We start from the raw sequence: 238455 nt of genomic DNA on the forward strand, positions 1-238455 counted from the left end.
TCGGGTAACACGGTGGGCATGAGGCAATTGTGGCCCTTGCCATTTAAGACATTCCACCATTACGACCATGCTTTACCTTCATCTCCAGTGGTCCCACAGTTCACGGTCTCAGTACTAAAATTTAAAAAAATGCGAGATAATGCAACGGTGCAGCAACGGCCGACAGTCGATTGTTGGTTTATCACCTGCCCGCCTGTGACACACTTCAGGTCTACCGCAGTGGTAGTTGGGCCACCGTGCGACACTACTTAGCGTGGCTATTTTTAATGTGAACACTGCGCACTTGGGTTAAATTGTTGACCACGACCACGAAGGTCACGTGATGAAAAAATCCGGCGCGAGAGAAAGTTTGACACCTGACTCGGGCGGGATTTTCCGACACCGAAAACCCGCCGGTCACCATGCGGGAAACTTTCACGCAGACAGCAGCCGCATTTTCTCACTCCGGCTCCGGCGGCCGGTGGAGTTTTCGGTCCGGGCATTACGTTTCGTTTCGATTCGTTTTTTATGATTCGTCTGCGAAGTGCGCGCGGCGTATATTCTGCCGGCCCACAATTATTGCAGCAATTAATTCTAATGTGTGTGGCACGACGCCGGAGCTTCTTCGGAGGGATCAACGCCACCAGCGCCACGATTCCCGCTTTCCATTTCATGGGCCTTCGGCGACCGGCCATTGACCATTTTCTTTTGCGGGGGGCCGGGTGAGATACGTTTTCCGAGCAGAGCAGAGGTGACGCAGATAAGTTGATCAATTTTCCGTCAAATCCCAAACTCAGGCCGGGCTTTTGTTGAACTCCGTTAAGTGGTGCCATTTTGCAGTCTTGAAAACGGTAACGAAAGGAGAAATTTAAACGACTCCAATTTGGGAAGCATTATGAACGTGCGCACGTGCTCAAGCTGATCTTTGCTTTGTTTGTATGATTTAAGGGCTTAAGTTTACCGTTTTTGTGGGCCCAGGCTTGTAACCAGCAAATTGGTAAGATATGCAAGGCCCCAATGGAAATGAACTTGTGATTGTGATGCTGTCGCTTGTGAAATGGAGGTCGTTTGTGGTCAACGCCTTCTTCGAATGTATCTGACAATCGACGCGATGCTGATGGTGTGTTGGATCGCATTGCATAGCTTACTTCGTTGGTAAACTAATGGCGGCTTCGAAAGAATAAATCTGCTCATGAATAATATTTTTTTTACTGAAGTGCCAAGAAGAAAGTCAGAACATAAAAAACATGTATATAAAAATATAAAATATAAAAAATGTGTGCCTCGGATGGGGCTGAAATTCGAAAGGGATGTATGGTAATAAAGCATGTTGCATAACTTTCTAGTTCGAGTTTCGAAGTTTCCAATGGACTTTATACAGAACGTCCATGGTCCTTGAACTCTCTCAGCTCAGCATGGATGAACATTAGAAGCAACACATTTGACATTCAAACATACTTGAATGTCAAATATGTTAGAAGAAGAAGTTTGCTCCGGTCTTTTGTTTCTGTTTAAAACAACATACAAAAATTTCGCAACTCGTGGCCGCCCAAAAAAAAGGTTGCCAAAAAGGCGTTGCCGCTGTGCGTAAGAGTGTACGCGGTGGCCCCGTACCATCCTTGGAATGCACTCGACACGTTGGCCACGCGCGACGTTTGGCCTTATTGTGGGGGGCTTCGAATTTTGCATACTGATTCACGGCGCTGATCTTTGTGCAGTGCGGTGACTGGAAAGCAGAGTGGTTGGGTATCATCTTTCGCGTGTGCCTGGGCCATGCACGCCGTACCCTGCGGCCACCACGGTGCGGTATCTTCGAACGAGTATCGTAAATTACTCACACCCATGGACGGCGATCGCCGATGCATTTCACAAAGCAGTAGATGGCACAGGGACAGACTAGGCTGCCCGTAAACCAGCAAGAAGGTGATGGTTCCGTCGTGGTACGTCGTCTTTTCTGGGAATTCGAAATGCCAGTAGCAGACAGAGTCGACAAAGTCACGCGGTTGTCCGGCATCAGGTATCACAGTTGTAGTGACTCCCCGTGATCAGTGTGACCCACTGAAGACTGAGGTTGAAGTCACCCCATATGCTCTACTTCACTTCATTCGGCTGCCGATCGTTGCCCGGTCTTCCAGATAGTGTGGTCGATCGCCAGCGAACAGGTTTAACCGGAAGCAACGGCCGCAACCGGACGCGGATGCTCTCAATAGCTGCTCCAACTGGACTGAACTCTTTGACGAGGCGGTGTCCTTGCATACAGCGCCACCGCTGATGGCGATCGATAAAAGTGCCATGCATCAATGAACGCTCCGGAGGCCGGCGAACCGAAGAGCGAGTTTCTCCCGCCCAAGAGTCGCACTTGTCGGACTTCCCTATGGACCCCTGGAGTGGAAGTCTTTGCGGAAATTTCTCTCCGATCCGATGGAATGCCTTTCCCGGTTTGCTGGGTACACGATCTTACGCGTGTGTGCGTGCGTGCGTGTGACACACAAAAACCTGTACTCTCTGCCGTCTGCTGTGTGTGTGTCGGTTGGACACACCGCGGAACTTGGAACTTTCAACACGCTTCGCGACACTGATTTCGCTTTTTTCTTGCCCAATGCAGCATGAGGCATTCTTGCAAGTTGTCGAGATCTTTTTTGAAGATCTCGTGGCGTTAAGTGCGCCACAACCGTGCTGGATCCACACTCTAGTTCTTCCGTCAGCGCTGGGGGGCCACAGACTCACAGCGAGCAGCTCATGGTAGCTAGGCAGAAAACGGGTTCCACCAGCAAAAACACACACCCCACAAGGGTAAACTAGAAGTAAACATCGATGGCAACATCCCTAGACAGCACAGCAAACCTGATCACCTGCCGCGAGGAGGAGCAGCCCCTTTTTGCGATCGTTGGATCCGGGGCCCGGTTTGGCCACTTCGACGACGGCTTCACGGCGTTTCCTCATTCCCTCGGCGGGGCGAAAGCGTATACCTTATGCTGCCCTTTCTCGCCCGGCGCCCATTGCCGCCCGTTGTTGGAGTGAGTTTTGGAATTTCTGAGACAGCTACACAGCGAGACTGCGAGAGATGCTTCCCGTTTGGGGTACAACGTTCGGGTGTGGGATATAACGGGATGGCTCGTGGTGATCACTTTATCGAGGCCATCGCAGCGTGCGTTACTGATTGGCGCGAGGATCTCGCAGAACGTGATGCGCCCCAAAAGGGGCCCCTAATTCTAGATATTGGGCGAAACAGCGATCGATGCCCGTTGATGGGCGCTCGCTGATTAACCGCTGATTGTGTGCGCCCATAAACCCCCTCCCGCGGGAGCGCATCCCAACGGGTTGGGGATGGGATGAGATGAGAGAACCGGTTCCGGTTCCCCGAAATGGTTGTTAACCACGGTGCGGCAAGTCTCGCACAATTTTAACGCCCTTGTTTCAGCACCGCCTCTTCGAGAGGTACCGAGTGCCCGCTCGGTGGCTGCCCGGAACTGGGTTACCGATTTATTTATTTATTTATTTGTCCCCCGCGCGTCGCCCCGATTTTTTCTTGCGCCGGCGTTCGATGATTTCCTGTTAAAAAACCGCTCCCCGGTGGCGGCGGCGGGCTTCGTTTGTTCGTTTGGTTTTTCTCTCGCCTTTTTCGAAGTAAGCCTTGTCCAACTAAACACCCAACGAAAGTGACACACACCCGTCGGTGCCCGACGACGGTGCGATTGAAGACGACGTCAACTTTCCTTTAAAACCGGTCGATGGACTCCGCGGTCGTCTGCTGGGGATCTTTTTACCGCTCATTGATCGTAGTGTCGTCGTCACGGTTCGGTCCGGTAGACGAGACCAGCCACCAGGAAACGAGTGGTGCTGTGGCCAAAACATATCCGCAGTTTGCCTCTATCTCGAAAAATCTTTCTTTATTCTTTAAATCTGTGTCTTTAAGATGGCCCCTTGAGTTTAGCGAATAAGCCCGAAGTCTGTCCGGTGCTAAGCCAGACGAACTCGGTGGTTGCGGAATGATCACAAATCATGAAAAGATCACGGAAATGTGATGCAAAAACTTCGCCGTGATACACAAATCAAGAATTATCTCTCCAAGAAGGAAGGAAGGCCGGTTTGGAAGGAATTCATAATGCAAGACCCGTTTGTGTTTTTGTTCGAATCGACCCCGAAAACGGTCGTATCATCATAAGACCCCCTAGATATTCGCGACGTAACCGTAGAAGGATGGCCGATTGAGAAGGATTTTCAAAACTCGCTCGAACCGGGGACGACCCAGACACGTCACTTCGGAATCATCACGAAATTAGTTATGGAAAACCAGCCTCCCGGCTTGTGAATTTATGCATGAACCTATGTCGGTTGACCTTTTCCGAGGGGGGGACCAGCATATGGGGCCCCGAGGTGTTTCAGTTTAGCAAATTAAGTCACGCCACCAAAAAGGATAATGCCATCGCGATCGATCCCGCGAGGTAGGAAGCGATTACGCAACGGTGCTACATTAATGCAGGCCGTTCATCAATCTCCGTTGAAAGGTGATGGTCCACTAGAAATTCCGAACCGATCGCGCAACGATCTATGAAGCGCGCAAAATGGGGCCGGTTATGCTTTTTGTCCCCCTTGGCCCGGGGTTTTTAATGTTGCATAATGCCACCGATATCGGCCACCGGGGTCGGGTTATGTTCATACGTCAGCGTGTGGCCATTTTATCAATCCACAGCACGTGCCGGTGCATCGGGCGGCGACGACGCAGAAAGCGAGTAAGCCACCGGAGCGCGCAAAGGCTCGCGAGACGAATACGATCGGATTGCGCGCAAAAGTTGTCACGGCGAGGCTAGGAAGACTTCGCCGGGCCGCGTTATCTCCGCAGCCCAAAACACTTCCTCCTCGATCGGGCCTTACGCAACGTGGACCGGTGCCCGTCTTAGGGCACGTCTTCGCCGCCGCCGCCGTCGGTGTTGACGGTTGGCAAATCAGCCGGCGACAAAACACGGGGCGTGTGGTGCAAAATATTTATCAGCCCTCGCTCCTGTCACTGCAACAATCAATCAGCCAACAACGGACGCTTATTACACATCCCGCGGACCATGCGCCGTAGATCCGTGTGAGACGGATTCGTCTAACATTGGCCACCGCTGTGTCTCAGGGACAACTTTCACGTGCACAAGTGTCCCCAATACTTCGTAAAAACGCGGCCTGACGTCGACCATTATCGCCGTGATGGTCCATTTTTTGGAAGACTGCGTGGCGTGCGGTACATTAACCGTAAAGTGGCCCACACCGTGACCGTGACTTTGCCGCGAGACAGCAAAACATTTGGAAACACAAAAAACAATGTGAAGAATTAAGATTAGTAATGTTTCTCTCTCTGTGTGTCGTTTTAGGTCCCGAGCGCTAATTATTGAACCGGCCCGAGCCACGAGCCGTGATGCACGTCACAAGCAACGTCAGTACCGCCACCACCACATCGGTGGTGGTTGGTGAGAAGCGTCCGGGCTGCGAGCAGAAGGACGCCGGCCAGGACACGCGCAAAGTGTCTAGCTTCATCCAACGATTCTACTTCTTTGGCAACCGGTCAGCGCCGGAGGAGATTGCTAAAGCAGGCTCCCAGGAAATCAAGACAGAAAAGACCCGGTCGACGGAACTGTCCATCGGTGTGCCGAGGTCATCGAAAAACTGGCGCGGTGGCGCAGGAGTAGACCAGTCCCAGTCATCCTCGGACTCTTCGCCCGATTCGCCCGCACCGTATCCAGCGTACAGTGTGCAGCGATTGCGTCAGTTCTGGAACAACCGCTTGCTGGCCGGGTCGACCGCTAGTGGGGCGACCGTCGACACGCTGACGAGGAAGGCCAAAAGTGCCACCATCGGTGCGCCGGTGGCATCCCGCGCCATCCACCGGAAGTCACCGTCCCCGAGGGCCTCGTACCGTTCGTTCCAGCGCAACGGGTCGATCGGACGCTCCGGGAAGCGCCATTCGCTACTGACTGCTGTCGCCGATCCGCAGCTGTCGGTGGAGAGCGTGGCCGGCCACAAGCGATCCTCGCAGACGGCTGTGCTCAGCCCCGATCGGAGCACACCGGTGATCGTGGAGAAACGTCAGTGTGTCGGAGCCACGGCCACTGGGGCCACCGGCGGCACCGTTCGTCGTTCGTTTCCGCTGGCTACGGCAACCCCGGCGGGCAACCACATACACTGGGCCCGCCGGACCGAGCTGCTTGGTATTCGCGCTCTGACGCGCGAAGAACAGGAGCCGCAGCGTGACAAAATGCCCCTGCGGGTGGAAAACTACGTCAACAACTTCATCGACGTCGACATCCAGAGTGTGACCACCGGAGCGGTGGAAGATGAGGTGCCACCGGTGGCGGCGGTGGCGATGGCGACGGAGGAGCCCAGCCCGGTGCCGGTCACCCTTCAACCGAGTGCTTCGCCCACCCGGAAGGGCAACACGCCGACGCGCAAGATTAGTTTCCTGAACAACGGTTCCCCGTACCGGCGGCGGCTGATGGCCGGCAACGGCACGAAGGTGGCCGCCCTGACCAGCAAGTTCAACCAGATGATCCAGCAGGATGCCCGGTTGCTGGAGGAGGTCAAGAAACGGGGCGGCTACATTCACCGGGCCGGCAACGTGGCCTACAAGGTGCTGGAAGATACCCGCAGCCTGGGGGCATCCGGGGCGTTGGCGGCCGATGGGTACGGGAGTCTTTCCGCACGCAACACCTCGGGCCGTTCGAGTTTGCGCAAGAAGTCTTCGTCCGCCTCCAACGCCGATGCCGACAGCTCCGACGAGGTGGCGTCGGGGTCAAGCAAAAGCTCGTCGCTCCGCCGGACCGGCGTCCGGAAGCGGCCGAGCCTGCGGAAGAACATGTACCGGCGGCCCGACTGGGCCGAGACGGGCCGCAGCTCGCTCGGGGTGCGCAAGGTGCTGGAGATGTTCGAACCGCACCGGAACAGCACCAAGACGGACGCCACCAGCCATGGTGACACGGGCAAACCGCCACCGGGCCGGGGTAAGCCGAAGGTGCCGGACAAAAGCGAACAGGTGCTGCTGCTGGCAACGACGAAGGAACAGTCGAAGAGGGTTCAAGCACAGGAGGGCGAAAGTGCCGAGCCATCGGCAACGACGGAAGAACCTCCAGAAGGATCTACCGATCCGATGCCATTGGAAGGCGAGATGATGGATGCCACAGATGGTCAGGCGGCAGAGGAGCCCTCCCGGAGTTCTGCCCCGACACAGGAACCGATCGAAGAAGTGATCACGCTTCCAAGTACCCCACCGAGTGACGTGGGGCCGCCGATCGCCGAAGTGAAGGAGAAGAAAAAGAGTAAAAGCACCGTATCGAAGATCTACGAACGGTTAACTTTTCGCTCATCCAGGAAGATACAAATCGAGCCAACGGTGCCGGATACCGAGGGTGACTCAGTTCCGCCGGCGCTCCGGGACTCCCCGGAGCCCGCACCAAAGGAGGCTCGCCGATCGTTTGTTTCGTCCATCGAAATTCCAACGATCGTGATCGAAGAAAACCCGGTTCCGGAAGTGGCTGATGACGCCTCGGAGCAGAAGATCCTCGAAGCGATCAGCAGGGCCAGCCAGCGGATCGAGAATCTGTCGAAAAGCTTCAACGATCTGTCGCTCGCAAACGGCGCGCCGGCACCAGTGGCTCAGGAAGTGAAGGTGAAGGAGGAAAGTGGCCTCCAGGTGCGACCGAATGCCTCGTTCCTGTTCGGAAGCGCCCACGCTAGTCAGCGGAACATTGCCGAGGCCGTCAACACGGTCGTGATCAACAAGTCCGTTTCGATGGACGATCATCAGTTTCCGTGCTTCCGTGGGACCACCGGTCGGCAAAGTCTCAACGAACGTACCTTAACGCAGCGCGGCCATCCGGAGAACGACTACGAGCTGGTTACGCAGCCCGACGACAGCGGCGGGACAGTGGGTTCGGCATCCATTTCGAGCCCATCGATCGATCTGGTGGAGCTAACCACCAAGATTGAATCGTTTATCCACAAATCGAAACGAGACTCGGACAACCTCTACCAGTGCATTGCGCGGATAGGGGCGGACCGGGGACCGGACGATACCGTCAGTGTGAACAGCTACGAGTCATTCGAGAACTATGAATCCATCGAGCACGGTGCACCGGACGGGTGCACTCAGGCGGCGCGCGATGAAGACACGTACGAAATATGCAGCCCTCCACCACCGCCGCCGCCTCCGGCACGGGATGACCCTCCGCCGGTGGCGGTGGGCGGGAGCAACGATCTTACACTGCCCCAACCGAAGCGCAATCTGTCGGCGTCGCCCAAAACGCTACCGAAGCACCTGCAGGTGACGTACCAGTCGAACTACGAGAGGATCAAGTACAGCAAGATCCCACCGCGGCCACCGAAACCGGACGACATTCCGTTGCCGCCGCGCAACAACCCCTCGGTCGGTGCGCCGACGCCCTGCACCACTCCGGTGGGCGTGGGCGATCCGACGAAAAGTTTCCCTGTCCCCGAGTGTGCCTCCGAGGTTCCGAGTGGAGATTTGCTAGACAAATCACCCCACGGACACATCTACGAGGAGAACATTTACGACACGATTCGCAGCGCCGACGATGGGCTGGATTACGACGATCCGGCCAGCATTGCTGGCGCCGACTCGTCCGGTGAGCCGGAGGGCAGCCTCTCGGAGGGCGTACCTCCGTCCTCCGCTGGACGATCGACTCGACCGCAGCAGCAGCAGCAGCAGCACCATCAGCAGCAACGGCCACAGCAACAGTCTCCCACCGGAGACAATGTGTCGTTGGTGTCCTCCAACTGTTACGAGTCAATCGGCAGCCGGATCGAGTACGTGCGCCAGCTGGCCCTTCACCACCAGCGGATTGGTGGGTCCACGACGACGCTGGCCTCCGATCAGATCACCAACAGCCTGTACGGCACGACGGGCGGGCTGCTACCGAGCTTGACCCCCCCGAGCGAACGGGGTAGCGACACGAGCAACAACAGCGCGGAATGGACCGACATTTCCGATGACGATTACGGGACCGTCACGACACCCGGCGGACTGCTAGTGCCGCCGGCCGGCTCGAAGCGGCCAAACTTTATTGTGTAAGTTTTACCATAGCCATAGCCGGAGACACACTTTTCTGACTGCGGCCACAACGCGCGTGCTCTCCTTTTCTTGTCCCTCCAAACAGCGTACGCGAACGGAAGCGGACGCACCACACACCGTTAAGGTCGCGAAAAGTGGCGCGCATCTCGCACACGAAGATAGACGGTAAGTGGCACAGCCGCAGCTTCTTCTCGTTCTGTTATGCAAATCATTTCCCGGCAGACCAGCTGGAGATGGAGGGCAGCTGGGCGTCACGAGACACACTATCCACCGGCTGCCCTTTTACGATCCCGTTACGGTGAAACGGTATTCTACGCCGCGCTAATGAAGCAGAAGTCGCGCCACCGCGAATTCCTTTCAAATTCCTATTCCATATGCGCTTGAACGCTATTCGGACATTTTGGGGCCGCCGTTCCATTCGTTTGCTTACGATGGAGCGCCGGTAGGTGACGCTTTAGCGGAGACACACTCGCACACTGGAAACGCCTAAAGGTATGCAATCCGGGCAACGAGCTTACTCGCAGCGAACGCGCGCGTGTTTTGTGATACAGTTTTTGATTTCTTCTCTCGAGTCTGCTGGGGGTAATTCGGATTGTAAAACATGAGCTTAACTATTGTTTTTCATGATTAATGTGTCATTCTCCAACCGTGAGTGGCTCACACCGCACGCAACGCACCGTCATCGCTCGTTACACGGTCAATCGATGAGAGAGTGATGCGCACGCGGCTGCTGCTGCTGGGAGAAGCAATTATGATTCTTCGCGCGTCGAGTCATGCTTTGGGGTGATGTGAAAAGAAAGCTTCACGATCTGACGATCTTTTCCCAGCCCTAACCGCGCGCCGTTGTTGGAAGCAGCTAAATTTAATGGAGAAAAACCCTTATGTAAGTTAAGCTTGCAGGCACATCTTGTCGGGAAAAAACAAACATAAATCCTCCCATTGGCAACCACCGGCCTTTGGTTGGGAATACGGGGAGAAATGCATGCGCCGTGCGGTTCCATCTGCGCCGGCACATCTGTTAATTAATCTAATCAGTCTTCCCGGCGGGGCGGACGACAGTGTCTCTGGTCGCATTGCGGGTGCATTGCGCCACCGAAAAGAAGTGCACTCACGCACCAATATGATGCCGTCGGCGGTTATACCCATTGTCATCGTGATCGTTGTTCGGGACGAGTCGTTACACGACGCAACACACGTATGTGTGTGTGTGTGTGTGTGTGTGTGACGAGAACCCAAGCCATTTTCTGCAGATTCACAATCGATTACGACGCACCCGAGAGTGCGTCGGGAACCCCTTCTAACGACGGGGAGAGATTAAGAGGAAGACCGAGCGAGTTGAGCAATTAATTGACCCGCTGATTGATCTTCCAGCAAGGCACAATGAAGCCTCTTCGGGCCTTTCAAATTTCTCAAGCGATCGCGCCGTTGATTGACGATGCGTTTGCGTTGCGCTGGCCGCTGATGCCCACCCACCGAAAAGTGATCGAAAGCGGTGCAAAATGGCCGCCGGTCGCGCGCGAAGATGATCGAACGGAATGCTCTTTTTCTTTTCGAAATGTCAGCGTAGAAAAAGTGGTGCTGGCCACTCATCAGTCGCACCGCATCTGCCACTAAACACACGATGTGCTTGATTTGATCTTTTCACAGTTTTGCATCATCTAATGACATTGGCATTGTCGGCGGGCAGTGTTTTGTGCGGGGCCTCCAGCCCGTGTCTTTGGGGGATCGTTAAATTAGCCTTTGACGATGAAAGAACGCACTTCAACGATCTCGGCTTATTAAGAGCCACGCGAACTCTTGTGTTCAATTTCTTTCTAGCGCTTCTCTTTTCTCCTCGAGGCGTGGATTCGTCCTGAGAAGAGCATCGACGAACAAGGGGGCAATGAAGTGGCCACCTACACCCCCGGTGGGGGTGTGAAATTTCGCAGCAACCCCTTCGATCCGGGGGGCCGAAGCGTAAATAAATTACCAAAAAATTAAATCGACAGAAAGGAACGCATCATCGTCCGGGCCACTCAACGAAGGCAGAGGCGTCCGTTTGGAAATGGAAGAGTTTATGTAATAAAATTGGCAGATCGTGCAGTGTGAAGGAGGGAATTGACGCGTTAGCCATTAGACTAACGAATTGTTAAGGCTGCCCCCCTTCCGTTGATGTGAAGGATACTTTTTCTTATTAACCTGTCGTGTCTCGTGTGTAAATCCCCACAATAGGAAATTAAAGCATTTTGGATGTACTCTTTAATGGTCTGCTAGTAAGAGGCCGTTGGATTCAAATGATCAACTCTCAACCAACAATATCAAACGAACTAAATCAAAAACAGAATTCAAACCAGAGTTTAACAGGAGCAGCTTCAGAATTCCTCGCAGAATAACTGCATAATTTAATATAATAAGTGCAAATATTGAGCAAAGGGCAACCATCCAAAAGCTGTCGTTAAATGTCAATCGGAACCCAAAGCATGACACCAAAGCAGGCCGCTATTGCTCTGCGTACACCGGACGTCAAAAGTTTCGGACCAATGACACTTTCCAACCTCAAAAGTTGTAGGCAACCAAATTAAAGACTCTAATGTTCAACGTTGTACGCGCATGTAACCAGGAAGCACATGAAAACCCGCAAGAGGTCATTCGTAAAAGTAACCGATTCTCGTTGCATAGTTATTTGCCCCATACAGTGCACCGATGGCCACCGTGTCACTGTTTGCTCTCCAAACTGCCCCCCCCCCCAATAATCGCACTGCGACACCACGGAGCACGGCCTCTCGCCGGCGTGGCCTTTACCCAGCGCAGCAGCTTCGAAGATCGGTCGCCGAAGCGCCCCATAATCGGCCCGATTTGTGGCGCTCTTTGTACCGCGACAGCGCGAGAGACGGTGTGGCCTTCGCGGACATCGCGACTCTCTCTCCCTCTGTCTCCCTCTCTCTCTCTCTCTCTTTCGCTCAGTGTCTATCCCCAGCGATCGCGAGGCTGTGTGTGGCGCGCCGCCGATCGCAGCACTTTAGTGAGCTTTTGCGCATGACGGCGTGCGCACGCGGTTTCGTTGTTTCGTGGTTTTGGTTCGCCAGCAACAACGCGCCAACACTTGCATCGATCGCGTCTGCTTGTGTGTTTGTGTTTTCGAATAAAAAAGGGTTCATCTTGATAGTGTGAGTCGGAGCGCATTGTGTGACCCTCAACACCATCGGCCGGCGGCCCGGTGGTGGGTTGTGCGCCCTCGCTGTTTGCCTGTGTGTGTGCTGAACGAATGTTTATTCAATTTGAATCGCGTCGTGTTTTGTCGTGCTTTTCCAGCGGCTCAAAATTCAAAGTAGAGTTTACGGAAAATTGGTCTCAGGGGGTGCACCTAAATTGACCACCTAATAACACCCCGTGCGTGACACCGTGACGTTTGGCGTGGAAAACTGCATCCGGATCCGGGGAGAGCAGAAACCAGAAACGCAGAGTGCGCGCAGAAACGCGGTGCGCTGCGTTGCGTGACGGGCTCTGCGGGAGTGTGTGTGTATTGCCGATTGTGATCGTTTGCGGAATGCGGCACTGTGTTTGGGGCGACCCAATAGCGGAACGACACACAGCGGTGGTGTGAATTATGAGCTGCCGATGGGTCAGAAATGTGTCTTCCCAAATGCACCCCCGTCTAACGGTCGCGGTCGCTTAGCTCGTTACATAACGATCGAGTTCTTCCCTCCAATGCACCGTGCTGTGTGTGTGTGCGTTTACGAAGGATTTTCTGAAAATCCGTTGCCGCCCCAAAACACGCTCCTGTGTCGCGTGGGCACATTCGAATCGCAGAAGAGCCGATCGTCGATGGCAATAAAATACTGGCGCATTATGAAACGGGGTGCATCAGCACGTTAAAAGTGGTCTTTTGTGGTGCGTGAGGCCGTCGTGAAATCTGCATCCCGGCCAAGGCAGCGAAGAAGTGAAAATCAGGAAAAGAGTCACCCGGGTCCTGGAACTGGAAACACCAGTTTGAGCGGGGTCTTTTGCCATTTCTGGCCAATTAATAAATAATGTTTACTGTAAACAACTTTCAGCCCATGCTAAGCCCCATTCGTTTAGCTCCAGTGTGTCCAGACTTGGCGAGGCTCTTAACGCTCGATATGTTTATTGGCAACAATGTGTATTTAAAACAAACAGCTCCATTTGAGCCTCCCCAATAAAGGAAAGATTGTTGCCAAAATGGCCCTCCCAAAGCCGGTCGTTCCTTCAAGGTCGGCCTCTCAATGTGTGTTGCCAGCACACTTTCATGACGCATGCGTCCGCTTGGGCTGGCAATTAGCGACAACATACCACCCAAAAAAAACTGCCTGTTAATTAGCACGTTTTGTGTGTCCAGCGCTCGGTAACCCTTTGGTTTTGGGCAGAGTGGTTTATCGCTTCATAATAATAACCCACATCCGGTGCACTTCAGAGCGCTCCTAGTGTCCACATCCCAAGACGGAACGCCCGATCTCGCTGCCTCGTGTAGTGCACGGATGCAAGCTTAACGGTCTCCGGATCCGGATCGTTGGCCTAAATCCGGGCCACAACAACACTCTCCCACAGAGTGGAAAGAGGTTGTCAATTCGGATTTTAAGCAGCAAGCGGAAGTTGTGTCATGTTTCCCCAAAATTAGTACGGCCACAGCCCTTCGGGAGGCTGAACATTCCGGGGGTACGAAGGCGGACTTAATGAGGAGGGCGAAACATAACGGACGGGCTGCTGCTGCTGCTAACTTCCGAGCTTACCGCAAACTCTAATGAGCCATCCGGGCTTCAGACACGACGACGATGATCACTTGCAGCTTCAGTTGGGACGTACACGACGACGACGTATTTCCAAGAAGTGGTTTGTCAGGAAAAAAGGTTCGCGGATAATAACCGGTGGCGAGTCGGGTCGTGTCGCGCCAAGGCTAACCACACCGAAAACTTGTTCTGCATCTGCGATACTGACACATGTGGAGTGTTCGGATTCGAGAGGTTGTGAGCCTAGGCAAGGTGTACCGTGTGTATCAGGTACTATCGATGCGCAAGACTCAGAATTCACCCTGTCGTGGCACAAACACCAGCCCCCGGGGCAGACTTTAAAGGTCAACCAAAAGCTGCTGCGTGCGATCATTTCACGCGATGAGATCATACGCAAAGCCCTCCCGAAAAGTGAAGCTAGCGTAGGAAGTTTTGGTCATGGCGATCCGCTGAAGAATGTTGGAACTAATGTTGGCTCCTCGAATCGGGGAACCCGATGATCGTAAACTGATTGAAACGATCAGTGGACGGTAATAAATGACGCTCCCTAGTGCCCCCCGGTGGTGCCCAATGATGCGTGCTCGCTACGGACCAGAGCGTCGCCAATTGAATGCTTAATTCGAATCGAAAGTGCATCTGGGTCCGGCGCGAAAGTCAACCAGAGCCAGAGACTCGGCCTCGGAGTCACATTAAAACCGAGCGTTCCGAGAGTTCGTTGTCCGGTGCGGGGCGTTATGGGGCCGTGATCAGACGAGGAACTTCGCTTCAGTGGCGATGTCGGGCACTCCCCGACGTGGCGGAGTCTTGTGGTTAACCCCTGACCCCTCGAAGACGATCACTTCTTTCCATGAACGGAATCATTTCTTCTGGTTAGAAGACGTTGGAGTTGAACTCTCCACTGGACCTCACTCTGACGTAATACGGTGCCAAACGCTTGGCGGTCCAATGGTGAGTCACTCTGGATCTGGATCAAGTTTCCTTAAGCGGATGATCCCCCGTAACCGGTTTGCCGGCACTGGTCGGCACTTTTGGTTCCAGGTGGTCCACTTGTTTTTTTTTTGTGTCCTGGATCCAACACCTACGACGTGTGGGACTTGTTTTGCACATTCGTGAACTTGTTTGCCTACCGGAACCGGTTTCGTACCTGTTGCCTGGTGGCCACAAAAATGGTGCTCCAAAACGGAGCAAATGCTTGGGCTCGAACGAATGCCTTTCGTCGGATACCTTGGGCCTAGTCACCCGAAGGATGTCTCTCAGAGGAGACGTTGGGTATTGGGATTTTGTAAAGCCTTCCTCGAGGATCGTTACCCGACAAGTGGCCGCAGCTCTCAAAATGGCCCGGCTGGAGATTACTTCACCGTCCATAATAATAGGGCAACACGGTAACTCATCAGCTAGCGGCGCTGATGAGGTCTGGCCTTTAGAGCCTGGCCCGTCAAGGTTAGCGTCAATCAGGCGATTAGTGACGTTGGTGGGTCTTCGTGGCGTGTTTTTGATTTTATTTTAATTGACAACTGCGTGTCAAGATGACGACGGACCGACCGGAATTGTCAAATAACTGACCCTAACAAGCTTCCTCACTTCCTCGAGCATTCAAGTCTCTCACCAGTAGTCGGTGGGAAAGGAAGCATCGGTGGCCCCCAATCCCAAAACAATACGCATCGGTGTGCGGAATGCGACGGTCTAAACAATCGGGTGGCAGGATGTTGAAGGCAAGGACACACCCGGTGCTACAATTAGTCGTGCCAGTTTGTGTGGTGTTTGTTTGCCACGTCGTTGCCACCAGGTTAATTCACAAAAATCACCGAGTAAATCACGCCTCTTTACTGCCCCTCAAGAAGAAAGCTCCCGGATCGGATCGAAATGAAGCGCCACCGCTCTTTATGTAACGCTCTGACCGGGGCTTAATCGCATTAAAACTTTGAGCGCAGCATGATTACAACGTTTTCAACTTCTGCGATAATTTCGGGGGGTCTTTAATTTCCCACTTCGCGCGCGCACGTCCGATACGGCCGGGGATTATCAATTAATTGTTCAATTTCATTTAATACGCCCGGAGATTATCTAATTTGCGTCGCCTCACGTGTGAGATGCGTGTGTGTTAACAGGAAAATGGTCCACTTTTATCCACCGGCGAGCGAGCCTAAATCAATCATAGGCCCCAGCAGCCGAGCAGCAGCAGCAAACAATCGATTAATACCTTTTTGGTGCCGCGAAACCGAATCCTAGTCCTGGCACCTTTTTTAATAGCCTAGCAGCGTGAAAGTGCATTTCTGGTGCATTCGCGTGCCGCGGTGCGATTGTTGCTTTTTCTGTCTTATTTTGTGACCGGCGCTGTTGCCTAAACCACGTCATGTAACGCGCGAGTGAAAAGAAATTAGTTTAACTTACGATGGAGCGACTGCAAACACAGGAAAAAAAACGAGAGCGTGTCGCGGCGCCCTAATGCTGAAAGAAATTTACCAGACCGCGGCTTTTTCTGTGCCAACGGCTCAAAACAATCGTCGTTAGACCTCTGGGTCGTTGTCGACGTCGTTGAGTTGTCGAGGCGCGAATCATAATCATAATTTACCGAAGCGCAATTTCTTTCTCTCGGCGCCGGCGGTGGCGGCCGGCTTTTTTGTTCGCTTTCGCTTGCTAATTCCGCGTAAGATGCGCTCCTTTTCTGCGTTACGCAACCAACCAGAGACCGAGCGAAGAAGAACCGCGTTCGATTGGCAAACAAGCGAAGGCAGGCCGCAAAAAAAGGCAGTGTTTGAACACAACAGCGCGAAACGATCGTCAGTCGCTCGCAGTCGCGTGTGAATTATGCAGCCCCTAGCCCAGGCACTGACGGTGGGGCATATCGGCATCATCGGCACCGCCTGCCGGGGCCCTTTGGACTGCAGTTGTTGGAGGTTGCGCTGCGTTTTGCGGGTCGGTAGTCGGTTCGGTTGGTCAGTAGCAGTGTGTGCATTCAAGTGCAACCCGCGTTGCGCATGTGTGGTGGGCGCGCGCGCGTCGGTTACGCCGATCCGGCTTAGGTCCCGGCCACGCAACAATGGGCCGCCACCCCGTCGTATGCTACCATCCGTGGGATCGGCATTCTCGATCCAAGGCGTGCTAAAGGGTCGCAATCTGATCCGCGACAACGCGAACGAAAGTCACCGCCGAGGTTTTGAATTTATTGCAACGATTTGTGGGCCCGCCACGATCAGCATCATGGCGATTCCAATTTCCTATTTGGAGGAATTTCAATGAGAGATCTATAAGATAGACTTTTCTTCGTAGCTCGCGGAGCCGTTTGGCGCATGCAACAATTCCGATGTAAATCGCCCAACACTGACCTTCACGTGCGGCCGGGTGGTTGTTGCGTGTTGTGCCTAAGCAACGAACTCCGGGCTGCGTTGCGAGACTGCCGCACCATGAATTGTCATCACAATGCAATGGTGAAAAGCAGCAGTTTGGCGATAATTCTGAGGCTCTCGTTTTTGCTAAACCTTAACACACACCGCGAGCCCCATGATTACGTGTTGCCGCAATGGATGTCACACCGGATGCGCGGGTCTCATCATCATTTGCGGTCGCTTAGGTCGCGATTTTATCAGCGCGCATTCGTGGCCTACAAACCGCGAGCGGTGACGCCAGAATGGGGGGTTTGGATGTGGTTTTCTGTACAGTAATTTAGGTGGTGGCCTAAGCGGACTTTTGCTGCGGATTCGGTTGCGAATCAAATGTTTACTAAATTTAGAAGAAAAAAAACCCTAAGCGAGAGGGGACGTTGTTTCTCAGGCTTAGGCTGTTTCGGAAGCCGGACAGGTGGAAAAAAATGGGTGACGCGCGCCATTGAATGTAAATTGAAACCCGTCCCCGCCAATTCCAGAGTGTGCTCCAGAATGTAATCAAAGAGATCACGCCTCTGGTGACCTGTGTGGCCAGGCAGCCCACCAGCAGCAGCAGAAGCGGCAGGGTTTGTGATGGCCACCCCTTTCGCTGTAGCCCCGAAAAACCCTGACTGGGAATCTGGGCCAAACGAAACAAAAAGTTAATTAAGAAATTTAAAAGATCGGCCCGTGCCTAACCTCGGGCGGCGACGCTAATCGCAAATTCAAATCTCAAACGACGTCGGTGAGGAACAGAAACTGAATTGAAGGAGACGAAGACGCGCGACGGCACGACCTTCGGTCGAGCGAACGGTGGAAATGGAAAACCTTTTTTCCGACCAAAGACCGCCAGAATGATCGCCCCGCCGGAAATCGGAAGGACGGAACGGACTCCATGGAATCGGTGGTGAATTAGGATTAGGTCCCCACGTGCGCAGTTGACAAACAATGTTTTGCCACCGCGCCAAACACAAAGCAATAGAACAACTCGTGAGTCGTCAATTGGTGCAAAACGTCGTGGACGGTGACGGCGATCATTATGTGATCTTTTTTTGTTTTGTGGGCCACGTAATAATCGAATGATTGCCTTTAAATTGAACTGTTTTTGCCGTAGCGGCAATGACCAGTGTTGGTGTTGCGTAAGGCCCGGCGATTCGAACGACCGACGGACCGACGGACCGGCCATCCGTAACGCAAAACGGATGCAATCGGAAACGATCATTTTTCCCGGTTGGGTGAAACTATTTTGTTTACAGCCTGTGCGGGTTTTTATCTCTAATCGCACCCGGGAAACTCACAGTGAGTGGCCGCGGCCCAATTAGGTGTGGTTTGTACCATTGAACGCTACGGGCTGGTCCCGGTTCGAAACATTCGGAAAACATCAACATCCGCTCAACGTGTGAATCCAGAACCGCGGATACGTGTCGGATACAGCCGGTAACATAAAATCGGGTTCCGACGGTTTTATTGCACACTTCACATCCGTGCGACCCATGCTTCGCGTTGAGCGAAAGTTTTCGTGTGACTCAAGACCTCATAAGGGTGGCCAACACCCCTTAAGTCGGACGAGCTGTGGGTGATACAAATGATTAAAAAAATTATGAAATTGGTGATCGGTTGCCAAAACTCGGGTGACGATGCACCGGATCGGCCATACTGCGCCGAGCATACTAATTGCCACGCACCATCATACTCTGGGCGCCTTTTAAAGGCAGGGGAAAAGAGATTGGCTTTCGATTCCGGTGTTTGGTAAGGAAATCCGTGTGTCGTTCCGGGTGGTGCAGGCGAAAGTACAGCGGCCACGGGGTTTTCGCGTTCCGGTTGGTGGGCAAACAGACCACCATTGGCAATGTTTTTATCACACAACACCAGTGAATTAACGGAAAAATTCAAAAAAATTATAGCAAACCCCGTTCTTTATGGCTGCCTTTAACCCTAGAGCCAGTGTGAGTGAATGTAACCCCCGTTTGTGCGCGAAATAGTGCCCGCAATATGAACGACTCCGTCTGGCGGCGATGCAGCCTCCAACAACAACGGGTTCCACCGACCACCGGGCCGGGTTCCGTGCCCGGATGGCGCTAGGGTACACCCCGAACACAGGTGGCCGGCCAGCCACCGAAGGGACAGTGCCCCGTAAGCGAAGACCCCGGGCCGTTGGTGAAGTGTTCGTGTCCTCGACGTCCTCCGTGTATCTGTGCGATCCTGCCCACCCGCCGGAAGTGCCGGTGGACAGCGGTGACGTTGCGGGTGCCACCACTCGACGCCGTGCTGCCGCTAAAAGCGGATCCAAAGGATCCCCAGGCGGCCGACTGGATCCGGTGTACGAAAATTGCGTCCCATCCCACGAGTCACGGGTGACGCGTCCCCGACCCCTAACCTCACTGTGTGCGGTACGAGTCCGGCAACCGGACAATCGGGGGGCCGGGTTGCCATCTAAAACTCCGGACCACCGACCACCGGATGTGCCGCCGAGAAGGAAGCACGCGGCCAAAGTGGCCACCCCACAACCTGTGATAGCGAGCGAAGGCGGCGAAGGGGATAGTAATCGGTTTGAGCTGCAGCTGGTGTCCGCTTTTCTTGGTGAGTGTCCTTAGTATGCCCTTGACTGATAAGAAAGCCCCGCCGTGTAGCAAACATGGTCGGCCGCGTCAGTTGCGTTCTGTCGCTCGCGGTAAGCTAGAGTCGAAAAAGCAAGAAGGCGTCACAATGAACCTCCATTCAGTCCAGTTCTCGTGGGTGGTTCTCGCGGTGGTCGCAGTGTGTTCCGTGGCGGCCCTACAAGCCCCCAACCCGGCCCAGTGCGTGGAAACGTCCGAAGGTTACTGTGTGGTGGAAAATGTAGTGGCACCGCCGCCATACGGACCGTTTCCGCCGAATGCGACGGCCGTCTGGATTCGCAACAGCAGCCTACCGACGGTCGATCGCTCCCTGTTCGCGGCCCTGCCCACGGCCGAAAGCCTGATGATACACCGGCTTCGGGTGGAGCACCTCTCACTGGACGGTTGCCCCCGGCTGGAGGTCCTGTTCGCGAGCTACAACGCGATCAAACGGATCGACGCGGTAGAAGGATTACCTCTGCGGCAGCTACACCTGTACCAGAACCGACTCACGGACATTGGAGGTGTGCGCCGGCTGACAGCACTCGAGCAGCTGTATCTGCACGAAAATCTGCTCGAATCGCTCGCGCTCGAGCAGCTGGCACCGCTCGGGAAGCTAAAAATCCTGACACTCCAGCGCAATCGACTGACCACACTCGGCGGGGTGCGTGATCCGCCCCTGGTGATGCCCCACCTGGAACAACTGTTCCTGCAGTTCAACCAGCTGCCCCACCTGGACACCAGCCTGTGGCGGATGGAGCGGTTGCGTGCGCTGGACCTGAGCCACAACCGGCTCGGCTTTCTGATGACCTTCCTGGAGGAGCTACCGGCACTGCGGACCCTGGAGCTTCACCATAACCCCTGGAACTGTGCGTGGCTCGCCGGAATGCTGGACCGGGTGGACGGCCGCCACCAGATGGCGCCAGCCGTGCAGGAGGATGAGGCCCAGTGCGCAGCGGGACCGCTGCTCGACGGGCGACTTTGCTGTGCCGAAAACGCCACCGCTCCCGATCCGATGCTGCTGCTCGTGACCCGCACCGGGATCGTCGATGAGCTGCAGCAGCAAATCCACGGGGCCCGCGACCAGATCCATGCGCTCGAGGAACGGGAACGCAAACAGGACGCTCTGTTCCGCGGGCTGACGAAAAGATTGGACCAAATCGAACAGCTCTGTGCGGCCAACCGCCCAGAGGCTTAAGGAAGTCACCTGGTGGTCCTGTGTATCCCTTTGTTGAGTTTATTGCAAGAAAGAACCTAACTGTAAACATGCAGCGGTGAAGCGGGGTCAGCGTTCACGAGGCGGTACGCCTTCTCGACGACCTGCTCCATCGGGAGGATCCGTTGCTCGAGGGCCCGGTTCGTGGTGTCCAGCTGGGCCACCAGCGTCCGGAGCTGCATGGCCCGTTCCCCCAGGCTGCGCAGCCGGCTCTCGTGCTGGTCGGTCCTTCCGGCGTACACCCGGATACCCTTGCGCAGCCGTTCGATGAGGGTCCTCGCCCGCTCGATGCTTACCCCGAGCGTCTGCTGGTGGATCGCATCGATCGACGGGGTGGGCCGTGTGTGGCGCCGGTACAGATCCTCCGCCGACTGTTGCAGGTCCGCCAGCGATCGCTTCACGGTGTCCGCCAGCCGTTCCAATCGATCCGCTTCCTCCTGGGTCGTTTTCTTCAGTCGGGCGAGTGAGCTTTCAAGCTCAGCCTGCGCGGCGGTGGCTCGCTCCAGTGGCTCCCTGAGCTGATGCTGCCAGTCCGAGATCCGGTCCTTCGCGGTGTTTGTCTCCGTTTTGAACGCGTACTGCAAGAGGTCGAAGCGCCGCTGCAGTCCACTCAGTTCGTCCCAGTGCGCCCCGAACACGTCGGTCGAGAAGTCGTGCTCGGCCGCCTCGATGCAGCAGACGTTCTGAAGGTTCCGCATCGAAAGCCGCTCACAGCGGGTGGCCTCGTCCCGATCGGTGACACTGACACGCCGATCCTCAAAGTAGAGCTGGGCCTTGCTGAGCCAATCACAGCTCCACTCATTCCCGGCGTACGCAATGCGTTCCAGCGCCTCTCCGAAGTCCCGTAACTCGCCCTCCACCAGGTACAGGTTGTTGCCGGATAGATCGAGCGCGGTGAGCGAATCCAGGTGCCAACCGGTAAACTTGAGCGTCACCAGTTTGTTCCCCGCCAGCGACAGGTGCCGCAGCTTGAGCAGGAGCGCCCCGTTGACCGGCACGTCGCCCAGTTCCACACTGAACACCCGGTTCGAGGCCAGCGAAAGGCTGTGCAATTCGGTCAGGTTGGCAAAGTCGGACAGCTGGACCCGCTCGAGCAGATTCCCGTCCAGCGAGAGAACCCGCAGGCGCTGGAACTTCCCGTCGAACCGGGGCACGGCCCGCAGTCGGTTGTGGGTGAGCGTCAGGGAACTGAGCTGGTGGTCAGTACCGCCCGGTTCAAAGTTCACCTCCTCGAGACCGCTACCGTTGACGCTGACATGTCGCAGGCCGCTCCAGATCGTAACGTTCCGGACGGCCACCGCACTGAGGGTGAGCTCTTGCACGGCGGGCAGTTTGCGGGACAGTTCCAGCGAAAAGTGCGGGATCTGGCCACCCTCCAGGCTGAGCACCGGTTGGTCCGCGTCAAACGAAGCATTCCGGATGGATTCCTCCGTCAGAAGCTGAACATCCTTCAGCACACACGCTCGATCGACCGACGACTTGGTGGACGGCTCACAGCCATAATGGACGGCCTGGACGGCGGTACCTAGCAGTAGCAGAACTACCGCGTTGACACTGCTGGACGAGACGGAGTGGGAATCGCCAATCAGTACCCGTGACGTATACCGGGCGCGCTGTGCAATGTGGTACCTACCAGAGCATGGTCGGGAATCAACCGATCACTTGGGCGACTTACTCGCAACTGGACTCACCGGGGTCGGGAGTCTGTTGCCACCGGCCGCTAGGGACCTTATTCCTTATCTCATCAAAACAAATAGAAACAACAACGAGACTTGGGGCATATCAGTTGCATCGACGGCGCTCAGACTCTACTTCTTTATTGAGGAACACTTTTCGTTCACGTGTGCCCTAAACATCGTCAGCCTGGCCTGGACGTCCCGCAACTTGTCCGCACCGCGCTTGACGGCGGTCCGCAGCTCGTGCCGGACAGTCTTCGTGAGCAGCGTCAGTTCCCGTTGGGTGGCGGCCATCGCTTCACGCTTGCCTTCGAACTGATCGCGCATCTTCTGCAGCTCGTCCTGCAACTTTTTCAGGTCCTCCGTGCAGTCAGCGTACGGCTTGGTCGGAGCTGGCGTTGGGGGCGCTACCTTTACGCAAGTTACGGGTTTCCCGCTCGACGGATTCAGTTCCTTCGGCGCCTCCGTTGGTTCCGTCGGCGGTTCGGTCTTGGACTTCTCCTCGTGTGTAACGCTACACTCCGATTCCGGTTTCTTCGCGATGCTCTGCTGGACCTCGGCAAGTCGCTTGTTGAAGTTGTCCTCGATTTCTTTGCATCGGTTCTCCAGCTCTTTGCTCTTGCCCCAGTACTGGGCCTCGAGCGAGTCGTACTTCTTGAGCTCACCCACCAGCTCACCCTCGGCAGTGGCGGTCTCTTGCACCTTGCAGCAGATGTTGGATCCGCCGATGCCCTCGCAGTTTGTGTCACCGTCCGTGATCCGGACCTCGTTCGTCCGCAGCACGGCCAGCATGGACCCGAGCGCGGTACACTCCCAATCGTTGCAGGCCAGCGACACGCCGTCCAACTCCGTGAGCGCCTCTAGCCCTTCGACGCGCGTCAGATTGTTGGAGGCTAGCTGGAGCTGGGCCAGCGACTCCACGCTCCAGCCGCTCACCTTCAGCACGGTCAGCGTGTTGTTCTGCAGTCCCAGCTCACTCAACGCGGGCAGCACCAGGGAGGCGGGAGAATTCACATGATTTATCCGATTGCCGCCCAGAAGCAGCCGTTCCAGCTGTGTCATGCTGGCAAAGCATTCCATGTCCAGGGTCGACAGAAGGTTGTGCTCCAGGTGAAGTTCCCGCAGGTTGTGGAAGGCGCACAGGTTTGCGACACTTGTGAGTCGATTGTGGGACAACTTTAGGGTCTGAAGTTTGTAGCCCTGTCCATCGTCGTCGCCGATGGTGTCCGGGTGGATGGTGTGCAGGTTGTTGTTCTCGGCCAACACCTGCACGAACTCGCGGGCGATGCACAACTCTTCCAGACCGGTCCGCCCAATCGTCACCTTTTCGAACGTACGGAACGCACGGTCGCAGTGCTTCGTGTGGAACGCCTTGATGGTCCCTCCCTTGATGGCAAGATACTTCCGACCACTGGCATCCTGTAGTGTCAAATCTTGGCTGGGGTCTTCAAAATGCAGCCCATTGATGATGCATGCCAGGGGCGACGCCGATGCGCACTTGAGGGCGATTTCTGCGGTGGTCTGTGGCCGTACAAAGGACACCACCAGACAGCTGGGAAGTAGACAAAGAAGATATACGTAGTTAGTCTGGCCAAAGGTATAGGCGGCTCCAAGACCTTACCAGCACAGGAAAGAGTAACGTAGTAACATCGCGCGATGGTTGCTTCGCTTCTGAGCACAGCCAGCCACAAACTGGCGGTCCAAGGGCGGGACCAACTCTCCCTGGCCTGGCCCTGTGGCAACATTGTTTAGTGAAAGCTCCGCAAACGACTACTAAATCGTTTCCGGCGCAGAGGTCACAAACTGGGCCGAGGTCAGATTACGCCGATCGGACAGATTCATATCAGCAATCTGGACGAGACATTGTAGCCTGTGTGGCGCGAGATAAGGCACGGATTACTTGGATGTTGCGACTCAATTCGTGTTCTCAATCGGTCGGTGGCGCATCGTGTGGTGTTGACTCGCGGAAAGGATGGCTTCTGGTGTGTGGTGGTAAGTGATTCCTCCGGTCACGATTCCTTGCCGACGTGAAGATTTACGATTCAACCTCTCCTGACAGTGCGACTTCGGTGGTGTTGATCCTTTCGTTGGTCCTACCCCCGATTCGAGGTGGTTGGTTTTCGAACGAGTACTCCTGCCAGTCCCGAGGTACCGAATGCCAAATTGCGGAGCTGGTGCTGGCGACGGATGCCGCCATCAGTGACGCGCAGTTTGGTCCGATCAAAGGATCGCTGCTGGTCGAGTCAGGCCGCGTTCCGCACGTCACGCGCGCCCTGCTGAAGAAGTGGCCGGACGTGAACGACTTGACGCTGGACCGACTGGGTGTTCAGAGTTTGTTCATCGATCCGAAGCTTATGCACCTCTCGGCGGTGCACAATGCCATCGAGACGTTGGTGGTGGACGAGGCCGATAACGGCACCACGTATGGTCTCAGAAGTCTGCAGCTCTCGAACAATCGACTTACGGCCCTGACGGTGGTCAGTCGTTTCGTGCAGCTCCGGGTCCTGAATCTGGACCACAATCAGCTGACCACCCTCGACCTGGGGATGTTTGGCAAACTAGGCGAGCTGCGGGTGCTGTCGGTGGCCCACAACCAGCTGACCACGGTGGTACTGGCTCCTCAGAGTGCTCCGCTACAGCTAGACAAGCTGCGCACCCTGTCGTTCGCCGGAAATGATCTAGTCGCACTGGACATGCAGCACTGGGAGTTCCCATCGTTGGCGGACCTGAACCTGACCGCGAACGGGCTGAACTGGGTGGAGGGAAAGTTGGATCAGTTCCCGGCGCTGGCGCACGTCGAGCTGGCCCGCAATCGCTGGAACTGTGACTGGCTGCTCGTCCAGAGCCTTTACACCGTCGACGTACCGGATCAGCGGTACACGCTGGACCAGGATCCGGCCGGACGCTGCGAGGAGGAGAAGCTGACACGCATGGGCCGGCACTGTTGCACCTCGGAGAAGGTCGCACCCGGCGCGATGGACGTGTACGACAGCAAGTGGTCCGAGATTGGCGATCTGTCGAAGAAGATCACCAACCTGAACCGCACGCTTCTGGAGAACGCCAACGCCACGCTGCGCTTGATCGAAACGCACCGCAACACACTGGCTGGCCAGCTCGAGGATCTGCTGGAGCATCAGAACCGGACGGACGACGGACTCAAGTCGTTGGGCGCGAAAGTTGATGAACTGAAAGACGACGAAATAAGCGGGCTCGAATCACGGATGAGGGAGCAGATCGACCAGGTACGGGAATCGATCAACGAACGCTGGAATGGTACGCAATTGGTGGACACAAACACGACCTTGGGGAGTAGTAGTTGGCACCAGACCAGCGTAGCGCACGAGGGCGCCCTAAAGGAACTTCGGGGATTGTTGCAGCAGAGCACGCAGCAGATGCAGCTGTACACGGATAAGGCCTACAAACAGCAGGCCGTACTGGACCGGCAGTCGAAGGACATGGACAGCATTCGCGAGCTACTGGACCGAGCCGTGGCCCAGAGCAGCACGCTCCAGGCGCGTGTCTCCCAAAAGCTGGAACGAAAGGTGGAGGCGCTGCTCGAATTCCTTGCTCAAATAAGCGAAGACAATGGCGAATCGAACACCGATTTTTTGTAAATCTGTTTCGTTTATTAATAAAGAAGACACTTGGCGTCGCTTTAGTTGAAGCGCCGGGTTAGCTCGATCCAATCGCTGCTCAAACTTGCCACCAACGCGTCCATTTCGATGGCCTGGCTCAGGAGTCGGTTTTTCATATCGATTATGAAATGAAGCAATCGCTTCTCGTTCTGTACGTTCTGGGTCATCGCGTCCTCCAGTTCCGTGGCGTGTTCGACCAGAGTATTAAGCTCGCCGCGCAACTTCTCGACATCTTCCAGGGTGACCGGCGCACTGGCGGGTGTTTCCACCGACAGCGCTTTGTTCAGCTGGTCCTGGAGCTTCGCCTCGAACTGCTTCAGTAGCAGGTCCCATTCGCCGGGGAGCTTTTCCTGAAGGGCTTCGATCTTGCGCAACTTCTCGCGGGCGATCCGTGTTTCGGGCACAAACAGCTGCTCCGCGCTCCCCGAGGGTGCCGTCGGGAACTGACAACACACGCCGGCCACCTGCTCGATCGAACATTCTGCCGGTGGGCTGCGTTCGAGCACAATGGTGGCTGCGTCCGCTAGTGCCCCGGTCAGCCACGGGCAGCTCCACCGGTTACCGACCAGATTGAGCCGGGCGAGACTGACAAACTGGTCAAAATTCCGGAGCCCGGCCAGCTCGGTCAGCTGATTGTCGTTCAGCTGTAGATTTTCGAGCGATGGCAACTGCCACGTGCCCATATCGAGCTCCTGCAGCCGATTGGAGGCCAACGACAGGTGTACGAGCTCACCGAGCACGAGCGGTGGCGATAGGGTCGAAACGACACGACCGATCCGGTTGCCGGCCACCGACAGCCGTCGCAGCCCGGTCATCCCTTGGAACGGGCCCATCTCAAGCACCGAGATGGCGTTGCCGTCAAGCAGCAGCTCCACCAGCTTCCGGAACGGGGCTAGCTGCGATACGTTCGCGAAGCGATTCGAGCGCAGATCGAGCACTTTTAGGCGGTACGGTGGTGGACTAATATCCTGGGGGTCAGTGGTTAGGTTCACGATCGCGTTGCCACTCAGCCGGAGCTCCTCAAAGTTTGCCCGCACGAATACACTCTCCAGCTTCAGTCCTTCGAGCTGTAGTGTGCGAAGTTTCTGCATCCGATCGGTCATCGGACGCGACAGCATTTTGAGGTGCCCGCTGGCCACCTGCAGCTGGGTCCGGATGCTCAAATCTGGCCATTCCGGTGCTCCTCCACCGTTCAGGGACTTTACGAGGCACACTTTGCTTCTCTCGCTGGCACAAGCCACCGTTCCGGTGGAGGATCCGGCAGCTGCCGCAATGCCAACGGCGGTGCAAAGCCTACAATCGAAGGTTTGGTTGGGTTTTGTTCGATCCAAAATGTGTTCCCGCAGGTCCGAAAGAGTACTCACAGGACGAAGGTGTACATCACGGTACAGCCAAGGTTGACGTCGACGGTATACTGGGGATTGAGATCGGCCTAATCGCAGCTGTTGTCGAGGACACACGAGATCTGCGGATCTAATCAGCGTCTTATCAGTCTGATGGGTCGATAAGGAAGCGAGATGCCCCATTCCAACCATGTCTCTCTAGGTTCGGGCAAACTTTGTTGCAATCTACTGGAGTGTTCAATAAGTTCGTACGACAGAGAGAGAGAGAGAGAGTTTTAGTGCAAGGTCAAGACATCTCATTGACCAGTATAACCAATATTTTGACTGAAGTATTGGGTTTCAGAAAGCTATGTGCAAAATGGGTGCCGCATTCGCTAAAAATGGTCCCAAAATGCATTCGAATGCAACTTTCTCGGCAACATTCAGAGCTTTTTCGAAAGGAAAGGAAAGTGGATTTTGTGCGCTGATTCATTCCTATGGATGAGACTTGGATGATGGACCCAAGTCATGATCCTGAATCAAAACAAGAGGCCAAAGAGTAGTGTGAACCTGGTGCTTCGACTCCGAAATGAGTTCGTGTCCAGAAAACGGCCAAGACCTTCTTGGTTAGCATCAGTTTTTTGAGATGCCAAAGGGATTTTTTTTGTGGATTACTTGCAAACTGGTAAAACAATAAATTTCGATTGTTGTTGTAACCTTTTAGAACAACTGAAAGAGAAATTTCTTGGAAAAAGACCCGGTTTGCAGAAGAAAAGCATGCTCTTTCATCAGGGCAATGGACCCAGTCACAAGAGCATTTTGAAAATGGCAAAAATACATGAATCCGAGTTCGAATTGTTGGAGTATCCACCGTATTCACCAGATTTCGCCCCTAGCGACTTGCATCTGTTTCCACAGACCTAAAATAAATTATGCGTGAAAAACGCTTTTCATCAAATGATGACGCCATAACAGCTGTGGAAGCGTATTTTGAAGCCTTTCCAGTTTTTCACTACAGGGATGGTATTTATAAATTGGAGTCTCCTTGGCACGAGTGTATTGATGTTCAGGAAGGCCATACCGAATAATAAAGTGTATTTCAAACCATAAAACTGTGTTTTTCTTATAGATCATACGAACTTATTGAACAGCCTAGTAGCCGCTATTTTAACTCCCGTCCGATGTGCACAATCTCTAATCGCTGTCTCACACTTCGTCTTCGTCTTCTTGCAGATGATTCCGATCACCACTATGAGTCACTGTACTCGATCGGATCGAACGACTACTACCCCCACCACCGACCGGATGGCGAGCGATTGCGGGTTACCGGGACCGACGGTGTAACGAGTGGCCACCAGGTCAACTTCCACGAGCACCGCGGGGTCCCTACTGCAGCCGGATCACCCCAAGACCCGGCGGCACTGCTGTCCAACGACGACGAGTTCGATTCGTTCGATTCCGACGATAGCGACGACGGCGACGACGAGAGTCACCGGAACCGTACCGACAGTGGCGTCGACATCCGGAACGCCAAGCTCCCGGATCCACCAGCCTCCGCCAGTCAGGTCTACGTGCTGGTACAAAAGATCAAGAGTCTGGGCAGCACCCTGTCCAAGTCGGAGATCGCGAAGGGCTTCAACAAATTCTCGAAGCGGAAACAGCAGCCACCGCCACCAGCCAAGGCCACCGGAGTGGCCACTTACGAGAATGCCATCCTGCCACCGAAACCATCCTCGAAGGTGGCGAAAGCGAAGGCGTCGGCGTTCAAGCTGCCGCTCCCTTTAGGCGGGACAGCCGCCGCCCCGAAGCCACCGCCGGAGGACTACGTCAACAGCGAGTTCGCGGTGGCCGGTGGTGGCGGGCGGCACACTCACTCACATTCGTGCTCCTCGTTGCTGCCGTCGCCCTCTGCACCCAGCTCGCCTTCTAGTGGCCTTCCGGCGGCACCCCCGTCGTCGGGTGGGGCCGATCTGCTCCTCCGGAGTACGAGCGAGTCGAGCAACGTGAGCACCGTTCCGACGGTGGCCAGTGGCGGCGACGGTGGCGCTCCGGTCCAAACGCCGAGCCGGACCAAAAAGCCCAAAAGCAGCAAATCTTTGCGCTCGAAACTCCGCAAAAGCTTAGTGTCCGACGGCTCGACGAACCTCAACATTGGCAGCTCGTTCAACGGTTCCCGGAGCACGTTCTATGTGACCACCAGCGCCACCGTGGGTGGTGGCGCTTCCGGTGCGGACGTGGATTCGGGCATTTTCAACGGTCTCGAGGCCAGTTCGACAGGGCCATTGCTATCCGCTTCGTGCGAGGATAGCCGCCGCCGGTCGATCGCTTCGGTCGCGGGTGCTGGTGGTGGGCCAACGAATCGGCCTACGATTCCACCGCCACCACCCCCCTTGTCACCGGTGGCCTCACCTACCATCGAAGGGACACACAAATCGTGTGTCCCACACCCGGCGACTGGACCGAAGTTTCCGTCTCGTAAACTGGGAGCCACCTCATGGTACGCCGAATGCGGAGTGTTCCTGCAGTCTCCATCACCGCCGCTGAAGGACGGACCGACGGTGCCGCCGATGCTGGTGTCGCCAACGGCCACCACGAACGGTTCCTCGTCCGCGTCGTGGTACGCTGAGATCTACCAAACGAGCGGTGCCTCCGTGGCCAGTTCGAGCGAAAGCTCAGGGGTGTCGACCGGCGGCGAGGGGGGTCCGGGAGACGACCACTCGCACAGTATGTTCGTGAACGAACCGCTCTATCAGATCTACAACGCGGCCAAACTGGAGTCGATCACGCGCGATATCGACGCCGAGATTAACGGCCAGGCGGAGCTGTACGACGATGGGTACGAGAAGATTTCGGACCGCGGACGGGAAGGTGCGGACCGCGACGATGATGGTGGTGGCGGGGTTGGTAGTGGCGGTTCCAGTGGTGACGGATCGACCGATGGCAGCGAGTTCTCCGCTCACAATGGTAGGCATCACCGGCATCACCATCACCCGTCGCTTCGGAAACCATCCCGACCGACGGCACTGGAACTGATCGAACCGCACGTCGGCAAACTGCGAACGCTCTGGTGCGAGATTCCGGAGGTGCGCAATTCGGAGATTCTGGGTAAGTTCCCGCAGGCCCCGCAGACACGCTAACGGTTCACTAATGTCCGTTCTATTCGTTTTAGCGACCCTGACGCCAACGGAGAAGCGATTGCAGGAGGCCAAGTTTGAGATACTGACGTCCGAGGCATCGTACCTGAAGTCGCTCAATCTGCTTCGGACACACTTCGTAAACCACCCGGCGTTCCGGGACGTGCGCATCCTGTCGTCGGCCGAGCGCAAGACGCTCTTCTCGTCGATCATCCCCGTGCAGGAGTGTTCCGATCGGTTGCTGTGCGATCTGGAGAACTGCTGGCAGGACAACATCATGCTGCTCGGGCTGAGCCACAGCATCTACAAGCACGCCGAGAAGCAGTTCCACGTGTACGTCACGTACTGCGAGCACCAGGCAAAGATCGATCGCACGCTGAAGGCACTGAAGGCCAACAAGCCCGAGTTTGCGAAAACACTGGCCGAGCTCGAGTCGGACTCGGTCTGCTGTAGCCTGAGCCTGTCCTCGTTCCTGATGCTACCGATGCAGCGGATAACGCGCATGCGCCTCCTGCTCGACGCGGTACTGCAGCGGTGCCGAACGGACGACGACGAGTTCGGGAGCTGGGAGAAAACGTTCGTCCTGATCAATCGCATCCTGACGCGCTGCAACGATGCCGCCCACCGGAGCGAGCAGGTGCACGAGATGGAGCTGCTGTCGCGGCAGATCGAGTTCCCGACCCACATCCGCCCACTGCCGATCGTACCGTGCGGCATCGGAGCGGCGCCGAGCAGTATGCACCGGAAGCTGGAGAAACGCGGCGAACTAGTCCACCTGCTGTGGCGCGGCGACGACGCGAAGCTAACGTTCGGTAAAAAGTTCTCCAAGAGCAACGTATACGCGTTCCTGTTCACCGATTTGCTTGTCCTGACCAAAAAGAAGAGGTAACGAGGAACTGATCGCTTTACGTTTGGCAAGTTCTTTAACCTTTTTTCGCTCCCCACCGGCAGTGATGAAAGCTATCTGGTGGTCGACTACTGCCAACGGGCACTGCTGGCGGTGAGTTCCGGGGACGTGGTGCCCGGACTGCCGGCGAAGGAAATGCAAACGCTCGGTAAAAACCTCATCATCATGACGCTGCTGGAGAACCACGAGGGAAAGACAATCGAAATGGTGAGCGTAGGACACGAAAGGCCTCCAAAGCGCCCCGCAAACTAACGTTGTCCACTTCCACAGATTGTTAGCTGCCCGTCGGAAACCGAGCGCGAGCGGTGGTTGACGGTGGCGGAACCGCCCGCTTCGGAGAACCCCGAGGAGAAGATCTACGAGCAGTGGGATTGTCCGCAGGTGATCGCAGTCCACCCGTACCAGGCGCTGCAGCCGGACGAGCTCGATCTCGACATCAAGGATGTGGTGCACGTGCATCGCAAAATGGCCGACGGTAGGTAGCGACCGTTATTGGGTAGCGCCGATCGATAACGTTGTTCTTGTGGTTCGAATACACCCACAGGTTGGTACGAAGGTGAACGCATCCGGGACGGGGCCGTCGGTTGGTTCCCGAGCAACTACACGAAGGAAATTCCGTCGCCCCACATACGGGCCAAACACATCAAGCAGCGCCACATGCTGCTAACCTATACCTCCAAATACATCGATACTGCCAGCAAGGGCCACCACCAGCCGCAGCATCATCATCAGTATAACCACTACCAGCAGCATCATCACCATCATCAGCATCAAGGGCAAAGCAAAAAGTGATCGCTCCCGCAAGTGTTGCTCGGTCACCGCCAGATGCATTTGAAGATCGAGTTGTGTAAAGTGGCGCGCTGTACAGTCGGCTGTTAAAGAGAATGATCGAATACGGTTTTAGTCAGTTAGAATGCATATATACTTACTGTTAGTGTTTAGTGTAGATAGGTTGTGTAAATTTACTGCCTACTTGTTTCATCTTATCCTATTTTCTATTTTTCGTTGTTATATCGCATGGTAAATGTATATTGAATTCGAAAATTATTCTCCCAACGGTGGCAGTGCATTTAATTTAAGAAAGAAAATCCGTCTCAGCCTCAGGACGAGTGGGTCGCCTTTTTGAGAAATCTACTCTATTAGGCGCAGGCTCCTTCGACGGCGAGAACTGTTGCACTGTCAAATGCTTATGGATCAGGCTGTCAAACCTTTCTGCAACCTTTTGACCGTGCCACACTTGGCGAACTAATTATTCCGCGAACTTAATCACTTTCACTCACTCGAAAGATCGTCGAAGGTTTGTTAAAGCCACAGGAAAAAAAAAACTGTTGCACAAATTATAACCTTCGTCGGTGCCGCTCGCACAAGGAGTCAACCGAGGAGGGAGCGTCGCCCTTCGCACCGACTTGCGACCGCTCGTGCCGCGCACACCGATTTCACCGATGAAAATCGTGGGAAATCAAATAGAGGCTCGGTTAACACACGAGACCGGCACGCGCACCGGGCCCTCCCGTGCGTCGTAGGTAGGGTCAATTCGACCGCAGGACGCTAGAGCGGAACAGAAAAGCACTGCAAAAAGGAGGACGATTGTAAGAGAAGAGCAAAGTACTCTACGTGAGGGATAATTCGTCCTTGTGCCCGGAGATGTTTGTGCTGGAGTAGGTCGCACAGACACAGACCAGACTAGGGCACGAAGGATGCAAGTGACCCTCGCTCCCTTCCTGTGCGGTGCTTCCCGCGGTGGGAGGAGTTATGTCGCACTCGCTAGCGGCGGGTGGAAAGGCTTTCTATTGGTGGGCGAGGGCATCGAAGGAGGCGTCTATTTGGCGATTATTTTTTACCAGGACCCAAAACGGGAACAATCCGTGCGATCCGTGGAAAACGGTTTACGGTTGCGTTCCCACGCTAAGTTTGGTCCCTGTCCCGTGACGAGTGCGCACCTGCCAAATCGGCCATCAAAATCGCCAACTGATGAGCCTCGCCGGCCGATTGTCTTTAGGTTGGTGGTTTAGAACAAAGCGATGGGATCCCGTTCGAAGCAAACAGAGCAAAAGAATTGAATATTTGCATCAGAAACGGCTACTCAGATCGAACTCAGCATAGTCAATTTCTGCCAGCCGGCCGGCCAGCTTAGCGTCCTCGCCAAGGTCAAGTGCGTGCAACAAGTGGACCAACGGCCTGGAGCCTGCAGAAAGGATCCCGAAAAGCGGAAACTCGGAAACGGAGCGCGTGGCGCGGCCATTTGGGGCCACACGCCGGGCTGCTGGCCACGTGGCCACGGGCCGTCGCCAGCGAAGCGCTTCGCGTGTTCGTCGTCGCGTGCGGTCGTTCGTCTGCCGGTCGTCTGCCGACGGTAGACAAGGACGGCCAATCTCTCTCTCCCGTTCTGGCAAGCAAACGGAACCTACGTCGGATGAACCCGTGCGTTCATCGTCGGTTTTGGGTGGGAGACACCAAATGAACTTCCGGCGGTACAACGGTGTTCTCCCACCACCAAAAATTGGCCTCGTTCGGGTGAATGGTTGAACTTGCACACAAACTCGCCGGTTCGTTTGCCCTTCGGGCGTGTGTGCGACCGAGAGCGACGGGCGAGTGGGAAAGAGATGCCACCGACGGTCGCCGGTCGCGTGGCGTTCGTGCGTGCGTACGCGAAGCGCAAAGGGTCGGACGCGCGACCAGGCGACCGGCATGCGTCCGGCATGCGCTCATTAAATTCAGTCGAACGTCGTTTGCGCACGAAGTCACGTGTACGGTGTACGCGTGAGCCCGGAAGAGAGCCGCGCGACCGCGAACCCGACAAAACAGAATACAGACCTCGGGGGAGGAAAACACACCTACGAACGTTCTGCGTCCCCTCCCACCCCCCGTTTCGCGAACTTCGACTTTGCGCAAATCCGCCCGTCGCAGGAACAAGTGAAAGTCGCGCAAAGTGTGCAAGTGCGTGCGCCAATTTCGGAGGACGGAAGGACACTTTAAATTAGGTGGTGGTGCCTCAATATGGAGCACCATCTGCCGCTTCACCACCATGCCGCCGCGCACCACCATCACGGGACGCCGCTGCACTGGGGCTACTCCACACCCGGTGCTACCTCGACGCCGACGCACGCCGCCGCAGGCGCCGTCGGCAACAACAACAACACGTGGACACCGCCGTCGTCGAAGGGCCTCAAGCGGACACTTTCGGAGAGCGACTGCGAGGATCTCTACTCGGAGGAGGAGTCGTCCAAGGAGCAGTAAGTATCCTTGTGCCGGTGTGTTCCTACCGGAAGTGTGTCGTGTGTCACAAGTGTTTTAGTTTTTTTTTGGTGCAGAGTGCAGAAGACAAATCTTCGAACCTTAGAACCCATTTAACGACGGAAGCTGTCTTGTTTTGTGACCTCGAAGAGCGAGGTATAAGGATGAAGACATTCTTTCCTGTTTTACATTTTGAATTCCGGTTCCGAGTTCCGAGTTGAATATGGGCAGAAGTGCAAGTGTTTTCCCTTTTTAATGACAGCAAGATGGTTGCCGATGGATTCGATGGATGGTGAATTTATACTCGACTCTCCCAAAACGTTGCAAACTTAGCGTCGACAGTTGAGGTTATGGAACCGAGAACAACATTTTCCTAACCTTTACTAATGAGATCTAATTCTCCAACGAATGAGGTCTCAAGAGTGATCTCCATTTTGCTGTGCCATTATTTAAAAAGAAGGAACCGGTGAAAGAATGCCGGAACTATCCATGCTGGTGGTCGCAAAAGCCTCGCCATGACAAAAGTGTCATCTGGTTTAGGCCGCCGCCAAGCACGTCCGACTCCGACGAATCCTCGTGAGAACACTCCGGAGGACTACATTCCCACAGAGACCCTTGTCGCTGTGTGTGTGTGTGTGTGCGCCGCCGCCGACCGTTTCACGCCGCGATGATGAGATGCTCTAATGTCGCGTATCCTTTTTTCTCCGCTTTATCCCACCCTTTCGCAGCACGTCGCCGGGCGAATCGGATAGCTGTCAACTGTTGAGCCGCAAGCGGCGCCGGGGTGTGATCGAGAAGAAGCGCCGGGACCGGATCAACTCGTCGTTGACCGAACTGAAGCGGCTGGTGCCGAGCGCGTACGAGAAGCAGGGCTCCGCCAAGCTCGAGAAAGCCGAAATCCTGCAACTGACCGTCGACCACCTGAAGGCCCTTCACGCACGAGGTAAGAGTAAGCGCCGCGTCTTTTAACCATCGTGCCGTTGTTGTTGTTGTTAGACGAAGAACCCATCAGCATCATCATTAGCATCGCAAGGATCGGTTGAAACTTGAGATCCCCGAGGCTTAAAAGATGACTTCCCGTTCGACTCCGATGTCAAACTGACCTCAACTGGCTATCGCGCGACTGGATCCTTGGGCCCGTTCACTGTGTCATCTGCGCGACGACAGAGACCCCGCATGCTCAGAAGGGATACGCGAGCCGGTCGTGCGTTCTTCCCGGTGCCTAATTAACCGTAGCCACTCCAGGGGTCTGGCCGGGCCTTTTCATCCCATCGCCGCGCATCCCGGTGAAGGACCCCGCTTAAGGGCGACGGCCCTGTTGCTCATATATTTTACTTCCGACATCGGCATCCGGTCGACCTCTCCGGTGTCCTTTTACCTTCGTGCTGCGCGTTCGCTTTTCTTTCGTCGGCAAGAAGTGGTACACCACCGGCGCACCAGTAACGGGACGGCTCTTATAGGGACGGGCGTTCCCGTGTGCGGTGCGTTCCTGGGGTCCCTAATGTTTCCCACACTTTAACCCCTCCGGCTGCGAAGGGCTGCGTCTTGAGTATGGAAGCGGACGAAAACAAACCTAAAAATAGTGCGCCGATCTGCCGTGACGTTCCGGCCCGGTGCGTAGTCCCGGTGCCCCCGTCAGGCGTCTTGCGGGCCCCGATGGTTTAAACGTTTTCTGCAAACAGCGACGCAACGTCCCGCTAAACGTGATCCGTGCGCTGTGAGGCAGATTAGGCTACGAGGTACGTTCCGAGGCGTGGTTTCAACAAGTACCTCAACTCGGGCCGCTTTCGACCGTGGTTTATTGAAAAATTAGATTATAAACACTGCGCGCACCAAGTTATTGAAGTTAATTTCTCACCACCACCGGAGCACCGGAGACCGGAGAATCCTCAACGACTCCTAATTGACTGCGCCGCGGATTAGGGCGCGATGGAAAGCGCGCTATGATTCACTCCCAGTTCGTTCCGGGAGAAGACAAAACACACAGAGTAACAGGTTTCAATCTCGCGATAAATATCAATTTATCGGGGACCCTAGCCTAACCGACGCCACCGCCACCGCCGCTGGCCATTAGCGCGTTAGAACTGGATGCATCCGCGAGCGCGCTTGCGGCTCTTTCGTCGGATGTTTTTTGGGCCATAATTTGACCGATGCTGTCTCGCTCTCTCACCGTAATAGCGCGCTCCGAGGGGCCTTTCCCACGCCCGAACCCTTGCACTCCGTCGGCAATCATATCGCCGCGCTTCACGAGGGGTTCCCTGCGCGAGTGCGCGCCGGGCCTATTACGTCGAGGGCTGCGCCGATGATTTAATCCCCCATTTGGCCGGCCCGTGTGGGTTCTGTGTGGTGTCGATGTGTTTTACGGGCGATGATGATGATGACTCCATGCTCTCGTTCCCCGCGCCCCCGTCCTGTGGGAGGAAGAAGGAAATTATTGTGCGGCAGCAACTTTCCCACACATACGCGAGGGCGCAGCGATCCGGAACCACGTGGAAGCAAGCGGTGCGCGCAAGGGCGCTTCATTGCAACACGCACACACACACACGCGCGCGGAGAGGCCTTGAAGGACCCGTCATGCGCGCTGGTCGGTACTTCGGGATACGGGAAACAATGGTCGGTTGGGGTGGACACAGGGCATGAAACCGTGAGAGAGTTCGTTCCCTGCCGGTTCCACGCACGCCACGAAGGACTCCGGAGACGCCTTTTGACTTAGCGACTTTGGCGAGAGGGGCGCGCGCGCGCAATGTTTTGCATAAACATATTTTATGTTGCCCGGTGTTGGCCGGTAAATTCCTGCACGCACACACCGTGGAAAAGGGCGATCAAGGATGTTTTTAGCATGATGCTTATATGCGCCAATTTATTAAATTTTCGTTTCGTATCCCGCAGGAATCGACGATGCCAGCTATGACCCGCAACGGTTCGCCATGGACTACCACATTATCGGCTTTCGGGAGTGCGTGGCGGAAGTGGCCCGCTACCTGGTGACCATCGAGGGAATGGACGTGCAGGATCCGCTGCGGTTGCGCCTGATGTCTCACCTGCAGTGTTTCGCGACGCAGCGGGAGCTGTCGACGAAAGCGAATGCCGCCGCCACCAGTCCCGCTTGGTCACACGGCAGTGCCACGGCTTATCCGGTGGCCGCTGCGGCCGCGGCGGCTGCCGTAGCATACCCGGCCACGCACCACGGGACCAGCGGATACTACCATCCGCACCATCAAAATTACAGCCCGCACCAAAGTGCCACCGCTCCGTACATTCCGCAAGTGGCCACCATTCCTCCACCGCACGACCATCTGCAGCAGCAGCAACACCACCAGCAGCAGCAACACCAGCAGCAGCAACACCAGCAACAGCTGGCTTCCTCGGCGGCAACGGCAGCCATATACGCCACCAGTGCGCCACTGCACGAGTTGTACAGCAGTCAACACGATTCCGAGGCCGCTGTTCAACAGCAGCAGCAACAATCGGATCAACCGTCAGCGGGCTCCTCGAACGGCGGCGCACCGACGTACACGGAACTGTCGAACCACAACCCGAACCGCGGTCTGTCGGCATACGGCAACCCGCAGTACCCGGTGAGCACTTCGACCCACGGGTACAACGCGGCAGCGAAACCTTATCGCCCATGGGGCGCCGAGATGGCCTGTTGAAACCCAACCAAAAAGGACCAAAACACAAAGTGCGCACAGCAGGAGGGTAAAAGGTTTTCCCGTACCGGGAATCGAACCTGGGCCTTCTGAGTGAAAGCCAGATATCCTTGCCACTAGACCATGGTGGATAGCAGTCCGGCGCAACAAGCACAATGAGTTCAAAGACGGCTTCTTGTACCGAACGAATTTTAACTGCCAAAGACAATCGCGCCATTTGAGAGAACTAATGATTTCCATCCCGTAGGATAGCAACCAAATATGGCCAAACCATCTCAGGTACTTTTGCGAAAACTCGCCAAACCATATCTCGCACTTACGCGCACGTAGAGAAGAGCAGAACGTTGGGAACGGTTGCGAAGCTTTAATTAGGAGATTAGGGGATATGCCCTTCAGGTTAGCAGTGTCAAGTTGTCGGTGGGATGCAGGACGAAGTGTCTATTAGTGTAAGATGGCGGATGAGATGACTATTTATTGACCACAGGAACAAATTCCAAAGCCTACCATTGACACCATCGTGTATCGTCAGGACGGAAGCGGCGAGTATCCCAAAGGGGCGCCCCAGAAAGGCGCCGTATCCGGCCCCTGGACGACCCTGGAAACTGGACACCAAGCTCTACAACCATCCCTGTTTAGCCATAGTGCTAAGTGAAACAAAATCGAGTCAATTAGTTTGTAAGAACCTTTTTTCTGATACTAGAATTTACACAGTTTTGAACGGTTTTTATTCACGTGTTTTGAAACACCCAAAGAGAGCGGTGGTGGCCCCGCTGGTGGTTAAGGTCTAAAAAACGGAACGGAAGATGTGATTTCAGTAAACATATTCAAAGAAAAAGCTACCCAGAATCGTATCACACAAGCACACGTACCCGAAGATAGATAAAGTGGGTTGTATCGCGACCGCCGCCAAAGGGCGACCATATTTTGTATTTTTATACACTAGCAAGTAAGATCGATTTTACCGAGCCAAATTAAAGAATGAAAGTGCGAAATTGTACTCAGAGTTTTACTAAAATGCTAACATTTTCAAATTCGTTAAGATTTTCACGTGGTCACAAAAGTACGCAGCCACAGCGTTTTTCGTTAAACTCACAGCATGTGCTCTGTTTATACCTCACCGCTGTACTTTGCACAGTACGCACGAAGCACATCAAAGTATCGTGCAAATCGCATCCGATGCAGGATTTCGCGTCGCCGATTTTCGTTATCTGGATCGGAATGTTGGTTTCGGGTTCGACCGATGGCCTTCGATTATTGTTGCCAGGTCAGAGTGCGTGGGACTGATGTGTTTTCAGCGTCGCATTCTACCAGGTGCCGGCACACGGTACCGTTCCGCGTACTGAACTCGGTCGCCTAAACCGCGGTGTGCGGCGAGGCCCGTGAAACGTCAAAATGTCGCTGCGCGTTTGGCCGTCAGACAAAAAACGTTCATCTCATTTGCTTGCTGTCGTGTGATTTGCTGCCTTTTTCTGTCCCCTTACGTGCACGGATTACCGTGTTGTCGTTCGGCCATCAATTTCACCATCGCGCAGTGCGGACGGACCGGACAAAAGTGAGAATCTCCGTGTGTGTCCGTCAGCGGCCAAAAAAGGCTTGCACGAGGTTTGCAGTAGCTGGTGTTCCGGTGACGAAAACGAGCCGAGCGCAGCGGCGGCGACGGCGGTGTCGAGTGGCACTTTTCGAGTGTTGCGGCCACCTCGTTGTTTATCGCAATCCGCGTACGTCGCTGCAACAAAGTGGATCATCCCGTCGGTGCATCGGTCGCTGACGTGCCCGCGGGTGTCGCCAAAGCCTGCTGCGGTTGTGGTGCGGCGTTGGCCGTAGACCGACGACGAGGACGACGACGGCAACGAGTTGGTGGTGCTTCTGCTGCGCTCCTCGAGAACAGGTGACCGAACAGGGCTGCGTCAGCTCGGTACGGGTGGCTCGGATGGTGGAATTCCGCAGGTGGCCGCTAGTTTGCCATTGGCGTTCTAATTCCGACGCGGATCAGGCGCACTCCCTCGGACAAGTTGGATAAACGGGAGCGGGCGAGATGTCGGATTCGTTCTTTGGCTTTGACGCAGCCCTGCCCGGTGAAGATGACGACGGAGGAGCCAGGCGTGCCAGGGGTTCCGGTGGTGGCGGTGGCGGCGGCGGCGGTGGCGGTGGTCGAAGAGTGCTCGGCGGTGGCAGTGGCAGTGGCGGCGGCCTGGAAACCGACTCCGAGGAAGAGTACGATGCGCTCAACGATGAAACGTTTGGCCAAGCGCGGCAAGACGATTGGGAAGATTTGCACGAAAATCTGGTGCGAATGGATCAGCGAGAGGGAGGGGACGGCGACTCAGGGCCGGATTCCGATCTGGACATTAACTTCTCGTCGGTCGGAATCGATAATTTCGAGCTCGACAACGACACGGAACCGGAAGCACGGCTGCAGCTGGATCCGAGCGTGTGGACCATGCCGAGCAAACCGGAACCGGCCCGTTCCGTACCGGCTCCGCAGCCGGAGGCACCGATACCGGCCGCAGGCGTTCCAACGCCAGTGTCAGGCGCGGGTAAGTAGACGCTTTGTTGAAATGGGATGCTGGTTCCTATCTTTCAATTTAAACTCTCTGTCCCGGTCTCTCGGTTCTCTTGCTCACAGATCGGTTCGGTGCGTCGATGGCCCCGAATCGGTTCCCTCTGCCAAATCCGGCCCAGATACGCATCTGCTCGCTGGAAGAAATCGAGCAAAACATGATCAAGCAGCAGCAGGAACAGTTGCGTCGGGGCATGACACCTCTGCCGAGGCCACCGCCCGGCTTCCAACCGCCTTCCAGTGCATCGAACCAACAGCCGCCGTTGGCGCCACCGGTGGCCATCGGAGGCCAAGGACCAGTGGGGGGACTGAATCGGCCGCTACCGGTTCCAATCGGGTTTCCGGTAGGTGGTCCACCGCCAACCGGTGGCCCGATGTTTCCTCCAACGAACGTACCGCCGCCAACGACGGCGGTGCCACCACCTCCGGGGCCACCGTTTCCCTTCCCGATCAACTTCCAGGGACCTCCGACAGGGATGCCGCCACCGTCGGCCGGAGCCCCGGGAACTCCCGGACCGAACAATAACAACAATAACAACAACAATAACGCCAGCTTCAGCCAGCGGCTCGTCGAGGAGATCCAGCAAAACCATCCGATGCTGCCGCACTACCGCCAGCAGCCTCCACCCGGTCCGCCACCTCCGCTCCCGGGAATGGGTGTGCCACCGCCGGCCGGACCGCTCGGTCCGTTGCCACCGGCGCACGGTAACTTTAAGCATCCATTTCTGCCGTTTCATCCGTTTCCGCCTAACTGGAACCATCAGCCGCACAACCAGCCCCACCATCATCATCCGCAGCAGCCACAGCAGGGCGGTCCGGCAGCCCATCATCCGGGTCACCATGGCCATCCGGGGCATCATCATTTCCCGCATCAACAGGGACATCATCCCGGACACCCGCACCATCATCCACAACAGCAACAGCAGCAGCAGCACCATCACCAGCACCAGCACCAACAACACCAACACCACCATCACCACCAGCAGCAACAGCAACAGCAGCAGCAGGGTGGCCACCGGCTGCAGAATGGCAAACTGAACCGTAACTTCGAGTACGACGAGTACGCGAACATGATGAGCGAACGGGCCAAGCACTGGCTGCTCGGCATTCAGCTGTCGCAGCTCAACAAGGAGACGGCGTACTACAACGACTACTACTTCTGCGTGTTCCGCGACCGGAAGGAGCGCGAGCGGGGCGCCCAGCGCGAGAGCAAGGCGCACAAGGACAACACGTTCTACCATCCGTTCACGCAGCAGATGCTGCACCGGAACGGGCTGATCCGCGAGCGGCGCAACTCGGACAACATGTCGTCGAAGGACAACATCAAGGAGATTCAGCCGCGCCGCTACAAGCCGGTCCAGTTCGAGAACTCGCTCGGCAAGCTGCAGTGCGGTAGCGTGATTGCGCCACGCAAAATCATCGATCAGGACGTGGTCGTCGATCGGTCGGTGTCGGACGGCACGAATGGAGTGGCCGGCGGTGCCGGTGGTGGTGGCAACGGTAGCTCCGAAACGGTCCACCATCAGCGCCGCTCGCGTCAAATACTGTTGCACGTGGAGAACCTGTACCGGTTGCTGTTGCGCCTCGAGGACCTCGCCAATCCGCTGGCGATCGAAGCGAAGCAGCAGATGAAGGAAAAGCGCTCCAAAGAGCAGCTGCTGGCGCAGGAAAAGCAAAGCTCTACGGTGCCCGACGAACAGAACAATGTGGCCACCGGACACGCCGGTTCTGCGGCGCTCGTTACCGTCACGCCGGTGTCGGAGGTCGAACAGGACACGCTGGGTTCGCTGCTCGAGCGGATACTGCCCGCGCTCAATGCGGAAGGCGTCCAGCGGCTGCTGTCGGTGCGCAAGGGCAAACAGCTGTTGACGCGCATCCAGAAGGCCCTCAGTGCGCATCCGGCCCGCTGGACCGTCTGGTGTACGCTGCTCGCCACTCTCGTAGCTCTGCCGAGGCGCGAGCGGGACGATGTGGACGAACAGCTCAGTCCGCTGTTTGCACAATTGGAGCTACACGTGAAGTATGCCGCCGGTGCCGTGGAACTGTTGCCACTGTTCGAGACGCTCCTCAACACCGATCAGCTGCTTGGGCTGGTGCCGAAGTGCAAGTTTCTTTTGCTGACCATCCTCACACTGATCGCCCAGATGGAGCAGCTGGCCGCGGATGGCAACGACGACGACGAGGATGAGGACGACGCCGACTCCGGCAAACAGCGGCAGATCGTGGCGGTTCGCTGGCGGGCGCTGCTACGTGAGTTGGCCCGTGTCTTCGCTAACGCCGCCACCACGGCGGACACGGAAGGGGGCAACAAACCCGGTACCGGCAGTCCTCCGAAGGTGATCGTGAAACTTGACTCGACCTGTGGCTTCGTGAAGCTACTGCGAGCCCATCTACAGCGGCACCCGGAGCTCGATCTGGAGCGGAAACTGCAAACGATCGTGTCGATCGTGGACAGATCCGAGCAAATCCAGCAGCAGCAAGGATCACGACAATCGGACACGCCGGATAAGCCGGAGTAAGAGAGTTATCTTTTACCTTTTCTTGTTTTTGTCCGATTCCGGTGGAAGGACTAGTTGTTCCGCGATCACCGACGATCGTGGTTCATTTTATTTTTGTTGTGGTCAATCTATCCCCCTACTTTTCATTAACGTCGTCATATTTTCATTGGTTTTGTGTACTTTTTTGTCTTTTTTATTATTATTTTATATCCTATCTTTTCGGTGCTACCGGGAGCCACCCCGTAAGCCTCAGATACACCACAATAATCTATAGAGAGAAAGAGAGAGAGGTTCTCTCTGGACACTCCGCACAGAGAGAGTGTGCGGAGAGATTGTCGGTTTTAATCGATTGATCAAGGAATACACATTTCCTCACACGGGGAAAGTCACTGATAGCAGAGATGTAGAGAGAGAAAGGATTAACATTAGCAAAAACCAATTGTAACTAGCCACACAATAATGGCGGGCCCACGGCGCATCCCGTCGTCATCCAAACAGATATAGCAATCGTGTGTCACCGAGTGCCAGGGCTGGCTGGTGAGCGAGGAAAGTAAGGAATTATGTTGTAATCTATGCCCTTTTATCATAACGTAGCTCAACGCAACACTTGACAGAAAATCGCGACTGTGGGCAGTGTTTATAGTTATTATTCTCTTCTTGCATATTTTATTAGATAACGTTACTTTTCTGTCTTTATTTTTTGTTCGTTTACCTCTTAACCCTTCTGCTGACCCACGACGACACGCGTAATTAATCTACACTATTTGTGCGTGCGCCCCGCGAAAAGCTGAGCACCCCGGATGGAGGGTATACAATTGAAAATATTCATTATAGTAGAACAAAGTGTAAGTAAAAAGCTGTATGTGGCGCGCGGCCCCCCGCCCCTTGAACATTATGAGATTTTAGTGGTCTCTGGCAAAATTGACTCAAAATATTAAAGCATATTAATTTAGGTATTGTTAAATAATGGACATCAAGCGAGAGAGAGAGGGGCAGTGTGCTTGTGTGTTGTGTGTGCTGTTGCTGCGTCACCGATGACGACGTGCGTCCTCCGCATCCGGTGGTGGCCGGTAGCAGCGTCAACACACGACGCACGAGGAGTTCATAAGTTAAAAATAAAATTATAAGCACTTATCAGCAAAAGTCTCGTTGTGGCGCGCGTTCCGAGGCGTTGGCAGATAAATACCGCAACGCGTGATAATAAGACACTCTAGACGGTGAAAGAAAACAGACCAATCGCTAATGGTCAAGAAAATGGCATCAGTTTTCGACAAGTACATCAAAAAAGGTTGACCGCCGAATGTGAAAAAAAGTTTCTTTGCGCTCCTTCGAACCGGATTTGAACCAGTGACCTATGGATTACTATTTGCTTGATATGCCTCTACAGTCCACCGCTCTACCAACTGAGCTATCGAAGGTGTTGGGAGTTGGACGTCAAGTGCTGTACTAAAGTGACAGCTCCCATGCACAATCTGCTGACTCCATGAGTTGTTTGTGAACTGAACGAAGATTTTGTGCGTCTTCTTTGTTGCTACGGAACTGTCAATAAGCACGTGTCCAGGAAAAGCGTGTGCGTCCCGCGTGTTTATCAATTGGCAATGAAAATGCTGTCCTGTGTTCGTGTTTTGCTCTTTCTTCTTTCGTGTTAGTAGTGGAAAATATTCAAATCCTTGCGTTGTAGTGTTGTAGCTTCTTTGTGGGTTTTAAGAAAGAGTTTCCCGCAAGCTTCTATTTAAGGGGTTCTTATAGGCATCTTGATATTTTTATGATTGGTAAGTGTAGTATTTGAATGTTTTCTGAACTGAAGTGAACTGAATTTGCTGTCTCATACATTTCTCCAATTTACTTTGTTTTTAGGTTTGACGATTCGTTCGACATGTTTTCTTTTTTTCAGTAAGATAAAATATTGAAGATGTTCGAGGAGGCAACAATGTGCAAAACGGTCACCGAAAAAGAATCAAATCACATCGCGGAAAAAAGTTATTTTATCTTCTCCTTCGAACCGGATTTGAACCAGTGACCTATGGATTACTATTGCTTGGCATGCCTCTACAGTCCACCGCTCTACCAACTGAGCTATCGAAGGTTGGTGACAGCGAAGCGTTTAAGGCTGTTTTTGTAAGTAACGGCCCGTAATCGTAGCTTTAGTGAACATCGCGATGTTTGTTGGCTGTTTCAGTTGAAAGAACGAACAAATGGATTTATTTGAATTTTAATTGGATTTCGGATGTGTGAGAAACTGAAGTGCCTCTTCTGCTCACGACGTGCTATAGAATGTAAAACTATTCTTATTTATATTCACCACCCAAAAAAGGGTTGATTTATCGGGTTTTGCTCGGAACGGAAAGAGTGATCGAAGCAATGCTCCGGTAAGTGTTCTCCAGCGGCTTAAAGCTGCTAGGTTCCGGTCGCCGGCCGGTAACGAAGGCCAGGCGGTTCGATTTGTAATCGATCAGGACATTTTCCGAAGCAGACAGTCAACACCGGGCTGGTGTACCACTTGACTAACAAAGGCTTAAAGTCAACAATTGCTTCTCAATATGTCTCCATCGGCAAGGACTTCGTACTTCAGCTGCCCAGCGGCCATTCGGGCGAGCAGTAAAGTGATTTCTCCATTATTTACCCTGCCGTTTCTTATCTGTTATACTATCACACAATTGCACACAGGGCAGGGTAGAACTATTTCTTCCCGTGCCGTTTTTTCCAATAATTTAAACCATAATGCCAACCAGTGGCTCGCCCTTTCGGACAGCATGGAGCCGGCCGGCCAATCGATATTGCGGCGCTTGGAATTGAGACACAGTGGCATGTGTTTGTGTGTGCTTGAATAAATGCCTCTGCTTCTGGTGTGGCCGTTAAATTCAAAACAAAACCCAAAACGTAGCCAAAAGGCAAACCGATGGCTCAGTGCCGCCGTTAGGTTTAGCGTTGAGTAAACAGAAAACGGACACATTGGCCTGCCAATGCCAATGGCTGAAGAAAGAATTTAAAGAATTTTCATTCCGCAACCGAAGGAACCGGTTCGCTGTCGCCGTCGTCGTGGTGTCCATTTGGCTCCTATCCCAGGAAACGTCACGGCAAGAAGTCAACTTATCACCGAAACCCTGCGCCGGCCGGTTGGGTCACGCAAAGGATCGCACGTTGGCGTCGGCACGGACACTGTTCCGAGTTGGTACACTCCCGTCCGCTGTTTGCTGTGCGTTGGAGGGGCTACTGCAAACTGTGGAAATTGAAATCAATTAACTTCGCGCTTGTTCGCATCCAGCTGGATCTTGCTCTCCCTCCGGTTCCCAAGTAGATTGCCAATATTTGTGACCGACAATAACTCACCCGGTTCCGAGATCGAACTTTTATTGGCCCGAGGGAAGACGGTTGCCAAATGGGTTTGGCGTTTGTCATCTCTATTAAGCGCACCAAAACATTATTTTACTGTCCTAGTTTTCTGTTTCTTTTTTTTTTAGATTAAAAGGAAACCCACAAAATCAGGAACTGCACAGATGGCACCTCGTACGCGGCACGCAAAACCGGGAACCCCGGAGGTCGGTGATGCATTTACATAAATTATGCTCTCAAAAGCCGACGACGGCGATCGTTAAATCGGAGTGTTTTGAGGGAAAACTGTCAGTTTTCGGCATTACTTTTCGGACTCACAACATTTCTGCGCTCGGCGAGGGGATTGTTGCCGGTTTTATTGCGTTTTTGATGCCCCGGCTTTGTTTGTTGGTCCATCGATCGATTGGCGGGCCCTTTTGGCTGGCAGCTGTGTGTTGGTAGTTTCCCGCCCCGAGAGTTCCGGTTCGCAGGGATGGCAGGTAATCGATGCTCGAGGCACGCAGGATATTACTGGTGTTTGTTTTCGATTCAATACGCTTTAAGCGCGACGGGCACAAGGAAAAAAAGGCCCGACCGCGGTTTCTAGTTTAACGCCACCGCAAGCCAAACTCTTTCGGAGGCCCCTTTTTGTACAGGAACTCCGAACCGGCGATTGGCCGGCGGTTTTTGTGACGCGCGACCACAGCGCTAATAGGTTTTGCGACAAATTACCCCGTCTGCGGACTCTGTAGGTTGGTTGTTGGCGAATCGGTGACCGCGGCTTTTGTTACGAGAGGTTGTTGTAACACTGCTTCCTTCGCCGAAACCGATTACCACCCCACCGGTGTGGAGCAGTGGGGTTTGGGTGCCCGAAATGGTCTCAAAACACGCCACTGGCGCGAACAACAACGAGCGGCTTGGGTTACTATACTATCGACCAAACGGGAGCCTGTCTTTCGGGCGACGAAGGGACGCCACAAAGTCATCATCGGCGCCCAGGACGACCGGATTCGTTCGGATGATGAATAATTAACCTGATGGCCGATGATGGAACGTTGCTGGGAATTGGTCAGGTAGCGGTCGCCGGAAAAAAGGGCGTTACTCGATAAGTGGCCACTATTGCGGGCTCAACATTACAAACAGCACTCCAAACAAATACGGACAAAACGATTACTTTGGAAACAGATTTGTTGAGCCATCTTTGAACGTGAAACTTTGTGAACGTTGACAGGCTAACTTTGTGTGTCCTGTGATCGATCGAGGAAGCGAAAAGGAACACACCCCGAACCGGGAGGCGTGTGACTCCTTGTGGTCCTTGGTTGACGTGGGCAACACAGAAATCGATTCCACATTCAGCCACGGGGAGCGTTTTTTTTTTGTGTGTAGCCGCCGATTGTTGAGGCCCTGTGCCCATTTCGTTTCGTGCGACACACCCGTACAAACGGGGAAACGGTTTAATGTTGGCCAAGGTGCCGCGTGTCGTGTGACCCCTGGGAATGTAGTTCCTAGGTTGGGGGTTGGCCTTTTTAAAAATATCCTTTGAATGTTTTTTCGGAACGATGATCGACACCGATGTACTCCCGACGCCGGAGCAAAGGTGTTGACGCCAAGAAGTGACTGTCGCATTATGAGACCGCCCTAATGCGTTATTAATCGTCCCTCAGATGCGACGGGAATCGATGGCGTTAAGCGGTGTGGAAATGATAACGCGCGTGGTCAAAAATAGGTGAGTACGTAGAAGCCCACGTCGCGTCATCCTTATTGGCCCGGTGCTCCATCTTGAAGGCAAAAAGTCCTCAAACTCCGATCGCTAGATTGCGGTTCGAGCTGAAGCAAACAAACTTCCTGCCGTGTTTCGTGTTGCTCATCTGTCTCTCTGTTCCTTTTTTTTTTTGCAGGCTACCATGTCATGTCCTGCCGACGAAGGAAGCGGATTATATAGACGGCCCGTCGCGACGGGTAACGGCCCCCTCTCATCGTGACATGACAACCTTAGCATTGCGTGCTTCCTTACCTGGGCAATCAAAATTTCGCCGAAGAAGCTAGCAATTGGTGTGGATCAAAAAGAACTTTCGCCGGTGCCGGGCGGTTCACTGCGGATTTCACAGGAATTCCCCGAAAAGACGCTCAGGACTTGGCCGACGGCCCCGGGATCCCGGGATCCCGGGAATCGCCGATACCGGCGCCGTGTGTCGTCTTCCTGTGCGCGCACATTACCTTTTATCACTGTTCCGGCCGGCTCTAGGCAGTGGTGGCACAACGTTTGACTTCTTCCTTTTTTTTGTTGTGTGGTACCACATCAGTCCCGGGGACAGTTGTGCCCTATTATCGACTTTCTGCGCACTGCTGTTGCGTGTTACGCCCGATATTATTACTTGCACGTTCTGGCCGTAACCGAGAGGATACGGTGGTGTGTTTTGCTTCTCGGAAAGTAGGCAGCCGGCAGGCCAAAAGTGTCTCCGAAAGTGCGCCTGCGGGTGTGTTGCATGACCAGGATGTGCCCTGATGTTAAAATTAGGCGCCCGGTACGGATCAACCCTGAAGGAAGCGCGACGAGATATTATAGCTTTTCGTGTGTTTTTTGGACGTGTGGACCAAAACACAAAAATGCCACATTCACGGCCCGTGCACGGATTGGAAGGTCGCGTCGTGCGAAGTCATCACGCGCTGGCTGCTGCTGTCTTTAAATATTTATCAACTACCACTTCAAACAGCACCAAGAGTGCGTGCTGTTTTTGGCCGTATGTGTCGTCTAATTGAATTTACGTTTGCAAGCCTCCCGCAAGCTGTCGCGGGGTGTCGCGTATTAGCATGTTTCTTGGGCACACGAAATTATTAACATTTCAAAAGCTAGCTCCCAGCTAGTAAAGCATCGCGACCAAAAGACTAAAGTTCCGCTGCGTCACTAAGGAACATTCGTCATCACTATAGCAACAGTACAATTAAAACATCGCAATCACCGATGGAGCAGCCAACAGAGTACCATCGTCTTATTAAATTTTAAGGCCCGAAACTCGTCGTTGCCCAATGGAATCGTTCGACTTCGAGATTTAACTGAAGACTTTGGACTTCTTGGGAAATAATTTTGACAGTTCCTTATAGCTCAATAAGGTAAAGAATGGCTCAAAATGACGATAAGAACCATGAGAATATTTGTACTCCCCGTTACAAATTGTTCCGAATTAATATTTTCTTTGGGCTTCTCTCGTAAGTTTCCTACCAAAGGGAAGGTTCTCAGGTTTATCATCAATTCCTATTTTACTTTATTATGTACAATATTAATAACCGAATCGTCCGTTTGCTAAATTAACTTCTTGTGGAAAGGAAGAAACACCGTTTGTTGCTTTCTTGCTTTGTCCGCCTCGCCAAAGTTGTTACTGTTGCTTTCATTTAATTTTTTATGAACCGAAAGAGCAAAGGATCAAACAATTTTCCACTCGAATCGATGCGAAAAATCTTAACAGGCAGAACACAGCAAGGACAGCGTGGGAGCAACAAACCAGAGCCCGAAACAGTACACAGACAATTTTCTCTTTCTTTTCTAAAGGACCGGTGCCGTACAGCATTACTTTCCACGAAGAAAACGATATCCCTCGTGGGGACCGGGAACCCACGGCGCTTTTTGATTTGAAGTTCATCCACTGCGCCAGAGGCTCGGTAGTGCTTTGCGGACCGTATCCTACGATGTCGCCGGATACAAGTAGCACGGAACGGAACCTCGGACGCTGAAACCTTTCGCACCAGAACGCAGGAAAACGAGGACAGTATGTCGCCGACCTGCATTAGCATATTTTCTTCTGACCCCCGGCCGTTGTGACCACTGCGCTGTGTGGGACACTCTCCGGAACCGGAAAGAACGGAGCACCATAAGGACAAAGAAACAACAAATTGGATCGACACACACGGAGGCCATTTCCACTTTCGGGTCATTGCGGGGCCGATCCGGTTCCCGGGGGGGATGTGACCAGCAAACCGGCACTAATGCACGTGTGCGTGTAACACCGTGGCGGCGGCTGACCACCGCGCACCAATTAGGTGCGGTGTGACGCCGAGAAGGGTTTAGCGGGCCCGATCGATCCTCTAAAACCGTTCGATGACCATCGGTCATCCTTCGATTACAAAACGGAGGGTGTCCACCGTTGGCGTGCTGTGCTAATTGGTGCATACGAGAAAAACGCTCTCTACGTTAATCCCTCCTCCGGAGTGTCCGAGCGGTCCGAGGAGGATTTACATAATTTTTAGATCCGCTCCGTGCTACGGCGTTAGCGATAGCGATGGACCAGCAACCCGCAAAAGCCGCAGTGTGCTGAAAGGGTGATGGCGAGCGACGCGTTAGGATTTTAATGAGGAAGCGCCGCTCTTTCTTTTCTAGCACACAACACAAATCCTCTGCGCGTGTGGCCGAGGTCAGTTCGCAAGCCAGCCAGCCAGCCATTCGTTAGAAGCAAAGACATAAACCGGATTTTCAACGGAAAAGGAGACGTAACGAAACGAAGCGATTCCAATCCGTGTTCTAGTGCACGAGCACTGCCAACGCGCCAAGACCGATTACTTTCTTGATTGGTAATCTTTGGCCGCCAAGGACACCCTCGGGAGCGAGAAGGAGTAGTGTGAGCGGCGTCGCGTACGTACGTAAGGATGTAGAGACGGGCTGGAATGTAATTTGCCGTCCGACACGCGAACTCTGAACTTAAGGTACCGACCGACCGACCGGCGTTCAGGACCGTGGACCGGCCGTGGAAAATGGTGTGCCTCCACCGGGACGACGACGACGACGGTGGGACGTGTTTTAATCGTAGAAATCGTACGCTTCGCCTAAGTGCGGACTAAACCGGGAACCCGGCCAACCCGGGACCTGTGGAAGGAACTTCTTCGGCAGCCTTGTGTGCATTGTGTGGTGGCCACCATTTAATGCTTCTTTTGCATGCATATTCATGCACTTCTGCCATGTATCGGATTTCAGGACACTCCGGTGCGAGGGCTATTCCTAAAAGGATCGCTATTGTGGGCGCGATGGGTTGGTGGAACTCCAGTTGGAGTCCAGCTGCTTTATGAATTTGACTTTTTAACCATTCTCTGTCTCTCTTTCTCTCTCGCTCGCTCTCTGTCTAGCTGCCAGAGCATTTATTGCCATTTTGATCCGTTCCTTTGTAGCGTGATCTATGGGATCCTTCCTGTGACGGGCCCCAGCCGAAGGTCATCATAGACGCTGGCGCTAAGGCTGACTGGCGCCCAAACCCACCGCCCCGCCCCGGGAAGGGGTGTTTGGGGTCCTTATGCAAATTTTAATCACTCGCTTGCGTGCCGGCCGCACATTTGGCTCGTGACGGAGGCAATGACGTCGTGCCTACTGTTGTTGGACTGCTAAAAAGTATTGTGTGACCTCGCTTCGAACACGCAGCACAGCACACAGGAGGCTAGCTAGATTGAGGAGGGTACCGCACGTCGGCCACAGAGGATGGTAGGTGAAACTATGGCAGGATATAATACCGTAGGCATGTTGGTTCTATTGATTTTTTTCTTTGTAATACATTGCAAAGAATTTTAATTTCAGAAGCTTTCCGCTTCAACATTGTTCCACCGGGTTGTGATGGGTTGTGTTTTACATTTTTAATATTTTTTTCTTCGTTGCCTTCCCTTCGGTCATCAACCGAGGGAGGATATAAATGTAACGTTACCACTGGCCCGTAGCTTCAAAGGGGGTTGCGCACGGCGTTGTGGCGTTTTCGCACCTAAGCAATATGCGGTCCCTTTAGGTTAGGTTCACCTCACCGCGGAGGGCATCCTTCTTATGTGCTCATTTGCATGAAACGTTGACGGGTTTACTAATCGAAGCGCTCGCACTGCGACAAACAATTATTGCCGTGCACGTCCTGTGCGCCTTTTGCACCATCGATGGGGCGCGCTTAAGCCACCGACGGAACCACTTTCTTCGAAATCTATAAATATGCTGGCGTCTGCGTTCACTCACATTGCGCCCGATTAAACGTGGACGTAGGACTTTGTGTGTCAGGACCCCCCAAAACTGTCTGTGAATTTAATTACCCAACTTTATCGAGTGACTTGCTTGCGAGTGACGAATGTTCGACGCTCCTTCTCAAAGCCTTCTTTAATTGCCTGGCAAACAAATCGAGGTTAGGAAAGGGCCGTTAGCAGAAATGTACATTAACTGGTAGCGTAAATGGTCTTCACGAAGAACCACAGACAGCTTTTCTGCGACAGCGAAAACCCCCACAGACAGCGCAGAAAAATCTACATGGCCTTTCCGTTGTTCGTTGCGTGAAGTTTGCGTTTAGACAGATTGTGTGTGGGAACTGTGTCAAATTAAAAAATATGACGCTGATTGGCGATGTTCGGTTCGGCGACACGGCAAAGGTTGCTATGATCCTTACAAAGTTGCCCTCCTAATGGAGCGCTTATTGCGAAACTTTAATTGCTCTTCGACATTTTCATTTTGATGCCTTACTCTCCTACTTACTTTGAAAATGTTTCTGCATAACTTTTGGCGTGCGACGAAAATGTAATAAATTTCCAAACTGCACCAACCAACCAATACCACTCCGACGAGTATTGGACTCCTCCGCTCGGCAGCTGTGATACGGATTTTTCCCGCTGGTTTAGTTTCTTGAACTTTTTACAACCGGCTCGCTCGGTTGGCAGGCTCGCTTTCTTGGAGGCCGCCCCCTGGGGGTCGGGTCGAAAGGAAAAAAAAGAGTGCGCCACCACGAAACGAGCAATCATCGTCAGCGCGCACGATTTCTCACGGTTTTCCGTTTCACGCGGGACGCGGTGCGATCCGTGTGTGAAGAAAGGACGGAAGTGGGCAGAGTGTTGGGAACAAAGCGAAGAATTTGCATGACGCAATGAGGCGGGGGGAAAACGCAACGTGGGACACGGCCACCGACGTGTCCCCGAGGGACGCAGCAGAGCCAGAGCCTTACTGCGTTGTTGTCGTGCACAGTTGTTACGCTCCTTTTGCTGTCCCCGTTTCCTGTTCCAGAAGTTTGTTTTGTGTGGACGGAAACTGTCACGGAAACTGTCGTCTTGCGATGAAATTCCTGAAGCCCCGCATCCGCTTAAGATGGATCGGCGATGCAGTGGGTTATCCCTTTTTTTTAGGTCACTCGGTGAAGTGTTGCTCCTTTCCGGCAGGGCCTATAATTACACTGAACGGAATCGGAATGAATAGAACATTCTAACGGGTTACCTTGGGCGTTGGGCGTCTATCCGGAAATTTCTCCAAACACGGGAAGCCGAAAAGGGTTACGCTTCCGGTGGTGCCACAGGAAAGGTATCTTCAAATCGAATTAGAAAAACGCCGGTAATAGGTAGCCAAAAAACGATACTACTCCACCATGACGGTGGTGATGTAGTTCTGTTTCCGCCCGGGATCGAACCGGCGGCCTTCCGCGTGTTAGGCGGATGTGATAACCGCTACACCACGGAAACGTTGATAGGGTCTTTGTTGCGCCCCACTTGCCGGCGCCACCCAGCAAAGCGATTTGGGTCGTTTGGATCCAAAAGAGGGTCTTCCGTGCACCCCATATGCTCACGGTTGTTACGGAATTCACACCATTGACCCCCGGGCTTGGGGTCGGCTGGGGTTAAAAATTGGTCGTTCGACAACCGTGTGTGTGTCCGTGTCCCTGACCGTGCTGTTGTGTCTCGGTAAATTATTTTTAGTCAGCCACTAATGTTTTGTCGCAACGTTGGTTGGCGCAACGGAACCCCACAACTGCACTGGAGAGAGAGAGAGAGACAAAATTGGCCTTGCACCAAACCACCCGACCGCCGCCGCCCGCGGGTCGGTGAGGGGGGCAAAGCGATAAATTTAATGCTCTACTGCAACGGCCAGTACGCGGCCACGTCGATACGGGGCGCTTCATGGAGGAACCGCGAAGGAAGATCCGGACCAAACGGCCGAGAGACCAGCGGGCACGGATGCGCGTGGTGGACGGGCAAACGGACACGACTACAATTACTGGAAGATCCGCAAGGTCCGAAAAAGAAGTCGCGATTGCTGCCGCAACCAAGTACGCTGATATTCCTATTCCAAATAGGAAAACCAAGCGAATGTCACTTATTTTCCTATTGTTTCTTAAAATTCACCGGAGAGAAAATGTTGTGAACTCCAGAAAGTACACCGCGCTCTCAGGATTTTTACACGCGTGCCAAGACTTTCCCACCGGCGCCAAGATATGTTCAGGTTCCAGAAAGTACACCGCGTTACACCGCGTTCCCAGGATTTTCACACGTCTGCCAAGACTTTCCCACTTTTCCGTTCCCCCGTACGGGCAACTTTTTTCGCTGTCCAAATTTTTGGACAGCATTTCGAGAGCGGATCAGATTATGACAAAAATGGCAATAGAAAGAGAAGGAAAACATCATTTGTTATTATTTGTAAACGTAGTTTGGTGTCAGCTGTTGTTTACGTTGATTGCAAGTTTGTGAGTTTGCCGCGCTATGTCAAGGACGACGTGGAGCTGTTCGATGTTGACGAGGAAAATCGAATCAAGCGGGGCCCCGGACCGAAACGGCACTCACGGATGGTCCCGCCGAAGGACGATGCTCCACGGCGGTACGAGGAGTCGGATCCTCAGGTCTTCGCGTACGGACGATCCGATACACAGCCACCGATCGCACGTCCAAACGATCGCTCCGATGCGCCTGGCGATAGTAAATACTTCCAGTAAGTACCTTACAAACGCGAGTGTTTGAAGTGATAAGATTGATACGGTTGTCGTTCCATCACGCTCCCCGAAAAGGGATACGTTCCTGTTGCAAAAGTCACCGCTGGAGCTAGAGTTTGGTCACCTGTTCGAGTCGAACGATGGCTGGGAGGAGCGCTACGAACGGCAGGACCACCAGCAGCACAGGCACCAAGGAAAAGTAAACGTCTTACCGTTCTCTAAGCTTGCTCACCGGTTCGCTTACGGTTGCCTTTGCCGAGACTCTCTACTTACTCCGACCGACTTAACCTAACCCAAGCTCCGCTCCAACAATTCATTGCTTTAGATCGCGCCGTCTAACGTTGCTCTTTTCGCCTATCTTATCGTAGATTCCTTGACTTGTTCGGTGATGGGTCTTACGCTGCCGGCGCCAGACGCGGCAACGATCAGCACTACGTGGAACAGCTCGAGCGGGGCTCACACGGTGCGGGGGTGTTTCAGAAAAAAGTAATTCCTACTCCATTTCGGCCACTAACAACCAACCGCCGGACTGGAGACGGTGGTCACTAATTTGCTTGTATTCTTTCGATCTGCCAGGTAAAGTGGGCCGACAAGAAGGGAGGCTTCGGTGAGCACTACTGGGACCTCAATCACGTCCAAGCCGACCCCCACGAAGGTTAGGGTGCGGGTGCTGCCTGCCGGAGGGCTGTCTGTGGTTGTCCTGTCTGGTTAGTTCGGTCGGGTGTCCGTTTTGATCCCCTTGGTTTGTTTGTGCCGTTTATGGATTAACCTTTCGTTGTGCCAGTTTTGGTTTTGGGTCGGGTTTTGTTTTCAGAGCGGGCCACAGCGAGCCAGCGGGCAAGGAGAAAGGATGAGCGAGGTTTTTGCGAGTGCTGTTGCTGATCGCTTCTTATCGCTTTTTAAAGGGGGTGCCAAATAAAAATGAACCATCTTTCAAAATATTTTGCTGCTATTTTTATTCTGAGACGGCTTTCTGTTTGATTGATCCTCATTGTTTCCTTCTTCTTTGATACAGGTTTGTGAGCAGACGCAGAACAAATCAGTGTTTAGCAGACGCAGAACAAATCAGTCACATTATCAGTGTGTTAGAAGAAAATAAATCAACCAATGTGCAATTGCACGTTTTATTTTACAAGAAATATGTTTGAATAAAACCTTTGAAACAAAAACCAATATTATTATTATTTTCTGGCCTTCTCCACAAGTAACCGGTTCAGGGTGAACTTCTGAAAGAACTTTTCGGCGAGCGAATAAGCCGCATATTGTTCACGCACTCTTCGAGCGGTAGCGCAGAGCCTCCTGCTGCTTGGCATGCTCGCCTAGTATTTTTTCGGCCGGTGCGCAACTCGTTTTTCCCGGTTTGCTCCGAGCGGTTGCCTCGTTTGGCTCGACTAAAATTTCGTTTTTTCTACCAGGGGATCATACCAGGGCAGTAGGTAGCCTACCGGCTGACAACGGACCTAAAATCAGTACGTCACCGGTCGGACCGAGCAGCTCTGGGCCGGTACTAAGATCTGATTAGCCTGCGCTCGAGTAATCTTTACTCGCCGAACGATAACCCACTCTGTGCGTCTACTCGGGCGCGTTGAACACTAAGGATCGAACCGGCGACAATAAACACGAGTCACACACTTACCTTAGTAATTTAGTACATTTCTTTCGTGGTATCGTAAACGCCAAACGGCAAACGGTTTGTGTTTCATTATTCAAAATAATTTTATTCGCGTATAAACAAAGCTCTTAAGCGAAATTCACAAAATGCTCAGCCAAAATGGGGCGCGGAACAAGAGCTTAGAATCGCATAACCCGCTCCTGCCTACAACCGGGTGAGAAACGTTCCGTTCGGCCGTTCCCAGCGTGTTCGAGACGGATCGCGCATTCTTTCACCCCGGACACACGGCGGCGCGGCTTCCGCACATTCCAATTACCAGTTTGGCCGAACCGAGGAGTCGAGGAGCTGCTGTGTGTGTGGTGGTGTGTTTGCACTTTGTGAATTACGTGCACCCGAGGAGCACGTCGAAAGGCGGACCATAATCCCTGCGATTCTGCGACCGAAATTCTTTTCAACCATTTCTTTCAATCAAAGCAACCCGTCTTCTACTCACGCGCTCGCCGAAAGAGAGAAAAGCAAACTTCGCAGAAGGCCATGGGGCAAACAAGAACAAGCCTTGGTGAATCATGGAGCAGGAATTTCGAACCAAAATGAACCCCCTCGATGTCCACGGTCCGCGAAGTCCAGTCGCGGTGTGTCCAGATAGAGAACGTTTGGCTGTAAAAAATCGACATCAAACTGAGAATGTGAGACGATCCAAAGGGAGGAGAAGTGAGTAAATAGAGAGGAATTCTGCATTTCGATCTGTATGTTGCTTTTAATGCTCTTATTAAGCTTCTTACGACTTCTTTATACAATGTGAAAATGTTATAATTAGCAGCGTCCTATGTGCGCTATGTTGCTAGAGCGTGTGTTTCGCTGCACTCACCACACACCCTTCACACGATCACAATCGAAAAACGACCCTCGAATATCCTTCGCGAAGCGAGAATCGACCTCTGCAATAAAGCTCGAAGCACCCGTCGTCTTGTGTATTGCGCGCGCTATCCTTTGTAGTGTTCCTTTTCCTTTTCCTTTTTTAACACTACGCAAATGATTGATCTTTTCACTGATGCGTGCCTGCAAGCTGCTGTTGCTGCTGTAGTTAAATATTTATCGAAAGATTATGTTGTTTCTTTTATAGATATGCGATGCACCTACACACGGCCGACTCCCGCCGGAGAGGAGTCGGTTCCCACGGGTCTCCCCAGCACGGAAAGCTGAGATTTTTCTGCCCGTTCGTCTCGATCACGATCAGTAATTACTTTCGTTCGTCTTCTTCTTTGCTTCTGGGCCACACCTTTCCGGCGGGAGGGATGCGCGCGCCCACAGCAACCCTTTCACTCCTGCTGACGTGCAGCAGCAGCAGGAGCAGAGGTGCAATCATCCAATCATCTCCCGGTCTGCCAGGCTGGACTGCAGCAGCAGGAGCGGCAGGCCCATCCCGGTTAATCGTACGAGAGATCGAGATCATCGTCATTAGTGCGGTGCCCACCATTATCTACCTTTCGTCGTCGGTGTCTGTGCCGGTGCCCATGCGGGAACCCGTCCCTCTGGCCCTCTGATTGCCCCAATCGATCGATCGTGGCTTTTAATGCCTTTTTTGGACGTTTGTACTTCTGGTGTATATTCCGTTTTCTGTTTTGCTGCCCCTCTCTCTCTCTCTACTCTACCGGGGGTTCCGGGGGCACTAACGTAATTATCCTTTCTCGTCCCGAATAGGACAGCTCGCTGCTAGCTAACCGAGTTCTCACGTTGGTTCACTCAATCCGTTCGTCCCGCGTGCTATCCCCCGGACCGGACTGATAGCACCCCGGCCGCCTCGCCGTCTAATTAAGTGTGTTTGTGGTGCGCTTCTCTAGAAGCTTCTGTATTGGGTCCTGTTTGTTTGTTTGTCCGCCCGTCCGTCCGTCTTCTTCCGGACCTTCCCGAGAACAAAATGAAATCTAATTAAAGCCTTTTTTCACCCACTCTTTGCCCGGCCTGGTTCTTGGGCCAACGAGCCGTCTCTCTTTCTGTGTCTTAAAAACGAAATAAAGAAAGTCAAACTAAACTTAAGCGGCTAAAAGTGGCAACGAAAACTAATAATAGTACACTAATCATAATAATCGGCCGGTAATTAAAGCGCAGTCTAAGTATAAAGTATCACAAGGCTTCTCTCCTCCTGGCTAATAAGTCTTAAACCAAAAACATAAACAACCAAAGCATATGGCCCCGAACTAATACGAATGAGATATGTTGCCACCCTGAGGAGGGGTTCGTTCCGTGCCCGCTCACTTCCTGCCTCCGCTCGCCGGCGGAAGAGAAGGAGCAAGCACGATCGGGGAACCCCCCTCTGCAGCACTGACTGGGACGGAATTGACGGCGATTGCTTCGCGGAACCGACGATCCTTACTCGCATATCTGGAGGGTGGCGCAGCGGCGCTCGAGTTCCTCGTTGAACGAATTGTCGAACGTTTCGTCATCGATCCACGTCTCGACGGTGCTGGCGCTGGTGCGGCGCGACGAGCAGCGCGTCGAACGCCACACCACGTCCGTGTCGATCTCGTAGTGCTTGTTGTTCAGGTTCTCCCAGACGTCCGTTTGCACCTGGAACGCCGGTCGGTACTGCGGATGCTTTGGTTCCACCACCACACCGGCTGACGGCGGTAGGTGCTGCTGCTGCTGGCTACTGCCGGTGGTCGCCAGCCGGGCCAAGTGGGCCGGAGAATACTCGAACGGGTTCCAGTGCGATCGGATCGGAGTGTAGGAGCTCTGGACCGGGTGCGCCGATACCGGCTGTTGCGATGCTGGCGGTGCTGGTGGTGTCGAGTGAGCCACCGGACTAGCCTTCACCGAAGCGCTCGAATCCCAGGGGCTTTTGGAGACCTTGTCCCAGCTCGTACCGCCCCGGATGTTGTAGTTCCGCCACGGGTCGACAAAGTCCTCACTTTTCGCCGCCGCTGCCGCCACCGCCAGGTGGAACGGGGAGGACGAGCAGGACGACGAGAGGCCCTGGAAGGCCAGCGAGGCCGGCGAACCGGGACCACCGGACAGGGACGTGGATTCCGCCTCGGTCAGCTGATCGATCAGGTAGCGCTTGGTGCGATCGTACTTGACCTTCTCGAACAGGATCGCGGCGGCCGTTTCTGCCACCGTTAGGCGCTCCAGTACCGACGGGCCGCCGTTCTGGTGGTGGTGGTACTGGTTGGCCACCGCCGGTGTCGTGAGGGTCGTTTCCTGTTCCTGCTGTGGCCGGAATTGCGGCTGCGGCTGTCGATCACCCGCCGAGAACATGAGGGCACTACTCGTGAGGGTTATTGCCTCCTGTGCCTGCGCCTGGTGGTATGACCTTCGCCACCGTCCATCACCGCCCTCCGTTGTCACCTCGCCACCGAGTTCTTCCACCGTGACCACCTCCTCGCACTCGTTCTCGTCATCGTCATCGTCCGCCGCGTCGATGTGGTTGTAGTTACTTCGCCGGTGCTTCTTGGAGGTCAGAAACAGGGGTTTCGATATTTTTGCCAAGCCTCCGCCGTGATGGTGATGGTGCTGCTCCTCCGGGCCACCACCGACGTCGACGCCGCGCATCAAACTTTTGCTGATCTTATCGAGCCGCGCCCCAATCAACCGGCTGCTGCTGTTGTTGTTGGCCAGTGTCTGCGAGTCCGGCAACTCCACGTCCGCCGCTGGAACCGCCGCACTGGGCTGCACCGGTGCAGTGACTTCCTGCGTGACTCCTGCTGCAGCCGCCACCACCGGGGGACCGGCCGTTCCGACCGACGGCGTTGTGTCGAACGTTTTCGAGCGCAGCCGGAAACATTTGCGCAGATTCACGTTCTTGTTGCTGGTGATATTAGTGCGCTTCTTCGGCAAGTTCTTCGCGTTCCGGGCCGCACTGTAGTTGTTTTGCGTTTCGGGAATGTTGTCGTCCGACCCCGAGTAGGACCGCCGGAAGCTCAGCGACTCACCGGCGATCGATTGCTCTTCCGCGAGCGGATGAAAGCCTCCACCATCGTGCGGCGGGTGATGATGGTGATGGTGCTCCAGTCCGGAACTGGCCGACCAACCGAACGTCGAGTGGCGCAGCTCATCGAAGCTCGAATTGGTGGTGGTGTTGGTACCTCCTTCCAGGCAACCCGGCTGTATTTTGCAGCGTGTCGGCGTGCAGTTCTTGTGCAGAACGTACTTGGCCGTGATGCGATTGTTGAGGCCCACTCCGCCTGCCGTCGGTGACTGATCATCGTCGCCGCCGCCGGAGGTTGCGCCACCGCCACCGGTCGTGCTCGAGTTGAGCGACAGTTTGCGAATAATCTGCGAAACGAACGGAAAAAGATAGAGAAGAAATGATTAAAAATCGAGTTTCACACGATCGCAGAGGTCGCTCGCCGAAAATAACCTTCCCCGCCGGAAGGGTGCTGCGCCCACCACCAACGGCAGCTGTCACGATGCATTTCCAGACTCTTCTGAAGGATCGTGCGATCGTGAAAGTCCATTTATTTTCACTTGGTCGAGCAACAATCTCAGTGCTCAGTGCGGAGAACCGGTTCCACAGCACTTGGGTCGATAAAATGCGTCCATAAAATTACGTCGGCCCGTTCCTTCCGTTCTGATCTCCCCGGGGCCCGGAACCTGGGAACCAGAATTTTTCGACTCCTTCTTGCTTTCCCTCGCTCTCTTTGAGGCGATCATCGTCGTTGGACTTTGTTGCACATTTATGATGTGCGACATTGCGCGGCGTGGAGTGGAAATAAGATACGATGTGAACACACACACACAAAAACGCATTCGCGTTTGGGAAGTCCCTCAGTTTGAGACAGGAACAAACAGGACAGAAGGAAAACGTTGGGACGGTCCTCTCAATGAGGACCCAAAAGTTGGGGGGACTAATGTTTAAAAAGGTTCTGTTTTCGGTTTTTTTCCCCCGCACAGTTTTCCGATGCTTTCGTCGCTTCGCATTAGCATTGAAGGACCAGGAGACCCAGCGGAACAGTGGCAGGTTCCGGCCTTGTCCGCGTTGCGATGCTTCCAATTAGTTAATAACGAGCTAATTGTGGGTATTACAAACGAGCTCCCCACTGGAAATGGGTGTTTGAGAGAGAAGTTTTGGAGCATCTCACCAGCCAAAGTGTTATCGAAAGTATACCACTTTTCGCTTTTATCACACCCTTCCGCGTGGGGCGTGTGCAATAAAAGTCCTTTCCCACTCGAGAGACTACCACGAACGGGCGCGAGCCGGACGGACGAGTAATAAACGAAAGTTTTTACTACCTTTGGCTGTTGTTGCGATGAGTCCTTCCGTCGGACACGGACGACTCTGGACGGTGTGGCACAATTTTGATCTCCGATCAGCGCACACGATGGCCATTTGCCGTTTGGCCGTTTGGTGCAGCGGGTGTCAGAAACACGAACAAAACACGACAAGACATTCCACGACGATGTGTGTGAGTGTGTTGGAGCCCGAGAACTCGGCTCGGTCGTAAGGGCCCAGATAACCATCGGAAGACCGGTGCCAGTCCATTAACGGAGGAAGCAGCGAAAACCCGATGGCGAAGAAATCTCAGCGCAGCGAAACGGCAAAAATCCGGTTTCGGCCCGATGGGAACCGGAGTGTGTTGGTGTCCGTTCGAGGGCACTGTGCACTAATGCACCACCGTGTGCGCCGATGAAGCTGAGGTGAGTGTCTTTCGCGAAGGTGCCGCGACCAGCGAACGGCGATGATGGTGCACTTATGACGTGGGCTCAGCTGCGTGTCAGCAACCAAACAGTCTAAAACAGTCAGCTGTCGGTCGGGCGCGATCCTTGGGGCCGGTGCCGGGGTGGTCCCACGAATGGAAACAGACAGAGAAAAGCTCTTTTGAAAAGTCTGTTCCGAGTCCGGTTCGCCCTCACCACCACTGAAGGATCATTATCTCCGGAGTGGCTATTTCCATAATTTCAATATAGCGCACCGGTCTGCTGGTCGGGACGCGGCGGTCGGGTCGCGAGAACCACAAACATAATAAATAACAGCCCCGCGCGCGCAAAGGGCTTAAGCTCCAATCAACTCCACGAGATGCCCTGTCTGTGCAGCCTGACGGGCCCCGAGACGGACGGACGGACGGACGGTGAAGAGTTAGGCCACGCACTGCACAACTCAGGGGCGTGGGAAAGATAATATTTTTCTTTTATCCAACCCATCAAAAGACGTTCCGTAAGCCCCGCCGCGCGCTCGCTAACCGTAAAAGAAGGATAATCATCATCGTCATCATCGTTCCCCCGAGTCCTGGAGAGATGACTCACCATAGCACGGGGCGCGCGAATTCCGGTTAATGGGCTTCCGTTGCTGGAAAGACATGACTCATTTAGAGACGTCTGTTTTCCAGCCATCGAAAAGCCTTGCGAGCCGGCCTCTCCTGGAGGCCAGACAAACGATAAACGGACGGCGGTACTTACGTGAGTAAAATCGGAAACACACATGTATCGCCTGCCTGCCGTTCCGGTGAATGCTTCGCCCAACATTTGCGGGAGATTTCGGAACAGACTCCTAAAAGTACCGGGGCTTAACCGGGTTCCGCAGTGGATTTTATTTGCCGCAGAACAATAACGACGCCGCAGCCGCCGCCGGATAATCTGCCTTCCCCGAAACGTGTCTTAGGCGGGGCGCATCAAAAAACCGAAGGACTGTCAAATCCGGTTCCAAATCCACCGGCGGCACCGGGTCCCGGTCGAACCACCGTCAACCGTCTTCAAAAAACGGAATTACACATTTCCCCGACGGCCGGCTCCATTTCCGGTGGCCACCGATACGCATCGATTGAATCGTCAAGCGCAATTTTATGTTCCGGATCGATCCGAGTGTGTGTGTGTACAACGCGACAACTGAATCCACCGGCTGGCTGAATCCACCGGGGGACCTCAACGGGACCACCGATGACCCCCGTCACAATTGTAAACAGAAAAAAGGTCAAGGACTCTTGAGAGGTTCGCTTGGCCGGGCGGAGGACACAGTCTTCCCCTGCCGTCGTGCATTAAATATTTGATGGCACGACAAAGTTTGCCCACGGCCACAGGACCACACTTCCGGTTGCAAATGAATTTGCCCGCCGCTTGCCACTCACCCAGTGACGCTCCGGGGCGCCATATTCTTACTGGCGTGCGCGCGCGTGCCCCTTTTTCCGGGGCCAAAGTTCTGTGTCCCCTCCGGAGAGCTTTTGGGAAAGCCGGACACACACGCACACCCGGTCGGGTCGGGTCCGGGTATAATGTAATAAAGTTGCACACTTCCGGACGAGAAGCAATTCCGAGTCGAGAAGATGGGTTTGGCTTCTCGAAAATGATACGATTCTCAGGGGGACGGCGGTGGCGCAATTTTGCTGATTGAAGCACTTTGGCCACACTTCCGGACGGGCAACCCGCAGCCGGAGCTGGAGCCGGAGCTGGAGCCGGAGCCGGGGGCCATCGTACAAGAAAAAAAAGGATACACCAGCAGATAAGCTCGACACGCGACCCGTAAGCTCAAGCGTGACCCGTCGCCACCGTAACGAAATCCCAAACCCAAGCACCCGTGGCAACACCCGGTGGAACTCGAAAGTGGACCCAAAACGCGTAAAGAATAAAATCAAACATCCCAACGAAACTCTAATTCAATCACACATCGCTGATCGAGAACGGTGGAGACACAGACACGTTCCGGCGGTAGACCGGGGTTCCGATGATGACAACCAAGATGTTTAAGAAACAAAAAATAACAGACGAGACCTTTCGCAGCGTGAGATCTTCGGAGAGAAGCCAAACATCATAAGCGTTCGAGGACAAGAGGGGCGCACGGACCAAAAGTGTGTGAAAGTCCTCGCATCCTCGGAGCCTCGAGGACCAGAACTCTCCCACGAGGCTCGCCCTACGCCCGACACACACAGCACCATCACCCGCTCCGTACGGACGCGGATGGACGGATGTCCTCGCTTGCCTCATCCCAAACAAAAAAAAACTAGTTCCCCTCGGGTGGGCACGCGGAACACGGGCGGAGGGTTTCCTAAATAATAAGCTCGCCTAAAACCGGCCCGGCCCGACCATCATCACGGCGCACGACGGACGACGACGACGACGACAGGGGAACCCGTACCGAGACCCCGCACCCGAGGAGCAGGTGTGCGGCGTTTGCTGGGCTTCGCCCGTCGCCATGGTTCGCCCGCCGTCGTCATAGTTGTTGGCGTGGGAAAGTTGGAAAAAAATCCGGGCCCACTTCGTCCCCGGAACCCCGCCGGAGGATATACAGAGAGAGGATGCGGAAAGCGAGATGCGAGCCCAAGTGGCGAAAGAAACCCCGAAAACAGAAGGAAACCAAACACAAATCGCATCGCATGTCGCCGTCCCCGCGAGAAGCCATCGATGGAAGGTCTCTCTACCACCACCAGCGCGCCTCAGAGCAGCTGTTTTTCGAATCCGAGAAGCATCGGCATCGAGCATCGAGAGGAATCGGTGGGATTTTTACGGACTTCTAGTCGTCGCTCCTTCGCTTCGCTTCGTGCACAGCGAAACAGCTGTGTATAGTCGCGTCCTCAAACCGAGCTTCGGACCATTTCTGAATCCCTATCGCGCCCGGATTAAATTGTTCGTCTTTTGGCGGGGTGCTTCGCATTCCTTCTGATGCCGCTCGCTCGCGAGATCAACAAGTTGGCCACGGCTTCGCCGGTAGTGGTTGTTGTATTGCACTTTCATAATTCAACAAAACATCACTCCAATTCGGTCGCCCTCGATAATAAACGGCACAACGCGGTTTTCAATCACAATCATAACCCATGTCCTTGCGCTTTGCTTCATTATCTGTTGGCTTTCTACAAAAATAAGGAACATAATGTGGAACACATCTCTACACTCTCAGCACACAACGGTTTGTACTCACCTTAACGCAACACTTCTTGGTTTGCTTCAGTAGATGCGACATGGTCATTATTTAATGGTCGGTTTCGGGTTACTGCGCCACTGCGGCCTTGGTGAACTTCCGGACACACACCCACAGACAGAGGGCCCAGGAACTTCCGGGTGGATTGATTGATCACTGATTCGATTATCGGCCGTTGCCGGCAGGGTCGGTCGCTGTGCACTACTGCTCCACAATTGCTCTTTTCTTCCGATCGATCCTAGTTACCATACGCCGCCGCCAGCAGCTCACAGACACTCTCAGCACGCTAGGACACCGCCAGAGACTGCTAAGATGATGGCCCAGGTGATGTGCAATCGCGTTGCAAGGGGGCATTAAAAGCACACGGTTCACTGGTTTCGCTCGCTCGCTTTCTTGTTGCGTGTCACCAAATCCAATCAACCTAATGAGGCAAATTCAATTCCACTTCCATTTCGACGCTTCGACTCACGGGACTCGCAATTACTTCGCACACTCCAATTGGGGGCGCCTAATGCGTTTCTAGTAGCACTGCCTTCTGGTGTGATTTTGGTACACAAGCTTTCTGCTTCAACGAGCAGCCCCGATGTGACCACACAACAAGCTGCCGGCCAATTTTCCGTTTGACATGAGATCACTTCGTTCACAGCCTCCAACCATGCACCACTGCACTCCGCGCTAATAAACTGCACTGCTGCTGCACTCTGATGTTTGCCGGTTCGAAAATCATGGCAATCTCGACGCGCGTACCGCAGAAAACGTTTCCTCTTCGAAGTGACGGCCACGAATCGAATGAATGGTGGAATTCGTCGAAACCAACCAGCAACCAAACCAAACCGAAAACGAAACCAACCAAAGTGAAGCCGAAGCTGGATGAACACCGGCCGGCAGCGCGACTTCTCCTTCGCGTGAACACCAACAATCAACGTTTCCCCTCACTACGGATGAACCGCGGTTCTTCTGTCACTCTGTTTCGTTCGTCGGTTACCGTTTCGGTTCCCACGCTACAAGCGGTGACGTAAGAGAGCGGGCCGGAGAACGACCGAACCACAACAAAACTCTCGACAACCGCACACACATACACGCACATGACACGATGCTTTTACTTATCCTCCGGCTGTGAGGTTGTTGTTGTCGATGGTTGCGGTGGGGTTATCAGCTTGCTGGGGTCCCCGCACTCTCGGGCTGGTTTGATGAACTCTCTCGCCTGACCTGCCTGTATGCACGGCACGTCGTTGTGCAACGGGGCGAACTTACCTTTTCTTATCACGCCGAAGAGATCGCCGTAGTGGCGGCCGGCGTGTGGTTTTATTTTTCTTTCCCGAACTTCGAACCATACGCGCGCACCCTACTTCCGACTCGGAGAGACCCCTCCACGCGCGCGAAAGGGAGCTCGGCGCAAGTGGCACAAGAACTTTTCTTTCGACTTCCTTTTTGGGCGCGTTTCCGCCCCAACGAAGCACACACACACGCTTACCTGGTTTTATTATTATCATTACACGGTGGGGTTGGTGGCCAAAGATGGCCGCTCTGTTTCGCTTTCCCACGATGCTTATCGGACTCGCGGCGAGGAGGAGGGTGGTGGTGTTGTTGTTGTTGTTGCATCTTGTGTGTTTCGGTTTCCCCATTTTATTGCCCCCGATCCACGCACGCACAGGCCGTTCTTCAGTGAATCCGCAAGCGCCCCCCCATAAGATGCTTCACTTTTGCTCTTTTCCTCTGAGATTTACACTCTTTGGTCAAGCTTTCGGGCGAGTGGTCCGTCGAGTGATTTTTCGGGAGCAGGAAGTTGAAGAGCCTACGGAAATCATCATCAAATCACGGTGCATGGGCCATTCAAAGGCTGAGGCCGGGAGGGATCGTTTACGGGGAAACAAGCCATTTGATTTCTGCACACGTTGCTGTCCTTTAACGGGGGCTTTGGAGGATTAGTTTGCTAAAGACTACACAAAACTATGACGATCAAACTAAGTTTGTGTGAGGTACTTTGTAAAAAAAATGATTATTTTTCTCCTTCGAACCGGATTTGAACCAGTGACCTATGGATTTCTATTGTTTCTAGAGCTGATCGTGTTGCTTTCTATGTACTGTTGGAGTACCGATCACATCACGACGATCTCCTGCAAGCTACAGTCCACCGCTCTACCAACTGAGCTATCGAAGGCTCGGAAGAGCCACGGCTTATCAGTGTTTTAAACTTTACACTCAACGATCCCGATCCCAAATTCCTGGAGCTAGTTCCCCGTCATACAGCTAGGAGATATAGGAGCTCATTCCGATTAGCTGATTAGCGTTCAAGAAAATATAAATATAATTTGAAGTATGAAAATCCTAAGAAGCATGTTTTGAACAAATAAACAAAAAAATTACGAAGACTTCCTTCGAACCGGATTTGAACCAGTGACCTATGGATTACTATTGTTTCTAGTGGTGATCGTACACTGCACACGATCACGACTACGTAAAGCTACAGTCCACCGCTCTACCAACTGAGCTATCGAAGGCTTCAAGAAAGGTTCGTGCCGTTAACAATAAACTTTCGCTCCACAAAGCAACAAACGGCCACGAAGCAATAGCACCGAGCCAATAGAAAGAGGGAGAAACAGCAAGCTTGAGAGCTTGCTTGGAGTGGTGGCAATAGTTGAACTCCCTTCTCTTGAAGCTACGATATAAGTAACGAAGTGAAAGCAAACTGTCCAGGTGGTCTAGACAGTTCATATCGAAGAAGTAAAACACGCCCAGCGTATCTTGAGTTCAACATCAGTAAAGTAGGTTAAAATAGCTGTTAAAATCCCCAAACCCAAAAGGAAAAATGTAACACTGATGTAGGGTGTTGAACAAAACCGATCTTTTCTTCGAACCGGATTTCATTCAGTGACATATGGATAACTGATACACGCTCCTGATAGGCTATTCCAGGGAAATTAATGATCGTACCACACACACAGTAGGTCGCACAGCAGCAGCGATCGAGCGATCGCCTATGTGCAACTTATTTTTCTCACGATCATTACACACACACACACGGGGTCCATGTTCTGATTCCCAGCACACCGCCCCACCAGCCACCAGTCCATCGCGCTCTGCTAACGGAGCTATCGAAGGTGCTGCCGGAGGTCCAATCTGATACCGGACAACAATAATAGCAATAAACACTTCGCGATGCCACCTTTTTGCGACGACCTACGACGCCCTGTGGCGCATATGGGGAGGCCACAAAAAACCATCCCTCGTTACAATTAACTCGAAGAAGCGGTCGCGGGAACGCTGTCGGGTGCAGAGGACGCACGCACACTTTGGGGACAGGAAACGGATCCTGGGAGTCGCGCCTGTCGCGACGGATAATTTTACGCTCGGACGCTCTAATTGTCTTACTTCTCTCTTTCAAAATTTCACGCCAAAACGGAGCCAAGACGGTGGCCCCGCGTGCCTCCGCTACTGTCGCCGTCCCGCGCGCCGCCGTGAAATGAGTAGCTTTCTCTTCTCCGTCCGTTTCGGTCTACTCAATTGTGTAAAGATTAACGATGGCCAAAAAAATCTCCAACTCACACTACTGGATTGCAGGAAACGCAGAAAACAAAAACCCAGCTTAAAATTACCAACGAATCATCAAGCGGCCGTGGCGATTTCATTCGCGATTTCCCACGGTAAGCGAAATAAGATCAATTTTTACGCGGATTCCACGCGTCAACCACGCGGCCCAAAAGGACGCAGTTTGTCACACGAGGGCGCTAAGAAAACGTAATACCAAATGGTCGAAGAAGCACCGCAACGTACATCCCGAAATCGATATACTCGCGCGGACGGCGGCTTCAGCAAAAAGCTTTAAAGCAAGATAACGAGCACCAGGGGCCCCCTAAAAGGGGCGCACTCTGTGAAACACAATCAATATAAACAAAGCTTAATTGCATTACGGAAAACTCGCCGAACGAATTTTCTCCGAATTTGCTCGCTCATAACCAGTACCGGGCACAGAACAGAACAGGGACAGAAATAAAATGGACGACCAAACCGCCGACCGCCTCCACCGACATCATGTTCCGATAGATCTCTTCCGGCTGCTTTGAAGGCACCCGTGGATGGCCAAGATGGGAGACCGAAAAAAAAGCAACAATACCAGGGGAAACGAACCTAGGGCGAAGATTTCAACCATTCCGAACATCCATCGAGGCCGAGCAACAAAGTGCATAATCCGCTGACTCGAATGGCGAAAGCAAACAGAACCGCACGCGACATCCGTGGTCCCGGGAAGTGAATGGCCCCGGGAGGAGCGTAGCGCCACGTGACCAAAGCCCATTTCGAAGCGGCACACACGAAACGGCGGCTCTAATTGCGATGGATTGGCACAGGCAGGCAAGAAGAGCCTTTCGTCTGCACCGTGTCCTGTCCGCTGCGCCCCCGAAACGAGACTCCCATTTCTGGCACCAAAGATGACTGATGAGTGACGTCGGCATGCGTTCGGGGGCCCCCGCCGGCCGTTCGTTTCAACACCCCTTCGCTCTCGCTCGCGGGGTGTTGTCGGAGCCATTTTGCACCGTGTCCTTCACTTCACTTGCGCAACTCTTATTGTTCCCGCAGAGCACACACGCACTTAACACAGTCCCCGTGTGTGTGCTTGCGGATTGAAATTTCCAATTATCTCACCAGGGAGGGACTTCGGGCGAGCCGGTCCGCGGCGACGGTTATAAGGGTCGCCTTCAAGGAGCTGCCAAGGATTAGGATAGGATAGGCTTTTTTCCGACGGCGAAAGGGTCTTCGAACTGGGCGAATCCAGCAGGAAAAGTAGGAGGAGACTAAGGACACGGCGTTCTGTCGAGTACGGTGCTCGTTCGGTTGACCATTGTTGCCCGAGGACAGGATGTCTGGACGCTATCTATCGGTTGGATTCCAATCAAACTGCACTCTGTCTACAGGCGAAGCAATCCCACCTTAACAAATGAATTTAATTTGTACTAAAATAAAGATCGTAGGTTGGAGATTCACGAATGAAACAGCAGTTGGGGGTGAATCGCAGGAGCAAACAGGAAAAAGAATAGTAATTGCGCGCGTATTCATCAATTCCCATTTCACTCCTTCGAACCGGATTTGAACCAGTGACCTATGGATTTCTATTGTTTCTCGTAGTGCAGAGAGACCGATTAAAGGATCCATTGCTACTACGATTTCTACTACGCTACAGTCCACCGCTCTACCAACTGAGCTATCGAAGGCTTCGAAGAGCCACGGCTTATCAATGCAAGACAGGCTGTGTTTTAAACCTTACAGTAAACGATCATCGTCCGGGCATCCTGCAAATAGTACCTTCCATGCAGCTTAATGATAGCAGCAATCCAGAAGTAATTGAACTTCTGAGAGATTGAGATTGAATTGAGATTTACCGACAGATTTTCTAATAAATATTAAAATAAAACGAGAAACTCAAAACGTAAGAAGCATTTTTTGAAGAAACAAACAAAAAATTACCGACTTCCTTCGAACCGGATTTGAACCAGTGACCTATGGATTTCTATTGTATAGAGAGAGAGGCGATCAAAGTGAGATGATCACAGTGTTTTGGGGGTGCATTTTCACCACACAATTGACCACACCACAACTCGCTCATCAAGCTACAGTCCACCGCTCTACCAACTGAGCTATCAAAGGCACTGTGTAACTGTGGTCCATGTCCATGATGGGTCCTGATCAAACAAACATCAAACAAAGTAATCAGCATGATTAAAACACCCAAAAGCGCACACCAATATGGAGGCGCTCTGCTTTTCATTGGGCCCACCATTTGAAATTAAAATCGTACCTCATTGAATCGAACGCTGATTCCCCAATTATCGTCCCTTTCTCTCTCTTGTCAAGATGGTTTCGTCGAGAAGCAAAAAGGGAGCAATCGCAGTAGCCAACGGCAGTAAACATTCGAAATGTCAGTGGGACGCGTCAGCCATATTTGTAAGGAACACATTTATAATTTTTTCTTGTATTAAATACCACGCCCCGCGACACGTCGCATTATGCTGCTGCCAGCAACATTTTTGCGAAAAAGGAAGTGATCCCCAGTGCCCCCCTCACATGTGTTCCGAGAAGTGCACGCCACCATGGGAACCACCACTTCAACTGGTCGCCCGTCATAAAATCGACGCATAACTTTTGAATGTGTCCCAGGCTCTCGCTTTCGGGCACATGCCTCCCAATTCGGGACCGTGTAAAATCAATTTTAATCATCCCATCCGCAAGTGAAATGTAGCGACCTCGTCATAATACGAATTTGAGCAGTCGAGTAGTGTTTTAAAAATATCATCAAGTTTTCATTGAAAAAAGGTTTTCTCCGCACAATTGGAGATTACTCCAGTTAGTTCATCTTTAACTCTCAACGCATTCAGAAGCATAATACTAGTCTTCCCGATCACAAAAATAAAATATAAGAAATATTACAAGATTTCTACATTGGTGACCCCGACGTGATCGGGAGGGTGAAAAAGTGTAAAAAAAATACTGTGAACCAGCGTGTCGTCAAAAAACAAAAAACCATGCCAAAAAAATTGGGTACGTCAAAAAGCCTACGCCGCACGAGCGCCATTTTGTGGCTACACGTACATAGTCTTCCAACGAAGAAGCAAACACGCTGTGATGAGAGTGCTCCACACAAACTCAACAAGGGTTCCGAACGAAACAGCTGCGCAGTGCTAAGCAGCGAACAGCTACCTACACACATACTCCCGACGAGGGAACGAAAACACGCCAACACGAGCATACGAACATCGAACAACGGAACAACACACTGCAACGAGCAGTAAATGCGCCGACGAGAGCGCCACACACTCTCAAATCGAGAGCAATCCTGCACCAAGCAGCGATGCGCACCACAAAGCGCCACATTCTCCCAACGCGGGAGCAACGCAAACCCACACACACTCTCAAATCGAGAGCAATCCTGCACCAAGCAGCGACGCGCACCACAAAGCGCCACATTCTTCCAACGCGGGAGCAAAGCAAACCAACACACCACCTGACAGTACGAAGTACGGCGATTACAGGGCGCTGAAATCTCAGACGGTCCCTGGTCGACACCCGCACCGTAAAGTCAGGATCATCTCACAACTACCCTGGGAACAACGCCGACCCAGGTTCATCTTCCGTCAACAATAACAGCAGCAACATCATTTGCACGAGCAGCACCAGCATCAGCAGCAACAGCAACAACAGCAACAACAATAACAGCAACAACCACTCACCGCGGCCAGCTACGATGCCAACAGCGACGCCGTCAGCACGACATCATCAACGACGCTTCCGGACCCACCGCCAACAATCACAGCTTTGCACGAGACGCAGATATCGGCGCAACGAGCAGCCGCCTAGCAGAGCCAACAACACAAGCCACCGCCAAAGCAATGATTTCGAGATTTGTTTGGCCCGGCATTCACTATTCACATCCAGATACAAAACAAGCATCAGCACCGTCACCGGACTCGGCATTATCAGACGTTCCACTGAAATCTACAAGATCCGGTCGACGCGTACTATTTCCTTAGCGCCTACTAGCCTACAACGGATATCGCCTGAATCGCCAGCTGTCCGTCACGCGCGATTCCCCTCGACGATTCCTCTAGCCTGGCGATTCGGCTAGAAGGGGGGTAATGTAGCGACCTCGTCATAATACGAATTTGAGCAGTCGAGTAGTGTTTTAAAAATATCATCAAGTTTTCATTGAAAAAAGGTTTTCTCCGCACAATTGGAGATTACTCCAGTTAGTTCATCTTTAACTCTCAACGCATTCAGAAGCATAATACTAGTCTTCCCGATCACAAAAATAAAATATAAGAAATATTACAAGATTTCTACAGAAACAAAACCGGAAAAAATCCATATTCGACACGGACGTGGCGCCACACGGATTTGGCAACGCGAACGCGCCAGCTTGGGGCGCCGCCAAATGAATGTTAAAATTATTCGCATCGAGAAAATGAAGGTCCTCGCAGAATGGTAATTAAATCTTGTACAGGAGTTCTTCGGCTTCGTTATGTGTCTCTTCCTTCTGTTCCCAGGAGAAAACAGCGGTGCGTAAGTTTTGATTTCACGGATTGTCATCGGCGCCCAACGGGACGGGATGCGGATCGGAGTGGCGCAATGAAGCACATCCGATCGATCCGCCATCGACGGTCCTGCTGGTGATTGAGCATTCCGGATGCGTAGTACCGTAACCGGTCCCTGGTGGTGCTTCGGTGCCCAAAACTGGTTATTCTTTATCTCCGGAGGGGTTTCTCCTGTTTCTTTGCATTTAAAGAGCCCCACAACATACGGGGGCTTCAATTGCAGAGGACAAAAACACTCTATCGGGTTGCTCCCGGTTTGCCATTTGTTTCCGTTTGCACTCATTTCGTTTGGTTTTTGCCAACGAAGCTGGGCCATCATAATTTCGCACCGGCGACCCACACGTACGGACGGTGGATCGTAAAGAACACGGAGCTCCAGCCCAAAAGGAGACACACATCCGTGCAATAAAAGTCCATCCACCGTAGCTACCGGTCTTCCGAGCGCCGCACCAGGGCTCCTGTGAGAACCGGTGCCAGGGGGAGCTGTGCGTGATTATGCTTAAGTACCGGTTGCCGAATTTTATCAAGGTCACGGGGCGCACCAAGAGCACCCCCTCGTCGCCCCAAACGAAACCAAATTAAGGGTCTTCGCCCTTACGACCGGCAGCGAGCACTGGGAAGGTAATTCGATGAACAGGCCCTTTTTGTACGGCGTATCGGCGTTTTCTCACGCACGCCCGAAGACGACGACGTTCTCTCGATTACGACGACGACACCTGTGTGTAAGGCTCCGTGAGGGCCATCAATTTCCTACCGTCCATCGCCCACAGCCCCCAAGGAGGGTGGGCCAGATAAATTAATGAATGAAAGCATCGCACTTCCTGTTCGGTTGTAAGGCCCCCCGACCGGCGACCGGGTTCATTCACAAACGCGCAAAACCTGTTCTGAGGAGGACAAAATCCCCACAGGACACTCTTCCTGTCGCTGTTGACGATACGATAAAAACAAAAACCCCACCGTAGCAGCCGTTCATTAGGCCCTCCGCACTGCACTCGGCACTTAACGCCATTACGCCATTTTTAGGCACTACGCAACAGGGAGACAGCAAAAAAAAATCCCCATTTCCTGTGATACCGCGTGCACGTCTTAAGATGTTATTATTTACTCTTCCCGACGCCGGTCGACGGCCGACAAGAACGTGGGTTTAATGATGATAGCACAGCGCAGCGACCATCCGACCGGATGGAAAAGAAATCTTTGCGCTCGCTTGTTTTTTGCTCAGCCAGCAACAGCCATGGTGTCATGCACAAAATCCTTCCTAAGAGCGGCATTATTTTTACCCTCTGACCTTAACAGGGTTCACTTATTTAGGGCTTTCGGAATGAAAGCACATTCAGTGTTCTAATTGCAAAAACCTGTGCTGCAGGGGTTTGGACATCGTGATGACTTTCGTCAGCGGTGACAACAGAAACAGGAGCTCCCTTTCGGTCCGGCCTCGGCCCGTAATGAGGTCACTGGCGACAAAATAAGCTTCAGCTTTCGTCCTACCAGTCATAAGTGTTGATGGGGTGCAGTAGATCCCTTTAATGTAGTGCCCGGTGGGCCTACGGCAACAGCATTCGGGGGGCCGCACTGCACTCATGACGGATGTGAAACAATGGTTTCACACTGGAACCTTCGCTCGAGTGGCACTTGTTGATTGCCGAGCGCAGAATGCGAATGGATACACCGATTCTTCTTACGCCGCTGTATTATTCAGGGCCCAGAACAAGTGCTGGGGCTCCTCTTCTGAGTGGACGGGCTCTCAAGAAGTGGCGCATGAAAAATGGGCTGACAAAAGTGAAGGGTTTCAAAGTTAAATATATCCTCTGGCACACTGTGTAACGAAGGGAACGAGAGCCTCATCAGCGGGGCGTACACATAATTCAAAAGGCTCGGCATATTTCGCCTGATTTTACGGCTGTTGCTGTTGGCATATGGAACGGAACAAAACTATGCTTCATACAAAGCCTTTCGTTCTACAAAATCTGTAGTAAGCTATCTTATGCGCCTGGTTTGTATATTTTCCTAATGGCCTTAGAAAGGGACGCAATATAAAGAGACGCTGACGGGAATAACATTTAAGCGCAATCCATCGTAAAGGCCCATAAAACGTTACACATTCCAATTTGGCGTCCCGACGTGCGTGTCACAAAGAAGCACCCTCCACATTAATCGTTCTGATGACGTTGCAGATTCTGCAACCGGTAGCAGCACTTCGTTTGGGGTTGCAATCGGAGGAACCAGGCCACCAGGCAGAGATTCGGGATTGAACAATGGTGCAAGAAAATATTAATACCGAAAGTGAACGCGGCTGATTTGTATCGCCCTCTTCCGGTTGAAATTACGATTAAACTATTGCTTCTTTGGGGTTCCTATTCCGCTTCCGTTGACACTTTTTTCCATGCCACCGGCTTAAAGTGCGCTCTAGACCCCCACCGCGATGATGCCGCGAAACGACGGGCCGCGTTCACCTAACGAGTTAACTCTCGCACGTGACCGGCACGCGATCGCCGTTGAAAGCCTTTTCTCCGTTTCTTCTTTACTATTTTGGTTCCTGACCTTTTTTTACCGTGTGTTCGTCGCTCTGCGATTATGTTCGTTAGCGGAAGAATGCTCGTAAGGAGCAGGGAGAGGCCGGAACCGTTGGCGCAAGCGACCCCATGAAAAGGCATAAACATAATTTACAAATTAAAAGAAAACTGTAGGGTGAGTGTCATCCATGAAGGTGACATTTGTTTGGAAATTTTCGCTGAATAATAAACACGGCGGAGAGTTTGACAACTTTCTCACAGAAAGTTACAGCCATTTACAGTTAGACAGTTACAGTTACAGAAAGTTACAGCCATTTTGATCCAAGTGCACTGTGGACCAACACCCAACAAGCCTTCGATAGCTCAGTTGGTAGAGCGGTGGACTGTAGTGTAGTACGACTGGGTCAAGCCATGGTTACTATGATCGTGTGCTGCATAGTTTATATAAAGTAAAAGCTTCACAAATGCGCAATGAAATGCACTTTGGGTCATTGGAACACAAATGATAGAAATCCATAGGTCACTGGTTCAAATCCGGTTCGAAGGATTGCTGTGATTTTTTGTTTTAGGTTCGGAACATCATTCGAAATAATGGATTATCATAACAAGTAAATCGTTAACTATGCAATGCACCAGCCGGTGCCCAAAATCCCCATCCTGCGGGTGGCTGGTCTATTTATAGCGCCTCCAAAACCAGCCCAGCAAACCAAGCAAAATATAAACCAGCCGTGGCCACGACAACTACAATCTCCATTCGCTTTGAAGTACGGTTGGCCCCGCGGGCTGGCAACAGTTGGGTCGGGTCGCGTCGTAATTTGCAATCACTGCAAGCAGAGGCTCCACCGTCGACCAACATAATTATGATGCAACATTGGCATTATCGCACCTCCACCAGGGTGGTAACTGATACGACGCGCTGGACAGACCGGGACAGACGAAGCTGCTGCCCACACGTAGCACTGATTTACTTTCGCCCCGTGGCACTAACTGGCAGGGCCGACGTTCGGTTCAGGTTTCTTTCGGTATGCACCATTGTTCCGCTAGTGTTTGTGGGCTTCGTGGGGCGACTTTTTGAAACCGAAACGCTGAGCTCAAGTCACCAGCCTTCGATAGCTCAGTTGGTAGAGCGGTGGACTGTAGAGTTCGGTTGGGGTGATCATCATGCTTCAGCTGTTGTGTTGCGTGCGCCACAAATGCACACCAGCCACAGCGAGAGAGATGACCAGCCCAGAAACAATAGAAATCCATAGGTCACTGGTTCAAATCCGGTTCGAAGGAGATCGCATCAATGCAATCCTTTTTTTGTACGTGAATTTTTGACACATTTGTTTGCAATCTTGTGAGGTTCGTTGAGGTTTACTTTCTTGGTGCTAACTCAATGGAGATAATTTGCCTCGTGTCATATGCCATGGGTGGGGCTATTGTTTTGCGATCGTTCGTTTTGACGTCGAAGCTGGTGGCTAAAGTGACGAACCTCTTTCGAAGCCTTCGATAGCTCAGTTGGTAGAGCGGTGGACTGTAGCTTGTTGGGAGGATCGTGTTGTGTGGTACTCCAACAGTGAAACAACGCACGATCAGCTCCTAGAAACAATAGTAATCCATAGGTCACTGGTTCAAATCCGGTTCGAAGGAAATTTCTCTTTTATGGACAATCCCTTTTACGTGGGACCTTTGTTTTGATGGAGCTTTACGAAAGTTGATCGTAGGATTGCATAAAAGGGTATTGGGATCTTGTTGAAGTTTCTCCAATTTACATCGAACCTAGTCCAATAAACTGCCCTACTCCCCTAACTGGGTGTGGTGAAGTTACTTTCTCTTTGTTATTTATAGCGCCAATGAAGGGACTTCCACTACCACCGGGCAACTCTCTCTCTATTGGTTGCGCTGGGGCCATTGCTTCGCGATCGCTTATGGAGTGAACTGCTTTGAGAAGCGAAAAACTGTGGGCTTTGTAGGCAAAATGCTGAGCTTCACTCACAAGCCTTCGATAGCTCAGTTGGTAGAGCGGTGGACTGTAGCTCGCTTGTGGTGTTGAAGATCGTTGTTGTGCGGTGGGGTTCATGCAGCACCACCGCCGTTACAACGCCTTGATCCACCACAAAACAATAGAAATCCATAGGTCACTGGTTCAAATCCGGTTCGAAGGAGAGAGAGCAGGTTAAGCTTTTTTTGCTTCGCAATTGCAAACAAACCAATACAGTGTACAGTGTTTTCCCAAAACCCACGCGAAAGGCACCTACTCACTGCCGCGCACCCTCATGCACCCACACACACCCGCCGGGACGGATGCATAAAACAATCGCAATAAAAATTAGAATCATAATTTCGATCCCGGGACGGCCATGAAATAAGTGCGGCAGGCAGGCAACATCGAAAATCACCCAAAAACGACCAACACGCGCTCGGTCACGTGTGCGCCAAATGAGACCGTTGATGCGCGGCAGGCGGATCGAGGGAAGGATGCGAAAAGAATGCGATTGTAGAATGTTTCCAATTCACGGAAATCACCCGGCCCTCACACTCGTGTCCTTTCTCGGCGAGAGCTCATTTAAAATCTCCTCGACGACCTCGCCAATGGGAAACCCAATTCTACATATTGTTACAAAAACCCAACATGGGCCGGCGGATGTTAATTAAACTTACAACTTCCTTTTCCATCCCGAACGACCCTTCCACGGGTCGGCCCGCTTTTCGCGGACGAGGGATGGGACGAACATCCACTTTAACACGCGCGCCGCTCGCCTGTCCGCCGTCGCCGCGTGCCGCATCGCCTATCGGAGGTTTAATTTGTTTGAAGTCTCCGTTCGAACAGTGGCGTTCTGCTTCACTTTTCGGCCGTAGGAAATAAATCGAAAGCATTCATATTAATTTTCGAAGTACTATGTCTCAAGATACATAAAACATGGTCGCCAAAAATGTTTCAAAAGTGATAGTTGCACCAATAAAAGCTTAAAATAATATACAAAAAAAAATCGGCCACGTGTTGCTAAAACTCGTTACAGACTGTCCCCGTTGAGTGGCCCCGTTTCGAGACAAAATCGCACCGATGATGATCGACCGCTGGCCCCTTTAATCGGTTGTCAGCGTGCCGAAGGACCTCGCCACGTCTCGCTGGGATTGGATAGTTTGTAATAATCAAATTTCAATTTCAAACGTCGAACGTTCAGCATTGCGGTGCGAAGGGAAGGGAATACTCTTAATGAATGGCTCCGCTTATGTGGCTGATTTTACGATTGCGGCCCCCGAACCGCGATGGTCAATAATTGTTGGCCGATGCAAATTCGATTCCAATACGGTGCCGCGCGCACAAAGCTTTAAATTATTTACGATCCAAAATATTTTCGCTCGTAACTCACTTCAATGGGATGTTGATTATTTGCACCATTACGCTCCCCGCCAGGAAGTCCGTTTGCGTGGGGTCGCGTATGCGCGTGGTAATGAAGGTAGGGCAATCGCATGCAAAAGATGGACCTCTGCCCTTACGGATTGACCAACGTATCGGCTCTGAGGTAATTTATTTGTCCAACCAACGTCGTGCTGAGTGAAGCAGTTTGCAGATTATAGTGTCGTCCGGAATCGAAATGAAATAAATTCAATCGGACGACATCGTGCTCGAGAGACCGCACGCACCGAGGGCGTTATAAGTGTTGCCAACCGTGGGTGAAATTATAAAATTCGATTTTTTTCGTTTATGAGGGTCAAATTAACAGTCCCTTTCGTGTGCCATGCAATTCGTTCCACGTCCACGTTCAGTGTCGCTGGACAGTTTATGGTCAGTCGCCAACATATCAATAAAATTTACAGACATCGCAATCGACCACCCTCGGCACATTATCATCGGATTTAAAGTTTATCGCACAAGTTTCTGATATTTTACGCCAATTTCAGTACTAATTTTATACACCGCAACGAATCGGTTGTCGACGTGGTACGTGCACGGGAGGGATCACCACTTCCAAAATGTCCCTTTAAGTGGCAGAACGTAAAAAACGGTGCATGAATAATCGGAACATGAAGTTGCTGCCCCTTACAAAGTGTATCCTCTCTCACGGCTGAACGTGGCGCAATAAAAGAAAGACATCGAACACGTTGATTGCAAGTGAAAACATTTGAAAATTTTACAGAGCGGAACTAATTCCGCTATAATTCTCTAAAAACACTTCACCCGACCCAGGGCCGGCGACCGTGAATAAATGACGCGCCCATTTTCGCAATGACTGCCGCGTGCAAAAACACCATCCCACGGATCGCGCAGAAAAACAATTGACTTTACGGTCAGCTGTGGTCAACTGTGGTCAGGTGGTCATCCAGCACTTTAAAACCTGGCCCCTGAAGCATGGTTCGCCACAATCAACAACACAGTAATCCACTTAATGTCAAGTCTCGCAGGATGTGCACAGTCTAGTAGGCGCATCATCCCACTTTAAACCAGCTGTCGACACAGAAGCCACACGGAGGCGTTTGTAATCGAGTGACCACTGCCGTGGGTGCCATCAACCGTTGCGCCATTCCGTGGTAGGTTGTCCGCCCACCATCCGTACAACACGGTCAGCAGATGGTCAACACGTCGGCGTCGGCAAAGAAGACAATCGAATCGAAAATGAAGCTCAAACAACAAAAGACGACACCCGAGATGGATCGATCGTCGCCAATGCCTACTACGGCAGCATCCGGCCCGTCGGTTAATTGGTGCCGTGTGTCCTTGCGCGATTCCTTTCTATTGTGACAGAGCAACCTCTTGTTGCTGACATGGTGTGATTTTAAAGGCGTCCTTGCGGGCTTTAAAGCCCACAATCTCGCTCACAACCGACAATCCTAATGATTTCCGCATGACGCAGGACCTTTCGGTGGACATTACGCTGTGGTGTGGTGGCCATAAATCAAACCGTAATTGGCGATTGACGCGGCGCCCACCTATTTCATGGTCACACACCGATGGGCAAAAGTTATAGGCGGGCGCATCCCGAGAACATCTCGTCATCGTTGCACCAGTCCGTCACACAGTGCGGATCCCACCGGACCAGAGAATAGAACTCTGGCGGGCACAAGGGCTCTGACGGCGAACCGAACCGGCCGCCGGTTTTTCCCAGTCACACGCTTATCGAGCGCATGGGAAACACGAAAGCTCCTCGGTCTCGCGGGAAGATAGTCCGCGGTCGCTTCGCCGAAGCAGGAAGGAAGCGTAGAGCGGTGTTGTGACAACGACGGCCGTCTCGGCGGCCAGAAAAGCAGCGAAATGTGTCAGTCAGCAGCAGCAGTCGTAGGCCCAGGCGGCGTCCAGACGCGCATTCAAACAGCACTTTTCCGCTCCCCCCCTCGGCACATTCGTCTGGTGGTCGTCGGGAGTCGGCCATGCATGACTCGTTCTAGCGTTCCTTCGCTCGGCGCACGCACACACCCAGGCACACTTTCTATAATTGACCAGAAAAGTCACATGAGTCGAAATCGCAATAACAGACACACACACACAGCGGTACACAGGGAACATAATTATCTCTCCCGAGAGGGCCGAGGCCACACATCCTACACCCTTGATCGGAAACTTTTCCCATAGGCCGCGCTCGGAGTAATAAACTTTTTTTTTCCGATGAGAAAATTGTTTACCGATTGGCCAGCTTGGGTCGTCGAGATCCGGTCGAGTGCGATCTCCGGCGTCGTGGGATTCGCCCGTGAAAAGGGCGAGATTTTCATCACCGACACAGGACGCGCAAGGGGTTCCCCGGCAGGAGAGCTTGTTTTCCCAAGGATTCGCTTCCCCTCGTGAAGGTGTCCTGGTGGACCTTTCTGCACCAGCGGGCGCGCGCGCATCTGATGCAAATGCATCGTCATCCCCTGTCTGGAATCGTTTTTTTTTTGTTCGGCTTTCCGTTGCGTTTTATTGCACCGGGGGCCGCCTGTGTGTGTGTGTGCAATATTTAAATGTCGCCAGGCCATTTGGACGATTTGCAAACGATTAAACGGCTTCAAGGGGTGCAACGAACCCCGCGTGAGAGCGAGCAATCGCTCCCGGTCACAACATTCCGGGCCGGGTTGCTTAATACCCACCGAGGGAAAACAACCTGTTCCCGGGGCCAACAATAAAAACGCATCATTTGTGGCCGCGCTCTGGGGTGCACACGGTGCACATGGGAAAGGAAACATGATAGCCAAAATTAGGTTCAATTACGCGCACCGGTATTGGTCCGCGACCCGAGCCCCCTTTCCGGGATCCGTCTTGGGAAGAACTTTTTTTTCTTCAGAACGAGAATTTCTCATAAACATTCCCCACCGAGTTCTAAACCAGCGAGTTCTTCCAATGGTTCTCCCTTTCGCGGGATCCGATAGCTGCTGATAACGATGCGGCGGAGGCGCACCCCTTCTCTTTCCGTACCTCGCGCTGTTTGTGGTTCCCACAGTGGCCAATATTTCCCACAGTGAAAACCGAACCGAACTGAAAACACACAAACGAACGAGAGAGTGATATAGAAACAGAAAACGGAAAGAACGGCGGCCACGAGGAACGGCGGCGGCGGCGGCGCCTTCGGAGGAACTTTCCCATCGATCCGAACGGTCCCACGGTAACGCTATAACCCCCCCGCGCCACTTGGGTCCCGATGAATCCCACGTGAACTTCGCGGTGCTGCGTTTGCCACCACGCCGCCGCGGTTCCATTTTTGCTGTTCTCCACTTCACTGCAACCCCTTCCCGGCGCATTCCGCACCGGCGCGACGGACACTTGTTCCGGTACATCATTCCTTTTTCGGTAGATATCTTTTTTTCGATGAGTTGCCCTGGTTGAGTGCGCTACACTCCACTATCGCAAGTGGCGCGATAAATGACACTGCGCTCCGGATTGAAGAGCGAATTCGAGTAAACAAATCTTCTCGCCGTCGTCGTCGTCGTTGTTGTTGTTAGCACGATCGGAATTGATATTAACATTCGACGGTGGCGACCAATGTCGATTGAAGAGCCACTTACCCTTTCGGCTGATTCACAATCATAATTGGAGCAACTGTCCAAAGTGTAACTATTTACACTTCTATTTGTCCACGCGGCACAGATTGGAAACAGATTGTGTGTGGTGCGGTCACCACTTTCTGGCCGAACAAGTGTCAACTGAGAGCTGCTGTTCTCACTTCATCACACGTCGAGAAGATCTTATCTTCAGCGTACGCGATCAATACGCATTCTGATCGTGCCTTCTCTCTTTCCCCCTCTCCATCTGCGATCGCGCATATCTCACTGACTGCAGCGATACACTCTCTTCTCACCCTTTCGTGGGGGGCGCTCTGTCACTTCCGTCGAGTGGGGTGCCACACGAGTTCTGGGCCATTCCCACCCGACACACGCGACAACATCGGTTCTCACCGGACGAAGCGATGAAATGGAAAGTTCGCACGAGAACCACACTCACTCCGGTCCGGTTCCCATCGGAATGTTCTTCGGTTCCCAGCTTTTGGGTGGGAAAAATTGCACCGCGACCAACGACGCCGCTAAAGCCAAGAAGAAGACACAGAGCAACAACAGAAGAAAAAAAAACGGTGGCCAGTAGCCGTCAGGTCACGCACACTCGGGCGCCGGGCGCACGCGTTTGTCTCCCTACTTTTTCCCGCAAGGGAGAATTTTCCGCAGCGATTGATCCACTTCTGGCGAGTCGCACGGGAATATGGCACACGGTGCGGTCTCACACACGCGTCCCGGGTGCTTTGTGGGAGCGAACGGATCGAACGCCGATGCCTCGGAACACGATCGTGGCGGGATTTACTATCTTAGATACATTTTGAAAACGCGCGAGGCTTGAACCCACGGATAATTAATCAAGTGCCACGATTAACGTTTGGCCAGCGCCCATTAAGCTAATCATTAATTTCTGAATCTTAACGCAGCGTGTTCGAGGCACGTTGAGAACACTCGCATCTGCAATGCACCATTAAAAGTGCGTCACAATTTTGAATGGAAAACTGAAAAAATGTCACAACTATTGTCACATTTCGAGCGCCGGTCGATTAATTGAAGTGCCCCCTGGCGCCTCATGTCTCAAGTGTCAACCGGAACATGCCGCATTTCGTGCCCGTCGGACGATAATTCCCCGACACACGGCGCACGGAACATTTGTAACCTCTTCTCGATTTCCATCCCGCAATGGACCGCACGCCGGGCGTAAGCGAATGGGTGACAAACGCAAATGGAAAAGTCAACCCAACCCGATCCCAATCCTATAATTAACCGCATCGGTGTATCCGCTTCCCCCTATGAGAGGGTCCGCTTTGTGACCGGCTTCACCTGACCCGGGGGCAGACGGTGCGGCGTGTGCCGAAGCCGAAAAGAGAAAAACCAAATTGGGCCTCCGAATCCCGGAAGTCAGCGCGGCATCCTGGTTGATGGATGATGAACGAGTTGACGATTGACAACTCTTCAAGCGGATTACTACCTCCAATCGAACCGCCAATCGAATCTGTTGAAGGGTCACCCATCATCATCGAGGATGGACGGCGATGAGTCGACGGTTTGTAATTGATTTGATCGATTTGGTGGTTTGGGATCCGGGACGTGCTTCGTCTGTATCGCAATCAATAAGGATCCATGCGCACGTGAGAAAGAGAGTTCTATTTTAACCGCTTCTTCTCGGGTGCGCCCGTGCGACCTTATGGTTGGCACTTTCGGCACACTCTCCGTGGTAACGACCGATGATTGAGTGACACGAGAGGTCGAACAACAATGCGCCTCCTAATGCTTCGTGGATCCCTGTTTCGCGCGCTGCCGATCGCCAGTTAGTGCTCGAATCTCCCTGGGGAGCACGGGCACTGTGATTGGTGACGGATTGTCGCTTCCGGCGGGCGTGATATCTACACGGTTTCGGTATGAAATGCACCTTAGACGAGCAGTTTAATTTCCCTCCCGAATAGAGCACAGTTTAATGAATAAAGTTAACACACTGACCTTAACATCTAAGCATTCTTCACGAACCCAAACTTGGCCAACTTGGAGACACCGCTTTCGGGTTGATCCGTTTCGTCAAGCTTGCGCTTTTCGGCCGCCTTCGGGGTGGTGGTGGTGCCGCATTCGACACCACCATCCGCTCCGGCAGTTGATTTCTGCTGCTGTTGCTGGGTGCGAAACTCTCGCATTCCGATTTTGATCAACTCGGACTCGCCAGCCTCCGGATGGCGCCCCTGCAGCTCGGTTCGATTTTCCTCGAACCAGGGCAGAAACTTATTGCCTCCCGAGGCCGAGTCCTGCCGTTTGCCGGCACCATTTTGCGGACGATTTTCGTCCTGCCCGGTCCCGGGGGTCCCCTCGGAAGATGCCGTCCTTGAGCTTCCGGGACTGGCTGCAAACCCGATCGCTTTGCCGGTCAAGTGTTCCAACGGGTTGGAACCGCCCGGCGACGATGCGGGCGACGACGACGATAATGTAGCATCGCCGCCAGCGGGCGTCGCCTTGCGGAATGGATTGTTGGCCCGCTTGGTGCCAACTGGAAGCGGTTTCTATCGGCAAATGAAAGAAAACGGATGATATTGGATGGTTAGCAAAAGGAGAGAAAAAAAACTGGGCCACCGGGAAGAATCTATGCCGACACAGCCAGGCAGGATCGGAAATAACAGCTGGCAATCGGTGCCACTTACTATTTTCGGTGTCGTGTCCTTCTTCGTAATCGCCTGAAGATTGATGTGCTGCAGTTCGCTCGCAAAGGCCACATTCTCTTGTTCCCTTTCCTGCTCCACCTTTTCTTCTTGCTCTTCCTATAGGGGACAGAATAATAGAAAAAAAACGTACATGGTACACATCGTCTTTCACAACCACGTTCATCACTAAGAACTCTTTCTTCTATTGTTGCTTCTTTTTCACTAAAAGTAATAAAAAAATTATTTCTCTTTTTACTATAAAAAATGCTACACAAGCAAAAGGTTCTCCCATACTGGAAAAAAGTTTTTCTGCGTTCCTTCGAACCGGATTTGAACCAGTGACCTATGGATTACTATTTTGCTCGACACAACAAGCTTGCTTCTACAGTCCACCGCTCTACCAACTGAGCTATCGAAGGCTTGTACACACCGTACACTAACGGCCTACTTGACGCACAGCGAAGGCAACTAACGCACACACACTCTCCACGGAGGTACTTTCACGCACACACTCGGCCGCTTCCCACCCAGGGTGCGCTCAAACGGAGTTTTAATCATTTATCACTCAACTTTACCTGTTTTTGAAGCACGGGTAGCATCGTGGCCATCGCTTCCGCCAGACGAAAACGGCGTACTTTGGATGCATATTTAATCAACAGTGGAACTAACTCGGTAGAACCAAGCCGCTCCGCCAGCTCCTTTGCCCGTAGTTCACATTCATTGTGGCACGCCATCTGAAACCAGATCGCATCGCATTAGAAACATCTTTTGAGACACATGGTGCATACGGGCACTTACCACAAACAATTTGATAGACTTTTCCTTGAAATCTGCGTCTGGATCGTCCACCTTGAGGTACAGCAATCGGACAAGCTCGTCCTCGAGCTGATCTTTGGCGGCAATGCTATCGCAAACCGGCAGCGCAAGCGTTTGTTCCATCGGAATGGGTTTGGGGTACGTCAGCGGATACTTGGCGCCTCGGCATTGCAAAAATTGCACTTGCTGCGTCGACTCGGATACCTTGATAATAAACAGAGTGTCCGATGCATTTTTACCGTTCTACATGAAATGCACACAAGAAAAAAGCAAATCGATTGAGTATTTCATCGTCGTATCGTCGAGTCAACGCGTTTCGGTGTTACCATGTTTTCTGCATTAAAGATCGGCATCCAAAAGTTGGACGGAGCATGGTAAAGATTGAGCACACCGGCGCTATCGTACACCACCGGTGATCCACGGTCCGTATAACCGATCCAGCGTAGCTCAGAACGGGCCGACAATGGGACACGCACTTCGCGGCAGCGAAGCTTGGAGCCCACGCACGTTACCATCATCATCGTGATGTGTTGATCCTCACTGGCTGGCCCGCTGTGATACGTAACGAGAAAGTGATCTCCGTACGCTCCCAGGGCAACGATCGGACCCGGTACGCTAAATATTTCCCGCTGCGTTCCATAGGCAGTGTAAATACGCAACAACCGGCTATCGGTTGCCACGATGACGCTCTTTTCAGAAGCGGCCACAGCGATGATATCCTCGCAATTTGGCATCGTGAAGCTCCACTCGCGTGTCCCGAAAGCAAAGTGATTGATACAAACCACTTTGCTGGGCTTCCCATCTTCGCTCGGCGATGCAATGGCCAGTACGGTTTCGCTCAGACTGGCCATCGTGTGACTAGAGCCGAGTAAATTGAAACCGGAACCGTGCTCCGTACTGTGATACTCTACGTCGATGGAGCTTTCCTGATCGGTCTCGTGGCGTCGCACGATTCCGACATGGTTGTACGCCAGATAGCAGTGTTCGAGCCACAGCGAGGTGGCCCCGGGTTGGAAGGAAGCTTGCTGAGGAAATGATTTTGCCTGGCGTTCACTTCGTACCGTGGCTCTATCGTCGTCATCATCGCCAAAGTCGGCAAACGCCAGAGCTTCCCTTTGTGTTCCGCCCATGACTTGCGATTTCAACTTTTCCAGCTGGATGCAATTTTCGTTCGTATCATCGTCGGGATCGTCGCAAGGATTCGCGATCGCCGGTGTAGCCGCAGCCCCAACTTTTCCATCCCTTTTATCTACGACACAAATGTGCGGCGGTTAAGTGCAAATCGCGGGTCAGACACCCGTTACCACACTTACCTTCATTGGTGGCGTTTACTCCGTCTTGCTTCTTGCTCTGCTGCTGCTCTTTCTCTTGTTCCTCTTCCTTCTCCGCCATCGCGACAATATCGCATTCCGCGTCGTCCATTTCGTCCATGTCGTCCTCATCGTCCTCGACAACTATTCCGGTCACCGTGCCTATCTGCCCGTTTCCGTCCGAAATTGCAAGCTCCTCTTGGTTCTGCGGATTCCACGCGATCTTCGTGATTGGATTGTCGTCGAACGATTTCAGCCCTTCGATCAGTTTTCCGCTTTTGGTTTTCCATACCATGATTTCCCCCGATTCATTACCAGCGGCAAGCAGTGCGCCGTTGGGTGAGTAACAGCAAACCGTTAGGTCCGACCGAGCTTGGCTGTTGGAAAGCGTTCGCACCACCTTCCAGGTTTTGGTGCTCACGATGATAACTTCATTCCCTTCGGGGTACGCCAGGTATGCGCCGTTTTTCGGTTCAAAAGTGGGCGATACTACGGTACGAGAAAATGTTAGGAATGAAGAATTCGCGACGCTTGTAAATCAGTTTAAGCACGTACCGAAATACAGAACAACCTCAAAACTCTTCACCTTTGGAAGATCCTCAAAGGTTTGTAACAGCTCTTTCGTATCCATGTTCCAAACGCACAGCTCTCCGTTGCCCATGCTGGCCGCAAGCATGTTCTTCCGGCTAACGTCCATACTGATCACGGGTCCTCCCAAGTTGTCCAGCACATGCTGTTTGCCGCTCTTGAGGGTTAATATTTTAATGGTTGCATCTTCCGACCCGGCTACCAGATACTGTGGGCAACAACAACAATAGGTGTTATGTACGCGTAACCTTCCTGCACTTTCCGCAGCATGCATCTTACGTCTTCGTTTTTTACTATACTCGTAACGTAGGCAGTGAAGCGAAACACGATTCCATCCTTTTCCATTGAGGGATACTTGTAAGCCTGAACGGTGTTGAGATGGCCGGCAAGGAGCAATCGATCATCGTGCTGTAACACCGCCCATAAGTGCTCGCCAAGACACATTGTCGGTGGATCTATATCGCCAAATCCGGGCCACACTCGAAGATCTCCATCATAACCAATGCTTATGACGGCGCTGCCAAATGTAAAATACAACAATAAAATGAGTACTTCTTGTCTCGTGCGAACCAAATTTCGGCCCTTATTTGCGACTTACGCTCCATCTTTCTCATAGACAATGGTGGTGTAGCCCATTATATGGGCAAAGCGCATCGGCGACTGTTTCAACGGCATTTTAGTAACTTATTGAAGGCTTAAAACACGTAAACGTTCACAAAGTTTTTCAACGAACTACGGGCAAAAACAACAACGTTGACCATTTAATAGCGCGCCAAAAAATGCAATTGACATTTTATTTCTCGATGGCTGCATAAGTGCAAACGGGCCATCGTCAACACGCAGCCTAAAAGTTACGTTTAATTGAAATATTTCGATCGTTTTTAAACCGACCGTTGCGCGCAGAGTTTAAATTAATAATTTTCAACTTTAAAAAGTCCTTCGCCAAACATTCGTTGCCATTCGGTGCCATCCGGGTAGGCGAACTGTGCGATAGCTTCTTCCTTCAGCTCGGTAGAGTAGCCAGGTGCCTTCGGAGCCACGTAGCACGCTTTCTTGTCGATCACCGCCGGATACACGAACTGGTCGTGCTGTTGATCGACAAACTCAATCAGGCGACCCTCCATCGTGCAGGAGACGGAACAAAAGTCCCACATTTGCAAGTGCTGAACCATCTCGCAAAGGCCTACGCCGCCAGCATGGGGACATACTTTCACGTTCAGTTTCTTCGCCATCAAGTAAACGGATAGTAGCTCATTCACACCTCCAATACGGGCCGAATCAACTTGACAAAACTCGAGTGCGTTGGCCTGCATGAACTGCTTGAACATGACACGATTACAGCACATTTCTCCCGTGGCCACACCGATCGCATGTTCCCTGTGGCGTTCAAAGTGAGTGTTAGACAATGCCAAGCGCTCTCCCCACTAGTACATACCTTAATGCTTCGGCAATTTTAGCGTGACCAAGAATATCGTCCGGCGATGTGGGCTCCTCAATCCACAGTGGTTTGAATTGCTTCAACTGTTTCATCCACTCAATGGCCGTCGAAACGTTCCATGTTTGGTTTGCGTCCACCATCTGGAATCGAACGATGGCAATTATGAGCTTCAACCCACCGGAAGAAAAATGTGTGTCTCACCAGCAGATTTTCCCAACCAATTTCCTCCCGTACCAACCGGCAACGTTTTATGTCATCCTCCAACTGTTGGCCGACCTTTATTTTGAACGCCGTAAAACCGGCTGCCAGATATTTTTTGCACAACCCCCGAATAGTATCATCATCGTAACCGAGCCATCCTGCAAGAAACGAATCGTCGTGAATGGGCGTCGTGAGCGGGCGTTTCGAATAAGAACCTAAACCAATTACCTATCTGCGTCGTGTAGGCCTTATAGCCGATTTTGCGAACGTGCTCTATGCGCTCGTTCCGCGTGGATTTGCTTTCACGCAGGATGCCAATTGCTTCTTCCGGTGTAATAACGTCCTCGATGTAACGGAAATCAATCGTAGAAACCAGCTCCTTCAGAGAAAAAACACGAACGAAAGGCAGAGCGAATGTTGCATGAAATATTTCACGCTCTATTCGCTTAGGGCGTTAGGTTTTTCATCGGGCATCCGCGCGAGAATGTTGACAGCAAAATTGGTTAGACACACACACCATCACAACACACCACACCAATACCACACAAAACCCACTAACCTATTTTATACCACAACTCAAATGATTCTGGGTGCAAAAGATGTGAAAGTAGGCATGTTGGTTTGGTCGGCCGACGAGAATTTCATCAACGACGCAGAAGGCCATTTCTTTTCTGGTGTAACATCGAATAAGATTAAGGATAGAGGTTGTGCGAAGGTGCTCACGGGTTTTTGTGCGTAAATACGAATACTCGATAACCGCGGGCCGAGGCCTCTGCTCCGTTGTCCATGGCGGCAACGAGCTTGGAATGTTTCCCGATGCAGCCATACGTGTGAGAGCGAGAAGAAATTTGTGTATTTTCTGGAGTAGAAAAATATTCTCGAGTCTCGTACCATACTCGAGGCATACGAGACCCGCGAAAGAGTGAAAGAGAGAGAGCGGGCGAAGATTAGAGAACAAGAAGCAACCGGACGAAGACGAAATAAAACCGAAGCCGTCATCGCCGTGCACGGAAACCCTACACGCACACCAGTGACCGCGCCGCATAGCTCCTCCGGGGAGCCGAAGTGTGTTTTCGTTGCGTTTCGTTGCCTGCTTGCATTGCTCCACACACAAGAGCTGGGCGCCACCGTCTCGTGCGTTGAGCGGCAAACATTCTTGACGGCGGAGTGAATGTGTGTATGTTTGCTTTGGCCGTCGGTCAGTTTCTGTCGAGAAAATAAACCGAAACGCGCGAAGTGACGCTCGAAGCACTGAGCCTTCTTTCAACGGCTACTTCGAAACGACCAGAAAAAGTGCTTAACGTTTTTTTGCACGACAACTTGATCACCTCACGGCTCGTTAAAGAGCCGCCAGTTTCCGGTACGCCTCTCGAGAGAGGCGAATCGTGTGCATCGTTCCTGTGCTGTGTGTGTGTGTGTGTACCACGGCAAAAGGAAGAGACGCCACCTGACCACCACCTCCGTTGCCATTTCACGAGTGTTGGGTGTGCGAAAACGAGAGAGACACAACAAACCCAGTGAACATTCTGGCCGTCGAAAGAGCGAGAGGGAGAGAGAGAGGGCTACGCTAAGAGCGAAAAGTGTGTGCAACAGGAGTCAGAACTGTGCCGCGCGCGTCTCCTTGGGCCTTGGCCAAGGGAGAGCTGCACTCAAAAGAACCCGTACTATCGGAACGATTTTTGGCGGCCAGCCGATCGCAAAAAGCAGACACCGGTCCGGCGGAGGCAGCGGCATGGATAACCTAAACAGCCTGTCCGATGAGGAGCTGAGGTTGGAGCTCGTGAAGTATGGCTTCCCGAACATGCCCGTCACGTTCACGACGCGCAAAATTTTGATCAAAAAACTTCGCCGCCATCTGGACGAGCAGAAGCAGAAACTGCGCCGCGAGTCGTCCGCCGTGCTGCGTTACAGTTCCAGCGAAGAGTCGGACAGTGGCGAGGGCCGCAAGGTAACGGCGGCACAACGGAAGTCGTATGCCGCACCCAACAGCAGTACACCGGGAGCGGCGAAACGCCTGGGAAGGAGTCAGCGTGCTACGGTGGCCGGTGGTGGCCCGGCGGTCCCGCCTCCTGCGGTGTCATCAATGCCGCCGCCGTCAGTTGGACCTATAAAGCGAACGCTTCTCAATAGCAGCATATCATCACCAGGATCATCATCTCAGCATAGTTTTAGTAACCATGGCAACTCTCCGTTCCTCGGCGCGAACGGTGCTAGTGGTGGCGGCGGCGGCGGCGGCAAAAAGTCTTCCCATTCCCCGTCACAGATCTACGTATCGCCGGTCCTCAGGCACGACCACGACGAGGAAGACCATTCACCGACCGCTCCGTGGGGCTCTCCGCGACCCTATGGTTAGTTACGGTGGAGTTAAAAGCAACCCACTTACATCCCATTGTCACTGTGTTTCATTTTCTTCTCGCCCCGTCGCAGGATGCAACCCATCACCGTACCACAGTTCTCTGTTTCGGAAAACGGCCCTGGCCGCACACAACATTACACCACCGACGGCCAGCAGCAGCATGTACAGCAACAACAACAACAACAGTGCCAGCAGTAGCAACAACAACAGTGCGCTGCTGAATGATTCGAATGCCTCGAACGGGTCTTCCGGTGCCGGTAGTGCCGGTGGAGATTCTCCTCCGTACGTTAGCGAGTACACGAGGCGCTTGATGCAACTCCGGGGAGAAACCGTGTCGCAGGAGAACTACAACAGTGCCATCGGTGGAATTATTGGTCGTCGTAGCAGCCCGGGCGGTGGCATCATTCCACCGTCACGGTACAGCACCGCCGTTCCATCGCCGGCAACGAATCCGATGGCGCACAACACGCGCGTGCCCATCCATCCGCTGCATTACCGAAGCATCGCCGGTCACTTCAAGTTGGGATTGACGGGAGGTCCTGCCGCACCCAGCCCACCGTCTCCGCTCGTGGCCGGTAATCACATTCGCCAGAGGTACAGTCGCGTCCTCGGAGGTCAGCAGCACGAGCTCGACGAAAACGATATCGTAACGCACGCTCAACCCTCGCCGGAACCACCGGCCATACCGTTCCGCGTGGCGATCGGCAATCTGATCACGAAGCTGGACGAGCACTACGGTTTTAAGCAAACGTTCGTGCCATGCGCCCTGCTCTGCTTGCTGGTCGCATTCCTCGTGTCGGTGGCCCTCATGTACATGACGATCAGTACGGATCTGGCGAGCACCCTCAGCTCGATCGACACCCGGTACGACCTGTGTGATGACGGGCGTAACGCAGCAGTGCTAAGTGGAACCGACTGTGTCCTGACGGCGGACGTGGAACCGGCCCTGGAGCTACTGAAATTGGTGGGCAGCGAACTGAAGCAGCGGGTCGAGGCGTACCATTGTCGAAGGGATCCGGCGGCGGCATCTGCCGGGGGCATTGAAACGTCCTCGAGCGTCGCCTCGAGTATTATGTCACCCGGCGAGGTACTGAAGAAGGCCAAGGAACACTCACCGTCCGTGCTGATCCCCCAGCTGACGCGCCACTTGCACGCGATGGAGTACTTGATCGATCGGAACCCACAGTGGCGCATCGATCACTGCGATGCCGATGGGCAGCCGATCACGTTCGCGGAGGTGGTCGAACGGCGCCCGGTCAAAGCGAACCACTACACCATCCTCAAACCGAAGCTCCCGTTCGGGTGCATGCTGTACAACAAGTTTCAAAAGTTTTTCGTCATCGTCGGTGGTCTAGCGCTGACCGCGTTGCTCGCCTTCGTGGCCAACTACCTGTACAAGTTTGTCGTGTACGTGAAGCAGAAACGGCGCGAGCAGGTCAGTGGGCTGATCAGCGAAATTCTGCACGCCGTCAGTCAGGCGGCCGCAACGGCTTCGGAGGCGGCAATGGTGGCCAATGGTGCGGCCGCACCCGGTACGACTGTGCCCGATGCGCGTGTCGTCGTCATGCATCTGCGCGACCGACTCCTGGCACCGGTCAACCGACGCAAGCTCGGCTGGGCGTGGAACGAAGCGATACAGTTTCTGGAGCAGAACGAAAGCCGGATCGCCTTCGAGGTCGGCTCGGTCGGCGGAGAAGATTTCAAGATGATGCGCTGGATCGACACGGCACCATTGGCCACCAGCACCGTCAACGTGGGCAGTACCGCCGCTGCCACGGCCCGTATCAGTGGCGGGCCGGGCGGTGCGGCAAGCTGTGCTAAAAAGTGGCAAAGTCCCGCCTTCGATAATAGCAACAAAATCCTCGATCCGCCGACACCGTGCCTGAAGATACGGCAAATGTTTGACCGGTACGAGGTGAACGATCCGAACCTGAAGACGATCGTACAGGACGCCATCCTGGAGAAGGTGGGCGGCCGGTGCAAGATCTACGACATCCAGCTGGATCGGAGCAGCTGCTGCGTGTACGTGCGGTGCGCCTCGGCCAAGGACGCCGGCATCGTGCACGACGAGATCAATGGTTGGTGGTTCGACAATCGGCTCGTGTCGATCAAGTTTCTGCGGCTCGAGCGCTACCTACAGCGCTTCCCCGGCTCCCTGTCCGGCTCGGTGTGCCTAAAGCCCTCGAACAAGAACAACTTCTCAATGAGCCATCAGCTGGCGGCCGGTGGCGGCGGCGTTGGCGGCGGCGCTAACGGACGGGGAGGTGTACGATCGGTGAACGAGGACTACGATACCGAGCCCGAGCCGGAGGATGACGACGAAGACGACGACGACGATGACGAGGAACTGGTGGCAGCCGCCGACGCCATGGATGGGCCAAGCATTGGCATTCACGGCCGCAGGAGCGCCAGTCGAAGAGGGCGAGAGGAAGACGGCGAAGAGGACGAACCGGAAGAGGACGACGAAGAGTAGAATGGGTTCCGGACCTTGGCGCTCGACGTCCAATCGGCTTACAATCATTTTATAGGGTTTAGTTTGTTTTTTTTTGTTTTGAAGAACCGACACTAATCATCACTAACCAGCGCGAGCGTAGTGTAGAGAGGTGGTGGCCGCAAAGAGAAAGTTAGTACACTAAGCGTAGTGCGCGCGCCATCCTTTGCCGTCCATTTGACCGCCCCCCCCCGCCGCACGACTCACATTGCCTTCGCCGAGCACCCCGCAGTGTGTGGCCATGGGCAACCACAATCACTTAGAACGCCAGACGGGGGTCAATTGGATTTTGTAGACTGTACAGAAAGAGAGAATTCTAACAAATTGCAGCAACTTGTAGAACTTGTAGAATACACACACACACACACGATGAATACACAGCGGGTCCGTCGCTATTGCCGTAAGCACAAACACTCCACAGTGCGTCGCGTGCTCAAGAGCTTTGCCGCGGCGGTTGTGTTTGCATACTGCATTTAAACGGCGCCGAGCGGGCGCGGGCGAGAGAGAAAGAGTCTAATAAAATTTTGTTGATTAATGTATACATATATATATATATACATAAAGAGGTATAGATATATATGATTGTGAACATTTTTCTGTTTGTTCGGTAGGTGTGTTGTTTTTAAAAATAACTTTTACGAGGTAGTAGTAGAACGAACGAGAGCGCAAACAGTTGAAAATATGCAACTTAAAACACTAATGAGACTAAACCAAGCAGCGATCGAACTAAAACTCAGCAGGCCCTGCTGCGATCAGAGCACAAACCGCGCTGTCCGAAAGGGCGAGGGAAAACATATTTTGAACCAAACCACTGAGATGGTGCCTCCGGTGCAGCGGACAGGAATCAGTCGACCCGCAGAACCGTAAGGCCACCATGCGGCCCTTTATGAATGTCCCCAAAAATAAAAGTGGTTCATCGTATATTTGAAGTACGCCCGGTGTTTGTCGTTTTTTCTGTTTGACTAAAATGACAACAAATCTTTTGTCATGTGTTATCACGGGTTCTTGCCCACCATAAATTTGTCCGCAACACACACACATTCCGCCTGAAAGATAACAAACTCTCGTGGCACCACTTACCTCCGGTTCCATCTCGGCCAACAGCAACCATACCGGCACCTGGCGTATCTTACCCCAGAGATCCCACAGGGCATTGATGATGGCAGCAACCGCCAGGTGGGTCACACCTTTCTCTGGGCCAATCTGCAAAAAGACACAGACAGAGAAACCCGAGAGTGGACAACAAAGACGGAGGCAGATCGAGGCAGAACACCACCTACCCAGCGCAGCTGCGAATCGCTCGTTAGCTCACGCCAAAAGTGGCCAAATCGTTCGTAGATGCTGGCCGTTGTGCGGCCCTCAATGGATCGCTTCAGCATGCAACGAACCGCTTGCAACACAATGTCAGTACCGCGACCAAGGGTGAACGTCATCCCGTACCCGGTGTGCCCTTCGCGGGTCGCGATCGTCACGTAAACACAAGAGTAGTCCGGATCCGTGTGCTACGCTCGCCGACCGCCAACGGATCCGGAACAGATCGGTAAAAGAAAAGTCGTAATCAAGCCAAGTGCTATTGGGTGTCGATGGGCTAGGCCCCTTACGTACCATCGCATCCGAACCGTGCGCTCCCAGTGACGTTGGCCACCGGATATCCTGCGCACTGACGGTGCTAATATGGAGGCAACGATCTTTCACCATTTCTTCGTACTTGCTAGCGGATCAATGGCGGAACACTACCGACGTCGTTGTGGCACAAAACTTGAAGCTCTTACCTTCCGGCACTGGAAAACTTTGTGACGCGCGCTGCTTTCTATCTTCGGTGTCCGGTTTTATTTGTGTCAATTCCGATGCAGATCATCACACCGAGGTCGAGACGCGCTTGGCAGTGTGGTCGTGGAACGAGAGCCTCACTACTACCACCAGCCAGGGATTCAAATCTCTTATCACCGTTGAGACGGAGCAATGAAGACAACCACGACAACGACGATGGAGGACTTTTACCTGTAACTCCGGGTTCTTTAAGAAAGAAACGAGCCATGGCATCAACGGGTTTTCTATGAATATGAATACTATGTGTCTGTTGCTGATTTTATTGTGCCATACCGTGTTGGGGGGCTTCACATATGTAAGAATCCTTTTCTGCCTGGGGTCACATTCGCGCGAAGGCTGTTAGAAAAAGTGCGCTCTTTAAGTTGACTGACTATTTAAAATTAAATGTTAACTAACTGAAAAACTGCGAAAAGGTTGTCCCGCAGGCCAACCGAAAATCACCCAAAAAACGTTCGTTGAGAAGGTATTTTACCGATAGCACTGGAGGCGTAAGAAGTGTCCGAAGCACCGTGTGTGAAGGAGATTTTTCGCATCAATTTGCCTGTTTTTTGCCGTATAACATTATAAAACGCACCTTTTGCTCAGCCACCTTTCGCGAATGTTTAGCCAGGGGTATGTGTTACTTATTATATTTTACATCTTGCTACTCGTTTGCTACTATTTAACGTGGCGGAGAAAAGAGAACACTCATTTTGAAATCAACCGTTGCGTGGTGAAAACAGAACAGAGGACACTTTAACGGCGTTTCGCCATTCTGAAAGAAATGGGCTTGAACACATGAAATTTACAGTTTGCTTTGATTGATAAGTTCTAAGTCGGATTCTGTGCCGGTGACAGTGTAGCAGGGTTGTATCCTTTCCATCTGCTTTTGCTCATAACTTTGATCCTTTCTCTCACCTCCAGGAGGCTCTCAGCAGGCGAACCACTTCTTTTAAAATTCAAATGACACCCGACACGCGGTACGTATGTATATATGTATATAATAATATGTATATGCGAGTTTCTGTTTGCTGTGTGTCCGTCTGTACGTGTGTATATATAAGTGTGTACGTGTGTGAGTGTGTGTGTGTGTGCATGGGTGGTGGGGTGCATGTATGCATACGCATATCTCACTAACATGTTCTAATCCCATTAATTCACTGTCATCCACCGCGATGCGCTGCTCTATACATAATTTGCTTTGTTTATATATGTATATATAAATATGTATGTATATAGGTGAATGTGTGTGTTTTCAAATGGTCTTGCTTTAGTTTTTACTGTTGTCGAGCCACCACACTTTGCTCCTTTATCGATCGATCGATCGTTAGGATCAGCAGATCTGCTAGGAAAGTCTTTAAGTTTCATGTTTGTCGCGTTTACCACCCGCGTACCGTAAAAGATGATAGCTTATTCTTCTCTGCTTGGTTGTTTAATGTTTTTTTTTCTCTCGCCCTACAGCACAGTTGAGGAGATATTGCACGGCGTTTTTACCTCGTTGGAAAAAGAAACACAAATTGGACCACTTCTAGCTTCGGCCGGGACTACGTTATCTACAAACATACACGATTCACTAGGAGTTGATATTCGTTCAGTGGATAAAAAATGGTGCCATTGAAAGAAAACATTGTTTGATAGCGTCCAATAGTCTTAGCTGCCACTCTGATGATTGATTAAATGCACCTTTTAAGAAAATCAAACGTTAAATGCTTTGCTCCTGCACAACCAACTCACAGCTCTCCCGCTTAAACTCTCCCAACAGCCGCTCCAACAAATTTAACAATATTCTATTGTGCCACGTAAAATACACCATCTATGCGCCCGTCTATCCTTCGCTTTCGTTCATAAGAAACTTTTTCATTGCCACATACTTGTACCATCGGTTCTCGCGGTTCGCACACACACCGCGCCTTTCCTACGATCCACAGTTTGAGATATTAACTTAAGGGAGAAAAGAATCAGTTCGGGGGCGCTGAAACGCCTTCTCCCCAATGTATGACCCAGTATGTATATGACTAGAATGAAATCTTTCGATAGCTCTATTACTTTGCCGAAAGGGTGGCGTTGCCAATGATGGCGTTCCGTGGATCGAGTTTGGTGAGGAAATCAGGCAGCAAGCAGTACTTGTAACCGAGCGATGGATGACCCGGTGATGCTCTCAAATGCGCGGACTGGTTCTTTTTTAAAATTGTGATATGGAAATTCGTACTTCGAAGGTTGCTGGCAGGGACACGACGACATCCTACCTCTCGGTCTCCCGACAGTTGTATGGAGTTTTCTACAGCTCACCACTAGCGTCCCACAAGTTGAAGGACGTGTTGGCGCACCCTCTTACAGGTGGCTTGCGTCGTAATCGGGAATGTGGTTCAACTGTGCCTCACGATTGTTCCAGTGGAACGCTGGCGGTCCATTGCTGAAGCAGTATTTCATCTGCAGCGGCTCGTCGTTTTCCACAAAGTACATCAGGTAGAAGTTGCACATCTCGTCCTCGTTCGTGGCACTGCGTGGATCGAGACCGGTATTAGTTCGACTAGCCCTAGCGGCCATGCGGCTCGCGGTGCTTACCCGATTTTCGTGATCCGCGTTCGATTGCTCTCCATGGTGCAGCGTGCGGCCAAACGGTCGTTCTTCCGGATCGGTTCGTGGTTCTCCACCGGGTAGAACATCTGCGGCGTCAGGGGATCGCGCTTGCCGAGCAGCGCCCAGTGGTCCTCGCCCGCGTCGTCCTTGCGGATCCGGTAGCCCGAAACGACCCGGCCCAGGCTGTGCGTGTGCGTTCGGTAGGCAAACGGATGGATCACCTTGTCCTCCTGGACATCGCAGAGCGTTTCCATGTGTTCGGTGGCCATCGGTCGGATGTAGCCGGCCGTACCGAGCAGCAGCACTCCCGCCTGTTTCGACAGCGGCTGGGTCGTGTAGTGGATGAATATTCCCGAATCGTCCGACGTGGTACCATCTGTGCCGACACACACACGCGAGTGCGAAGTTGATTAATCGTAATTAAGTTTGTCAACCGTAGCCGCGGCAGCTCTGTAGTAAGTTTAGGTCCCCGGGAACCGCCGGCATGTTACGAGTCAGATTAAACCTGGCGTAGCCCTGCGGTTTGCTGACGGGATCGGGCAGGAACTAATTGGACAAGGGACCCATAAATAGGGCTTTGAAAAGCTCTCCCCCGGGTGAAAGAGCGCTCATTGCAAAGCCGCTTCACGGTAACCGCGGACTGCAATCCGAGTACGAACCGAATTTCAATACATACTCCAACAATTTTGTCCAATTATCGGAACTGAGTTTCCAAGCTTCAGTTGTATTGAACTTGGGCTTCACGAAATTACATCCAACCTTTGAGCATTGTTCGGATGCGCTATCCGTCCCGACCGCAAGGACACAAAGGACCCACACCCAAGGCAGGAAACCGAAGTTCATGAATGATTTATCGAGTTACTTTCCAGTACCATTTCCAACCGAAACGAAGGTCGCCACGAAGGATCCGGATATCGGTGGGCTAGGGGGTGCGCGTATGCTGACAACGGACGGATATAAAATAGCGCCCGAGATGCCCACAAAATCCAGTAAGGTGGCGCATAATGGGGACGGTAAAATGTCAAGCTCCGCGGCGCTGTCTTCAGTTTCTGAAGCAAGGTGCTGGATTAAGCGTTGGTTATTTCATTTACTGAACTCCCCGTGGTCGCCCAGTTTCGTGGTCACGACCCTGTGCCCAACAACAGGTGGTTCCCGGAGCCACCTGCTGGCTCCCTTTCGTGGAATGATATAATGACGACAAAAGTTGTTGCCTTTCGTGTATCTGGGGTTGGAACCAATTTCCAATAACACTCCGGTGAGGCAAAGTCAACTCAATTCTGTCTAACAAACTGCGACGCCATACTGTCGTCGGAACAGGTTTCCTGGAAGATGCTGCGCACAGTGACGTGGCCGAATCGATGTGATCCGTAGATGCTTGTTGATGTTTTATAACAAACCATAAAGGTAGCATTCCAAACAAATAAACAACGTGTTCACTGTCCAATTCTTCGACCAACTCGGTGAACCCGTGAATAGCAATGAGATTTCCATCCTTCCATTAAGTCCGTCCGCAGTCAACGTTAATGTTGTCCCAAAAAAGGGGAACGACGAAATAAGTGGTCGATGAGCTTTCCTAGGTGCTCGTCCTTAAAATTGGACCTGGGACCGAGGGAGCACGTTTTCCAAGGGAACAACAGTCGACGATTGTCGAAAACAATTTGCCCATTCCCTTTCTGTGGGCCATTTCAACAGGTGCCCTTCGGCGTGGGACGATAAATGGAAACGGGCGGTTCCATTGCGATGCAAAGGCCATGGATTAATGGAAGCTGGGCGCTGGTTCGCTGCGTGGCAACCTGCGTGGGCTGCCACCTAGCGGCCGTGTCCTGCGCAGCTGTTTGCACAACAACAACAACGCCAACGTTCCCTGGCACCATCCACAGTTGATGGCCCTCCCGAAGCACTCGCAGAAATTTGAGGGAAATTGCACGACACCACCTCCAACTGGCCAGTTGAAACTGCACCGGTGACGCAGGACGACCAGTTGTTGACTTGTTAGTGACCCGAGACCACGTCGAAACGTTGTGCAGTTTCTCGTGTTTCTCTAAACGCTATTTTTGTAACACATTTCGGGCACCAACGTGGCGCCACATTCGGCCAGGTTTTGCCGGAGATTACGGATTCAGGAGATATGAAGTCCCTGCGTGGGACGACGAGACGTCACTGGTCTGCGGAATTACTACCAACCCACGCAGCCACGCAGTGCCGCTCCATCCGGCCGAACAGGGGACCGAAAGTCTTCGTGCGACAGCAGAGCTGATTCATTTGCCAGCCGGTCGTGGGCTTGAAGCCACATTTCCTGCCGTGCTGAAAGCTACCCTCGCTATATCCGGATGGAGCATCCGCAAAAGTTCGGGAAGCGAAGAAGTCGACTAATGCATCGGGGGGTTATAAAATTTTGATTCACCCGCAACCGTACCATCGACTACCTGGGAAATCTCGGGGCAGTGGTCGTGGGATGTGGTACAAATTGCGTCTGCGTTGCGCTTGTAAGCATCCTCGCTCCCCCCACGGCAATGTTACGGTGCTTTTCGTTTCGATTAGTTGGATACCTGCACAAGGCTGGATCCATTGGGTCGGATAAGCGACAGACAAAAACACCGAGTGACATTGCAGAAAGGCCACCGCCTTCGACTGAAGCAAAACAATAAAAGTCAAACTCATCTCAACGCAAACAAGTATGTCCCGCCGTCCCGGGAAATGTCTGGGCCGTTTTACCTTTAAATTTGTCAATGTGGGCATAGTGGACCTGCAGCACGATGTACTGGATCGGCGAGTCCTTGCCGACCTTAAATCCGACTCCGTCCGGGAGCTCGAGCTTCGGAGCATCGCGGGCCCACGCGTAGATTATCTGCGACGGCGCTCCGCTCCCGCACGGGCTGCCACTGTCCTCGCTGCCGCCGGACATTTCCCCACAGTTCCTGTGGGAGGGGGGCGAGAATGAAAGTTAATGGAAAAAATGATCCCGCCGGGGCTGCCGGCGTTCCGGATGACGACGGTGAGCTGTGCTTACCATACCGCGGATTCCGAACCGGGCGCACCGCAACCGTAGAGCAGCATATGATGAGCTGTGGCCATCGTCGCGTTCGGTTCAAAGCCCACTGATTCGAGAAAAGAAAAATCGAGCAAACAGTCAATGATTGTTTTGTTGACTTCAAGCCAAAGCGTCGGCGTCCACTTACCGATGTAGTAGCTTTTCGTGTAGTCCACCTTCACCGGTGTACAGAGGTAGAGTTCGGGCTGTTCGGGTTGAAAGTGGATCGTTAAAAATTGGGTACTAAAACCGTCGATAAATCACAAAATCGAAGATGTGTTAGAGAACCGGACAACTTTGATGTTTTAACATTAATGCCCACGGTAGGGGTTACTTTGATAAATTTGTCAAGAACGTCAACATTCTTGTCGATGAAAGGAAAAAAAACTAAATCACTAAATTATGTTCCAGTTAAAGTGACATTAAAAACCTCGCATAAATCTAGACCATCGCCTTTTTCCAGTTTTTCGCCTGCCATTTCACCATTGTAGGGGGCATGATTAAAAAGTCATAAAGCTGGGTTCTTCAGCTACTTCACTTAGTGTGCTACGTCGGAAAGCCATTTCGCGAAGGATGCTTTTAATCAAATGAGCTTATCAAACCCACAGCGCCACGCCATAGCAGCAACCTGTTGAAAGTTTTCCCTCCTAACCGACCGATAGAGAGAGAGAGAAAGAGTGGGTAAATCCAAATTAAATTCTTCTACACCACCACCGGATGCAGTGCACCACGCCGACGCGCATGACGCACCATTCCGTCGGTGAAGCTGGAAAATATTTAACAAGGAGTCAGCACAGCCCACGGGCGAGGATCGGCAACTGGCTGTTGGAGTGGTTCGACGTACCAGGATGCCAGCGGCCCAGGCCGAGATTTTGCTTTCCAGACATTAGGCCTGATTATCATTCTCTAATTGACTACTCAAGCGGTCATCTGAGTTCACTTTGGTATTAGCGCACCGTTTGAGTTCTCAAACGCTCAAACGCAAACTGGATGAACGCTCTCTGTGGAAAGCTTTCGGCTGGATGAACTTGTTCACTCGATCAATCGAGTTGTCACGGCATTATGGTTTTCAAACGGAGACTCGAATTTGACAATCGAGTTTCCGTCAACTTTTCGTAACGGAAAGTGCCGTTCTGTTAGGATGTCTTTGATTTTATCAATTATTTTGTATTGTTTATGCTGCGCCGTGCAAAGATAGTGATACTTTCAAAGATAGTTTGTATTTTGGTGATGAAAACTTCAATTTGTCAAATTTATGTCGCAATATTTTGCGATGAATTTTCAGTTCCTTTACTGCCAGTGTCGCTAGTCCAAAGTAGGTCTGCCTAACTAAGAGCCTGCTTTACAGCAAATAGGATAGGGAACTCAGGGTCCTAACCCAGTCCCAAGAAAACAAAATTAATGCCTTTGAGAGAAAGATCCTCAGAAGGATACTAGGCCCAGTGAAGGATGGAGAGCACTGGAGGATCAGGCATAATAGTGAAATCTATGCAGTGTTCGATGACCCAGAAGTCTCCACCATGATAAAGAAACAAAAATTGCAATGGGCGGGCCACATTATACGGATGAACGAAACAAGGATACCAAAGAAAACGCTATTGGGAACGGTACACGGCAGGAGACCAGTCGGTAGGCCAAGAGCCCGATGGGAGGACAGCGTTCGTAAGGCCAGCGAGGACCTGCTCGGTGTAGCAGACTGGAGAGGCAGGGCAGTAGGCAGAGACAGCTGGAGGGTCTCGATACAAGCGGCCATAGCCCGAATCGGGCGTTCGCGCCACCAATAGATAGATAGATAGATAGATAGGGAACTCAGTAGCTCACACATTGGTGTACAACAAGAACAAATAATCATGTACACCGAGAACGCGTAATTGTAAACGCGTAAACGTTGAACCAACAAGTGTCTCGTTATTATGGCCGGCGACAGAGCCGCACCGAATCCGAACGTTGCTTGCCGATCACCGATCACTTTCATCGCGTTGGAGAACGGGACCAGCTAGCAGCCGAACTCGCTGTGCGACCCGGAACTAACCACACAGGCCGTCGCGCATTTCGTTCGCTATTTCGTGCGCAAACTTGTAGTCGTGATCTCGGTGATCCGCCAGCTTACAATATTTCGAGTTACAACCTTTTACACATCTAAAAATTTCAGAAATGTAATAGCAAAAATTGCATGCACAGCTGAACTGCTACCTGTGTATGTGTATCTGTGTGTGCAATGTTTACAAAAATGCACCTGAAATGACAGTTCGTACTCAAAGAGCTTGACAAGCTTTCACATTTAAGCTTTTTAGCACATTTTAGCACATTTAGCACTCGGAGCTTCTCTAATTGAAAACCGTAATGCCGACACACGAGATTGCCATTTGAGATTGACAACTCAAGTACTTGAAAACCGTAATCGGGGGGATTGTCGTATAAATTGTGCCATCGCTTACACAACCCACACTCTTCCGACAGTAACGATTGGATAAGAAAATGAAGAATGCTCCCGTAAGAAAGTCCTTGTCGATAGCCGCTGTGTGTTTGCAGTACAAAGGGGAATCTGCTGTTGTATCCTACATCGGTAATGGCTGCATATCAACCGTTTCCTTTGCTAATCCTGTGTGGCGGTGATGGTGTGCAGAGGCGAAGCTGTTTGCATATATCGTTAACCTGACACGGCCAGTGCACCTTATAATGGGACCTGTGTTTGGGCTTTTTTCCAATTCATACAGGGTATTGCCATTTGAAAGGATCCACTCAAGGGAACGAAGTCGAGTCAAACGAACCACCATAATGATGTCATTAAAGTACACAAAATTCGGATTTTTTTATGATTTTGCTGGCCTTTGGAAAGAAGTTTCCAATGTTTACCCGTTTACGATCGAAGCATTCAACCTCTTAAGCTACGGGGTGCTTATGGAAGGTCGGCCTAGGTTTAGGGCTCTAATGAAATGAATGGCGATAATGAGAAGCTATTTGCAGGAAGCACGAAGCAGGAACCACGTTAACGACTCGTAATTAATATATTCATTACAACATCTTTACTGCCGATTAAGGGCGGGAAATAGACGAGTGAAAGAGTCCACGTTCAGTGCTCCGGAAGGGGCTCTTCTGTTAGCTTCCGTTGTTCCCAGTTTTTGTTTGCCTATTGGGGACCGTCGCCGTTTTTCCTTTCCGTATCAAATTAGCGATTTGCTTTTCGGTTTTCTTTTCCGATTTCCGGATCCGCCGCTCCTGGAGCATTGCCTTCATTACGAGCTCGGTTCATCCTTTTTTACGTACGGGACGAAATTCTGGAGTAAAGTTTTGCGCTCATTTCCTTAATTAGCCATTGACGTAATGTAAAGCGGGAGGCCGCAAAAAAAGGAAAATAAAACAAAATATGCTGCCGTAAGTTACGGAGCGGAGCAAAGCTTGGCAACTTGTAAATGAATTTAGCCGGCAGAGTTTTCAAACTAAAAAATGAGAATCCTTCGAGAACCATAGAGTACGTCATTTGTTTTATTATTTTTTCCCGAGTATTTGGAAGCATATTAATATTCAATCCAGCCGCAATCTGATCCATCATCGTCAACAAGAAAATATGCCCCACAAGTGGCAAATGTGTTCCCTCGGCAGTCTTCCAGACTGCCGTGCGGTGTATCATGACAAACACTCGACGCAACAAGGACACACGTTTCGAGGAGGTTTACGACCTCCTTCCATCCTCCAGAAGGAATCAATCAGTCCCGAGACGCCGCAATGGAGCAGAGCGTTTGATGGCATTCCGGCACGCTTGGTCGGTATCAAAATAACCGAATTGCCGGCGAGGATTTTTTCCTTCTGCACGAGTTCCGTCGGACCGAGTCCTCAGCCGGTGGTGGTCGAATATGATTTAACGAGTTGGCTGGTTGCTAGTTGGCACCTAGGCACCTAAAATTAGCAACCCCCCTTTGAGGGGCTGCTGAGCAACGCGACTTATAAAGAAAACCAGAATGCAGGGGTTTTGTTTGGAGAAAGTGGCTCCACGAAGACGGGAAAAAGGTCCTTCGCCAGGCAAGGCCGGGTTTCATTGAGCGAGGGAAAAGGTTTTTACTTTTACACAAAAGCAGCCAAAAATAGCTCTGTTCATAGCACATTTCCACGGGGGCTTTCGTCAAAACATCCGAAGAGTCAAAGCGTGGGAAGGCGTTTCGAAGCGCTCTCTTCTCGGTGATGGTCGGTGGCAATCGCAATCGACGAGCAAGAGGTGCGAATGGAAACAATACGGCCGTCCGCCGATCGAGCACCAATGACGTGGGGTTCCGGCCCAAGGATAACTGATGATGGACGCGTATCGGACGCGTATGAGTTTCCAAAATTGATCCAAACCCAGAAGCCGTATTATCTTATCGCCAAAAATGATGGATACAGTCCACCATTTCGTTGCTCTCACCCATCACTCATCGTTATTTTGGGGTGGATCGTTATTTTACCAGAAAATTGTTTGTCTTCCAGTTGTGCACTCGTGCGTCCGTACGTAAGGGACACACACACGCGTGAAAGGACGCGCCGTTACAAGCTAGTAAATGGGGTCCATTTTCAACGCATGCAAGTACGTGACGTGTTAGTGAGATAAATCGGCTTGTAAGTGACAGTTTACCGTCTGCCGACCAAGTTCACATCCATCCATCAGCGTTATTGTTTCAGGGGGTTTTCTGCTTCCACTTACTGGTTAATAGACGCACATTTCAAAGAGTATGTAGAGCAATGTAGTAAAACGCATTCCTAAAGCAGCAAGCAACAGTATCAAATATAGCCATCCCAGTATTAATGTATACTTCACCATATGGGGTCTGCTGCTGGCTGCTTGCAACCTAGATTCACCCAATTACCACGCTCCCTAACAGTTGTTGCCACACATACTTCAAATACGGAAACGAGCTGTGTTTCATTCGCAGCTCCATAAATAAGACGTGCCAGAAGTTCCGAAAACGGAAAAAAGCAAAATTCGCCATCCATTTTCTAACGAATCTTTCCTTTACGTCCATCCTCGTGCTCGTGCCCGAAGAGAGAAAGAGAGTTATGCCGACAAATATGCGAGGCACAGTTTCATCATCAAACAAAATCCGGACGGTTTGCTGAAAAGGTTAAAAGTCCTTGCGCAACAAATCGAGAGCGATTCACCCTTCCCGTTCTCCGAAATGGCCGGCTGGGCTGGAGTTAATAACTCCCCAACCAAAAAGGATGCCGGTGCGTCTTGCAACCCATGGACCGACGGACGAGCGGCCAGCTCTTAGCTCTGATCCTTTTGTGTTAATTTTGACTTATTTTCGCCCTGTCAACATCTGATAGGCCTCGTTGCCTTCGCCATTGTTACTCGCCATCAACAACATGAATCAACCTAATAACAACCCTTGCTATGATCTCGATGGGACGCCGGGTGTCGGTCTGCTTGCCGATTCGTGGAACGGCTTTGTTGTCTCCGCCAAATGGTGTCTAATTTCAGCTTCGACGCCTTCTTCGTTTCGCTCGCCTTATGTTACTGCGTTCGTGCCATCATCATTTACCAAGCGTAGCAACCAGCAGCTCTACTGTTGCTGCGGGAAACTGCACACGTGTCTTGTGTGCCTTTCTGACGTCATACTCTCGACGCTCGGACGATGACGTACAAAAAAACCAGACTCCTGCCAAAATTTCAGTCCATTCCAGTCCGTAAAACTGGAACAATGATGAACCGAGTGGGAACACGAATTGGTGTCGAGGACGACCGAACGAACGGTATTGTTTCCGCTTTTTTTACAACCTGAACTCTAACAGCAATCGAAGTTGGCAGTTGGCCAGCGGCGAGGCGGTCGAAGAATTTCCATTCACAAATGTGAACAATCCCAAAGTTAGCCTTGGAAAGGATGGAAACTTAGCGCAATCGAATTGACCGATTTTGTGATGGGAATTTGCAAAAGCCACCGGGCGTATTTTCGTAGCCAGTCATCAAATGTGAGAAAACCATTTGAAAGTGTACTCCGCTGATTCCGCCCAACAGATTGCGGATAAGGTTCCCCCGGGGCGGGAGACGAACACTGGAGAGGATACTAAAAATAGTACGATCAATTTATATTTTATCCTCCATTGTTTCCTCCAGGGCGCCAGAGCAGACGGGGGGAAAGTTCAATCTGTAGATGGTCACCGCTGCCATATGGACACATCCACCGCAACACGCAGCAGGGCGTAGTAATTTGTGGAGCAATCATTGTTAGTGTCCTATTACGCAGCTTCTTCTACGAACAGCACCACGGGCGGACGTGGCCTTATAGCTAATAATCCCACTACTTTTGGTACTGATGTTCCTTACGTGTCCTGGTACTCTGTGGGTTTTCGGTTCCGGTAAAAATGGCACGATTCAAGGGTGTACAGGCGCTTATTAGATTGTTCTCGAGCAGAATTCCGGCCCCACAGCCCCATTTATGTAAATGTCAGCTCTCGAGATAATTTCCCAAAAAACAATGGGGTAGACACAATCAACGTGCAACGTGAGTTTAATATTTTTCTGGATTTAAGGACAAACAAGGCTTGTTTTGGTCTCACGCACCTGTTCAAATTATTTGTTAAACAAAACCAATCCTCCGTTCGGTGCGAACAAAGCGATCCTTACGACGTTCTAAACAGAACAATCCACCGACGGTTTCTAAGTGGCTCGGGACTTTTTTACCCGGAACCAAACTCTCGCGAACCACGTCATACCCGTTCAAGACCGTTCCATTCTTCCACTCTAGCCGATGACGACAAAAGACCATCTTCTTTGGCCAATAAACTTAATGATAAATTTATTGACCGAAAGTGAAGTGGCAGATCACACACTTTCAACCATTACCATCATTTATTGGCGAACGTGTCGGCGGAGAGTCAATTGTGTTTATTAGATTATTAATTAACCGCGCACCATGATTGACATTGAATAAGATGGATATGACGTTTTAAACTGGAGAAGAAAAGAAAGGAGACGTCTTGTGAATGGAAGAAGGGCTATTTTCTCGCGTGGCGAGTGTTACAGCAGCCATCGATCATTCGGCGAGTGAATCGTGTGCGATAAGTTATTCTTGGTTCTCTTAAACCACATACTTGAGCCGTGTCGTACGAATAGTTAGTACCTTGTGTCTGTGGGTGTGCTAATTGGAAAGATAATAACATAACATACTGGACCATGTAAGAAGCATTACGTGTCTTGAAACGTATCCTCTGTGATCTAATTCTATCGCTCCATTACCGAGCACCACCTCAAGACCTTCTTCACGAGGCAATCGGTGCGGAAGTAATAGTCTTCGTCTGCAGTCACACACCGCTGCCGTTGCGGACAGACACGATAATCAACCGGACAAATAAAACCGGATTGACCAAGCTGGTGAAAGCCATCTCACCACTGCTTTGGAGACGTTTTGAACAGGGTTTAAGGTGAAAACGGGCAGCGGGCGAGCGATACCTGTACGAAACAGTTGAATAAACATTTAAACACTTCTCTCGGTAATGAAAACCTAGAACGGGCCGTTGTGGACCGCCTTCTCGTCGGGAGGCTAGATGCTAGACACTGATCGAGAGTGACGTTAGACATGGGACACACGGGTACCCATCGATCAATGCTCTAGATTTGTTACCGGTCTACATCCGGCCCGAAGACCGGTTGTCGATTTGGTAAACGCGACCCGTGATTACCAACGAACCGTCGGGTGGGGTGATACGGGGGCTCTGTACACTGTTTGAAATGTGTATACTGAAATTTCATCTACCACTTGAACTCAGACAAGTCGAGTCAAAGCGATAAGACGGGAATAAAAGTGCCTTGAGAGAGAGAAAGACATTAAAGCAAAAATGTTTCCACTTGCTTTTGAGAACTGTTTTCGAAGTGTAGTTGACTACTTTTCAAGTTGACAATGTATTCAAAATTAGTGTTTCTTTCACAACAGTCCCAACGAAACATCGAGAGAAGTCCTGTTATCAGCTAGTAATTAACTATTCCCATTAAACTGCAACGAATCCATTGTGCGCCCACGTTGCCGAGTGGCGCCTTATCGTAATGGTAACATGATTGTAAAATTCTCGCAAACATATGCTACACGATGCTCTGAACGATTCCGCGAAACATTGCTTCATTCCGATTGCTCTAGTGCGCCCTAGTATCGAAATTTGCTTTTGCTCCAAACTAAATAACATTAAAGATGCTGCGAAAAGGGTCTTGGCTCCAGTACTTGTCCAAACTATAATTGCACATTTCAATCCCAAGTGTTTCCAAAGTGACGAAACACAATTGTGTGGAATACAATGAGAGTGCCTTTTCAAGGCCATCTATGATGGGCAAAATTGCTTCCAGATGGTGGATGTTCCGCTCACCTTGTAGGGTACCACTTTTGGCATCAGAAAGGGGAATCGTCCAACCGGGTAGTCTCCACCGGTGCCACCGCTCGGAAGTCCATTGGCCAGGGCTAGGCACCCGCTCAAAGCCACCGCCGTCAACCACCAGCCGCTACCCATCGTCATCCGCTGTCGACTTTGGTTGGAGATGCTGTGACTGTGATTACCGGATTCTACCATATGGTAGCGGCGGTTCAACCGTGACGGAGGAGACGAATGTGACCGCTGTTGCATATTGTTTCCTTCGTTTTCTGCACACACATACACACACACACACTTGCGGCACGATGCGCAACACTTGCCGGCGGCACTTGACCTAAACACGCTGCACAGTGCAGAAAGGGTAGAAATAAGAAGTAATCACACTAGAGTGAAGCACACATACACACGCAAACGCAGCTGCCGTGAGGAAAATGGACACGAGGCTTCGCGAGCTTTATGCTGTGTGCCAAACTACACGTGTTTGTCGAGCACAATGCGTTGCGTGTGCGTTTTGGGCGCTCCAAAAAATCTATCTTCTTTCCACTCACTACCGATCTCTCACTTCGCTCTCGGTTGGCTTCTCTCTTGCTCTCGCTCCCAATCGTTTTGTTCCCCCGGACAAACGGAGTGAGAAAGAGACACTGATGATGATGATGATGAGATTCAATACACACTTTTTTACCCCTTTGCAAAGCACAAAACAGCAGGGATTTTTTGACGTGAGGCATTCCTTTTTGTTTTTGCCACCAACACATGCTCTTCCAGGTTTAGAACGGTACTTTGGGTTCGCCGTGTTAATCATCTAAATCTGTGCACTGTAATTTTGTCAGATATTGCTCAAATTTACACGACTCGTAGTCACCGAGTGAAATGCATCCTTGGGACCGATACCTCAAACACGCTTTCACAGATGCTTGGACGATATGTTTACTACGGTTTCTGCGCTCTCTTCTCAGCACACGATTAGGGCACACACACACCACCACACAAGCCTGCCCTTATGTGCTGCACAAGAGCCACAGAGTATACATAAGCACGGAACCACTTTGCGCCCTCGGCTCTGTGCTTTCATTGGAATATTTCGTTCATGACTCTCGTCAGTGCTTTCGAAAGTATGTAACGGTACTAGATTGAGCACACTAAACTTGTCTTTCGGTTGTGAAGCTACTTTGGAAAATGCGAAAACAACACCCGCAGTCAACAACGCAAGATCTGCCGCACTTACATTTTTCTGTGCTTTGTGTTTTCTTGTCAAACAACGACTGAACGTTCGAACGTTCAACGGAACTGGTCAACTGAGTGAGTTTCCGTAATCGAAACGCGTTTTCTCTCTCGCTTTTTCGCTCTCTCACTCAGTTGGACGCTACAAACTTTGGTCAACCCTTTGACCGCTCGGAAAAATGACTCTCTCGCGTGAGAAAAGTAAACCAGTGGATGCGAAGAAAACCAAAGCTTCTCAAGCAATGACGCCATCACCAGGTGACGTCACGAATTTAGCCGGCACATGACGCAGAGAACCGATAGTCCTGATGGTTTATGGATTGGTTTATTTCATTGCGGAAAATTCCAGATACATGAGCTTTCCCGCTTGCCGATAACATTAATCACTGGCCCCCTTGCATATATGATAATTACATTGTTCAATTCCCCCGTATACTTAGTCTAAACATAAACTCTAACACAGACAAAGATGGTACCAAACAAAAGCCTAACCTACTCGCCGTCGGGACGAAAGCTCAGCACAGCGTTGTAGACGTGGTTGAGTTTCTGCAGGAACATCTCCTTCACGTAGTGCGCGTTTCGGCTGTTGATGAACCCGACGATTAGCAGCAAACCCACGTATCCACCGATCAGCACGATTCCCTTGTTGTCGGCGATCCACTGCACAAAACGGCTCGGTGGGCGTTGCAAGAATGCCGGTTGAAGGGGGAAAAGCACCGGACCGGGTATTGCAGCGCGTTGCCCTCCGTTGGGGTCAGTCTTTGCTTCTTTGCTGGTCCCGTACAGGAGCAGATAGCGAACCTGAACCATTTCATTGTTTTTGATCAGGATGTATCGCTCTGGTAAGCTACCGTTACCGGTCAGGGTAGCCGAAACGCCGGCCGATGCCGGCAACGGTATGGCGCTCTCATCAATGGCCGAAGTCTCCTCTGGAAGTGTGCAGTGAGGACATTAATCATTGCACGTGGCCACTGCTGACCGTGTTCTTACCCTGGCTAACCACGTAGTTGGGATTGTCCACGTACTCGCAGAGCGCCACACAGGATAGGTGCGTCCCGAGTGCAGACCGGTTCCAGCCAGATCCGTTGGTGGCAAACATTTGGCTCACATGCAACTCGGCCGACAAGTAGATGCCCTCGCCAAACATGGACACCTTGTTCAGGTGTTGCTGAAGGCCGTACTGCAGAATGGAGTGGAAGTTGAACAGCCGGCTGCCGTGGTACGCGTGGCGCGTGCGAAAGTGGACCGCATTCTCGCGAAACGATCGCTCCGCCGACTGATGGGGACGATGTGTTACTTCGAATATCTGGCTGGGCGATTGGTATTTGGCATGGCAAGGGCACTTGGCAAGAACCTCTTCGTGCTGCGATTTGGGTACAATCCGCAGCAAGGGATGTGGCTGACGGCACAGGATCCAATGGAGCAATCGCGTCGCCTTTTCGTCGAGCGTTTCGAGAGCACTAGCAGTCAGTTCCGCTACCGCTGGAATCGTCTCGAGCACACTGTACTGACGTGGTCGAAGATAAGAGAATGTGCCAAAGATTACACGATGTATCGGTGTGTAAGGCGCCGCCACCTCAGCACCAACTTACCAGGTGATCAATGTTTTTTTCGCCGTTCACGATGAAATCCGGCGGAAACGGTTGCAGGCAGGAATCGTAACGAAAGGATCGAGCTGCCGAAACGAACAGCGATAGGCGCAGATCGGCCGCGAGCGGATCCTGTGAAACTGTTTGCCTCAGAAGCGAACGTTGCCGTTCGATCGGCACCTCCTCCATTCTTGATGGCAGCGTAAAGAAGGCCTTTCACCGAGCGAACAGAACGCAGAGTTTCCAGCTAAACGACGACGCTGGACAAACATTAAATTTCAGAACGAAAGCAAAGAAAACCCAAGCAAACAACAGATTTTCGATCGGTAACGAAAACGAATGTAAACACAAAGCCGCAAGCCAGCTGTGAACTGTCAAAGGTTGGGCGTTGAAGAGTAATTCCGAATCGGAGAACAACATAAAAAAGCTGAACCCGCGAAAACAATTTCTTTTCTTTCGCTACATTCTCTTTACACTGAGAATCCGCAAAATGCCATTCAAATGAATTTGGGAGGATTAGTAATTTGAACGCGACGATTTCAAACTAACAATGTTTTGCACGGTTTACATATTTTTCAACGGGGTGAAGTGCCGGGGTTTGTTTCTTTGTACATCTTTTTCAACGGGGCATAAACTGTCATCGAATGACAAGCCAAATAAAATTGATGCAAATTTTGCGTCGCAATCATGTTCCAATTTTACCCGCTGGAGTGAATCGAAGAACGAAAAATGTCTGAATCGAACTTTTACGGGTTCGAAACTCTGTGGAAGCTGGTGGGAAGCACGGTAGAGACGAAATCAGAAGTGCTAATTGTTTTTGTGCACTGGTTCCTGACGAAGCACGGATTTCTCTGCGTTGGAGTAGGAGACGACGTAGGTTCTAGAAATATTTTGAGTCGATCCGCCATTTAGCGTTCCCGTTCCCTTCCAGAAAACGTTGAATGATGGTGATGAAAAAAGTGAGCTTCTGCCGGAACGCTGGAACTGCGATCGCAAGACATACGCGATGCGCTATGTTTTCGAAGGAAATCTGTACATTCTGTTCGGCAATGTCTCGGACGAGACGATGGTAGTTAATCTGCTGTCGGCCAAGGACCAACAAGTATCGGTCGTGGCCTTTGAACTGGAAAGCACGGTTCTCTCATTGCGTGGCGATACACTGTCGGCGTTGATTGCAAATGTCGGCAAACAGCTGGTCCGCTTGAAAGACGACATGATTCAGCCGGTGGTGACCGGTGTGGCAAAGGATGGCCAAACACAAACGGATCTAACGGAAAAGCGACTACAGGAGTTCGACAAATTTCGGGGAAGAGCTCTTACGGATGAATATCCCGAGTCCATGCCATCGAGGGCTAGGGGACTCCAAATAGGTTCAACGGATCTCAATCCTCTGGCAGTGCCAGGCAGTGGCATGCTGATGGAACCGCCACGCAATCCTCTCGCCGATAGGTAAAGTACCCGATGGTTCTCGTTCCTATTGACCAGTGCCACAGTCAATAATAGTTGTGCTACTTACAGGTTTCGCGGACGCGGGGCTCGTTTTGATCCGTTCGGACCGAATCCGATGAGAAACTATGGACCCGATCCGGATCACATGGCCCCACCGGGGCGCTATGATGATATGTTTATGTAAACTTGTAAAGCGTAATCATAGTTTTGGTTTTTTCAAATTTTCTTCAAATAAATGAGAATAAGTGCCGTGACTTGTTCTTGACTGGCCTTACATGTCTTCCTCGTTACAGTACGATCATTGCGTTCTGATCGTCGTCAAGAGAGAACAGCTGTTCGAGCTGCCGAATCGTCACATCTTTCGCCAACCATCGGCCGGTCCGATCCGCCTGGATGGTTTCGTGGATCGTTTCCTCGATCGTGTCGCGCACGATGAACCGATGCACGACCGTTGGCCGCGTCTGACCGATACGATGGACGCGTCCGATCGCTTGCAGCTCCTCGCCCGGATTGAGTATCGGTTCGACGAGAAACACGTGTGTCGCTTCGGTCAAATTGAGTCCCTTCGAGCCGTACTGCAGTGGCAGCAGCAGACACGTCACGCCCTTCGTGTAGTCCTTGAACTCGTCGACGATGGTATAGAACTTGGTCGACTTCTGCCGGTAGGTGATTTCGTTTTTATTCAGCGCACCCCCCAAGTGTACCAGGATCGGTTGCCAGTACGAGAAGATCACTATCTTAACGTCCGGTTCGGCGGCCCGCAGCTCGAGCACGGTTTCGATGATCTTCAGTATTTTGTTGGAATAGTTTCCCCGCACATACTGCTGCGTGTCCGGCGTCAGTGTCACGTAGTGGATGCTAATGGACAAGGGAAAGACAAATGACATCACTACCTACGATTGGAAGGTGGGCCACAACTCACTGTTTGATGCTCTGCCGATGTCGACAGATACCGCATGATGTCATACCGCCAGTAGCCCGGGCCATATCCAGCACTTTCACCGTGCAGACGCTGCAAACGTGGTGGCCACACTGCAGCACGGCGTACCGAGTGTCTGGAACCGTTTGGCAGATCGGGCAAGGATCAATCTCTCGCCTGGCGCTCAGATGCTCCAGATACTTCCTGGTGCCCTGGAGGCGCATGAACGATCGTTCCGCTTCGCCCTTGGTGATCTGCAGATCGCGCATCTGCTCCGGTATTTCGCACGCCAACAGCTGCATGACACTTGGCTTCTTTTTGGCCTGTTCCAACTCACGGTACTCTTCATCGCTGATGAGCTGGAGGCGCGACTTGCACATTTTTAACTCATCGTACGCGGCCACCGTGTAGTTGATCTCGACCCAGTACCTGGAGTACTCTTTCATTTCGGTTTTAATCCGCTCAAGGTACGCCATTCCTGTGTCACTTGCGGCTACGATCGATTCTTCACCATGCTCCCGTTTGACAAGCGTTTGCAAATCTGCGGACAGAAAGTACTGTAGCCGTTAGCCAAGAGTGGCCCCAATTCCGTGCACTGCGTTGTAGTTACTTACGTTTCAGCAACGTTTCCTCCTTCGTCATCTGGTAGAGACCACCGGTGGCGGCCTGCAAATTCAAATTCGCGAACAGGACCGCCTCGAGCGCCTGCACCGTGTCCTTTACCGTGCAGAGCAAGCATCGTGGTGCTGGTGGCCCTCTGTCGGTCATGTCCATCTCCGTCTCATCGCCATCAGTCTGAAGAGCGGGATCGAGGTGACAGGCGAAAGCTGTCGAAACGAGGCGCTCAATGCGGACCCGTACGCCGGATGTCAATTCATGGTTCGGTTTGAGGTTCTCGACGAAAAACTCGAGCTTGGCGAAAGCTGCCTTGAGCGCAGAGCGCCGTTCGATTATTCGATCCCACCAGTTCGTCAGGATAAGGGCCAGTCCACGCCACGAACGCAGCTGCAAGTTTATGGCTTCCGGTTGGACGGTGATCCGCTGGAAGGCCGGTATGCCCCGTTGCGGATTCGCTTTGAAGTAGTGGAACAGTTCGAGCCACCAGCTGCAGTACTGGGGCGGTGGCGATCCGTCTTGTCCTTCCATTTCGTCCACTTTTTCGACGGCCGGCCGAAGATCCGTTTCCACCGTGCGTATCTTGCTGGCGTACTGTTCGATGTAGCGCCACTCGAGTCGTGCACAGCGTTCTCCATACTCACGGAGCTGGTCAGCGGAGGGAGCCCCGGTTGGCGCGTTGCTCTTCGTCAACTCGATCAAATTATGGAGGGCGTGTATCTGCAGCAACGAGTCAACACTGATCGCTCCCGTGTAGTCGTCGGCCCACCGGAGGGTGCTCAGATAAAGACGGAGCGCTTGTTCCGGTTCGTGCTGGAGCACGTGCAACGCTGCCAACCCGTTGAGCGTGGAAACGATCGTACGGAGCTGCGATTTGCAATCGTTGACGTTGCACGTGACCAGATGCTCGTGCAGCTCCGTCGGCGTCAGCAGTTTCTTGCCCTGCAACGCCCCACCGCCAACGTGCAGCACCGAGGGGATGGTACAATCCTGGCGCAGCTTCCGCAACGGTTCCATCAGAAGGTTTAGCGTGTGGATGTTTAGCTTCGCCATCGACTGATCGGAAGCTCCGAGCTTGTGGGCCTTCTGGCGAAAGGCGCACGCACAGAGGGTATGCTCGGTGCGATAGAAGAACGCCTGCAGCGAGGACATGGTGATGTAGTGCACGCGTTCCGTTTGCGGTGGTATTCCTAGTTGCTCCAGGACCGCCGCCTTACAGGTGCGCCACATGATACGGGCCATCATCGTCAACAGTGGTCTGGGGTTGCCAGTCGCGAACTGATGACTGTACTGGCGCCAGATCGAGTGATCGCTGTATGGTGCGTAGTCGAGATAGTGCACCAGGCCGTACAGATTGTTGATCGTCTTCTCGATCGGCGTACCCGTCACGGTCCAGCGGTGGACGGCTGGCAGGGCTTTCACCATTTTGGTCGCATTGTTGTGCACCTCCTCGACCATCTGCGCTTCGTCCAGACAGACGCGCCACCAGCGGACCATCGTGAGCGGTGTACTGGGACTGAGGAATCGTTTTTCGTGCCGTGACTGCCGCTTGTTAACCTCGGTGAAGTAAATTTCCGGCTTCAGCACATTGTAATCCGTCAGCACCACATCGTATGTGGCGAGATCGGCCGGACTGATCCACCCGCTCGGTCCCGAGACGCCGTTGTAGAGAAACACACTGAAGTCTGATTTGTTGATATGCTTCGCAATCTCGCTAGCCCATTGGTGTTTGATCGATACCGGGGACACGATGATCGTCGCACCGGACTCTACCGGCGGTTCTGTGCGCCAACACTCCGGACATAGGTATTCCCGATCGTCGGCCTGCTTATTGCGATGACGCAGCACGCAGGACCGATGCTGTAGGCGGCCACACTTCCGGCAGCCAATGGTGTTATTGCGCCGCGTGTTCATACAGAGACACTTCAGTTCGCATTTTTTACCTTTGAATGACGGAAATCTCGGTGCGGTTGATGAAGCGAACGCGCTGGCGTCATCGCGCTTCCGGGGATTTGCCAGTAGCAACGCCAGAATCTCCACCGTCTTGCCTAGACCCATCTCGTCCGCCAGTATGCCCCCGGGCGGAATGGGTATCGGTGGCGGTTGGGCATCGAACACTTCGTAGCTGTAAAGATCGCGGTAAAAATCCACCTCCGGAATGAAGGCACTTCGAAGGCGCACGTACTGTGCGGGCAGTGTGATGGTTTCCGTTTCGCGGCCTATCATCCACCGGAGTGCCTGCAGCTGGTAGGGGCGCAGTTCGGGCCGCAAGTGGGGAGTGGGTTTCGCCGGTTCCGGTTCACTAGTGGCCACCGCTTGGTGGCGCAACCGCAGCTGGTGGTAGAATTGTGTGACCGAGATGGACGAGTTGGGCTCGCTCGGTGCGGATTCGGTGGCCAACTCGTGCTCGATAGGGGTGCTGTGTTCGATTTCGCTAAACAAAAGGGCACACAGCTGCTGACGGGCACCATTGCATCGATGGTTGATTTCTTCGTTCGGCTGTCGTATTCGCATAAACACGCCCAGAGTGATGATTGAACTATCGAAAGCATCTGTCCGCTCGCGTAGAGTGTACTCCGGCACACGCCGGATCGATTTAACGATCGATTTTACGTCGACTTTCCGATCGATAGGAGCATAGTATTCACGTTCGTACAGGAATGCATCCGGCGGCCGAGGCGGTGATGCTGTGGGCGACTGCTGAAGAGATTCGTCATCGTTTATCTGCACATGACGCACACCGAGATCCAGTAGGCAATACTCCATAGTTTGCGTGCTTATTCGTGTTTTAATCAACGAATTGAATGTACAATTAAGAAACGCATTGTTTCCGCGTTTACGCAGATCAACGATTTGTTTATACACAAGAAAGCGGCTTTGGTGAGTCGCAAACGTCAAAAGGAAGCGGTGAGAAGTGAGAAGCAGTGAGCAACCCTTGCTCATTTATCCGTTAAAAACCTTGTAGAAGACCGAACGAATTTATTCGAATTTTTGTGGAACCCCTTTTCTACGATTAATGCATAAAATATAAGGCGACATCGCAAGCAATAATTTATGATTGACTTGCTGCTGTTTCTGTTCCTGCAGCAACCGTTTTATTTCGTCAAAACCTAACTTCTGCTGCTGCTTTTGCTCCTGCAATAACTGCAGTATTTGTTCGGCTGTTATTGTTTCTCTGCTGCCGGTTCTGTTGATAATCGGGGTGCACTCGATTTATATCGAAACTAATGAAACATCGAAATTGTATGTTAGTTGTTCAAATTTACATTTGCGGGAGATCCAATTGTGAGATCATCTTCACAATCGCTGAAGTGATCTTCTACTCTATCAGTGGGCAATTTCAATAAATTACGTACGAATCGCGTGATAACTGAACCGACTTTCAGCACAAACCGCCAACGCCAACTTTGTTAATTCTTAAGCAATGGATTTTCTTTCATGACATCCTTTTGCAAGGCACAGGAAGTGGTGGCAATATGCTATCCATACTATGCGAGCGCTTCTTCTAACCCGCTCACTTGCAGAAAATTTTCTTCATCTACCCGAAAGTAACGGTAACCATCGCTTTTGCATTTATTTCCTGCCTTATTAATACGATATAACGACAATAAACACTTAGACACGATCATAGGGATTATAAGAATAGTACTTTATTTCAAAAAAATTCAGAACATTGACTGACAGACAGTGTGTGTCGAGAGGGAAAGAAAGTAGTAGTTGCGATTTGCGTCGTAAGGGGCCGGAATCGGTTCGTTCGTTACGTACTAGGGCGGGCTCCGCAAATAATATAATGTGGGTTTGCATACCGTCTCCTCGCGCGGAGTCTTATTTCTTCTCCACGGTCTAAATACAACGTTTGCTGGAATTCCGGTTCGAAATGGGACACTCTCAGTATGCTTTGCCAATAATTCTGTATGACTATGCTGCACATCTAGGTCTCGGGTTTGTGCCATTCGTACACTAATGGCGTATTGTCGCCCCACGTATCGTCTCTGTCCCACAACGGCGCGGGCGCGAACAAGCCGAGAGGACTTTGTCACGCTTTGCAAGTTGATGCTTTTCCTTTTCCTTAACAAGCCCATTCACCAGTGTATTTCATTTTCTTAATATGTGTATCGTCTTAACAAAGGAAAGATTAAAGTTTCTCTAAGTCCCTCATCGGTTCACGGCTGAAGCACGGGTCGCTTCGGGTGTGGTTTCACTTCCCATTCCTTTCAGGCCCACCGTCACTTTGCGTCCGAACGTTGCGAACTGTGGGAATGTTTATAGCTTATCACTAGATTAGTAACCGATTACAATACCATCGGTGAACCGAACGTCGCGGTACTCGATACTTTATTTACTACTATTAGAACGAACAGAGAAGACAGTCGATTTTTATGTTCCGCCGGTTCGGTGGTGATGAAAATTGCAGCTCGATACGATAGCCCTTAACTACTCTACGACACAGGTGTGCCCAGGGAAGGAGTAAATTTGTCGTTTCAAGGCCCTTAACCTAAGCTACTCGCGCGCGCACTCGTGTGCAATGGGTTCTCTCACTAGGTAAAAGGTACACTACGTCGGAATTAATGTGTCCTGGAACGAAAGTGGTTGTCGTTGGTGAAGGGATCTTACGGGATCCGAATCCTGTGGCCGAATAGTAGCTTATACCAGTACAACAAAAAAAGACAAAGAACTGAACAGCACCCAGCGAGCCCGCAGCCCAGGTTCCCGGAGCCGAACGGACCGGAAAAATGGGGAGGGGCCCTTCCTGGCGGGGCGCGTATTCCGATTGAGTATTATATCATCATTGATTGGCGTGCGTTGATGGTTAGTCTCCTGCACTCCTGGGCCCTGGGCCCCCTAGTCCTGGTTACCTGCCACACGTTAGTAAGGTTGAAGATCGCAAACCGTCGCCAAAGACAAAGGATCTCCCGAGAGAGAGGAGCAGCGGAGTTGCGTGAGCTTTAAAACTTAATCATACCGAATGGAGTACCGACTACGAGTTACGGAAGGGCAACGGCAAAAACCCGGCGAGTCTACCAACTTCTAGCAAAAACAGAAAAGCACAGGAAACCCAAATAAAAAGGCCACACACGCGATTTGTGGGTGGCCTCAAAGTGTGAGAACTATTTACAACGAGAACTCGAGCCGACTCCGCAACTCCTAGCTGTAATGCGAAGTGGAGTTGCTGTAGGCAGTGGGGGCGATCGGTAAGTCTTCGATGGCAGTATTTCGGAGTAGCACAGGAAGCACAGGTTCTCTATGCGCTCTGGCAGGGGTTCAGTCGAAGATAGATTAGCTGCGTTCACAGATTGCAGTCAGCAAAAAACAGGTGAATTCTTGTCTCTTTCGCGATACGTGTGTGTGTGTGCGTGGTACAGTATTTCAATAATTTCCGCACCGAATCGGGCAGTCCGGTGTGACGGAGCGATATTGCGATTATATTTACAAATTTCCTAATCCTATCCGGGTTCGAGACTTGGCGTGGGCCAACCACGTGGAGCCCGCGCTACGGTCGTTCGCCCTAATATTAATAATATTAATAATAATATTAGTTAAAAGAAGTAAAACCAACAGCAGCCCAGCACACGGCGGTACCGACGATCCACGAGCGGTGGCGGTCTGCTTCGTTCGCGGGATCATAATCATAAAATGGGGCGCGCGAATGAAGCGCGAATTGGAACCGGGCGCACTGTGATGGTGGTGGCAGGGTGGTGCGTTGTGGTCCGCCGTTCTCGGTGGCCTCCTCCGAGGGGGGCGCCTGTGCTTCATCTTTTCGATTTTCTCTTCATTGACTTTGCTGCCGCCACTAGTGCCGCTGCTGCGGCCGATGCTGCCGCCGATGCTGCGGCCGGCGAGGTGCCTAATGTTATAAAGTGCGTAGAGTTTAATATGTTTTCTTTTCTCTGCTCTGCCGTTCTCGGGGTGCCCGGGAGCGGGAGGCGCCATTCGACCTCCTTTGCCCCGTCTCTAGTCCCATTCGCCGATGTACATGGCCCTCGGAGCGGGTATGTAGCCCCGGGTCGGGAGTGGGACGCGGCCGTACATGTGACTATAGGGTGACTCGACCACGTCCGTATCTGGAAGGGAGCAAGTCGGATTCATCGCGGTCAGTTTGGGGGTCCGATGCGGGGTCCGGGCGATTAGGATTAAGTGGATGAGTGAGTGATTAGCATTAACAAACATTTGCTGATTCGAACGTGCCGTGTGGGGACAATAATTGTGCATTTTACCATCAAACTAAGATGCGTGATGAACGGTTGTGATGAACGTGAAAATTAAGCAGAATGAAGTAGTACTATTCAAGTAGTTGAATAAGCAATAGAATAGAATAGAAACGAACTGAACACTAACCAACACCGGGGGAGGGCTTACCTATACCACTCTCGTAGCTGCGGGCGTGCCACATCAGCTGCTGGTGGTGCTGGTGGGCGGCCATCAGGTTGTGATGCGGGTGCATCTGGTGCAGCTGGTGCAGTGACTGCAGCGAGGCCGGGTGCTGCAGGTGAGCGATCGAGAGGCGCTTCGCGGCCACCGTTTCCTTGCTGCCACCGACGACGACGCCACCGTTGGCCGTCGCGCCCGGCCCGTTGTTGTTGTTCTCCTTCGACGACTTGGACGCCTTGCCGAAGTTTGGCACACGGGCTCGCAGTCCACAGTAGTACGGATCATCTGCAAAACGCACGACGACGAGCTTAGTTTCCGAAGGCCTGTCGGGTGGGCGATTGCCGGGGACTCACCGTATTTCTTGTTATCTTTACCCTTGTCCGATTTGCCACGCTGTAGCTTGACACGGTTCTCGTCCTCGATATCGTCGTAATCCGGCTGCGAAAAACCAATTGGGTGGACGGTTAAATTCTGGGACTCGCAGCGGAATCGTTAGCTGTGCGGCCAAGAGCCTTACCTTGCCGATCTCGTGCGTGGCGTACAGATTGTCCCGTGGAGGTAGTTTGGGCGGTTTCTCGCTGCGCCGCTGGCCACCGCCGACGACACCGCCGTTCCCGACGACCATCGGTTGCTGCTGCTGCATCAGGTGTTCGCGGCTGGCCGCCACCATGCCGGATCCGCTGGCCCCGAACCCGGAGCTGCCGGAGCTGCCACCGCCGTTGCCGGCCACACTGTACGGGTCCTCGTCCGGGATCGGGATCCGCGGGCGGTTCTTGATGTCCACCGGGCGTTGCACTGGAAGGTAGGTCGGCGAAACGGGCAGTCGGGCCGGGGGAAGGAAGAAGGCTGGCAGGTTTTAATTATTGGCTTTACACTTACATCCACCTTAAAAACGTAAGCTTTCGGTTGACCCGTTCATGTTTCGGACCTAAAGATCGGACGGTTTTGGGTGGGATCGCTGCTCCACGCGGTTGTTGAAGTAGGCAGTACCGGTTCCTTTCTGCATGTGGACATTAGATCGCTATAGATCCCGAAAATTGGAAGGTGAATTCCAACGCCATACGGCATTTCGGTCACGGTGAGTTTCGGTCTCAAGAACGCAAACCAATGTCATTTAATGGACGACGTGGACGACAGTTCATCAACCGATGTCCATCAACTACCCATCTTCATTCCGTACACATACTGGGCGTGGTAGAATTCGGAACTTCCGAATGCATCCCTGGCCGGCCGGGCACGTGATGGGTGTGTTAAATGCTCAAAGACTCGCGCCCCACCAAAAAAGGTGACCTCAACTTAAAATAACTTCTTTGCTTGCCTGAAACTCCTCGGAATCCGATCCGTGCACGGATGCTGCCGCCGAGTGGCGCTCGTCTCGCCGAGTGTCAAAAGTGGCAGTTACGGCCGATGCTCCGACAAAAATGCCACCACCAAACGGCGGGTCGGGAAGAGAACAAACATCAACACAATCCCTGAAGGTGGACCATTAAAACGAACCACGCCGGTGCGGACGTCCAGACGGATCGTGCTTTATTTACCCTACTCCCCCCGTACCCCGTCATCGGGAGATCGACACTTCCCGGGGGGCCAAACGTCATCTACCGAATTCTTCACCAATTGACATTCCATTTGTGAAAACATTGATTTGCCATCACCGAGGCGGAATGGGGCGAGGTTTATTTTCTTTCGAGGGACGCCGAGCCGAGAGCCCTGGCCAGAGGGGTCGGGGCTTTTCTTTTTACCGTTTGGCCAACTTCTTCGACCGTTCTATTCCCTGTGGTCCCCGCGCAGCGGTTGGCGGCGACAAACGTGACAATAATTCATAATGCAGAATGGTGTCTGGTGCCCAGGAAGTGGTGTGCTCGATCCGCGGGTTCCACGCGGGGTCTGGATCGGGAACCTACCGTTTACGTCGTGAGTTCGGTTCCCAATTTCCAGCCCGCCGATCCCGACAGCGTGTCTATTGTTCTAGTGCGACAGAACTGGTGTCCCCATTACCCGGGGGACCCCAAAGGGCCCGGTTCTAACGACAACAGGGCCCAGACCCCAGTTTCTAACTGGAAGCAAGGCAATCTCGCCAGCCCAAGTCCATTATCTTCTCGTCCATTCTGGAAATCGGCTCGACCGGGCCCTTAATGGCCGGCAGAAGATCGGCCGATCTTCTGGGCGCTCACATGACCTACTGCTTCGCCTCACAATCGGCAGGCGATGGGTCCGATCGATCGATATAACATTTTCCGAAAATTAATTGTCCCCGTCCCGGTACCGGTGGTCGGCCGATTGTTGTCGGCCGGTGTTGCTGTTGTTTCCGTTCGTTCGCGATCAACAGGCGGTGTGCGATAACACAAAACACAGCGAGTTCCGCAACCGCAACTATCGACAACGTGTTCGTTAGCTGTGGGGCCCACACAAAGTGTTCTACATTTACAGTTAGCTGAGCTTAAGGCTGGTACTGCGGAAAACTAGGACCTAAGAATGGGGTTTGTTTGAGGAAACATCGGTGCTCGTGACAGTGGAACCTCAATTGGGAAGATGCTACACGGAGGAAATCTTGCGGGACTATGGGGATCGCCCTCGAAACAAGACATTTACGGGGTGTTTGTAAGCATTTAATGGTGATGAAATCGATTGAAAGATTAACAACCGCAGTGAAACGCATAAACGATTCTGCTGCAAGGTCGCCAGGCCAGCATGCTCATAAACCTAACGCAGCCGAACCGCGCCCGGTGCTTGTGGTGTCTGTCAAATTGCGGCAACTGATTTTAGCACCAAATGCGTCGAGTACAGAGAGCAAGAGTCGCTCCCGCCGCACTGCGCAGGAGCTGCACACCAATCGAAGGAGGCGCCTTTTTATTTACAAATATTATTTATAGCAAAAACACGGCCATCGCGGGTGCCCTTTGACTGCGCCGAATATTGCGCCCCCCCGCGGTCGTCCGCAAGTCCGAGGACACACGCTGCGTACCGGCTAATTTCCATAAAAATTAGGCGGCCACCAGCCCCCCGCCTTTATCGAGCATTCAATTGCAAACCCCTTTTGCTAGTGGAGTCACCGCCGATTGTATGCAAAATGGTTGAACCCCGTGGGTAAGCACACCACTACGAAACCCCACTCGAGGCGAGCCTTTCAAATGTCTGTAACATTTAGGGATAGCACCCGCGAGAAGGGACGGACCTTGTAGCCTTGAGCTCCGCGCCGAGACAATCCCTCGGCGGGCACGGAATTCGACGGAATTCGCGACTTTACGCAATTGGACCTGACATTTGTCAGGTTATTGTGGCAACCCCGGCCGCGCACGCTTATCAGCGATCGAAAGTGTTTAGCAACGAACAGCGACGAGGCAAACGAGACGATGCACCGCGTGCCGTTTTAGCAAGAACCTTTCGCTCCACTGTGTTAGTGTCCTAACAAGACGGGGCGCGCTGCCCGTTCCCTTGGACTGATTCTTTGCTCTTGTCTTCTGAGAGTACTTGATCGAAATTAGGGAAACTTGACAGCTAGCGAGCCAGCGCCATCTATGTTACTACGGTACCACTTCAAAAGGTGTTTGACACAACTGACGTCTTACCGGGAGGTAGTTTACTCTTCAGCATGTCCATCGCAACCACGTTGATGATCAGCACCCACATCGGGCAGTCCAGGATGTCGTTCTCCGACTTGACGAACGCGATCGCTGACAGACACTGGGTCTCGAGGCGCCGGCGGTCCGGGTAGGCACGGCGCAGCTCGCGGTTCACGTTCGACTGGAACTTCTTCATGTCGAACAGCTGTTTCGGGGAGAAGTAAGGGTAAGCACCACGTCGATCGGAAACGGTCAGCGGCACTCACCTTGACAATCTTTTCACTCTCTATCGCCTGCGAGGGCAGCTTCAGGATGTCCGCACCGATCGCCGTCTCCTCGTTCGGCTGGCTGGCGGTGCTTTTGACGTACACGTTGCTCTTCGAGTAGCGTCTGATGAGAATGTTGCCAGCGTCGTCCATCTTGATCTTAACGCCCTGCGTGCGAAAGAGAGAGCGAGAGAAGGAACACGATCAGAACCCGGACTTGTGGAATGGAGTCCCCAGCAAAAAAAAAGTCGCACAGTCACACCACTCTCGAGCGGACGGGCGACTAATTAGCGCACCGGCCAACCGGAGAGGTGCCGTATGTCACCCTACGCCATGCGCGTCACTCAGCCCCCCGCCTCAGGGCACAAGAATGCACATTACTCCAATTAGGGCCCTTATAGGGTCACCACACTGGCGGCGGCGGCGTCAAATTACCCTAAAACCCGGAACTGGGCAATCATTTTTCTGCATTTCCGGGCGATGGCGATGGACGATGATGCTAATACGGGCAGGGATGTGGCCACCTCCCGGGTTCTGGGACCCCCGGTCCTGGGTTGCAATAAAATTAAATTAATAGCGCACCCGATTGTGGGTTTTTATGCAAACCAAGGGCTGATAATCGATGCCCCGGTGATGCGACGATGCATGGATCACCGCGTGGACAACTTGTTGCAACTTCATCCCTTGGCGCACGGGAATCATTGTGGCCGTGTGGCCATTATTTAAAACCACTCACTCTGAGTGGAGAGGGGACCGCAGCGCGCTCATAAGTCAGCGTCATATTTATTGCACCTCGGGCGACCCATCGGAAGGTACTAAAATTATACACCGGAGACCACCACAAAAGCCAGCGAAGAAGCGAAGTGTGTGTGTGAGTGTGGACGCTCCTTCTTGTCCTCGTCGCCACGCCACGCCATGCGTGGAGTCGAATTTAACGATCTTGTGGTCGTCTGTAGCTGAATACCAATTGACGACCTTGAGCTTCCTTCGCGACCGCTCGCTCGCCACATACGCGCGATCCGTTCCGTGAGCCTTCTCGCGGTGGGGAGAGGGGAGCTCCAGAACAAGTTCATCATCCGCTTCGGTTTGTGTTTTAACGATCGCGGTTCCGTTTGGGGTTCGGCGTCTCTCCGTGGGGTTCGTTGCTGTTCTTTGCTGGAGCGGCAGTTAAGAAACTCTTGTCTTGTCCCCAAAGCGTGTCAACGAATCGGGACGGGCTTCCGGCGAATGATCGATCGATGATGATTCCGGTGAGAAGCGCGATAAATTGTGACCACTCGTGGACGTTATTTTTATGATCATCCCCGCGATGAGTATGTCGACCCTCCCCCCCGCGAGGAGGGACCATCTCCGGCGCGCGACCTTTGACGGGTTTGTTGCGTGTCATCTTTAACAAGCGTGAACAAGCATGTTTATCATAAGCCGCGTGGCAGCTACAGATCATAAAACCCCCACAGCGTGAAGCTGGGCGCGCTTGTTTGTTTGACCATAAAACAGTGGAAACATGCATTTCGCACCGCAAAATTAGGCTACTCGGGAAGCGGCGGGATTGCGGGAAGCTGGGCCACTAGGTGATCGCTGCATCATGATGATTCGGGAGCATGATTATGCAATGCCACTATTACCGAACCGAGGGCAAATTGGTGCCCTTTGCTCCGGCGAATCACGGTTCGTCAGTAAATAAAACGAACAAATATCACGCACCAGGAAGAAAGCAGCATCGCGCTGGCGCTGAGAACGCTACGTGATTTAGTGCGGTTCACTCCTGCCGACCTCGCCGTGGAAAGTGATCGGTCATAAACTGCGTCCGACCGGGACCGGGAGGGAGGGCGATGCCCTTTCGAGGTCTGGCCTGGCTACCGGGTTGGGTTGGGAGTTTCTTTAATTGAAATTTATCTTTCCGAATCATGCGCGCGAATCAAATTCGCGAGGTGGAAACTGAAAACGGCCCCCGGAGGCATCCGGAACTGACCTTCTCTCCGGTGGGGCGCGCGGGCCGGGATGACCGGGAAAGAAAGCCAACTTGGGCCGGACAGCTAGCCAGCCGGATGATGGGTGGTGCACCTCGCGGACGGATCTTCTCGCACGCGGATCGCACGCGGATGGACGGTAGCCTTGATATTTCGTTGAAAGATCATCGAATGATCTTTTCACTTTCAGCCCGGGGCGTGTTGATTTAGTGCCGCCGCCGCCGATCGTGACCGTTCTCGTGATCGAGCTGCTCGTGTTGCGTGTTGTGACCACTCGGAAGTGGGTCTCGCTTGGGCCGCTACTAATTAAGCGGCCCCAAAATACGGTCCCCCCAGAATTTCCTGTAGCCCTAGAGGCAAATGTCATCCCCAGGACCCGAGCCGACTTACCTGTCCAACGTGTCGCTTAACCTCATCCGTTTTGTGATCGCGCATCGGATTGTCGAACCCGCAAAGGCCAATTCTGTGGAAAGAGAGAGAGACGAGATGCAGACGAGACATTAGATTAGCGTTCGAAGATGGGAGCGGCTTCGGTGTTGCGCGTGTCGTTGATCGATATCGCGCGCAACGATGGATCAGTTCGGAAGGAATTCGGGCAAGCCTGACAAATGGTTATTACCAATCCGTAGCGGATGAAGCGGATGAGCAAAGAACATGGTCCCGCGCGGCGGCCTAACCTTTTCCGTGCTGTTCCGATTTCGTGTGTCCTTCGGCGTGGCGTTCCGATTGGCGTAAAAGTAAAAGTGATTTATTTGCCGTGCCTCACTCACGATCGGAGGATGCGGGGTGGGCCATGTTGTACATGACGTGGTGCCAATTGATTTCGCACGAATCGGCAAAGCATCGGCTGCAATCGCTGCGCGGTCGCTAATGTCAATCGACCGTCGACCGCGAATTGTTTGCCTGCAACCGATCGGCAGTTATTAACATGCAAACCCCTGGAACCCCTCGGAGTGGTGGTCCATTTGGCAACACGTGCCGTGCACGTCTTGCGTCACGGCCGGAGAGAGATATCAACCCGGTTTGGATCCCGACAAAACGGGATCGCGGATTGCGAAATCGTTTCACGGTTTCACTTTTGTTTGAACGCGGTCGGCTCGTGGAATTGGGACCCTAGAATGCCGTATGCGCCCCAGCATGAATCATTACGAGTGGACAAAGCAGCAGCGAGCGGACCACCGGACCGGACGGTCCGGCGGGCCGGGTTGGAGCTCTTCTCGAGTGTGGCACTTTCGCAGCGGCGGGTTCGTCGTTTCGCTGCCGCCCAAGTCTTTCGAGTCGTTTGGTGCCGCAGAAACGGTTCAGCGTTGGGTTGGGCCGGCCGACATGTACTCGACGGCGTTATGGCATGCCAAAATGGTAGGGGAGGGGAGGGAGGTCCCAATAAGGGAGGCCATTGGTCGCTTTTATAGTCGACATTTCGACAGAATCGGGACAAGCGTTGCTGCTGCTGCTGCTGAGCCCTGTGCTGGCCTGTTGAACTCGATGACAGAGAGGGTTCGCTTTAGAAGGCCTTTTACCGGGCCCGGGCCCAGGCGGATATTGTTCCCCCGGGCTACTTGCCAAAAAGGCGCAACGAAACGCTTTTCGAAAGGCTCGATCGCTTGTTTGCTAGCTTGAGGCTTGAGCGTTTAGTAGCCTTTCGATGGCTATGTATTTGAGCGCGTGTGGCCAACCAGCCAGCAGCCAATTGCAGTGCTCTAGAATGTTCATTCGCAAGCCCAAAAGGCGCGTTTGAAGGGTCACATCGAGTCCGTCCCGGTCGCATACGTCTAATTTATGCAATGCCATTCTTTTTGCCATCGTTCGTGCGGGAGACTCTGACTCGCTTATCATCGGTAACAAGTGTGCTAATGAGTCAGAAGGCCATCCCGTCCCGTAACCTCACACAAATTCTCGATCTCTCTCTCGAGTGACCAGCGAAAGCGGGAGACGGCGGCGCAGAATGTTAACAAGCCGGGCCAATCTAACGGCAAACTCGGACGGCAAATGATTATTTGAGGTTTTCATCCTTGTTGTTGGCAGTTAGCGCCCGCCGCTCGGCCTAACGAGGCGGAAAAGGTCCCTGCACTTTGTCACCCGTGTGCACGCGCACACAGATCGGAAATCGGATCGGAATCCGGCAGTGGCCAGTCAACAACTGCGCGAAATGGACACCCGGGTGAGCACGGTACCGTTCGGTTCATTGGTGTATCAGAATTATGCAGAATCCTAGAACCCAATCCTAGAACAGAAACACACACACACGGAACCGTTGCAACGGAACACAGGAACACACAGTGAGCTCACCGCCCGTGGGGGTTGCGCTTTCCCATCGGGCGCGAATATTTACATTTCTAATTTCCACCCGGCGGAGGTCCCGGCGTTGCGATTGCTGCCCTGCGAATTAATGAATGCGGATCTTTTGATTGGCCGACCTCGGTCGATGTTGGGTTTTGGGTTGGGCCGTACGAAACGCTAGAGGAATAATTATCGAACGCGAGCGGACAGAGCGAACATGCCTTATCGGGATGGGGTCGCCCTTTTGGGTTCCGGCCGACGATCTTGCGGAGTTTGCGGACGCCTGTGGCTTTCGATCGGCCCGACCCGAGCCTGAATTAACCTTTGGCGGACCTCGAATATTAACATGTTTCATAAGTGGCGTCGAGTAATCGAATATTTAAATTAAGGATCACCAATTTCTGTGTCCTTCGGTAATAATTAAGCCAATCCTAGAGTTGTCACATGTTCACATGCCCATCGAACGGCTTATTAGGTGATCTCTTGATGATCGATAATCCGAACGGATGACAAATTAGCATAACGTTTAACGATCTTCGCCTTACGATCCGTGTGCTTAGGTCATTTCCGCGACCCGCAAACGCGACATTTGATTGGAAGCGATCGCCCAAAAACGGTCAGAACGGCCAATTAAAGAGCATACATATTTTTGTAGCCTTTTAGGTGGTTTATGATGATCCCCAATGCTTGAAATTGATCGCCTGGCGCGAAGAGTGATCGTTCTGAAGGCGAGCCATAAACCGTGATCACATCGCACCAGATCACAGCAGGAAACGGCAGCTTTTAAGAGCAGACCGAGCCGACCGAGGTGCGCGTCCATTCTGGGCGTTGTCTCCGAGGCTGATCGTCGTCGTAGTGACCGACACCGAGACCACCGCGATTCATGATCGATCTCTTTCGCACTCTCACCCGTGGAGTTCGCAACAGTAAAGCGTCAATTAAAACGCGGCACAACGCGCCGGAGGGCGTTTTACCTAGGCCCCCCGGGTGCCTCCAGGGAGCGACCGAGAAGGAGAGAGACCCGTAATGATGGTTGGCCGTACTCAAGAAAATTAAAGTCCCATAAAAACTGGACGACCTTGCGGTGCGGTGGCGAAAACAACGTGGCGGCAGTTCGTGCGCAGACACTAAACTCACGCACGGCCGGCGTTTCTGTTGATGAAAGCCAATAGTTGGCCACTCGGCTCTGCGGTCCACCGTTTGCGTCAGCATAGAGCAGATGCAACGAGGAAGGCGTAGGGACAGAACTTCCGGCCACGCACCCGTCCTTCATCATCGCCATCGCTGGGGCGTGTGTTAGATTCTTTGTCACCCTTTGGCGCCCGGTTACCGTTTTGTTTCCCACAACAGGCCCATCGTCACCACCATCGTCATTGTTAAACGTGAATTTTATTTTCGCATTAACAACACACAGCGGGTCGATACAATTGCAATTAGGTCCCAAAATGGTCCGCCTTAGGCACTGGCACATTTCCGGCAATGGCGCGAATCGTCTCAAGCATTAGCATCTGCTCACGTTCGGTGGGGCTCCTTTTTACATGGGCGCTGACGCAGACTACGAACACGACCAACAAAAAACTGTCAATCTACCCGCGGCGACCTTCAGCAGCTACCGGGAGGGTTGATTCTGGCGGATCTGAGTAGGGTGGCGCCCCCGGCGGCAACACTGTTTTGATGGACGGATCTTCGTCGTCGCCGTCGCATGCAAATGTGTGTGACATCATCCCATCCCGTCGGCCCCAGGGGGAAAGGGTGACATTTGTGCGCATCGCTCGTCGCCAGTTCCGGGACGCAGCGTGTTGTTGTCGGCGTGGGAATCGCGGAAATTTGGAAGACATTTGATCGCCAGTTTGATGCGATCATGCGATCATAGCATAATTGATTATGCTTGCTGTCGGTGGTGCTACCTTTCTGGTTACAATTCGTTTTATTAATTTGAGAACGAAAATGAACTCTGGTCTTCTGGTCCAGGTTTGTTGACACGCAAATAGTACTGCTCTAAGCCTTAGTCAAGGGTGTGACCAAGCAAATTAATTACTCAGGAACAGGAGCGATTATTTTCACAATTTATGTTACGCTTGGCCTTTCCCAGCTCCGGCATATTTAATCGGCTACATGTAGCTTATAATAGACCGTCTCACTTAATACCTTATGCTGTCTTACACAGCCACAACTTACAAGGATACAAAGGATAGTTAACGGAACTCTGGCCGATCACGGCCCCGAGTCAGAGGAACCCCATAAACAAAGGCCGGGCGAGTAAAAATACTCCAACCAACCAACCCAAGCCCACCAACAAAAGACCCAATCTCGAGGAGCTCGGGCTTCCTGGTTCTTGATTTTACTGTCGCCCGGGTTTTTTTTTTGCTTCACAGCCACCACACTTTGACTGGCGACGGCGCATAAATCTGTGGCCAAGGTGTGGCCCAGCCAGTAATAATAACACGCAAAACCGGTGCGCGGCCGAAAGAAATACTTGATCTTGCACACACTTTGCATAGTCCGGTGAGTGATCGAGAGCGATCGACGGGTCTGTCTGACGGGGCCCCCGGGTGTTAATATTCCTTGCCCGACGACTCCCCTCCCCCTTCCCCCCATCCGCTGCTGCGTCGTCGAAAACCATTAGCATTAGGCATGCTACTGTGCTGCGCCTGTAAACTCCGGTTTCGCCGCCGGGCGTCGTCTGAAATTGAATTTTAACAATCACCTTCTCACTCCGGCTCCTCGGGCCTTCGATCGAGCTGCGTATCCTGCGTGGTGTGCCTTGGGTCCCCCTCCCGCGGGAATGCAATAAATCTTCGCCATTGCGGCTCCTCCCAAAACACTGCATAATGTGACGTTTGGGGCCAGGAAACCGGGATGCCACGCAGGGCAGCGAAATGGGTAATTGATTTCCTTCGATCAGGTCTCGCGCGCTGGGTAATTGAGGTTTTCGGGGGGTCGGTTTTTAAATCATGGGCTGCGAAAGGGGCGGCTGAGCGAAACCGCAACGGTGCTTTCGAGAAAGGGGGCAACAATTTTCGAACATCCTGGAGCAGGTTCGTGACAATGGCCGTCGGTTCGTTAGGAGTCGTTAATTCCTTCCTCCGCCTGCGCCCGCACTCGCGCCGATGCCGATAATCTCTCCACGACGACGGCAGCGGCCCGCAAACCCCCCAGGGGGTGAGGACGATAGGAATCTTGACGTTTGGGTGACGCGTGCGCGCTAGACACAACACGGGTCGTGGCGTCGTCGTGTGGTACAGCACCGTGTGGTCGCTTCGTTTCGGCCCTCACCCTCCGGGTTTCTTTCCGGCCTGGCCGACACGGCGACGACCATTGAAGAACAATAGCAAATTAACAGCTGTCGTAGGTCGACCTCTTTGGCCAGCCCGCTGGAACCGTCGTGGGTAGCGCAGCGCACCTTGGCAAAGAATGCGCCTCCACCGTGCGCGGCGCGGGTTAGGGCTTCAGCTTCAGCTTGAGCTCTAGATTCTGCCCCGTTGCCAGCGTGGTGCAAAGATTGATTGCATTCGGAAGCCTACGCTACGGCCAGTCGCACGGGGTTGCGTTCTTGCGCCGCGCAACAGCATTCTTGGCCCGAAAGGGCAGGGCGGAGCACCGAGGGCTTACGGCTCAGTGCACAGTGAGGGCGTCTGCACGCTACGCGCGTCCGTTGCGCGGGTCCGAGAATGTCGATGGCCGGCGTGCGATATGTTTCACGCGACATCATTAGACCATCGCGCAGAACGGTTGTCAATTAGAGACGCGGACGCAAACACAATGGGACGAGCTGGCCTCCTATACGCTGGGGTCACTCATAATGAGAGAGACATTCGTAATAACTGCGAGCCCAAAACCGTCCCAAAAGAAGGTCGAAGGTGGATCTATGTGCGCGAATATTTACGGGTTTTTTTTAGCTTCCAGCGAATTAACTAATGACGGTTGGATGGTTGGGTTTGGCCGAAGAATTGGCGAGCGTTAGAAGAACCGCAAACCTGGCTGGCGATTCCGATTTGCATTCTTTCGTCCTTAGGCCTTCTTCACAAGATTCGCCATCGACCGAGGGCGTCAGGGTGCGGTTCTTGTTTGATGTCTTGCCGTTTTTTTTTGCACAAAACCCGACCGTAAGGTTAAGCGCTGCCATTATATGGTTCACCCATTGTGTGATGCAAGACGCATGTGTGGTTTCGCTTTTGGTCTACTATCGACCAGCGCGGACGACGAGCCACACCAAACCAAACCACCGGTGGGCAATTATCATTAGAGCGCACCACCACCAGAGAGTACCCAACAACGAACGCGAAAGCCGAACAAAACGCTTACGAGATCGCCCGCCGAAACATGCCGGTTACGAAACCGCGACGCGACGCGACGCGAGGCCAGCGCCAAGATGCCAGCGGAATGGAGTTTAGGAAAATTTAATTACGGCCCATCAAATGTGACGATCCACGGTGCACGTGCGCGGTCCTCCGAGCGGGCTCCGCGGGCTCATATTGCAGCGTGGGCCAATTTTGTTTTCATTTCAATTAAAACCTTACACCGCATCCGGTTCCCGGTTGCTCGGTCGTTCGAAGTGAAAACGAAAGCTGGCAACATTTGGATGTTTTATGGGATTTTTATGCGGCGGCACCGGGCCGAAGCCGAACCGTTCCTCCTGTTTGGGGCGGTTGCGCTCCTTTTCCAGCTGCTGCTACACACGCCCGAGCGCAGTGCGATCTCCTGCGCCAGCTGGGAAAGGTCAGACAAAACTCGATGCCATTTTGCACAAAAACGGTAAATTTTATTATTAAAATCTGGCAAAGTCGTTTTTTGTGTGTGTGCGTCGTTCGCCGTGGTTTCGATCGAACCGCCGATGGATCATTTAAATCGGACCTTGAACAATGGAGCCACGAAACATCCTCGCCCCGTGCGTGTTTATGTAAAAGTGCTCGATCGAGTACAGTGTGCCGTTGTGCCAACTATTAGGGCTGTCCTGTACATTATTTTTAATAATGCTTACAACCATTTACTGCGCGCACCGGTGCGTGTGTGTGCGCACCGCTCGATCGTAGGATATTGTTACAGCTCCCGGTACACGAGCCTGTTTTTTTCCGCTCCACACTTTCCTATGCATGGCCTCACGCCGTACCGCTCCATGTGCATGTGTTCCTGTTCGAATAGAGCTAATGTAACTTTCTCTTTCAATTGTGGCGGAAGAGGGTACGGCGCGGAAGAGCGGGGTGGGCGCCAAGAGTAATGGCGCACTTTTTCTGTGGACAACCGTCCGCTCCCCTCGCCCCCCAACGGCTTCAAATTTGAGCGAATTTTCAACGAAGCGCGGAACGATTCAAACGAAAGAGTTCAACAGCCGAGCAAGCGAGGAACGCCACCATTCGGAAATGGCAAATTACTAGGAAGGAGGTAACAGAAAGGTGACAGAAACCTTATGAATTACGTAGCATTGCGGCCTAGCACTTCTCAAGATCATCGAAGATCGGCTACGTTAGCCGGCAGGCGTTAGTAAGTAATTGAACATCGCCTTCTAGATTGCGCCTACTTTAAACCTGAAATACAGAGTAGGCCATTTAAAATAGAAGCATTTGTTTCTCAGCTCAGCATCATTATTGTCTTCAAAAAAATACGACCCGATGATCATATCTGCGCAAATCGATAGCATAAAACCGAAACTTTTGTATGGCATTAGGTTGCCCGATACTTCCAGAAAATGCCCAGCCTGTCCCAAGCACAGAACGCTGCGGTTGCTGCGATCTCTAGCGTTAGAAAGTGACTTGCTTCTAATCTCGAGCGAACTTGAGGTAAGATCACTTTGGTTGATGAAATGTGCAGCGCCGGCACCCACCGAAGTGGCGTACTCGGGCGTAAAACTTTCAATTTCCACCATTCCATAATTGAACACCCTTTTATCGTGGGTGGTGGTCGTTAGGTCACAAACGGAATCGATATGCTGTAGCAGTTCAGGCCCTTTTCTGGTACAAAAGAAATCAATTTTCCGCCCGCCCAGCAATCGCGGGACGATGGAATTGAAAGTTTTATGCCTTTATTTTATCACTTTCGATTGCTGCAGTGTGGTTCGAATATGTGAACCCCAAAATGCGGTATGCTGCTGAAGGGTGAACGTCTCTGCTTCGGTTCGTTAGGTGAAGTGTATTGTCCGGTGCAATCTATGCCTTACCTCATGCCGTCGAACCCATCGTCGGACCCGTTGATCGTGAGGACTGGTGCGCGGGCGTACGCTTTCGCCACCCGGCGGTTCCGTTCGAAGACGATCACTTTGGCCCAGATTTCGTCGTCGATCTGTGTCCATTTGTCCAGCACTTCTTGAATGTGTTCCTGTAACGAAGCAGCAAATGTAGAACAAATGTTGGTTAGGAAAAACGGGAAGGCGATTTTTTGGTTCCCTCCGATTGAGAGATCATTTGATCATCAATTTAATTGCACTAAAAATAATGATGGCTACAACCCGCGAGATGCATGCGAGGCCCCTCGGTGATGTGGGCCCATAAAAGATCTCACGTTAATGTTGGCTAACACCCCGCCGCTGGCACGGTCCCACCGGTAGTAAACCGGATAGCACACTATCGATGTAGCGCCTGCGAACGCGAACATTTCTGGCTGGCTGTCTAGCTCCTTTCAAATGGCCAATCGTTGGCCGGGGTTTTCGCGCTCAGCGCAACAACTCGTTCGCACATTTACACCGACCGAAGCGAAGGTACGTTCTACTTTATCCCAGCGCCAGCAGCAGCAGCGGCAGATTAGGTGTATCTAATCGCCTTGCGCACCATTGTGCGCTTGGCGCACACCGACCCTATGTTGCCCGCGCAGCATAGTGAAGCATTTCGAAACGCGGGCGACTCGGTGGCCCAATCCGCGCCAGGTATGGGCGATCTAAATTTTATCTTCCCTTCACTATCGCGGGCTTGGCTTGGTAGTTGGTCTATTCTGTGTTGCGTTTTGGCGTCCCCTTGGCGCAACATAGCGTTTATGTTGGGTGGCGAGGTTTGGTGCGTCAGAATCAGCTGGGGTGACCCGCTACCCGTTCGCTTGCCGTTCACTTCTGGCTCGCTGGTGCTTAGAACTGTTTCGAAAGTTCACAGCTAGCTGGAGTGGAAAAACGGACAGAATGGACCCGCGGGTGTGCAATATGGCGCATTGGCGCTTGCCGTGCGATCCGTCAGTCAGACACGGACTATCACGACGGCCTTTAGTAGACCCCGCACAGATCGCGGATCGCGCGCCCGGGCGTCGTAATTTATTGGCATGCCAGTGGGTCCAGGATCGGTTACCGAGAGCCGACGGTCCGGTCACATTAACGCCATTAAACGTTTGCGCCGCGAGCGGATCGATAAAACATCGGTACCGTGAGTGTGTGGGCTCCTGAGGGAGGATACAAGATAAGCGATTCACACCCAAGCCGCCCCGAGAGCCAGTCTCGAGCAGGAAGTACGAGCTCAGAACGAGTTCAGAAGCACGTAGAGAGCAAGCAAGAAGTTGAGAGCCTGGCTCGAGGCACTTCTAGGTGATAATAAGAGTGGCCGCAATGTCCCGACTCCGGCACCCCGGGGGGGTTGGGGATGCCGAGGATGTAACACGTCGTTTGATAGTCGTTAATTCATGTACCCATTCGCTGAAGTGACAAGCCGGTCGTGATCAAAAGGATTCGCTCGGATCGGTGTTAAACTGCCACGGGGCTCCATTAATCGGGCTGGATACTGGCGCTGGTCATCGTTTCCCGTGCCAGTGTGTATCGAATTGAATCGGGAACGCCAGTATCTTCATCCTAGTGTTCCGGGCTCTGTTTTCTAATGAAAATATCTCCCCATAATTGGCATCGTTTAAATTATCCAATTGCTACAAATTGTTCGCCCCTTCGGGGAGCATATGCAGAGGATTCGTTTGTGGTTGCCTCTCTTGAGATTCGTTATTTTTTCATCCCAAAAAATCCCAACATGAAAGGCACTGCCCGCGTGACAGCAGAAAGGGCCTTCAAAAGGAGAGTGATGCCGTTTCACTTCAAACACTTCGCTTCTTCGCGCACCGATGGCCCGCGGGACCCTCGCTTTTATTTGTTATTATATTCAATTTTGAAATTATTATCGTGATTAGCGGGTTCGGTTCGCTTCGGCTCCGGCTCTCTTGGCCGGGGCCCGGTATGTGTGGTCTCGCCCTGATAGTGAGCCGGTTTCGGTAACTTCGCTGGGTGGGTACTTTTTGCCACCACCACCACCAAACATTACTTCTTATCATTGGGCCCTTTCTCACTCGAAGTGAAGTCAACGTACGCGTCGGCAAGGATGACCTTCTGCCGGACACGGCTGAAGTCTGTTCGCGGTGCACATATGCCCGCGGGCAAACTGACGGTCGCCAGTGAAGGTGAATCATTACAGATCAATTATCCTGCGGGCAGAAAATGACAACTGACAAGAAGAAGCGTCCACTGGATTGTTAACATATTTTTAAAAACTATTAACAGTTTATTAAAAGAGATTTAGTTTAAACTATTTTTCAAAATTCGTTTCAACTCGTCATTCATTTCATTGGTTTCGACTTATATTAAGTCAACCGATCGACCCGCTTCTAGGGGGATACGAGCGACCAGTGTCCGAAAGTCAAACATCCTGCTAACCCTCACGCTGTGTACATGTTATTGGAAGATCCCTTTCATCATCATCATCATCGTTATTTGGCTCGTTGTTATGGAACCGTGGGGTCCATTACGGGGTGTATTTTTTTTTTCAGAGAAAAAGGAGAGCATTTTACGACGAGTGTTATCGAGCATAATGGCACACAGACACACGGGCGAAAAAAGCGACAATCATTATAATAAAGGACCAAACGAGCTGATAAAGGATCCAGGTGAAGAAGAGGTAAATTAATTTGTTACATATCGCCACGGTCGCGGCCGACTGGAGGATGTGCATCTTATTCCGCGCGCATGTTAGCTTGGCCCATGTCAATAACCTGACACACCGATCCCCAATCTCGCGGCGGGGCCTTCTGAGATTGGGTGTTGGTTTGGTTTGAAAGGAGCGCCCAGCGTGTGTGAAATTGAACGCTGGAATGTCAGGGTCTGTGCTGCTGAGGCTTTCTGATTTTGATACTTCGGAGTGCCAATTGGTCTGTGTCTGTGTTTTTTTTTTGCTTCCGCGCGGACCCCGTGACCATAATTTAACAACTCGAGAACGGAATGACCCACCCTGTCGAGCACTTCAAATCGATGGATTATGCGCGATAGAGAAGGCTCGCTCGGTGACCTTCGAGCGGAACCTCATTTTCCGTTCACCACCATCCGTCAGAAATCAAGAAAGGTTGTGTCAAAGTCGACGCAAATCGCTCCCACCGCTACTTGGGCGGCCAGCCAGTCTATATGCTCCAGTTTGGTCACACCCTCATCCAAATCGGAATCAAAGTCGGCGCCGTGGTCGTCCTTGACAGTTCGAACGTTCGGTGATGGCGGCGAACCGAATTGAAGGCTCGCTTTGAATCGGATCGAAACCGATCCGCAACTCAAATCTCGCCCATTTTGTACCAATCCACTGTGTAACGGCGCCCGGTTCCCGGAGTGGGTGGGTGACACTATTTTGAAGGTCTTTCGGTGATCACCGATCCGCCCGACTGCCAGCTGTTGTTTCGTGCCGGGTGAAGCGAATCGATCCAGCGACCGCACAACGGAAACGAATTGCTCAACCCCGTTGATCCGTGCGCACGGCAATGGAAACCGACCACCGGATTTATGATCCATATGGCAGTGTGGCGGTAGTCCATTATAAGTGGATTGACCACCATCGCCGGGCCAGGCGAAAACGGGACCCCCGTCCACTCAAATAACCCCTTTCTAGGTTATTAGGCTTCACCGCTGAGGTGCCGTTCCGGAGCTTCCGAGACGCCGACGACTGCTGCGAGCTTTGACCATAACTTGGCATGCGTAATTATTGGGTTACAGAGAGAGAGAGAGCGAGAGAGAGTGAGGCCTGCCGTGTGTCAACAAAACGGCTGTCAAGTGAGCTGGAAACTAACGGGCCCACCCCCCGTGATCTGGCCATCGCGCGTGGTTCTTATGGCCCGCGCCCGTGTGCGCACGCTCCGGCGCACCGAGCAAATCAATTCGGTGTGGTCTATAAATCAGATTAGATTGCTCCGGCCGACCCAGGGGAGCTCTCCGACTTCTCCCGCACACAAAGTGTCCTTCAAGCCTCCCGGGAATGCGGCCATTTTTGCTGCGCGCGCGCGTGCTCAGTGAATGTCGACCGTTTTCTGGCCGCCCAGAAGTGAGCCGCGCAGCGGATTGACGCGTAGCTGGCGCCCGAGTGTCCTAGCCGCCGCCGAGCTGCTGGGAGTTCATATTTTTCAACTCCGAACGTTATGGCCCTCGGAACCTATAAATCGTCGAGTCGAGCCCGCCGAGTGACTCAACCAAACAACCCGGTGCCAAGTGTGTGAGGGAATTCTTTCTTTCGGCGCCGGGAGGTTAGCCTGTCCTTGGGCTGATTGGGCCGAGTTGACGGGGCCAATTGAATTGATCGGAATGGCGCCCCCAGCTAAGAATGCTGCACTGCGCGAGCTGTCTTTATGTCGGACTAAGGATTTATATGCAATCCATTGCGCATTACCGATGTACATGCTTAAAAGAGGGATTCAGATTCAGAAGGTCTATTTATATTTGCCAAAAAATACAATACTCCGTAAGGGGAAGGTTTGAAAGCTTTCCTAAACTAAACTTACATTTTGAGTGGAATTCGTTGCAAGAAATCGGTCAACATAACATACGAATAAAATTTTTATATGAATCGGTACATTGGGGTTTTTATCCGTGCCGAAAAATTGATCCAAAAAAACTCCCTCCCGGAAAGCTTTCCTCGTGATGGAATTTTAATGGCCCATAAACTCAACTACAAGCCTCGAATGAGCATCAAATCCGCAAGCCTTAGCCTCCTGTGACCTTTTTCTAATCCCTCCGTTGGAAGTTCCATAACGATGTACGATGTTTCTTGACAGTTAGAAAGAAACGTCAAACGTCGCCACGGTTGACACTTGGTAGATGCTTATTTGGAAAAAGGTTTAATGAAACATTTTTGAAGAACTTTAACTCCATTTTTGGAGTTTGGAAACTCTGCGTACTTTCGTACTATTGTGCTCGTCGGGAATTTATCAATTTTTCATCGCTTCAGCTCAACGCTTGATGAGATCCAACTCCAAAACATGAACTCAACACACACAGAGCTTCTTATGCAGCTTCTTATGGGCCAGCCAGCCGAACCGAATCAGCCCGAACCGGTTGCACTGAGGCCGAAATTATGCTAATGAAGCTGATAAGCAATTATGCTGATTGGATGCTGTGAATCTGGCACACAGTCAGTGTGTGGAAAGCAAACAACAATACAGACACCCCAAAAAGTGGTACTAGGGCAGTAGCAGAAACCCGGGCTGCTTCTGTTGTTGCCGCAATCCGTACGGTTAACAATGATCCGTTGTTTGTTTGGTTTGGCGGCGTGCACTAGTGCTCTGGATCCGCTATCAGCGATCCAGCCCATCAGACCTACAAACCATAATTAAAGTTCACCAACACACACACAGCAACAGATCCGTGGCACGGTTTTTGGCACGGAATTGCGTTCTGTGAGTGAGTTCGATTACGCAAAGCCCAGTCGAGTAGCAGATCAACTCGGCGTCAGAAAGTTAAGCCCAACAAAACCCCCTGAGCCTGATCGGTAGCATAAATGCATCCCTGGAATCGGCATCGCAAAAGCACGATGGCGGCCAAGATTATCGAACGCGACCCGTTCGCGTTCCTGGCCGTTCCTTCTCGACGTCGGCCCGACCGTCGGTCGGTCGCAGTCAATCAGGAAGCGTTTAATAAAGTGGAGTGTCATGTCACCGGTTTAATCTCCGGGACACCTCTCCGCCCGTGGGGGCCGTGGTCCTGCGGGCAAACCGGGTCCGGGTCCACTCAAAGGTGAAGGAATCTCCGCTGTAATGATGTTCGATTTTTAACACCTTCCAGCCCCCGGCCCCGGGGGCGGAAACACGGCTTACACGCCGGCCGCCCTATCTCTCTCTCTCAAGGACACGCCACGCCGTAATTGATTGGTAAATTAATTGACTTGAACAAGAACTCCATTTGGTGTGCATCTCCTGGCGGCCGACCGTTTTGCTACGGGGCCAGGCCCGTAAGGATCTCTCTCTGTCGCGCGCGCGCCCGCTGGTCAAGTCTGGCCATTACACTAGTTTGTGTATCTTGACTACGAATCAATCATGCTCGGCTTGGCCGTTGCGCCCGCTGCATAACGAGAAGCGTGATTAAGTGTTTCTTTCTTTCTGTATCTCTAGGTCCCTAGGCACAAGGCATCGGCTGCGATTTTATCCAACGTTCATCTGTATCAATTATTTCCCCTCCCAGGACGGCGGACAGGACACTGGATGTGCGATGCGTGTCATTCTGTCCCGCGCACCATCGGTGAACTCCAAAGGGTCCTGATCGGAGTTGCGTGCGATCTCGGCATAAACGTTCCTAATTGTCCGCACAGGAACTGCCCGGCCGCTCATGCAGTGTGTGTGCGCATGCGCAAAACGCATTCGCGCATCATCGTGTACAATATGGCGACAGCCCGCCCCGTGTAGGCCCCGTTCTGGAGCTGGGTTTCCTGACCGGACCAGCGGATGGCTGGCAGGTCAAGTTATGATTTTAATTGCGTTCGCGGGGCGCGATTATTTGCGTTCACGCACGCACGTTATTGCGCACGCTCATGCGCGTCATGTACGGCGTCCCCCCGAGAGGCGGCGCCATCGGGGTCCTCTCGGCAAGGATTGCTGCACGCATTGCTGGTCGCTGGTGCCCCGGCCACATACGAGCCTTAATTCGGTGCCTTTGTTTTACCATCTGCTTAAATGCAGTTTATATTCACCAGGCACGCCACGTCGCGAGAGTGTCCCTAAATTTAGGGGGTTAACCTCGTGCCGGCAACATTAACAACGCTGCGCGAAACGCAAAAAACAGGGTCGCCAACATCGGCACATAAAACGGGTGCGGCCTGCGACCCTGCGGCGGGCCGCACGAGATAGGATCTCCGAAGCCCCGTAGCCGATCGTCAATTTACTATCACTCAACGCGGCGGCGGCACACACAATGGTCGCGGCGGCCGCACAATGGTTGGAATGTAATAAACGAGCTACGATCCGTATCTGCCAGAGGTATGCGAAACTTCTGCACTGACGGTGCACACTCGCCTCGATCGAAGATCTGATCCGGCCCGGAAAATCCCCACTTTTTGGGCTCTGGCGCAACCGCGCCTGGGTCCTGTGTGCGCGGCATCCTGCTAGATGCTAATCAGCCGACGGTAGCCAGCTAATTTAGTAGCGATCGAGTCGCCGGTTCCGTTCGTTAACCGGCGCTGCACCTGCTCCGAAGGCAATACTTAATAGGGAATTGTTGTCCACCATCGGGGCATTGTAGGAAGGCCTTAGTCTAGCGTCCCCCGAGCCCTGAGAGAGCTACCCAAATCCAATCAATCGTACAAAAAACGCTCGACTCGGGTCTCTAGCTCCCTGCAGTGCAGTGGATTGAATTGCTGCGCTGGTCTAAACCTGGGCCAAGCATAATTGGCCCGCGCGGTGAAAGTTTTATTATTATTTGCTGCACACAAATCGCCACTCAAGACACTGGTGCATAAACTTTCACAAGCGGGACCGAACCATTTGGTCTTAAACACTAACTTACCAACCGCTTTGTTCAACTCTGCGCCGCCGTGTGGCCAACAAAAAGGTACACGCGTTTTTTTCCGGTGCACCCTCCTTTGACCGATGCTCTAATCGGACAAATCGGCGACAAGGTCACCGACGACGACGACGATGTCTGGCGACGTCTGCAGCGTTCGCTTTCGCATCGGGAGTGGTCGCCGCGCCGTAAGGACATGGCCACAAATTTGCCACGCTGGCAATCATAAATACATGATCAATGTCTCGTACGGTCTCTCTCCCTCTCTCTCTCTCTCTCTCTGTCGGAGTGGCTCTTGATTCCCTTTTGGCCTTGTTACTGTCAACGTATGTCAGCTGGATGTCGACCGCGCGGCCAGTTCCACGAAGACGCTCCGTCCCGGCGTGCGGCTCCCTTATCTTCGCGATGAGTTATGATTACGGAAGACATGCCGAGGCGCGGGAGTCGCGTTCGAGGAAACCGAAGGCAGCACCAGCACCAGCAGCAGGCAATCTTTATGTACTTTAATGGATATCACTTGGCTGTCATCTTTGGCCACGGCCCAAGTGCTTCGTGCCGTGCCGTGCGTGCCTTTTTATGCGTCGCAAAAAGAAAAGAAGCGACACAAACAAAAAAGTGGATGCTAAAAAGGCCGATTCGGTTTTTGATGCACTTTGTCCTCCTGGATACACATACACAAGGTGCAGGGCGGACGGTACAAAACGGTCGTTTGTGCCGCGAAGGCCGGAGCCTCCGTTTCTAAGAAATGGCAGATCGGCATCGGTTTCGGTTGCGCCCGCAGAACTTTATTGGAACCAGGATGTTGTAAAATCGCGTCGTTCTTGTATCCTCGGCCGGCTTGACGGCTGCTGTTACGGGCGTAAAACAATCCGCCAAACCCCCGGCAATAACATAAGGCTTAATTTGATGGATAGTAAATGAAATCGCAGCAAATCCCTTTCCATGCAATCCTCGGCGTAAGTAAGCTTCATTGGACGTGCGTTGTGCGATTGTGATCAGGATCGAGTAATGAACTGCGACAACGCTTGGCCACGCGTTCAATCATCATTCTTAACCATACGCGTCAGCTTGGCGCGTACGTGTGCCCGCGGAAAGGCGGATCTGAATATCGCAGAACCTGCTCCAGCAGCCTTGGAATCGAAACTTCACCTCTCAGCTGGGGCGTTGCTGCTACTGTCCTCTCCGATTACTAGCGATTTTTGGGACCAAAATTAAGGACTTATTATGGAGAGCGATCCGGGTTTATGATACTCTGTCCATCACAACTAAGTCCCGGATGTCGGAATCATGTCCGGTTGGCGTACGTAGAAGAGAAACTACTCCGCCAAGCCAACTCTGCCGCCGCCTCCTGCGTATCACGGGCACATTCGGTATGCGTGAGTTATGGGCTCCATTAAATGTTATTACGGGACCGGCCGCGACATGCGCACCCTCTGTCGGCCGGGACGGTCCCCGTTCGATTTTATTCCGTGTTGTTGTGCTCATGTTCCGCCGGTGTTTTTGCCGACTCCAATCCGCTCTCTAGGATAGGCGGCTGCGGCTTGCTTTCGTCTTTAGGTAGTCCCCGCTTGATCCGCTTGATTGAAGACACAGCGCACCAAGACCGTTGGATGCGCTTTGCCGTGCCTTCACCGGCCCCCAAACAGGGCGTGGAGTGATGTTTGCAGATCCAGAACGGCGAAGGTTGGTGGCGTTTTTTTGTTGTCTCAGTCTCGAACCCCGGTGGGGGCCGATTAACGAAATGACTGCCATCACACAACGGAGGAAGCGCTACAAGTGCCAACTGGAGCCCCCTTGGAGGGGCTCCTTCTTAATCCGCGCCGGCTCCCGAGCGGACGACCGAACACGGACCGATAGTCGTTGTCATAATAATTCATACTTTATCCTTATTATTTTTTTAAGGAGTGTCCGGATCATGTCGGCGCTGTTGAGTGATATTAGCACTCGCCTTTGCGCGGTAGTGCAAGGCTCCGAGACGGTTGGCGAACAGGTTGGAGTCGTACAATGTTTATGCTGCAGTGCCTGGCATCCATGCTGTCAGCCAAGTCATCGACATGCTTGTTCTAAAATATCGACGACAAGCCGTGGCGTGGCTTATGCGCGCCTTGAAGGCGAAGTTCGTCCCATGTTCGCGTGCTCGAAACAAGGTGCAGCATCCGCAGTGGAATGTCCAGTAGAAGTTCGGATCGGTTCGGATCACGATGGCTTTTGCATCACGCGGCAGCGATCATCGGCGCATTATTGATATTTAACGGTCCTCTCTCTGTCTCTATCTCCTTACAAAACTCGAACGGTATCTGTCGGTTCGGTTTCCTTGGAAACGCCTTCAATCCAATTAAAAGACGTGATCTTAGACTTCTTTTTACGGGCGCGGGCTCATATTCGTCATGCTCCACGGTTACTTCGATTTAGCTCCGCGGCATACAAAGTCAAGCGAATAAAGCGCATTGGGCAGAGGAAAGCTCATTTGAATGATCTGCCGCCGATTAGAACGAAGACCTATGATTTAGTACTGCACACTGCACTTGATCGTTAGGTGTAAAGTGGTTTATCGTTAGGTTAATCGATCCTCCCTAGCAGACAGTTGTGTAGCGGATCCTTCTCAGTCAGCCAGTTCTGGCGCCGTCTCTTCGCAGACCCAAAAAATGGAGCGAAGCTGATCCAAAGGTCCGTTCTTCGTTCTATTATGAATCCCAGAGTTGTGGGTTTCACCCACGGACTACGGATGATTATGGTTTACTGCTGCAAGTAATGCGCCGGTAATTTTCGGGTTTTCGGCCTCCAATATCGACTGTGGGAAGTGTTTTGTTTGGATTCCCTTCCGTTTGGGATCCCGTTGCCAGCCTGGGCGAAAAACGTGCAGTACCGTTTGATGTGTTGATGATATGTTGCGATCACTTTATCACAATCATTCCCCGACGGCTCGTTAGAGAATCCGTTCGGTGTGACTGGACGCAGCAAGGCGTTGCATAAACCCTTCGTCACACGGATCACAATTGATGTGGCCACATACAGTACGCTGTACCTTATCTCGCTTTCTCGGCCATGCTGTCGTGACCATGCTGGCGGGGCGCAAGTGCAAGGTACGCACTAGCCCGTTGTGGTAGGATAATGGTTGGACCGTAAAAAAGTACGTTTACCATAAAAAGTGTAAATAAACAAACGTCGTACCACGTCGAATGAAAACATAATGGTTTTGGGGCTCGAAACCAATCACAAGTGTACCAACATTCGTTATGCAAGCGCCTGGGAGAACCACTAGCCGCGAGAGAGAGAGAGAGAGCGAGAGAGTTGGACGGCGGATTATGTTTGACCGATGTCGATGTCGATTATCTTTCGACGGACTGACGGCGACGAACTCTCTGCGCTGCGCTGTGTTGCTTGTTTAACAGTGTACGAAAACTGGTGGCCGCGGCCAACGTGGCCACAGACCCACATGTAGCGGTTCATTACACACATTGCAACACAGCAACAACCCCGTCCCCGCCTCCGCAGCAATAAGCCATAAGCCCCCCCTCGGCAGGGTTCGTCGCTCTTCGTGCCGTATTCGGGCGTTGAAGTCTTTCGTCGGACCGTGATTAAAACGTACGGACGGACCAGTTTCATTGCACCAAAAGCAAACAAATCGAGCAGGGGGATCATGTGGGCCGCACTCGGGGCCGAAAACGGGATAGGAACAATGCGCCTAACTACGCAAAGTGTCTCGGATTAACGGCGGTTTCCCGTGGCAATGTCAGTCGGTCAAACGCGCGGGACGGCCAACGGCCGATCGAAACAACAAACGCACGCCGTTTGCGCAAGAGCGCGAATTTTCCACACAAGTACCACCAATCCACCATCGTGCCCCGTTTTCCCATCATTAAGCTGTAAAAACAAATTATGGCGCCCGAAGCCATTTCACCATCGGGCCACCACGGCGTCTCGGCTCCGCACGCCCTCGATTGTCGAATTTGTTAACAAATTTATTATAGCGTTGTGTGGCACGCCTCAAGGCTGTTGACATTTCGGCGAAAAACGGCGCCCGGTCGGGTCGTGTGCCGATGGCGCACACGATTCGTGCATTACCGTTGTGTTGTTTCTACTCGCCAGAAACTTATGCGCTTATGCGCCGTCGATTCACCACCATCAGAACCAACGGTCGACGACAACGATTGATTCCGTACGGTTCCTGGACCGGCCGCCCCCTAAGGGCCGGCGGTGACAATTATCCGTCACTTATGTCCAAATAAATGGCGATGATATAACAACCCGCCTGCGGATCCTTCGGGCCACAAATAGGCACACACGGCGGCTCGATGTTTGTTTGCGCCGATGAAACTCTGCGTGGTTGGTGCGGAGTGGAGCGGAGTTTCAGTCACACGAAAACACTCGATTACGCGCCCTCCGGCCAGCTACCGGAGTGTAACCCAATTCTGGCCGTGGGTTGCATCCAAGTGCCAGCCAGCCAGCCCATTGCTCCATCGGCGCCCGGTGCCACCCACAACACGTGATCGCGGTCGTGAACCTCCTCCGTGTCCCAAAGAAACGCTTTACGGTGCGCGCGTAACTCCAGCCCTTACCCCACGCTGGTTGCCACCGTTTTGTGGACGAAAACGAGATCGTGCTTCGTGGCACAATTGTGAGAACTTTTCTCACTTTCTTGCTCAACTTTGCCCATTGGAATGGTTGGTCCAGTGCCTTTTTCCCGGTTGGGGTCAGATAGTGTACCGGGGTGGGACCGTTTTGGAGTGGCGCCCGCGGTAACGCTTGCTTTCTCTCCAAACAGGGTCGTATAATGTTAGTCGTTTCATTTCAATCGTGATTGCTTTAAAAAAGTAGAATTGAAATTGGGTTTAAAAATAGAAATTAGAATGTTTTGAGTAACGCCCGCCGGGAAGCTGCGTGCCTCCGAAGAGACGTTAGATTCCCATCGCACCCGGTTAGGTAATCGGTCCCCCTGATCCGACGTGTGCCGGTGGGAACCGGTGATAGACACCTCCCAACCACGCCCCACGATACGAACGGTGAAAATAAAGCGCCCCAAAAAACAATAGACTGACGACGCCTGACAAGTGTTTCGAATTGGTGCAAATTGTTTGCTGGTCCATTTGAGCCCGCAGCCCGTCAGAAACCTGACGTTGCCATGCAGCAAGTGTCTACTTTGTTTTTCTGTTTTGTGAATTTTCGTACAGTTTCGCTACGTCATGGCCAACGTTCACTTTCGCGCGCGCCTTTTATGCAACGACGACGATCGTGTTCATAACATTTGTCAACAGCGCCGAGGAATGCAAACCGTTTCGAATGCCCAACGCCTTTATGACAACCGATTCGATCGATGACTGATGATCCAGTCGATCACGAGCATCAACACCTCTCGCAGCACGTAGAAAGTTGTCGCACGTAATCCATTAGCATGTTGTTGCCGGGACCAGAAAGGGTCGGCGCGTTGTGGCGAAAAGGAATGCGTTTGATGATGGCATAAATGAAAAACCCGAAATAAAAGCAAAGCTTCCGACAAAAGAAAAGATCTTGACATGCTCACGACCGATTCACGACTCGGAAGGCATTCCCCACCAACTAGGGCTCCACTATGTCTGCCGCGGGCCCAACGGATTAATGCTTAACATGTTCGAACGCATTAAAACATAATCGATATAAAAAACGGGGAATCCGATCCGGTGTTTATGAATGGAAGGCTTCGCTCGAGATGACGGGGCGAAATTCTCGCTCTCGAGAACATCAGACCGCCGGTAATTATCTACTCTTCTTGAGAAAATGCTCAGCGAGGCGCTACAATAAATTGATCGGTTTAAGAATGCAAAGAATGTGTGTGTGTACGTGTGTGTGTATTGGTGGCAACCAAAGTTACCGATTGCTAATGGCTGGCATATGCACAAACCTAATTTTATTAAAAATGTGATCCCACAATTCATGCCACTGAGTCCCGTTGATTATCGTTAGTACACATTGTTGGTGAGGTACGTCGCAGTACGTTGACCTCACACTTTGGCAAAATTGGCTTAACGGTCCATTCCTTAACACCCAAACAATGCCCTCCACCAGAGCACGACAATGCGCGAATCGATTTTATCCTTCGGCGGCCATTTATAACCTGATTGCATAATTGCACCTACCGACACTTCCACGGACTTCTCCCCGCACAAAGGTGACTCGCTCAGCCACCTTTAGCGCCTTGATCCTTCTTAACGTAACGGCGCAAAGTTGACCGCATCGTGCATCGCTTCCAATCGAATCGGCCGCCTTGCGGTCCGCGAATCATTTATCATCGAAATCTTCCTGGGGCGGCTCAGAGAGAAAAAAACGAACCCCGGAATTCATATTGAGAATGTCCGCCAGGACACACGAGGGAGGCAAAAAAAAGTGGGCCGGCATTGGAAATAAAGTTTGATTAACTGACACCGAATTGATTTCGGCAAACATGAGCATGAGCACTGCGGTCGTTTTTTTTTCGCGCGCCCCATCTCACGCCAGGATCGATCGACCGGAAATGCTGATCGCCAGATCGAACCGAACCTTTGTGCGCAGAAACCGCGATTCGCGCGACCAAAACGAAGCGTGACCTTTTTGGTGGGCCCTCCCCAAAAGCAACAACAGGCCGTTTATGCTCGAGCGCGGCTGCAACAATCAAAACATGACAGTGCCCCTCAGTTCGCAATTTGGGTTACCATTCGACAAATAATTGCGAACCTGCCCGGCCTGGCCGAAGGCAACCGACATTTTATCTCGCGCCTGTGCGTCCGTTCCTTCGCGCCAGTGGTTCAATTTACCATCGACATAAATTATTCTTACACCTCTCGCCAGCGGAATATTACGGGTTGGCCCGTTACGGTCAGCGGCCGGACGAATTTTATCCCGCTCTCTCTCTCTCGCCCGTTGCTGGGGAAGTGCGTTCGATAAATTTCGGCGAAGATGTTGCGCAGGTTTTTCTTTTATTTTTCACCTGTGACCCGCGATGGAACGGACCCCCCCGGTCCCGGTTTCGGAACAAATTCATTTATAATGGACGACGACACCGAACAGAGAAATTATCGCAGGGCGTGAACGTTCTTCACGTGCACTTTTATGGCGCTCTTACCTCAGCAAAAAATCGTTGCTTGTAGTATGTAAATTCCTAACAAGAATGTATGTTGTTGCCGTTGGCCATTGTTGGGTTAATTTTTATTTGCATAAATTGTGGCTGATGTCATTATTAATGATGATTGAGGTTATGGCAGAGCCAACGACGAAGAACCGTGTTTACGACAACCCGTCGAGTGGGGTAGGCCATGAGAAAATTTTCCACGCCCGAGAGAGAGTCAAGGCTTGCTAGAATTTCTGAAGTCTGAACCGATGGCTTCCGATTCGATCGTCAAACGTCAACATATCTCTGTAGCTCGCGTTCATTTCATGCAGATCTTCATTTCGGTCGGTGGTTGTCGAAATGTTTCAATTAAAACCAAAGTTTCTACGCTCCTAAAAGGAATGGCGAACACATTTCTGCATCGGGCGCAGAGTTTGGAAAGGCGAATCCAAAAGCGAAGATCCGCTTTACCATTCTCCGTGCGCCAAATCGAGCGCTTGCGTCGGGGCTATCTTGATCAAGCGCCGGTTATGCAACGGCTTGCAGTACAGGGCTACCCATCAATCACCCGATTGCCGACGACGAGTCGACGAGTGCCGCCTTCGGAGGCGGATAAGTCGGTCCGTTAAATACGGGCGACCGAAAACGAAATGTCCTGCCCCGTTCGGAGACACCGTCGTCGTCGTCGTCGTCTTCGTCTTCGGAGCGGGATCCCAAAACGGGATCGATTTTTTTTGTCGTTTTCCTTTCTTGTTTTAATTGATTGCTCATTAGATGTATGTAAATTTTGCTAGCCCCACCATCGAGCCGCTTGTGCCATGCGCAGCATGTGAGCGATTTTCCTTCATGGCTGATCATGGCACCGAGGGTCCGCTTAATCTCTCTTTGTGCCGCTGCGAACGGCAAAGGGTGCTCGCGCGCTACACTTGATGCAATCTCTGCCCGGCCATTGCTCGTGGAGTTGAGTGCAACGCGCCTTTGCGCAATGCGGACGAACAGACTGCAACACATGATAAGCTTCGTGTGCACCCAAAATGAAGCATAAGAGGTTACTCCGGTTCGCTGTCGAAGGGAAAAGGGCCGGAAAATTGCACAATGCCCTTGACTAATCAATGGCTTCCTGGTAATGGGAGTTTTTCTCACAAATGAACCGTTTTGGAGAGGTTAGTTTACTGCGACGGATGGAGTGCAATAGATGGGCACAAACAGTGCCGTACTTCCGTTAAACACTCGATGCTTTGGCTTTTGACGGCCACGATTTAGCTTTGCATTTAGCTTTATCCTTTCCGATCCGATCTGATCACCAGCGCCAAACAGAAACCAGTTGCCAAAAGTAGGTTAAATTGAACATTTATTGGTAAAAAATTTCACCACCACCACGCGCAACGTAGAACGCACTCGAGGCCACGCAATTTCACTAACGGTACTCATACGTGCGAAATAAATCCCCAAACGATTACATAAACCCCGGGCCGAAACCCGGACCCGAAAAGGGGGTACCGGAACGTCGCCTCGGCGCAAAATTATTAAACACCTTGAGCCCTAAATTAACGGTTCATAAACCGCCCGCTTTCGGGGGTCCCAAATTGAACCGTGCACGCAACGCAACGCAGCGCACTCCACTAACCCACCGACGGAGGTAAATTAATCGCACAAGGACTCGCCCCGCCACGGAGAAGTCGAACCACTCGGAAATCAAATGTAACCGTAAATATTAAGACTACAATAAATCATATTTTCCTCGGTTCTTCGTTCTCGGTGGGTCACGGCGGCGCGGCGCGCAGTGTATAAATTCGCCAAACAGGACGCAGCAGCACGCCACCGGCACGACGGATGCGTCTGCGGGAGGTGAAACAAATCGACCGAACCGCAAACCTCCCTTCCCCACTACAGGTTGACCAACCTTTAACGAAACGTGTTTCGGAATTGCGTGTGACGTTCGTGTTTGTAGCCAGGCCGAAAAAAGCAAACGGGACCTTAGTCGAAACTGTCGAACAGGATTACGCTTTCGGCAAAGCCAATCACGCACGGGTCGAACTTTTCGGCTAGCGGATGGCAACTTTATGAATCGAAATTTACGGTTCTTTCCGTTGAGCGAACTGTAATTGACGGTATTTGATAATAAAAGTCCCATAACTCACCGGCGAGGCGCAATAAATCAATCGCAATCGGCGGGATGTTTCATAATCCAAAGTGTGACCTCGTTCTGTAGGAACCGGCTTCGTGGCGTAATGCGTGAAATTGAATTTCTTCCGGACACTCCGGACACCGTCCGCGGATGTGTGCCAAAAATTAGCCGGAGATGGTTCAATTAATTGTAATTTTCGTTGCTTCTTCGCACCGAGCTTTTGCGTGTGCCATTGACTCGTTCACACGTTTTCGCGGTTTGGCCTGTTTGGCCGGAGGGGGAAACAGTACCAATTTGCAGGTCTTGTTAATTAACGTCGCACGTCGACGGTTCAGTAGGTCCTCGCAACGAGGTCGCGACGCGTTGTCAATTGTCGGACGAGTATCGATTTCTTGTTTTAGAAAATTACATCTGCATCAGCCGAAAGAATGGATACGCACGTCCTTCAGTCGGCTGGTTCGTGGTGGGTCATTTTTGGAAAATTAAATTGACTTCCCACTCCCCAGCGTACTTCTGTTGGCCCTGCGCTCGTTATGACGAATGATGCCATTTCTAACAAACAAACAGCGCGGTTTTCATTCATGCGTCATTTTAAGATCCTTTCCGGAGGACCTCCCCACGGTGAGTCATCGACCGTCCAACAAACGCCTGGGGGCTCCGAAGCAAAGATTGCAGTGCAATTAGTTAACTAAATGCAGTTTTGGGGCCGTCGAAATGCGCCAACCGCCACGAAAAACGCGAATTTGCGCGGCACGAAAACGACTCACGAACGCGTGTTTCGTGTGTTTCTGCTGCGCTGCCGAAATTGACGGCCACTCGGTCGGCCGGGCCTGAGTGCCGGCAAGAGCAATAATAAAAATGATAAATCGTGCTAATGAGTTCGCTGAATTGATATAATTTACGGTTCATTTATCTTGCGCCGCAGAAAGCTGAACCCGCAACGCCGAAGAACTCTTGGTCCCAATTTAATGAGGAAACTGATTAAACGAAAGCAGCCTTGGCCTGGCCGGAGCCTGGCGCATGAACAGCAGCTGTAGTGCTGTAATTTGCTTTAAATTAATTTCACCCTTAACTAGTGCACGGTTCGTTGGTTGGCAACAAAATGGCGCCGCCGGCAGCAATTGTAACATCGTTACGTAACGCATTATTCGCAAAAACTGAAATTATTTCACCGAAATTCTCGGTGAAATGCGGCTCGGTGGCCTAGCTGGCCGGGTGCATCCGGCTGGCGCACAAACATAATGCTCGGTCAACGGGCGCCCGTAGTAGCAGCCAGGCAACATAAAAGTACCGTTGCTCTATCGTTTGTCTTCCGTGCGCGAGCATCTTTCATCACCTCGCGAAACGGCGCGCAACGAATTGATTTTAACGGATTCGGGATGCGGCGTTACGGACTGGCCACGGCCGTGTGGCTGTGGTGAGAAGTCGACGCGAGAGACCCAGCGAACCATTGCGAAGGTAATCATCGCGGGACAGGACGCGACGAACGCGGCGAAAGACTTGCGCGCGACGAGCACGACGACGACGACGACGACGAAGGCGATTCCGGGGCAAAAAGTAAACAGAAATCGATTTTCAAATTACTAGTAATTGGCTCGGCGCGATGCTCGTCTTCAGTACTAGGGTGGGCTGTGTTTCCTTTTGCTGCCGTTTCTCGCAGTGTTCCACAGGGCGTTCTCGGGCCGAACCCGAAACCATTCATCCGAATCCGCTGGCCGCTGCCGCATTATGTAACCGTGGAGTCCATCAATCGTCACCCTTTCGCCAGCACACTGTGCGCCAGTTCTAGTGCTCTCGGCCAGGGAACTGCGCCCTGACCACCCCGGATGTTGATCCGGCGATTTGTTTTATGCTTTATTGAAACAACTCGACCACTTACGACGGCGGTGGCGTCGTCTTCCGCTGGCCCGCCCAGAAAGAAAAGTGATTTCCAGGGCTCCGTCCGTTCCAGTGTGCGCGGCCCATCTTCGACCCACTACCACTACTAATCGCGGTGCCCCACGATGAGGTTACCGGCCAATTTGCCACGGTGTTGGCCAGTGAAAGTGAAGAAAGCTACGCTTGTAAAGGTGGTTGGTGGCCGGCTGCAAACAACAGCACCACAGCGCAGGCCAGAAGAAAACGATTAATTTTCCACTAATTGCTATCGGAAAACCTGGGTCCATGCAATGGCGCTATTGTTTGCCATCGGGCGGTTGGACGTGTCGATTTTGTGGCACTTCCTCGAACTGCCGGACGACAAGCAGCCGGAAACGGGCCGCTGTGGAAGGCTATTGCACTTGCACGGTCGGCTGTCGACCGAGCTGCATTAAATATGGTCCAACGGGCTGCTTTGATGAACCACCGATGGCAGCCACCCTATTTGCAACCCGTTATGCTGCGGTCGCTATATAGAACACGAGCTTCCTTTACTTACGATTTCGCCGCGCGTAAAACAACGTTCGGTTCGGCATTCCTTACCTAAAACGAAAAGAAGGCCGTGTATGAGTCCCGCGGGTTTTTGTTAGCATAAATTACCGGTGCAACAGCGCGCGGTCCGCAAAATGTTGCTCCCGAAACGTTGCTCCGGCTTCGGCCCGAGACAAATAATAATGAGCAACGAACAAATTGGCCCGACTGGCCCGAAAAACACGCTGTCGCCGACGACGCCCAACGGAGATCGAATATTATTATCTTCCAGGTCTTCTGTCTGGCCGCGGACGCAGCCTTCGTTGGCTATGTTTACTTTGACCCACCCAAATTATGGGTGTTATGGGCAACAGAACGAAACCCCGTCCTTTGGCGGACGCATTTTTTCAGGGGCTCCTTTGATGAGAGTGTGTGGATTGTGAGCGCCGATGCACCGAATGGCCCGTAATGACCGAACGGTTATTACGGGCTATCAGAGTAACATGTGTGGCGACTCCACCAGCTGCAGGAATAAATAAAGCCTGTCTAGCGGACAGTATTTAAACAAAGTCAACATCTCAGGAAGATGTCCGGAAAGATAGATCGCGTATTGTTTCATTCCACAACGAGCTGTAATGGCACACGTCATAAGCTGCCAAACATTTTTGGGATTTATACGTCACACGAAGCAAGATTTTCTTGAAGCTTTTGCATTTGAAGTAACAGAAGGAAAATTTCTCATTAACCAGTTTTACACTACACTACGTAGTGTACACTCTTCCAATCGGAGGGGGTAGTATTTTTGGTGCACAAAGGTTACGCACCATTACAAGGCGTGCAGGACAAAATGAGAGAGAGAGAGGGACCTTCAACTTCGTCCCATTATTTTCAGTGCGCGCACCGCAACAACTTCATAGGTCAAACTCATCAGCAAAAGGTCCACAAAATGGGTGAGAAAAAAAAAGACGAAACAATCAACGAGCCAGTGGCACACAGGCATTAGCATATTAGTGGTCAATTGCCAGCGTTTGGAGCTGAAATCTATGCTCGGCCGTAGCAGCCGCCGCATCGGTCATCATAAATCAAAGCTCCATATGTCTCGCCGTTGGATCGGGCTCGTGAAGATGAAGCGCACCTTTCCAAACCACAGCGGTTGACCTCCGTGTGGTTCCAGCAAACGCAAGTGTGCGCCGAACGTAAACTGTCTTTGCCCATCGCGCCATCGATTACGCACACGGCCAATTCATCAACCGGCCGGGCCCGAAAGGCAACAAGTGTTTTCCGCGCGCGACCCAGACGCGACCTTTACCTTTCGACTGCGCACGCAAATGTCACCATTCTCTGGTGCTAAATTTGTCAACCCCCTTGGTGAACGGCTCAAACGCCACGCCGGAAAATGCTGAATCCTTGGCCAGGTTCGTTTCGAGCAGAAGCTCCAACATTATCTTCCCATCTCACATCTGATCTGATATCTGCTGCGAAGATCGTGGTGAATGGCGGAAAATCTCAGAGTCATGAAGAAATAGTTTAATGATGCTAGATAATGTTAAGTGCCATTAAATGGCGAAATCGCAAAAGGAGTCGCTCCGGTGATGCAATAAATATTCTAGTGATTAAAACTCCGAGTTTCGGACTCAAAGTCTAAAGCCGAAGGCGATCAATGTTCGTAATGTATGTGAAACGAATAAGAGACCTAGACCGCGGCCACAATAGCACACATCTGAATGACTTGATGATGATGACAGGGCGCAAAGCACACCGCACAAAAGGAAGCACTAAAAGTGACCATTGTGGTGACCGCACGCTGGTCAACAGCTGCCCAGCATGCTTACCCTCAATTCGTTCGCCAAAACTTCCGCCGTTAATGTCGACTATTTTGCTGCGTCCCAGGCCCAGGTTCTCTTGTTACTGCCGCCGCCGGGCAACCCCCACCCCACCCGATCGCGATCGCGTCCATCCAAAACGTCCTTGTGAGCATATTAAATTACAGATATTTCTTGCACTTTTACTATTCCGGCGCGTTGTTACGTTACGTCGTCGCGGGCGCGATGGATTGGACCACGGCACGAGAAACTTGATCCGACACGACGGCGGCGACGGTGGCGGCGCGCCGTCCGGACGCCATTCACTTGGCGTCCAGTGAGGCCGAGAGGTCCGACACTTCGTGGAGCCAGTTTTGCAAGGCCTCTGCTCCGAAGCCTGGCTCCGGGAAACGGCCCGACCAGCTCGGTCCACTTTGCGCTCCGCTTGTGCCTTCGTTTGTGCACCTTTCGATTTCGTTTAGGTACGCTGTGGGGCGTATGTATTTTCGAACAGGGTGCGGTTGCCGCACACAAGAACCCGATACGCCACCCGACACAAAGAACCGTTCCGTGGCGGCCACGGAAATACTTTTTGCGGCCGGAGAAGGCAGAATTTATGTATCACGAAAAGAAATGGCTTGGGCTCCGTTTTGGATCGCGCCATACAAACTGGCTAAACTGCAATCCCCGCCGGATGCTAATCGGGGCAGAAGGACCAAGCGCGCTGCTAATGAAGGACCGAGCAGTGTGGCCTAGATCTGACTAGTGGCAGTCCTTCGGCGCACGTAGCAAAGTCAAAGAAAATAACACAGTATCGGGCCGATGATTGGCCAGGCGCCAGGCGTCCAGATCTCCGCACCGGTGCCACCGCATATGCCACCGGAACGGAACCTCGGCGCTCGGGCGCTCGGGCGCTCGGTAGTAAAACCCATAAATTAGATTAAATGCACCAAGCGGCAGCCTGCAAGGGCGTACTGGAAATTGCAGGCCAACGCGCGTGGTAGAACCAGGCGCTCAGGAAACCCAGAACCCCGAGTGTCGGTGCGGCGCGGGCACCGTAAATTACCGGCACACGGCATCCAGCGTACGTTCGTCGCCGCCACCGCTCGAAGCGTTGAAGTCTTTTGTTCTTTGTTGCGAGTGAACGCTCTATTCGAGGCATTTCTTGGTCGAGGGCAAATTAAACCTTTTTATAGGTTAAAAAACCGCGACAAATATTTTACTTCACTGAATGTTTCGACGACTTAACATGTTTTCGGTATAGTAAGAGCATAACAAATATTTCTTTTAGATCATTTACCTTTATAATACCAACGCTTGCTTCTTCAGATGTGTTGATTTTTCGCTCATAAAAAAGCATTCCCGGGAGTCAACAGTCAGAACGGCTAACGGTACACCCCAGCGCGGGCGGACGTCAAACATTCGATCAAATTATAAATTCAGAGCACACACGCCAATCCGCCTCACACGTAGCGCTGGGTATGGTCGTTAGGCCCCCCAACCCCAGTCCTAGCCCCAGACACATTGTCCGGCAATCTAACGACGACGATCGTCACCTCGACGATGATCTTCACGTCGCGCCGCGAATCAAACCAGAAATAGAACCAGAAACCATTGCTTCCCGGGAATTCTTGTGCCGGGCGATGACGACGGACCGGCACTGTATCATTTTATCGAAGTACTTACTAATGCCAGGCGCAAGCGTGGGATGGTGGCTTTAGACCGGCTGGCCAGCGATAGGTCGATGACCGTCGGTTGCCGAGTGGCCAAACGCTCGTCGAATTTCAAACTACAAAACGGTTCCCTGGCCGTGCCAGAAAGTGGAGCAACCGAAGTGCCGAAGTGGCCCGTGATAAGTTCTTTCGAAATCCAGCCAGCCAGGTTCGTGCGGGCCTCTCGCCGAACCTGGAGAGCCGCCCCGGTCTGCGGGGTTTTCCGTTCCGATTGCCGCACCACGAGTGGTGGTCGGCGTGGATTAAAAGATTTCCACTCCGAACCGAACAAAAGTCGATCGGATCGCACCGCAAATCGCTTGCTTGCTGGTGCTGCAATTCGTGGCCCCGGCCCGGCGTGGTGGCGATACTCACGATTAACGGTTCGGCCTGCTGGGATGCAGTTTTCCACCAGCCAAACACCCCCAGCGTACTCGGTCTACCAGCTGACGGCCTGTGGAGCTGTGGTATACCTCCAAGCTGTCCACGCTGCTGTTCGCGGTTCCGCGGAAAGCCGCTTTGGCCGATGCCGATGCAGGCAAATGAAAGAGCCATTTGTTGTAGGTGATTATTTATGTAATCGGTTTATTGCACCGACGTCGACGAAGGAGCCGGCAGGAGCCTCGGCTCGACTTTCGCTGCCGAACTGGTGACGATTGCCAAATGTTTGAAGTGGTTAGGGCCTTTGTTGACACAGCTCGGTGCTATGTCCGTGCAAATGCATTCCGTTGATTCAATAAATCAGCTTTATCGGCTTCAGGCGGAAGAAGTAAGAATTTACTGCCAGCCATTGAAAGAATAATCTGTCGACAATATTAAATCACAACCAACCTTCGGTGACGGTGACCTAGAAAGCACCCGCGGAACCGACCCTTTCTGTGCTGGCGCATCGCACCAAATGCAGATTTATGACGCCCACGAAGCACGCCCTTCGCGGCCGGTCCTTTTACTGTTGCTTTACTGTTACCCAAACGGCGGGGGGCCGCTTTCCATTCAGCGCATCGATAGAATTTATGCTAATGCTACGTTATTTCGATGCGAATTGATGGCCACCGCCATCGATTGGTTCGCGGTGACGCCTTTGGGTCGAGCACGTTTCTCAGCAGTTGCAGCGCCATTTGCATTATTTTCGGGGTTCGCTTCCGTTAGGTGGTGTCCTCAATACCGGTGTCGACACATAACGGTGGTTCGGTTCCGTTTCGGTCACATACCGTCCCCGGTGTGAGGCGCGATGCACTTCGCGTGTCGGTACCAGTCGAAGTTTGTAATAAAAAGCAACGGCAACGGGTGCTGCATTCTGGTAGGTTAAGTGGCCACATTTTATGGAATGACATAAATAATAAGGTGAGATAACACCCGACGAGTCTGATCGAGTCGGACGCGTGGTGATGGGTCCACAAACAGGACACGATTTGTACAAAAACTCGACACCAAGCGATATGCTGACATTTACGAAAAGGAGCACAGAAACCGGAGAGCGTCGGTCACAATGTCGAATCGAAGCGCAACAATGTTGCTCAAGGTTCGTGCCGCTCGAGAGTCGTCCACGCTTCGCACACCCTCGCGCCTCACACTTGACGCTAATGCGATAGAGAACCGGTCAACCGGCGATGGGTACCAAGGGTAACTACACTTGCCACCGGTTCGCTCGGCAGTGTTTGTGTAGTAGCCCCGGGAATAGACTCTTGAGACGGGTGGCCCAAGTGACATCTTCAACTGCCGCCACCGCTGAGTGTTGAAAGGAATGTACCGCGATCACCGATCGCGCCCACACCACCAGGTGATTCATGGTGGAGGAGCTTCGAGCCCGCCACTGTCTAGAATCTTCAGCCGCGCGATTTGTTTCCCTTTCGCTATCGATTAGGCCTGGCGGGAGAAAGAGCCCGGCGGGAGACGGGCGGCTTGGCTGCTGAGGGTTCTGCTGCTGTGCCCACTACCGGGAAAACCTGTTTCTAAGCCTGCCCCACTGACATTTGTAGCAATCGCGTCTGAGCCTCGCGCGGTGATCGGTTCGTGCCTGATGTTTGGAGAGCCGTTGGGTCGTTAGTGGGTCTCATCATCTTCATTCGTTCTGGGTGCGCTTATGAGAGATGTTACACCGAGTGAGGCCCCGCTCGGCCTGTTAACGTTGACATTTACCCGTCCCAGGTGGTGGTGGTGGTAATAGTAGAACGCAGCTTGCGAAAGCTGGGATCGGATGATCGCCAAGGCAGAATTTGGCAAGGCGGACCTAGAATTCGAAAATGGCACGACCTTTCGGGCCTCAGACGTCGATTCTTCCTTACGGCGAAGGTGCGCCACCTGAAGAGTTGGATCGCGCGATGTCGTGCGATGTTAAAAGCCTCCAATTATGACCCCCCCGGGCCCACCTAGTAGTTCTAGAATGCTCTGGCCCCGGGGAACGGCTGAGGAATCGAAACCAAATACAACGGGCCACGTATCACATCTCGAGCTGCTGCGGTTGGAACCATTATCGAGCGTCATGTAAAACCGCGCACACGTCACGCCATAGCAATGCCGGCGGCGATCCCCGTTAGACGAGTTTCGTTTTCATTTGAAAACGGCACCGGGCCCCAGGGCGCAAGTCATAGAGCTGCGGCTGCCAAAGGCAACGTCGTAAACATCGGGAGAAACATCTCGAGGCGCGCGCGCGGAAACGGTGATGAGCCGAGGAAAAGCGTCGTCGTCGTCGTCGTTAACCGTTGAGGGAGATGAATGATCGCTAACGGTGGTTGGTGTAGCCGGGACCGGGCTCAAGATGGGTGCACGCGATCCACCTAGCCATAATGTTTCCCGTTTCCCTGGTTTAGATTTTCCCTTTCAACGTTTGAGCCATACGCGATCGAAGCCGATTCTTGGGCACTCAAATATGGTGCCCTGTAGTTGAGGACAGCAATAAGGGATTAAATTATGAAAAGCTGTGGGACGTGACACGATCCTAGACCTCAGTCGAGGAGACTCCACAATCCGCGGATTGTGTTGTCTCCAGAGATCAACCGATTGCGACACTCTGGATGTCTGGGGTCTGGAGTATTGCGACATCGCCCTCAGAGATCGCTAGGGAAAGTAAATTCAAATTACAACCTCCAAGGGATCTGGGCCTGAATCTTGGGTCTGAAAGGTAAGAAAATGATTTATCCAGCACCAATAAATCGTGATCGAGCTTCGAATGGGGAGAGGCCCAACAAAAAGCGGCCAACACAATTAAGCGAAGTTTGTGTACGATCGCGTTCAACTGTCAAAAGGCGTGTAGTAATATGGAAAACTGGGCCACTGGCGATGATTTATGCTCCGCCAAGTCCGCAGTGGTCCGGAATTCACGAATTGAAATGTTTCCAATAGTTTTATCGGGACCCGTGCCGTGCCTAATCCGACACCGACAACGCCACACAGATTTCTCTCCACTTTCGCCTATCCGCCTGGCTGGCTGGCGTGCGTGAGCCACGCGATGATTTATGAGCGTGTGCACTGCGCGGCATACTGGGTGCCGTATGTCATGCTGCGGTCCCGCCACCGACCATAAATGGGGGGGCCTTGTCTTCCGGCATTCCGAAACGGTACCCCGTTTGGAACGACTTCCGGTCCGCGGTCCTGTTTGTCCGCGGTTCGGTTCGGAAGACGAGTCGCTCGACGAGTGGGGCGCACACCCCATTCGGCACTTTCCCTTTTCGTTACCGATTTTTTTTCGAAGCTTTTCCTACGATCGGATCGGAGATTCCGATCGGCGTCGGGGGCTAATCGGCACACTCACACACGCGTCAAGCCTGGCATTGGCCCACACCAATACTTTCACCCGTGGCTGACTGCCTTTTTGCTGTTTTCCTCGTTTTATCGTTGTTTTATGACTTTATTGGAATGACTCCGGGCGCCGATCGCGTCGTCGGCGGCGCGTCTGCAAATATGCGCGTTACCCAAAGCAGCCGGAAGCAAGACCCGGGCTGATCGATCAATCGAGGTTATGGGAGGGAAAGAAAGAGAGCGAGAGCAGGAATCTGCCTCCAGCGACAGATTGCGCAACCCGGGCCGATGATGCGCCAGCTGATGTCCCCCGAAAGGGTGCGGTCCCACAAAAATTGAAAGTCGAATTGGGCAGATTCCTCAGCCCGGACACGGAACCCGATCGAAGGAGAAAGTGTGTATGTTTCGGCACGGAACAATTCCTCCCAGTCATTCGAGCCTCGAGCGACAGCTAAATGCAGTTGATCGCAGGAGCCGATCAGGTCCTGATCGTCAATTAGGCACACTGTGGACTGCGCCGTGAATGAACTGCGCCGTGCAATGAATCGAACGCAGATGGTCGATTGCGACATTGTCAACCAACGCGGGCTGATATGCTGGACGCGTACGACCCGCGTTGGGAGACGGGTCCGTGTCAACCGTCCACCGAAAGATGATGAATTGAGGTGCGTGAGAAAACTGGTCAATGCTCCACTCAGGAGAAATCGATGTTTTTATTTGTTCAAACCTTTTGAAGCAACGAAAAGATCGGAACTCGCCGGAAAGTTTAAAAAGTGTTGACCACGACCACTGATCGCCATACATTCGGTAGTTATATCTACCACGTATATTTAATACTGCTTCGTTTTTAACGACATTATATTCGCAAAGAAAATTTAATAATTTGAAAAACATTTTAATTCAATTTATAATTTCGGTGGAATTTTCAAGTAGAACTCTATTTCATGTTTATTTTTGTCTTCATGTATAATGTATAAGGTAATGAGTTATAATCCGCACGGGCCTACATTTTATAAGCCCATAATAAAAAATTTAAATTTTTGGCGAATAGAAAAAAAATCCCATTGTAGTCGAACCAAAAACTGTCGATACTTTTCGAGCTACTCAAAGTTTTTAGCAAAATGGCAAATTGAGTTGTGAAAACGCAGTAGCACTAGCAACCGCAGAGGCTCCTTCGATTAACGGTTTGAGCTTAGCCATATCGGAATCGAACACAAAATGGCGACTACAGAGAGAAAGAGAGAGAGAGAGGTGTGAATTGCTGTGCAAATAGCGAAACAAAAGCAAAGCTCAACGCGGGCCAACAAAACAGCGCAACCCCAATAGTGGCCGGCAGGGTACATGGCGGTGCGTACCGTACCGCGATGCCCATTTGCATGCTAATGTTCGACACCGTTCGCGGGATCGATTTCTCCCCGAATATGCCAATCCGATGGTAAGAAACTTCATCAAGTCGCACCACGGTCCGACGGGCGCAAATCGGAATCCCACCAAATTTATGGGAGACAGGTTTGCGCAAGAAGTGCGCACCTCCTCATGTGATCCGGTCGATGTGTGGAGTAACCTGCGTGAGGGAAAATGTCAAAACGTCTTCGACGGCGTCGCCAAGTAACGTCGTCTCAAACAAAACTTACCAAAACTTCGACATTCCATCTAAGCCGCGTTTCCCCTAAATCGCGCCACTCCGAAGGAAGTCGGATCTCGAGCTCATTGATGATCACGGCGAACCGGTGCGACTTCCTTCCCGCACGGCACGGCACACTGACCCCGTAAGCCCAAGACACTCCACGCACCAGAAGCTATTGAGCGGCTCGGTGGGTGGGGAGGCCCAGCCGGTCAGCCGACCGGTCGGGGGTATGACCTATCGAATATAGGCCAGGGAGGTCGTAAAGGCGTTGAAGCACCAGTAAATGACCAAAACGCAAACAGCATAAAAACCCCGTCCAATCGACCGCATTGATTGGACGGACCGGGGGCCCGTAATGATGTGGGGGCCCTCCCTATCTGCCATCAGATCTCCGCCCCGACGGGGGGTGTTCCGAGATGTGTGTGGCCACAGCGCAATTACTAGCATCCTGCTGACTCCGCTGACTCAACGAAAGCGAAAACGATAGAGTGGGCCCCGCGACTTTGCGAAACATTCTCGTTGAGTGTGTGGAATGTGGAAGTACGGAATTGGTCTCTTAATTTTCAAGACCTCCACGCTACGCCCGGAGATCGCTTGTAGATCACTCCCGCCCTCTCTCGAGATGACAACGCCAGTACGTATCGCGCCGACAAGAACCCTGTGCAGGCCAATCTAATTGCATAATAATAGACCTGAGGTGGCACAATCCTGCCGCGCGTGCCCCTACCAGAACCGGTGTCCGGTTCTCGGATCGTGTTGCGTTGATTTATTGCGTTAGAATGCAGCACTGTTCGGTGCTGGGCTACATGACAGACACCCATTAGTGACAGGGCGGTCTGAAGATTAGTTTCCTAGGGTCGTCCATATTTATGAAACGATCCGCGCGCGCTTACGCACTCGCTGAGGGGAGTTCGCTACGAGTCAGGATTTATGCGAATGATTGCATTTACCGCACCGATATCGATTACAAGCCGAACCGACGCGAGAAGCGCCGACGGCGACCAACCGACCAAACCACAACAGAACACACGCACATTACACGCCAACGAGACGAGTCCTACCGACCGCTCGGAGTCGCCTTTGCGTAACATGCCGATCACCAACCTGTCGGCTCTCTCTCTCTGCACGATCGACTGACTGATGGACCCAACAGAGTGCCCAGTGGTGGTGAAAATCTGGTTTTCAAACTCCATTTCTTCACCCACCACCACGTTTAGGGGACAGTTTCTTGTGGACCGGCGCCACGGTGACACGGAGCGTGATTGGAAACCAGGCCACCGTTCCGCTGAAGTGGAGAAAGCGTCAACCGCCTCGAGTAGCGTGATTTGAATTCGTGCGCCGTGCACGGACGGAATGCCACATTCAAATCGGGCGGGCGGACGGTCTGGTCAGTCCCAAAATAGATTCCGACGGTGGTTGTTGGTGTTCCGTGCCAACGGGTGCGGGTGTCCAGCGGAACTGAACCGATTATCTAACGACGCTCCGGCTCGGCCATTAATGGGAATTCAGTGATTGGTGATTGGAAAAGAAAAGAAACGCGCTCCAACCGATGTTGCGTTGCGATAAATTATGGCCACTTCCCAAAGTGAAGAATTGGAAAAAATGCGCCCACATTGGAACCTTCATATTATATCGTGCGGTTACGTTCGGGGGATACTCAAGCGGGCGCGGGCTGGGCCGATAGGCTAATGAGCTGCATTTAAAGTAGCAAATGGTTGCGTTAATTGAAAAACAAAGTCCACAAATCATTCTGCCCGTTATGGCGCCAGCCGCCGTCACCGGTGTAGAGGAAATGGCATTTCACAACTGGCGGTTAATTATGAGTTGTGTTTCAATTGGCGCTTCAACTTCGGCATATGCAAATGTGGACGACGGATACGAATAAATACATCCAACAAATAAATAAACTTAATGGCATTCAGGGTTCTAGGCTTTTTCTTACAAAGATCATAAAGCACGCTGGGATGTTGCATTAGTCAGTGCGGTCGTACTGTTAACTCGATGTGGGCACTGATTACGTTTTGTAGACAGCGTTGCCTCTGGCAACTGTGTCATCGATACGTAGATAAGAAAGTTGTGAGTTGAAGAAATGAAAAACTAAACCCCCAAAAGGAGGACTTACCTTGTAGAGCTTCTCCTTCTGGTACCAGACGTCCTCCTCCTCCTCCTGTGTGATGTACGATTGATCCAGATTGAGGTCGTCCCGCGAGCGGGACAGTATTTTGCGCCGTGACACCATTTCCCGCGGCAGTGTGGCCTCCAGAGAACCCAAACTGAAACGGAATCGGAATCGGAATCGGTTACTCGTGAGGTGCAGGGCGTCGCGCGGCGTGCCTTTTGACGACACGGCATAAATCAAAACTTTAAATTAAAATGGCCGGCTTTCTACGGGCTCTGAAACATTCAAATCTTGCCCCGTGCGAGGCCATCGATCAGTAAGGTACCGTCTCGAAGGAGTAAACATCGCGACGGCGGCGTGTCGTAATCGCACGAACCCCAATCGAAAGCTCCCTCGCTCCCCGCCCCCCGACGGTGTCAGGTGGCGCTGCTGGTGGTGCAGTTGAAGAAATCCAAGTCCACGGGTCCAACGGCCCCGTCCGGACCACCTACCACCAGAGAGGCACCCACGACTACCGTACGACCTCCACGCGGCGCGTGCGTTGCGTTTGCGTTGTTTCTCTCCATTTCACAGCTCGATGTTGCGTAAAAGCGCCCAACCGACCTGGGCGCTCGGTGGCCCGCGCGAGGTGACAGAGTGGGTAGCGGCATTTTTGGTCAAATATTGCCTGCCTTTATATTGGTCGTATTTCAATCCATTTTTTTAACATCGCGAGGTGAAGTTGAAGTATTGATTAGCTGCTAAGTAGCTCCGACTTAGATTCTCTCGATCGGATTCTTCATCAAAACGTCCCGAGCGAATCAATAACTTCATCAACTGCCCCCCCCGGGCGAAGACTTTGGGGTGTCTGATGGAAGCGAAAAGCCGCGAATCGCCGCGGCGTGCCTATGTTGGTCAACACCGGTTGGGCCGGCTGATGTTGTCGGCACCTGCCACCATCCACCATCTTGCGCCAGATCAACACGTCTCGGACCGGGTGGCGGGGGGTCTGCGCAATACGTGGGAAATGAAGTTTTCAAATACCGCATCGCGCGGCATCTCGGGGGTTCATTTCTCAACCCGCCCGCCACGATGGACGACGCCCATCGGCGCCCGCCCGAGTGCGCTATGCGGTGGGCCGAGCGAAAGCTTCGTGCGAGTTGAGAAATCTCCATCTTTTGCAAAACCAACACCACCTCCAGTTTGGAGCCGACCTGGTGGCTTCACCAGGCATAAACAACATCTTGTGACTTGTGTGACTGGGTGGTGGTTGGTGGTGCCGATATGGAAGAGATAATTACGGCGACCGCCAGTCAAGAAAGTCCTCTCAGGGAACGATCGATTGGACTGAAGGCGTGTTCAAGATACGATGGACTCGCTATTAGAAGCTCCAGAAAGCCATAAACTAGTCCGGCCCTAGCCACTGAGGTCTCGCTCTCCTTAGAATGCGCAGTGGACGGAATGCAGCGCAAGTTGGTGGCACTAGCGTGGCCACTCCCGACGCAGACCCTCGGCGTGGGCAGAGTGAGATTGTTATGGCCTTTTTCAACACCCGATCAATTCTATTCACACAACCAGCTACCCTGGACCTAGACACCCCGCAGGGGGGAGAACGGGTGTCCAACGCCCACACCGGTCGCCGCACTTGCGCCCCCGCCATGTAAGGGCGATCATCGGTTCCGATCGAACAGGTTCGAATCGCCCCTGCATTGAGTTGTAGAGAACCAAAGGGAGAACCACAATGGACCACACCACACTCCTCTGCTATTGGCAGGACCTCCACGCGCGCCACATTTGGTAGCCGATCGAATCCAGCGTTCGAATTTGCTTATCCAGCGAGGGGCCTCCAGGCCGGGCTAATCACAATGCGAATAGAGCTATCGAGAGGCGCACCGCGGCCATTACGTAACTTCATGGCGCGCGCGCGCGACCTTGGGATAGGCGGCAGAAAGTTGCGCCTAATTGGACTACGCCCCACTACCGCCTTCTAGGAGCCCCGGGTTCCCGACCACAATTCTCGTGGCCTAACGAAGTGCTGCTGCCACCCGACGTTGGCGAATACCCGTAAACACCCGCAACAACGAAACAATTAGTGTGGCAGTGTGTTAGAGACAGAGGGAGAGCCGAACCGAACCGTGCCACAAAGCTTGACCGTTTAAGGACCCGTGGCTCGGCCCGACAACGTGCGAGCGTATGCAAAACTCTTAAAAGAGTTGTTAACGAACATTACTGAGGTGCGCCGTGTTGCCCGTTTTGGACGTCGCGCTGCGCGATCAGCGCCTGCAACGCCGACTAGGATTACATTCCGGAAACTACAAATTTCTCGCGGTGTGGATCGGGCGCCTTGGGACCGAACGGGACCTCTTCGCGTCCCGGCGCGATGCACATTCCTTGAATGGGCCAACCATGGACCGGACCGTTAGAGGGAAGTAGAGGAACAGAGAGAGGTGCCAACGTGCCAGACATTTGAGACTAATTAATTTTGTCCGGGACGCCGGTTATCGTCGGTTGGTGATAATTCCTTCAAAACCAGAGAGACGCGCAGAAGATCTTGCGCTCGGATCGTGCGACGGACCCCTTTTCCGGGATGGCATAAATTGTGTGCCGTGCCGTCGGCGGCCAAGTCGTTGAGTCCACACCAAAAAAGGTTACTTGCCTGGGTTGATACGGGGCGAGATAAGGGACTGGCGGAGCACGTTTGGAGCTTGTAACATACGATCGCTGCAAGTACATGTGGAATGCTTCTGAAGCGGTTTCCGCCGGCAAATAAATCATAATTTTGGTTACGTGAGTTGTGAGAGCGACTTTAAGGCTAGAAACTCAATACGAGCCACTTGGAGGCCCCCTGGCGGTGTATTTTGACTAATTTTTGGGCACTAAAATCCCACTAATTAATGAACTGTGTAAACATTTACAACCCCGGGTGTCGAGTAACGAGTGCGCGGATTCCTGTCATCAATCTCGGAGCCGTCGGACAATGATAAATTCAAAATTTGATCAAACATCCCAATTTTAATGGGAAAACCTTCCATCGACAGGTAAAGCCCCGAATCGGGGGATGACAACCTTGGGGAGGCCCAGATGGGATGGGAAAATCGGACAAACACGTTACAACAACAAGCAACAATTACACCGAGGCCGCCCACGAGTGACACAATAGGCTGCCCCCGCTGAGGCACTTTCAGGGCCGGTGTCCGATCTCTTGGGAAAGGGGATTTCCACAAAGTTCACCAACTCCTTAGCGGCAGAAGACCGGAGCAGAGCATCTGGAAAATCGCGCCGCACTTGGTGGCCACTAGATGCATCTCTCTCCCTCGCTCTCTCTCTCTGTTTCTATCGAAATCGATTGTCCATTGAATGGGCGAAGGTTGGCGGCCGCAGTGGCGAGTGCCGGCGTGATCGGTTGGTTCCGGTGTCATCGTCGTACTCCGCGCCGCCGCCGAGAGACACATCCGGCACGATTCTCGGAGCGCGATCGATTTGGGAGGCGTGGGGGAGAGTGGCAGTCCCAGGGCTTGGGGCTCCATTGCAAATATTGCGCCCCGCGTGAGCCAAGGTGATCGTTGGACCTGATCGATCGATCGGCCATTGTGTGGCCGGTTTTTTTTCGACGTGGACCCCGACGTAGTTTCGGTAGGGCTCCGCGGCTCGTCCCGTTCTCTCTCTTGCTGCCGAAAGCATGGCCAGCAACCTTCGGACGGCCGTTACGCAATTGGCCGCACGGTTCGGCTATTGTTGAAACGAGCTGCAGGGCTTTTCCCTATTTGTTTCAGCCCTGCATGGGTCTTAGATTGAGGCATAAATTAGCAACCGATCGGTGACGATCGGTAGGCCGCCCTCCCCGGTATCGTCTTGGGCCGCTGATTTTGGGACACGACTCTCTCTTTCTCGCTCTCTCTCTCTGTCTGGCGATGGAAAGTGCGTAGCGTGTCATAAATCACGACCCGAACCACCCGAACGGCCGGAAGTTGGTGCTTCGATCCGATGAGCCACCCGTTTAAGGGGTCCGATGACCGGAACCCGCACGCTACTTACCCGGGGACCCGGGTCGAACCGAGACGCCCGATCGGGGCCAACGGCCACCGCTGATTTGCATACTGCCGTTCGGTCGTATGCAGGTGCATTGAGTCACTGCGGCCAACACGGCCACACTCAACAAACCAAGGCACGTCTCGAGCCAGGCCGAGCCTAGTGAAAGATGTCTATCGGTGCGATGCGCGTCGGTCGGTTCTGGGCAATCGGGCATTCCGACAAGTTCTGAGTGCCGACCATTCCGTGATGTCCCGCGTGCGTGGATCGCTAGGTCACCGCGTGAATGCATAATTAGTGCGGCCCCACACGGGCTGTCCCTAAAGCTGCCGGATTTGACGAGTTCTTGGTTGGCCCAGCGACGGGCCCAGCCCAGAAGAATTGTGAGAATAGGTGGCCCTCTAAGGTGTTTCGCTAACGGGGACAACCTTGGCTCACTCGATGCCTGCACTCGAGACAGAGGGCGCACCGTGGCATTATTCCAACTTGACGGGCGCACATCTTTTGGGCCCACACCCAAAACACCCAAGCATCGTCGTTGCATCGCAAGCCCATCGGCGGCGGCTGCCGATGCGGATGACTAGCTGAATGTCAAGAACGTGGCAGCCGGAGACGCTGCTCAACATCTGCATAGTGGCTTCGGTCGGTCGGTCGGTCGGTCGGATGTCCCTGGTACGAGGTACGAGGTGGAACCGCCGGGTTGATCTTGATCGTCGCGAGCGCCGATGCTAGAACCGAGCCGAGTGTTTGGGTGCCATGAGAATTCCGTCGATCGTTTGCAACCAAATGACATTCGACAACGACTCCGCCGACGGCGGCCAGAGTTTCTTTTTGCCTTCTTTAGCCACAGCCTCAATTCGCGCGCTAAAGGTCGCGTTCTATTGAGGGAAGCGCTCGGAACGGCGCGGACCCACGAGACGTGAAGCGTGAAGGTTTTTTCTCGCGGGTACGCGCGGGTTGCCCGCGAAACATTACTTCGTAACCTTTGCACACGGCACACCTACGCGGGCCGTGGACACATTAAAAACAAACAGTTGCGAGTGAAGTTTTAGAACCGATTTTCGTCATCAGAGATCGCGGAGGCACTCCTCGAGCAGTTCTCCAAATGTTACACTCCAGACTTCACTCCGAGATATGCTTAGAAGCACAGTCTAGAGACCAACAACTAGTCCAATCCCACGTGAAACTTCCATCGGTTGGGTCGCGTGTCTCACATTAAATGGGCCCCCCGGGCCTAGGATGCTCCGAGCAATCGAGCAATATGACAACACATTAGAGATGCTCATTTCAACTCCCGCTAAGTGGTACCATTAATAAGCTGGCCATCTATTACCCGGCGCGAGACCCTCAAGTTGCGCGATTATTCGCGTGCCCACACGCATTGTGCTGTCACAGTCGAAGTATGGCGAAAAGACGGGAAGATCACTTAATTCCAAACGCCCCGTGCCGACGATGGACCCGATGGTGTCATCGGCGCCGATCGCCCACCATACGCCTGCTCGGGGCAAACATTAATTGCAAACCGTGCACTTTGAGCCCTGTAAGCGTCAACACCTGGTGTCGTGCGTTTGATAAAGACGCCCTCTTGGCGCTGGGTAATAGAACTCACAGCGTCAAAATCCGGGAGAACCACCTCCAAGCTGAGTCACCTGCTGCGACGCTCTGAATCCGATCTGATCCGGGTGCAAGGTCCGCCTTCGGTCTGACACAGGGCACCAAGTTCAACAAAACATTGACAAACAGTCTCGGAAAGTTCAAGTATTCTGCCACGGCAGAATTTTTGCCCAGAAATTGAATCGCAAATAAGAACTGCAAACTCTCCACAGGAAATACCGTTCCGTTTTGTGGGTTGTTTACTTAGAATTTCTCGCATCCTGACTCGCATCAGGACTCGCACCATTTACTCGACACGCTGACGGGAAAAGTCAACTCCATTGTGGGGAATGTTGGCTGGAAATTTTCTGTTGACTTTGTGACCAACTCGGTCGCTCGGTCGCTCGCTCTTTCTCGTCTCATCGAAGTAGCTTTGTGTCGGCTTGACACTGTAGCTGTAGTGTCCAGCAAAGCTGGCTTGTCGGCGTTGCCAAGGAAACCTCAGGTTCTGATACACCTCACGCCAACGAAGCAGGTCAAGGGCCATTCCGTTGAAGGCGCATCCTAAACGCATCCACTGATTGCCCGAGTGCCACTCCGTTGCCCTATTTCTGCATTATTCTTGTAGCGCCCGGGCGTGAAAGTGGGCGAAGGTTCCGCAGGTTTCGTTCTCCAGAATCTCCAGGCGCCGACACCGGCGGGTTGCAGAATCCATTAATCATCTCTACCGCGGACGCACGCCTGTGACCTGTGTGTCTCGGTCCCGGCCAAGTGCATAAAGGGTGCGCGCGACCTAACGGTTGTTGAGCGACAGCGGAGCGGTAAACAAGGCAGGCAACGCATGAGCGCTCTAGAGACAAATTTGTTTACGATTCCGAGTCTCAGGTAAGTGTGACCGGCCTGTGTGTCCTGGATGTGAAAGAAATAAAAGGAAGACTTCGCGGGAAGTCACCATGCAAGGGTCGAAGACACTGTTCTAGCGCACCAGTGCGATGAGTTAACACTTTGTCTGATGTCAGCGACTGCTTGACACGCGCAAAAAACGATCACCAGGGATCGCTTCCCTGTAGCCGCCAATTCCAGAAGCCCGGAAGGCGTTCTTGCTGAGTAATGATCCTGGTGACCCCAATCCGAGATTCAAGACACATTTTTCGCCTATGACGAATCGGGCCCGAGGGACGTGGGTTCTGACTGACTGCTTCCGATCATCCGGCTGATGATGTAATGAACGGGAATACGGCTGATGACGAACGCCACACTCGTGGTGTGGATGGCATAATTCGACCAACATTCGACCAGTCCCAAACCCAAACTGTAAAGACTGTCAAATAACGCCACTTCCCCAAATGGCGCCGTCACGTTTTATGCTAATGGTACCACCGAGGAGGACAGTTCGAGGTGTAAGTTAATGATCGTCCCCAGCCGAAAATAAAAAACGGACCGATGGGTGATTCCATTTGCGAATGTTGTTTCTCCCGGGCGCCTTCCAGAACAACGAACGCCGACCGCCGGAACCGTGACAACGCGTCAGAAACCGGTCCTGGTGCTGGTCAACAGTCTCCTGGGCGGCGGTGACTTTCTTCGACCTTTGCGTCGGCGCGTCGCGCATCTCGTGGGCCGCAATTAGCGCATGGGTGGACGCACTTTACCCCACTCAAACTTGTCCAGGTTGCGCCCGCGGGTGGGAGACAAATGCAGTGTTCCTGTTCCGTGCGCAGTTCAGTGGCCCGAAAGAAACACCACAAGATGAGGATGGGGAACGATTTTGGTCCAATGATAAATTTAACGACGTCGGACAAAAGTTGCGACATCCCTTGCGTGTTGGTCACTGTCACGTGTGTCAGATCGTGGCAAATTAGCGCCCGGCCAGGCTTGACCCGGTGCCGGTGTCTCGAAACAGGTTGAAGGTTACTCCGTGGGGTCTCACTCTGTTCGATAGGTTATCGGTTTCATTTCTACCACGCTGCGCAGGCCAACATTCCTTCGCGTCCGACTTTGTTACGAAACCGATGGCGCGCCCGCGGGGGGACTAGTAAATGTGTGGTGGAGCTCTACCTCGTCGAGAAGGACGAGCTGGCTGTGAATGTGACGGATGAAAAGGTTATCAAGATCGAGCCTGGTCACCCGGATCGTCCGATAGGTGATGATTAGGGTTCGTCACAATATTAGCTCACATTTTCTTAATAATTTCCCAGTTTTTATAATTAGTTTTACAAACCAACGGAACCCTTAAACGTTCTCTCGGAAACATAGCGCGGACGTGAAGACGTTGCCCCATCGGATCGGGCGAATCAGCATATCGCGCGGCACACCAACGAGAAATCCCCGTCGTCGGGCCACGTAATTGCGTAACGGAGTCCGCAGACCAAGAAGATGATCAGGCGCGCCTAACAAAGCGCGTCATGGGTGTCATCATCATCACCATCATCGGTTGTCATTTGCTGCCTGTGTGCGTGGCGAGGAGTGGAGGTGTCAGTGAAGAAACACACTGCACCGGGCGGGCCGAGTGACGAGATTAATGTGGCCATCTGCCGCCTGGCAGGGCTGCGGCTACTGCGGTACCGGGCGCGCACGGACCCGGCGGGCGGCTGACTTCGTAATCTTCCGTTACCGGAAGACCGGAGACCTCCAAATTGACGCCTTCAGCGCGATCGCGATGGGGCAATCGCCGTGCGCCGTTCGATCGCCCGTGGAGGGTTCGTCGCTTTGGCGATCGAAGTCACCCATTGTTCGCGACGCCCGTCAGCGGTAAACAGGGCCACCAGAAACGCGTCCGTCCAGTCCGCCTGTCCGACGGAGGTTTGTTTTGAAGCCCAAAGTGGTGCCCAGTGTGCATTGTATTCAAATTCGAGGTACCTCTCTCGCTCTCTCCCGAGTGCAGCAGCCCAGCACTATGGATGGCCATGGTGGGGCCTGCCTAGATCTACCATCTCGCTGCATACGAAAACGCTGGGGCCCCGGGTTGATTGATTAGCGGTAATTGAAACCAAAATTGAAATCCATCTTCACGCACCGAGCGCGATCAGCGCAGCACCAAAACAAACTTTAACTCAACGCGGCACTCTAAACGCGGCCCACTGCTGCTGCCGGCTGCCAAACTTTGTTGTCGAAAGGGGTTTGAATTATTTATTTATTTAATGTGCCGTCTAGGTGGTGGTGCCCTTCCGCATCACACCGGAAGTGACCACACCGGTGCCCCACCGCGGTTGCCGTCCTTTGGAAGACCTCGGCAGCGGTGGCGGAGACCAACGCACGACTAAGCGCGTTTCCGGGGCATGTTCGGTGTGAGCATTCGGAAGTGTTTCATTGTACGAAAGCCACTTTTGTTTCGGAGGTGCTTTGGCGGACGGACGGAAGCGTTCTTGAGCTGCGCCAGCCAAGAGAGGTCCGTCTCATTGGCCGGCCGGTGTGACCTCGGGCCGCGCGGCTGTGCGTTTATCGAATTGCATAATGGGCCTAATGAATTAGTATGGCTGCTGGCGGTGCATTGTGTTGTTGGCGAGAATCGGCTTTAAAGAGACCGTCGTTTTGTTCACATTTTCAGGCATCCGTTGGATCTACCAATTTATGATGCTCAAGAGCGGTACCTGAATGTGGTGCTAATTTTCGGAATTATGCTTCTCATCACCACCATTGCCGGGCGCATCGGACACAGGGCGTTGTTCGCAGCACGCACCGACATCCGGGCAGTTCGTTTGCCCCGCACGCCACGCCACGCTCGATTAGGGCGCCTACGTGAGCTGCGCACCGCAAACTGCGTGAGGCGTTGGCCACGGTGATCGTGATCTTCGGGGCTCTCTCTCGCTCGGGAGGTGAAATCAGTTTTCACTTCACACCACCACGGAGCTGGCAATCAGCCGGTCGAGAGCCGTGCCTGCACTTTCGGGGCCATTTTGTGGTTTTTCCGGGGCTCGATCCGGGTGGGTGATCTATGATTGATCCACGAGCTTTTCCACCAGCTGCTGACCACAAATCGGTCTCGGTTCCGTAGCATTTCATATATCTAGTCCTAAACCACCCCCTGGAGGGGTCAGTCCAGCGGATCACGTCAAGCTGGCCATCGGCCAGCCAGCGACTTGTCAGCGCGCACCAGTAATTGAGATGCCGGGGTCTCCCGGGAAGGCAAGTGATTTATAGAGCCCGGCCAGCTGGCGACTGGCGAAAGGTCAGGCGACCGCCAACGGGGCTTCCTGGCCGAGTGAAGGTGGCCAGTCCGGTGGCCCCGGGACCAGTAATTACTAGCGATGGCCGATGGCAAATGTGTAGCAGGGTCTGTCGGATCGTGACCGGCGATCAGGGCGTTCTGGGCAGCGAAATCGATGGGATCGATTACGTTCTACGCGCGACGACTTTATTAGAACTGCACCCTGCTTGGGGGCGGGAGGCTCCTAGGCCTGGGCGCGCGGGTGTTGATTTCAAATCGCTCGGCCAAGGTGTGAATTATGTGATCGCAGCCCCACGCCAGGCCACGTCCATCTGTTGCTTTCATAATCATCAGCAGACACAACACCCAGACGCAGACACTCGCATCGGTCACGACTCATTAACGACTCGACTGTTGTTGCTTGTTTTTTTGTTTAATTTATGTTTATCTTGAACTTTTAGAGCCCGCTAACGAGCCGTGTGTGCCGCGATGAGCAACAGTGGAACAAACAGGAAATGAGTTTGTTGCACCTCCGAGGAGCTTTACATGCGCATCTGCTTAATGCGCACGCCGTTTGCGTTGGTAGCAAATTTGTTGAAACAATAAATGTAAACACTTCTCCGTCGGCCCATCGGCCAGACAGGGTTGGGTCCACCTAAAGCCCAACAGTGTGCTGGGCACAAAAATCGAACCCAAGTTCGATCCTGAATCGGCGCCCTTCTTCGGCACGGCCGATACAGAAAATTAGCAAATCGCCGTGGAAAGTTTCCTCATCAGCCCGCACGTTTAACACCTAATGAAACCGCTTTCTTCGGGCTTCGCTAATGGCCCGGGTGGCCCGTTATTGTTTCGCGCCCGCGCGCCGTACACGGTGGCCACATTACGCCACCGGAGCTCGGTTTCCCAGACGGCGCGCCGGTGCCGGAAAATCTTTCGGGTAAACCATTTTCCTTCCGGCAAAAGCGTGGCCCGGGAAGCGCACGGAACGAAACGCTGCTGGGCTGCTGGGTGGTTCCGAAACAAAAGGCCACGGCATCGTAAACACACGGACGATGGGCGGGCGACACAAAACCGCGTCCGCGCCGGATGTGAACGGCTGCCGTGTGCACCAGTTCCGCCGACGACTATTGTTTTTCGGCTGTCGGCCTTCAACGCAACGCAATCTGCTTCCGCAATCCGCCACTTGCAGTACTGCAGCCCGGTGAAAAATGCACCCGCGATCAAGAGGCAAGGCAAGGCAAAATCGAGCAAACCACCCCGTTGGGGGCTGCTACACAATTGAAGCCCTCGTAGCCCTTTCGATTGTGTGCTGCGATGTGTTTCGTGAGAGAGTCGCGGACAGCGAACTGTAGCAGCAACAGCAAAAGAGCTGTAACAGCCCCATAGCACCGTAGCAGAAGGCCGAAGGCCGGCCATCGGCTAATGTCCGAGCAAGGGCGTTTCGACCTGGGGCGTTTCGGGGATTCACGGAAATGAGGAATTTCGCTGCTGGCGAACGGTTTGTTTTTCTTCGGTTTTTATTGGGGCCCTCTCGTAACAGTAGTGACCCTTGGGCACGTGTAAACACTGGCAAGGTCGGTGTGCCACGAACCACGCACCATAATGGCGTGAAAACGTTGCACGAACTGCCAAGTCCGTGGGGCTAAGTATGGTTACAGCACTGCAAAAGGGGGTTTGGACAAGTTGAATGGCGCTGGTTGTCATGAACACAATTGAAAGAATGCCCCCAATATTATTGTGCAATACATTGCTGACCCATTTCAGTGAAATAAGAGAATTCCAGAGCTTCTGAATTTAAAATACTTTAAAACTCCGAAATGATAGAATTAATTCAAGCTCATGAAGCCGTTAAATGCATTGCTTCATCAATTTACTGGTGCTTTTTGGTTCATGCCTAGAACTGGCTTTCGAAGGAAGCGAACTTTCGCAACTCGAATCCTTCGGACTCAAATTGCCACTAAGTCACTCTTCAAGTTTGATCCCCAATACTATTTTACACCGTAAGGTGGCATTCGATCGCAATTCCACCTTAATGGGTCCACCATTCCAAAAGCCCCCAATCATCCAGAGATGCGAGGCCACGATGCAAGTGAGCGCAGCCACAACACAACAAAACCGAAAAAACAATAGCTACATAATCAACCGGAGCGGGCCAGCCCGCCAGCTAGTGCTGAATGGGAGGAAATTATAAATTTTCCCACCTGCATTATGCCATCGCAACAAACATCGCGGCCGTAGCCTCCAACGAACGGGCGAACAGAGCGCTCCAAGCCGAAGAAGTAGCCGACACGCCGCCGTTGGCGTAACGATAAGGCGCAGCAAAAAGACGTCACCGAACTCGGAGGCCAAGCGCGGCCAAAATACTATAAATAGCAATAATTACGTGGCCGCAAAATGTTTCGCTTTATGTCACCAACCCAGCACCACATCGCCGAATTATGCTACGGTTCTTGCTACTGCGCGGTTGATTTCGATTAAGTTTACTTCATCCACTTCGGGATCGGTCGGGTTCGGGGTTTCGGGAACTTTCGCTTTCGTGGGGTTGAAAAGTGAGTCCTCCCCAGGCCGGCCAGCTAGCAGGGCAACAACCAGTTCTGCAGGTGCTGCTGCTGCTGCAGGGTTCCAAAACCAGCTCCCAGCATAATCGTCCAGCGCAACTTCTGCCACCCGGGGGGGTTACTAAATTTCCGTCTAGAGCGAGCGACGAACTTTGACTGCCATCGATTACTGCGGCGGCGACGGTGACCTCTGTTCGCCTCAGCGACCTCTGACGGGAGCTCCGAAGTCGATGCAAATACAGTCGCGAGAATAAGTCCGCGCGACAGGTGCGCGTTTTGTGTCCTGCCCGTCGACGATCTTTCTGTTTTGAGCAGTTCCATTAGCCGCCGGGGGCCCGTGCCCTTGCCTTCCCGCTCGGGTGACCCTTTCCGCGATGGCCAACGGGCTCGAAGCACACCGATTAAAAGCCGTTTCGACGTTTCAGGTCAAACCCAGACACCCAGAGACACGGCGAGATCTAAATGAAACTGGCGAGGCGAGAATGGCGAACCCTGAATCCCCCTCCCCACCTGGTGGCCGGGGTGGCCCAGGAAGGCCGTCGACTGACGAAGAGGTCCGTCGTCGTTCGGCGGCGGCGGCGCATTCCCTTTCACTTTTCGTTGCTCGCGGTTGCTCAAGTTTTTTTTCTTCTGCTTCTTCGCAGCTGTTTCAACAACCAACTAGTGGCCGGCGTGCTGCTGCTGTGTGTGTGTGCTGATATGTGCGCAAAGCTGGCGAAGCGTGTGGGGTAGCTAGCCACCAACACCGAGAGACTCCGAGGTTCCGAAGTCTCGAAAGTAAGTGAACGGGTTTGGCTAGGCAACGCGCAAAGGGTGCCCTTTTGCTGGTGACTCCTTCGAGAGTACCTTGTACCAGCCGGCGGTGGTGGTGGTGGGCACAATTAAACCACCCTTTCGAACGCCCAACGTGTGCGCCCCACTCACGTGCGCTCTAATGTCGAACCGTTCGGCCCTCGAGCTTGTGGCACAAACAGCAACTACAAAAAAACGTTGTGCACTGTGGAACTGAAGCAAAACAATAACCAATCAGGCCATCGGGTCGGTCTGTTGGTTTACCTGGGGGCGGTACTGGCACTGGCTGACGGAGGTGGGTTGGCCTCTCTCTCTCGAGTCTCTCAAGAGTACTTAATTGGGCGTTCTAGGTTTACTAGTCGGGTTGTTGCGAACACTCGAGAGGGTATGTTAGCTGTCCGGAGGCGAACGAGCGTTTGACAAGTTCGCTGGTTTTACGTCGCGATAACACTGACTCACACTGACGCGCTGACCCACAACGGAATTGCACACCAACCAGCCTTAAGGACATCGTTTTGGGGGCCTGACGACCTGTCAATCAGGCGGGGACAGTTGAGAACTGCTGGCGTTCGCACTGACGCAGGTGACGGTGACGGTTTCGAAGCGTTAAGGCCAAGAATGAAACAGTCCGTCAGATAGAAGGAACCCACGTCAGAGCAAGATCTAGATCATCCTAAAAATATAACCCATGGTCAAGGAAGATCCGTATTTAGAGTTGGACCAAAGTCATTGTCAAGTCTTCCGATTGTTGGTATCTCCATAGCAACAGGGACATCTCTGTCCGAGCGGTGTACTTTGATGGACCAAAACTTCACCATCGCCAATTGATCCATTCTTCGCTAAAGGTTTCTTGAAAACCCTGTCCGAGGTGAGATGCAGCTCGATCGGCGCCATCTAGTGTCAGAGAGCGCAAAAAACCGGGCCAACTAGAACTAGATGGGCAATTTTCGTTGATTAGGTCTTGCTCGCGAGACGGAGCGTGTCCTAGGCAGCGCATAATAATTACGTCCCACCTAGGCACCGACCGACAGGTTTACGAAATTTGAATGGCAGCTCGTTTGCTCGTTTGCTAACCACCTTCTTATCACCCTTGGAGCGACACCTGGCCACCAGCACGTGGCCAGGTGTCCGGTGTGGCACGTCTTTGAACTAGATCGCCAGATCGGAACTGATCGCGAGGATTTGCGAGTTACGAAAAAGAGTGGGAGGCTTGTGCGTGGTTTGAGATAGGCAAAGCCTAGGAATGGGAAAAAGAATGTTCGGTGACCGGTGCGTGTACGTTACGCCATCGTCATCGTCGTCGTTGTCGCTTATGACGGCTGTCATACGCGTATCTGCGGCCCGTCCCGTCTCGAAACGGTCACGGAAATGCATTCCTTTCGCGGCCAACGACGGTAACGACGCGGTCGGTGATGGTCTACACGAGCTGGCCGCCCCAAACAACTCCAACAGGGCCCCATTCGGAGACGCTGTACCTTCTGCACACTTCTGGAAGGCTGATGCGTTTTTCGCCATTCGCCAGTGCCAAGAAACGACGAAACTTGTTTCCAACTACTACTAATACTACTACTACTACCACTACCGTTGTTGTTGTTGTTTCTTCCTGTTGTTGTCCGGGCGGGGGCTACCTGGGCCATACATTGCAAACCGGCCAAGCGGCCAAACCACACGGCGCGGTACGAGAGAAAAAAAACGATACAAGGTAGTCCAAGAAAAACTGGTCCAACACGCTCCGGACCACTTTCGGGGACACGACGGCCGATGGCCGATCGTGGAGCGGGATCGTGGAGACTGATAGTTGGCCGCCCGGTTTTCCTCTCCATCGCCCGGCCCCGGGTGGTGGTGGTGGTGGTGCTAGTGAGAGCTGGCTGCTGCAAGCGGCCATGATTGTTTATGCTGCGCGGACGGATTGTGCGCGTGCATTTCACTTTCATCGCGCACTTTCATCTCTGTTCCGAGGTCAGTTTTCGGCTTCGACAGGGCCTGGATCTGGAGGCTGAATGCACGGCTTGTGTTGCACTTGCACTTCTCGATCAAGACCGATCAGCAGAAGATATCTGTGGATGAGTAGAACCTATTTTTCGGCGAACTCTCGGCGGATGGAGTTACGTGAAATCTGCATTCGACCGGGCGTTCTCTCCGCAGCCTTCGAAGTCTGTGGGTCCCCAGTTAGCAGTCGGCAGCCGTTTTGGATTCCTCAATCCGCTTTTTTCGTGTCCATGTGTTTCTGTGTTTCTTTGTGTGTGCGAAATTGGCAACGAGGACGTCGACGTAAGCCGGTGTCGGCGACGGCGAGCCACCTTCTTGCGTATGCTTTCTCCGTCCAGCGCGCCGGGGCCGCCGTAACTGGGCAGGGGCCGCCGCCGCCGCCGCCGTAACTGAACCTGCACTCGGCGACGACCGAGAGGCCGCGCTTCGGGTATATGTAACACACTCCCGCGAATAGGCAAAAAACCAGGCGCCCCAAACCCGAATGCCCACCCGAAGTCGTCGCGTTATGTGAATACAAATTGGCTCTCTCTCTCTCGCTCGGTCTGTCGTGGTGTCTCCTCCGCCGTGCGCCGTTGACCATCCGCGGCTCCCAGGCTCCGAGCGGCCAGTTCTCGGAGCGCTGAACGTGATCAAGTTTCCTTCGCGGCTCCAGGCAGAGATCTGCGCGCCGTATGCAAATAAAATTCGGTAATAATCGAGACGAATCGAGGTAAGAAACCGCGAGGCAACAGGCGCAACGGTCAGCAGTTGGGGACCCCCACTCAGCTAGAGACGCCTACAACACACGGGCACGGGCATTTCCATACGGACGAGCCGCGAAAATAGGAACGTGAAGTAGAAGAGCACGGTAACACGAAAAAAATGGAAGCGAACCAAGAAATCGGAGGCCGCGATGAATGCGACGCAGTCGCCACTGATCTCGTTTTGATCCGATCCGATGTCGATCATTACGATGTCTTCGTGGGCTCTTCCTTCCTCTAAATTAGCTCCTTAAATTGTTGTAAAGAAGAACGAAAGAATAGCCAGCATCCCACGAAGCTCTTGAAGCTCGCCCATTGCCAAACAAATCGTTTGCACCGCCCCAAAAAGGCATCCTTTACCGCGGTGATTCACGTCCGCAAAGTGATCCCACCCCCAGCGAATGCTAATTATTGCCGATCAAACCATATATAGTGTCACAGGACGCGGGACCGCCCAAAACGTGACTTTTGATCCCAGCCCGTCCGGATCCCGTTAGGTACATCCAACCCAAAACGCGAACTTTGGAAAGCCGGTCGCACCCGCACCTCGTAGCACCTAGCACAAGAATCGATCAACCCACGATCGTTCTGGATTGCGACAATCCAGCCCCAGCCCGTGGCCATGTTTGGGGGACGCCAAACTGGTTCTCCCGCCCAACTCCCAACCTAGATCCGGCTCCGGTCGAACAACGCGGGTCCGCACATCTGGTCCGAGGATATCCGCGCTCCGGTCCGCGCAAAACCAAGTGGCCAAACCACATTCGGCAAGGTCATTTACACGCACTCCCACGCCGGAGATCTGCCGGCTAAGGCCACGCCGTAGTTCATCTGTGGGGAGCGTGGATGCATTAAAAGTTAACAACCGTAACGTTGCGGACAGTTTTTGGCGCTTTGGCGATTAATAACCGTCGTCATCGTCGGTGTCGGTCCCCAGGGCGCGCGCGTTACCTTGATCTCAACAAAATGGCAGAAGGAGATTCGTAGCGAAATCTCGGCCGGATGATAAATCATCAGCCGGGGAGTTTTGCCAGGCACCCACACCCAGTGGTTTGTTGTGGCCAAGAACAACCACACACGCGCAGTAGTCAGTAGTTTAAATGTTATTCTCGTGTCGCGGCCAATAAATGAGTTTTCTTTGTTGCCCGTCCATTTCGGCAACCAAAGACCAACGCCAGCTTTCTGCCATTAAGGCTTAAGACGCGAAGGTCTCAAAATTCGCCCGAAAACGCCTACACCCAGTTTGGGCAATTTGTCCTGGGGCAGACGCGACCGTTTGATACCGATCAGCCCAACCGACAACGAACGTATGTCGAACGGCGGCAGCCAGAACATCGGAGTAGACTGGACTGGGAACACATCCTGTTGGAGACGGAGCTTCTAATACGCCGCCTAAGCTGAGTTTTGAGCGGCTTAAAATGTCGCCCAAATGTGAAGGGCTCGTGAACCGTTTAAATTAATCTCTTTCACGGCTGCCATACACGGTTCTGAAAGCACGACCAACGTTGACCGGATCTCCCTTGATCTAGGGCGCTACATTCAATAGCTTTACGACCCAGCATCCAGCAACGCACGCTGAAGGCGATCGCCGGTGATTAGTGTTAGGTGTGAAATAGAACCATCCAAAGCGCACGCGATTCGATTTTCGAAGCAGCAGGGTCAGAATGGTTGTAAATTTGAGCTCGAAGGTCGGCCGTTAGTCTGCGCGATCGAACGAAAGGGACAATGGTATGATTTCTAAAGGTTAACGGAAGGCTCGACAAACATCGCGTATCGCCAGCGGCGTTTGCAATGTTGACACCGCACTCATTAGCAGGAGCACCGCATTAGCAGGAGCAGCAGCAGCAGGGTTGCTTGGATCACGCCGAACTGAAAAGCATGCTACTTTCGGGATAATTTAAACATGCAAAATGCTCCCCCTTTTTGTGGTCCAGATTTTTTTTGGTGTTCTCCCTGTTTGAAGCTAATTTTAACGACCAGAAAACAAATTGCGTCAAATTGGCCTGTTGCGCCATGGTTGCCAACCAACAAGCAATGACGACGGACGTCGCTCATTAGCCCGAGCAACGCCCGCCGAGCGTTGGGTAAAACAACTGAAACCGCCCATGTACTTGCGGGTTTTGGACCAAGCAAGCTTTGCAACGAGCGCGCCCTCCCCCCCCGGGTAACATTTTGGGCAATAAACGTCATTTCGTGGCCCGGCAGAAGGTGCATCACGAATGTTCGGTTCCCCCGGCCAGACGATTTACTTTGCAAATGCGCAAAGTAGGTGTAATCTTTTTGTGTGGATACCACGAAACAACCCGCCTCGCCTCGAGTGTTCCGAAAAACCTTTGAAATAAATCATTCGCAACCCTTTTTTCGTTCCAGCAACATGCACCATCCTTTAAGCACGGACGGCCTGTGACGTATTAAGCCCGGAGACGGAGGGCGATCAGCCGAGGGATCAGCCAGCGTCGGAGTGCCACAACGGTGGGCTCATAAATCAAACTGAACCCAATTTGGCCTCCACATCACTCATTTGCAGGGTCGCGCTGCAACATTCGGCGTCCCGAAACGGCAGTAAACCGCAGCGCGTAAACCGGAATTCGATAGAGCAAGGAAATGGACTCGTGATCGCGCCACCAACCGGGCGTTAGACGCGAGAAAATTGTCCTTTTCCTGCTGTTTCGGTGGGATTTTGATGGCGCGTCGCGACATTCTTTTCATTTCGGACACGGGGTTCGTTTTAAGCGACGCCCCATTCAATCATTAGGCAAGGTATTCTCTTTTTTTCTCCCCACCCGGTCGACTATTCGGACGGATTATTAACGTCTTTATTACTGTGTTTTATTTCACACATACCGCCGCCGGCCGATTGTGGCGATGATGATGATGATGCGCGACGGGCCGAGAAGAGCAGCTCTGCATCGCGATCGCGTTACGCGAGGAATGCAACTAATTCCCTTCGCGAACGATCGGAACAATTTCCTCGTTTTCGTTTTGCGTTTCGTTGCTCTTCGCCCGCGATGTCTTCTTCAGTGACGCGGCCACAATCACAGTGACAGTTAGTTTGAATATCGGCCCCCACGGGGGGGGAGGGCGAGAGAAGAAAAGGTTGGTTCCGCCACAGAAAACGGTAGTGAAAAGAAAGCACCCACCAGCGCAGCGAGCGCAGGTGAAAGTGAACCGACGATACGCTTGGGTGACTCGGTCTCGGTTGAAGGACACAAAGACTAGTTTTAATGAGACTAGCACGGCCGCCGCCGCCGCCTGGTGCGGCGTCCTTGTGGCAAGGTAAATTGCCACACTCGCGGCCCCACCGTTGTTTGGCAGTGGGTTGTGGAAACGTGACAGAACCGTCCCGTGGCCCGGCATTGATATCGGGCCGACCGACTTGATAGGTCGACTTTCTCGGGACTTTTCACAGAGTGGACTACCAACACCAACGTGAGACAAGCCATTTTTGGGGCACCCATTCCTAGCGGTGACGTAGTCGAAGTGTACCACAAAGCGCTTTATTATCACCTCATCCGGAAGCGCTTCGCCCGAGATCGTGTGGTCCTGTGGTCCGGTGTGCTAATTTGTGACTCTTTCCGTGTGTTTGTTTTATTCACAAAAAATCAATTTACAAACCTTTAATCGATTGCACAACTGCCCCACGGTGAATCCCCTTCGGCCCAATGCCGACGCCACTTCGCGATGACTGGTTGCCCAATAACTGTACCGTTTGGATGTCAGACTCCCGCTGGGTGATTCTCACCCGGGATTTTAGCTCAACGACAGGAACAGGGTTCGTCGCTTGCCATCGCGAAGACGCTCGTTGATGTCTTTCGATTTTATTTCTCGCCATACGAAAGGGAACGACCGGTTTGCTGCTGCAGAAAGGCATCCAAATGGAACGGCTGGAACCGTTTGCCGCGATGCAATTGAAATCGAAAGTTGACAGACCGAGGACAGCGGCGCAAGTTGCTCGAGAAAATTGCGAAAGTCCCCATGGTCCCGCCGAGAAGGCGAGGCAAGATCAGGCACAGGGCGCTGTGACAATTGTCGCAATGGTGCTTGCGCTAGCGCTGTCCTCTCCCGGTGCTCAGGTGACAAACAAAAGGCACAGCACAATTATGATCGCCCGACGATGATAATCCGTTTCCAGACCGGGGCCGGGGTGTTGCCAATCGCACCGGGGCGCTATTATGCCCGGCCCGGATTGAGACATCCAACCTCGGCCCGGGGCCAATGTTGCAGAATGGCACACATAATAATTTGTGTTTTCTAATCGTTTTGATCCGCCCTATCGTGCGACTAGTGCGACATCGCCTTACTAGAACGTATTGTCCGGAATGGCACAAAAGTAAAAGTGGCGCAAATATTGAAAACAATAAATTACCTGTGCCATCTGATTATGCAAATCAGCGCAGCGCAGCGCAGACCACCCGGTCATCTTTCCGCCATTTTGCCATCCTTATTCCAGCTCATTAGTTATTCTAACCTCCAAAGTGCAGCGGACCGAAAAACAACGACCGACGGGCTTGGCGATGATCGGATTAATCGACCCGCGTTGGTTTGACATTTAGCTTGACACAACAGCCGCTGTCCAAGAGCGGCCCAAGAGCGGCCCCAAAAAGCACAACACCCCGGGGCTGAAGGATGAAATCTTTTATCAGCAGCAGCGGGCCCGCGCGCCGACGACGACGTGGTGACGATGGAAGTGGATCCTACCGTATCGGGCACGGCCAATGCCAGTCCTGGCAGTGTGTGAGCGAATTTTTGAGCGCGCACCGAAAGAAGGTCGCTTTTTTGTGTGTGTTTTTAATTTCCATCGCGCCGATCCGCTTTAATACCTGTCTCTCTGGGGAACGAACGAGACTTGGGAAAAGGTTTCGTCGAGGTTCGGCGTGGTGGGTTTCGGACCTGACTTACTAGTCGTCACCCGGTCGCCCGGTGTGTGTTTGTGTCCATCCGATTAATGTATGCCACCTCCCCAAACACCCCGCGGGGGCCGATAGCCTCTAAAAATTCATAAACCTTGCTATCCTTGAACAGTGTGAACCGCCGAAGTTGTGTGCGCTCCTTGGCCAGTGGGCCACCTTTCGGAACGGAGCCCGCTTCGGGTACTACTATTAGTATTAATAATATCAGGCTGGGGAAAAAGTAATCCATTATTTTTTCGGTAGATGCCTTTAGTGATCGATATCTTGTAAAGTATTTATCGTACAGTTTCAAGTTTAGGCTCGTTTTAAAGCTGATAATTTACACTTCAAAAAACGCTTCATTGTTCTTTGTTTGTTCTATTCGTTTGTGAGTTACAGGGTGTTAACAATGGAGGTCAACGCGGAGAAAATTCGGTACATTTTTCATTTTTTGTCCGATAAAGGCGAAAACACAAGCTAGGCCACTGAAATTTCGCATGGTGTTCATGGTGCCGATACTCTAACAGTTAGCTGGGTGAAATTTTGGTTTCGTTGACTCGTTTCAGTCATTTTTGATGTTAAAGCCTAGGCAGACACGTCATCGAAAATGTCGATAAAGTCACAGAAATAATCAAAGTAGATCGGCAAGTTAATAATCAGAGCATCGACCAGGAGCTGAAGATTAACTATCAAATAGTTTTAAGCCATTTGCGCAAAGCTGGATTCACAAAGAAGCTCGATGTTTGGGTGCCGCCCTATTTACACCAAAAAACATGATGGCTCGAATCTCCATCGCCGAAGTTTTGGCTAAACGGAATGAAAACGAACCATTTCTTAAACGGATAGGTACTGGGGATGAGAAATGGGATACATACGACAATACTGTGTGAAAATAATCATGGTCTAAGCGCGGTGAAGGAGCTCAACTGGAAGCCAAACTAGGACTAACGGCCAAGAAGATTCTACTGGGTATATGGTGGGACTCGAAAGGAATCGTTTATTATGAGTTGCTCACGTGGAGCCAAACACTAAATTTCAGACCTCTACTATCAATAACTGCACCGTTCAAAGCTAGCAATTGCCCAGAAACGACCAGAATCGGCCAACGGAAGAGGTTTTGTGTTCCATTAGGAAAACGAAATGCCACGCACGTCTTTAGTGATTCACCAGAAAGTCCGAGATTTTGTTTGGGATGTTTTAATGCATCCACCGTATAGTCCGGACCTTGCACTAAGCGATTGACACCTTTTTCGCGCATTACAAAATTTCCTGAGTGATGAAAAACTGAGATCAAAAACGGGTTGTGAAAATGGATTGCTCCAGTTTTTCGTCAATAACGACCAAGCCTTTTACAAAAGAGGCATTACCAGCCTACCTTTGAAAAGACAACAAATTTTCCAATAAAACGGTACATATTTGACGTAAATCGGACCATTGGAAGTATCTTAAATAATGTTTTGAATTTCACCCAAAAATAATGGATTACTTTTTCCCCAACCTTATATTTTCGCTTTGTTTCACCACTGGCCATTGGTTCTTGGAAGTAAGCATTCCACGGCACCGGAGTTGGAGTTGAATGCGGCGTAAAGTGACGCCCGTTTTCGTTATCCAAACCTTTCGAAGGCGCACTGCAAAAATCTTAACAGGCCAAACCTGTTGAGCGTACCTGAACAGTCCGGTGGCGACTACGACAGGATTTCGATTCGTATGGGTATCGTTATGTGTGAAACGGTAGAAAATCTGGTTTCGCTTGACGGGTACGAGCGGACGAAGATGAGATTATGAAACTACCGGGGTCGGCTCTACGCATAGCAAATGAGACGTTGGCGGCCATTTTTTGAAAAAGTATCACTTTTTTGGCTGACTTCAGGAAGTCCATTGTTAAGATAGCAATCCGCGTTGTGTCATTTTGGGGCACTGCTTTGGAGTAGAGAGTGATAAAACTCTCAGTGTTTCGATAAGGAAATTCCAGTTTTTTACAAAATAAAAAGGAACCATTCCTTTATTTATATTTTAAGTATTAAAGCACCACCATCACCTGGTGAACCATGACCTCCCTCAAGACGGCGGCCTCGTCGTGGCACGGAATGATGCAACTTTAATAAAGAGCCTCACCGTGCCCATTTTGCATACACCGAGCTTTGCGAACTTTGGCTCCCGGGAACGGTATTATGTGACTCGTTGTGCTTTCTGTTGTGCTGCCCAAGACTCTCCATAAAACCGCGTGCCGTTCGAGAATTCGAGGCGCAGACCTTGGCAGCCCCCGTCAGCCTTTGTCGTAACACTTTCGTTCGTCATCGCCACGATGCTCCCAAGACGTTCCACGGGACGACGGGATGGACCGAAAACTACTGACCCACACCACCGTTCACCGCCCGAGTTGTGTTGACAATCTAGGCTATGGCCATTTGTTTTGGACGCGCTCACCGTTCCCATTCCCAAGCGGTCGCAAAATTATGTTTTTTATGCCCCCGGGGGTCCCGCGGTGTCCGGAGTGTTACTGCAACGCTTGATTAAATCATCGAACGAACTGCGCAAAATGATAACACAGCGGCCACGTGGCGGCGACACTTCTCACGGGTTGCGTGATCACGAACGCACGCCGCACGTTTGGCACCGGACCGGACCGGATCGGGGCTCATTACGGGGCTTAATTTAATTTAATTTCGTTCGTCCGAAACGAATCACCCCTTACAAACCGGCCGTCAGAGAAAGCCGGATCCCGCCGGACGAAAAAAGGGACTCACTACTGCTACTTCTTACGTAAACGGGCGCTACCGAAACGCTCACGCTTTCCACCACGGACTGCACGGATTGCACCGAGCGTTTTCTCGTTTGCCAACTTTCCGCGGCCACCGCCTTCGCACGTGAAGGCGCCCGAAGTTGCAGACTGAGGCGCCGGCAGCGTGAAAATGGCCAAATATCGCACCAAACCCCTCGCGAAGGTCGTCACCGGTGAGAGGGGGTGGAATGGGGAAATGACCATCACCGATCGGGGCGCTGTTTGGGCACCAAAAAAAGAAAAGCGCCTTCACGTTGCGTGTGCGCGAAAATACGGCGAAATCAATCAGCAACGCTCCGAAAAGCTTAGCCAGCCCAAACACACCGGGCAACCGGGTGGGGCAGGTGTGGGTGGAACCGTGGGATGGGGGGTTTCTTATCACCACACGCTCAGATCGAGGAGATCGATTTTAGAAAGCTGGCGCCCACTGACGCCCATTCGTCCCGGATTTTCCGACCCCAAAAATGGTGGGGAAAACAGTAAATTATATTTTTACAGTCACGTTAAAAGTGGGATAGTTTTTGAGGGATAAATTCGCCTCCCTTTAACCTGCTGAAATAATGACGCAAATCAGAACCATCAACGGGTCGTAAGTGTAATTTCTAATGACCGACCGCCGTGTGTGAAACTGCAACGGAAATGGATTACCACAACGGCCGCAGGCCGCAGCAGCAAAAAATCTGCGGAACGGAAGTCTCGAAACCCTCTGATTGAGACCCCCAACGCGGACCCTTCGCGTCGACCCATACGTGCGGGCCACGCATTTCTCCTTTTTTCCACCGGACAGATGGAGTGGCCAGCCGTCGGCGGCTAGGCGTCTGACCGTCATTTTCCCCACCACGCTTTTTCACAGCTCACGCTGAGACTTTCTTTCCATCTTTCACACACGTACGCACGCGTGAGTGTGCGTGTTTGTCTATTTTCACACTGATAATGCTGTTTGTCGCTTTCTTCACCAACAGACAACCGGCACACCCGTGGCGAACAGCAAACTGGCTCGTGGGGCCAATGGTTTTTAATGCTGCCTTCGCTTCTCAACACCCTCCAAAATGGTGTCCTTTTTGGCAACACAGAAACTCCTGCAACTGGCACATAACGTTGCTCACCTGTAGAGTGTTGCGGTTGGAAAAGGGACCCACTAATTCGCCCCTGAGCGAGTCTCGCTTCTAAATTGATCGATCGCTCGCTGCACCGTCCAAGCAGCGCTGATCGTCCCAGAAGATGGTCGGAGTTTCGGATTTCGTTCGCTCGCCACGCCAATCGATTCGCGACGCCTCACACGCCCAACACCGGTCACCAGGTTTGCTTTCTATGATCGTGTTTTCTCGGCCTTTGGGACAGTAGCAACAAACTTTGATCACTTTCGGCTTTCAATTCCGGATGTCGTCATGCGCCGAGCTCCTGAGCTGCTCAATTTCTTCCACCTATTTCTTTCACCAACCTTTCCTCACTCTCGACCTTATCGCGCGGCTCACTTGCACCAGAAGCTCACTCTTCACAAAATCCACTTTCACATTCACTTCGCTCCTTCGTGTGCAGATGTGTGTGGCGTGAGAGCGTGCGTGACACAGCGGATCCTGCGGGAACCCCCGGGGCACATACACACTCGGCGCACGAAAGGACACTCCGGCTACGGCGATGAAACAGTGGCAAGCAGGGCGCCCGACAGCGCACGCGGCTTAATCGCGCAGAACGACAAAGAAAGGGCATTCGCTGTGGGCCAACAGCACACGGACGCAACCGGCGCACACACACATACACACCCCGGGTACACACTTCACAAACGGCCTGCGTGCGTGCGTGCGTGCGTGCGGAACTGTGCGGTTTCGGAACCTGCTGCTGCTGCTGCTGCTGCTGCGTCTGGGCACCGGCTGAGCGTGCGTGCGCCTTCGATAGCTTTCGCGAGCCAACTACTGGCGCAATCGGTGCGCTGCGCAACCGGCAGCGGCCCAACACCCAAGACGATCAAGACGTGTGCGCCCGAAGACAATCGAGCAGACTGGCGGTGCAGGCGAGACAGAGCGAGAACGGCACGCGGTGGACAAAAGGGGATGCGATATCTCCGGCTGCGGCGCTAAGAGCTCGAATCGAGCTCCACATCGAGCTCCACATTGAGCTTTTTGGAGCTGGAGCTCCAAGTTTCTTCGTTTCCCGTTTTTGCAGACTGCAAAAGGTTCGCGCTCTCTCTCGCTCTTTTCAATCCTTTCTTCCATTCGCAGCTTCTCGTTTCGTTTCGATGACGTCAAATTGAGCTTAGGGAATCACTTGGCGCGCGCTGTGAGATCCCGGAAAGCTTTCGGTGGTGAGATGAGATCTCGCGGTTTGCGGAGCTCACGAGCTGAGCTTGAGATGGGTAAGCACAAGCTATCGTCTTGAGGCATCCAAGAAACGACCTTCAAACCGGCCATCTGCATGCACCGAAGAAAATGCAGAATTTTTAATTCAATCATTCAAGTGTTTCGTGGTGTTAATCCCACTCTTCTGATCTCCTCCATTGTTGTTCGTTTTGTTTTAATGCAACATTCTACACCCTAAAAGCCCTTGATGGTATGTTTGTTAAAATGGAACCACCGATAACGATATCCTCCGCTGGACCACGGGGCTAACATCACATCCTGGTGAGTCAGCCTGTGTACATGAATAACGCATTTCAGTTGAAGAAACGCTTAATTAAGCGAAAACCCTCGAACAAAGCCCAGTGACCTTCGGAAAAAGTGCGGAACATCCGGTCGGAATCGTGCCGCCGGGTGCAGCAGAAGAATCGTCATCAAGAATGCCAGTGCCTCGGCCAATGCAATTCCCACAAAGCGCCACCAAGTTACTCATCCATCCATCCATCCATAACTCAGCAACTCGATCCGCGCTAAAGTGGGCCACCAAGATGCGTTGACCCCAACCTTGTGACATTGGCGCGTAGCGCATTGGGATTTTCCCAACTCTACTAACGGCCAGCGGGCGACTAAATCCCCTACTTGCCGCGCATCTGAATCATTCTGATATCTGATGGAGTGCCGGTTTCAAGGGCGGTCACGTGGCCTCGCCAATACTAGTAGGACCCGAATAGGATGTGCACCAACATACCTGAAACGAAATGGATAGAGGGGAAAAACGTTACACATCACGCACCAAAACCCACCATTAGCTGGGGACCACCACGGGGACTCTCTAGGCGACCCTCTCTCTCTCTAGGTGTCGTCCTTCGATTCGTGTGACTAAAAACGGCGGTGACACGGCGGGTACGATGAAATCATTTCACGGCCCACAATTTCTTCCACCGACCGCGGGTGCATCGTGATGCTTGGCACGAACGGTTTGCGGCGTAGCCTCTGCCGACCATTTACAATGAAGCACCATGCACCTGGCCACCACTGAAAGACTGATAGCCAATTACGCAACCGTTCCAAAATGAAGCCCGTTGCCCGGAGGAAAATGGAATGTAAATCACCCGCGCCGTCGTCGTCAATGGCGCATAAACCTGCGCACCTGATCCATGCGCCCAGCCGCCCGCCAGCCTGGCGGCCAGCTGACCAAAGTTGGCCATTCTTGAGGGTCGTCACCGGCGGCGGAATTCAAAAATAGATGCCACGCGCGGATTGGTGCGCGGATTGAAATTAACCTCCAAAATCAATGCTCTCCGGAGACCGCAACAGACGGCGACGGCGACGACGCCATTCGCCAGTCAAGGTTTACGATGGGGACACTAAAGTTATGATCGGTTTTGTTCCGCTTTTTTCGGTTCGGTTTCGTCTCTCCTGCTCCCGTGGTGCAGTTCTTTGGCGCAGTTTTACCGAAACACTTAGTGGCCCTGGAAGGTGAACTAAAATTCGCCAGCGATCGAGCCAATAAAGGAAGCTATTACTACGAAAGGAGGCCTCCGGAAAACTGTTATGAAAGTAATGGTTTTTTAAGGTCACCCAAGGTAAAAGAGTGTGAAAGGCTCAAGGAATCGCGTATCGCAACTCCTTATCGCACTCTTAAGCGACGAACCTCAAGTAACTGCTCCACTAAAGGCGTTGGTACGACATGCCCCGCAGTGGTTTTACCTTGGTGCTGCCCTAGGTGCTCCAGCTCGAGTTGCCTTTGTTGCAGGCGGATCCTAACGTTTCCTAACCGTTCCGTTGCCGTTGCCCTGATTTCGAGTCCTTCGCCAGTGAGCACTCTTTCGGCCGGTCTGCACGTGCCCCGAACGCTAATTGAAGCCACGCCACCATGAGCATGAAGAAAATTAGCTTGTCCCCGTGCTGTGATCGCGCGCACGGCATGTAGCATGTGGCTTACGACGGGTTTTATTTCGGTTTCTGTGCAGTGAAAAACTAGGATCGTAGATCTCCAAGCCGGCCCCATCGGGAGGTCGCGTGATGCTCGAAGGGGCCCTACGAAAGCACTGGCAACTGGCAACCGAAAACAATAATATTTAGAAAATGGCAACATACCAGCATGGGCTACCTATCTACACGCTCTTTGTGCTTGTTTCTTCTCGTGTTGATCCTCTTTTTTACGTTACGTGTTGCGCATTGCCAAGAGAGCAGCAGCAGCACCGCGGTGTCTTGTCGGGCACAGGAGGCCAGCTGCCAAAGAGCGTGGGCCAACTCAATTAGCACCGCACCCGAAATCGGTATGGTCCAAACACCCCGTGACATTCTTAGCGGTGAACCGGTGGTTGAAGATTAATTATAATACTTATCGAGCAACAGACACCTTGCCTTGAAGTTGCCATTTTTTGTTTTGGAAAAGAACAGCCGACGGAACGCTTGACACGCTTGATTGGCCGACTCCGACGAGCTCTCATTCTCTCTGTGCGTGTGGACATAACCCATTACAAACACTTGTCGGTGGAGTGGAGGGTTGGGGTTTTTTTTGTTGGGACTATGAAATATGCTTGTAAAAGGTGAGCGCCCGCACCCGCACCCGCAAAACCGTGTCGATTTATGGTTAAGAGGGTGAGCCGGAGCATAACGCACCCGAGCACGGTAACAAAAACAATTGAACCGAAATTGGGGTGGGCTGGACACAAACACACACATCCTTTCGGCGGGTTCGGCGACGGAGTCTCGGAGTAATTCAATCAACCTCAGCAGCCATAGCCTGTGCGCGCCATAATGACGACTCTGTTGCAACAATTGCCACCCTTTAAAGAACGTACCCCCCGGCAGGGGTGTACAGTGAATTGTTTCAGGCATGGCTGTGCAGCTGGAATTCGGTCCTAAAGGTCGTTCGGTATTTTTGTGCTTTTCTACTAAGGGGGGCCGGCGGGGGGTGGTCGGTTTCGCTTCATTCCCTCCGCCGCCGCATTGCCGACCGGCGCTGCTAATTCGCTCACTCGTTACGTTTGTTTGTTTTTTTTTCGGGCTCTTTTATATTGTTTGCCGCATTGTAACGTTGGAGTGGAGTATCGTAACATGGTGGTAAAACATTCAGGAAGCCAAACATCATAAATAAAAACAAACTTTTAAAATGGAACCATTTTTTTCGTATTTGATGTAAGAAACGGATGGCGAATGGTGTGCTTCCACTTCACTTTCTTGAATTCAAGCTCACTTTTTAATGCTGGTAATGCCCGGAACAGTTTACGCAATTATTTGAAGGTGCAGGCGATCTTTCTTGAATCAAGATCAAGAAGAAAAGATAATCCAAAATTGCATTTCCTTCAGCTAAAAGCTTTCAAAAAAAGCTCGCCCAAAATCTGCTCCCTCGCACCGTGAACAAATGAGTGACCGCATGCTCTCAGCCGAGCAAAGCTCTCTCTCACAGTCTCAGTGACGTCACTGTTGAAGGAGAAACTCGGTGCTCGACGATGCGCTGACTATTCGCAGTCCCAACTGAATCGGCTCATCCATAGCAAATGGCAATCGAGTATGTTTTATTGTAGGTCAGTTTCTATGGCAACGACGACGCCGACGGTAATATCAAAGCCACTTCTTCCCTCGGTCTACTCTTTTTCAGTTTCGTTTTTCTTAAATTTTGCGTTTGCTGATTGCAGCGGGGCCATTCTGTTGCTTTTCCCTTTCTTTTCTTGCTTTGATTCGCGCAGTTACCTTCACGTGTCTTGCGCTCGGACTTGGAAATTGCAAGTGCGCACGTTGCCGTTGAAAATTGGCCAAACCGGCGCGCCGTCAGCACGTCGGAGGTTCGTCGTCTATCCGCTCGGGTGAGTCTTGCGTTTTTCTTACGGTCACGGTTCGCTACCCGTGCCGTAGGGTGCCGTCTTCTTGGCCAGACGCATTAAACATCCCAGACGTCCATCCGAGTGGATGTTTGAAGTGTATTCGGGAGTACCACGAACTTGTTTGCCGAGGTCAGGATTGGACGGTGCGGTCCGTTTTGTTCTCAACACCAAATCAAAGACGGAACGAAGATCGACCTTCAAAAGGGCTCTCTTATAGAATCTTGAAGTGCTTTTACGTAATCAACATAGAAATTATAATTAGCACAGGCGTAAAATAATGTGTCACATACTTTCAATAAAGTTGTTGTGAATTTACTATTTACCCTTAAGGGCACTAACAGCATACGGGCACGCAACCGAAGAAAGCATCGATGACCCACGCTTCTGGTTCCGAGCAAACCTGCTTTGAAATCGAGACGCCTTCCTTTTTTACCCAGTGCGCCCTGCGTGGTACACCTGGTCTCAATTTATAGTGCACCAAATAAATAAAGTACTCAATAAATATACATCTTTAATTGATTTTTGCGTATTTCTAATGCCTTTGCGTGGCGGGAAAAGAATATATTTTCCATTCGACTCTGTTTTCACCGCTCCACGGCAACGCCTTACAAGCCTCCAGTCCAAGGTGATGGCCAAGCGGCCCACCAGCTGCATGTTGGGCAGAAGGGCAGTCGCCAGACATTGTCCTACGCCTCGGCGTGCGGACTACGACGACGACGACGACAATTATACGACGCGCATCCTCCCGGGTTCGGTCGGCGTGTTCATAAATATTGATGGTCCGCGCGCGAGCCCCAGCGAGTGTCGCCGCAGTTGCAGAACCTCTCAATCGTATCGGATGTTATTTATGTTGTAATACAATACCTAAAACATCATAGACACACATCGGAACAGACGCGAGGCGCGGACTTACGCATCGGAACCAGACCCGGACCCGGTCCGGGGCCCGATCGGAAAAAGGGACAGAAAGCACAGCAAGAACACGGCAAGAATGTTAATAACTCTTTTGCGCGAAGAATCACATAAAGTGCACCAATTTGAATGCATTGATTAAGACGCGGGCGCACGATCGCTTTTCTCGCACGATCCGATCGTCGTCGGCGGCGGTCTGCGGCGAAAAATGCAAAACACGACTCTTCAATCGGCCTGGACCTCTCTCTGGCCTTGCTCCGTTAGCAAAAACAAACAAAAAATCGATCTTCACCCGCGGCCCGCTGCGGCTGTTACAATTTCCTGTGCATTCACAATGAAGCTGTAAATCCTGCACTCGTCTGCCGTTCGGCGACCGCGAGCCTCAGCAGCAGCGGCGAGACCCAATAGTGCCCTGTGCCGTTCGAAATCTCGGGGCTTCCGAAGTTCCACGAGGAAGAAAAATTTTGTTCAGGGCTTTTTTCGCCCGACATTTTTTGTTTGCAAACCGAGCGTTCTTCGCGTGCAGCGGTCTTCGTCTTCGTCACCACGACCGAACCGTAGGCTCCGCGTTGTAACCGCGGACCGTCTGCGGTGCAACGAAAAGGAAAAGCTAATCTTTATTCATACTCATAGATTATTCCAGTTGCGGTGCGTTCTCGGTGTCGTTCTTTCTGTGCTGCGGTGGCCTGCAGGAGGTCCCCCGTCTCTCTCTCTCTCTCACGTTCGGAAGTCAACCACTTTGATGGTACTGCTAATTGGTAGGCTACCATTATCGATATGGTAATATTTATAGACAGCACAGCACGGCCCCAGCACAAACTCGCGTGCTCGTGCGTGTGCTCGGAAGTTCTACAATTTAAACTGTCGGACGGACCACGAAAAGGGTCCTACGCGCATGATAAACTGTTCAATTGAAATTTCACTGCAGGCCACCGCAGTGAATTGATCAAAATAACTCAATAAAGACCCCGAGCCCGGCAACGAAGAACCTCACAACACCCACAGGACGCATCCACGTGATGTCCGCCGTGCATTTCAATAAAGCATCGCATCGGTTTTTCGGTCAATAAATTGTAAACGCAACGCATTCGGCATGCCACCACCATTTTGTCCCCTTTAGGGTCTGAATTCCAAGCAACGAAGAGGGGAACAGTTGGCATTCCCCCCTCTTCGATCCTCGATCGTATCATATTTCAACTTTTGCAGACACATTTGAAATCTCTCGGCGCACATTTTCGTTACGCTTCGTTCGATTTGGTCATTACAAAAAAAAAGATTCGGAAGCCAGCATGGTTCATGTTCTGTCCAGCAGGACAGAACAAAACCAAACTGGAGCTTTTGTGGCCTCGGGCACCCGTGGGCTCGCGATCGCGACCGATCGCTTCTTTATGAGCGTCCGCCACGACGGCTGGCACATACACGCTTCCGCACAGCAGTAATCAAAACAACATTTTAATTAGAAATTAATAAATTACGATCCTCTCGATATCACGAGGGTCGCATCTCCCCGGTGGTCAACCCCGGTTACTCCCCTACGGCATCCATGTCCGCCGCTGCCGTATGGATGGATCGTTGACTCGATGATTTCGCACATTCCGCGCAAAAACGACAATGGGGCGCGCACACCGACCGTGGTGGCTCTCTCTCCTGTTTCCCAAGGCCACCGCCGGGCGATGTGTCCCGTGGCGAAAATCATGCTGATTAAACTCACTACCACGAACAACGGCAAACAACGCGCGCGACACCGAAAGGTAGCCCGGGCTCGTTAAATAATGATACGATATACTTAGTCATGATGGCCCCGCGGGACACTATACCACGACATGTCTATTGTGCTGAGGGGCTATTTTTAAACCCGTGGTCACCGCAGGCCAATTGTTTCTGCGCGCCGCGAAGGCAGTGAGCACTACTAAAAGCTCGCTCACGACTTCACTCACTAGTGAACTTGTGAGGCGCCGACGATCGACAGCTCTTTACGCCCGAAGTTATGCTACCCGTCGAACACCACAGCTCGAAGCGACGCTAAGTAAACATCCCAAATTACGAGCGTTACGGCTTTCCCAACTGAGCACAACTAACTCTTCATAAATTGCAGATAACAAGACAAATGTAAGTAATCTTCCTTTACAGCGAGAACTCGTAAAGTACGCGAAAGAATTTGCAAAAGAACGTGAAAGAATCTTCCAAAACTGAAGCCCCAATCCCTGTCAGATAGGGCCATTTTCCCTTTTGGTAATTTTTATTCCACAATTTGTGGCTTACTTTCGTGCGGAAGGTCAATAAGTTGCCCAGCTTACGGCCCGGGTGAACCGAACTGCCAAAACAGTTTGAGCACTCAACAAAGGCACCCGTAAAGCCTGCACCCCGCGCTGCATATGCAATTTATTTTATTTATCATCCCGACCGGCGTTCCTTGCCAGGTATCTTAATTTGACGTAAAATACGATATCAATCGGACTTTCGTTTTCGCGGCCCCAAACGGCAAGCCGAACGGATTAAATTGGTCCCCGAAAAAACCGAGCGGCGACAGGGCATCCGGATCCCCTGCCGATCCAGTTTTAATCACCGCGCTTCGCGTAACGCCCAGAATTTATTGGCCCCGAAAGGATTAAGGGTTGGCGCACGCGACGTGCCGTTAGCAACAACAAAAAAAGCGGACCGCAACATAAGTTCAACAGATTGGCACACCGCTGATTTATGCTGCAGCGGCCCCCACGATTGCCGAAACGTGCTGTGTTTGAAAAATTGAATTTTAACTTACTTTACGGTCGTGTGGCCATAGGGGCCTCCGGGGCCCTGTTCTAAGGATCGCTCAAAAAAAGGGACACATAGCATGGTGCAGTCTACGGACTGCGAGTTCAGGAAGCGATAAAATGTCAAAAAAGACTTGCCTCGTTTATCAGACGTCCTCCTGGCTGGTTCCAGGTACCGGGTTACGGGTGCCTTTGAACTAATTGGCCAGATTGAAAGCTGCTAAATCGCCAGGCGGTGCCGCCGACATGCTGACCACCGTCGAACCATCCATTTGCTAATTGGAAACCATCGATGGGGGTAATTATTTTACGAAAAAAACCTCCGTTTTGTCCAGGCCACAACTAATGGCGTGCGTGAAGAAAAATCACATCCTTTTTAAATAAATTTCAGGACTCCACGTTCCAACGCGTCCAGCACGAGAGCTGAGTGCCGTACCAGATCGGCGCTTTATGGTCTCAGCCTCAACACTTTTCACACACCATCGACACGAGGGTACTTAAAAAGTGTATCATAAATCAATAAACCGTTCCGATCGCGGCTACTTCTTCTTCTTCTTCTTCTTTGGCGCTACAACCGCTGAGCAGTCTTGGCCTGCACCAGAGACAATGTTAATCTCTGGTGGTCTCTGTAACATTTAATTTTTACGGGCGGGATTGTTAGCCCCGCGCCAACCCCCCTATCACGCCGGTATCGGAAATCGAAACCATGGCCGGTTGAGTGACAACCGATCCCGGGATTCGAAACCCAGGCCAGCTGCGTGACAGCGAAGAGCACTACCGACTGCTCTATCAGCGGGGGTCGATCGCGGCTACAGTGTGCCACAATGTACACACAAGGGGCAAGGAAAGTACCCGCGGACGTCAAGGGTCAATTTGCTATCGATCCCGCATTAAACGGTTGATCAGTACACGGTGCACCGAGTAGCGGGCTCCAGCCAGCCAGTTGAGCCATGTCCGCAATTACCGTCATTAGAACCAATTTTTATGACTATCATTTTACCATTAGCACCCGTTCAGGGACCTAAACTACTGTCTGCTGCCTGACATAGGTGAGCATCTCGGGCGATCCTCTCGGGACCCCCGGATGATGCAGCGCAACGCTTGGCAGCCCTGATGGCATTCGCTTGGGCATTATTGACTACGATCCTACCGTCGGCCGATGCTCGATCGAAGAAGATGCTTGAGAGGTCAATCATTTCAGAACCATTCTTCTGCCAGCCTGCCGTGAAATCGGGAACCCACACGCCCAGCCTCCTCTTTCCCGATCGGAAATTCTGCTCGTCATTTGGCTCCGGCAGCGGATCGCGGATCATGTTCTGCTCCGGGTTCGAACCTCCGCGGGATGCATAAACAATTTTCAATCGCTTATCGTGCTGCCATTATTCTGACCGAGCCATCGCTGTTTGTTACAGTTTGTCGCGAAAACCCGGAACGGGAATGGCGGAAGTGAAAATGGTCAACGTCACTCACAGTGTTCCGTGCGCGGCCCACCACCGTCGCCGTCGTCGTGACTTACAGCAGCTCCACACACAAAGTCGTCCACTGTGCTGATGCTGGTTACAGGCCGTCCGGGACTCCGGATAGATTACGGCCGAGTCGCTCATTGACCCGCCGCAACCGAGGCACAATTTATGATTCATGCGTCAGCACTAAAGCCCCGGCCACCGGGTGTCTTACCTCCGTTTGGGCAAGAATTAGACATATAAATAAATAGTGCAAGCCCTGCAACTCTCAGGCTTCTTCTCGGTCTCGCTGTTCTGATTCCACGGTTCAGTACAGAAGCCCCGTTTGATTGAATTTAAATGCACGCCCAGTCCCCGGGAGTGGTCAGACTTATGAGACAAATCTCTTGGGCGAGTGTCCGGCGACGCCCGAGACAATAAATTGGCGGAACCGTGAGGTTCGATTAGATTGCGGGCGCATACGGGTGTGTAGCAGGAAGTAATGCTCGATTGGCCCGCTGACCATTGGGGGAGGGCAAATTATGATGCTGCGCCACTATAAAGTACAGCGATAGTGTCCACAGCAAAACCACAGACGGACTTCACGGGCGAGTCTGTAAAGGTATGTCTTTAAATAGTTTTAAATTAAACATTGCTTAAGGACTTCAGTCGCCATTCCGCAGCAGCAAAGAGGGAACACTCTTCGTCCAACGCCGTCTAGCATGGCGGATCGACACCAAGATCGGTAGAACCTTCAGCCACCAAGCATTACTCGGGGCTGCGTGCCCTGGGTGTTGACATCGATCGGATGCTGGCATGGCCACCACCCATCACGAATATCAAGAATCCGATCCGGCCGAGTGTCCGTCGTGTTGTATTTCTCGAACCGAACCTAATTGCTCGGCTGGCCACCCGAAAACACCGTCGACTGACGCAGATCACGCCTCGGGTGACCACGAGAGATGTGCGTCACACGCAGCACCGACGCTGCTGCTGCCGTTGTCCTGGCTCAAGAACGGTATGCTACTTCCCGTGACTCAGCAACGAGCGTCGGGGGGCGTGAGCCGCTCCGGGGCCAGGATATCTTGATGCTCCTGACGGCGTCCGTGTGTCCGTGACTAAAAATGGAAAACAACCAGCGACGTGCGATCGTGCGCGATTAGCATTAGACCATGACCATCGGGGGCCGGCGCACGGAATCCGGCGCACTTTTCATCCGATTTCCGTCAGCAGCAGCAGCCCGAGCCCTGAGGGTGTCCAGGGTGGCTGGCTGACGGATTATGGATTTTTACGGGCCGATTTATTCTAATGCAAGCAGATCGACAGGCCCCTGACAGCTCACGACCGATCACCGGGCGAATGCGTCACGGCAAAGGCAAAGGAGGGCTAGGATACGCACCGCACAACGCGCAGCACCGAATGGTCCGAATGCCTCAAGTTACGGACCCACCCTGGAGAATGTAAGGAAAACAATAGCCGATAAGAAAGCGCCAGTTCGTTGTTCGGCCTAGCATCCTGCAGGACTCATCTGCATCTCCATCAGCAATTAAACCATCAACAAACTGGTGGCGGTTGTGGTGGTCCTGTTATTTTTAGCCAAGCGGGTATCCCGAGGGCTCTACACGGGCTCAGGCTGAACGATCGACGTCCATGGGCCATGGGCTGGTGATCGAAGGATTTGTTTAGCAGCATAACACTATTAAATTCGCCCATTGCAACTTCATCGGTCCCGCCGATTAATAAACATGCACCAGGCGCCTCGATGTCCAGTCCAGTCCATTGACCGGGGGCACAGAGGGCGCAAGAATATATGTATGCATGCGCTCCAGACCGACCAAAGGTCGTGTGGTCGTGTCGTGTAGTCCCCACGGACTCGGCTCTCATCGATATCCGGGCAGCGAGTGCGCACGTATTGAATTATTCACTCACCTCAGCGGCGCAGGGTGAGTTATGCTGCGGTTCATAATTTATGTTTCATTCGTACCCGTGGCCCGTGCTTCGCGCACGCGGCCGGTGCGTGTTCTCCGCTTACAGACTCCGATTTTGTCAACGCCACCCGGGGAAATGGTCATTATTTCTGACCCCTCCCGAAGTGTGGCCCGAGCGAGGTCGCAGCAGAACAACACCACCCCGAACGCAATCGCTCTCGTGTGTGGTAGAGCAGCTAGAGGAGGACATTCCAATCGATCGATTCCACCGATAACCGAATGTGTCTCGTGCGTTCCGGAACGCCAGCACCGAGCGCCGTCAAGGTCCCGGCGGGGTCAAAGGGGGCTTGCAGTGACTTAATTTATGATCGGCGCATACGCAACGCAACATCCTTGCTTAGTGCGCGCAAAAGGTGCCTTGTTAAGTCTAGTTTAATGCTTTTCGCGAATTGGCGCTAGCCTATTCACAAAAAAGGAGGCAAAGACTTTTGGCTTGGGAACTCCGGGACGGATTGTTTTAGTGTCAGACAGACACAGACAGGAACCGAATGGGGCTCAGACCATAGACATTAATCGCCGCTACGGTGCACTTTTTCACCGTCCGTCCAATTTCCTTCTGGCACTCTGTTGGAACCTGGCCTGGTCTGTTGTCCTTACGGACCCCGCGCAACCAGGAATTAATTAAACACCCGCCAACGCCAGCGGCCAGGCGCGGTGGTGGCGCTATTTTTACTGCCGCAATTTATGTGTTTATTTATATACGTTTTCTCCCGCCTTTCGGGACCATTGTCACTTCGGGCCGGGAGTTGGCAGTCCCAGCCGGCCGGCGGTTTCGGTCCGACTCCTCAGATCTGGCCTCAAGTGTGTGTGCGCGCCACAGATTGCATGATTAATCACTTTCGCTGGTCGACTCGTTACGATTAACAACCCCCGGCGGGGTTGATCCGGGTCACCGGTGGAGCATAAGGACCCGCTTCTCGCGTGGCACACTCGAAATATAATCCCGAATGACGAACGAGCGCGCCACGAGCTACTCGAGCCGGCTTTTAAGCGGCCGGCTTTCTGACACTTATCGCGCAAAGCGCCAGTCTCGGGCGGCCCTTGCGAGTCTTTAATTGAAAGTGCTTCCCACTTTGACGGAACACATGGCAACTGGCGCGTCGCTTTTTAATTCTATCTTTCATTCATTTGTTTTACACAGTTCCTTCTCATAAGTCTGTTTCATCGCACCGGGAACCGGAGCCGGAACATGAGTTGTCTTCCGAAGCATTAGGAAGAACTAAGTTCTGTCGCCATTCTTTCGTGGCTCAAGGGCTCAGCGAACAAGCTGGTCAAGCTCGCCCCCCACTGGGACGGCCGAAATAGAAACAAACCAACCTTCGGCACAGCGGGAACCAGCGGGCCAGCAGTATTTGCATTCAAAACGCCACCGGTAGCCACCACCGAAGGACCCCCCGTTGGGGGGCGAAACATACAAAGCGTAAAGCGCACCCTATCGGACCAACAACATCGACATCGACAACACACATTAAACAACGGGAGCGTGCTCTATTGCGTCACCCGCTGCCCGTCTGGTGAAAGCGAACGGGGCCCAAAACGAGCTCCCTTACCAACGGTGGACCCACCCAGGCCCACATAAAGGAATTCCGAGCCGAAAAGGGAAACTCAGGTGATGACGGGGCGTGATACGGGGACCCACGCTGCCCTTTCCCCCGCGGAAGTGACCCGAGAACAAAGTGACACGGCCCCCGGGCCTGGCTGGCCGACCTGTCCTTGCGTGTGCCGGACATGGCCAGTTCCTTCTTGGCAGCTGCGGTTGCTACAAATAGTAGCTACAAATCGAGACGATGGCCTCTCTCCGTTCCAAGAAACGAGGGTCCGCTCGGAACTGCAAGAACAGCACCGGGGACAAAGCCCGGCCCATAAAGGGTCACTTAAGAGTCGATTAATGCAACCCTAACATGAGGGAAATTAAATTCTCAACTCGCGAGGCGCGATCGTCGTCTAGTGTCGTCGGAATACTTAATTTCGCCACATTGTGATGTGATAAAAATAGGCCTTCGATCGCCCGCAATCATGTGCAGGTGTAAAACACGTTGTAAAAAACGTTGCGACTCCTCGTAAATGCGATCGAAATTACCATCCATTGACAACTGTTCGTCAAACGGTGGGCAACGTGATGCATCGCAAGGCCCACCGTTCCCGATAGACCATCAACAACCAGATCGCTTCGCCGGCTCTGTTGGCGGCCGGTCGGCCGGCCGGGAATCAATTGTGTCCAGTGCAGAGCATGATTAATCAACACCCCGGGCCACATAAAAACCCTTACCGAGTCCCACCATTACGCGGGATGAAGATCTTTTTCCCGATGGTAATTTGTCCCGATCAGTGGTGCAGACCCTTCGGCCTGTCCCTCCACGGCATGCCCGCCATGATCTGGAGGCTGCCTTTTTTTGTAGCACCTTTCAGCCCCAAGTTGATCCGCTGAAGACTCATCGATAGGTGCCCTTTCGAACCAACGACAAAAGAACAGCAACAAGAAGAACTGCAAATGTCCTTTCATCCATCACCCGTAGGAGCCGCATCAGGCTGAGGCTGGTGCGTGGAAGAGGTGGTAGAATAAAGTCCTCTTAATGAACTTCCATTATTCGCCACCCTCTCAGCCAGCAAACGGCTGAGCCGGCCTTCTCCGGCATTCCGGTTGCACTCACTTTCAGAAACTGCACACACATCCCCTTGGGATCGCGCGGGACGATCCGCGGGATTCAGATCAATCAGAGGGCCCTGGACCGAATGAGCCACCGGTCCGGTGGATGCCCCCACCCGCCAGGAGCCATCGATCGATGGACCATCGATAAAACCCAACCCACAAGGTTGGTTTGGTTGCCGACGAGTGCAGCAGCAGCTTTGTGTCCCGTGTGTTTGTGAGGGCTAGAACACTGTTACGTCCTGCGGATGGGGCCCATTCTTGGCCCTCTACCGAGCAGAAAGCCCGTGAAACAATCGGCAAACAATGGACTGGGCCCTCCACAGGGCGGCGGTGGATTAGCCTCGCATCGCAGCTCGGCAAAGTTGCTGATAAATGTTGAAAAATCATTAACAACACTCCCGGGCCACACCATTAGGGATATTTTTGTATCCGAACGATAACACCCGGAGCCCCTGTCCGTGTGGTGAGGTATGTTTTTATTATGTCGCGAAAAAGGAGGCCACTAATTTATCGGCACGTACTTCGGCGGGACATGTGGCGCCCTTCGGCAAGAGGGCGTTCTTGGCGGCCATCGGCCTTTCGAGCCCGCCCGGCCCCTCGATCGGAGATTACGGCAGGGCAGGGCACAAATTGGTGGGGCCCTTGGCTTCCTTGGGATTGAAAAATCAACCCTCTCAATCCGGTAACATAGTCCTGGCGGTCCTCGCGGAATTCCTGCACGACTGAAGGAGCGAGCGCGCGATGTTGTCACAGGAGTCCTTCACACCGGGGAGCGAACAATTTAATTAAGTACAATTAAACAATTTACATTATTGCCGGGCCGGGTGCCCGGTGACTGATCGGGTCGGTGCGATAGATCCGTGCGTCCTCCTCCTAGAAGAGCGCCGGTCTCGTCGATTTTATCGCGGATCGAATTTCGCGCGCTGCCGCGGCGGATCGGGCACGGGTGCTTCGATGGATTACCCCGAGCTGGACGCGTTCTTCGCGCCGAGGAAGAGCTTTTCCGATTCCTACTTGGCTCCACTAATTATTTATCCGCACATCTCGCATCTCTTCCGATCTTCGGCGTATCGATCGCAGGCACCGCTGGTAAGTTGCTTACATTTGTAAACTTAATTGCTCGCACATCGTCTACCTAGCAAGTGGCAAGGCGTAGCAACATTATAAATTACGCCCCGACGCTTGTCGCCTTGCAGGCGATGCGTCTTGTATTGCTTCTTTTCTTTAGCCTGTTTTTTCTGTGGTCACAGCTAAATAATGCTGTGATTTATTCAAAACCTCGCTCGAAAAAGTAGCCGATAATTTACTCTACCATCGTCTGTTTAATTTGCGTTCAATATTGACGCATTGAGACGCGGTTTCCCGTCTTCTACAAGTCGCTCATTGTATTAGTCATCTTCTCAGTGCCCGCGCGACGCTTTCACTTTACTTATCGACCCCGCGAAGCATCATAACCTTTTTATTGACCTTTTTATGCAGAAGAAATGCAATAAGCTTTAGCGTTCGGATTGCGTAAGACCCCATTTTGTGATGGTGCCAAAATCGTTGACTGTGAAGAGAGGCGACCACTTTCCAAACACCAAGAAGCCGGTTCAAGGCTTGCAGATCTCTATCAACTTTAGGCTTAAGACAACCCACGTCGGGCTTCGTTTTGGGGAAAAGTCATGGCAACTACGATCTTCAACCTCTACAAGTGCCGCCAATGCCTTTGGTGAACTTTCAAAACTATTCATTTTAAAGCGATTATCCACATAAAAAAAAGAGATTTGTGTCAACTTGGCAAAATTAGCCATCCCAAGTGTGACAACTAATAAATGGAATCATCTAACGCGCTCCCAAAATGACACTCTTCCCATCACGGGTCACGTTCACCTTGACCGAAACGCGAAGTGCATATGTAAATCTGGTTTTGCGGTTCATCGGCTGCCCGGACCGGATGTCTTACGAACCAGTCTGGGCGAAACATTTGATAACATCCAGCGTCCACAAGCCACCTCGCTCACGGCTCCCCTGAGGTGATGATTTCATCTGGACACGCCAAAAACACGAGGCCGACACACCGGTTTCGGGTCCCCCCTCGGCTCCCAACTTCGAACTTCAAACAGGTTCGAAATGGCAGACAGGCTTTAACTTTTGACCTTCGGCCCGGGTGGACAGTGGACGCCCGTGCGACGCTGCCTACATTTGCATCGGCACTGCTTTCTTGCTTTGGCCAAATATATTTCGTACCCCCTTTTTGGCCACCACCAACTGACATGGCACACCGCGCCTGATGGTGATCGCGTAATAGTGACAGCGAGAAAAAAGCGGTTGACCCAACCCATGAAACATGATCCTCACTCTGGCTGACCTTGTTGCTGAATGCATTTGCGATGGCCGTTTTTTTTCTGCACTGTCAATATTGATCAACAATGATCAGTACGCGAGTGCGAGCACGATCATCATGATTGTATCATTTCGGTGCCAATGGAGCTACCGAGATCCTTGTGCATTTCGCCTTCGGTGTGCGAGTTTTGGGCGTAAGGACAGAACGGATGAGCTCAGCGGCAGCGTTTCGAGCACGTTTTCCAATATTTAACTCAAGCCACTGTGTTTGCTGTTTATTTATGTCCGCTCGTAGAACTGATTCGCTAATTGTTTCGACACACAACACAGCGTTTGCGGAGGTATTATTAATGGCCAGGTGCTTATACTCCAATAACTGTCGTACTAATGGCGACAATTTCTTCAAAATAATTTCACCAATTAGCTCTATTTTTTCATCATCCTATAACCATATTTTTCCCAGATCACATTACGGACCGAAAGCTCTCAAGTAATCGTCCTCAGGGATTGGTACATTCATCACTCCCATATTATTGGTCCCGCCATTAATCAACTTCGTAAATAAATATTGCCGATTGGCGATCGCCTGAGGACAGGAAAAACTAAGCTCAGCAAAGGCGTCATATTTAACGTAACGCTCCGTAATGAGTGTTTAACTTCTTGTTCCTCCCATAGTATCCTTTTTCTTACTCGCACTGATCGTGATCGCATCGGCATCAGCATCAGCACACTTTTAGATTTCTATCGTCGCTGCTGCTTTGGAACAGATTTCCCATTCGCCCGGTGTCATTTTGAGCGAACTCAACATAATTACGGCACCACCACCACCACCACCCGATCATTACCACCACCCATTTCGTCTATCGTCTTCGCCTGCGGTTTTTTCACTCTCTTTTAGCGCTCGCAGTCCTCCGCAGGCAGAAGGAAAAAAACGATCCATCCCCATGTAATGAGCCCGAATCGGACTCTGACTGGCTGGCTTCCAGGCCCCGGCTAGGTTTGGTGTACGAACACAGCTAATTCACTCTGGCTCCCAGGCGACCTTTCGGAAAATTATACACAATTATCTTAAACAGCAGCAACACCTTCACGCTCAACGGTGTGGTGCGCGGTGCATAATGTGCCACAGTTATGTCAAAGAGAAGTAAAAAAATCAGCTAGACAACAGCGGAACGAACACGCGCCGATTGATTGGCTTCGGGGTGATGATTTGCTTATGCTTGCACGCACACAAACACACCTAAATTGATGACGAGTAACTGGGAGACTAATTGAATCATCAGCATCGCCCGAATGAGATGTTTAAGGGACCGAAACAACCTTTCAGCAAGGACAGCGCTTTCAAACCGGGACATCATTAAAACGAGACACGTGATTTTGTTTGGTTTTTCCTGTCGACAACAGATCGAACGGGGTTGATAAACGGCAAAGTGACGTGATATAAAGCCGTGACCAAGTCGCATGTAATGGAGAAAACAAATCCTAATTAGGCAGGAGAGTGCTTCCATTTCACCTAAACTGTCAACTTCTCGAATCGAGAAAGCAGTCCTCGAGAAATCCGAAGCTTGATTCCGCTAGACCTCAAAAGCTTCACAATCTTGCCCGTGCGGGCGTTAATGAGTTTCCGTCCGCATACCAAAAAGGGGCACCCCTGTCAAATTTGTCAAGTGAAACGCTCATTTTACAAAATTCCTATAACACGCCACGATGGTTCGGTGAGTAAATCCGTGTGTGTAGGGTTCGGTTGCTTTCAAAATGCCAGAGTGGCCACCGCTTTGAAGGTGTTTCGGTTCGAAGGGCTTGATGGACAAGCGTTGGACAATCCTGATCCGGGCAACTGTCTACCATGTTTCCCTCCAAAATGTCGGTCACACTCGCGTGACTTCACTTTTTCGGCGGGTGCTTTCCTCAAGTCGACAGACTGTCTTAGGCAACGCCAAACTGCATAGGGGCCGGTGGGGCTCGCACCCTTCAACGCGTGCTCCTGCATGCGTGCAGGCGGGCGATAAGACAATTTAAGACGATCAAGGTGATCGTGGCGATCCAGATGAAATATGCCTGTCAGCAAAATGCTACGATGTGGCAGCGATTCCGAGCAGATTACAGCACGTACCTACTTACTTCTTAAACGCTTTATCTTTATCTTTATCTCAGCTGAAAGACAAATAAATCAAAGCCCTTCAACGTCGCCCTATGTCGTTTTCATAGGGCACATATGTATGGAAAGGTGCGCCCTATGAAAATGCTTCTCAAGCGTGCTGGAGAGAGAGTGTCAATAACTCGTACCACTCGTGTTTCGTTTAATCGTAAAAAAGGGCCTACCAGTTTGTGTAACAAAAGGGCCTTAATTAAAACACTTCCAACTGGTGGATTTTATTGCCAACCGTTGCGTCTATCGCAGACTCGAAGTCCGCACTCGGGCGTGTTGTCGCAAGTCGGCCATGTTAACGCAGTATCTCTAGTTGTAGGGCCTGAGATATCTCTCCCTGGGAGTTCTTTTCCATGTTTTTGCCTTCCTGCGAGCCTATCGCAAAGCGAGCGTTCTCGGTGGGAGCCTCCATTCTAGCAGTGGGAGTGGTCCACCTGGCCCTAGTCCTGGTCCTGTTCCTGGCCTTGGTCAGTGACTCCGGCGCACGCCGGCCCAGCATGGCCCCAAAGCAAACCGAGAGCCAATTAAATTTTCATCAAAACAGACAAAATAGAGGCGCGATGGCCACAAGTTGTAAATCAGTTTCCGTGTGCCGGAGAGTGTGTCTCGTACGAGAGTGGGCAGAATGGGCAGAATGGGGGCCCACTCCAACCCATCCGCAGCAGCTTTTGATAGGTCTCGCCACAGGGCGAGCCTGGTAGAGTATTTCGGGCGGCCGGAGTCGGAGAGGAAGAAGTGAAAATTTCCCTCCAGATACGACGCCACTGATAGGCGGCCGCCACATTGAAAGTACGACTGTGTCGTAGCGCAAAGGGCGCTGTCTGCACGCACCGACCCGGCGACGACGACGACGACGACGACGCGGGGGACCGCATCCTGGACCATGTTTTCATTTTCGTTTGCAACGGGCGCAACGGCGACGAAACCATGTTCCCGTCGGTGTAGGACCCGTAGGACCGTGCTGATTCGTTGATACTGTGGCGGGGTCACTTCAATGTACGTACACAATTCGTGTTGATCTGTCTAGCGCTGTGGGCTCCTCAATAGGATGATCAATCGCGACCAGACTACGCGAGAACACGTCTGCCCAGAGCGGAATCAATTCCGAGCACCACCGGACAATCTGGGGGCGCCTGATTTTGTCACCGAGTCCGAGCTCGGACATCTAGCATCGTGACATACCACCACCACCTTCACAGTGGCCAACTAGAATTCCTTTGGGTAACCCTTCTTCGCCCTCCCTAGAATAAGTGATGGATATGGCTCTTCGGCTTCGGCAGTAGTTAATTCGTGACTTTCCGGTCTGTCCATCAGCACGTTCAGCTCCGGCTTGTCTCCGTGGTTGCCAACGGGCTGTCAACGGGTTGATTAGGTACAGCAGCTGTGTGAGGACACGTGAGGGTCCGAACCACAATCATAAGGTCACTAATTGGCAACACCCGCCCGCCTGCCAGCATTGGGGACATTTTTGTGTGACGACCCCTTTAGCTTCGGCAGACGCAGTCCATCCGATTATACTGTCAATCATAACGCAAGGCCCGACCACAGTGCCCAGCGGCAACTCATTGGTTCGTTATTTTTGAAAATTGATCACTAATCACGAACTAATCAACGATGCTCCAACGTTGCAGGGTTTACGTCGACGCACAGAAACAGGACCCGGCGACCACCGGAGTGCCGGAGCCGTGGCCTTGAAATTCGAAAGCTCTGGTCCGATCCTAGAGCCCCCGGGTCAGTGAGACGCAGGACCGGGGGGGGGGGGGGTAGCTTGAATAAATATGCTACCGTTCGTGGGGTTTCGGTATCGCCGCGCTTCGATTTAAATTAAGGGCCGACAATTGACGCTTCCTCACCTTCACTTTTTGGCGTCGCTCATACACTCGAAAGAGAGCGAGAGAGAGCGAGCGAGACGGGGGTTTGGCATGAAATATTGCGCATAATTAGCATTACAAATCCACCATATGTAAAACACGCAACCCTTGGCTCGGTCGATCGACCGTATTGCAGGATTGAAGCGGGGCACACACGTGTACTGCTGCTGCTGCAGCAACACAATGGCCGAACTGGACGAAGGAATTAATATTCATTTCCAAACTGGTCCCGCGGCACCCTCGGAGTGAGGCTTGCGAAAAAAAGGAAACCCGATCATCCGCTCGTGCCGTGGCTTGGATTTCATTATGCAATTTAATAAAGTGGCCGCATGTTGGCCGCAACAAATTGTTTGTATTTCTATAGCTTCTATGGGTTTATAGAATATTCCATCAGAATCGCAGTTTGTTTACCTTTCTTTAGTGTTGGGATTGTTCTCCAGCCGTTTCAAACCGAGCCTCTACTTAAGAGCTTGTTAAAGAGGACACTTAAGAAAACGATAAATTCAATTAAAAGTAAAAGCATTCACCACCTATCTTTTCAATGTACGAGGCAGTCGAGCAGAACATCACTCCCATCAATAAACTCTATTCGAGCAGTCTACTTCGATTAAGTAAGTGTTGTGCTCTATAGTGGCCAGAAAAATGCCAACATGATGACTTCATGTCAATCACAGCAACCTATCCTTCTTGCAACCTTGCAACCCATACGAACCTTTGGCCAATTTCTCTATGACGCGCCGATCGTCGATCATCGTCGCTCGTCCTTGGCAGGCGAACTACAATAGACCCCACCACCACCACCACCACCGTTTACGCCACACGGTTGCCTATCAGCAGCAGCAACAGTGAAGCAGCAATTACACGACCGATCGCCGATCGCTCGGCGCCCATTTGGGTAAAACCGCACAAGAAGTGCATGTTATGCTAATGTCTTGCGTGGTTGCGCCGCTACTAAAATGTATCGCGGCACGTTTGGCACAACATTGTTGGCGACGGCCGGCCTATGTTGTAATAGATCGTCTCGCCGTGTTCAGAGGCGAAATTCTAATGATCGAAGGAGCTTCTTGGGTTGCGCTCTGGTTCTGGCGTCTGGCGTCAAACTCATCCACACTCCCGTGGATGTGTGGACTATAAATATAACGTCGATACATGTGCCGCATCGAATTCGCATCGGCGCACTGCTGCGCATGTCACTTCCATTTGTCACTATCCGCTCGGCGATCTCTCGGCGGACGGTCGGTCAAAGTGTGCGATGTCTATGCGGTCATGTTTTTGCAGTACTCTGCTCTGCCCGCTGATGATCTCTGTTGGACTAGCAAAGTCCTCTCTCTCCCCCCTGGAGGGGCGCACACGTCTCGAACGACGTCGAGAAGGTCATACATATGTAGTACGAGCCCGTGTGCCCTCCGATCACTTACCCGGGGGGAGTGCCATCATTGTGAGCATGTGGAACAGTTTTTCACAGCCAGCCAGCCAGCCAGCCCCAACGGTGGTATTTTATTAATTGATCCTAGCCCGGCAAGCCTCTGCATGCCACACAATGGGGGAAAAAAGGGATCGACAGGGCGAACTGTGCGGTGCCATTCGATCCATAGATCAACTTTCGAAGACATTCCTGCGCCCCAGACGAGTGATCTACGGCCTGAGCACTCCTCGATTGTTATGCACGCGTTATTGGTGATCTGGCACACGGAATGTGGCTGAGTTTCTCGATATGTAAATGCCTAATGCCTGGCGAATGGCTACGGGAAATTTAGAAAATTAAATATTAAAATTACCGTTAAGCGGTTTATGATTGAACTGCTTTATCATTGGGCAGGCGTTTAACGAAAATATGATCACCCAAAGGTAGGTAGTGATTTTCCAATAAACCTTAAAAGCTATTTTTATGTCTCACTAGCCCGTTGGTACACTCCGGTCTCGTGTGTAATTTGTTGCCATTAAACACCGCACTTTTTCGCCTCCCGCTCGAAACGATTCCAAAACAACAGAGCACGGCATCGACAGACGAGATGGGCACGAGAAAAGTGTGTTATCCGAAGAGGCCCAACGAAAGCAAAAAATGTGTCTGACGGCGGTATGGAAAGGAAATCATCGTTCAAAAGCAGGCTAAAGCGAACCTTAACACATAACAGTGGATAACATTATTCCGATCGGGCTCTGCTGGCGGCCAAGAGAGCTGTCAATAATGGCTCCCCTGCTCCGGATCAAAACTGGAGCATCCAGAAGCGCAGAAACAGTGCCGGCTCCGTCCGTCGAGCATGACTGGCCTCCCCCCCACCGGCTCGGCCGGGGAACCGCGGGCGGCTGCTTTTCCGCTTTTCCTTCGCCAAAGGAACCCGAAGCCCCGGGTTTTACACAAAGCTAAGCACACACAAGTCGGCTCGAGAGGAAAAAAGGCTCTCGCGGCGCAATCACTCGTAATCACCAATTACCATCGTTTTCGTTGGCTGGCTTTTCAATTCGCGGCGCGCGGACGAAAACTGTAGCACTTGCTCTCTCTACTCGGGCAGCAAGCATTACGATACTCGCAGCAGTTGTGTGCCTCCGCACACAAAGTAGCATTTACAGCTCCAATTCCTGGTATGCTACCGTGGTCTGCGGGGCGTCCGCGGGGCGGGTGGGGCTTGGAAAATCGCCCGCCGACAGAGGGCGAAACCAACCCCCCGGGGTGCTCGGTTATCAAAAACGATTATCGGCCCACATCGGCGATGAACGGCAAAGTTGGATTGGCGAGACCATGCCAAGAGAGGAAGCGCCAATCTATTTGGCGCGGCCCATCAGCACACCCACCCAGAAAAGCGGAAAAACACTGGGCATGGGAATGTTCGAGCCGAAAAATTACGCAAAGTCGTCATTTATGGTCGCCGACTTTCTTTTAATTGCAGCGTCCGTCCGACCGGTCACTTATCAGTCGGTTTTCCACCGTTCCGTTGCGATCCGGAAACGAAATCGGTTTTTCCAAACTGTGCCGCGAAGCAACACTTATGCTGTTTGGGCTCGATCATAATCGATTGGCCACAGTTATGTCACTCGATGTCGGCAAAGTCGGCAAAGAATGTTCCGTAACGGTCAGCTTTCGGTTCCGTATACGCGGTTTCTGTTTATTTATTCTCAGAGTTCACAACGATGATTGCAATTTAGATGCATGTCTCAACATTATGCTAGCCTAACATTTTCCGAATTCCCTCCTTACTGGGACACTCTACGATCTACCGATGGTGATTCTGGTTCGATTTAGGAAGCGATTAAATTCGGAAAATATCGCCACGCTCCCATCCCGATCGCGCCAGCGTATCGCGTCAGCTGACATTGGCCGAGAGGAAAATGGGTTTTTTGACCACACGCGAAATCGTGAGCAGTGCATTTGTTAATGCCGCGCACCACACAGCCGCCGCCGCCGCAGGGCACGTTCCGTTAGTCCGGAGTCCGGAATCTCATAAAGATCTGGATCTACACCGCGGCTATGTAGATGCCCATGTGCATGCTCGCCTGAAGCGATCAGTGCCGACCGATCGGGAGCGTGTCGATTTCACGAGATGATCACCACACGGCTGGTTACCTGATCTTTGTCGCTAAACGCTCACCGGTTGCTGTTTAGCGAGTTTGTAGGAATTTGTACACCATTACCACAGGAGCTACACAGGAGAGGCCGCGGCCGCCACACAATGGCCCGACCGACGTGGGCATGTAAATGTGGCTGTCGAATTTCTTACATTCTTCATGCGCCACTAAAATGTCACTGTTCGCACTCAGTTTGCTCGCCGAACCGACCGGGACCGATCGGATAAAGAAAACATAACATCAACACCTTCAACAACGACGGGCCGAGCGCTGAATGTTGATTCGGAGGGCGTGAAACGATCCAGTCATTCCCTCGTCTGCCACGATCATGCAAAGCCCCCTGAGGGAATCGGACTCGGATCAGCGATCGGCGCGATCGCAGATCGGTTGGCTTTTTGTTGACCTTCCGTAAGTATTTCCTTAACGCCCGGGGAAGGCGTAAGAAATGGTGGCCAGCTTTCTTGGCAAAATGTTTTCCCAAGAATGATGAGACCACCCAGGCCACGGCCGAAACGACGCTGCCGCCCATACGCCCCACGGTCTGTCGCCGACGGCGGTTTCTGTTTCATTTGGAGTTAGGGTCCTGTTTAAAATTATATTGCTCATTTAAAGCGAAATGGAATGCAATTCAATTGTTTAATTTTTCCACTACCGTGGCATACATTAGCCCCGACAAAGCGGTGGCGGTTGGCTTCTTTTATTCATGTGCCAAAGAAACCATAACGTCTTCATTAGGTGAGCCGTACTTAGCATGTGTGAACAAATCGCATTCCACACTTTTGCTCGTTTCGTTTAAAGTTACAAAAAAGGAGTCTAAAACCCGACCGCCACCGATGGTCTGAGAAACGATATAAATTTCACGTCACGTTCAACACACTCGCAAACTGGCCACAAACCAAACCGACCAGAGCCCAGTGGTCAACCGAATATTTTCTCGTCTCACAAGCACCAACCGTTCGGGTGGCTGGTTAAAAGTCAAACCCCGAATACAGGCCGCGGGTGTGATACGGTCGTGATTTGCGCGTACTTTTCATAGGCACGCGACGAAGAAATGTTTTTCATTTATTCCACCAATTAATGATGGCCCATCCTCGCCATTATCGCCCGGATGGACGATGGGCGGCCCGTAGTTTTATTTCGATTCCTCGGGCACGGGCTTTCTTTGCCACATTCATCGTCACGGACGCTTCACTCCGGGCTGTTGTTCGCTCGGAACGTACCGAAAATAATTTAAATCCCGATCTTGCACGGAAACCGCCGGCGAATAATATTCCCGTCGACCGAACCGGGGCCCCAAACCGAAAACCATCATAATTCAATCGAAATAAAGCACACGGACGGGCGAGCGAACACATGTTGGCTTTCCCTTCACCGTGCATGATTATTCAACCTCTGTGCCCTGTTGGCGTGCTTTCGGCGTGCAACAGTGCAGCCAACTCCAGCATAACCCCAACAGCAGCAGCGCAACGATCGCCAATCGATCAACGCGGGGCCGCACAAAAAATCAATGGCCCAATGTTCAACTACCAACTGACAAGCCCCCCGAAAAAAAAGGCCACGCTTATTGTTTATTATTGAAATTCAAAATTTGCCAACCACCGCCCGGTGAACCGCGGGAAAAGAGCTGGCACGTGCGCGTATAAACCGGGTCTACGAACCGCAGACCCGGACCCTCTAAATCCATTCTCCCGTCAGGCCCGTGAGGGAGGTTCCACTTTCACTTTCACGTAAATTAGCGCGGAGAGCGGATTCCCGGAAGGGAGTGGCCCCTGGGGGGATTAATGTCCACCAAATCGGTCCACCTTCGAGTGCGGGTTCCGCGTAGCCCTTACTTACCTTCTTTCCAGTTCACGATTTTTCCTCCGCTTGTAGGTTCCCGTGTGGCCCTTGATAGTCCGATACAGTGACATCACCATCTTGTTGCTGCTGTCTGCGTGTGTGTGTGTGTTGATAAGTCGAAAGCGCAGGAATTCACAAAAAAATCAATCACTATTTGTTACCGAGAGGCACCGGGACACTTTCAATTCACCGCCAATTTCAATATATGACCGCCAACTCACTTACAGCTCACTCATCTCACTCGCTCACGCACACTAATTCTTCAGCACTTTAGCACCGCAACGATAACACGTGTTGAGATTTTTGACAAATATTTTATTCTCTTCGCCACAGAAAAGCACCGGCGGGGGTGGTTTCAATTAACCGCACACAGCACCGCGCTACACTCACACTTTGAGGTACTTTTCTAACTCCTCTTGATCCGCGCGGTCAACGAGGGAAAGCAACCCGAAATCCGAACTGAAACGCTAGGAAATGAGTAAGAAATAATTAATCATCAAAATTTGCGTGCCAAGTCCATACTGTCGGAGCGATCGGTGCGATCTCTGTCAAACATTGACTCACAATGTGGACATCGCCCAGTCTTCGTTCAATATATATTCTTAATCAATTCTGTAAATATTCACTTCCCACGACGCACTGCTGATCGGGAATGGCACAAACGGAGTTTCCCAAAACATTTCTTCGAGAGCCCCAAACCTGATTGCCGACCTGAGACACACACGCGCGCTGCAGCCGAGTATCTGTTCCGCATCTGCCTTTCACGAGGACTGAAACAAAACTACACACGGCAGCTAAAAATATACCTAGAAGCAGCAAGTGCTTTGTCACGTCTCGCTACCGACGCCGAGTCATACTACGACGGACACGGTCCGGTCCGGAACGGATTCGCAGGCAGTTTTGAGAACGATTGACCAAAGACGACCTTTGTCTCGGGGGGCCCTGGGGATGCACTCGACGATTACCGATACCACTACGTCACTACGGTCAAACGAGGCGGAACTCACTCTAATTGAAATGCACACACAATATGTGTCCAAATGGCGAAAGGATTGCTGCTCTTTCTCCCGATCCCGATGATTAACGATCACGGTCTCATCAACTCGCCTCAACTGGACTTTGCCTTCTGAATTGTCATTAGAAAAGCTTCCAGGGCTCCGAGTTTACCGTTATCACTATCAATTAGTACAAAATCAATCAGCGGCGTTACTAGTCATCGCCACGTACATCGCCGTAGATAATCCCGTGGAAATACCAAACGTACTTGGTCACCCCAAGAGTCATCGTTTGAAGCTACCGAGCGCGAATTGTAGATGAAACGTCGGAACACCGAATAATGTCCCTATCCACTGTTCGCTCTCTTTATTCAATTCTCGTCAATCCAGAACGAATTCGAGCCCGACCCGACTTTGGGAAACCCTTTGGGATCAGCTACAATGCTTAGTGACACATACGCCGCGTGGGTATAAAACCACACGGGGATCTCCTGCAAGTCCAACCTTCAAAAACGATCTGACTCAAGTGCCAATATACAGCCGAATCGAGGTGAACGAGAAGAAGACTTTTGCTGTAATTAACCCAGCACAGCGAAACTAAGCTCGCGTTTCGCGCGCTTTGTAGAAGCATTAATTAGTTATTTAAAAAAAACACATCGTTACAGTCTCATTTTTATTCCACTCAATTCTAACGAATTCTTTGGACCGTGAGATACTCTTGGATGGACGATTATTTGATAGCAAACCAACCACGCGCAGGTGCCATTCGGTGCCAAGTTCTTTGAACCGTAACCAGGGGGCAGCGGTAAACTTTCAGAAAAGTAAAATAAACAGTGCGACCAGGACGACATTTAGTGGTGCTACTTCACCGACAAGCACTACCTTACCTTTTCGGGGCAACGCCACTTCGCGTGGCTGGTTATGGAGTTATTAATGTTGTTTCTTTATCGTTCCTGCCGCTCGGTCTTCTCGTTCGTTCGCGGTTTGTTCTTCTCAAGTACCTTTGGGCCCCGCGCGGGTCCTCCACACGGACAGGAACAGGAAATTCCACCGTAGGCGAAGCCGGGTGGGCGTACACCGCGGTGGGATTAACAATGATTTGGGAAACACGTACGGACCGTCGATCCTTTGTGAAGTGACGGCGTCAAGTACCAGTGGCTGGGCTGATTTTATTTACGACAGAAAAAGTTTACCAAAAGCGGTTATACGAATAAGTAATATAAATTTCAATGCTTCTACGATCGCCGACCGTATGAAACAAAAAGGTTTCGTAATCGCCATCAATGGTTGATCCTCACGCACTCGATCGCCAGTAGAGGCTCTGCGAACCTTCGCCTCGGGATCCGAAGCGACCCACAAGCGAGAGGAAGTTCTTCTCATTCCACGGCTTCCCAAGTGATTCACATGACCTTACACTATCGTCACATCGTCACCATGCCGACCGCACCCCGCCAGAGTCCAGGGGATGGACAATTAGGTGTCTTGTAAGACATGACCTTCTCAATCGGAGGACCACAAGCCCCAAGCGGTTGGGGCACAACTGCGGTCCACGCCGCAACGGTCCGTTTTTCTTAATATGTTTCAATCGAAATCGATAGCGGTCGTAAAGATGTTGGACGGCAAAAAACAACGGCCAACATGTCGATATACGCGCGGTCGATCGATACGGGGAGCGTTCGAAGTACCATTTAAAGGAAATAAGAAAAAAGAACCCGCACATTCAGGGTCAGTGCGGTAACGGTTTAAGATATCTAATGACGAAGAACGGTCTCGATGCAATTAATTGCACTGCAATCTCGAATTACGTGCAAGAACGGTCACTCCAAATGGGTGGACAGTTTTGATTACCAGCACACGGCACGGCTTTGACCGGTCGGTTGCGGAACGGTCACTAGAACCGGCCATGGAAAAAGATACCGTTTTTCGTAACATCGAGTCGGCTACTTCGTCACTGTCTTTCGACGCGGATCACGAGAGGGATGCTCGAGTATTCCGGCTCCAGCTTCCAGAAGTCGAGTAGTAAAATGTTTTTTTCATAAAACAGTAGCCAGTTTTAAGTTATCTCGAATTTTCCAACCTCCTCAACGCACCGCTAGGACTGCCGATGCGGTAACCTGTTGCTGGATGCTGATTTTGTCACACCCTTCTAACGACGGCCGCCGGCACAGGGCACCCAGGCTACGTAGATAGCGGAGATGGATGGCGATGCGTATGCCAGTGGCCTGCCCAACCTGCCATCGAGAGGCGAAAACATAATCTCTCGCGTTCGCGTTACAGTCAGGCAGTTTCACCAGCGCCGCAAGGCTGTAAAATTCCCATACCATCCTGTCCCCGGGTGGCAGAACCGCCGAGCGCCGATGTGTCGCACCCCGGTCGGTCAAACTGGTCCAGTCCGGTCAGTTGACGTTGCATCAACACGTCGTCGCACGAGAAAACGAAAGCGAAGCAGCAGCAAAAAAAGGCGGCAGCTTTCAAGCGCGCCACGTAACCAGACCCCCCTCCTGGAAGAAGGCCCCGGGGGATACTCCAGTGCCAAGGACGTTATCTCTTGTGTCTTCTTGTTGTTCGTCTCTCGGCCAAAACAAAACCAAAATGGCGCCGGTGCCGAGGGAGCCACGCGGCGATTGTTTCCAGCCGACCGACCGACCGGGAGACCTGTTTCCTTTCGAAACGTGCAAACATTTTGGGCCACCGGTTTTCGGGGCGGCGGCGGAGGGATAATCAGTAGGCCAGTCGGCAACACCGTGGCAGAATTACGAAGATTTCATTTCGCCGCCGCTACTCATTGATGGCTTTTTGATGACATATACAACTTAAGGGAGCTAAAAGTAGGTGGCCCCGTGACGGAGTGGTAAAGATGTTTCGAAAACCAAAAATCAGCGGTGGTTCCAATTAATGGGATTATTGTTCCCCGCAAGCACTGGGCCGCCCAGGGCTCGGCCGGGGCCATGGTGCGCGTTATGCGGTTTGGTTGCGCAACACACGTGCGCACGCTGTGTCAAAGCTGCCAACGAGCATAATCAACCGAATCGATGGAGCAGCGTTGCTGCGGAGTTGATGTTAAATATTTGATAATGTTTGTTTGGTGTTCGACCCGGGGGCCCCCATTATTCCGTAGCGAAAGCGCATCCAGCCTTCGGATTGGGATCTGCTGGAGACACTGTAGAGACATCCCAAACGACCGTGCATAAATTGATCGTCTTCAAACGTACGTTGCGTTTCAAAGCGAAGAAAAGTGTCACGTCGCCAGTTTCTGGCTGCCGGAAGGCGTTAACTTCTGGGCGCACTTTCAATCGCAGTTTCACTCTCCTTCGGCTGCGACCTTCGGCGGCGCTCTCCATCGTGTCCCCACTGCCGTCGCCCAAGGGCCTCAGGAACCCGTCGAACGGCCGGCGTGCCAAAAACACATCAAAGCGAGCCCCCAAAAGAGCGAGCCTCCGTCAACACGTTTCGTTGCGCCATCAATTAGTTTTAATTTGCCGAAGCCCTCCGTGTACACGCGCGTAGATCGCCGCACGCCGAGCCCAGCAACGGCGGCCCTTGTCTGGCTCCGGGGTTGAGTTTCCAAAAGCGAGTTTCCAAGTCCGCCACAACATCCGCTCCGAGGTCCGAGGTCTGTGCGCTTGTCAACCAATTCCAAAGGACGACGCGTAAATTGAAAGCAACCCCGAACGGTGGGGTTCGAAATGGTACGAAAAAAAGCGTTAAAAGTTGAGCTAAATAGTTGAAACGATAAATACTGAAACGCACCCCTAAATGGCGTAGGCATAAAGTAAATGTCAGCCATTACCATGCTATGTCTCACTTCTCACTTTGGTGCCCCAGACATGCCGTCAGCACCTCAAAATTGCATTTTACCGCCATCGCACGCTGCCGAGCAGTACGGGCCACGGTTTACGATGAGCTCCTTCCTTCCGTTTCTAAACCACTTTTTTCTTTTGTTGCAGACGCAAAAGGCGTTCGCCGTTATTTTGCGCTAAACTCTGCCAAGCGGATGTGCATGTTGGTGCACCATCATTTTAACGCAACCAGCAAGTGCAAGAATGGAATGCTGAAAGTGTTGCGCAATGGGCCGCCCCGATGACGGTGGCCACAACTAATACACGACACCCGCCTTTCGCCTTCGACGTTCTAGTTCGCTTCACAACGTGCCAATAAATGTGAGCAAATAATGAGAAGCAATCGAGGAGCACGCAACCAAGCGGCGGGTTCTTTCGGCGGCCGAGCGTCATACCGAGGTGAGGCACGAAACGATGCCGGTAATGATCGGAAGGCATCGCGACGGCGTGGACCGTCACCCGGATCGCGACACACACTAATGGGGCGTAGAGAGCGTGAACTATGCCCAACACATGCCACAAGGGTGGATTCTAACGAGTGACGAGACCCACCCCAGGTGAGATATCGACAAACCGAAGATCGACAAGCATTGCAAGCATCGTAACGTGTGTAGGGCACAGATCTGTGTTTGCGAATGTCACAACAGCCAATTTCAAATTCGCTTCGCATGCTTTTTGGAAGCCGTTTTTTTTTCGTTTTGGTTTGGCAAACATTTGGCCCTCCCCATTGGTCCAAAAACCCCAGAATCGAGCCTTCTTCGAGTGAGCTGCACTCACAGGAGGCAGGTGGCCGGCGGCGGCGGCGGCCCCAGCTTGCCGCAAGAATAAATTGCCACGGAGAGGGCGGCACGCGTCAAAGCACTATGTTGCAGATGCTGCTGCTGCTGCTGCTGCTGCCGATGATGATGATGGTGGTTGGCGTTGATGCGATGATGCGTGTTACATACCCGGGGCCAGTCGGGTGGGCGGTCAGCAGCAGCGCCAGCAGTGGGTGGCCAATTTGAAAATGAGCTGCTCGATGTGTGTGCAATGCGCCACAACACAACACAACTTGGTGGTGAACTTCCCAATGGCCAAGATGCGTCCATTTTTACCACCGCACAATTAAAAGCAGACCATGCAGGCCCAGACCGGACAGGAGGGGCAAACGATCGATTCGGGTGGCGATTGGGCAGAAAGTTAGAAACAAACGGTATGGTGTGTGTAATGGGTCCGCAACAGAACGTAGCGTGAAAACGCTAGCATATACGCTAAAACTGATCGCGTGCGTGATCGATTGTGCATGATCGTTGCACATGCAACCGAAAAGTAGAAGAAACGGCTTTCATCTTCGCCGCAGCTAAGCCAATCGATTGGAGCTTGTGCGCCACACACAGTTTTTGGGGGTTGCCTTCCAAATCGACCTATTACTAATCCTTTTTTTTTGTTATAGCCCCACGTGTGTGTGTGTGTTACGAATCACCTTGATGTTTCGTTCCGTTTTCCGTCCGGTGGGGCGCACTTTGGGCCAGCCTTTCAGAAATCCTTGCAAAACGAAGAGGCAACAAGATCACCTGCCGATCACCAGCGTTCGAGTGTTTCTCACGCATAAATCCACCGTTTGTCATTTCCACTCGACAGCACATGGAGGAGTCCACTCGGCAGATCGAGACGAAACGAGGAAGTGTGACCCGAGGGCGGGCAAAAACTGGTCCGCTAGTTGATGGCACTAGTTTTTCTTCCACTTCCGTTCGGCTTCGTTCACTCGGGGGGGGTAGTTTTCTTCGCACGGACTTTGCACTAAAACCCAATCCGGGGCCGGGTTTTGTGGGGCCTTTTTGTCGTTTCCATCTAGAGCCAATAAAGCTGTGGCACAGTTAATGCGGTTTGGTTTTACACGTGGGCTAGAGTTTGTTCACGCGTGATGCTGATCGTAAAAAACTAAACCCCGAACAATAAACTGCAACATTGGAACAAGCGACGAACCCGGTGACACTTCCACACTTGATCGATAGCGAGCGGTGGGGCTTACATTATCACACACTGGCACGGAGCGCAAACCTGGGATAAAATCCAGAGCTAAACACCAAAACGATGCTGTTTCCACCCGGCACAACCACTCGGGGAACAGCCGTGACTTCCGCACCGGAGTCGTCTCTCGTTGGGGAAGCACACGGCGAACGCACTGCACGCGTTCACAGCAACGGAATGAACACGGTCACAAACGATGATCGATCTTTCAGCGCGCGCGAACAGCGTGGTCCGATCCGAGGGGCGAGTGATAGTGCACGGCAGCGAGCGAGCGAAAGTGGCTTCATCGATTTCGTCGATTTTCTGCCGACGAGCTCGGCCAGTTCGCTATGCCCCACTACGCTTGCGGTACGGCCACTACACGGCGGTGAACGGAAACCATTCGCCTGCCGGCCGAAAGCCGACGTCGTGCTGGCACGGTTTTGGTGGGGTGGCGATCGGTCCACTTAGCGCTTGCTGTCGGTAGGCATCGCCAGGACGCGGATTCTCCAAGCAGCGTCATTTCTTTCTCCAAAACTAAGATCATCCCTGATCATGTCCAATACTGTAAACTTTTTTTTATTGTTTGAAATCACACAATATGCTCAAAAGGGAACGAGAGTCCCACCCAAAGAGCCCGGTGCTAATTTAACCCCGTGTGACCGGTTACGTCATCAAACGCATTACCGACGTAGATTTGCCAAATTTCGTTCGGTGACTTGCGACTTGCCACCGAGCCGAGGTCCAACCAACCTCTTACTTTCTCGTTAATCTGCGAAAATTATGCAAATAAAAAATAAAACGAACGATGTACGTCCCATGAAAACCAGTGACACAACGCTTCGTCGGCTTATACATAGGCCGGGAGGACTGGCAGCTGATGACTGATGTCGCGGTAAAGTGGGGACCGACAGACTCTGGGTGGCTTTGGGCAGGGAAGTGGGTCAACCCGTGGGGGTTGCAAAAAATGCTCACAGAGGCAACAAAGATCGCAAAATATTGCATCTTCTATTGGTTCGGAAGGTTATTCTCTGGGACCGGTGACGGTAAACGGAACGCGCCGGCTAATGCGCGGGCTGAATGGCTCGGGGGTCGGCAATGAATGGGACCCCGGAGTTAGGCAGGCAAACACGGTTGTGAATGAGCCTCGCAGTTGAATGAAATCATAAAGTGCGCAGTTCCACTGTCGGACAAGTTTACTTAAACTTGTACGCGAAATTTATGACCCATCCAGTTTTATTTGGCGAGCATTTGGTCAGCGACTGAAGCCTGCCGTTGGCATACCATCGCGGTGATTATATCTAATCTGAAGGCACAAGAACATCTCACTTGCATATTTTACAACGCCCAACCTTGCCAAACTGCTCTACACGCTCGCCAGGCACGAACAGGGGCAACGTCGCGTCTAAACAAAATATCAAGTGGCACTCCAGCCAGCGGCACCGTCGAAAAAGGAGGGATTTTTTAAATCGATTACCGCAAAGCCTGCCAACAACCGAAAAACGGACCGCTTACATAATTATACACCCGAAGGTGTCAGAAGAAAGGCGTGCAGCGTCTTCTACCGTTCGTTGTGGAAATGCCACACGAAATGCCGGGATCCTGAAGCCCCCCTGGATGATTTTGTGCCCCGGGCCGGACACTGCGCCGATGAAGCGCAAAAGCACCGGCACCGAGCCAAACGCTGATAGGTGATGAAGATAATGTTATGGATTTTTCAACTTATGCTGTCCTAATTATTCACCCCTTTGATTGAATTTAAATGGGGCCGCTTCAGACCGTCTGGGTGCACGCGGGTGCTAATTCGGAGCGGGCAACACGAACTTGGCTGAGCAACATAGTTTTCGGTCCCCACAGAGTGTGAAGAATGCAATAAGGAACGTTTCTTTTAAGGAAATTCTCTGCAGTCTGTAAAGGGTGCCGCGAAGTTCAAAGCATATGCTGAAATAAGAATAGTTTATTGATGTTTTATTTAGTTTTTTCTTTAGCTGCTCGAAATGTTTCCATATGTTTGAAATCTTTCGCTCATGGCAATGCACCGTTACATCCGTTACTGCTGCGTTACGGCAGCGATTTGACAGATTCGACCGTTGGCAACGCTCTCTTTCACTCGCTATCGCGCACCCGTTCCCGTCCTTGGGACGCCTTTGGCGGAGTTGCCCAGCCAGGATTTGTGAAAAGCGAGTCGCAAAACACCGCGTCCCAACAGTGCACTTTTTAATAATGCATCAACGAAATTGATGTCGATTGGCCAATAAACACAATTGTAAGCCAATGTGATAAACAGAATCGTGTAGAGTGTGCCCGCAAAGAGTGGTGAGATGATTGGGCAGGTGAAAACGACAACACCGCGGCTGAAGCGGCTTTCCGTCGGCTTGGCTTCGAAAGACACGGGATGTTCTCCGCTTTCGACAGCGTCATCGGCGAAACATCGCGCTCCCGACCATGCTACACCCGGCGGAGGCCAGCGGATGAGTTTGCACGAAAACCTCCTAATGCGCATCCTATCGACACCGAGCGAGAGCCCGCTTCGTGACCGTTCGCCTGGCGATGACGCCGTCTCGACGACTACGCCGCAACGCTCGGCAGATGATTCGTTCGACAGTTGCCTCTCCGGAAGTGCGACGCCAGTTCTGGAGCTACTCAACGTTGATGGTGAGGCGCAGCCCAGCACGTCTCGGCCAGATGGGCTGGCAGCTAATCCTCACGTGATGCGCTTGTTCCGGGACATGAACAGTCCTTCAGCTACGTCGCGGCTACGAGCGTTGCGTGCCCTAAAGTCTCCTTCCAAGCGCGTTGGCTACTTTAACTTTGATGTGCCACACGAACAGCAGGATATCATCACGTCCGAGGAAAGGGAGGGCCCCCGGAGCATCCGGGACGTACTGCGGGACGTGGTTGTGTACGTCGAAGTACGCTCCGGATCGGACAACCGATCCAACGGCATCAAACAACACATCGCCTCGCTGGGAGCACGGGTTAATGAGCGTCTACTGAAGTAAGTGCGTCCATCGGAACTGAAAAGTGTAATTACTAACCCACAACGTGTGTGCGCATCGATAGGGATACGACTCACGTGATATTCAAGGACGGTCTGCTGTCGACGTTCCAGAAAGCGAAGAAAATGAACATTCCAGTCGTGTCGATACTTTGGATCGAAGCCTGCACGCGCCATACGTGCCTGATGAACCCGAGCGAATTTAAGATATCGAACCTGGAGCGCTACGAAAACCCAGAACTGTTCAAGAGAATCAGGGTAGGTTCGAGTGGCAAAACCACCGCAAAAGGAACGCGTCCTCATGGTCATTTCATTCCTTCAACAGCGCCAGAAATCGATGCAACCCGGAGCCCAGGAAAGGGCTGGCAATAAGAAGCGTCCCGCCGTGGCCGCAAAAGGTAGCGCTGTCCTATCTCCTCCGACAAAGCTTCCTACTCTGCACCGACTCGGGAAAAACGATCGTTTGGAGCAGATATTGAACGATTTTGACAACCAGGTCGCTGGCACCAACACCGAACCGGTCGACGAGTACGATGAAATGTTGCGAGCTGGGCCCATGCGGTTGCTGGAGCGCTTCCGTTCAACGCCTACTGCTATGGATGGAGCGGGCATTTCTAGTCCTGCTGCTGCCATTGGCACAGCCAACGTCGATGACGAAGACGCCATCGACGGAACTCCCACCGGAGTTAACGGAACCACGCACGATCCATTGCCCATTTCGCGGCGGGCTCTTTTCTCTGCTACGAAAAAGGACAAATCAGAAACGGCCACTCCCCGAACACGCCGCAAAACGATTCTGTTCCGACCTCAAATGACGAACGTCACGGAAGAACCAACCGCCCCGAAACCGCAAACTGATGTTACAAAGCGCAGTGTGTCCAACCGTCGCAAAACGATCGTAACCAACGTCGAAGAGAATAGTGATTCGCTGTCTCCTTCAGTTTTCAACACCGAACGAACCGGGCGCTCCCGTCGTAACACAATGCTGGTCACGGCGGAAATAAACGTGACACAACAGGGACAACAAACTTCAAACAATAAGCAACCTGTGACCACGAGTAAACTAAACAAACGTCGCGAAACGATCGTCGGAGTCAATCCTTCGCCCAGTAAAGACAACAGCCCTCCCCCGGTGGTGTCCGCAATAGGCAAACGGAACCGGCGCAAAACAATCGCTTTCGTGAATGATGAAAATACTCCACCGTCGACGACCACAGGACATGCTTTGAGAAGCGCGTCCAAAACATGCACCGGCGTGCAATATGGCTCCATCTATTCACCGAAAGATATGGACTTCTCTCATACTCCAAAAGGCCCATCAACAATCGTGCCAGCCAAGGGTCCCAGCAATGGATCGACAATGAGTGTTTCGACAACGGCTGGAAACGACGAAACGGGAACCTCGATTGGCGAAAAGATGGATGGTTCGGCCATGGCCCCAATCGGTGTTGGCCGGCAAACGATTTTCGAACCACCGGCAGGGCTTCATAGCACCAAACAGTCGATAGAGATGTCTTTGGCATCACCCTGCAATGGCTCCCGGAGGCGCACCACTCTCTCAACAACGCGCAGCAACACTTTCTCGGAGCCACTGCAATTGACCGCAAGCGCAACAAAATCGTTGTCAATATCGCGCACTTACTTGACACAGCACAGCAGCAGCGTCGCACCTACCTCAAGCTCCAAGGTAACTCACGAGCCCCCGAAGACTTTGTTGCAGGAGTACCAATCATCGCTAAGGTTTGAATCGACTCGAGCCCCTGAGCGCCGACGCCAAACAGTGTTTGACATTACGATGGATATAGTGGATCAGCGACTCTCGGAGATAAATCGGCGTGCAGCTGCCGCGAAAGAATCTCGTCCCAAAGAAAAATCTTCATCCGGCTCCAGTTCCATGATAACTCCGGCTCAACCGGATCTTAAAACTCCGCCACCGGCAACCCAACAAACCTCTCTCAACGAGTACTTTAAGAAAACGGCGAAATCGGTCGAAAAGTCAACTAAATCCAACGAATCGACCGTTCCCAACACCACCGTCAGTGGCATATTAGAGTGTAGTGAGGTTACGGGCGAAAGCATCGCCGCCTGTGACGTGCCTCGTAAACGGAAGCTATTCAACGTGCAAACGATGTCGGATGATGCGTTTGTCAACAAACCGAATGACACGACGGTTGTCACTAAACCGACACCGAAAAGACGTTCACTTGCTCCGGCGGCGGCGATGGCTCCTGATTTGGCCTCGCAGAGTTCGAAGAAACGACGAACTACTATGTTTTTCGTGTCACCGGTTCCAGCGGAGGTTCGTCGCAAACATCCGCATGTCGCTAGCAGAGGTTTACCGACGGTAGGATCGCAGTATCCAACGGCATCGCGCAATTATCTGGCCACCACTAACCTTCACAGCGAGCAGAGCGCATTCGTAAAGGAGGTACGATTTCAGTAGCTTTTTCCAACGTCTCTGGTAATGACGCAGTTAGCTGGTAATGACGGAAATAATTCTTGGAATTCCGCTAACGAGTCCTATTCAGAAACGTCACCTTTTTCTTCTACCTCCCCCTAAACTATAGACAAGTTCGAATGTGCAGGAGTAGTTTAAATTTTTACGCATTTGCTAAGGGTAATGCTTGCAATTCTATTCTGTCTGGAAAGTGTTCGTATTTGTTTGATTTTTATTAGTGTGTATCGATAGACCAATAAAGGCACTTACTATTGCAGAAACACGAGTTTAAGTTCTCTTTAAATTGAATTAAAACGCCGTTCCTGCACCTGCGACAGTTGTCGAAATTTCGTATGTGCCAGAAACCAATAATCGAAAATCGAACATTCCTATCCGTAGGCCCTGCGTACACTCGGTGGGTTCATTGAGGAGCAGGATGTAACCGACAACACAACGCACCTGGTGACGCTGGAACCACGACGCACCATAAACCTGCTGCGTGCGCTAATACGCGGACTCTGGATCGTCCGGTACGAGTGGATCGTGCAATCCGTCCGCCAAGAACGCTGGCTACCGGAGGAACAGTTTGAAGTGCGTGATTTCTCGGCAGCCGTACAGATCAATCGTAGCGAGCGACAAGCATTCGGTAGCCACTATCGAAATGTCATATTCGCCGATTACGGTCCGTTCTGGATCTCGCGCCGCTGCGCCATACCAGCGGAACAGTTGCGCGAAATACTGTTGCTATGTCGGGCAAATGTTGCCGAAAGTCGTACCAAAGCAAAGTATCTGGTCGTGCCGCAGGACCCAGACCGGGACTATCGGACAAACGAGCAACAGATCTGCATCGATGCCCTCTGGATTCTTGATAGTATTACCGTTAATAAGGTAAAGAAACTATCGGCAAAATATCGTGTCCGTCAGAGATAACGTTATACTGTATAGGATGTTTTTTTACAAAACACAAACTGACTGACTGACTGAGTACATTAAGCGACAACGGAATAAACGCGAAAAAACGTCTATTGCGAAAATATTGTATTTATTCTGCACCGTACTGAGATTTTTAATTTCAAACCCCCCACTTAGAAAAGGCTTTTGGTTGTGATGCGAAAGGCCTTCTTCGGTGCGTACCCATATTTTGACAGCGGATTTCGCACGCCGTCAGCGAATGTGATAACCAAAATAGACTTGCTATTGAATAATCTGAACCTGCGACCAATGGCTAAACAAAGTTTGCTAATTTTTTAGTGTTTTTCGATGTTTTCATTCGAACGAGAAGAGTTCATCTGTAGAGTGCCATGTCCGCCGTTGGTGCGCGGTGCTTAAAGTAAGCCATAGGTTGCTACTGCTGTGTAAACACTCCCACTCGAGTTCTTCCTAATCTCAGCAACCCGCCGATCACCCGGAGAACTGCCGTAAAGTGTCGGAAAATGTCAAACTTATCCCGAAAATTACTAGCCTTCCGAAATAATTTGCTCACTGCGTCACTGCACCGCAGCATCCACCATGAATACGCTCTTCAACGCCCCTCGGGACCACCGAAACTTTCACCGTACGACGTAAATACCCAACCGAACGATAATGATGATGATGATGGCGACGGGACAACGTCTCATGTTTTGCGATCCTTTTTAGGTCAACTGTATATTACGCGCCAGCGAGCATACGCAAGAGTTCTTCGGGGGTTCCGTGAAGAGCTACGATTCGAACCAGCTGGCTTCGAACTCGCCGATCGAAGACTCGCGTAGCGAGGGAAGCTGTGTTCACACGGCCGGGCTGCTGATGGGCATATTCGATGGCCACGGCGGGCCAGCCTGCTCGCAGGTGGTCAGCAAACGACTGATGCGATACATCGCTGCATCCTTAGTGCCACCCGACGATCTGCGCCAGCATCTGCTCAACGGAGCGCAGAGTTTTTCTTTCCTAACCTGCCACAACGATAAGGTACTCGGCGGAATCTTTGTTAAACGGACCAACAGATTGATTGTGTATTGTCGATTTCAGCTAGAGTTTGTAAGCGAAATCAAAGAGCTGTACGAGAAAAGCTTCACTCAGTTCGCCAACGAGCTTACCAACACGACACTGGCCGGCTTTCAGATGCACCAGACGCTAGAGAATGCGTTCATCCGGCTCGATCAGGACCTGTCACGTGAAGCAATCGAAATGCCCAGCCTACGAACCATGTCCGTAGCGATGAGTGGGGCCGTTGCCCTGGTTGCCCACGTCGACGGTCCGCATCTGCACGTGGCATCGGTGGGCGATTGTTCCGCAGTGCTGGGCACGGTCACGGACACCGGCCAGTGGGTGGCGAAGAAGCTAACGAACGAGCACAACTCGGACAACGTGGGAGAGGTGCGCCGGCTGCTTAGCGAGCATCCGGCCACCGAGCGGGACACGGTCATCCGGGGCGAGCGTCTTCTCGGTCAATTAGCGCCATTACGTGCCATGGGTGACTTTCGGTACAAGTGGTCACGCGAACAGCTGGAGCAGCTGGTTGTTCCCCAGTTTGGCGATCAAGTGATCGCACCGTACTACCTCACGCCGCCCTATCTGAGCGCGTGCCCCGAGATTACTCACCACATTCTGACGCCCCGCGACAAGTTCCTCGTCATCGCTAGCGACGGTCTCTGGGACACGATGAGTGCGATGCAAACGGTCCATCTCGTGGGCGAGCACATGTATGGTAAAGCTTTCCTTCAGCCCCTAACGCTACCAAAACACGACATCACGCTCGGCGAAATCAGTCAAATGCTGAGCACCCGAAAGGAAGGGTTGCAGAAGAAACCGCTGGATCGGAACGCGGCAACCCATCTGATTCGGAATGCGCTCGGTGGAACCGAGTACGGGGTCGAACACTCGAAGCTATCCCACATGCTATCGCTTCCGCAGGACATCGTGCGACTGTTTCGCGATGATATTACCATCATCGTCGTGTATTTCGATTCGGAATACCTTCGAAATTGTCCCACCTAGACCGCAGTGAAACTTTGTTGGTTTTGGTACATTGGTGAATACTTTCAAACTATGGCATTTCTCAGCAAAAATCCGATCGTAATCCGATCGTGCATGCGAATTATGGTGCACCGGTTGCTGTCTTCGAATCGAATAGTGTACATACTAGGATAAGATCGACGCGGCTTGGGAAGAATCGGGTCATCCGTAAAACTGTCCGCTACAACGAACCGGCACACCGAGGTGCTACTCACAAACGTTTCGGATGGACGTTATAATCCTTCCATAACCAGTCAATGAATACGTGAAAATAATAAATTAAACAAAAACCGTGTTCGTAGATTCGTTTATCGGCCGCCCTGGCTAATCCGCTAGCGTTTCACACATAAAAAAATTGTTCGCATTACACGCCCTATCGTCGAAGGTGTAATTGATGGACCACGGTTGGAAGTACTCCAGCACCACGCAGTTCTCGAAGGTACAATTGTCGTGCATCTGGTTATTCGGTTCGTTTTTGGTCCACCGATCGTACCGCATCCGGTCGCCCGTTGATGCCCAGAAAAATTGTCCCTCCTCACCAAGATCGTTCGCTGAGGTCCACATGTGCAAGATACCGTGCGTTTTCGTGAAGCCACTCTTTTCAATGTATTCCACAACGCCCTGCAGCTGCTCGTCGTTTTGCACGGACACAAGGAACATCCCCCGTGACCGGCAGTATTCTACCGCTTTGAACCAATTGAGCTGCAAGTAGGGGAATTCAATCCTTGTCACAAGTGTCCGTGGAAATCCTGACGCACCACTCACCTTAAAAGAATTCCCAAAGTAGTACGACTTCTCGCGGAACACACCGAAAGTGGTATCGCTCTGCGATTGTATCAAACTTACGACCAGAAACGCAATCAGGATGGCAACGGCGTGTGCCAAGCGTTTTGTTCCCATTTTGGTAATCACAAACCGTTGATGATACGATCCGAACAACCGACGGGCTGCGACTAGCTCATCTTCCAGACCCGCACTGTTACGGGACAAACCAAAAACAGAACTACTACTAGCGGATTCAACTGCTGATCACTAAGTAATCACGTCCGCGTAGTCTTCTTGGTGGGTTTGTGTGGAAGCATCTCGTGGACATCGTAATTTCCTTACAGCGCCTTACACCAATGCTACGAAGAAAACCAGTTTGTTGTTTCGGGCTTCCCATCTTTTGACCCCCTTCAAGGTCCGCTCGGCCGCGTCACAGAAACATGTAGATAGTGGGTTTAACACTGCGTCGCAAAGCAAACACAAAACATGTATTTTTCGAGCTGTTTTTGTTAACCCGCGTAATACAGGCACGCACTAATTAGCCAGCGATTCGCAAATGAAATAATACTCCCGCCGACAGGCGCGATCGTTGAAGGTGTAATTGTAGTTTGAACCCCCATCGGCCCAGTACTCCAGAATGGCGCAATTTTCCGTGGTACAGTTATCGATTTCGTAATTGTTCGGCTCAGTTTCGCTCCAGTTCTCGTACGCGACCGATTCACCGGTAGAAGCCCAGCGGAATTCACCTTCCTCGCCCAGATCGTTCGCCGAGATCCACGCCATGAGTCCTTTGTGCTTTTCGGTGTAACCCGTACCTTTCAGGTACGCCATGACGGCTTCCCGCTCGGCCGCATTTCGCACCGACAACAGAAACATGCCGCGGCTCCGGCAAAACTCGACCGCTTTAAACCAATTGAGCTGGGGATTGAAGGGGTAATGGTCAAGAAAAAGGGCCACTACATAAACGCTGGGGTCCTCACCTTGAAAGTACTGCCGAAATAGTAGCTCTTCTCTCGATACAACGCAAACGTTTCGTCATCATCCGCTGGAGTGGACGGATGGACTTGCAAGACCAAGACAAAACCACAAAACAAAACAAATGCCGCGAGGTTTGTTGGATTCGTCATTTCTCAATCGCGGCTCCAACTATACTGATTAAAAACCAATCTTTATTGTTTGGCGTCAATCGACCTACCGACCGACCTAAATCGGTAGACCGCGAAGATCGAGCAGAAGGAACCTGTTCACGCATACCAACCACGCATGGTATGCGTTTACGGGCTTTCAAGGTAACAATCTTCCGGTTCACATCTTCCGAGTGCTGTGCGATGAATGAAAAATACATTCGCATCATCCACAAGTATTCGAAACATTGTACGTTCAGATCCTAACACTAAAACTATTCAATTAATCGATTCCCTTTTGGTTCCTGTAGATTATTGATCTGCTTTATCGAACACGCGCGTACCATCTAATCGTAGAGTGTTTCACACATGAACAAAAAAGGCGTATCGCATGTCCGATCGTCAAATGTATAGTTAATTTTAAGATCTACTTTGAGATTTCGCTGTACAACAACACAATTTTCGAATCTACATTCGCTCTGCTGCGCATTGTTTGGCTCGTTCTCGGTCCACCGCTCGAACCGCATCCGCTCGCCCGTCGATGCCCAGTAGAACTGTCCTTCCTGGCCAAGGTCATTCGCCGAGGTCCAAAATTGTAGATGGTCGGTCACCTTCGAGACACCATTCTTCTCTAGGTACTCCACAACAGCATCCAGTTCCGGCTGGTTGCGGATGGACAGTAGAAACATTCCGCGAGACCGGCAAAAGTCCCATGCCTTGAACCAGTTTAGCTGCGCAATATGTTAAAGTGTTGTTCCATAAATTTGGTTTCCAAAAACCACCGTTCTTCGCTTACCGCAAATGCATCGCCAAAATAGTACGACTTTTCTCGATACAGACCAAATGTTTGTTCGTTCGATGCCTTTAAGGTGCCCAATAAGGCGCAGACGGCGAAAAGTGCAACTATGTTGGCCAAACGTCGAGGTTCCATTTGGTCCACCGATAAGATGATCACGCTGCGATCGTTACGAACACTCGGTGCGTTACTGGCTCGTCTTTAGAGCAAGCATTGGTTAAATTAGCATGCGCTCGATGATTGCCGGCTTCCTCCATAGTATCACGATCCAGGATTCGGTACATTCTATTATTAAACGATCAATCTCCCGGGAACAGTAGAGTTGTTCTATTTATAACAACGTCAACGGGTTCCCATTTCTAATACTGCTATTTTAGGAATACACACGGAACTCTGCATCGCTCGTTTAAAGGTGGATACTTCGTTATAAGGCTTTTTGTTACAAACAACCCAAAAAATGTCTTAGCCGTTCCAACGCTGCAACGGATTATTGAGAGGAACGCAGATTATGATTCAAAATTTCAACCAGCATCTTTACAGCGGCACCAACCGTCTACGGAGAGTTTGTCCATAGCAACATTAATTCGTTTCTTTTCGTGGATTTGGATCACTCTGATGGCTGATATCCTATTCTATATCAAGTAAATTTGTAGAAAACATCCATCAATCGCTGCCGATCCAATTGTTTGCAGCAATGGTTTTTTTCTTACGAAAAGCCGGCGCGATATTTCGCGAGTATGTGTGCCCGCGAAAAGTCCCAGGGCGGACGGACGCATACGCGTGCAGCTGTCCAGCCGGCAATCCACGTACGTACGGCTCCCGCTATGTGTTGGTACAGCACGGCTATTCAATGACCTTTCCGCGTCTCCTCCTGGTTCCTACGCGGCGGCATGGCCGCGCATGCTGACCCCACACGTTGGGCATAGAATCGCACATTGCAAGCCGCAACCGTTGTGCAAAATTTGCACTCGCACCGAAGAAATATGCAACGACTCCGACCACGCACAATGCCGGTTCCGGAGGTGAATTGTCGTTTGGCAAAAGTTCTTCCGCATGCAATTTGGCCCAATTGCAATTGCGCTCCCAATCAGTTGACCGCTACAGCGCGCGCACGGGGCTATCTGTTGCTAAGGGCCCGTTCCAGCGAGTGAAAGCATTAACCACACATTAACTGATGGCCGCGGGGCGGCCTGCGGAAAAGAGAAAGACACCTCGCTGCTAGCAGTTTCCGCTTCTTTTACTTCTTATTTTATGATCCACGGCGGCAATAAGCAACACAAAAATGCAATCGAAATCTATTTCGAAAGTTCACCGACGCTCCCAAAAGTTGATCGACTTTCTAAGCGACGAACAGAGAGGGCCATGAGTTGCATCTGGCTTCCATGATGTGTAGCCAACGTCGAGAGCCACGTCAAAGTCCGCCGGGTCAATCGCCACGTATTTTTCCACGGCAAATAATTGCAAACTTGCCCAATTGTGGCCGTGGCGCGCTCATGGAGCGGAACGTGACGTTTTCTTGGTCTTCTTTTTGCCGTCTGACGCCCCAAGATTAGAATGTGCGCAATTTGCTGTTTGCCCCAGGATGAGGTGCTTCTTGGCCTGCTTGGCTCAGTGACTGGCAGAGGCTGGGATCTTTGATTGCCTTCTAAATTCCCGTAACGCCCATTTTATTCTCATTTGAACCAACGAGCCTGA

General features: G+C 52.2%; 22 protein-coding genes and 12 non-coding genes across 36 annotated transcripts; 13 read left to right on the plus strand and 21 right to left on the minus strand.

The window, feature by feature from the left end:
* Window positions 1-5380: 5380 nt before the first annotated feature.
* Window positions 5381-32655, plus strand: LOC128266854 (uncharacterized). Its single transcript, XM_053003644.1, has 7 exons — window positions 5381-9042; window positions 9132-9211; window positions 28812-30683; window positions 30748-31597; window positions 31664-31826; window positions 31890-32094; window positions 32164-32655. Exons 1-7 carry the CDS (start codon window positions 5381-5383, stop codon window positions 32409-32411), a joined length of 7080 nt encoding a protein of 2359 aa, XP_052859604.1. The 3' UTR covers window positions 32412-32655.
* Window positions 19160-22162, plus strand: LOC128267474 (uncharacterized). Its single transcript, XM_053004311.1, has 2 exons — window positions 19160-19712; window positions 19855-22162. Exons 1-2 carry the CDS (start codon window positions 19205-19207, stop codon window positions 20925-20927), a joined length of 1581 nt encoding a protein of 526 aa, XP_052860271.1. The 5' UTR covers window positions 19160-19204; the 3' UTR covers window positions 20928-22162.
* LOC128267476 (uncharacterized) lies at window positions 20945-22622 on the minus strand. Of its 2 annotated transcripts, none has more exons than XM_053004316.1 (2): window positions 22579-22622; window positions 20945-22499 (listed from the first exon to the last, which is right to left on the minus strand). In XM_053004316.1, the coding sequence occupies exons 1-2, from the start codon at window positions 22584-22586 to the stop codon at window positions 20984-20986; spliced, it is 1524 nt and encodes a 507-aa protein (XP_052860276.1). In that variant the 5' UTR covers window positions 22587-22622; the 3' UTR covers window positions 20945-20983. The 2 variants fall into 2 exon arrangements, with proteins under 2 accessions (XP_052860276.1, XP_052860275.1); XM_053004315.1 differs by having other exon boundaries at window positions 20945-22502.
* On the minus strand, window positions 22726-24349 carry LOC128267477 (uncharacterized). Its single transcript, XM_053004317.1, has 2 exons — window positions 24243-24349; window positions 22726-24173 (listed from the first exon to the last, which is right to left on the minus strand). The coding sequence occupies exons 1-2, from the start codon at window positions 24269-24271 to the stop codon at window positions 22754-22756; spliced, it is 1449 nt and encodes a 482-aa protein (XP_052860277.1). The 5' UTR covers window positions 24272-24349; the 3' UTR covers window positions 22726-22753.
* Window positions 24501-26302, plus strand: LOC128267475 (uncharacterized). The gene is made up of 2 exons (XM_053004314.1): window positions 24501-24613; window positions 24681-26302. The coding sequence occupies exons 1-2, from the start codon at window positions 24594-24596 to the stop codon at window positions 26233-26235; spliced, it is 1575 nt and encodes a 524-aa protein (XP_052860274.1). The 5' UTR covers window positions 24501-24593; the 3' UTR covers window positions 26236-26302.
* On the minus strand, window positions 25219-27695 carry LOC128267478 (uncharacterized). The gene is made up of 2 exons (XM_053004318.1): window positions 27621-27695; window positions 25219-27549 (listed from the first exon to the last, which is right to left on the minus strand). Exons 1-2 carry the CDS (start codon window positions 27635-27637, stop codon window positions 26277-26279), a joined length of 1290 nt encoding a protein of 429 aa, XP_052860278.1. The 5' UTR covers window positions 27638-27695; the 3' UTR covers window positions 25219-26276.
* A 1961-nt stretch (window positions 32656-34616) lies between the features above and the next one.
* Window positions 34617-38506, plus strand: LOC128268298 (hairy/enhancer-of-split related with YRPW motif protein). The gene is made up of 3 exons (XM_053005350.1): window positions 34617-34852; window positions 35582-35796; window positions 37743-38506. The coding sequence occupies exons 1-3, from the start codon at window positions 34617-34619 to the stop codon at window positions 38504-38506; spliced, it is 1215 nt and encodes a 404-aa protein (XP_052861310.1).
* A 1605-nt stretch (window positions 38507-40111) lies between these two features.
* LOC128277471 (protein PAT1 homolog 1-like) lies at window positions 40112-44687 on the plus strand. The gene is made up of 2 exons (XM_053015927.1): window positions 40112-41034; window positions 41130-44687. The coding sequence occupies exons 1-2, from the start codon at window positions 40539-40541 to the stop codon at window positions 43580-43582; spliced, it is 2949 nt and encodes a 982-aa protein (XP_052871887.1). The 5' UTR covers window positions 40112-40538; the 3' UTR covers window positions 43583-44687.
* Window positions 44688-44885: 198 nt separating this feature from the next.
* On the minus strand, window positions 44886-44979 carry Trnay-gua (transfer RNA tyrosine (anticodon GUA)). The gene is made up of 2 exons: window positions 44943-44979; window positions 44886-44921 (listed from the first exon to the last, which is right to left on the minus strand). It is a non-coding gene; the product is annotated as a tRNA-Tyr (tRNA).
* A 575-nt stretch (window positions 44980-45554) lies between these two features.
* Window positions 45555-45647, minus strand: Trnay-gua (transfer RNA tyrosine (anticodon GUA)). The gene is made up of 2 exons: window positions 45611-45647; window positions 45555-45590 (listed from the first exon to the last, which is right to left on the minus strand). It is a non-coding gene; the product is annotated as a tRNA-Tyr (tRNA).
* An 8602-nt stretch (window positions 45648-54249) lies between these two features.
* Window positions 54250-54322, minus strand: Trnav-aac (transfer RNA valine (anticodon AAC)). Its single transcript has one exon. It is a non-coding gene; the product is annotated as a tRNA-Val (tRNA).
* Window positions 54323-59504: 5182 nt separating this feature from the next.
* LOC128266855 (uncharacterized) lies at window positions 59505-66065 on the minus strand. The gene is made up of 2 exons (XM_053003645.1): window positions 66018-66065; window positions 59505-61447 (listed from the first exon to the last, which is right to left on the minus strand). The coding sequence occupies exons 1-2, from the start codon at window positions 66063-66065 to the stop codon at window positions 59546-59548; spliced, it is 1950 nt and encodes a 649-aa protein (XP_052859605.1). The 3' UTR covers window positions 59505-59545.
* Window positions 66066-68025: 1960 nt separating this feature from the next.
* Trnay-gua (transfer RNA tyrosine (anticodon GUA)) lies at window positions 68026-68178 on the minus strand. The gene is made up of 2 exons: window positions 68142-68178; window positions 68026-68061 (listed from the first exon to the last, which is right to left on the minus strand). It is a non-coding gene; the product is annotated as a tRNA-Tyr (tRNA).
* A 213-nt stretch (window positions 68179-68391) lies between these two features.
* Trnay-gua (transfer RNA tyrosine (anticodon GUA)) lies at window positions 68392-68518 on the minus strand. Its single transcript has 2 exons — window positions 68482-68518; window positions 68392-68427 (listed from the first exon to the last, which is right to left on the minus strand). It is a non-coding gene; the product is annotated as a tRNA-Tyr (tRNA).
* Window positions 68519-71084: 2566 nt separating this feature from the next.
* Trnay-gua (transfer RNA tyrosine (anticodon GUA)) lies at window positions 71085-71224 on the minus strand. Its single transcript has 2 exons — window positions 71188-71224; window positions 71085-71120 (listed from the first exon to the last, which is right to left on the minus strand). It is a non-coding gene; the product is annotated as a tRNA-Tyr (tRNA).
* A 258-nt stretch (window positions 71225-71482) lies between these two features.
* On the minus strand, window positions 71483-71657 carry Trnay-gua (transfer RNA tyrosine (anticodon GUA)). Its single transcript has 2 exons — window positions 71621-71657; window positions 71483-71518 (listed from the first exon to the last, which is right to left on the minus strand). It is a non-coding gene; the product is annotated as a tRNA-Tyr (tRNA).
* A 5306-nt stretch (window positions 71658-76963) lies between these two features.
* Trnay-gua (transfer RNA tyrosine (anticodon GUA)) lies at window positions 76964-77158 on the plus strand. Its single transcript has 2 exons — window positions 76964-77000; window positions 77123-77158. It is a non-coding gene; the product is annotated as a tRNA-Tyr (tRNA).
* A 556-nt stretch (window positions 77159-77714) lies between these two features.
* Trnay-gua (transfer RNA tyrosine (anticodon GUA)) lies at window positions 77715-77889 on the plus strand. Its single transcript has 2 exons — window positions 77715-77751; window positions 77854-77889. It is a non-coding gene; the product is annotated as a tRNA-Tyr (tRNA).
* A 207-nt stretch (window positions 77890-78096) lies between these two features.
* Trnay-gua (transfer RNA tyrosine (anticodon GUA)) lies at window positions 78097-78243 on the plus strand. Its single transcript has 2 exons — window positions 78097-78133; window positions 78208-78243. It is a non-coding gene; the product is annotated as a tRNA-Tyr (tRNA).
* Window positions 78244-78592: 349 nt separating this feature from the next.
* Window positions 78593-78758, plus strand: Trnay-gua (transfer RNA tyrosine (anticodon GUA)). The gene is made up of 2 exons: window positions 78593-78629; window positions 78723-78758. It is a non-coding gene; the product is annotated as a tRNA-Tyr (tRNA).
* A 6780-nt stretch (window positions 78759-85538) lies between these two features.
* On the minus strand, window positions 85539-89609 carry LOC128267901 (WD repeat and HMG-box DNA-binding protein 1). Its single transcript, XM_053004850.1, has 9 exons — window positions 89529-89609; window positions 89210-89447; window positions 88898-89138; window positions 88340-88831; window positions 87359-88263; window positions 87015-87275; window positions 86792-86950; window positions 86217-86333; window positions 85539-86078 (listed from the first exon to the last, which is right to left on the minus strand). The coding sequence occupies exons 1-9, from the start codon at window positions 89603-89605 to the stop codon at window positions 85539-85541; spliced, it is 3030 nt and encodes a 1009-aa protein (XP_052860810.1). The 5' UTR covers window positions 89606-89609.
* Window positions 86532-86635, minus strand: Trnay-gua (transfer RNA tyrosine (anticodon GUA)). Its single transcript has 2 exons — window positions 86599-86635; window positions 86532-86567 (listed from the first exon to the last, which is right to left on the minus strand). It is a non-coding gene; the product is annotated as a tRNA-Tyr (tRNA).
* Window positions 89610-89716: 107 nt separating the features above from the next.
* LOC128277377 (mitochondrial enolase superfamily member 1-like) lies at window positions 89717-97229 on the minus strand. The gene is made up of 7 exons (XM_053015826.1): window positions 97022-97229; window positions 96697-96918; window positions 96497-96619; window positions 90798-90948; window positions 90570-90727; window positions 90366-90508; window positions 89717-90307 (listed from the first exon to the last, which is right to left on the minus strand). The coding sequence occupies exons 1-7, from the start codon at window positions 97112-97114 to the stop codon at window positions 89842-89844; spliced, it is 1356 nt and encodes a 451-aa protein (XP_052871786.1). The 5' UTR covers window positions 97115-97229; the 3' UTR covers window positions 89717-89841.
* Window positions 92302-95411, plus strand: LOC128277376 (uncharacterized). Its single transcript, XM_053015825.1, has 2 exons — window positions 92302-92917; window positions 92997-95411. Exons 1-2 carry the CDS (start codon window positions 92302-92304, stop codon window positions 95396-95398), a joined length of 3018 nt encoding a protein of 1005 aa, XP_052871785.1. The 3' UTR covers window positions 95399-95411.
* A 277-nt stretch (window positions 97230-97506) lies between the features above and the next one.
* LOC128276796 (peptidylglycine alpha-hydroxylating monooxygenase) lies at window positions 97507-112406 on the minus strand. The gene is made up of 7 exons (XM_053015258.1): window positions 112390-112406; window positions 111162-111507; window positions 102985-103042; window positions 102816-102903; window positions 102521-102723; window positions 99791-100181; window positions 97507-99725 (listed from the first exon to the last, which is right to left on the minus strand). The coding sequence occupies exons 2-7, from the start codon at window positions 111414-111416 to the stop codon at window positions 99557-99559; spliced, it is 1164 nt and encodes a 387-aa protein (XP_052871218.1). The 5' UTR covers window positions 111417-111507; window positions 112390-112406; the 3' UTR covers window positions 97507-99556.
* Window positions 112407-112760: 354 nt separating this feature from the next.
* On the minus strand, window positions 112761-114290 carry LOC128267690 (protein mono-ADP-ribosyltransferase PARP16-like). Its single transcript, XM_053004580.1, has 3 exons — window positions 113978-114290; window positions 113376-113892; window positions 112761-113314 (listed from the first exon to the last, which is right to left on the minus strand). Exons 1-3 carry the CDS (start codon window positions 114161-114163, stop codon window positions 112878-112880), a joined length of 1140 nt encoding a protein of 379 aa, XP_052860540.1. The 5' UTR covers window positions 114164-114290; the 3' UTR covers window positions 112761-112877.
* A 357-nt stretch (window positions 114291-114647) lies between these two features.
* Window positions 114648-115658, plus strand: LOC128267703 (proteasome inhibitor PI31 subunit). Its single transcript, XM_053004593.1, has 3 exons — window positions 114648-114847; window positions 114906-115423; window positions 115493-115658. The coding sequence occupies exons 1-3, from the start codon at window positions 114704-114706 to the stop codon at window positions 115605-115607; spliced, it is 777 nt and encodes a 258-aa protein (XP_052860553.1). The 5' UTR covers window positions 114648-114703; the 3' UTR covers window positions 115608-115658.
* Window positions 115659-115710: 52 nt separating this feature from the next.
* LOC128266856 (E3 ubiquitin-protein ligase SHPRH) lies at window positions 115711-119723 on the minus strand. Its single transcript, XM_053003646.1, has 3 exons — window positions 116957-119723; window positions 116346-116883; window positions 115711-116281 (listed from the first exon to the last, which is right to left on the minus strand). Exons 1-3 carry the CDS (start codon window positions 119721-119723, stop codon window positions 115711-115713), a joined length of 3876 nt encoding a protein of 1291 aa, XP_052859606.1.
* Window positions 119724-120592: 869 nt separating this feature from the next.
* LOC128269101 (uncharacterized) lies at window positions 120593-192995 on the minus strand. 2 transcript variants are annotated; one of them, XM_053006462.1, is made up of 10 exons: window positions 192271-192995; window positions 167673-167823; window positions 137560-137717; window positions 129516-129588; window positions 127156-127323; window positions 126896-127094; window positions 123844-124121; window positions 123680-123764; window positions 123315-123611; window positions 120593-123019 (listed from the first exon to the last, which is right to left on the minus strand). In XM_053006462.1, the coding sequence occupies exons 2-10, from the start codon at window positions 167787-167789 to the stop codon at window positions 122910-122912; spliced, it is 1485 nt and encodes a 494-aa protein (XP_052862422.1). In that variant the 5' UTR covers window positions 167790-167823; window positions 192271-192995; the 3' UTR covers window positions 120593-122909. The 2 variants fall into 2 exon arrangements, with proteins under 2 accessions (XP_052862422.1, XP_052862421.1); XM_053006461.1 differs by having other exon boundaries at window positions 123844-124172.
* A 34828-nt stretch (window positions 192996-227823) lies between these two features.
* LOC128276268 (uncharacterized) lies at window positions 227824-232038 on the plus strand. The gene is made up of 4 exons (XM_053014740.1): window positions 227824-228644; window positions 228710-228902; window positions 228970-231072; window positions 231481-232038. Exons 1-4 carry the CDS (start codon window positions 227968-227970, stop codon window positions 232009-232011), a joined length of 3504 nt encoding a protein of 1167 aa, XP_052870700.1. The 5' UTR covers window positions 227824-227967; the 3' UTR covers window positions 232012-232038.
* Window positions 232039-232295: 257 nt separating this feature from the next.
* LOC128269183 (pyruvate dehydrogenase [acetyl-transferring]-phosphatase 1, mitochondrial) lies at window positions 232296-234364 on the plus strand. Its single transcript, XM_053006570.1, has 3 exons — window positions 232296-232643; window positions 232720-233028; window positions 233089-234364. The coding sequence occupies exons 1-3, from the start codon at window positions 232515-232517 to the stop codon at window positions 234055-234057; spliced, it is 1407 nt and encodes a 468-aa protein (XP_052862530.1). The 5' UTR covers window positions 232296-232514; the 3' UTR covers window positions 234058-234364.
* Window positions 234365-234375: 11 nt separating this feature from the next.
* Window positions 234376-235034, minus strand: LOC128269184 (C-type lectin 37Db-like). Its single transcript, XM_053006572.1, has 2 exons — window positions 234841-235034; window positions 234376-234777 (listed from the first exon to the last, which is right to left on the minus strand). The coding sequence occupies exons 1-2, from the start codon at window positions 234973-234975 to the stop codon at window positions 234400-234402; spliced, it is 513 nt and encodes a 170-aa protein (XP_052862532.1). The 5' UTR covers window positions 234976-235034; the 3' UTR covers window positions 234376-234399.
* Window positions 235035-235374: 340 nt separating this feature from the next.
* On the minus strand, window positions 235375-235967 carry LOC128266857 (C-type lectin 37Db-like). Its single transcript, XM_053003647.1, has 2 exons — window positions 235821-235967; window positions 235375-235758 (listed from the first exon to the last, which is right to left on the minus strand). Exons 1-2 carry the CDS (start codon window positions 235965-235967, stop codon window positions 235375-235377), a joined length of 531 nt encoding a protein of 176 aa, XP_052859607.1.
* A 344-nt stretch (window positions 235968-236311) lies between these two features.
* On the minus strand, window positions 236312-236895 carry LOC128266858 (C-type lectin 37Db-like). The gene is made up of 2 exons (XM_053003648.1): window positions 236761-236895; window positions 236312-236695 (listed from the first exon to the last, which is right to left on the minus strand). The coding sequence occupies exons 1-2, from the start codon at window positions 236893-236895 to the stop codon at window positions 236312-236314; spliced, it is 519 nt and encodes a 172-aa protein (XP_052859608.1).
* Between the last annotated feature and the right edge of the window lie 1560 nt (window positions 236896-238455).

Source organism: Anopheles cruzii, chromosome 2 (genome assembly GCF_943734635.1).
Source record: "Anopheles cruzii chromosome 2, idAnoCruzAS_RS32_06, whole genome shotgun sequence".
In the NCBI taxonomy this organism is placed as follows: Eukaryota; Metazoa; Arthropoda; class Insecta; order Diptera; family Culicidae; genus Anopheles; species Anopheles cruzii.

Excerpts from the sequence above, each read along its gene's own strand:
- LOC128266854 (XM_053003644.1), top strand. The coding sequence starts at position 5,381 with ATGCACGTCACAAGCAACGTCAGTACCGCCACCACCACATCGGTGGTG. Across the intron at positions 9,043-9,131 it reads AAGCGGCCAAACTTTATTGT|CGTACGCGAACGGAAGCGGA; the intron begins GTAAGTTTTACC and ends CCCTCCAAACAG. Across the intron at positions 30,684-30,747 it reads GCGCAATTCGGAGATTCTGG|CGACCCTGACGCCAACGGAG; the intron begins GTAAGTTCCCGC and ends TATTCGTTTTAG.
- LOC128267474 (XM_053004311.1), top strand. The coding sequence starts at position 19,205 with ATGGCGCTAGGGTACACCCCGAACACAGGTGGCCGGCCAGCCACCGAA. Across the intron at positions 19,713-19,854 it reads GCTGGTGTCCGCTTTTCTTG|TCCAGTTCTCGTGGGTGGTT; the intron begins GTGAGTGTCCTT and ends ACCTCCATTCAG.
- LOC128267477 (XM_053004317.1), bottom strand. The coding sequence starts at position 24,271 with ATGTTACTACGTTACTCTTTCCTGTGCTG. Across the intron at positions 24,174-24,242 it reads CGTTACTCTTTCCTGTGCTG|CTGTCTGGTGGTGTCCTTTG; the intron begins GTAAGGTCTTGG and ends TCTACTTCCCAG.
- LOC128267475 (XM_053004314.1), top strand. The coding sequence starts at position 24,594 with ATGGCTTCTGGTGTGTGGTG. Across the intron at positions 24,614-24,680 it reads ATGGCTTCTGGTGTGTGGTG|TGCGACTTCGGTGGTGTTGA; the intron begins GTAAGTGATTCC and ends CTCTCCTGACAG.
- LOC128268298 (XM_053005350.1), top strand. The coding sequence starts at position 34,617 with ATGGAGCACCATCTGCCGCTTCACCACCATGCCGCCGCGCACCACCAT. Across the intron at positions 34,853-35,581 it reads GAGGAGTCGTCCAAGGAGCA|CACGTCGCCGGGCGAATCGG; the intron begins GTAAGTATCCTT and ends ACCCTTTCGCAG. Across the intron at positions 35,797-37,742 it reads GAAGGCCCTTCACGCACGAG|GAATCGACGATGCCAGCTAT; the intron begins GTAAGAGTAAGC and ends CGTATCCCGCAG.
- LOC128277471 (XM_053015927.1), top strand. The coding sequence starts at position 40,539 with ATGTCGGATTCGTTCTTTGGCTTTGACGCAGCCCTGCCCGGTGAAGAT. Across the intron at positions 41,035-41,129 it reads CGTTCCAACGCCAGTGTCAG|ATCGGTTCGGTGCGTCGATG; the intron begins GCGCGGGTAAGT and ends TCTTGCTCACAG.
- LOC128266855 (XM_053003645.1), bottom strand. The coding sequence starts at position 66,065 with ATGACCATGTCGCATCTACTGAAGCAAACCAAGAAGTGTTGCGTTAAG. Across the intron at positions 61,448-66,017 it reads CCAAGAAGTGTTGCGTTAAG|ATTATTCGCAAACTGTCGCT; the intron begins GTGAGTACAAAC and ends TTCGTTTCGCAG.
- LOC128267901 (XM_053004850.1), bottom strand. The coding sequence starts at position 89,605 with ATGCCGTTGAAACAGTCGCCGATGCGCTTTGCCCATATAATGGGCTAC. Across the intron at positions 88,264-88,339 it reads CGCCACCAATGAAGGTAAGT|TTGGGGCTGCGGCTACACCG; the intron begins GTGGTAACGGGT and ends GGGATGGAAAAG. Across the intron at positions 86,079-86,216 it reads AGGACACGACACCGAAAATA|AAACCGCTTCCAGTTGGCAC; the intron begins GTAAGTGGCACC and ends ATTTGCCGATAG.
- LOC128277376 (XM_053015825.1), top strand. The coding sequence starts at position 92,302 with ATGGATAACCTAAACAGCCTGTCCGATGAGGAGCTGAGGTTGGAGCTC. Across the intron at positions 92,918-92,996 it reads GGGCTCTCCGCGACCCTATG|GATGCAACCCATCACCGTAC; the intron begins GTTAGTTACGGT and ends GCCCCGTCGCAG.
- LOC128277377 (XM_053015826.1), bottom strand. The coding sequence starts at position 97,114 with ATGGTGAAAGATCGTTGCCTCCATATTAGCACCGTCAGTGCGCAGGAT. Across the intron at positions 96,919-97,021 it reads CGCACGGTTCGGATGCGATG|CACACGGATCCGGACTACTC; the intron begins GTACGTAAGGGG and ends CGGCGAGCGTAG. Across the intron at positions 96,620-96,696 it reads GCGATTCGCAGCTGCGCTGG|ATTGGCCCAGAGAAAGGTGT; the intron begins GTAGGTGGTGTT and ends GTCTTTTTGCAG.
- LOC128276796 (XM_053015258.1), bottom strand. The coding sequence starts at position 111,416 with ATGCAACAGCGGTCACATTCGTCTCCTCCGTCACGGTTGAACCGCCGC. Across the intron at positions 102,724-102,815 it reads GGTTCGGAATCCGCGGTATG|GAACTGTGGGGAAATGTCCG; the intron begins GTAAGCACAGCT and ends CCCCTCCCACAG. Across the intron at positions 99,726-99,790 it reads ACGCGGATCACGAAAATCGG|TGCCACGAACGAGGACGAGA; the intron begins GTAAGCACCGCG and ends CGATCCACGCAG.
- LOC128267690 (XM_053004580.1), bottom strand. The coding sequence starts at position 114,163 with ATGGAGGAGGTGCCGATCGAACGGCAACGTTCGCTTCTGAGGCAAACA. Across the intron at positions 113,893-113,977 it reads AAAAAAACATTGATCACCTG|TACAGTGTGCTCGAGACGAT; the intron begins GTAAGTTGGTGC and ends CGACCACGTCAG. Across the intron at positions 113,315-113,375 it reads CAACTACGTGGTTAGCCAGG|AGGAGACTTCGGCCATTGAT; the intron begins GTAAGAACACGG and ends GCACACTTCCAG.
- LOC128267703 (XM_053004593.1), top strand. The coding sequence starts at position 114,704 with ATGTCTGAATCGAACTTTTACGGGTTCGAAACTCTGTGGAAGCTGGTG. Across the intron at positions 114,848-114,905 it reads GCGTTGGAGTAGGAGACGAC|AAAACGTTGAATGATGGTGA; the intron begins GTAGGTTCTAGA and ends GTTCCCTTCCAG. Across the intron at positions 115,424-115,492 it reads CGCAATCCTCTCGCCGATAG|GTTTCGCGGACGCGGGGCTC; the intron begins GTAAAGTACCCG and ends TGCTACTTACAG.
- LOC128266856 (XM_053003646.1), bottom strand. The coding sequence starts at position 119,723 with ATGGAGTATTGCCTACTGGATCTCGGTGTGCGTCATGTGCAGATAAAC. Across the intron at positions 116,884-116,956 it reads GGAGGAAACGTTGCTGAAAC|ATTTGCAAACGCTTGTCAAA; the intron begins GTAAGTAACTAC and ends TTCTGTCCGCAG. Across the intron at positions 116,282-116,345 it reads CATCGGCAGAGCATCAAACA|CATCCACTACGTGACACTGA; the intron begins GTGAGTTGTGGC and ends CTTGTCCATTAG.
- LOC128269101 (XM_053006461.1), bottom strand. The coding sequence starts at position 167,789 with ATGGTGTCACGGCGCAAAATACTGTCCCGCTCGCGGGACGACCTCAAT. Across the intron at positions 124,173-126,895 it reads GAAGAGTAAACTACCTCCCG|CCTTCTTCCTTCCCCCGGCC; the intron begins GTAAGACGTCAG and ends AAAACCTGCCAG. Across the intron at positions 123,612-123,679 it reads TAAAGATAACAAGAAATACG|ATGATCCGTACTACTGTGGA; the intron begins GTGAGTCCCCGG and ends TGCGTTTTGCAG.
- LOC128276268 (XM_053014740.1), top strand. The coding sequence starts at position 227,968 with ATGATTGGGCAGGTGAAAACGACAACACCGCGGCTGAAGCGGCTTTCC. Across the intron at positions 228,903-228,969 it reads AACTGTTCAAGAGAATCAGG|CGCCAGAAATCGATGCAACC; the intron begins GTAGGTTCGAGT and ends TTCCTTCAACAG. Across the intron at positions 231,073-231,480 it reads AGAGCGCATTCGTAAAGGAG|GCCCTGCGTACACTCGGTGG; the intron begins GTACGATTTCAG and ends TCCTATCCGTAG.
- LOC128269183 (XM_053006570.1), top strand. The coding sequence starts at position 232,515 with ATGTCAAACTTATCCCGAAAATTACTAGCCTTCCGAAATAATTTGCTC. Across the intron at positions 232,644-232,719 it reads CGAAACTTTCACCGTACGAC|GTCAACTGTATATTACGCGC; the intron begins GTAAATACCCAA and ends GATCCTTTTTAG. Across the intron at positions 233,029-233,088 it reads TAACCTGCCACAACGATAAG|CTAGAGTTTGTAAGCGAAAT; the intron begins GTACTCGGCGGA and ends TGTCGATTTCAG.
- LOC128269184 (XM_053006572.1), bottom strand. The coding sequence starts at position 234,975 with ATGGGAACAAAACGCTTGGCACACGCCGTTGCCATCCTGATTGCGTTT. Across the intron at positions 234,778-234,840 it reads ACTTTGGGAATTCTTTTAAG|CTCAATTGGTTCAAAGCGGT; the intron begins GTGAGTGGTGCG and ends CCCTACTTGCAG.
- LOC128266857 (XM_053003647.1), bottom strand. The coding sequence starts at position 235,967 with ATGACGAATCCAACAAACCTCGCGGCATTTGTTTTGTTTTGTGGTTTT. Across the intron at positions 235,759-235,820 it reads ATTTCGGCAGTACTTTCAAG|CTCAATTGGTTTAAAGCGGT; the intron begins GTGAGGACCCCA and ends TTCAATCCCCAG.
- LOC128266858 (XM_053003648.1), bottom strand. The coding sequence starts at position 236,895 with ATGGAACCTCGACGTTTGGCCAACATAGTTGCACTTTTCGCCGTCTGC. Across the intron at positions 236,696-236,760 it reads ATTTTGGCGATGCATTTGCG|CTAAACTGGTTCAAGGCATG; the intron begins GTAAGCGAAGAA and ends CATATTGCGCAG.